Here is a 261,707-nt window from a genome sequence, read left to right on the forward strand (position 1 = left end):
GAGCTGAATAGCACAAACTATTTTTCCCCTATGAAACACTTCCTCCTGTTCACCCACCACTGAAAAAATCAGTGTAAAAGGACCAGTTCTGCACTCCCCCCCAAAGTGCAGTGCTCAATAAGTTGATTTTGTTCACCTCACCTGCACAAAAATTGCTCCCACAGGTGTCTCAGGGCTTGCAAAAGAGACATTTTTATCATTTAGTCATTGAAGGTTTTCAAATGCCTTAATTATATGCAATTCATAGCGCTTCGAAGAAGCCGAATGGCATCGGCAACTTCTGTAACAATCGACACAAAAGCATTTTCCAAGTGTCTCTTTTATGTGGTTTTGCCCATAATCATGGCAGAGAGATAAAGTTCTGTAATTTATTTCCACTAATATAGTCAGGCACCAATTGATGTTTTTTATGAGGGTGAATATGTCTGTGGGATGTACTAATGTTTATAGGCTGGTAAATTTGATTTATATGGAATAGTTCAGCGTTGCTATTGGTAAAGGCCCAGCGTTTCTAGGAGATGTAATATGATTTGCATTGATGAGATTAATATCAATTAAGTGCTCCCAGGTTTACAGAGCGCAGCCGATTGGTGATTTCCACCTGCTTGAACCTGAGCAGGTGAATGGGTTGGGTTTTTTTTTGCAGGCAGAGAACGGGTGTTTGACCCCAGCAAGCACAAACCTCAAAGGATTTGTTTGCGTTTGATGGTCCAAATCCCCGAAATAAGAGGTTTGCTCATGGAGGAGGAGGTGCTGGCTCCGCTCAGCTGTTTCTCCCATCATTTAAGGCGATGTAATTCAATGGGAAGGGCACAGCATGGACATGGACAGCGGGACAGGGCAGGAGCATCCTCTGGAAGTGTCTGCTGGTCCCTATAGAATTAGAGAATAGTTTGGGTTGAAGAAACCTTCCCAGCTCCCCCAGTGCCCCCCCTGCCATGACAGGGACATCTTCACCAGCTCAGGGTGCTCAGAGCCCCGTCCAGCCTGGCCTGGGATGTCTCCAGGGATGCTTCATCCACCCCCTCTCTGGCCAACCTGGGCCAGGCTCTCACCACCCTCAGGGACAACAATTCCTTCCTCATGTCCAGCCTGAATCTCCCTCCTTTACTTTCAAACCATCACCCCTTGTCCTATGGCAACAGGCCATGCTCGAAATCTGTCCCCATCTTTCTTTTAAGTCAGGAAAGCCCACACTAAGGTCTCCCCGGAGCTTCTCTTCTCCAGCTTAACACTCCAACTCTCTCAGCCTGTCCTCCCGGCAGAGCTGTTCCAGCCTCGGATCATTTCTGGAGCTCCTCTGGCCCTTCTCCAGCAGGTCCATGTCTGTCCTATGTGCCCAGCAGTCCTGCCAAGCCGGGAGAAGGTGCAGAAAGGAATTTAAGGCTCCAGCAGCAATGTCTGCGCTCAGAAACGAGTCCCGTCACGGTGGTGTTTCAGTGCCCTCTTGTGCTCAAGCACAGAGGGTTTATGAAGGGTCTGAGCTTGGAGAGATGCTGAGGCAAAGGTCTCCTTGGTGCTTTTTGGGAAGAGGAGAGAAGGTTTTCCACTGGGATCAACCCCCTTTAGCATCATCCTGACCTAATGTCTGAAACCCATGAAGGCACAAAAAATTAGGCTTAACGCTTTTCAATACCAAAAGCCTTGGATCGCGAGGGAGATTGCCCATAGCCGGGGAAGCAGTGGGGACTTGGGGTGGTTCCTGTGAAGAAGGCAGAGTGGGGCAGCCCATCGTTGCTGGAGAGGCACAGGAGGAGATGATGGGGCTGGAAATGATGCTGGGGATCCGGCTCGCCTGCCAGTGTGGGCGCAGCTTCCCGGAATGGGGTATCTGGGATTTTCGGCATTAACAGGCTGCCTTAAGCCGATTCTTTCATTGCTCCCTTCCCCCACGAAACATCTCAGCTCAGCTGGAAAACACAGGATTTGTCTCCGCTCTGTCCCGCGGTATCAAGCGCCACACGAGTCATCCGCCCTCCTAGCCCAGCCTTTGCCACCAGACCTGTGGGGATGGAGGGGACCGAGAGGGGTTGTCCCAGCCTCCAGGGACAACCCACCCTGAGCCCATCGCGCAACCTTTTAGCAGTGGATGGAGTTTGACAGGCTCCAGGGTCAGCCGGGAAGCTTCCAGCTGCCAAACAACGACGGTACGATGAGATGACAAACTCAATCTTGGTACAGCCCAGAGATGGTTAAACAGGAACCATCTTCCCAGCATCGCTTTAACTCCTCCTGACAGGGAAAGCTTCCCTGCACAGGTAAATAATGTGAAATCTGAGTTCGCTGGCTGATAACTCAAAGCTTAATCGTGTGCCTTATGTGAGGTGTCAGGCAGAGCTGTGTCATGGGTTGGATCCAAAACATAGAATCTTTTGGCTGGAAAAGACCCTCAAGATCATGGAGTCCAACCATAACCCACCCCTGGCACTGCCCCATGTCCTGAGAACCTCATGTCCGTCTGTCCAACCCTCCAGGGATGGTGACTCCAGCACTGCCCTGGGCAGCCTGTTCCAATGCCCCACAGCCCTTTGGGGAAGAAATTGTTCCCCACATCCAACCGCAACCTCCCCTGGCTCTGTGCCTTCCCTTGACATGGTCAAGGCTGCTCATCCAACACCCTTGGTCCCTTCCGCCTTCCTCTGCCACCCTAACTGTCCATCTGGGAGATTTTTTCATCTCCCAGGAGTGTTACTGGGATAAGCTAAATATCTCCCTTTCGTCCCCAAAGTATGAATTGGCCGCTGGCATGGATCTGCAATTTATATGTTAATTGTATCTGCCTCCAGGGACTGTGCTGACCTCCAGAAAGGAAGGTTTAATTGAAAAATATGCAAAGGATGCTCCTGACTTTTCATCCAGAGAGGAAGTTTCCCCTGGTCCATGCAGACAGCTGAGAACAAACAGCCTTTCCAGAGAGTCACCGAGCTTCACTTACACTGACGAACAAGATCTTGTTAATTAGGCTTCAGCCTGTGCCACATAATAGGAGAAGAAGCCAGAGTAATCACGTTTGCTCTTAGCTGACAAAGGGAAGGTCTTTTAATCAGCATCCTCTGGGCTTTGACCCACATGCTAATGATCTGGCACCTGGCGGGATGCTGGAAAAGTTCAAAACTGTAAGAGGAACTCCAGCAAAGTAATTGATGGGGTCTCCACACCTCAGAAAATGACACAAGAGGAGATTTTAAAACAGCATCCGAGTAAGCGGAGAAGGTCTTGTGCCCAGCATTGCTGGGAGCTCCTGACTTTCAGCAGGAAGGGAAAAAGGAGAGTAGGCTGCTGATCCCTGGAGATGGACTGGAACAGAGAGGTAGTGCTGAAGAGGCCAAAGCTCTCAGATAACAAAACGATGGCAAATATGCACCCACTAGAGAGTGGAAACCCCTGGGGACATGTCCCTGCACTGCCTGGCTCTGCCTTCCTGCTGGGAAACTGGTCCCGTGGTTTATTTGCCCCATGCAGATAAACCTCCTGCCAGCAGCAGCCGGAGCAGGAGAGTTGGGACGGAGCGTTTCCCACCACAAAAGGGGTAGAGAAATTGAGGAGAAGGGAAAAGAAGCAACTTGCTGAAGGTCACTCAGCAAACCAGGGACAGGAGAACCTGGTGTCCTGGCTGCCGGCCCGTGCTTGTCCCCAAGTCCTGGGGGTTTCTGTGCGCTCATGGTAAGATGACAGGAACGAAAACAGAGCTGGAAAAGCAACGAAGCCCTAATCCTCGCAATCCTCGCCTCCTTTCCCAGAAAGCCCATCACTTCTGCAAGGGCCCTGCGGCACCGCAGCAGGATGCCTTGTACCTACTGACTGCATTGCAGAGCACACACGCAGGCAAATTAAATTGCTGTTGTGCTGGCATTTCTTCATCTTAAAGCCTTTTGTTTATCTCCCTTCCCTCCAGAAGTTTATTTGGGTTTAGGAGCATCTTTTACATTTCAGTAAAAATAAAAAAGACATGAGGTTTCTCTGTTTTCGATTTATTTTGTATCAATTAGTAGGCAAAGCAGCCCTGCACCCTGGAGAATGGTTTCGCTACGGGGAAGGGAACTGGTGCCCAGCACATCCTGCTCCGAAAGCTGGAAATTCATCTTGGTGGTCTCATGGATGGACAGAGCCACGTGTGTCCTTCATGGGAGCGAACACCCATTGTCATGGAGCTGAGAAGTCAACAGGAATGAGACTGCGACAAAGGACTTAAGCCCTGTAAGAAGAAAAGGGCTGAAAGGAGCCTTTTCTGACCTATTTATACGTAGGATGTCTGTGCAGGGGAAGATATTCAGTGACAACCGTGATGCAAAGTGGCTTCGCCGTCACATTCGGATGGGTTTTGCCTATGCCTGGTACCCAGGACACTCCTGTGAAGCTGCTGGAGGGGACAGACATCATCACTTTTACTGCCCATCCTGGTGTCTTCACCAAACAGGGACTACACAGCACCCAGATTGCCCCAAAAATCCCAGAAACCTCCCCAAAACCAGCGGCGGAATTGCTGGGACGGCAGCCAGCAGCTAAACCCGCAGCAAGGCTGCGATGCCAGCGCAGAGAGCGGCTCGGCAGCTGAACAACTTGCATGTCTTGTGCACGCGCGTGGCTTCGCACACACGTCTGTGCACGCACGTGCCGCTCGTGCAAACGCTCGGGACTTCATGCCTGCAAATGCACACACCTCATGTGCACATATGCACGCGTGTGCTTTCACACTCGCGCCTGTGAACACACACACAAGGAAGCCTGCACACCTACACACCTGCACACCCACACCTGCGTGCGCTAACATCTGCACACACACCTGCACGCCCACACCCACGTGCATTCACACTTGTCGGTAAATGCAGACACCTCCACACATGTCCGCACACACGCACACACCTACACATCATGTCTGCACACCCACACCTGCACACGTGCACACCTGCACACCCGCACGCACATGCTTTCACAGTCGTGTCTGTAAACGCGTGTCTGTACACACAAGCAAACCTGCACCCCCCCCGTGTCAGCACATGCACACACCTGCACACGCACACACCTGCACACACATCTGCAAAGCCCCATGTCCGCACACTGACACGCACACACACCCATGCACAAGTGCATTCAGACCCACGTGCACGCCTACCCATGTGCACGCCTACCCACGTGCCTGCACGCGCACACACACGCACACACACACAGGCATCCCCCCTTGCGTGTCTGCGCACCCACACCCACTAACACACATGTACCCACACCCGTGTGCACGCACACCCGCACCGTTCCGTCCGCAGTTTCTCACACTTGCCGGCGCACCCACGTGCCTGCCCGCCCCTTGCACACGCGCTTGCACACGCGCTTGCACACACTTTTGCACGCTTGCCCACCTGCACAGCCACGCGCGCGCGCACACACACGCACGGACGCGCACCGCCGTGGGGTGGGCGGGGCCATGCTTGGGGCGGAGCCTTTTCCGCGGGAGGGGCCGAGTCACTGCGGGGGGCGGAGCCTTTTCCGCGGGAGGGGCGGAGTCACTGCGGGGGGCGGAGCTTTCTCGCCGGAGGGGCAGGGTCATGCATGGGGAGGAGTCTTTCCGCAGATAGGCGGGGCCTTTTCGCGGGAGGGGCGGGGTTACCGCGCGGGTGGGCGGAGCCGTTCCGGGGGCGGGGTCACCGGGCGCCGCGCTCTGACTCCGTCTCCGGGCGCCGCCGCCGCCGCCGCTTCCGAGTAAACACCGCGGGCGGGGGCTTCCCCCCCCGCCATGGCCGGCCGAGGCGCCTTCCCGCTCAGCCCGCTGCCCCCCACCGCCGCCCCGCCGCCCCCGGGGCCCGGGCCCGCCATCATGCGGGGCCCCAGCCCGGCTCCCGCCGCCGCCACCGCCCCGGGATACCGCCCCATGGGCCCGGCCGCCGCGCAGTACCAGGTGAGGAGGCCTCGGGGTAGGAGAATGGGGGGGCGGTGTGATGGGAACGGGCTTCACGGGGGGCGCTCCGGGGGTGGAGGGCGACGGGCCGGCCGTTGGGGCCTTCGCGGGGCCCGGCCTGCCCCGGTCCCCCCGCCTAAAATCCCCGGTAACGTTATTTTCTAGCCGCCTTTCTCCAGGACACCTCCCGTCGTCTCGTTTCCCTTTCCAACCTCTCCACAACCCTCCGCTAAAAGTTACGGCGGCGGCGCCGAGCGCGTCCCCCGGGCCGCCCCGCCCGGCAGCAGCCGGTGCCCCCCGGTCCCGGCGGCCGCTGAGACCCCCCCGGGGGCCCCGCACCCCGTTCCGGCTCCGCAGCCGTTTCCCCTCGCACGGGGACGCCTCGAAACCCGTTTCCCTGTATTTTCAGTGATGGTGACGGTTAGGGTGGCGGGCGAGAAGAAACGGGTGATATTTAAGTGGTGGGTGAGGAAAGCGGGCACTGCTAAAACTGGGGGAAAGTCCTCAAAAAGCAGAAGAAACCGCTCATTTTCCAGCCTGAAAACTTCTTATAGGAAGTGTATTCTGATGGACACGCAAGTTTCCGCCTCCCGCTTGCACACGCAGCTCGTCGGTTCGCTCGTGCGCACGGGATGATTATGTTTTGTTATTAGGTTTATGGGGTAAAGCACGATCTTCCAGGCTCGAAATGGAGGAGAGCCCGGTTGTGCAACACCCGCCGCCCATCGCCTGATTCGCGTGAACTAAAACTCGAGAAATAAATCGAGCTGGGGGAATTTCCAGCTCGTAAACTTTATTAATACAAGATGAGGAAACAACTTCTCCCCCCACTCCCAGCCCTGTAGCTTTAAAAACCGAGATGGCGCAGCCGAGGCTGGTGCGAGCGTGGACCGCGGGGAACTCGACTCGGAGGCGTTTGGGGCTGAGCGGGCACTCGATCGTTTTTCCCTGACCGTCCGTTGCGAATCCAGCCGGGAAGCTGTGGGTAAACAGCCTGACAGATGCTTGTTTTTTTCCCCTCCCGTAATAACACCGCGATGGTCGCAGGTGTTGGGAGCACACGGCGGGCGCGGGGCGATGGACACCGAGCGTGGCGCCTGGCACCGACGGTGCGGGAGGCGCTGGGGCCGGTTGAGCTGAGCCCGGTTGAGCTCCTCGTGTCTGGCCGGAGCTGCATCTGGCGGGCAGATCGCACGCATGGGAAGGGAGAGCGGGTTCCGATCCAGAGGGGTCTGCCCTTTGTTTTGCAATTCCCCCGGCTGCGGAGAAGCGGCCCCTCCCCTGCTGTGGCCATCCCTGCCATACCCGGAGGACTTTTCTGCTTCGTTAGGGCCTGGCTTGATGAAGAACTTCATTATTTGAGTACTGGGAGACACAACAGGCCTCATCCACGCCGGCGAGCGCTTAAGGGCTCTTTAATCACGGGATTATTAACCATACGCTCGTCCTTTTGACATCCTTGCATGCCTGCTGGTTGTTTACCGGTGGCTCAAGCAGGGAATTCAAGAGGACGACTCCCCTGGGGTGTCCCTTTTGGGAGCTGGTGTTCCCGGAGCAGAAAGCGGAGGGTTTTTCCCAGGAGGAGGATGATAACCGAGCTCCATCAGGCTCCTCGGTGGCGGCTCTGCCCGCAGACCCCCCCGTCCCGCTCCCTGTGCCAAGGCCGAATCCCAGCCCCCAGCGTCCAGGTTGTGCCAGCCAGCGTAGATTTGGCAAAAAGGAGCGTTTCTTCTGTTTGTTCAGGTGCTTGTTTCAGGCTTAGGAGAGATTTTTCCCCAGTTATGGGGTTGACGCTGTGACAGGGAGCGAGCTTGGCTCTGTGTGGTGGAGACGGGGCTTTGCAAAGCCGCACTCCAGCCTCGGCTTTGCCCTGTGCTGATGCTTCACTGGTGCACAGAGGTGGCGAAAAGCAGTTTGTTAGGTGACACATTTAAGGGGTTTTTTTGGCACTTTTTGGTAAGGAAGAGCCCAGTGTCCATGGGACAGGAAGGCTTCTGCAGTCCAGGCAGCTCCTGGCCCTGACAGCAGCCGCAGGTCAGTGATCCCATCCCTGGGCAGCATGAAGGAAAGCGGAGTCGTGCTTTGGGGAGAAACTCCGGGAAACTCAAGGTATCTGGGATGAGGAGCCGGAGAAGTGTGGGATGCTGGCATGGAGCCTGGTGGAAGGTGGAGTAGCCTGGACGTGTTGGAGAAGGTGTAGAGTGGCACGGGAGAGATCCACCCCGTCTGCTTGTGAGCTGAGGAAAACTGTTCCCGCTCACGGAGTGATTCGGTTTGGCTTGAAGGGGCCTGGGGACAAGAGCCAGGGCTGGAGCCGCACCAGAACCATGCACAGAAAAGCTGCGATGCTGCTTGGGCTGCGTGACCCCACCCTGCCCAAGGGAGATGGTTTCCAAGGCAGGTTTCATCACAGACTGAGCCTTGAGTTAGTTCAAGTCGTGATCCAAAGCAGATGAACGCTGTCCTGCCGGAGCAGGAAGGAGGAAGGCAAGAACAGAGACCACAGCATCCTTTGTTTCTCCTGGGGAATCGTGACAGTGAAGTTGTAGGTGGAAAAGCTCTCCAGAGTTTGCTGTTGGAGGCCCCTCACTCCATCTTCCTCCACAGGACCTTCTCGGGAGCTCTCGGAGCCGTTCCCTGGGCAGTTCAGCACTGCAGCTGCACCCAGAGCAGGTTTTATACCAGGGACCGATCTATGTGTTACAGGCTGCCAGAGCTTCAAGCAGGAACCCAACACCTTTGTTCTTTGTTCCCGCTTGCACTAACACCCCCGTTGTGATTTGAATCCCCGTGACCTTTCCGTTCTCTGACCTGGAACATCTGCAGCTTCAGCTGTGAGGCCACAGACAGGCAGGTTGGTCTGGACCCAAACCTCTCTGCTCCCAGCACGTGTCCTACATCTGCTCAGTGTCTTTCCCTGTTGCTTTGCCCTTCTCCCTTTAATTTACTACTTCCTCGTCCGTGGTTTTTAGCTGAGAAGCGATCTGACCCCTGGAGCTCCTCCTGTATCAGAACACAGCAGCTTTTCCAAGCGTGGCGAGCTGTGTTGGGGCAGTTTGAGGGCTCGTTGGGAGCGGGGTGCTGCTCAGGAGCCTGCAGCATCCAACAGCATCTCAACAACATCTCAACAACGCCGCCTCCCAGATGAAGATCTCTGCCAGCACCAATCCTGGCTCTTCCTGGCACCCTCCCAAGAGGGATTTGCTCACAGATAAGAACAAAGAGGGGAAAAGCATCATTTTGGGGGGGTGACTCAGTTGGTCCCGATCCACGCAAAGCCCCGAGTTGAGCGGTGGCTTTAAGCCGAGCTCTCCTTGAGACCAGCCTGGCGTGGAGCTCTGATCCCATTTGAACAGGGTTTGCTTTTGCGCCTGTCCTAATGGGAAGCGGGGAGGAGTTGCAGGAAGATCCGTCGTTGCCTGGCGTCTGTCCAGGGCTCTGCTCCCAAAGCCCGGGGCCAGGGTGCGTGTGGGCTCTCGCTCCCTGACTTAGTGTGCACAAAGTTGGCTCGAGCCTTTCTAGATGGACCAAAACATCGGGAAGAGCCTTTTCCCCCTCGGTGGGGAGCTGCAGGAAAGGAGCTGTGGCCTTGGAAGGAAGATGAAGAGGCCCTCAAGCTGTTTTCTGAAACGCTGCTTTGCTTCAGCCTCGCCTTCGTCTTGCAGATCCGTCCTGTGATTTATTGCTCCCCTTGTTTCTCCTCTCTGCTACCAGCCTCTGATTTCTGGCCTGTCCTTCCTCAAGAAGGGGCCTTGGGCAGGCGGGGAGGCTCCTGTCACGCCAACGAGCATCCATCGGGAAACCTTCCAGCCTCCCGTTGCATCCAACCAAAGCTGGATCCCATAGAGCTCCCCGAACGCCCGCGGCCTGTGCGCTGACCTGGGATGAACCGCTAAACCGCAGCCAGCCCCAGCTCGTTCCTTCGCCTTTGGCAGCGAACAGAAACAAGCTGGTTTTTGTCCCATTTCCAAGCGGCCCCGCTCGCTCTCTGCGGGGAAAGGCTGGACGAGGTCCAGCTCGTTCCTCGGAGCTGAGCTGATGAGGTTTGCCCTTTGTCCGCCCCACGGCAGGGACGGGGGGGACAGGGCAGTACCCGGAGGGGATGGGGAAGGACAGAGGGACAAGGGGTGTCCAGCAGAAACGAGCTAAGGAAGCTCTTGTTGCTTTGAGCCGGTCTAATAAAATTTCCTGTACTTAAGCCCTCTTGCATCCTGCTAATTTCCAGACCTTCCGAAGGGAGTTGGGGGCCGGTTTTACCCCGCTGGGGCTGTAATGCAGCTTTGTGGCTTAGCCAAGGATTTAAGTCTGTGCTGGGTTTGTGAGAGTGGAGTCTGAGGAGCCTTTGGGCAGGAGGGGAGAGGGCAGAGACCCCGATGGACAGGGGTGCAGAGACCCCAATGGACAGGGGTGCAGAGACCCCCCGGACAGGGGTGCAGAGACCCCCCGGACAAGGGTGCAGCCGCTGGTTGAACACAATGCAGAGACTGGCCCCGCTTTGCCCATAGGCTTCTCCATTAGCAATTTGCAAATCTTGAGAATAAACTGAGAGGCAAAAATAAATCATGGAGACAATTCTGCCTTCTCTTTTTCACTTGTCCAAGTGATCAAATGTGCTCACTGCTGGGTCAGAACTTGCTCCCCCAGCAGCGTAATTGCGGCTGATGGTTCTCAGATGTTTGCAGAGGTGCTGTTAAAGAGTGACAGATCTGTTCGTCCTTGCGCTGAACCTCTCCCCGCCAACAGAATTGGCTCCTGTTCTTGCACCCGAGCGGTCTCTCGCCCTCTGAAGAGCAGATGGACGCACAGGAGAGCTTGCACAAGGTGCTGTCCCTTGTGTAGAGCACTCAAATTCTCTCAACCAACTTCAGCCAGCCTCCAAATTGGAGGGATAGATCAGAGATGTGACCCATGGAGTGGCAGAGGGAGGTAAGAGAGCACTCATGGTGTCGTGATGGTGAGCGCTGCCTTGGCCATGTCACATTTTATTCCAGACAAGCCTCGTATGTTGTCACATTGGGAACGTGCCTGACCTCAGAGCAGTTTCTTCATGGCGCTGCCCACAATCCTCTGCATGAGCTTGAGAAACACCCAGGATCAAGGGTGTCCTCAAAAGCTTCTGGCTTCTCCATGCTTGTGGCGGCTCTAGGGAGCTGCAGGTGATTGCACGCAGCCCTGGCGCTACACAGCTTTTCTGGGGGCTCCCAAATTTCCCATGAAAAGTCTCACAGCTTCTTCTCCCGGTTTATCTGCTCTCCAGAAGCCCCTGTGGGTGAGTCGGTACGGTTACGGGAGCACTGTCCTCCTGCAGCCACGCTGCGCTGGCAAACGGTATTTGCCACCATCTGTGTTTATTAAATTCTGCAAAGGGTGTGGATCTCGGTGCCGCTTCTCCTGGCCCTGCCACGGAGGATTTCGTGATAGACCTGCAGGATCTGTGTTCGTGCCTCGCGCTTTTTGGCAGAAGAGGAGGTGCTGCTGGCCACGCTCAGCCCTTGGCGATGCCGCCGCGGTTCCCGCTGGTCGCGAGGAGCTGCGCAAATGTGGCCGATTGAAAGGAGAGAAGCTCTGGGGGCTGTTTGGGGCAAGAAACAAGCTCGTTGCAGCAAGGGCAGGCTGGCGAGCCCGGGCTGGGGGTGCTGCCTCAAAAGAGGGCTGGGCAAAGGTGGAGACGGGGTTTGGTTGTGTAACGGGCTCAGCCCACGCTTGCCCTCCCTGTTTTTGAGCTACCACGTGCAGCGCTAATCCCGAGACCTGCTGCTGCTCAGCTTCCCAGCCGCAAGATGCAGTGGTTGGTGTATTTTTGGGATCTCCTTGCAGAGACTCCTATAGCCTCAGGCTCCGGAGCATGAACAACTCACCCTCTTGTTTTCGCGTTTACCAGCTTTTTGGGGAGGAGGTGAGTGGGTTTTGGCTCCAGCACCATCAAACCAACGTCCCCTCTGCCCACGAAAGCTGCGGAGGATGGAGAGGCTGCCAGCGCTTGCCTTGTGCCCCCAGCCCTCCAGCGCCTGGGGTTCATGCTGAATTTAGTGCCTGTATGCACATAAGTTGATCAACTCGCGTTGGGCTCCTTCGGGATAACGAGGCGGCCTCGTTAGGTCTCCCCATGGCAGCGGGCGGTGGGAGGGGAGCGTGGGGATGTCCTGGCACGTCGAGGAGCCTGCGGCAGGGCAGAAATGTTGCTCTGCTGGCTCGGTGGCTCTCCCAGCCTCCCGTCTTGGCAGCAGCAAGCTGGAGGATCAAAGGATCCAGGAGGCTGTTGGCTCGGACCGCGGTGGAGCAGGTCAGAGCACGTCGGGACAGCCCAGGGGTCGTGGGGTGCTGTGACCACTTGTGGGGGGGCTGCGTGGGGTGTAGACCTGGTGGCACAAACCGCTCCAGGGGCTGCGGAGGGGCTGTGCGTGGTTCCTGTTTGTGTTGCGGATCGTAAATGCCCTTTATGGGTCCCTGGACGGGGAAGAATGAGCTGTTTGAGCTGCTGCTTCCATCCCTTGCGACCGGGAGCTCCTTCCCACCTGGTGACCGGTGCTGTTAGAAGTTGGGATCACCCCGTTCCCCTCCCGGGTGTTGCATCTGCCAACGCTGCTGCTTTCTGGAGAGGAACCCACGGCACAACCCACAGCACAGCCCTGATGTCCCCGGTGTGTTGGCTTTGTGGGCAATGGTGACATCCCAGGTCCCACATCTCCTGCGTGGTGGTGGCTCAGGGCCATCGACGGCTTCTGCTGCTAGGCTGGGCTTACCCTATTCTGCTCATCCCTATCCTGCTTTCCCACTGCTTTTAGTGCAGCAAGGAAGGCTGCAGCTGCTGTCCTCCATCCTCTGTCCCTCACTGTCACCTCGGAGCAGGTTACAGCCTTGGGAATCTCTCCCAAAAAAGAAGCAAGAGAGCAGATGGTGTCGGCTGCTCCAAGCCTGTGTTTAACGCACATTCGTCCTTTCTTCTCTTCCCCACCAGCGCCCGGGGATGCCTCCCGGCAGCCGGATGCCCATGGCGGGGCTGCAGGTGGGACCACCGGGAGCCCCCCCGTACGGAGCAGCGTCCCCGCTGAGACCCGGCCTGCCGCAGTCCATGATGGATCCCTTCAGGAAGCGCCTGCTGACCCCCCAGGCCCAGCCGCCGCTGCCCGCCCAGAGGAGAGGGTAAGGGGCCAGCACCCTCCTGCTCCCCAGCACATCTCTGAGCTCCACACCGGTAACCAAAAAGCCTCACTGCACGTGTTTGTGCTCGCCAGAGGCTCCAGCACCGGCTGCTCAGAGTCTTTCCGCCTCCTCTGGACATGAGGAAGGAATTGTTGGCCCTGAGGGTGGTGAGAGCCTGGCCCAGGTTGGCCAGAGAGGTGGTGGCTGAACCATCCCTGGAGACATCCCAGGCCAGGCTGGACGGGGCTCTGAGCACCCTGAGCTGGTGCAGATGTCCCTGCTCATGGCAGGGGTGGCTCTGGGTGACATGTGCAGGTCCCTTCAACCCAAACCATTCTATGGTTCTCACGGGGGTCTGTGCTGGTTCCAGCAGCACAGACATGGCTGGAAACGGGGGGACATGGGTGACAGGTTGCAGAGATGCTCCCCAGAGCTGTGGCTCTCGGTAGGACTGTTGGGGCTGGTTTCACTGAGCTGCAGGGCTGTGCCAGCTGCTCCTCGCTTGTTTACAGCGCCGCTAATCCCTTTGCTCCCTTTCTTTTTCCACGAGGGCTTCTTGATCGCTGGAGGCTGTTTCGCAGCGCAGGGTCCCTTGGTCCTAACGGATCCTCAGGTCACAGTCTGTGCAGCAGGACCGGCAGCCAACAGCTCTCCTGGCTCTGTCATCCCTCCACAGGGTGTCACAGCCTCTGCGTGTCCCTTCCGTGCTCCAGAGCAAGCTGGGGATTAAGGACAAGGGGCAGCTCGCCACCGAGCAAGGACGTCAGCGGGCAGATAAGGCTGCGTGGGATGAGCCGAGCTCAGCTGGTCGAGCATCCCTGCTCCTGTCTGGCTGCGGGGATCAAGAACTGCCAGTCGCGAATGGCGTGGCCAAACCCTGCAGGGCAGGAAGGATTTAATGCAGCAAAAAGAGCTCCGAGAAGTGCTCTGCCCCCCCTTCACTAGGGCTGCCCTCCCAACGTGTCCTCCTGTGCCAGCGGCCACTGCAAACGCCCACGTTTGCTGCCAGGGGAAAGGGACCTGCCTGCTGGACTCTGCCCTGTCTGCCGCTCACGTGTGCGGCAGAACGGGAGGAGGATGTTTCCCTGTGTACCCAGGCGCTGAGCGTGAGTTTAGTGGGGTATTGGGGTGAGGGGTGAAAGGAGAGCCCAGGGCGCTGGAGAGAGCGAAAATGGCTCAGAGCAAGGCTGCAGCCGTTCTGTGGCTCTAGAGGCCACTCCGCTGCTTCTATCCGTGATGATTTCAGCCCCACCGTGACAATGTTGATTTGGTTTAAGCTGTGTTGGAGTGAGCCCCTGGCACTGGGCTTTGGTTTGTAGCGCTGGGAGGATGTGACGGCGGGAACACGCTGCAGCTTTGCCTTGTGCAGCTTCTCCTCGCTCCTGCCCTGCGGTACCTTTAGCAAGTGGCAGCAGTGAAGCAAACTTAACCAGGGACTGGATTTCCTTCCCTGGAGATATCTAATCACAGAATCATTTTGGTTGGAAAAGACCCTCAGGATCATCGAGTCCACCTGTTCCCCCACCCCCGGCACTGCCCCATGTCCTGAGAACCTCATGTCCGTCTGTCCAGCCCTCCAGGGATGGTGACTCCAGCACTGCCCTGGGCAGCCTGTTCCAATGCCCCACAGCCCTTTGGGGAAGAAATTGTTCCCCACATCCAACCTCAACCTCCCCTGGTGCAACTTGAGGCTGTTTCCTCTGCTCCTGGCGCTTGTTCCTGGGGAGACCAACACCAACACATGCTCTAGATGATCAAGACCTTCTCCCATGGAGTCATCTGGGCTTTATAATCTCTTGCTCATTTACTTTCCGGTTCTTCTTGCAAGTCCAAAGTCCCTGTCACCCCGAGCAGCCCCCAGACCTGTTCCCTGCAGCGGGAGCCTCCTCACCTGGCTCACACTGAGCTGTCCCCAGTGGCGCTGCCACCGTGACTGCTGTCCCCACAGCCTGGCCCCATTCCTGGCCTGGATGGGGACGAAAGAGCCACCACGCTGCTGGTGTACGAGCAGAGCTCAGCGTTGTCCTGAAACCTGCTTGAGCAGAGCACGTGCAGCAGCTTCCCACCGGGCAGGCGACAAGGTGTCCTGGAAGAGCTTACAGTGGTGGTTGGTTGATTGTTTTGTGCCTCTCTCTGTGCTTTTTGCAGGGTGAAAAGGAGGAAGATGGCCGACAAGGTCCTGCCGCAGAGGGTGAGTGCTGCTGTGGGTGTGCGGAAGCAGCGGAGATGCTGGGGGGATGTTGGTGCAGCCGGGGTGATGAGGATCTCGCTGAGCTGCATCCTGCCTGCCAGCACTTCTGCTCTATCCCAAACAGACCTGGAAGATCTCTGTCCCCTCCTCTGGGGTGGCAGGAGAGGTTTGGGGTGCACACAAATTGGACAAGCAGGACTTGGGACAAGAAAGGAGCAGCCGTAGCTTGAGGTGGAGAACCCAGGAGGACCCCAAACCCCTCCTGGGGGTCCCTTTTGACAATCTATGACCTGCATGTGACACTGGGTACAGGGACAGGCTCCAAATGGAGCTCTGCGATGTGATGGGGTGTTCAACCTGGAGAAGAGAAGCTCCAGGGAGACTTTATTGCAGCCTTTCTGGACTTAAAAGGGGCCAATAAGAAAGATGGGGACAGACTTTTGAGCAGGGCCTGTTGCCATAGGACAAGGGGTGATGGTTTGAAAGTAAAGGAGGGAGATTCAGGCTGGACATGAGAAAGGAATTGTTGGCCCTGAGGGTGGTGAGAGCCTGGCCCAGGTTGGCCAGAGAGGGGGTGGATGAACCGTCCCTGGAGACATCCCAGGCCAGGCTGGACGGGGCTCTGAGCAACCTGAGCTGGTGCAGATGTCCCTGCTCATGGCAGGGGGGCACTGGGGGAGCTTTAAGATCTCTTCACCACAGATCATTCTGTGATTCTATGTGGGCAGAGCTTTACAAGGCTGTGCTCCTCGTTTAAAATGAGAAATTGGTGCTATGTGTCACTTGGTGACTCCTTGGCCTGTCAGCCCAGCACCAGTAGCCTTGCTGGGGCTGATGGGGGGGACACAGCCCCATCCCAGCACACAAGGGACCGCTCTTTTCCATTTTCCAGATCCGGGAACTGGTCCCAGAATCCCAGGCCTACATGGACCTCCTCGCCTTCGAGCGCAAGCTGGACCAAACCATCGCTCGGAAGAGGATGGAGATTCAGGAGGCCATAAAGAAACCACTGACGGTGCGTGGTGGCCCTGGCTAGCTGGGAGAGCTGGGGGGCTACGAGGTGGGTGCTGCTGTGGGTGCTGCCAGCCACCCCCTCACTCTGAGCATCCCCCCCTCTGTTTTCCTCCTCCACAGCAAAAGCGGAAGCTCAGGATTTACATCTCCAACACTTTCACCCCGGCCAAAGAAGAAGGGGAGGGCGGTGAACGCGTGGCCTCCTGGGAGCTACGCGTGGAGGGCAAACTGCTGGAGGACGTGAGGCTGCGGGCAGGGGCGGACGGGTTGTGGGTTGTGGGCTGGGGTCAGGCTGAGCCTCTCCCGCTCTGTTTTGCAGCCCAGCAAGCAGAAGAGGAAATTCTCCTCCTTTTTCAAGAGCCTCGTCATTGAGCTGGACAAAGAGCTGTATGGGCCAGACAACCATCTGGTAGAGGTGAGACGGGAGCTCCCGGCGCTGGATCTGCACCCTGGGCAGGGTGGAAAGAGCCCTTACCCGTGGGTGATGGGAATCAGGCTGCCAGGGCTGTGATCTGAGACTCACAGAATCGTTTTGGTTGGAAAAGCCCTTTAAGATCACCAAGTCCAACTGCTCCCCCACCCCTGGCACTGCCCCATGTCCTGAGAACCTCATGTCCGTCTGTCCAGCCCTCCAGGGATGGTGACTCCAGCACTGCCCTGGGCAGCCTGTTCCAATGCCCCACAGCCCTTTGGGGAAGAAATTGTTCCCCACATCCAACCTCAACCTCCCCTGGCGCAACTTGAGGCCGTTTCCTCTGCTCCTGGCGCTTGTTCCTGGGGAGCAGAGCCCGACCCCCCTGGCTCCAAGCTCCTTTCAGGCAGTTCAGAGATCAGAAGGTCTCCCCTCAGCTCCTGTTCTCCAGCTGAACCCCCCAGGTCCCTCAGCTGCTCCCATCACACTTGTGCTCCAGCCCCTCACCAGCTCCGTTCCCTTCTCTCCACTCGCTCCAGCCCCTCACCAGCTCCGTTCCCTTCTCTCCACTCGCTCCAGCACCTCAAGGGTTTTTTTGGCATGAGGGGCCCAAAACTGACCCCAGGATTTGCAGTTTGGACTCCCCAGTGCGCAGAGCAGGGGGATCCAGGCTGTTGGCCCCAGCACCATCACTCTCTGCTCCTGGCTGCAGATTTCAAAGCCTGTGGTTTGTCACAGTCCTGGAGTTAACCAGCGTCCCCTTGATCTCTCGTAGTGGCACCGGCTGCCCACAACCCAAGAGACCGACGGCTTCCAAGTGAAGCGTCCCGGCGACGTCAATGTGAAGTGCACGCTGCTGCTCATGCTGGATCACCAGGTGGGGACCCCGGGGGTGCTGCTTGTGCCCCGCTGCCCTTTCTCCAGCACGGCTCATCCATGCAGGGCTGTCTGGTGGGGACAAACGGGCTTGGGCTGGGGCAGAGCCTTAAAATGAGGCAGCTGGGGGGGCGCTGGAGGGGAGCACAGAGCTCCAGGCATGGACCCCGCAGCCTGTGGTGACACAAGTGCAGTGTGGAGCCAAATGCCAGACCCGCCCCCTCACTCTGCGTGTCCCCACAGCCCCCACAGTACAAACTGGACCCCCGCCTGGCTCGCCTGCTGGGGGTGCACACCCAGACCCGCGCCAGCATCATGCAGGCACTCTGGCTCTACATCAAGCACAACAAGCTGCAGGACAGTCACGAGAAGGAGTACATCAACTGCAACCGCTACTTCCGCCAGGTCAGCGCTCACACCACACGCTTTTGGGAGGAGAGGACCCTCTTCCCACACACAGTCAAGCCAGAAAAAACATTTTTCTGGCTCAAAACACACTCCAGTCTGAATTTATGGCCCTTCCCCAGGCTCTGGCTTGAACCCAGCAGCTCGCTGTGCACAAACCAGGGCTGGGTGACTCCCCCTGTCCTGCGTGGCCCTTTCGGTGGCCACAAGCATCTCACGTTCTGCTCTGCCCCCTCTCAGATCTTTAACTGCGTCCGCATGCGCTTCTCCGAGATCCCCATGAAGCTGGCGGGGCTGCTGCAGCACCCGGATCCCATCATCATCAACCACACCATCAGGTGGGGCTGGAGGGGGCGTGGGGCGGCATTCCAGGGGCTGGGGGCTCTGTGGGGTGCAGGGACACAGGGTGTCCCCCTGGGTGGGTGTGGGAAGGGAGGGCAGGGACTGCAGGGTCTCCATCCTGAAGCTGCAGCGAGGGCAAGGCGCTTAGTAGGGGAATCAGCAAATCGTTTTAGTTAGAAAAGCCCCTCAAGATCATGGAGTTAATTATTCCCCCACCCCTGGCACTGCCCCATGTCCTGAGAACCTCATGTCTGTCTGTCCAACCCTCCAGGGATGGTGACTCCAGCACTGCCCTGGGCAGCCTGTTCCAATGCCCCACAGCCCTTTGGGGAAGAAATTGTTCTCCACATCCAACCTCAACCTCCCCTGGTGCAAATCCCCCCCTAACTCCCTGTTTCCTCCCAGTGTGGACCCCAACGACCAGAAGAAGACGGCCTGCTACGACATCGATGTGGAGGTGGACGATCCCCTGAAAGCTCAGATGAGCAACTTCCTGGCTTCCACCACCAACCAGCAGGAGATTGCCTCCCTGGACGCCAAGGTGTGGGGACCTGCAGGGTGTAAGGGACATTTTGGGGTCCCACAGAGCTGGAGAGGGAGCTTGGTGTCCTGTTCTGGGTGGGAAGACACAACAACTTCTCACAGCCCTTGTCAACTCCCCAGATTCACGAGACCATCGAATCCATCAACCAGCTGAAGACGCAGCGCGATTTCATGCTGAGCTTCAGCAACAACCCGCAGGATTTCATCCAGGAATGGATCAAATCCCAGAGGAGGGACCTCAAGGTAAAACCCTGGGATGGAGCTGGGTGGGGGGGGACAAAAAGGGGTGCAGCCCTGTTCCTCACCCCATGTCCCCAACACCCCAGATCATAACGGACGTGATCGGGAACCCCGAGGAGGAGCGACGAGCTGAGTTCTACCAGCAGCCCTGGGCGCAGGAGGCTGTGGGCAGACACATCTTCGCCAAGGTGGGCTCAGCGCCGTGCCGGGGGGTGGGATGAAATTGGGGGGGGGGTGCCCCTGGGGCAACCCCTGACTCCCCCACCCTGTTCTCCTGCAGGTCCAGCAGCGTCGGCAGGAACTGGAACAAGTGCTGGGGATCCGCCTCACCTAAAGGGGCTTGGGGGGGCTCCTCGCGCCGCGCCTGAGCCCGACGGTACTTGCGACTGGAATCAAACACAACAGCACTTGCACAAACCCCATGTGCCTGGTGGGGGTTCGGGGCCACCCGCACCCCTGGGCTCCCCTCTTGCCGCAGGCAGAGTGCGGAGGGTCCCCCGCTTTCCCCCGCTCCCAAAAATCCCGCTGCTGCGTTAACACCTGTTGCTTTAGCATCGTGCCCTTCGCATCCCTTCCCTCTGGCCAAAACCCCCAAGCGGGAGGTGCTGCCTGTGCCCCCCCCAGCCCAGGGCCCTGCCCCTCTTTTCTTCAACCAAAGTTTTTCGTCATTCCAAACACCAGCCCCGACCCCTCCCGATGTTTTGCACTATTTTTGTGACCAGGTTTTATAAAAACTAAAAAAAAAAAACAAGAAAAAAAAGTAAGCATTTTGTACAGTGGGTTTGTATCTGATTAATATATAGAGCTCCTGGATCTATGCAGTGGTTCGTGCTGTTCGCGCAGGGCTGGCTCGGCCCTAACTCTCCTTTTTTAATATGGAACCAAGGTTTTTAGCGTTAAGTTTTTGACAATCAGTTGATGACTCCACCCCCCGCTACTGTTTTTACTAATTAGTGACTCATGAGACACAAAGTCAGGGGGTGGAGGGGGGGGAGGGCCTCAGCACACCCCCCCCCAGTCAGAACTGGAGATACTGGGGAGCGAGGGGACCCCAGCGCTGGGCTGAGGGGACGGGGCCACCACCCACTCAAGTGCCTTAACCCCGCGGGTCCCCCTGCTCTGGGGGTGCAGGAGGGGAAGGGGGAGGCGTTTACATATTCCCAGGGTGTCCGGCTCAGGTGCCTGCTCTGCCTCTTGTGTAACCATTTGGTTTTTTGTCTATTTTGGATATTTTGTAATAAAACCAGTTAGCAGCAGCTCGGTGTGCGTGTGTGTGTGTTCCCCCCCTTGTACTCCAAATCAGTGCACAGGTGTGACCAGAGCAGCACTTTATTCCAGACAACACAGCCCCAGCTCCACCATTACTTCCACAGCTTCTTGATGGACATGTTCTTCTCACTGTCCTTCTGCATCACCTGCAGGGGGGAGGAGGAGACACTGGGTTCCCCACCTTCCTCCACCCCCCATTTGGGTGCTAATCACCCCAAAAACCACCCCCATGACCAAGCATCAACCCCCCTGCACAAAGGGGTGCAGTGTCCACCACCTCTCATGTCACCCACAGCTTAAGAACTTGGGGACAACCCCTTCACGGTGGCATCTGTTCCCAAAGCCAGCTCCCAGGTCCCTGCAAATGTCACCCAGGACACTTTGTTCCCCCTCCTTTGCCTCCCGCCAGCACTGACCTTGGCAACGGCCATTTCAAAGTCTTCCTGCGTGACGTGCACCCGCCTCTCCCGCAGTGCGTACATCCCGGCTTCTGTGCACACCCCCTGCGAGGGACAAGGACGTCACCCGCCGCTCTGCGACCCCCTGGTGTCACCACCGTGTCCCCAGCTCACCTTCACCTCCGCGCCCGACGCCCCCGGCATCAGCTCCGCGATCTTGCGCAGGTTGATGCCCCGCGTCAGGTTCATTTTCCGGGAGTGGATCTTGAGGATGTCCAGGCGGGCCTGGAGGAGAGCGGCAGCCAGGGGAGGGTTGGGGACACCACGTTGTCCCCAAGGAGAGGGGCAGGACCACAGGGGACCCCCACACCTACCTCTTCATTGGGAGGGGGGAATTCAATCTTCCTGTCGATGCGGCCGGGGCGCAGCAGAGCAGAGTCCAGGATGTCGATTCGGTTCGTGGCCATGATCACCTGCACGGGGACAACAACCGGTCACCACTCCACGTCCCCACTGCCGCCACAGGGCCAGCAGGATGGCCAGCAGCATCCTACCTTGATGTTCTTGGTGGCCTCGAAGCCGTCGAGCTGGTTGAGGAGCTCCAGCATGGTACGCTGCACCTCGCTGTCCCCCCCAGAGCCCCCTTCCAGGCGCGAGGAGCCGATGGAGTCGATCTCGTCCATGAAGATGATGGAGGGCGCGTGTTCCCGCGCCATCACAAACAGCTCCCGCACCATGCGGGCGCCTGTGGGGAGCGGACAGAGTGGAGAGAGCTGAGCCCCAGCACCCTGCACCGCTCAGCGCGGCTGCGGCGCTTCCATCCACCCCAGACACCGGCACCGCGAGAGTCCCTGCCAGAATCCGGTGCCAGCCCCCAAGTCCCCCCATGCGCATTTACCTTCCCCGATGAACTTCTGCACCAGCTCGGAGCCCGAGACGCGGATGAAGGTGCAGTCGGTGTGATGGGCCACGGCCCTGGCCAGCAAGGTTTTGCCTGTGCCGGGGGGGCCATAGAGCAGCACCCCCTGAAACAGCAATGGGGAGACCTCAGCACCCAAATCCGCACCCACACCCCGATGAGGGACACCCCCAGGGTGACAGAGGCAGTGTCATCAAATCGTTTTGGTTGGAAAAGACCCTCGAGATCATCGAGTCCAGCTGTTCCCCCAGCCCTGGCGCTGCCCCATGTCCCTGAGAACTTCATGTCCGTCTGTCCAGCCCCCCAGGGATGGTGACTCCAGCACTGCCCTGGGCAGCCTGTTCCAATGCCCCACAGCCCTTTGGGGAAGAAACCGTTCCCAGATCCAACCTCAACCTCCCCTGGCGCAACCTGAGGCTGTTTCCTCTTGTTCTATCACTTGCCACCTAGGAGAAGAGCCCAACACCAACACATGCTCTAGAAGTCCAAGACCTTCTCCCCTGGAGTCATCTTGCCTTCCCCACAGGGTTTATAATCTCTTACTCATTTACTTTCCACACCTCCCAGGTATTTAAACCACCACAGCACCCCAAATACTGTCCCCCACACCCCAAACCCCCACTTGCCTTGGGCTGGGCAATCCCCAGCGCCTCGAAAAGCTCTGGGTGTTTGACCGGCAGCTCGATCACTTCCTTGATCTCCTTGATCTGCTTGTCCAAGCCCCCGATCATCTCGTAGGTGGAATCCGGAACCTTCTCCACCATCATCAGGGACACCAGAGGATCCACTTTGTTGGGCAGGATCTTGTGCAGCGTGTAGCTGTCGTTGCGCAGGGCCACGCGGCAGTTCGGCGTCACCTGCCGCCAGAGCAGAGGGGAGCTCAGCGTCCCCATGGTGCGGAGGGGACAAGAAGGGCCCAGCCACGTCCCCAGGACACTCACATCATTAATGTCGATGTTCTTGTCCACATCCACCACGAACTTCCCCTCCGGGTGCACCTGGAAGGCAGCGGTTGTCACCATTAGAGTTATTTCTTGGAGAATTCCCCCATCGCGTTCCTGACATCCGCACTGACTGCTTGGAGCAGGAGGAAGGAGCCAAGAGCTTGGCCATCCACACCCCATGGTCCCTCCTGTCCACAAGAAGCCCCGAGCCAGGTGCCTCCCACATTTCTGGGGAAGTTTTGAGCCCAGAAAAGCCACTACAACATGTCCCTCCACAGAAAGAGCTCCCACGTGAGGTCTTTTGATCATGATCGCGCTCATCCCCACCCGTGGGGTCACAGGGAGGGTCTGTCACCCCCGGGACAGCTCAGCCTCGTACCTTGACGAGCACTTTCTTCTTGTCCATGGCTCTCACCACCTCCCCGACGTAGGAGCCCTGCTCCTGCAGCAGCTGCAGCTCCTCCCGCAGCAGACGTACTGCGGAGAGGGAGACGTCAGCACCCACCACAGCCACCCTGACCCCCTCCCGAGGTGCATTTGCCACAGTGGCCACGGGCCACCAGCCTTGTGAGTAGGACCAGCCACAGAACATTGGTGACCAGTGATAGAACCCGAGGGAATGGCAGAAGATGTGCCAGGGGAGGGTCAGTTGGACATGAGGGAAAGGTTCTTCACTCAGAGGGTGCTGGACACTGAACAGGCTCCCCAGGGAGGTGTCACAACCTGACAGTGTTCAAGAAGAGACTGGACAACGTCCTCAGGCACACGGTGTGAACTGTGGCGTGTCCTGTGCAGGGACAGGAGTTGGACTTGATGATCCGTGTGGGTCTCTTCCAACCCAGGATATTCTCTGATTCTATGAACCCCGGGCAAGGAAGACAAAGATGAAGAAAGATGAGAGGAGCCCAGACGCACCTTTAGCGTTCAACTCATTTCTCTGAGCTTGCAGGCGTCGCAGGTTCTGGCTTTTCTCGTTCACAATGAGCTGTTGGGAGAAAAGCTTTGCTGAGGTCTCAGCATCCCGGGCAGCGTTGGCATCACCAGCACAATGGGCTCTGCCTGGGGACAGGGACCCGGAAGGGGACAGTCCGGGTCAAACCCCCTTGCCAAGGGCCACCTCACACACACGCAGGAGCTCATAGGACTGAAATTCATCTCACACACATTTAAGGTTGGATTCTGCTTGTTGTGGGTTAGTGCTTCCCCAGAATGGGGCACTGTCAGCACAGCAGAGGCTGCGGTGGCTCCTGAGGTGAGTTCAGGGCCAGGCAGTCCCAGCGTGGGCAGGACAGGCTCACCTGCAGCTCCTCGATCTTGGACAGGTAGTACTGCCGCAGTCCCGTGCCGCCCTTCCCGTCATCCATCTCCATCTGTGACACAGCAGAGCTCAGCAGCCAAGGCTCTGTGGCGTCCCTCTGGTCCCCATTTCCCCCTCCAACCTCCCTGTGCCCCCACTTGACCTCTGACCCACCTTCTGCCTCACCACGTTAACACCCAACTCCATAGAATCACAGAATCAGTTTGGTTGGAAAAGCCCCTCAAGATCATGGAGTTCAATTATTCCCCCACCCCCAGCACTGCCCCATGTCCTGAGAACCTCATGTCCGTCTGTCCAACCCTCCAGGGATGGTGACTCCAGCACTGCCCTGGGCAGCCTGTTCCAATGCCCCACAGCCCTTTGGGGAAGAAATTGTTCCCCACATCCAACCTCAACCTCCCCTGGCGCAACTTGAGGCCGTTTCCTCTGCTCCTGGCGCTTGTTCCTGGGGAGCAGAGCCCGACCCCCCTGGCTCCAAGCTCCTTTCAGGCAGTTCAGAGATCAGAAGGTCTCCCCTCAGCTCCTGTTCTCCAGCTGAACCCCCAGCTCCCTCAGCCGCTCCCATCACACTTGTGCTCCACATTATTCTCTCTACAGCCCCAAATGGCTCATTATCCCCCGGGTCCCACCGTTCCCACCCTCACGCCTTTTCCTCGTCCTCCCGGAGTCCCATCCCGCCCCCCTCAAGGCCCGATCGCTCCCCGTCCCCTCGGGGAGGCTGAGGCGAGTCCCGCCGAGTCACCGTGTCCGCCAGGCCCGACCAGCCCCGCCGCCAGCAGAGCCCCGCGGCACCACGGCGGACCCGAGCCCCCCACACCCGCGGCCGCCACCCGGCCCGGCCCGGCCCGTCCTCACCTGCTCGGGCCCGTCCAGCGCCATCTTCTCCGCCGGCATCGGGACGCGCCGCCGCTGCCGCCGACACTAAAGATGGTCGCTTCCTTCCTTCCGCTCACCGCCCCCAGCGTGTGGCGTCACTTCCGCGCCGCGCCGCAAACACCGGACACACCCCCCTCCCGAGCAGCGCAATACAGAATGGCTCGGGTCGTATTCTTGACGCCATATTGGTACGGTCAAACCTGATTTTCCCCTATGGTGACTCACTAAAGATGCGAGAACAAACCGGAGACGCGCCCCCGAGGGGACTTGTTACCGTTCCTCCTCCTCCTGCCTGCGGCAACCCTGCCCGGCCACGGCGGCGGGGACGCGCCACTCCCAAGATGGCGGCGAGGGAGGGCGGAAGCGGGGCGGCTCGCGCGGGGCACGCCGGGAAGGCGCTGTGGGCACGTGGTGGCGGGACCGGGACCGGGACCGGGAGCGCGATCGTGACCGTGAGGCCTTGGCGGGGACGCGGGGCCGGGGTGGGAACAGCGGGGGGGCGGAGGGGGGCGCTGGGGAGGGCGACCTGGGGAGGCGGCGGGGGACACCGGCCCGTCCCTCCCGTCCGCCCCGCTCACCCCCCGTGTTTCCCGCAGGCCTGTGCCGGTACCGCCAGCACGTCCCGGGCCCACCCGCCGCCACCATGGGCAAGAAGAGCAAACTGGGCAAGAGCCGGAGGGACAAGTTCTACCACCTCGCCAAGGAGACGGGTGAGGGGCTGCGGGGCCGGGCTGTTACGGTTAGCTGTATTTTGCTTTGTAAACTGTATCCAAGATTCTTACCTTATCTTAAAAACTATGCAGGTTGTATATGAGTTTCATATTTTAGAGAACTAAAAGTTAGTACTTATCTATCTCGAGAGGATAGGATGTGCTGAGAAGGTACATTTGCTATCATCCAAGAATTTATATAATTTTGTGAAGAGTGCGCATGTGCTGTGATGAAAGGTGAAAAGGACACTAGTGATGAAGACTCCTTACTTCATCCTGAAGACCCCAAAACGACCACCAGAGGACACTGCGCATGCTTAGGGTAGTTCCAAGGTGTTGCAACTGATATTGTGAAATAATTGTGTAACCTAATGAATATGCAGTATACACGTTGTAATTCTAATGAATATGTATGTAACCAAACTGTATAAATGTAGTAGAGTTCAAATCAGTGGTCGAAGCTTTGGGTGCGAACCCCTGGTTTCCCAGCACTGAAATAAAGCACCGCATATAACTACGTCCGTGGTTATGTGTCTTTGAACGCTAACAGGGGGGCTGCGCCTCAGAACCCCGGTGACCCTGAGCCCCGGTGACCGGTACCCTGTGCTCTCCCTCCCGCAGGATTCCGCTCCCGCTCCTCCTTCAAGCTCCTGCAGCTCAACCGCAAGTTCCAGTTCCTGCAGAAGGCGCGGGCGCTGCTGGACCTGTGCGCAGCCCCCGGCGGGTGGTGAGTGCTGGGGGGTCCCCGGGGTGCGGCCGCTGTCACCCGGTGTCACCAGCAACGCCGCTCAGGGCTGGGGCTCTGCTGGCTTCCTGCTGGAGCTCTGATTCTCTCTGTGCTTCCCAGGCTGCAGGTGGCTTCTAAATTCATGCCAGTTTCCAGCTTGATCATTGGTAAGTGATGGGACGTGGTGGGGTGGCCTGAGGGGACAAGGACCTCCGTGCAGTCCTTGGATGTGACTGGAGAAAGGGGATCTGGCTCCGGGAGACCTTATTGCAGCCTTTCTGTACTTAAAAGGGGCCAATAAGAAAGATGGGGACAGACTTTTGAGCAGGGCCTGTTGTGATAGGACAAGGGGTGATGGTTTAAAACTAAAGGAGGGAGATTCAGGCTGGACATGAGGAAGGAATTGTTGTCCCTGAGGGTGGTGAGAGCCTGGCCCAGGTTGGCCAGAGAGGTGGTGGCTGAACCATCCCTGAGACATCCCAGGCCAGGCTGGACGGGGCTCTGAGCACCCTGAGCTGGTGAAGATGTCCCTGCTCGTGGCAGGGGGGACACTGGGGGAGCTTTAAGGTCCCTTCAACCCAAACCCTTCTGTGATCCTGAGCTGGGGATCCCAGTAGGAGCAGGGGGAGGTTGGAAACCCAGTGGGACGGGCTGGAGCCCAGTTTTGGGGGGGTTTTAGTGCTCACATCTCTTCCTTACATCAGGGGTGGACTTGGTCCCCATCAAGCCCATTCCCAACGTGGTGACGCTGCAGGAGGACATCACCACCGAGAAGTGCCGCCAGGTACGAACCCGTGTCCCCTTCCCTGAGTGTCACACACCCATCTGGATCTCAGCAGGTGTCTCTAGGAGGGGGGTGGGCATCACCCATGTCCCCCCACCTGCCCAGCTGCAGTTCGTGCTGGGGGGAAACCAAACTGTTGGGAGGACCTGGGGTGGGACCAACATCTCTCCCCATTCCTCAGGCCCTGCGCAAGGAGCTGCAGACGTGGAAGGTGGATGTGGTGCTGAACGACGGAGCACCTAACGTGGGAGCCAGCTGGGTGCACGACGCCTATTCCCAAGGTGGGGCCTGCCCGGGGCTTTCACAGTCTCGGGGGACACAGGGCAGGGGGCAAATTGTGCGCTGTGTGACAGGGAGCAGGGCGGTGGTGACCGTGACAACCCCTGACTGCTCTTTTTCCTTCCCCCACCAGCCAACCTGACTCTCATGGCCCTGAAACTGGCCTGCGAGTTCCTCTGCAAAGGCGGGTGGTTCATCACCAAGGTGTTTCGTTCCCGGGACTACCAGCCACTCCTCTGGATCTTCCAGCAGTTCTTCAGCAAGGTCCAGGCCACCAAACCCCAGGCGTCCCGCAATGAATCCGCTGAGATCTTCGTGGTGTGTCAGGGTGAGCAACCAGGAGAACCGGCAGCTGCGGGGATGGGGCTGGGAAGAACTTGCTCATGTCTCTGATTTCTCCATCACAGGTTATCAGGCTCCTGACAAAATCGACAGCAAGTTTTTTGACCCAAAATACGCCTTCAAGGAGGTGGAGGTTCAGACCAAATCTGTCAGTGAGCTGGTCAGCAAGAAGAAACCAAAGGTATGAGCTCGTTTTGCTGGGCAGCGAGGCCAAGCACATGCTAGATGGGCTGGGATTCGGGCCAAAGAGACTGTAATAAATGAAGTTACTCAGAAAAATGAAAGGTTTGGGGATGCAAAGTGCTGGGAGAGCCATTTTGGGGAGGTTTACAGCTTTAAAAGGTGATGGGGAAGCAGCAACCGAGTTGCGAGGCTGGGGATGGGTCAGTAAAGCCCTCCCTGCAGTCACTGGCTGCTGGTTTTGTGTCTCTGTGAGGTGTCTTTGGGACACAGAATGCAACAAATGGCCTCAGCAGGGCACGGAGCTTCACAAATGTGTCACTGTCACCTTTGGGTGTCTGAGGCGGGACTGGGTGACAACACAGAGCTGACAGGCTGGATCTGGTGACCTGCGCTCATCCTTAAGTCCCATGGGCGCATTAAGGTGGACACCAGGGCAAGACACGGGTTCCGTGACATCATTCATCCTTTGGGGATGGTTGAAGCTGGTTTTGTGCCCTGCAGCAACTCAAACAGCTCCATCTCCACAGGCAGAAGGTTACGCAGATGGTGACACCACCCTCTACCACCGCTTCACCCTGATGGACTTTCTCAAGGCTCCCAACCCCGTGGATTTCCTCTCCAAGGCCAATGAGGTGAGTGCCTGAGGTGGGGTGGATTTTGGTGGCCTCAGAGATGTCCCCAGGAGTGCAGAGAAATTAAAAGAGAGAGTCAGGGGCCCCAGCGGTGGCTGTGTTTGTGTCTGGGAGACTGCCTGGAGTTTAGCCAGTCATTCTGTATTTTATAAGTTGATTATTCTTACCAAAGAAAGGGACTTGGTGTAGATACTGCAACCAGCAGGCCCAGGGCAGTGACCATCCCTGTGCTGGGCACTGGGGAGGCCAAGCCTCAAATCCTGGGGTCAGTTTTGAGCCCCTCACGCCAAGAAAGCCCTTGAAGTGCTGGAGCGAGTTGAGAGAAGGGAACGGAGCTGGTGAGGGGCTGGAGCACAAGTGTGATGGGAGCGGCTGAGGGACCTGGGGGGTTCAGCTGGAGAACAGGAGCTGAGGGGAGACCTTCTGATCTCTGAACTGCCTGAAAGGAGCTTGGAGCCAGGGGGGGTCGGGCTCTGCTCCCCAGGTACAAGCGCCAGGAGCAGAGGAAACGGCCTCAAGTTGTGCCAGGGGAGGTTGAGGTTGGATGTGGGGAACAATTTCTTCCCCAAAGGGCTGTGGGGCATTGGAACAGGCTGCCCAGGGCAGTGCTGGAGTCACCATCCCTGGAGGGTTGGACAGACGGACATGAGGTTCTCAGGACATGGGGCAGTGCCAGGGGTGGGTTAATGGTGATGATCTTGAGGGTCTTTTCCCATCCAAAATGATTCTGTGATTCTGTCCATGCTTAATTAATGTCCCTCCGCTCTGTCCAGATCACACTGGGGGACGGGGAGCTGGAGAATCACAGTTCCACCACGGAGGAGCTGCGGCAGTGCTGCAAGGACATCCGCGTGCTGGGCCGCAAAGAGCTCAGGTACTGGGTGGGACTGGGCCGGGACGTTACGGCAGCCCTGGGGGTGTCTCTGACGGTTCATCTCCCCACACAGAGCTCTGCTGAACTGGAGGACGAAGCTGCGGCGTTTCTTGGCCAAAAAGCTGAAAGAGCAGGCGAAGGAGCTGGATATCAAGTAGGAATACAGGGGGTGGCCCTGGGGTGGTGTAAGGGGTTGTCTGCCCAGAGAGAGAGTCTGAGCTCTTTCCCTTGGGCAGCCTGAGCTCCGGTGAGGAGGAGGAGGGCAAAGAGGAGGAGGAGAAGGAGAAAAAGTCGTCGCCAAGAGCTGCAGTGGATGAGGAGGTGAAAGAGGAGGAGGAGGAGGAGGTAGAGCTGGCGTTGGCAGAGATGAAGGTCAAGGAGCTGGCGGAGTTAAAGAGGTAAAAACAGCTCAGATGAGCAGAACCAGGGGGGCTCCAGCCATGGGGACAGCGGCTGGTTGTGGGGTCTGTGGCTCTGGGGTCCTCAGGGTCATTTTCTGGCAGGTGACATGGGTGTTCACGCTCGTGTCTGTCCCCTTCGCCCTGGTACTGGGGACCTGTCACAGGGGGGTGACAGTGCTGATGGGTCCCCAGTCTGGGGGGAAACTGGCACTCACGTGGCAGTGGCTGAGCCAGGGGCAGGAGGTGGCCTCGTTCCTTTGCCTTCTTAAAAGAGGCTGAGAAGAAAGATGGGGACAGACTTTTGAGCAGGGCCTGTTGCCATAGGACAAGGGGTGATGGTTTGAAACTAAAGGAGGGAGATTCAGGCTGGACATGAGGAAGGAATTGTTGTCCCTGAGGGTGGTGAGAGCCTGGCCCAGGTTGGCCAGAGAGGTGGTGGATGAACCATCCCTGGAGACATCCCAGGCCAGGCTGGACGGGGCTCTGAGCACCCTGAGCTGGTGAAGATGTCCCTGCTCATGGCAGGGGGGCACTGGGGGAGCTTTAAGATCCCTTCAACACAAACCATTCTGTCATTCTTCTCCAGAAAGAAGAAGAAGATCCTGAAGGAACAGCGGAAGCAGCGGGAGCGTGTGGAGCTGAAAATGGACCTCCCTGGTGTCTCCATCGCTGATGACGGTGACACCAGCATGTTCTCCCTCCGGACTATCGGCAGGACACCGGTGTGTGGGGCAGGAGGACACTGAGCCCTGGATCTGTCGGTGACAGCGACAGGCACGTGGCTGATGATCTGTAGTGTGTGACTCCAGTCTTGCTTTCGTTGCAGCTGCTGAACGAGATGACCCGTGGGGACATGGCTTCGGCAGACGCTCTCCTGGAGGTAGGACCTGGGGACGATGACATTTACGTCTCAGATAACGAGGAAGACGATGATGTGTCCCTGGCCAGCGACCTCGACCCAGAGGAGCTGCTTGAGATAGAAGCTCGTCAGCGGCGGCTGGAGCGGGAGAAGCGAGAGCAGAGCGTGAAGAGGTGAGCACCCTCCCTCGGAGCAGCTCTGTGGGTACACGCACCCCGTCCTGGCTGGGGGACACTAATCCTGCCGCTCTTTGCCACAGGGGGAAGTTTAAACAGAAGGAGGAAGAGGAAGAAAGGGAGGAAGAGGAAAATCCCCTGCTGGTCCCTCTGGAGGAGAAGTCGGTGCTGGAGGAGCGACAAACCAACCTGTGGTTCGGGAAGGTGAGTCCTGCTGATGCAAACAGGGCAGTGTCACCCCAGCGTGTCCCCAGGGCTGCCCCATGTCCCCTCACCGGCTGCTCCCTGTCCCCAGGACGCATTTGCCGGCATCGAGGACGATGCAGATGAGGACCTGGAGCTGGGGCATTCGCAAATATTGGCTGAGAAACAGCGCGAGGCGCAGAGAGGTGAGCCGGGGGCGCAGGGGCAGCCCCACCACCCGTCTGGGGCACTGGGTCAAACCACGACATGGACGCTGATCTGAGCACAACCAGAGGTCTCTCCAGGGGTTGCTTCCATTACCCAATTACTGAACTGGCAATAATGCAGCGTTAATGAGCCGGGTCTCTAGAGGAATGACCTGCAGCAATGTCTGCCTCAACCCTTCCTCACCCGAGCGGTTCCTGTTCCCCAGATAAAGCAGCGAGAAAAGGGCAGAAGAAGACGGTGGTTCCCCAGGAGGAGGCTCCAGCCGAGCCCCCTCCTGCCGCAGACATCAAACCTGATGCTGACAACACGCAAGACAGTCAGAGCAGTGACGACGACACCAGCAGCGATGATGAGAGGTGAGGGGGGGTTGAGGATGTTCCCCCCCAGCTCCGCAGCCCTGCAGAGCAGAGCAGGGGGTGAGGACCCCAGCCCTGACCACTCTTCTCTCTCCACAGCCCACCCACACTGGTGGAGAGGAAGCGGGGCCGTGTGGAGCCGTGTGGCTTCGAGGTGGTGCCCATCGAGAACCCAGGTGAGCGGAGGAGCTGTCTGCACCCATGGGAGTCCCTTTTTGGGGATGGGAGGCAGAGTCAGACCGGGCTTTTCTGGGTTCCAGGACTGCACGCTGCTCCCTGAGTCTCAAAGCTTTAATCTTTTCCAAACTCTACTGAACCTGCCACTGTCAGGAAAATATTCTTCCCGGAAAGGGCTGTGGGCATTGGAACAGGCTGCCCAGGGCAGTGCTGGAGTCACCATCCCTGGAGGGTTGGACAGACGGACATGAGGTTCTCAGGACATGGGGTAGTGCCAAGAGTGGGGGAACAGTTGGACTGTATGATCTTGAGAGTCTTTTCCAACCAAAATGACTCTATGATTCTGTAACCAGTCTGGCTTGGTCACTCCAAAGGATTTTTAAGGCTTGCCATCTAGTGTTTTGGTATTAATACATAAAATACTGCTGGTTCTGCTTTGATTTAAGTCCTAACTGATTATTTAATAGACCTAGGCAGCTAAGTTTTGATTTCTCACTGTTTCATAGGGATCTGGTCTCCTTGTTAGTTGTGGAAGTCTTGTAGTACAGAGAGCTGCAGGATATGGGAGCTGGTTTTTGTTGCTTTATTCGTGATTTTTTTGGGATAAAGGCAAAAATAAGTGGCTGTATCTGAGTAGCTGGCAAACATTTTTCAAAAGGATCTCCTTGTAGATGTTATTTATTTTTCAGAGTAGGCAAGATACCCTTTTTTGAAGCATTTTGCTTGTTTTTCACATTGCTTCCTTTGACACACGGTGTGAATTTCGGGGCTGTCCTATGCAGGGACAGGAGTTGGACTCAATCCTTGTGGGTCCCTTCCAGCTCAGGCCAGTCGATGATTCTCTGATCTCTCCATGTGCTGCAGTGAAAAGAGCCCGTGTCCTGGACGCAGAGGGGCTGGCGCTCGGCTCCGTCATCGCCACCTCCAAAAAAGCCCGGCGGGACCTGATCGACGACTCCTTCAACAGGTACGTGCGGTTGTGGTGGCAGGAGGAGCAGCGTTCTGTCCCCAAACAGGAGCCAGGCCACCGGGGTGGCAGATATCCCTGCGGGGACTTCATGTCCCGCTCACAACTCACCCAAGTCGTCCCCCCACCAGATATTCCTTCAACGAGGAGGAGGGCGAGCTGCCGGAGTGGTTCACGGAGGAGGAGAAGCAGCACCGGCGCAAGCAGGTCCCCGTGGACCGGCAGACGGTGGAGGCGTATCGGCAGCGCTGGCGCGAGATCAACGCCCGCCCCATCAAGAAGGTGGCGGAGGCCAAGGCGCGAAAGAAGCGGCGGGTGAGTGGGGTTGTGAACATGGGCTGTTGCTCTCCAAGGTGCTCTGTCCCCCCTTGTCCCTCACCCTCGCTGTCCCCATAGATGCTGAAGAAGATGGAGCAGATGAAGAAGAAAGCGGAGGCTGTGGTGAACACGGTGGATATTTCGGAGAGGGAGAAGGTGGCGCAGCTGCGGCGGTGAGTGGTGATGTGGGAACCAGATCCTTTGGGTTGTGCTGGGCTCAGTCACAGGGACACACTCGAATCCTGGGTTCGTCTTTGGGCTCCTCACGACAAGAAAGGCCTTGAGGTGCTGGAGCGAGTTGAGAGAAGGGAACGGAGCTGGTGAGGGGCTGGAGCACAAGTGTGATGGGAGCGGCTGAGGGACCTGGGGGGTTCAGCTGGAGAACAGGAGCTGAGGGGAGACCTTCTGATCTCTGAACTGCCTGAAAGGAGCTTGGAGCCAGGGGCGGTCGGGCTCTGCTCCCCAGGAACAAGCGCCAGGAGCAGAGGAAACGGCCTCAAGTTGCGCCCGGGGAGGTTGAGGTTGGATGTGGGGAACAATCAATTCTTCCCCAAAGGGCTGTGGGGCATTGGAACAGGCTGCCCAGGGCAGTGCTGGAGTCACCATCCCTGGAGGGTTGGACAGACGGACATGAGGTTCTCAGGACATGGGGCAGTGCCGGGGTGGGGTAATGGTTGGACTTGGTGAACTTGAGAGTCTTTTCCAACAAAATGATTCCATGACATCTGCAGGTGACCCAGCAGGGTTGGGCTGGATCAGGTGCAGCTGTGGGGTGGGAGAGCAGGAACAGGAGCTCTGTCCTGGGGCACAAAGTCCTGGCAGAGCAGTGGGACCCAATATTGGTCTTTGGGTACATCCCCAAGCCAAACAGCTGGAGCTGGGTGGGGGTGCCGGGCTGTCGGTCTCACCTTTTGCTGATCTCCCGCAGCATCTACAAGAAGGCTGGGCTGGCCAAGGAGAAGCGGCAGGTCACCTACTTGGTGGCTAAGAAAGGCGTGGGACGCCGGGTGCGCCGTCCTCCCGGCGTCAAGGGCCAGTTCAAGGTCGTCGACAGCCGCCTGAAGAAGGATGTGAGAGCTCAGAAGCGCAAAGAACAGAAGAAAAAACACCACAAGTGATGAGGGACCGGCCAGGGACTCTGCTTCATGTGGCAGGGCTGCCCTTGGGGGCAGCCAGCTCGCCCTGCTGCTGTCCCCTATTGTGGGGACGGGGACTTAACTGTGCGTCCTGACAGTCTGTGCCTTGATGTGACGTTGCCTCCTGTCCTCTGTTGGGACAGGGAGGTTTTATTTGGCCTCAGCGCTGTAGCATCAACCCCCTTCCATCTCCGGATCTCTCACCGTTGCTGGCCCTGCAGAGGTGGCACGAGCATCCACGCCAGCCCTTGGTGTCCCCAAGGAGGTTGTGGCTCGGGGACAGCTCCCTGGGCCACATTTGTCACCGCAGCTGCAGGACGGTGGGTGGCAGTTCCCCAGTTATGGCAGAATTAAATTCCAGTCTGAGGATGTCCCAGGACTTGTCCTGTGTCTTGATGAGGTGAGGGACCTGTGCTGTGACCGTCCCCACCACCCCGTCCCCACCCTCCTCCATCCCTAACCCTTCTGGGTGTGGGACCCTGCAAGTTTAAGAGAAGAGCAAGAGAAAACACACACTTGAGAAAATTCATTTATTTAGACCCAGAGAGGGGGCTGCGGCTTCTCTGTCAACACCTGAATCTGTTTGATTTGCAAAGGTGTCCCCAGGTCCCTCTTGGTGACAGTGGCACCATGTTAGTGCCCAAAAGGGGGATGGGCACCTGCTGGGGAGGGGACCGGTTGCTGTGACAGGAGGAAGGTTTCAGTCCCATGACGAGGAGAGATGCCAGACCTGGTGCCCCAGAGCTCCCGGGGGTGGTGGGAGGGGGACATGGGGCAGTGCCAGGGGTGGTGGAACGGTTGGACTCGATGATCTTGAGGGTCTTTTCCAACCAAAATGATTCAGTGATGCGGCTTCACAAAGCAGCTGCTTCAGGTGGTGCTAGAAGTTCTGCCCGTCATGCTCTTCAAAACCAAACAGAGGTGCTGTGAGCAGAGTCCCCTCAGCGCCCCGTCCCCCCTGCTGAGCTCTGTCCCCCGTGTCACCCCAAACCGCTGGCTGGGAGTTCCATGGGGTGCACAGGAGGGTGGGCAGGGCTGACAGGGGGGCTGAGTCCCCCGAAAGAGGCGCAACTCCTGGACACCTGGATCCTCCCTGATGTCCACCCCCCAATAACTGGCCAGCAAGTCCTTGTTGATCAATCTGGGGTTCCTGGGTTCCCCCATCCCATCCCTGCCCCCTGTCCCCAGGGGCTTGGCACAGCCCAGCTTGGCCCTTTGGGGTCCCCACCAGAGTCCCGATGTGGGGGTGACCCCTCTGTCCTTACCTGAGCTGCAAGGCGCGCTGTAGGCAATGTCCACGCGGTCACCTGCAACGGGAAGGGCGGTGACCAACGGGCTCAGGCCAAGACATTCCCGTTAACAAGCCAAAGCTCGTCAATGTGAAACCAAGTGTCCAGCCAGCCCCGCTCTGGGGTGCAAGGGAGGGCAGCGGGGCCGTGTCCCCGACGGGGCTCACCTGTCTCATAGTAGTCGTACAGCGTCACGGTCGCTGGCTGGAGGTTCCTCACCGGGAAGTCCTGCCTGGCTGCGAAGGTGAAGGTCTCCTCCTCCTTCGTCAGCTGCGGAGACAGCCCAAGGGTGAGGTGCCACCATCCACGATGGGGAAGTATCCCCATGTCCTGGCACATGGGGTCTGGCTCCTGTCCCCATGCCACACTCACCTGGTCCAGGTAAATTGTCACCTGGTCGGGCTCCACCTCCACCTTCTTCACCAGCTTCTGCCTCTTCAGCTGGAGGGACACGGCTCAGGATGGGTAGTGGGTTCCCCAGATGGGACCGGCATCCCAAATGGGGGTCCCTCTGTCCCCCGAGGGACAGACCCAATGCAGGGGAGGGTGTCCCAGGGGCTCCTCACCTCCACCATGGAGCTCTTGTCCGGGATGTAGCCAGATGGCAGTTTGGCCTCAATGACAACCATGTTAGTGGCTGGACGCTCCCCGGTGTACCTGACAGGGCAGAGCCCCAGGGAGGGTTGGGGTTGGGGTCTGCCCTCTGTACTTGGCTGCTCCCGGCCCCCCCAAACCCGGGGGGCAGCCCCAGCCCCTACCGTGCCCGGAGGACAAGGTGGAAGCGGGTGCTGGCATCCCCCCGGCACTCCCTGGGCTCCGTCTCCACGCGGAGGTCGAACGTCCCCGTGCTCGGAGGAGGTGGCACATTATAGCGCAGGGTCAGCTAGGATGACACAAGGGGGTCAGAGCCACCAAGCGGATCTCACACAGGGATAGGGACCCCTGGCCGTACCCACCTGCACCAGGGCACAGCCCTGCCCACGGGCTCGCACCCCATACAGCCCCGGCAGCTCCGGCAGCGCCGCCTGCTGCACCACCAGCCGGTTGCTGTTGTTCAGCACAAAGTCCTGCGCGGTGCCCGTCGGGGACGTCACTGTCACCGCCAAGTCCCCGTTGCTGCCGTATGTCAGGGCAGCGTATTTGGCCAGAGCTTGCAGGGCCACCACAGTGTCCTGGGCATGGAGAGAGTTGGTGGAGGGAAGGGAGAAGAAGCTGTATGAGGAGAGACTAAAGTCATAGAATCATAGAACCGTTTTGGTTGGAAAAGGGTTGTCCTGTGCAGGGACACAAGTTGGACTTGATCATCCTTTTGTGTCCCTTCCAACTGAGAACATTTGATGACTATGAAAGCACCAAGTTGGGGTCACCCCTAATTGCAGCCACAGGGTGGGGGCACACATGGAGCCACCCCATGAACCCTGGTACTGGTACCTGCGTGGAGGTGAAGCCCCCATAGGGGTTCTGCTGCTTGCTGAGCCAGCGGACAATCCGGGATGCAGTCCCCATGTCAGCAGAGGACACTTGAGGCTGGGACAGGTAGGCCAGGAGGACGTAGGCGGTCATCTCCACCTCTGCCGGCGCGGCGGCCGCCCAGGAGGGCTGCGATGGGGGCAGAGCCTTCCCCTTCCTCTGCCAGTGGAGCTGCCCCTCTGGGAGAGATGGGAGATGAGCCCAGCCCCTCACTCCAGGGGTGCTGGGGTGGGATGGGGTGACCCAGGCAGGGGGTGGCATCACCCAGAGATGATGCGTTTGTTAGGGGGTACCTGTGCTGACGCTGTGCTGGGCCAGGCTCTGCAAACGCGTTCGCTGCTGCTCCCCCCGTCCCGCCAGCCCCAAGACGTAGGCGAGCAGCGCCTGCGTGTAGAGGTCGTCCGTGGCCGCAGCCTCCAGGCACCGCAGCGCTGAGCTCACCGTCGGGTCCTGGCACGGGAACGGGGTCAGGAACCAGCCCATGGGCATGGGCATCGCTCAGAGACCCCACTTCTGCCCAGTGGGACCAGCGGCACCCAGGTGTGGCAAGGAGGTGGGTTGACACAGCCAGACCCCCCGCCCCAGCACCCGTCCCCACCGCAGCAGCCCCGCCAGGGAAGATGGGGTCATCCTCACCGTTGGGGACAGTCCCAGCTCCAGCATCGCAGCCGTGACATAAGCTGATAGCGAGAGCTCGTCCGAGACACCACCCTGCAAAGGAGATGGTGGAGATGGGTCCAGCCATGCTGTACCACTGGTACAGGGACTGCGCCACTGCCGAGGCCAGGGACATGCTGGGGGCTACTCAGCCCCCATATCATAGAATCACTGAGACATTTTGGTTGGAAGAGTCCAGCCATTAACCCACCACTGGCAATACCCCATGTCCCTGAGAACTTCATCTCCATCTGTCCAGCCCCTCCCGGGATGGTGACTCCATGGAGCTCTGTTCCCTTTTCTCAACTTGCTCCAGCACCTCAAGGGCTTTCTTGTTGTGAAGGGCCAAAAACTGACCCCAGGATTTGAGGTTTGCCCTCCCCAGTGCCCAGCACAGGGGGACAATCACTGAATTCCCCCACCTACTCACCTGCAGGGCGTTGTTGAAGAGCGTCCCCACACTGAGGAAACAGCCCGTTCCCAGCTGCTTCTTCTGCAGCCAGCTCAGTGCGTCCGTGATGTGCCGCTCCTCGATGGCCACGTAGGCTCTGGCTTGCCCGAAGGACTTGAGGACAAATGCTGTCAGCCTGAAAGCCAGAGAAACATTGGAGGGACAGAAGGCTGGGACTTGGGTATGCTTAGCAGCAGGAGGAGCCCTGGGACCCAGGCAGGTGCCCCTGCCCAGCCTGTCCAAGCCCCAGGTTGTCCTCACCAGGTGTTGCCGCTGGGATCGCTTTTCCCAAAGGCGCTGTAAGAGCCATCATTGTGTTTGTAGAGCAGCTCTCGCTGGTACCCTGTGGGGAGGAGATGGGGATGAGTCTTTACACGGTGGTTTTTATATACCAGAGGCAGCCTGGAGCCCAGATGCACCCCAGGGCAGGTAGGAAATGGGGAGGGGAGATACGGGGTGGTGGTTGTCCCTCAGCAGAAAGGCCCCTCTCCAGCAGGTCCATGGCTTTGGGGACACTCACCACTCTGCAGGAATCCCTGTGCCCTGGCACGGATGTCGGGGTGCAGCTGCCCACTCTTCTCCAGGTACTGCTGGATGTAGATGTTGGGGGCGAAGCGGACCATGTTCTGCTCCCCACAGCCATAGGGCATGGCCAGGAGGCGGTCCAGGTTCTGAAGAGCATTGCCCATGATGTCACCTGCCCCAGGGGAACAGGAGGGGCATCGTCATCGGCTACACCCACCATATCCCCTCCTGTCTCATCTTCGGGTGGAGCTCTGCAGCCTCCCTGCTGCAGCTGGTCCCCGGTCCCCTGCATGCCCCTTACCCATCACGGTGACGTGGGCTCGCTGGGAGCTCTCCAAGATGTTTTCAGGAACCTCCAGGGAGATTTTTTCAGTGACTGTGGAGAACGATGACACCCAGCTGGGGACACCCAGCTCCTCCTGGCCTGGCCCCATGGCCCCCTCACCCACCCCCTTCCCACTCTGACTCCCCTGTGGCCTCGAGATTGGCTTGGAGCATCTCAGCCAAGAGTGTGTATGGACCCTGGTCCTTGGCTCCTTGGCCTGGTGGCCCTTCCTACCAGTGTCCCCACAGCACCGCCGGACACCCCTGGCTGGTCCTACCTTCCTGGCAGAGCAGGGAGTTGTGCGCCTTCTCCACCAGGATCCCTCCAGGCTGTGGGGAAGCAGAAACAGGTTCGGTCAGAAGAAGGGACCAGCCGTGTCCTCATGTCCCCCAGGGTCACCCCTGCAGCCCAGACTTGGGGCTGGGTGCTGTCCCACTCCCGGTCCTCCCTCTACAGCCCAAGGGCTTCTCAGACCCCATCCCAAACCCATCCCACTCGTCCATAACATCCGACCTGCACCAGCAAGGGCTTTATCACAGTGTCCATGCGCCCCTGGGCTGGCACCACGGGCATCTCATTGCCGCAGAGCTCCTCAGAGCTGAGGGCCTCGGTGCTGACGGTGATGTTCACCTCCCCTGCAGACGCAAGAGCCCCCACTGTGGTCCCATGGACCTCCATCAGCCCTGGGGCTTTGTGTGGGGCTGACTGGTTTGGGATGGGGGTCACCAGGAGAAGTGCTGGGGGCAAGGGGGAGGGTGGGAGTGCATGGAGTGGAGTGGAGAGCTTGCTAGGTGGCCTTGCATTTGCTCCCACCCTCCCTGCCCACCACATCCTCCAAGGGGGTCCCCAAGCAGCAGGGCAGGGGTCCCCGCATGGCCCTGGTGCTCGGTACCCAGGCTGGTGGCTCGCACGCCCCATCGGAAGGTCCTCGCTTCATCCGCGCAGATGCAACCACCGTACACCTCATCTGCGCTCGCCGACACCTCCAGCTCCGCCGTCTCTGCCAGTGTCACCTGAACCTGCCAGACCGTGGCCACGGCTCCATGAGCCCCCGCCAGACCCCCGCCCCAGGGCCCCCTCCCCAGCCCCGCTCACCTGCAGGCACTGCCGCAGGTAGTTGAAGACGGTGGCCACGAGGGTGAAGGCTTCGTGGCGGACCACAGCGTAGGGCAGGGCCAGCTCCACGAAGAAGGGCTTGAAGGCCGTGAGGGTGGTGGCCGGGGACAGCCCCAAGCCCTGCGGGGACATGCAGAACATCCCGGCTTCCCACTTGGTGATGGCATCAGGTACCGTCACCGTCATCTCTGCAGAGCCGCCCTCTCTGCGGGATGGAGAACACCATGAGGCCGTCCCACCACGTCCACCCACAGCTGGTGCCATCTCCAGCTGGGCTGGCTCTTTCCTCATGGGAGAAGGAACTGTTCTGAGGTGCTCAACCTCCCTCCTCGTAGGAAGGGAGGTGGGGAGAGGACCATCCCCATTAGGACCTTCCTCACTCACCCCACGGGGACCAGATCCCACAGCCACGTCTCTGGGAAATATGTCCGGGGTGCCGGTGGCTCTTCCTGGACAGCAATGTTTGGCACACCAAGGTACATTACTCTTGGCGCATCAGTTTCTTTCCGCAAATAGACATCACCAGAGGCAGGAAAGCCAACTGGAAAAGGCAGAGCAGAAATTAGCATCCACAGGTCTCTGCATCTTAGCTGGGCCTCACCTGCAGCCAGCTCAATGATGGCTGAAATCCTTTTCAAGCCTCTTCAATCGCTTTGATGCTGAGCAGGTTTTCAGGATGGCTCCAAGTCCCCTTGAGGACACAGGAGCCATCACTGGGCACCAGCTCTTTGCTCTTTTCTCACCAGTGCCATGCTGACCTCTGGGACCTTGGGGAACGTGCATCATGACATCAAACCTCCTCTTGCAAGCATCACTGGTCTTGGCATTGGTGAAAAGTTTCAATGCTGCATTCTGTGAAAAAGAAAAGGGATTGTCCATCTCTGAAACCCAGCAGGGGGAACATCTTCATCCCTGCAGGAAAGAGTCACAGGGCTGCAGAAGAAGATAAGTGGGGAAGGACCAGAGCCTGGGGTCCGCGGTAGAGACATTTGCCATGAGTGTGGCTTTCACAAAACGTTGCTGTGGTTTCTTGGCTCCTGGATGAAGAGGAACCAGCAGATACAGTTGGGCAGGACCTTTACCTGAAATAACTTGTAGGTGTTCATCTGGGAAGGTCTCCCAAAATGTGAAGGGAAGTGATATCTCCTTCCAATATAGAAGAGTTCTCGCTCTCCCGGTACAGGTGGGATGATGGGAATGTCAGTGTCCCAGAAATATTTTGGACAGAGTGGTGGGTCTCGAATGCTTCCAGGGTAGTCAAATTCAGGGAGTACTTTGTAGACCTGGGAAGAAACCTGTGTCTTAGGTACAAAACCATCCAGGCACCTCCCCCTGCCCAGGAGCAGGACTGTCCAGGAGCCACCACGGCGCTGAGTCCCTATGTGGGAGGTCCAAGCCAATGTCATCTCTTCATCTCTCCCTCCCAGCATCCCTGGCTGGTCCCTGGGGCTGCAGAAGGGGCCCTGGGCATTGCCACCACTCACCGCCTCCGCATTGAGCTCAGCTTCAGGCTTCAAGAGAAGCACGCTGCGGTCCACGGCACGAATGGCACACAGGGACCCCGGGGCAGCATCCAGTTCCAGCTGCAGCACCGAGCCAGGCAGAGCCCTGTCCTCCGAAAAAGCCATCTTCACCTGGAGAGGGACAGGGGCATCAGGGAGCAAGGGCAGGAGGTCTCTTCTTCCCAGAAGTGGTTGTTAGGCATTGGAACAGGCTGCCCAGGGCAGTGCTGGAGTCACCATCCCTGGAGGATTGGACAGACGGACATGAGGTTCTCAGGGACATGGGGTAATGCCAGGGGTGGGGTAACAATTGGACTCGATGATCTTGAAGGTCCTTTTCAACCAAAATAATTGTAGACAAGGATAAAATCAAACTCGAGGGTTTGGGTATCAGAGCATGGGTTGAAGAGACCTTGATGCTGTGATACATCTGGAACAGGATGAACCTCAGGGCATGCAGCTACGGACAAGCCAAGGAGCGATTCCCTCAACTCCAGCAGCCTCTGCTCACCTTGCTGGGGAAGCACTTGTCCACCTTGAACTCGGTGCTGTCAGCCACCATCTCGCCGTTGGGCAGCAGCACGTAGCCCAGCACCTTGGCTGCGGGTGCCAGCTTGAGACCGATGGGCAGCTCCAGGGAGAAGGAACCTCTCAACCCTGAGCCATGGGACAGGAGGGGAGATGAGGACCAGGCATGGAGACCAGAGCCCTGCACAGCCCATGTAACCTCAGGACCTACCAGCCTCTGCGGGCAGCTCTTTCCTGAGGACGGTGACGATGGTTCCCTTGGCCAGGACCTGCAGAGGAGGAGATGGGAACAACAAAACTGATGCTTCGTGTGGAAATAAATGCCCTGATGGAGGATGGACCCAAGGGTGAGAGTGTCAGGATGCTTTTTGACCTTGCCCAGTCTCCAGCCTGCCCAACACCTCCCATTAGCATGTAGGTCCAACAGTGCCAGCAGACACCTCTACTAACAAGCGTAGATCTCTCAGTCTAGCTCATTGTCTTGGCCTCAGGTACACAACCACAAATGTGTGTGTAGATGTGGTCCTAGGCATGCAAACACCCTAACACCTGCTGTCCTCCCTCCCCAGGCCAGGACTCACCAGGAAAACCACATCCAGGCTCTCCAGCTGGGTCCCCAAGGCCTCCTTGCTGAAGATGAAGTCCACCCAGAGCTGCTGGGGTTGGCCACAGGGCAGCTTGCCCTTCAGGTGACGGATCCGCAGGAAGCTCCTGCTCGCCGAGAAGAAAGGGCGGATAGACGTGTAGGCTTTTTGGTAGATGGGCCTCGAGCCACCATTCTGGGTGTCAGCTGTCTCATTGACTTGACCCTGAGTGATGGAAACTCAAGGTGGTGAAGCCATCCAGAATCCACAAGGTGCTGGTCCCAACACTGGGCAGCACTGATGCAGGTTCTTGGAGAGGTGCCCAGCCCTGTATTGCTGGAGAAAGCAGCACAGGGACCCCCAAGGGGTGGGAGACGAGTCCCTTACGTGCAGGGTGACTGTACCACTCCAACCAGAGGTTTCCAGCTCAAAGGAGGCTCTCCCTGATTTGTCTGTCAGGAGGGTCCATCTTGTATCTTGTCCCATCTGGCTAACGATGAGCAAGAGCTGCTTCTCCGGCAGCACGGAGCCATCAGCTCCCTTCAGCAGCATCTGCACCCGGGAAAGGGGAGATGCTCTAGTTTAGGGTGGGAAAACAGGGCTGGGGGGTCAGCAGGAGCACGACTGGGTGCAGCGGAGCCCCAGGGCTGAGGGGACCCTCCCCTGTTACCATCCCAGTGTAGGGGATGCCAGGCTTGTAGAAGTCATCGGTGTTTTCAAAGGTGACGGTGAAGATTTCGGGTAAAATCTTGCAGCTCTTGGTGTTTTTCAGCTCCAGCCCTGTGGAGAGGGAGCGGGGAGCTGAGGGTGTTGGGGGGACACAGTTCAGCTGCTGCCGGCTCCCTCTTCACGGTGCAGAAATGGATATTTTAGGCTTTCCCTCTGCAGCCGGCAGCTTTGAGCACCATTTGCACCTCCTACAAGAGGAGTAAAACCTCTATGGTGTGTCTTAAACCCAAAACCAAGATGCAGCTGGTTGCAGAGACTTCAGAAAAGGCACTCCACCAAAGAACCGTGATCCAAGGCCACCTTGGTGCTGGTGGGCCCAGGGACAACCCTGGGGAGAGAGGGAGTAAGGGAGGAAGAAAAAGAAAGAGAAAGAGAGAGAGAAAGAAAGAGAGGGAGAAAGAGAAGGAGGGAGAAAGAGAGGAAGGGAAGGGAAGGGAAGGGAAGGGAAGGGAAGGGAAGGGAAGGGAAGGGAAGGGAAGGGAAGGGAAGGGAAGGGAAGGGAAGGGAAGGGAAAAGAGAAAATAAGATAAAAGAAAAAGAGAGAGAGGGAAAGAGAGAAAGATGAGAAAGAAAGAAAGATGAGAAAGAAAGATGAGAAAGAAAGATGAGAAAGAAAGATGAGAAAGATAGAAAGATAGAAAGATAGAAAGATAGAAAGATAGAAAGATAGAAAGATAGAAAGAAAGAAAGAAAGAAAGAAAGAAAGAAAGAAAGAAAGAAAGAAAGAGGTGTTTCTCTGGTCAGAATTAAAAGTACTGACCTGGCTCATATCCCCACCTGGACCTGGTCCCTGCACAGGTGCACCCCTAAATCACAGCTTTGCTTTTGGGCTTCCCCAGAGAAGATCAAGACCCCCGTGCCTCCTGCGCTCGGGTGCACATAGGGATGAACCGAAACCCTGCACCAGCGGCAATGCCCGTGCCCAAGCAGGAGAAGGCCCCTGAACCTACCTGTCCCGTCCTCCACCAGTGACGCCTGGACCTGGAACTGCTTCTGAGACATTGAGCTGGCCAGGTTGAAGGCAGCCAACAAAACTTCTGTTGAAAAGCAGCCGTTCTTCTCGGTCTGGAGGGACAGAGTCAGCCACATTAGCAGCAGTCCCAGGGAGGGGCTGTCCCCGTGGTACCCACACCCCCAGCAGTGCTCACCTGCCCCCCAATCTGGATGCAGTTCTTCTCTATCCGGGGGCCAACGGGAAAGCTGTGGGGCTGGCACAGGCTGGCCTGGACCTTCCCTTGGACGGGTTTCCCATAGGTGTACCTGTTGAGTGGAGGGTGGTGAGGGTGTTCCTGACAGACCACATCACAGAATCACAGAATCATTTTGGATGGGAAAAGACCCTCAAGGTCATCACCATTAACCCACCCCTGTCCCTGCCCCATGTCCTGAGAACCTCATGTCCGTCTGTCCAACCCTCCAGGGATGGTGACTCCAGCACTGCCCTGGGCAGCCTGTTCCAATGCCCCACAGCCCTTTGGGGAAGAAATTGTTCCTAAATCCAACCTCAACCTCCACTGGCGCAACTTGAGGCCGTTTGCTCTTGGCGCTTGTTCCTGGGGAGCAGAGCCCGACCCCCCTGGCTCCAAGCTCCTTTCAGGCAGGTCAGAGATCAGAAGGTCTCCCCTCAGCTCCTGTTCTCCAGCTGAACCCCCAGGTCCCTCAGCCGCTCCCATCACACTTGTGCTCCAGCCCCTCACCAGCTCCGTTCCCTTCTCTCCACTCGCTCCAGTGACCACGTCGGATCCCCCATCCCCTTCCCTGGCACAGCCTGTTTTGACCTCACCGTCCACAAATCTCCATCTGGAACTTCTTATCCTTCTCCAGCACCACGGCGGGGAGATGGATGGTCACCTCAAACTTGGGCAGCACTGATGGAGAAGCAAAAAGAGAGAGGGTTGTGACTCCCAAGACAAGGACAACGGTGCCTGGGTGGCCGGGGGGGCCAAGACATGCTGCCTACAAGGACATGCCATGGTGGGTTCCTCCATACCATATTCCTCCACGCTGAAGGAATGCCTCTTCCCCTCCACCTCGATGGTGTACGTGCCCAGCACCGGCTCCGCCGCCAGCGGGAGGGCCAGGTCCACGATGCCCTGCCGTGGGGTCACCTCCCGCCACTGCGCGATGCGGTTCCCGCTGGGATCCTGCGCACAGGGACACGTGGCTTCAGCACCCCGGGGACCCCAGCACCCCGCGATGAAACAGCCCATAGCTGCATGGTGCTTCTCCTTCCCAGCCACACTGCCCTCCCCAAGCACACACTGCCCAGGAGCCTCCCTCCATCTCCCAGACTGACCTTCAGGAACACGAGGGGCAGCTACAAGGCAAAGAGAAAATGGTTAGAGGAGACATTCAAAGCCTTCCTTGGGGTCTCACATGAATACTGAACACAATATTTTTGAGTTGGGTTCAGTCTGTTCACCCAATTAACAAACAAGCCAGCTGAAGTGTGCGCGAATGCAGCCACAGGGCAGAGCTGCCTGGGGCAGGATCCGGAGGGGGAAGGTGCTGGGTGACTCACACAGCTCTCTCACAGCTTGCCAAAGACTGTGCAGAGGAGCCCTGTCACCTCCCCACTTCTCCAGCCCTGCTCTCATCCCTGGAGACATCCCAGGCCAGGCTGGACGGGGCTCTGAGCAACCTGAGCTGGTGAAGATGTCCCTGCTCATGGCAGGGGTGGCACTGGGGGAGCTTTGAAGATCCCTTCAACCCCTAATATTCTGTGGTTCTATAATTCTCACCTTCTTATTGCTGGGAGCGAAGTCTTTATCCAAAGAGACAATGCGAAACTTCACTGGAAAAAGCAAATGGGGATGCAGAAGTGAGTGGTGTCTTCATCCACAGGGACAGGGGTTCCCATGAGGAAGGTGGATGGAGGCTGTGCTGCCCCCCAAGCAGCACAGCCTGCAGCGTGTCCTGGCATTGTCCTGGGCCAGTGCTGGGGGTCCCAGTGCATCCCAGCATGAGCCCTCCTATTCCCCTGCAGAGCAGGAGCAAGGCTGAGCCTCCTGCAACCCTCTCCCACCAGGTCCTTCAGCCCAAGTGGGATACTCCATCCTGCCTCCCTCACCTTGCTGCCCAGGCTTGTAGACAGCCTTGTCTGTCTGTATGAAGATCCCAGGCTTCAGAGCTCTCAGCATCACCTTCTTCTTCTTGGAGACATCCAGGGAATCTCCCTGGATGGAAACGTGCAGGTCCACAATTTCCTCCTTGCCTGTGGTGGGGGCTGGAGCCTGCCAGAGGAAACACCAGGTAGGGGGTGAGGACAAGGGACACACCATGACCAGGATGCTCTTGGAGACCCACAGCACTCCCCACCCACGGTGACACCTTCTCCAAACCCGGGGTGGGGAATAAATATCCCCCCCAACACCCTACCCTCGTTTGCAGGTCTGCTAGAGGAGGATTATTTCTAGGCTGAGCCTAGAGTTGTTTTGCCTGTGTGGGGGATGAGATCCTGCCAAAAAATGGGGAAGCCACACTTGCTTCCAGCCCCATTGGGACCACAGCCCCATGCTCAGGGAAGCTGGTGGAAACTGTTCTGCCTGGAGACACCGGGGTGTCCAGGGCATTTCCCTCCACACTTATGGCTGTGTGTGGGGTAACACTCACAGGGAAGTTGATGTCCAGGTACAGATGAGGCTCCTGGACCTTTCTCTCCAGCAGGGTGATGTTATGGGTCTTGTCAGCTCTCTGCAGCTGTACAGTCACCTGGACGGGCTCATGGAGACCACTGAGATGGACCCACAGCATCGCTGTGTGGGGGTGGTAGATCACAGCTGGGGATGTGACCACATAACTCCTGGCAAGGAGAAGTGCTGACCTGAGAGGCCTGCAGGTGAGGCACATCCCAGGACAGACCCCCATGGAGGTCTTGAAAACTCTTGGGTGCACAGACACCTGTGCTGGGGCACAGGGCCACCTCCCCCAGCCTTGCTGCTCTGCTTCTGGGCTCTCTTTGACTTCCTGGCTCAGCAAAGCCAAGGTTCTGCTCACACATGGGCTGTGAGCCAGCACCTCCAATAGGCCATCCCAGGGTGACCAGTGCCAGCAGCCCTGAGGTGCCCAGTCCATAGAGTGATAGAATAGTTTGGGTGGGAAGGGACCTTCCCAGCTCCGCCTGTGCCCCCCCTGCCATGAGCAGGGACATCTTCACCAGCTCAGGTTGCTCAGAGCCCCGTCCAGCCTGGCCTGGGATGTCTCCAGGGATGGTTCGTCCACCACCTCTCCGGGCAACCCAGGTCAGTATTTTACCACCCTCATTGTAAAAAGTGTCTTCCTCATGTCCTCATGCCCATGATGCTCATGGGCAGGGCAACCCACCAGCCTGAGCATTTCCACCCTGGCCAACAATCAAATGCACAGGAAGGATTATTTCCCACTATATCCCACCAAGGAGCCAAGACTAAACACCCTCCCACCGGACATGGACAGAAAAACAGACACAGAAAGGGCTTACGGCACTGCAGACGCCCCAGCTGCAAGGTGCAGGATGAGGAGCAGCAGGATGGGCAGGGCAGATGGGGACCTCATATCTCCAGCTGCACGTGGACGTCGGGGACAGCCACAGCCTCCTTCTCCAGATCCTGGATTGTTGAAGACCCTTGTCCGCTCTGCCACAGGCTCTGCAATGAGATCTTTGCTTTCCATCCGCTGAGCAAACAAGAGGTTGGCAGAGGGATCCAGCATAGACCTGAAGATATAGCCAAGGCAATGTTTACCATCTGCCCACAGTTTCCTGGGTTCAAGGATCTGATGGATTTTCTGCAATTTGAGGAGGGGTTCCCATTGGCTATCAAGGTGCTAAACCAGGGGCAGGACCCACCTACACACTCGTTTACTGGGAAATGATGACAGGAGTGGGAATGAGTTCCCCAAATGAAAGTAAACAGCACATCATGAGAACAGCCTGTGAGTTGGCAAATTCTCAAAAAGGCTTGTTTCCACATATTGCAAATTTAGCCAAACAGTAGCTGTTTGGGCTGATCACAGGTCCCATGTTGCATTTTTGCCCGATTTCCTCCAATTTCATCAAATCAATTATGGACACGGGAGTAGGATGGTGTTAGGCTGTTGTGCCATCTCCACCCTGTCTCATTGCCTGGAAGCTGGACACCAGCTGGGACACAGGCTGAGCTGCCCCTTTCCATCCTAGTGGGAGCCTGGGAAAGTTGAGGCACCTCCACAACAGCTCCACAGTGTCCTCAGTGCATCCCCTGCTCCAGGGTTCTGTAGTCCCCTTCCCTTTGGGGACGTGGGGACAGGCAGAGACAGCGCTGTGGGAAGCCACGGATGGGCTGACCCCTTTCCCATGGGCTCTCAAGTGACCACAGCTGCTGTGCCCACACCTGCCCTGCTTGGGTGTTGCTGGATTTGGCTCACCCCACTGCTCCTGCTCCATGGGGTGCTGGTGTCAGGAAGAGGATGGTCTCCACCACCCTCATGGGGACAGGAGGGGAGGAGCGTGGCCCTAAGCCCATCCTGCCAGCCCAGGATGGGACACGGGTCAGTGTCCCCCTGGGCATGCCGGGAACAGTTCAACCTGATGGGGAAGCTCAGGGCCAGGGGCACATGGAGCCCTTGGCAGGATGCAGTGGGGACCATGACCATGTGGCCAAGGGGACATTGATGCTTCTGCCGTCTGTGCAATGAATGCTCTCTTTGGTTTGGTCTCAGCTTTTTATTCAGCAAAGCAAGGTGAAAGTACAACCCCTCTGACACATCATCAAGGTGGACAGGAACAATGAGCCCCTAACATGAAGCCTATTTTTGGACGGAGGGCTGGCCTTGGTCAAGGCTGGTGGGAAAGAGCCTGAAAAAAAGGAAACTTGCATGCAAAAAGGACACTTTTTTGTTTCCACTTCACTTATTCCACTTGCATTTTTCTTTATTTTTCAGGCTGGCAGAGCAGGGGTCAGCCTGGCTGTGCTTGGGTCAGCTCTGAGCATCGTCTCCATCCCCGGCCATCAGGCTTACATTGATCTCCAGAGGCTTTTTGTCAGCCGGGGGTCAGCTCACCTGCCCTGGTCCCCTCTCTGAGGGGTCACACTGGCATTGGTTCAAGGGAAATCACGACCGCTTGGGCAGAAAAGCAGCTGCTCCCAGGCAGCCCTTGGTCCTCATGGGCTGGCAGGGCTGCTGGAGAGCAGGATGGGGTTTGGAGTCCTCGTCTCAGCCGTGTTGCTGCAGGTTCCTTCCGGGTCAGGTGAAGGGAATGAAGTGATAGGAACAGGGAGAGGTGCCAGTTCTCTAGACCATGGCTGTCTGGTGGGGTCAGGAGCAGAGGGACAGCCAGGCAGCTGCAATTTTCCTTCACATCACTTTTGGAGCCTTTAAAACCAGGAATACAGCATGTGTGAGGCCATGCCCAGAATCAGCCTGCCTCTCTCTGTCCCAGAAATGTCCCCCCTGCCAACACACACCCCACCTGGACCCTGTTCCCACCAGCAGCTCTGATGGCCCAGGAGAACCCAGGGCTGTCCTTGGAGCATCTCCATGCACACTGTGATGAGGGCAGCAAACTGAACATTGCACAGCCAGCAGCCTCAAATCTACCAATCTCACCCCAAAAGGGAAGGGAAGACACTGTCCCACCAGTGGTACCCAAGCAGGGACACAGTCTCTCCCCTTGCTCTGGGTGCTGATGCTCTCCTGCACCTTGCAGCACCACTGGCACCATCCAGCCTGGCTGAGGGACAGGGAGGTGGTCTGCTCTAGGGACAACTCCTTTGGGTGCAGAACCTCTTCCAGAACCTTGCTCTGCTCACCTGCACCATCAGGAGTTTTGTCTCAGTGTCCACATGCTCCTGGGCTGACACCGTGGGCATCTGGGTGCTGCAGAGCTCGTCAGAGCTCAGGGCCTCGGCGGTGACAGTGACGTTCATCTTCCCTATGCATTCAGATGGGGGACATCACTGTGACATTGCTCCAGGGGCTGGCTCCAGCTCAGAGCCATCCCGGGGAGCTGGGAAAGGAGGAGGAGGAGGAGGGTGCAATGGGTGCAACAGGACTGGGAAATGGAGGGAAGAGGCTGGAGAGTGGAGAAGGCAAAGAGGTGTGGGTGGGTGTCAAGAGGATGGACCTGACTCTGTTCAGTGGTGCCCAGCGCCAGGGTGAGGGGCAACAGGTAGAGACACAGGAGGTTCCACCTGAACATGAGGAGAAACTTCTTTCCTTTGCGGTGCCAGAGCCTGGCCCAGGCTGCCCAGAGCAGGTGTGGAGTCTCCTTCTCTGAGACATTCAAACCCGCCTGGACTGACACTGTGTGATCTGCTCTGTGACCCTGCGTGAGCAGGGCTGGGCTGGGGATCTACAGAGGTCCCTCCAACCCCAACCACCCTGTCATTCTGTGAGAGGGAGCTGGGATGGGGGAGGAAAGGATCAGAAAAGCAGTGACAAAGAAGAGTTTTGCAAGGACTCCCACTGCTGGGCTCTCCCCCTGCCCCAGCCCTTTGCTGTTCCTTCTGTACCCAGGCTGGTGGCTCGCACGTTCCACTGGAAGGTCCTCTCTTCATCCGTGCAGACGCAGCCTGTGTGTGGCTCCTGGTCCATGCCTGCCAACACCTCCAGCTCCACCGACTCCACCAGTGTCACCCGGACCTGCCGAACCATGGTCACAGCTCCATGAGCCCCCGCCAGACCCCCGTCCCAGGGCCCCCTCCCCAGTCCCACTCACCTGCAGGCACTGCCGCAGGTAGTTGAAGACGGTGGCCACGAGGGTGAAGGCTTCGTGGCGGACCACAGTGTAGGGCAGGGCCAGCTCCACAAAGAAGGGCTTGAAGGCCGTGAGCGTGGTGGCTGGGGCCAGCCCCAAGCCCTGCGGGGACATGCAGAACATCCCGGCTTCCCACTTGGTGATGGCATCAGGTACTGTCACCGTCAGCTCCGCAGAGCCGCCCTCCCTGCAAAAGATGGATGGACCTTGCAGGCTTGGTCTGATGGGCAGAGCCAGCAAAAGGAACATGCCAACCCCCATCCTCTAAGTCTTGGGGATCGTCAGTGGCCATCACATGCTTGGCGATGGGCAGAGGTACCATCTCTTATCTGTTACAGCATGCCCTCCCTCCTGGACTCAATCTGCCCCAATCTGTCACAGGATTGGTGCTGAGGTCCAAGGAAATCATAGAGTAGTTTGGGTTGGAAGTGACCTTCAAAGCTCATCTAGTCCAACCCCTTGCCATGAGCAGGGACATCTTCAACTAGATCAGGGGCTGGACATGTCTCAGTGTCACTCGTGGATACGTGGACACCGAAGCAGAGGTCTGGGCACTGCAAAAGGGCAGCCCCTTGGCTTTAGGGATGCTGGGGCTCTTTACTCACCCCACAGGGACCAGTTCCCACAGCCACGTCCCCAAGAAATCCGTCTGCATCCCTGTGTCCCGCTCATCCCTCGGTTTTCTTTCTGCAAACAGTGGCACGAGTTGAACGTGCTGCCAGAAGGGATGGGAAGGGGCAGGGTGTCCCCACCTGTCCTTCTGCAGCCACCACAAAAGCTGTTAGAGACCCTTTTCACTTGCCTTGGGAGTACGGAAAGCTGTCATCTACATCGAGCCGCATGTACACTTTACAGCCCAGCCGAGCGTTGGTGACGGCTCTCAAACCTGCGTCCTGCAACGTGACGTGTGAGAGAGAACAGCACCACGCTGAAGCCCAGAGACACCCAAACTCCTTTCCAACCCTCTCTGAAGCACGAAACAGAGCTCCCAAAGATCAGGACCCCCAATCCAGGAGCACAGGAGAGGAATATCTGTGCCAGGGAAAGCTGCTCTGCCCCCTCAGCTCCCTTGGGTTCGCTGCTAGTGGGGAATATACGCCCCCCAAAAAAGCAGAGCAATGCCCGGTCAATCTACGTTATTTACTCCAAGCCCAGATTTGTGATGGGAAGAGCAGAAACACCACTGTGCCTGGACTGATGAATGCATTTCACATGTCTGTCCTGGGCTGGCAAAGAGAGGGGCAGGAAATGTTATTGGGGAGGGGTGTAAGAGCACAGATGTGGGTGCCCCCAGCGCCTTGAGTAATCCTTCATGGGAGGAAGAGGAGGATGAGGGAAGGCTGGAGGGCTCGTACCTCTAGCAGGTTGAAGGTACTGGGGTTGGGCTTGGGCGCCGGCACCTCCCTGCGCCACAGGCTGCGGCGGCAATTTCTCCAGCCTCTCCCTGGCACGTCAAAACAGTTAAGGGCTGGAAGTTGTGACATTACTTCAGGAAACCCTGTCCCACAGGCAGGTAAACCATATTCTTGAAAATAATAGCTGGCTTTAGAAGGCGTCGGGATGAATTCGTAGACCTAAACCAAATGGTGAACTTCAAGTGAGAAAGACATGAGATGCTCCTGGCCCAGATCCAACCCCGTATGTCTCTGGCATCACCCTGTAGCTTCTGCAGGTGATGCTGCCTGCCCCTCCAGAGGGACCCGTCCCTGCCCCATCTCCTCTCCTCCCCTAGAGCTTCTCACCACCCACATTCTGTTTTCAAGATTTCCACCCCAGGAGGCACCACAGAGTGATTCTGCAGCTCAACCCCCCACTCAGCAAAGCACCATCTCCCCTGCAAAGCCCCAAAGTCCATGGGTGGCAGGGGCTCAGTGGGGGCTCCCAGACACCCAGCTCCCACAAAGTCCCTACCGTCCTCCCCTAAAATGGGTGACAGTGGAAAGAAGCTGCTGTCCCCATATCCCAGCAGTGAGTCCCTTGTGAAGGGCTCCTCATGGAAAAGGACCAGCCCAGCACTGAGGTTACTCCAGACTCACCATGTCGGGGTTGATCGTGCCCTTGGGACCATGTTCATCCATGGCATAGACAGCACACAGTGAGCCCGGGGCAGCCTGCACCTTCAGAAGGAGCTGGGAGCCCACCAGAGCCCTCTGCTCCGAGAAGGACAGATTGACCTGGAGAGAATCAGAGAATGTCCTGAGTTGGAAGGGATCAACAAGGATCATTGAGTCCAACTCCTGTCCCTGCACAGGACAACCCCAAAGTTCACACCGTGCGTCTGAGGGTGTTGTTCAATCAATTCTTGAGCACTGTCAGGCTTGGAGCCGTGACACCTCCCTGGGGAGCCTGTTCAAATGCTCTAGCACCCTCTGGGTGAAGAAACAGAGAGGCGAAGCCTTTGGGATAGGGGAGAGGGGAGCTGGTGCCAGGAAGGACCTCTGTGCTCCAGCCTGACTCCAAATGTCAGTGGAGGAAGGAGAGTGAGGACTGAGATCACAGCCAGGAGATGATTCACAGCAGCAACAAGAAGGCCAGAGGAAGAAAAACCCTCCCTGAATGGAGAGTCTGGGAGCAGCCAGTTGCAGGGGATCAGAGAATCACAAAATAGCTTGGCTTGGAAGAGACTTAAAAGCTCCTCCAGTGCCCCCCCTGCCATGAGCAGGGACATCTTCACCAGCTCAGGGTGCTCAGAGCCCCGTCCAGCCTGGCCTGGGATGTCTCCAGGGATGGTTCAGCCACCACCTCTCTGGCCAACCTGGGCCAGGCTCTCACCACCCTCGGGGACAACAATTCCATCCTCATGTCCCACCTGAGCCTGGCAGCAACTCCCCCGACTCCAGCAGCCTCTGCTCACCTTGCTGGGGAAGCACTTGTCCACCTTGAACCCGGTGCTGTCAGCCACCATCTCACCATTGGGCAGCAGCACGTAGCCCAGCACCTTGGCTGCGGGTGCCAGCTTGAGACCGATGGGCAACTCCAGGGAGAAGGAACCTCTCAACTCTGAGCCATGGGACAGGAGGGGAGATGAGGACCAGGCATGGAGACCAGAGCCCTGCACAGCCCATGTAACAGGACCTACCAGCCTCTGCGGGCAGCTCTTTCCTGAGGACGGTGACGATGGTTCCCTTGGCCAGAACCTGCAGAGGGGGAGATCACAGAATCACAGAGAATGATATGGGTTGGAAGGGACCTCTGGGGATCCCCCAGCCCAGCCCTGCTCACGCAGGTGGGTCCAGGGGGTTTGAATGTCTCAGAGAAGGAGACTCCACACCCGTTCTGGGCAGCCTGGGCCAGGCTCTGGCACTGCAAATGAAAGAAGTTTCTCCTCGTGTTCAGATGGAGCCTCCTGTGCTTCAGTCTGTGCCCGTTGCCCCTCACCCTGGTGCTGGGCACCACTGAACAGAGTCTGTTCCATCCTCTGACACACACCCTGGGATACTTATCAGCATCAATAAAATCCCTCTCAGCATCTTTTCTCCAGCTGAACACCCCCATCTCTCTCAGCCTTTCCTCATCAGAAAGATGCTCCAGACCTTGGTTCCCACACCCCAGAGATGGGAACAACGAAACCAATGCTGAGTGGAGAATGGGCACAAGGAAATGAGAGGAGGCCATGGAGGATGCTCAGGGACAGACTATCAGAACTGCATCCTGCAGGAGGGATGGAAGTGGTGCCCCATGACCTGACAGCTCTGGGATCCATCCCTGAGTCCTGAACCCAGGAGTACTTGCCCAGGGCTGGATGGAAATGGCTTCTGCTGAAGGGGAAAGCTTAACCCATACCCTGGACAGGCTCATTCCCTCCCCTGAGCTCTGCCCTTCATGCAATCTCCTGTCTCTCCCCAGATGAAGCTCACCAGGAAGACCATGTCCAGGCTCTGCCGCTTGATCCCCAACTCTTTCTCATCAAGCAAGTAATCCACCCAGAACTTCTGGGGCTGGTCACAGGGCAGCTTATTCTTCAACCTGCGGATCTTCATGAAACTTTTGCTGTCCACAGAGAAGGGATACAGGTAGCGAATGACAGTTTGATATTCGGGATACTTGTCTTCTTGCTCCGAGGCTGCAGAGTCATCCTTGAGCTCACCCTGAGGGGTGGAAATCAAGGTTCTCAACAGCAAAGATCAGCTCAGCAGCAGAGCACAGTCAGGGTGGAAAACCACGCTGCAGCAGAAACTGCCACATGCTTTGCTGCGACATCCCTGCAGGAGCCAAGAAACGCGATCCAGATGTGCTCAGCAAGCAAAAAATGGAGCTGCATGCCATAACGGGGCCTGAAGGATCTTGAAATTCAGCAGTGAAGTACAAAAACAATAAGGCAGAGACAGGGAATTGGAGGAAGAAGGTGCAGAATGCATCAAAAGTGAGAGCAGCCCCTTTTCCCAGTGCAGGAGGAGCAGGGAGGGTGCTGGGTGTGTTGGGTCTGATGGGCAATCGAGGTACTGAACGGGGCTAATAAATACACAGAGCTCCTTATCACAGGATGCTGTGGGTGCAAAAGGACCAAACAGGGTCAAGGGGACGCTGGAAGATTTTGTGTAAGAAAATGTCCGTGATATTTACTAAATCCAGGATACCTGGAGGGTGTGGGACACGGGTCACTTACATGCATCACGACCTCATTGTTCCAACCAGAGGTGTCCAGCTCGAAGAAGGCTCTCCCCAATCCATCTGTAACCAGGGTTTTATTTTTCTTTTCTCCTCCAGCTTTAACTACAAGCAGGAGCTCCGTCTCCTTCAGGACAGAGCCGTTGGTTCCCTTCAGCAGCATCTGCAATGGGAGAGAAGGGGAGATGCCCTGGGCTGGGCATCATCATCCATGGGGAAGAGGGGAGGGGTGGGAGGTCAAGGCGAGCAGGATTGGGCACAGCAGAGTACAAGGGGAGCCCTGTGGGGTGCAGGGACTCCCCCATTACCATCCCAGTGTAGGGGATCCCAGGCTTGTAGAATTTTTCTTTGTTTTCAAAGGTGATCGCGACCGTTTCATACATAACCATGCAATTTTTGGTGGCTGCATGCCGCATGCCTGCAGAGAAGAGTGGGAGATGAGAGGGACACTCAGCAGTTTGTCCTGGTGCCTGCTCTTCAATCCCATCCCATCCCATCCCATCCCATCCCATCCCATCCCATCCCATCCCATCCCATCCCATCCCATCCCATCCCATCCCTACCAGACCATGCTGGTGCATAGACCCAGTCCAGAGGCGATGGGCCAAGTTTGCAGAGCACAAAACCACACTTGTTAGGCAACAAAGACCAAAAAAATAGTCCTCAGGTGTGACGGGAGCTGTAGTATGAGCAGGAGCATGCTCAGCTAAGATCTATATGCTACCAAAACACCCAGATATACCCCCAAAACATCCCTTTTAATGGCTGCAAGCAAATAGGAGAGGCTGAGGATCTGACACTCACAGTTGCACTGTGCTTTTTATGTGTCCCTAAGGATGTGCTGAACAAGATCCCCAGGCAGATAGTAACTATTTATAACTGGATTTAAAGACAGAAAGACCCAATAAGAGAAACACAATCACCCTGGTAGCTCTCCAGGCACTCATCAAGCACACTAACTAGTCTCAGAGTAGCAGAAGATGGGGAAGATGGAGCGATATCCTGGGGTGGGATGTTGGAAGGGAAAGAAACTCCTGATCAGCCTTCAGGACCTAAGGGATTGCTCCAGCAGTCAGAGGTAGAGGAAAAAATGACACCAAAGCAAGTAAGGGCACAGAGCGGCTGGTGCTTGTGGATGGGAAGGAGAGAGACCCTGGGGACACCCAAGCAGAACGGCTGTGCCACATCCTCCAGGGGTTGTTGGCACAGCTGTGCTCACCAGAGCCCTTCTCTATCAGCAACGCCTTGGCGTTGAGCCAGTTCTTGTAGTTGAAGTCGGTCAGGTTGAAGGAAGCCGCCGGGATCTCGGTAGAGAAGCAGCCATTCTTCCCCGTCTGAAGGAAAGTCATCCACATTGGTATCAGCCCCATGGCAAGGCCCTTGAGTGTCATCTGCTGTCATCATTGGGGTCCCACTCACCCCACTGCTGCTGCCTCCCTCCATCCTGCCCTGCAACTCTTGGATCCTGCAAACTTGTCCCTCCCAAGGCTGGTACCGTGCTCTGCCATGCAGCTGATTGTCCCATTCCTGTCCTCCCTGACCTGAGGATGACCCCAAGAGTCCCCGCTCGGCTCCTCTGCCCTCTTTGGGATAACTCTGGGTTTGTAGCACTTTCACACAAGAGCTGGGTCACCTGCTGATGCCTGAATGATGCACCCAGCCATCATCAGCCCAAGCACCCCAAGAGGAAGAAACATTTCCAGGACCACTAACCATGTGCCGCCTTCTGCTTCTGCTGCCCTCACCTGGCCCCTAAACTCCGCACAGATCTCCATAACAAACCAGCTGTGGGACTGGCACAACTTGCCCTTAGCCTTTCCTCGGAAAGGTTTACCAGATGGATACCTGTTGGGAGGGAGCAGGAAGGGGAGGGTATGGGGAGGCTGTTGGGGAGCAGCCAGCCTTGCTGCTGGGGCAGCTCTCCAGCTCACCGCCCACAGACGTCCAGCGGGATCTTCTCGTCCTTCACCGTCACAACGTTGGGCAGCCGGATCAGCACTTCAAAGCGGCGCATCCCTGGCCAGGGAGACAAATGGGCAATGGGATAGAATCATGGAATGACAGAATGAATTGGGTTGAAGGGACCTTCCCAGCTCCCCCAGTGCCCCCCTGCCATGAGCAGGGACATCTTCACAAGCTCAGGTTGCTCAGAGCCCCGTCCAGCCTGGCCTGGGATGTCTCCAGGGATGGTTCAGCCACCACCTCTCTGGCCAACCTGGGCCAGGCTCTCACCACCCTCAGGGACAACAATTCCTTCCTCATGTCCAGCCTGAATCTCCCTCCTTTACTTTCAAACCATCACCCCTTGTCCTGTCTCAACAGGCTCTGCTCAAAACTCTGTCCCCATCTTTCTTCTCAGCCCCTTTGAAGTACAGAAAGGATAAAATACTGAATGGGATTGTGCCCATTTCTTCCTTTGGGAGTTTCTTGCCACCCCATGTGATGACTCCCAAACACCCTGTGTGTAGTCCAGTTTTCTTCCCCACGCACCATAACCCTCCACGCTGAAGGAATGTGTCTTCTCCTCCACCATGATGGTATATGTGCCCAGGTCTGTCTCCGCAGGCAGTGAGAAGGACAGGTCCACAATTCCCTGCCGCGGAGTCACCTCCTCCCACTCTGCAACGCTGTTCCGGCTGGGATCCTGCACACAAGGACACGTGGCATCAAGACGGGTGCGTGGTGGTGGTGGACTGACAGCCTCAAGGACTCAAGTCACCCTGTGTATCCCCACAAGAAGCAGAGGTTTTGCTCTGCCATCGCACTCAGAGCAGCCCCATGGCATTACCTCTCCAGAAGGAAAATTCTCCCCCCCGAGGCTGTGTCAGCCGAGCTCCAGCCTGGCTACAGCAGCCAGAGCTGTCAGGGGGATCCTCCAGCCTGGAATGGGAGCTTAGGGGGTTCTCCAGTTTGGCCAGTGCCCCCATCTTGCAGGACAGCAAATTGATCCCCAGCACACTGGAAATGTGTACAAGCAACCCAAGCCCCTTCTTGCTCATCCTTGTAACTGCATTGGGGTTGTCCCTGTCACCGCTCCCTTGTCCCCAGCACCACACACACATGCTGGGGCCCTTTGCTGCTCCCGAGGGAGCTGGCGGACTGGCACAAGGGTGACAACTCACCTTCACAGCCACCAAGGGAATCTGCGAAGAAAGAGGGAGGAAGCATTTAGCACGATCAAATACAGAGGGTTGAGTAACGATGCCGCATTGTGCAAACAGCACTAGCTGTGAGACTGGGGCTGCCAGCACTGCCTAGCACCTGGAGCCTAAAAACAGCGGGTGTTATAATGCTGCATAAAAGCTCCATGTGAGATAAGACAGGCAGAGTGATGGTGCCAAGGGAATAATTAATCTCCTGTGCCAATACCAAAAGCCAAGGGCTGTACCCTGGGTGCTCAGGATGGGGGTGCTGGGAAGGGTGGTCTGTGTGTCCCCACCCCACGTCCCTTCGGTGTTTGGGGGATTCCCTCCCCACACTCATCATGACACCGAAGGCAGTGACACTGGTGCCACAACTGATCATCTTGGGCACGTGGGGATCCCATCGCCTCCATCCCCCAACCTCATGCCCCAACCCCATCTCACCTCCCTGTTGCTAGGAGCTAAGTTTGGATCCAAACGCACAATTCGAATTTTCACTGCAGAGAGCAAAGGCAGGAGCAGGAGTGAGCACTAGGGCCTGGGACCCAAATTGGGGGATTCCATTCCAAGAGCCTGTGAGCTCTTCGAGCAAGTCCTGTCCCTCACCTGTTTGTCCAGGCTTGTAGACATCCTTGTCTGTCTGCACCAAGGTCCCTGGCGCCAGGGACCTCACCAGAACTTGCTTCTGCTCAGAGACCTGCAGGGAACCTCCCTCGATGGAGATGTGAAGATATGCATTGTTCTGTTCAGGAGGGGGAGAAATCTGCCCCCAAGGAAACAGCAGAAATGGTTGGATGCCAGTGATTCACCACACCTGCCCTCAGTCATCAGCACCCCATTGCCCCATGAAGGCACCAGGGGACTGGTGTTGGTGGGAACATGATGCAGATACAGCCCACGAGGTCTCTGTATACACACCATGTCCTTCCACTCTCCAGATCACTTGTTGCCCATCCAGGATGGACCCCATGTCCCCACCCAGTTCCCCCAGCGCAGCTCTGGTGGTGGGTAGGAGATGGACACCCCTTCCCCAGGTCCTCAGCCCTGCCATGGGGCCATGACTCACGTTGGAGAAGCGGGGCCAGTTCAGCTGGAGGATATCGCTGCCCTGCACCTCCAGGGTGATGTTGGGGACATGGTGGCTGCTGGCCAGGTGGAGGGTCACCCGCACCGGCTCATCCAGGTCCATGAGGTGGATGTGCACTTTGCCCGTGTACGGGTAGTAGAACGTAGAGGGAATAAGCACCATGTAGCGCCTGGGGAGGGGACACCTTGATAGTGGAGGAGAGCAGGGACCCACCACCAAATCCCAGTGCTCCCCTCCGCTCCAGACTCTCAAGCCGGGGGGAACTTGGGTTTTTCCCAGCCCTGGGTGTACTTTGCAGGGCTACACCACCCAGCTTTGCCCCAATCTGCCCAAGGATGCTGGTCAGGGCACAGTTCTTTGCCTAAACACAGAGTCACAGAATCGTTCTGGTTGGAAAAGACCTTCAAGATCATAGAGTCCAACCATAACACCTCGGGAAACAGCCAAGGGGTCACTCTGCAGAGGGAGAGAAGTCTCTGCTCACCCACTGCGTTGTGTGCAAGGTTGCACCTATACCAAACCAGCCCAGAGACCCCAACCCCAAGTGTTAAGTCCTCTATGGGGACAACCCACCACCCCAAGCATTTCCACCCTGAGCAGTGACCGTAGTCAGAGTGAAGGTTGTCACTGAGACCAATCACCGTCCCACAGGCAGACATGGAGAGGGCTTACGGCTTTGCAGATGCTCCAGCTGTGAGGTAGAAGATGCAAAGCAGCAGGCAGGGCAGGGCAGCTGCAGACCCCATGCTTGGAGGACCAGTAGAACGCGGTCCCAGAGTCCCTGTGCTGAGTTTTCTTCTTCTTCTCAAGCTTCCAGCTCTCCACTGGCAGCAAGTGAGGTCTCTGGTTGGAACCCAGCCATCCAGCCAGACAATGTTTAACCACCCAAAACAAGCTTTGCTGAGTTCAAGGTGCTGGGCAGCCAAACCACACCCCATGGTGCTGGGACCGCCAAGCCAGCTCGGAGCTGAGAGACTGAGCTGCACATAGGGAGCTCTGGCAGGAGGGAAGGGAATAAAGAGGCACCTGGGAAATGAGATCCTCCATGTGCATGCTGCCCTCAACCATCTCCACCTGACATTTCCCAATCCAGTCAGTTGTTACTCAAGGGAAGCCACTTCTCTGTTGCTGATATTTTTGCCCAGTGGTATCCACCTGGGGGGATAGTTTCCACAGTTCTGCAGAATCTCCTTCAGAATGAGCCAGCTGCTCCCAAGAGCAGGAACGATGCCAAACCAGAGCACTGCACTCTTCTTTGGCCACAGTTTCATAGAATCATAGAATAGTTTGGGTTGGAAGGGGCTTTCCCAGCTCCCCTAGTGCCACCCCTGCCATGAGCAGGGACATCTGCACCAGCTCAGGTTGCTCAGAGCCCCGTCCAGCCTGGCCTGGGATGTCTCCAGGGATGGTTCATCTACCACCTCTCTGGGTACCTGGGCCAGGCTCTCACCACCCTCAGGGCCAACAATTCCTTCCTCAGGTCCAGCCTGAATCTCCCTCCTTTAGTTTTAAACCATCACATTCATGTGCAGTGATACAGGCACCCTGCATGGCTATAAGGCGATGGACCCCCTCCCCGTGATGCCCTCAGCCCCCGAGGCGCAGGCAGGACACCATGCACACACACCACCAGGTACGGACTGTTTAATCTTGCACCTTTGTCTCATAGATCAGCATGAAGGATGCTCTATCCACATGGCAATACACCCTGGACCTCCCGTCCCCCCCCGCACTGTGCTCTGGACCCCTCCCCAGAGGTGACTGCATCTGAACAGCATCACCAGCTTGCAGAAGCCTCTGGAAGAAGTGACCCAGCATGACCATGGGTCATGGACCTGCCAGTCACACCATCAGGGGTAAATCATAGAACCATAGAATAGTCTGGGATGGGAGGGACCTTCCCAGCTCCCCCAGTGCCCCCCCTGCCATGAGCAGGGACATCTTCACCAGCTCAGGTTGCTCAGAGCCCCGTCCAGCCCAGTCTGGGATGTCTCCAGGGATGGTTCATCCACCACCTCTGGCCAACCTGGGCCAGCATTTTACCACCCTCAAATAGTGCAGTAAACCCCAAACCCTGCCCATCACATCTCTCCCCGCTACCCAGTGTGCAGGCAGGGTGCTGCCTGGTGCCCTCCTGCACTGCTCTGCTTCCCCGGCACCAGGGCACCATCCTGCTGGACCTACCAAGTATGGTGGACACATCCACGGGGGACAAGGGGACAGCATTGCCCAGCCTACGGTTGTGCCACCTCCCTCATGTCCCCAAGGGGCTCAGTCCCTCTGCCTAATTGCTGGCCCTGCTTGTGTCCTTGTCACACTGAAGGCTTCTCGTCCCCCTGCCAGCACTGGCTCTGGTGCAGTGGGGGAGCTGCTCAGCATGATGGTCCCCACGGTGACCTGCAGACATCTCGGCAAAGGCATCAGCCATGGCCTGGCGGACAGTCTCTGTCAGCTGGGGGACATCCTTGGGACTCAGGCCCTGGGTTTCTACCCTGGGGAGGATTCGGATGGTGCACGTCCCTGGAGAGAGAAGAGAAAGGCCAGAGATGCTCTTAGATGAACCCACCAGCATCTTCCACCACCAGCTGCCTCCCCACACCTTGATGTCTCACAAAGAGACCTCCAAGCACCACTTGTGTCATCCCCACCACCAGCCCTTCTGGCAATGGGGCTTCTTGTCCATAGCTTACCAGATGTGAATTTCTTATCCTTGGAGCTGAAGAAGTCCCAGTACGGGGAGATCACAATGGGGATAATGGGAACCTGTAGGAGATGGAGAATCAGGGGTGTTCTGCATATAGACACCATCCCCAGATGGGGCCCCAGCTCCTGCTGTACCTGCTTCAGGAGGTCCCTGTCCCCTCCCTGGGTCCTGCACAACACTTGTCCCTGGGGACTGCAGACCCCAAAACATCCTAGTGTCCCCATCCCGCTGCCCCAGGGTGAATGCCCACCCCACTCCATCAAGGGCAGGTGGAGGGGGACGATGGCCTCACCTGTGCTTGCACGGCCAAGTGGAAAGCCCCACGCTTGAAGGGCAGCATGGATTTGTCCTCATTCCTGGTGCCTTCAGGGAAAATCAACACTCGGAGCTGCACGGAACAGGGAGAAACATGATTGAGGACCTTGACCAGGGCACCCTAGCACTTGGTATGTCAGTCCTCCCCATGCCGCCCTTGTCCCATTGGTGTTTGCTCCTGACTCGCCCCTGCTGCCTGCTCCCCTTACGTTTTCACGCCGAATGGTCCTGGCTGTCCGGGAGATGACAGAGATCGCATCTTCTGTTTTGTAGCGGTTGATGAAGATGAAGCCGCTGAGCCAGCAGGCCCACCCCACGATGCCCATGTAGACGAGCTCCTTCTTGGCGATGGGCACGCAGCGGTCAGGAAGGAACTCCGCCATGCCTGGAGGATGGATGGGAGAGGAAAGGATCCATTCCTGCCCAGGGGCACCCAGAACCAACAAGCCTTGTGGCTGCAGTGACCTGGCATCATCTTCCATTGTCCCAACCCTCTCTCTGCAGCATACCCATAACCATAGAATCATTGAATTGTTTTGGTTGGAAGAGACCCTAAAGATCATCAAGTCCAACCATAACCTAACTCTAGCACTAAACCATGTCCCCAAGAACCTCATCTATGCACCTTTTAAACGTCTCCAGGGATGAAGACTCCACCACTTCCCTGGGCAGCCTGTTCCAATGCTTCATAACACTTTGCATTAAGAATTTTTTCCCCAATATCCAATCTGAACCTTCCCTGGTGCAACTTGAGGCTGTTTCCTCTTGTCCTATCACTTGCTACTCAGGAGAAGAGACCAACACTCTCCATGCTCCAACCTCCTTTCATGTAGTTATAGAGCGATAAGGTCTCCCCTCAGCCTCCTGTTCTCCAAGGCCCTGAGATCCTGTCCCACCAGCTATTCTGGCCAATGCCTACCATGCTGCCCCATACAAATCCTGGTGCTGGTGCCACTGGGACCCCCCAGGGTGAGCCTGTTCCACCCTTGCAGCACCTCAATGGTTGTCCATGCAGCGATAACTCTCCCATCCCTTGCACGTACCCATGAGGTCGATGGTAGCCTGGTGGTTGCAAACCATCACATAGGGCTCCTTGGTGTTCAGATGCTCAGAGCCCCGCACCTGCATCTTGATGCCATACAAGTGTTTGAGGGGCCGGATGGCAAAACGCAGGAGCCTAGGGCAGAGGGACACACGTGGGGAGCACATCAACACAGAGGAGGCACGGCTTGATTTACAGCCCTTCACATTCACTTAGGGAGCAAGATGGGCCAGGCTAGATCTGGTCTACATGAGCAAATAGTCTGTCCCAAGGTGGATCTGTGTTCAGTCTCGGTGATGCTTTGCTTTTCTAAGCACATTTGTGCTCAGAGCTGTCCTCATAATCATCCTCGAGGTGGAACCAGCTGCTGTCCACATTGGAGTTTCTGATGAAGAAGAGCAGGCAGCACAAGTTGGTGCGTAAAGAAGAAGCAGGTTTTCTGATATCCAGGGGTGATGGGAAAGCAAGAAGAGAGGGGATAGAATGTCTACCTACAGCCAGGGTGCAAGTCATCAAGCATTAAAGATGGGCATGCAGAGGAACAGTCTTGAGTCAGACAAGTCTACAGGGATGCAGATGTCTCCAGGCACTGTCCCTGCAGAGCGGGCATCAAGCTTCGTGCTCCAGGTGGAGGGGGAAGAGAGCAGGGAAGGGAAAACCAACTCAGCTTCATTCATTGGAGGAAAACACGAAGAACAGCATCACTGGACCTGAGATGGAGGTTTTTCCATCGGTGCAGATGGAAGGAGGAACAAGGAGAAGCGGTGTCACCATCCAGGGAGGGTTGGGCAGGAAGGGTGACATCAGGATGGCAGTGCTGATGAAGGGTGACACTCAGCATGAGAATAACAAGAGGAATGGAGGGAGGATGGAGCAATGGGGATTGCAGCACCCATAGTGGAGATAAAAAGCTGATATGCTTTCGGTGTTGAAATGGGACTCTCTCTAACCTACAGCACAGAGAACACCTATGCCAGGGTCCACATCTCTGGCAGTGACTGGTCCCAGGGAGCCCACAGGGAACAAGGCAGGGGACAGGGCTGCCAGCAAGAGCTCAGCACCACATAGGGATGAGAAGTTTGGGAGGAGAGAGCAGAAGCAAACACAGAAGGATAAGGAGGCACAATGATGCTTAGAGGATCCGTTGTATCAGAAGACCACCCATTCCTTGGAGACATAGGCCCAGAGATGCCTGTGTCTGCAGAGAAGTAAAACACTTGTGGCAATGCCCCAAAGCCAGGACTAACGACAGGAATGTGCTCCAAGCCGGAGGCTTTGGGATTTGGAGGCTGGGGAGGAGATGGAGCTGTGCATGCTGCTCCGGGGGAGGATGGCTTCGAGGTATCGGTGGGACAAGATAAGGCAGAGGTGGGACAAGATAAGGCAGCGTGAGTCACCGCTGCATCACACTGGGTATTTCCGCTAAGCTGGAAGCGTTTGTGCCAGGGCTCAGAGCAACTCTGGAGCGTGAGCACAGCATTTCTGCACAGGATGAGTGACAGAGGCTACACATGGACTGATAACATCAAACCTCTGACCACACTCCTGCTCAGGGCCCAAAATCCATCAGCACAAATACATGATGGCTTGAGCTCAGTAAATACCACAGGCTCTGACATTTTTCACTCTGACATAATTATATCCCTTCTGGTATGCTATCATGCCCAGGAATCCAGCAACAAGATTGCAACGCCCTTGAAAAGCAACCAGATCTTCCTCCCACGTTGCACAGCGATGTTATCTCAGCTTCCACCACCCCTGAGCAAAGCTGACAGCACATGACTCGCCAGGACATGACGGTGCCATCCCCAACAGCTGCTGGCACTGGGACATCCCAAACTCCCTCTGCCAAAGCGCGGTCCCCAGGGTTCCCGCTAGGCAAGACCTGACTGCCCTGACAGGGACACAGCGATGGGTGTGCGTTTGCATCTGCTAATTTGCACGTCTCCAACCTTTGCCAAAACCCCCATCACCCACCCAACTGATGACCCAAACATTGCGATGGCCAGGAATCATCCCTTTTATGCCACTTCATCTTCCAGCGAGCACTAGTCCCAACCCAGCTTGCCATCTCCATCATGTCCTGGGGCATGTCCAGCACCTCTTCACCACACCACAAGATGTGTGGTGCACAGGATGCACCCTTCGTTGCCACATGGACATGACCACAGCCTTCACTGTGGCCCCAAGGCTCAACCACTGGCCATAACACGCTGTGGGTATGCCCAGAGCAGGAGACATCATGTCCACAAGACCACATGAGCTCTTCCATCACAACCAAGCCCCAGCCATCTCCATATCAGAAGAATATCCCCAGGCCATACTCACTTCATGTTCTCCACGGAGCGGCCCCGAAGGAGAGCCAAGGGGAAGAGGACAGTGGCCATGACCACGAGCCAGCAGTGCAAGAAAGCCATCTTGCAGAAGTAGTGGAAGGTGGCATTGTACCGGTAAAGCAGCAGGGCTGCCAAAGGGAGGAGGAGCAGTAGCCCGTGGAGCAGGACCACGTCCATCATGCTGCCCCGGCAGGAGGATGCTGGGGACCTCAGCCCGTGTCCCTGGGAGCAGGAGGAGTGGATCAGGGAATGCCGAGGAGCGCGGCAGGTGACTCAGGTGTGTCCCCAGAGCAGCACGTGGGCGTTTGGGGCTGGTCCAGGGGAAGGTGCTGTGTGCATCTCACCCTGTACAGAAGCTTGAGGATGGCTCAGACTTTTGAGCAGGGTCTGTCATGATAGGACAAGGGGTGATGGTTTTAAACTAAAGGAGAGGAGGAGAGGAGATTCAGCCTGGACATAAGGAAGAAATTGTTGCCCCTGAGGGTGGTGAGTGCCATGGTCTCCATGCCACTAGCTGAAGGATGCCCCAGTTCCACTAGCGTGACTCAGAGAAGGCTCCAAGGGTTGCTTCCACCATGGGTGTGGCAATCCCCATTGCTTCATCCTCCCATTCCTCTCCTTATTCTCATATTCAAGCTAAAATTGGGACATATCATGAGCCCACCCTTCCTGTCCACCCCATCTCCTGATGACTCCTCTCCTCCTTCTTCCTTTTCTGTCCATATGGATGTGGAAATCTTTGTGCACCAGCCTGGTTTCCCACCGAATTCAGCGCAGCTTTGGGCAGTCTCCTTCCCTTCTTGCTGGAGATGTGCCTTCATGCTGCAACCCAACAGAGCTCTTCTGCTCCACATTTGGAGCTTCTCCTTCAGCTTCAACAGGAGCCAGGCTGAGTTTTGCTGCCTGTGCCAGAGCACAGCTCAGCCCTGGGCTCAGGAAGGATAAAACCTCCTTTCCATTAGGACCCCAGAAGACAAACAGGGCAGGACTCATACCCATTGGAGGCAGAAGGAGGGGATTTAAGATACAACTGCCTGGCTACCATCTTTCTGTACGCTCACACCCCACCTTTACCCTCCCAGCTCAAAGGGAACCCTGCATTCAGGCAATGAGCCAGCAGTCTGATAATTACAAATGCTTAATTAGTAACAGCAGGGTGCTTTCTTAACAAAGCAAATTAATTACAGGCAATGTGCTGCTTTGAGATCTGAAGGGATTAATGAAGACCAGGGCCACCTGGGCTGGCAGCACCCGCCCATGGGCACACAACACAGCCCATGCTGCAGAGTCCTCATGGTTCAGCAGAGACATATTGTCCAGCCAGGATCGGGGTGTCACCAGGAACAAGCCTGCAGAGCATGGAGATAAAGCTTGTCCCTGTTTGGGGTCATGCTGTCAGCTGGGGATTGGTGACAGGCTTTGTGACACCCCGAAACTTATAGGTATCACGGAGCATCCATGCTCAGCACCTGCAGGATCTTCTGGGGTTGAGGGCTGGGATGTGCAGGAGAAACCATCTTGGGAAGCATGGAGCTCACAGCCTCTCTGCCATCATGTCATAGTACTCTGCGGAGAGAAAGGGGGAGCTGGAGGTTGTGCACCCCCAGGATTGCATGGAGGGAGGGACAGGGAAGGCTCAGTCTTTGACTGGGGGCTGCCTGGTTGATGCATAGAATCATTTTGGTTGGAAGAGACCCTCAGGATCATCAAGTCCAACTGTTAACCCACCCCTGGCACTGCCCCATGTCCTGAGAACCTCATGTCCGTCTGTCCAACCCTCCAGGGATGGCGACTCCAGCACTGCCCTGGGCAGCCTGTTCCAATGCCCCACAGCCCTTTGGGGAAGAAATTGTTCCCACATCCAACCTCAACCTCCCCTGGTGCAACTTGAGGCCGTTTCCTCTGCTCCTGGCGCTTGTTCCTGGGGAGCAGAGCCCAACCCCCCCTGGCTCCAAGCTCCTTTCAGGCAGTTCAGAGATCAGAAGGTCTCCCCTCAGCTTCTGTTCTCCAGCTGAACCCCCCAGGTCCCTCTGACCCATCAGACTTGTGCTCCAGACCCTTGAGAGCACAACCGAGGGCAAGACGTCCCTTGTTGAGGGACATTGGTAGAACATGTCATTACCTGACGCTGGTGGAACGTTGGCTCCTACGGTCCCCGTGGCGCTGGGAGGTGGAGGGGGGGGCACTGCACTGCTGAAGGGGAGCAAGGACAGAAGTAAGTGCTGACCTGGTGTTGCTCCTTGTGTCCCAGCTTGGGCTGGAGGTCCCGCTACACCAGGGGCCGTGGGGGCACCATGCTGGGTGGTACAAAGCAGTACCCTCATTACTTACACCTCCCCATCCTCAGCTAACGAGCCTGTGCCCAGGTGCCGCACAGCCACCAGTCCCCGATCCTGCACCTGGACCGGCCACGGCAGGACAGGAGCGGGACTGGGATAGGGCATGTAGTGATGATGGAAAACCACAGCCTCCTCTTCCTCTGCGGTCTGCAAAGGCATTGCCATCGCCTGCGGGGAGGAACAAAATACAAGGTTGTGCTGGGCCCCTTTTGGCAGCATCTCCATGGGGAGCTGCTCCCCAATGCACCAGAGAGAAGGTTCCCAGGGGGCAATGGCTGCGATGCCACCAGCACAGCGCGGCTCTGCTCTGGTCCGGCTGGGTGGGCTCCATCCCACACAAACCCCATGGTCATCCAGCACGGGAACCCAGCTGCTGGGGACACGGGGAGATGGCAGTCCCACAGCCAGGACTTCAAAAGGCTCTGGGGAGACGTTATTGTGGCTTTTCTGTACTTAAAGAAGCCAAGAAGAAAGATGGGGACAGACTTTTGAGCAGGGTCTGTTGCAAAAGGACAAGGGGTGATGGTTTTAAACCAAAGAGGGGAGATTCAGGCTGGACATGAGGACGGAATTGTTGGCCCTGAGGGTGGTGAGAGCCTGGCCCAGGTTGGCCAGAGAGGTGGTGGCTGAACCATCCCTGGAGACATCCCAGGCCAGGCTGGACGGGGCTCTGAGCACCCTGAGCTGGTGAAGATGTCCCTGTCATGGCAGGGGGGGCACTGGGGAGCTGGGAAGGTCCCTTCAACCCAAACCATTCTCCAATTCTATGCAAATGCTGCTGGGCATTGCTCGTTTGCCCCATCTGCTGAGATGTGACCGGTTCCAGTCTCGACCAGCACGGTGAGCTGGTGGGCACTGGGTGGGCAGCACGGAGGGTGTGTGGCTGGATTTGCCAGCTGGCAGCAAACGAGGCAGCTGCCCACAGCCCAGCTCTCGCTCCCACCGAGAAAGCAGCGTTTGTTTCCCCACCAGGGAGATGAAATGTTTAATATGCTTTTGGTTCGAGATGGACTTTCAAATGAAAACCCTCACAGAGACATGATAACAGCGCTCAGCCTCGCCGCTCGGCTGCCCCAACCACAGGGAGGGTCCTGGCTCTTCCCAGCCAGGCTAAATCATCTCCAAGCATCCTGGATACAACCTGTGCTGACAGAGTGGGAAGTCAAACCAGCACAAAGAGCCCCCAAATGCCAAGAAGCTGCAGAGCCTGGAGTGAGCTGGGTGGAGACCACCCAGCTTCTGTGCCCGGATGGGTCCCAGGCTGTGCCAAAGCACTACATGAGCATCCCGCTCACCTGCGCAGCTCTGGAAAGGTCCCTTTACCCAATTTTTTGGTCCTTTTTGGTCCCCTGGTCTCTTTGTCCATGCAGCATCTCTGACCCTTACCTGGGCAGCGGCTGGGGATGGCCCGAACCCGAAGGACGTCAGCGCCGATACAGCCAGCCTGTTCATCACCACCTGGTGCATTTGGGAGTTTTGAATCATCATCAAATCGATTAAATCTGCTGGAAAGTAAGGAGTTCTGCGTCAGAGAGGGATCAGAGCAAGGGCACAAGAACAGCAGCCGTGGAATGAGTGCCTGGGGTGGCACTTGGCAGCACCAAGGCTTGTCCCTATGCCCAACCAACGGGAACGAAGCCAAACTCCCCCCACCCCAATTTGGAAGGCCCATGTGGCACTTAAAAATTATTTTGCTTGGATAAAGCTTTAAAATAGCCCTATTCCAGCCTTCTTCTTATTTGCAAATGTGATTAAACATCTGGTCTGGCTTGCTGAAGGCTGCTCACAAAAGGTGATTAGTGGTGCTGGAGGCATTGGACTTTCCGCCCATTCGGAGGAGAATCGCTGTGGTCCTGGCAGCGCTCGGCGGCTTGGCAAGCTCTGCCTTGGCACCGGCTGGTAGAGCCGGTGTTTTGGGGGTGTCACCGTGTGGGGTCAGCTCTGCTTTGCACCACGTCCCACCTGGGGGAGCTCAGAGACCCCCCAAGAGGGCAGGACCTGTGGCTGGACCGTGGAGGCTGCTCCCATCTCCGCTGCCAGACGCAAGCACCTATGGAGCTGGGTGCAGGAGAGGAGCAGGTGGGGGATGCTCTGCACAAAATGCTGGGACCTGGAGCAGCCGTGCACGTACAGGTCAGTGTCCCTGTCCCCGTGGCTGGATGCCCAAGCCGTGTCACGGCTGCTGAGAGCAATCCGGCTGCAGGGGAAACACAGCGTCTGGCTCTGCATCACCATCAGAACATCCCCATTTGCTGCAGGCGTGAAGTTCCCCTGCAAAATGCCCACAAACCTGCACGAGGAGCTGCCTCCAAGATCAGATTAGATCCAAGATTGGAGTTCGAAGAAGGGCTACGAAGCTGGTAAAGGGAATGGAAGTGGGATTTAGAAGAACAGCCCAAAACCATTCCCCGGGAGTGTCCTGGTGTTGCCAAATCCAGCCCACGCTTCAGGGTGGGTAAAACCGCCTAAAATCTCATCCCATGGAGCAAAGCAGCCATGGAATCACCGCCCTGCGAGGCTGCAGAGTGGGCACAGCCCCCCTGCCTGCCCCTCACCCTGAAAAAGGGTGAAGTTAAGCTGGTTTTAATGCTGACCTCTACATCTACCATCACGCACCTCCCCGGACGTGCAGGGGTCCGGCAGGGGGGGCCAGGGCAGCCGGGGCCCCGGGAAGCTGCTGCAGGATCATCACCGGCTGTGGGGACACCGGCACAGCCCCACGGGGACACCGCTCGGGTGGGAGCTGAAAGGCAGGAGGGGAAAGAAGGAAAACCTCAGGGATTTCCCACTTTTGGTTTAATTCAGTGCTCTGGCAGCGCGGCCTTCTTAGGGAAGGGGGACGGGGGGGCATTTTGCAAAGAGCCCCATCACAGAGCGGCTTTGCTACCCCAGATCCCAGTGACCCCCCAAAACCCAACCTCGGACCCCCTCTCCACCCACTCTCCCCATGTCCCCACCCTGTCTATCCCATAAATCCAGACAGGGAGCTTCTCTCTGGGGCTTACCCTGTTGGGGACGATGTAGGTCCCTGCTGGGGTGTCCCCCCAGGCCCCATGGGGATCCCCTGCTGTCCCCACCTCCATAGCTGGGGCAGGCAGAGCTGTAACAGGACTCGTTGCTATAGCTGCTGGGGGAAACAAACCCTCCTGGTGGTTTGGCCGGGGAGGAGCGTCACTGGGCTGGGTTTTCCTGCAGTGTGTCCCCAGGACCACAGAATCACAGAACAGTTTGGGTTGAAGGGACTTTCAGAGCCCAGCCGGTGCCACCCCTGCCATGAGCAGGGACATCTTCACCAGCTCAGGTTGCTCAGAGCAAACTCATTGCAGTGCAAAACCACTTTCTCCCCTCAAACAGCCCAACTTCCCAGTGGCCTCAGGTATCTTTCCTCCACCTCCACTCGGTGCATTTCCCCAGACTGCTCTTCTGGGTGATTATTTTTTTTCCCTCATCAATATTAAGTCCAAAATCTGCCATCCACCCATAGCACAGTTCTGGGAATTCTTCCCAGGAACCCAGCCTGCAGCCAGCGGGAACAAATCTCCCCAAAACCTCCTGTCCTGCCCCCAAAAAAGCACCAGAGACCCCTCCAGATGACAGGGGAGGAGCATTGCCTTTGCCTCCAGCGTTGGCTCCAGTCGGGCTATTTTCTGCTTGATTAGATTTTGCTCTGTGTTCCTAATTTCTCCAAGCCCCTCCAGATTGTTCCTCTGCCTTTTGTTGTAACTCCCAAATTCCCGTTATTTGCACATTTAATTACTGTTGCTGATTACCCCCTGCTTCTGGCAGAGCCTGGCTCACTGGTGCTAATATTGTTCTCGTGTGCGGGAAGGATTCAAGGGGCGAAGGGCTGAGCAGCGTGAGGAAACCTTCTGCCAGCAGTAGGACAACAAGGGGTCCAGGGGACCTGCTCTGAATGTCCCCAGGTCCCCCCTGCCACCCTCAACCCCTTTTGGGGCTTTATTAGCTGCCCTCTGGTGCAACCCACATCCCTGATGCCTCTTGTGCAGCATTGCAGGTCAGGGCACAGGCTGGGGGCTCAGCTGCAGGCAGGGACAGGCAGTGTGTCACCACAGGCATGTCCCTTTTTAAGTTCCCCAGCACATTTGTCACACAGAGAGAAGAAATTGTTCCCCACATCCAACCTCAACCTCCCCTGGCGCAACTTGAGGCCGTTTCCTCTGCTCCTGGCGCTTGTTCCTGGGGAGCAGAGCCCGACCCCCCCTGGCTCCAAGCTCCTTTCAGGCAGTTCAGAGATCAGAAGGTCTCCCCTCAGCTCCTGTTCTCAGCTGAACCCCCCAGGTCCATCAGCCGATCTTCATAATGCAACGCAACGAGCTCTGGGGAATTAGTTGAGGAGCAGAGCAGGGTCATTAGGGGCTTGATGGTCGGCCACAAGACTGGGAACACTGGGATGGTGATGCATCAAGCCCAGGTGAGCTGTGCTGATATGGCCCAGCAGCAACAACTCGCTGAGCTGCCCTCTGATAACTGGGAGAGGGCAACAAGGTGATGGTGAAACCCTTGTGTCATCCCCCTGCCCTGGGGACATATCAGAGCCAGAGAGATTCCCAAGCTGAGGAAACACAGGCAGGAGGCAGCAGCCTTGCCCAAGGCTCGAGGAAGATGAAGTAAGCACGACTGAGGCAATACATCCCCCCCATCATCACTGCTGGCTCCTAAGTGTTATCAAAAACCAGTTCAGAAACCAGTTTGTCGTTGCACATGAAGACAAATCCCGGATACGGAGTGGCAGCTTGGCAGCTGCTGTCCCCTGTGCTGTGTCACACTGTCACACACAGCCGCACACCTCTCGGGGATGCTCGGTGGGTTCATGAGGACCAGGAGGTGGAAGCATCTCACTGTGAAAGCTGGTTGCAAAAAGTACCACTTTCTCCTTCCAGGTGATCTCATGCTGCTGGTGCTTTGAGTCCCATCTGCCCCAAGCCATCATCCAGCCACCATGCTCTCCTTTTATGCTGACTTATCCTTTGCAGGCCGTTTCCTTCCCCAGAGCCCAAAATAAAGCAAGAGGTTGTTGGTGAGGGCTGGAGACACCCCACTTCTTTGCCATAAGGTGGGATGGAGGTGACAAAATTAGTGATTTCCAGCCCTCGGTAAATGAGCATTTGCTACTTGCTAAAAGATAATTGTGAGTGACTTCATTTGCTTTGGAAAGGGCTGAGTCATTTGTAATTATGGACACACACCAGCAGCAATCCCAGGGCTGGTGTTGGGTTAATGGGAATGCCCGTAGCTGGAGGGCGGCCTGTGGGGACCTGTCAATACGGAGCCCCCCAGTCACCAGTCCCCATCATCCACAGCCGTGCATGGCTCTGCTGTCACCCCAGAGCAATATGCATGAGGGTAATCATAGAATCATTGAATCATTTTGGTTTGAAAAGATCCTCAAGATCACAGAGTCCAACCGTTCCCCAGCCCTGGCACTGCCCCATGTCCTGAGAACCTCATGTCCGTCTGTCCAGCCCTCCAGGGATGGTGACTCCAGCACTGCCCTGGGCAGCCTGTTCCAATGCCCAACAGCCCTTTGGGGAAGAAATTGTTCCCCAGATCCAACCTCAACCTCCCCTGGTGCAACGAGACCGTTTCCTCCCCTATCCCATCCCCTCCAGCCAGCAACCACTGACCCCACCACTGTCGCCATTGCATAACCGTGTGCTGGTCCAGGCAGGAGCCCAGAGGGGTTTGGGGGGGTCTCAGGCTGGCCAGGATTTGCAATGCAGGGAGTTTGACCTCATTTATTTACCACTTGCTGCTGCAAAAGGGAACAACGGCCCTAAAGAGGCCAATGAGAGGCCAAGAGAGGTGTCCCAAACAGGAGAGCCAGGAGGTGGGCAGGTGGGATAGGAAGGCATGGGACGGGACGGGACGGGACGGGATGGGATGGGATGGGATGGGATGGGATGGGATGGGACGGGATGTGATGGGACGGGACAGGACGGGACGGGATGGGACAGGACGGAATGGGATGGGACGGGATGTGATGGGACGGGACAGGACGGGACGGGGTGGGACGGGATGGGACAGGACGGAATGGGATGGGATGGGATGGGATGGGATGGGATGGGATGGGATGGGATGGGATGGGATGGGATGGGCAGCACTGCCTGCTGTGCTGGGGCCAGCAGAGCCTCCTGTGCGGGCAGAGCTTGAAGGAGCATCCTGCCTTTGTGCAGGCACCCTGCACCCCCCCTGCCTGCACCCCCTTTTCCTGCAGCCTTCAGCCAGTTTTTCAGCTTAGTAGCACTGGAGGAGCAGGCAAGAGGTCTCCATGGCCCCCTGCGCATCCCCCTGTGCCCAGCTGGGGTTCCCCAGGTCCCTGATGGGAGCAGATAAGGGGGTGCCGGGATCCCGGTGGTGGCCAGACTGGGCAGTGCCAGGCTGGGGTGTCCCCCCCCATGCTGCTCCTGGCATCCAACCCTCCGTGTGGGGAGGGGGAGCAGAGGGTGGAGCCTGGATTCCCAGATCCAGGAGCTGTGACATTCAGTCTCGCAGTCAGACGGAGCCCGTTGGTGCTGGGCAGGGACGGCGAGGTGGGGGGACAGCCAGGGCCACCCGAGTGGCACCCAGCAACCACCACGGAGAAGGGTCCCCAGAGGATTCGGAAGCAGGACAAGGAGCGGCCAGGGTTAGGGGGTGCAGGGTGACCCCACTGCCCTCAGGGCCATGCCGGAGGAGCTGGGGATTCACCTTCCCCTCGGGGACTGAGCCGGGACAGTGGTGGACAGGGCAGCACAGGGGTGGCTCCAGCCATGGGGGGTCTGTGGCAGCCCCCCGGTGCCTGCACGATGCTGGTCCTGCTGCTCGCACTCCTGATGCTGCGGGTAAGTGTCACCATGTGGGACGGGACCACGCGGGGAGAGGGTGGGTGGTGAGCATGGTGTCCCCTGCCTGTGACAGCTGCTTGGGGGTCCATCCAGCCCTGGAGAGCAGTGTGGCTGCAGTCCTGGCCAGCACGCAGGTGTCCCCAGCATGTCCTCATCCCTGTCCCCATCCCTCACGCTGCTTGACCCAGAGGTGCCACCGCAGCCCTGCAAGTCACTGGCACCGCTGTACCCGCTCAGGTGCTTTCACAGGAGGATTTGCTGACATGCAGTGCAGGGACAGGCAGGGTGGGAGGTGGGTGATGCTGGGACACCGCGGCATCCCCAGGGCTGGGACACCCCTTGGGGTCCAACTGGAAGACCCAGCAAAGCTCCTTTGGGGTTCAGCTCTGGGGCATCCCCAGGGAGAGTGACCCAGCTCTGCCCTGCCTGGGGACAATCCCCTCCATCCTCGTGTGGGTCATAGAACCACAGTATAATTTGGGTCGAAGGGACCTTCCCAGCTCATCCAGTGCCACCCCTGCCATGAGCAGGGGCATCTTCACCAGCTCAGGTTGCTCAGAGCCCCGTCCAGTGATATTTTAACATTCCAGACTTTCCTTCAGTCCTTGGGTCCGCTTGCCCACCCTCATCCCTCTATTTCTCCAACTTCTGTATCTCTGTCCACACACCCAAAACCATCAGCAACATGTCTTGACCCATGTCTTGACCCAAAGAACCCTGTCCCAGAATTGTCCCATCTCCAGATGCTGCAGCCCCCACCGCATCCTCCCAGGGGCATGGATGCTCAGGAATGAGCACGGATGCTCGGGAATAGGTGTGGGTGTTTGGGAATGGGATGGATGCTCAGGAATGGGTGTGTCAAATTCACGGCGTGCTCTCACTCCAGCCTTGAGCTCCCGGCTCTCCAGATGGAAGCCAAGGGGGTGAAACCCAAAATTGGGGGGTCCCAGAGAGCTCAGGGCACTGAGCCACCACATCCCTTGCATTTTTGGGCGCTGCGGGGTCAGGGCATGCTCCTTGGTGTCTCAGCACTTCTCCGAGCAAACCCAAAAGCTTTACAGAGATCAACGTGCCCATTTTGCAGCATCTCCCCAAAGAGATGTGGTACAAGAGGTGGGTGAACTCCAATGGCCATTGCCAATGCCTCTGATTAAAATACACCAGCCTGAGCGTGAACAAAACCTGTGTGAGCAAAACCCAGACATCAAGGGAAGGATTAGACATGCCCAAAGATGTGTTTGTTGTTTTTTTTTAATCTATAATTACATGGTTTTCTCGCTCAGGCTTTGAACATGCTCGCCTCTGCCCTGCCGATGGGCTTGGCCCCTCCGTCTGTAAGCTCAGCTCCTCTGCACAGATCCTGCATCTTGACGGAGCGGTGCCCTGAAGCATCATACGCTTTTGGAGGGAATTAGGAATAATTGCAGCGCTTCTTTATGGTGTTTACAAAGCAAACATTAGAAAGCTAAGGAAATGTCAGGGCCCAAAAGCATGGTTACGCAGACAGGCTCTCCTGAGGCTGGCTGCAGCAGAAATAGTGAATATCGGCTGGTACCCTGCCTGCTCAGGTCTTTTAATGCCCAGCGTGCTACCATCTGCCCTTTCCCCCTTCCCAAGGTGCGAGCAACACATCCCGACTGCTCCATTGTCCTCTATTTCCAAGAGCAAGAAGCTGAATGCCTGGAGATTATCAGGACTGAAAGCCAAAGGCCAGCACCCCCCGGGCAGCAAGGTGAGTGCGACTTGCTGCTGTGCGCAGGGCTCATCTCCCTCGACTGAACGGGGCGGGGATTTGCTAACGGGAGGATGACACATGATTGTGGGGTTGCAGAGCACATATGGATGCAGAATAAGATGTATTTTCAGAGAAATGGGGAGCAACGCCAAGGCAAAGGCTGAGGAGCATCCTCGGAGAGCCCCAAAAATGCTGCTGCAGGGAGAGAGGGGCTGAGATTGCAGCTGGGAATAACGGGCGGGCTGAGGGATGCAAACACCTGCCTGAAAGGAGCTTGGAGCCAGGGGGGTCGGGCTCTGCTCCCCAGGAACAAGCGCCGGGAGCAGAGGAAACGGCCTCAAGTTGCGCCAGGGGAGGTTGAGGTTGGATCTGGGAACAATTTCTTCACCGAAGGGCTGTGGGGCATTGGAACAGGCTGCCCAGGGCAGTGCTGGAGTCACCATCCCTGGAGGGCTGGACAGACGGACATGAGGTTCTCAGGACATGGGGCAGTGCCAGGGGTGGGTTATGGTTGGACTTGATGATCTTGAGGGTCTTTTCCAAACAAAATGATTCTGTGATTCTATGAAATAACGGCAGGGGCTGAGTCCCCCCGGATTTATGGCATGTGACAATGACAGCGTGGTCCATGCCCCTGGCAGATCCTCCTGCCCCACTCCCATCCTCCCTGCCCCAGTGCTCTGGGGCTGTGGGCACAGGCGTTACGGAGCCCTGGCCACCAGCACACTTGTCACACAATGCCTGTCACCCCTTCATCCCTTCTTCCCTTCCTAATTCACTTAGTTTTGATGCTAAACATGTTTTGAGCAACTTAATTTTTACATATCCGGGGACTTATAAACCAATTAACTAACTGAAAAACAGTTTTAAAGTGCTGCTTTTGTACTTTTTTTTTTTTTTCTAATTGCATTTCAGTTTCCATCCAAAAACATCTTGGCTCAGATTCTGGGTAAAAATTATCCCTAATGAATAAGAAATGCATCATTCAGCGGGTTTCATCTAATAAAAATGTAAAAATGAAGCATCTCAATAAATGCATGTTAAGGTGCATAATTGCTTAAGTAACTATGCAGAGATATAACGTATCATCCAGCTTAGCAGAGAAAGGCCAAGTGGTGGGAAAACGTCCATTTTGCAGCCCAGATCATGCCAGACAGGGGGAAGGAATATCACTGTAGGAAAATAATCAAGAAGCATGAATGCATAATTAAAATCAGTATTTAATCTCAGGTTTCCTGCTTAACTGCAACCTCCACTGCCCACCTGAACTGAATTTATCACTCCCCAACTTCTTGCTTGTGCCAGATGGAGGGGACATCTCAGATGACCTGGACGTGGTGGCAATATAGTGTGAAGGGACAGAACAGGGACCTCCAGCTTCAGCATCCTCCTGGGAAACCCACCATAGGGCCCTAAAACTGGTCAAAGATCATGTTGGCAAAGCTTTGCCTTCCAAATCTGCTCCGGTGCTGGCAGCGTTTACTACTCGGAAATAGCTGGGCAGAAATAACCCAGTGGTTAGGCTCATATTATCTCATTTGGAGGTCTCCAGGTACCAGTTAGAGCAGCAAGAAATAGGGAGGCAGCCCTGGCAGGTCTGCGTCTAATTAACCAGTAGAAATGCTAAGCAGGAACTTCCCATCAAGCTGCATTTTGAGGGGAAAATGCTCTTTTCGGTCACGTCAAGGAGAACGTCGCAAGGATAATGTTGATCTTGATGATGTTTCAGCCCTGAGCTGGGAAGAACAGAATAAAGGCGGTTGCTTTGTGTCAGTCCAAACCAAGAACCTCGGGCTGCTGAGCTGCACTGGTTGGGGACGGGGGACAGTGTGAGGATGTGGTGGCTCCTGGGGACCAACAATATGGGGACACTGAAGGCACAGATCCTGCCCGTGAGGTTTGCAATGAGACACAATTTCAATTCCTTTGCTCATGTCTTTTTGCCGTGTCCTCCTAGAAGTTGCCTCCAATCACATCTTCTCCATGGCAGAGTTGTTCCAGTTTTCCACAGCTCTAAGCAATGAGATTATCTTTTTAGGTGTCACAGCAGCTATGGTGAGGGAAACAGAGTTGGAAGGAGGACTTAAATCCCATTAATCCCAATCGCTGTGCTCAGTTCACCTGTCTTCCAGAGCAGAAATTAAGACATGCCTTGTTGTTGTGATGACAGCCCTCCAAATCCCTCCAGATACCAACAGACAGCTTTGCTGAAATCGGAGAAAACTAATTAGACTTGTCTGAGTCCACATTCCCTGGCTGGGAATAGATGTGGCTGCAGGTTAATAATGTATATCTACAAGGTTAATAATGTACATGTGCAAGGAGAAGAGCTGTCCTGGAGGTGTGATGTCTGTGTCTCATCCCGGTGTGCTAATTCTTCAAGGTCCCATATCTGCTTGGTCATGCTTGTTTCCAAGATGATTGGAGAGTCATTTAAGGATTAAATTAATGCTAGAGAGAGAAGCACACCACGTTTAAGCTAATTGCTCTCCTGCGAGTCTGGCAGTGCTTTCTCCTGTCCTGCTTCTTTGGGGTGGAGAGACATCCAGAGCTGAGCCCCCACAGCTGCTGGATGCAGAAATCCAGCATTATCATAGAATCACAGAGTCATTTGGGTTGAAAAAGACCCTCAAGATCATCAAGTCCAACTGTTAACCCACCCCCGACACTGCCCCATGTCCTGAGCACCTCATGTCCGTCTGTCCAACCCTCCAGGGATGGTGACTCCAGCACTGCCCTGGGCAGCCTGTTCCAATGCCCCACAGCCCTTTGGGGAAGAAATTGTTCCCACATCCAACCTCAACCTCCCCTGGCGCAACTTGAGGCCGTTTCCTCTGCTCCTGGCGCTTGTTCCCGGGGAGCAGAGCCCGACCCCCCCTGGCTCCAAGCTCCTTTCAGGCAGTTCAGAGATCAGAAGGTCTCCCCTCAGCTCCTGTTCTCCAGCTGAACCCCCAGGTCCCTCAGCCGCTCCCATCACCCTTGTGCTCAAGACCCTCTTTTAGATGTCACCAGGAATGTCCCAGCCTTTCCCGTAACCTCATCCTCAAGGGTCTCCCCGCAGGAGCTCATGGTCTGATGTAGCCCCAGAAAACATGAGGTCCATCTCATCGTGGGGCTCAAAGAAGAGCTCAGCACCAAGGGAGGTCATTCCAGAACTGGAGCCGGGATGTTCCTAATTCCTGTGGGGTTATGACATGGCCTGTAGATTGGGTGATGGCTGGACACTCTCCCATTACAGCCACAGGGCCGTGCCTGCTGTGGGCTGTGCCTCTGGACCAGGGGCTGTGTGTGTGTCCCCAGCACGTCCCTTCCTGGTGGCACTAATGGTCTCGTCCCTCCCCAGGCTGCCGGACCGAGTGGGATGGAGTGAGCTGCTGGTTGGCTGTGCCCGTCGGCCAGTCCCGAGCCGTCACCTGCCCTGACATCCTCCATGTCTTCAAGAAGTCCAAAGGTGTGGTGTTCTGAATCCAGACTGCTCGTCCCCTGGGACCGAGGGCTGAGCTGCGCCCACCCTGCCTGGGATCCTTCTGCCACCCCAGCCCTTCCCCTCTCCTCCCACAGCTCCTGCGCCGTCCTAAAGCTTGGCAGATATGGGTGGAACAGCTCTGCTGCGAGCACAGGCTGAGGGAGTTGGGGTGTTCAGCCTGGAGAAGTCTCCAGGGAGACCTTATTGTGGAGTTTCCAGACTTAAAAGGGGCGGAGAAGAAAGATGGGGACAGACTTTTGAGCAGGGCCTGTTGTGGTAGGACAAGGGGTGATGGTTTGAAACCAAAGGAGGGAGATTCAGGCTGGATTTGAGGAAGGAATTGTTGCCCTGAGGGTGGTGAGAGCCTGGCCCAGGTTGGCCAGAGAGGTGGTGGATGAACCATCCCTGGAGACATCCCAGGCCAGGCTGGACGGGGCTCTGAGCACCCTGAGCTGGTGAAGATGTCCCTGCTCATGGCAGGCGGAGCACTCAATGGGCCTTCAAGGTCCCTTCAACCCAAACCATTCTCTGATTCTGTGATTCATGGTTGCTTTCACATCATGCCCTAAGATGTCCTGGCACCTCCAGGCACAGCACCGAAGGGCAGAGGTGTGACTGGGATGGAAGGGATGGGGCAGCCAGGCCCTTTGGGTACCGCGCTGCTGGCACAGCCAGGATGCTGGTGCTTGGATTTAGTCTCCGTCCCAAAGATCAGGGTGCCCATCCCAGGCAGGACATTTTGGGGATGCTGATGCAGAGACCATGCCCGTAGCTCTCATGAGGTCCCTTCTTGCCGCTGCAGCGCTGATCCGGAGGAACTGCACTGAGTCGGGATGGAGCTTCCCCAGCCCCCTCTATGGCAACGCCTGCGAGCTGGAGGCCATCAGCGGTAGCAACGACACCGAGGACAAGGCAAGCGGGTCCCCAGGGGGCTGTGGGACAGGATCTCCCTTCCTGGTGTTGACCCATGCAATGAAACATAGGGGGGACTCTTGGGGATATCTCGTTGGCCTCATCCTTGTTGCCAGGCTGCCCAGGAGAATCCCAGCTTGGCCAAGGGTTGGGGCATCAAGCTGTCACCTCCATGCCCATCCCAATCCATGCTGCCTCACTCCACTGGTGCTTTCCCTTCCAGAAAGGCTATTTTGTCACCATGAAGGTGCTTTACACCTGCGGCTACTCCACATCCCTGGCAGCCCTGATCCTGGCCATCGGCATCTTCTCCTGCTTCAGGTAGGGCTCGGTGCTGGCTGCTCCATGGGCTGCAGCTGGAGGGAAGTGAGGTCAACCCTCAGCAGGGATGGCTGCTCTTAGTGTCCCCCATCCCAGAGCAGCCAGGCTCCATCCCTGCCCACATGGACACGAGGCATGAGAAGAACTGCAGCATTGTCCTTTCCTGCTGACACGGAGCCTTCAGACCCTCAGGCCGCCCATTTTAAGCTTTGTTTTTGCAGACCTTGCTGTGCTGCAGAAGGATGCTCTCCAGGGGTGGCTGGAGGATGTTCAGCCTGGAGAACAGGAGGCACAGGGGAGACCTTCTTGCTCTCTGCAACTGCCTGAAAGGAGGTTGTAGCATGGAGGGTGTTGGTCTCCTTTCCCAAGTAACAAGTGACAGGAAGAGAGGAAACGGCCTCAGGTTGCACCAGGGGAGGTTGAGGTTGGATTTAGGAACAATTTCTTCCCCAAAGGGCTGTGGGGCATTGGAACAGGCTGCCCAGGGCAGTGCTGGAGTCACCATCCCTGGAGGGTTGGACAGACGGACATGAGGTTCTCAGGACATGGGGCAGTGCCAGGGCTGGGGGAATGGTTGGACTCAACGAGCTTGAGGGTCTTTTCCAACCAAAATGATTCTATGATTCTTCCCCCCGTAGGAAGCTGCATTGCACCCGGAACTCCATCCACATCCACTTCTTCACCTCCTTCATACTGCGCGGGGCTGCCGTGTTCATCAAGGATGCCGTCCTCTTCTCGGATGAGTCCGTTGACCACTGCACCATGTCGACGGTGAGGTGCTGAGCCCCAGCATGGTGCAGGAGTGGCAGGGGAGGGGTCTGGCTGCATTTGCAGTGGATTTAGCACTGCAAAGAGGAGGGGGAGAGAGGCTGTGAACCCGGGAAGGAAAGGCTGGCTTGGGTGGACTTCAGGAGTAGATGATCAGTGAGACTGATCATCCCTATGTCCCCAGGACAGAGTTTGATGCCAACGAGCACTCCTGAGCCTTTCTCCTCCTCATCCTCACAGGTGAAGTGCAAAGCAGCCATCGCCTTCTTCCAGTACTCAGTCCTGGCCAACTTCTACTGGCTGCTGGTGGAGGGCATGTACTTGCAGACCCTGCTGCTGCTCACCTTCACCTCCGACAGGAGGTACATCTGGTGGTACATCCTCATTGGCTGGGGTGAGTGCAGGACCCCCTTCCCCATCACCCCCTCTCCAGTGAGGTCCCATTGACACCAGCTGGGGTAAACTGGTTTTGGGGTTGCCTGGATTTGCTGTTCTGAGATTTGCATGGCTGGGGGTCCCCAGGCAGGATGGTCCCCATGGCTGCTCTTGGCATGTCCCCCGCTCTCCCAGCATGGCCTCCTGCCTGGTGGGGCACCCACCAGCTCCTGCCAGACCCAGCATGGCCTGATCCTCACCCTCGTGCTGCTGATCCATCCTGGACATGGTCAGGATGGGACAGAGTGAGGTCCTTCCTTCTTCCCACATCCATCTGGGGCTGGAAACACCCATCCCAGGAAGCCAGGTTAGATGTAAAAGCACAGAGACAGGAGGTGACGCACAGACACGCACATCACCTTGAGTGGGCACCATCTCTTTCTCTTTTCACCTTCCTGCCACCTCCAGGGCCCCAGACCTGACTTAAACACGTGTTTTTGAGGACAAGGGATGGAGGGAGGTACAGGAGATCCACAGAGCCCTGGGGTGACTCCACATGCCTGTCTGGGTTCTGTCCTTGCAGGTGTCCCCATGCTGACGGTCTGTGTCTGGGTGGTCACCAGGCTGCAGTATGACAACCACGGGTAAGAGGAGCAAACCCTCTTCTTTTTGCAGCTCGGCCATGTGTCCCCCATGCAAGACAAAGGGGACAAATCCCTTGCATAGGAGGTTCGGGAGGGGAGAAGCGGGGCAGAACTTTATTAATTCTTTAAAGCTATTTCTATTTTCTGGTGGGGCCCACGCAAGAGGTGCTGTGCAAATGGGGCTGGGGAGGTGGGGGGACAAGACCTAGGCTAAAAGGGTGCAAGTGGGTGGCAGAGCCTTTTCTCCTCTCCCATAGGTGCTGGGATGACTACACCAGTCTCTACTGGTGGGTGATCAAGGCTCCCATCCTCCTGGCCATATTTGTGAGTATGTCTCCTGAGCATCCCTGCCCCAGAGCTGAGGGCCCCATATGGACAGAAGGACCTGACCAGGGGTCTGTGCAGAGCCTGAGACATGGCTTCCCATGGCAGGTGAACTTCTTCATCTTCCTCAACGTCACCAGAATGTTAGCGCAGAAGATCCGATCCCCGGACATCAGCAAAAACTACAAGCAGCAGTACATGTAAGGGCTTGCTCGGGCAATGGGGCACTCCCCTCACCCTGGTTTCTGGGGGACCCCAGGGCAGTAGGGACCCTTGGCTGGTGAAGCACAGAGAAGGACCATCCTTGAAGCCTCCAACACCTGCTTTTCATGGAAAACCTATTTTGGGTTAAGACCAAGGTCTTGGGAGGGCTTGTCCCACAGGGCAGCAGGATCGGGTTGGCCAGAGAGGTGGTGGATGAACCATCCCTGGAGACATCCCAGGCCAGGCTGGACGGGGCTCTGAGCACCCTGAGCTGGTGAAGATGTCCCTGCTCATGGCAGGGGGGGCACTGGGGGAGCTTTGAAGGTTCCTTCCAACCCAGACTATTCTGTGATTCTATGCCCATCGCTTGCACCCAGTCCCCTCTCACACACCCAATCTCCACAGGAGGCTGACAAAATCCACACTGCTCCTCATCCCTCTCTTTGGGGTACACTACGTGGTGTTTGCACTCTTCCCTGAGCACGTCGGTGTGGACGCCCGGCTGTACTTTGAGCTGGTCCTCGGCTCCTACCAGGTACAGACTGGGGAAGATGAGTAGGGAAAACCTCCACGTACCCAACCTGTCCCATCCCAAGGTCACACCAGGAGACTCTGGGATGTGCCGCTGGGGCTTTGCACGTTTTTGGGAGAGGTGTCCCAGCCACCCCTCAAACCCTAGGGACAAAGCATGGCCGGGTGAACAACTTGTACTGATCCCATACCCCAGCTGCCCATGGGCTGGGGTAAGAGGTGTGGGAGGACGCTAAATCCAGGCAGCAGATGAATACAGAGGGGTCCAGCCACTTCCCTCGGGTGACATTTGCTCTTTCTGTCCTTTTGAGGGGTTCCTGGTGGCTCTGCTGTACTGCTTCCTGAACGGAGAGGTGCGTGTCCCCCCCGTGCGTCCTGCAGACCCCCCTAAAGGGTGCACCCCAAAGAGCATCACACCCACACAGCCATGCATGGGCGTCCCCGCCCTCTTGCACCCCAAATCCCTTTTTGAGCCCAGGGTGCAGCTCCTGCCCCTCCCGTTGGGTGCTGGTGGGTGCCCCCAGGTGCCAGCACGGGTCTGTGGTGTTGGTTCAGGTCCAGGCGGAGATCAAGAGGAACTGGGGCAAGTGGCAGTCGTCCATGGAGAGCAACGTCTTCAACCTGGTCACCCAAGACTTCACAGCGTGATGAGGACGGTGTTTGGGGGGAAAGAGTTCCTTGAGGATTGTGCCGGTGGTGAAGCTGCATGGCTACAGTCCCAGAAACACAATAAAGAAAGGATTTTGTAGGTTCTGGGGTGTTTCACCCTGGGTTGTTTCAAGACCCGGTTTGTCCACAAGCCACCTCATCTCGCTCTGCTCCCCCCTCACGGCAGTGACAGCAGGGTTTTCCCCTCCCTGTGTGCAGCAGAGATAAGTTTCACAAACATGCTGAAAAGAGTTGAAATCCTTTGGAGGATGGAGCTGGAGAAAGGCAAAAGATGTTACTAAACTGCTCTTATTTTTATATAATCAATCTCCCTCTGTGTCTGGGCTGTAGGAGGCAGTAGCACCCTGCTGGCGTGTTTCGGATGGTGCTTAAAATACCCCTGTTGAAGGAAATCAATGCCCACAGGGGCATTTTTATTTTCATAGAGGACAAAGTCAATGTCAACAGTGAGGGCTCCATCCCGCCCACCCCACAGATCCATTCAAACCCAGAGAAGATGAAAGAGGCAAAAGTAATTGGCGAGTGAATTGTAGAAAACCTGGTGAGAAGGAGCCTCTGGAGACCTCCAAACCAGCCTCTAGATCGAGTTGGTGGAGGTTTTGTCCAGCCGAGTTTTGGGCATCTCCTTGGGGACTTCAGCGAGGCGTCCGCATCTCCTGCCCTGAGCTACGGACCCTGGGAGCGCGGGCAGCCCGAGGAGAGCGTCTTCCACGGCTCCGTCGTGGGTTTAATGTTTTGAGTCGCGGTCCTGGTCTGCACGGGGGGTTCCGGACAGAGCCCCCGTGTCACCGCCGTGTTTCCCGGGGGGTTCCCGGGGCGAGGAGCCGCGGGCGCCAGAAGGAGAACGGAGCCGGGCGCGGAGCCGCTGCGAGTCCCGAGGCGGGCGGGCGGGCGCTAGGACCTGCGCGGCACCGCCCGAGGGTGGGACAGCCCCGCCCCCCTGCGAGTGCGCACACCCTCTGATAGCTCCGCCCCGCTCGGCAGCCAATCCGTGCTCTCCACATCGAGTTGCGTCACCGCAAGGGCCGCGCTCGCCGAAAGCCCCCGGCTCGGGGCTGCCCAGCACGTGCCTGCCCCGAGGGGCGCCCCGCGGCCGTGAGTGTCGCCGACCCGCGGCGCGGGCGGCCCGGAAGCGGCACCGGAGAGTCTGGGCGCGACCCCCCCCGGCCGGTCCCACCCGGTTCCCGGCGGGGTCCGCCCGCGCCCCTCCCACGGCGGGCCCGGCAGCGCGGCGGGCAGGCTCGGGCGGGCCCTGGCGGGCGGGCGGGCGCAGGCTGCGCGTATGAAGCAGCCCGCTCCGCCGGCCGCGCTGCCCCATGCGGTGCTGGAGCTGCCGGAGCCCCCGGAGCCCCCGGCGCTGAGCGGCCGCGGCGCCGCCGCCATGGGAGCGAGCGCGGGGGGCGCCGCGCTGCCCGAGCGCCTCCGCCTGCCCGAGCGCCTCCGCCTGCCCGTCTGCTTCCTGGGCGTGTTCTTCTGCTACTTCTACTACGGCATCCTGCAGGAGAGCATGTGAGCGGGGCGGGCGGGGCGCGCGGGGCCCCGCTCCCGCCGGTCTGACCGTGTCCCGCTCTTGCAGCACCCGCGGCCGCTACGGGGACGGCGCGCAGCAGGAGCGCTTCACGTTCGCGCTGACGCTCGTGTTCATACAGTGCGTGATCAACGCCGCGTTCGCCAAGATCCGTGAGTGGGGCTGCGGGTCTGACCCGCCGGGGCTGTCCCGGGGGCTCCTGGCGGCCGCTCCCGACCCCGCGCTTTGTGTTCCCCCCCCCGCGCAGTGATCCGCGTGTTCGACTCGGGCCGGGGGGATCGCACCCGCCGCTGGCTCTATGCCGCCTGCTCGCTCTCCTACCTGGGCGCCATGGTTTCCAGCAACTCGGCTCTGCAGTTCGTCAGCTACCCGACCCAGGTGGGGGCTGCGGGGGGGACAGCGTGGGGGGCTGCGGAGGGGACAGCACGGGGGGGACAGCGCGGGAGGGTGCGGGGGGGACAGCGCGGGAGGGTGCGGGGGGGACAGCGCGGGGGGCTGCGGGGGGGACAGCGCGGGGGGGACAGCGCGGGGGGCTGCGGGGGGGACAGCGCGGGGGGACAGCACGGGGGGGACAGCGCGGGAGGGTGCGGGGGGGACAGCGCGGGGGGCTGCGGAGGGGACAGCACGGGGGGGACAGCGCGGGAGGGTGCGGGGGGGACAGCGCGGGGGGCTGCAGGGGGGACAGCGCGGGGGCTCCGGGGGGACAGCGGGGGCTTGCGGGGGGACAGCTGTGCCCTTTGCTCAATACGGGCTCTGCGCTGAGGGAGCTCGAGCTGCGGAAGGAGCAGCCGGTGATAATTATCAGGAGGGGAAATTGCACAGAGGGAAGCTGGTTTTCCCACTTTCCACAAGTGCCTTTCTGGGGCTTTTTCGCTGTTTCAGCCCGCGCTGCGTGTGGGGAGGGGTCAGGGAGCTCAGTCTGCTCTGGAAAGGGAAGAGCAGCCCTGAGAAATGACTGAGGTTTGGTGCTAGCACTGGCTCGAGAGGATTTCTGAAACCTTCGCCCCAGGGTGGGGATTTTTGTCTTTGTTCCCGTAGTCCCTGGTGTTACAGGAGGGCGCTCTGACCCCGTACGGCGTGTTGCTGTGACCTCTCCCGTTGCAGGCAGGCAACGGTGCGTGATAGTTAATGCCATTTTTCCTTTATAGGTCCTAGGGAAATCCTGCAAGCCCATCCCAGGTATGCACTTTTCACATTTCTCGTGTGGATTTCCCGTGTCCTCCGGGAGCTCGGCAGTCAGGATGCTGCCTCCGTGCTGCCCCGGGACGTGCCGCTGGGGTTTTATCTGCCTGTTGTTCTGTTGAGCCGAGTTAAAATCCCCAGAGAGGCTCTTGGGGGTGGTTGGTGATGTTGCCTCTTTACAGTCATGCTCTTGGGAGTGACGCTGCTGCGGAAGAAGTATCCGCCGGCCAAGTACCTCTGCGTGCTCTTGATCGTGGCCGGCGTGGCCCTGTTCCTATACAAGCCCAAAAAAGGGGCTGGGAGCGAGGACCACGTCTTTGGCTATGGAGAACTGCTCCTGGTGAGTCCCGGGCGGGGAGGAACCTGCAGCTCCAGCGCAGATAAGCCCGTGTCCTTTGTACCCCCTCACGCCTGAAAGCCGGCGCGGAAACGCTGCCGTGGGAGGACACGGGTGAGGTTGGCGCCTGAGCGCACCCGTGTCCCTCTTAGCGTCTGTTTGGAGGCCATGTAATCACTATTGAACGGCTGGTTGGGATGTAAAAAAAGGAGGGGAACGCTCAAGACTTTTTTCCCTGCAGAGAAGGCACAAAGAATGAAGGTTTTCTGTGCTTTCTCTGGTCTCTGTCTCGTCTCAGCTGCTGTCCCTGACGCTGGACGGGCTGACCGGCGTGTCACAGGATCACATGAGAGCTCACTACCAGACAGGCTCCAACCACATGATGCTGAACGTTAATCTCTGGTCCACCCTGTTCCTGGGCGCTGGTAAGGGACACTGTGCGAAACCCACGGCCTCCGCACCCAGAGACACTCCAGGGGAAGAGACAGCATGTCCTGCTCCACAAAAAGGGCCTGGAACGCATTTTGCAAATGGCTTTTTGTTCGGGTTGTCTGTTTGCACGTGAAACGTGGTTGTTGTGTGCAGCTCACCTGGTGACGCTGCGCAGGGACAGCAGCAGCGCGGCTCCACCGTGTCTGCCCGGGCTCTGCTGCCACCGGAGCAGCAAACCGCACCGGCGGGCTTTCCACCGCGTTAAGGAACAGCTCTGCCAATTACAGAATCACAGAATCACAGAATTGACGGGGTTGGAAAAGACCTCAGAGATCATCGAGTCCAACCCTTGGCCCACCTCTAGTCCATTTATTAGATCATGGCACTAAGTGCCATGTCCAATCTGAGTTTAAAAACCTCCAGGGACAGTGAGTCCACCACCTCCCTGGGCAGCCATTCCAATGCCTGACCACTCTCTCTGTAAAGAATTTCTTTCTAATATCCAGCCTAAATTTCCCCTGGCAGAGTTTAAGCCCATGCCCCCTTGTCCTATTGCTGACTGCCTGGGAGAAGAGACCAGGTTGTGCTGCGGGAGCTCCGGGGGGTTCGGGGCTCCAGCCCCTCGTTCTGTGAGTGGGACCGGGACTGTTTTGTCAGAATTGGATCTGCGGTTAACAGTTGCTGCTTTCATTAATTATCTAGGAAGGTGGCCACTTTTTCTCCTGGTTGTTCTCCACTGTGTGGAATTCAGTCTTTGCTTTTAGCAGCTCCTGTTGGGTGACGAGCAGGAACTGAAATGATCGGTGGGCTGCTGGGGCTGCCTCTGGGTGCTGAATCCGCGTGTTCCATTCTGCCCCTTTTCCAGGGATCCTGTTTACCGGAGAGCTCTGGGAGTTCCTGCGCTTCACGGAACGTCACCCTGGTGTCATCTCCAACATCCTGCTGTTCGGCCTGACGAGCGCGCTGGGGCAGGTAAGTGCAAGGCCCTCGTGCTGCAGCCTTCGCTGCTTGTGTTTGCTCAGCAGGGAGACCGCAAAGTGCGTGTGCAAAGAGTCGGGATTTGAAATAAGATTCTTTTTGGCTCTGGCTCAATGGCTTTTCACCTGGAAACATGATCCGTGTTGTACTTTCTCCAGTCAGAGTGACGGAAGGCGTCTGTGTTTTCACAGAGTTTTATTTTCATGACCGTGGTGTACTTCGGACCTCTGACCTGTTCCATCATCACCACAACCCGCAAGTTCTTCACCATTTTAGCGTCCGTCATCCTGTTTGCCAACCCCATCAGTCCGATGCAGTGGGTGGGGACAGTCCTGGTGTTCCTGGGTGAGTCTGGGAAGCAAATACTTTATTTAAAGATGCCGTGCAGTGAGGGGAGAGCCAGGAAACCGGTCAGAGACCCCTCACGTACGGGAGCAATCTTGCAGAGCGTGTCAGTGCCTCCCCAGCGCAGGAAAGGGGAACGGGACTTCTAGCACGTTTATTAGGTCTCTAGTTGGTGCTGTTAAGTCCATTCTTGGTGAAGTTCTTTGCGTTATATTTGAAGAACGTGAGGAAGTTCTCTGTGCACATGGATTGTTGTGTCTCTTCGCAGGCCTGGGACTCGATGCCAAATTTGGAAAGGGAGTAAAGAAGACTTCACATTGAGGAAATGGCTGATCTCTGCAGTTGGAATGAACTTTTAATTTATTGTCTTGTACCTCAAAATCTGATATGAAACTGGACTCAGGATAGGTAATCAGAAGAGGAGTGTTTGGATTTTTTTTGTTTTGTTTTAGTTTTTTATTCAAAATTGTCTTAAAAGTGTAATACTTTAGTTCTAACTGTAATTAAGCTTTTTTTTCTGTAATCAAAGCTGCGTTACTAGATCCCAGCAGCAGGATGGAATTCTTGCCTTAACAGGAAAAAAACCTTCATATCTTTATTAAAGAAAAAGTGACACACCGAGATGCGTTACGTCCTTCGCCCGAGCCCTTCGGAAACACAAGCAGCTCCTGGTGTATGTAAAGGTTTACGGCAAAGCTGCTTAACTAGTGGGGGCCAGATTAATTCTCTGGCTGATGAAGGAACAGGAGCCTCTGCTGCCCAGACCCTGCCAGGGTTGTGTGACGGCGGGTTCTAAACGTGGAATGGGCCCTGGTTAATCACGGGAGGAGGTTCTGTCATATCGATGCCTTCATGGCTGGAGGGCAGGATCTCCACAGAGCAAACTCTCCCACCACCGCGGGTTCCCACCAGCTGCTCGGTGGCTCCGGCCTCATCCTCCAGACAGGCTCTTTGTCCCTTTCCCGAACGGCTGCTCTGAGTCCCTCTCTCTCCATCCCTGGCTTCCCCCGCCCCTCCAGTGGCTCTTGCAACTTTTTTTGGCCTCAAATTTGGCTTCAGTTTAATCTGTTTTACTATCCTATAGTTCTACACAAACAACATGCTTCTTGGAAATATAAACCCGAGGCTATTAAAGCATTTATCTCTGGCACCTTTGCCTCTTTGTTAACTTACATTGTCTTAAAGGTCAAGTGATAAGTAGCAAACAAACACGTTCTCAGTAGCAGAGAACCCTGAAGCGTAAGCGGCTGTGATTTGACTCGGTGCTGCCCATGGACACGGACAGTCGGGCTGCCCCGGTGACTGTGGCGCTTCCCAGGGCCTCAAAGGTAATTAATACTATTTCAGTTTTATAAAAGGGAGCAGAGAAATTGCATGACTTGTTCATGAACACTGGCAGAGATAAGAATTCATTATCTTTGGTGTGAGTTAATCATAAAACCACATTTCCTTTATGTTTCTAGGACTTGTGCTTCTCATAGCACTATCCTAAATTTAACCAGTTCTCAAACTCAGCAACCAAAAGCAGCAAAAAGATTGTAGGTGAGCTCTCAGTTCTGTTAGTCTTGCAGGCTTGTTTTCCCTTCTCTAGAATTAGTAATCTGGTGTAGGAATGGACCCAGCTCCTGTGTCACTGTGCAAATACAAACACCTGACAAATGCTTTAGAAACCACCCCCTCAATCATCCGCTTCCTCGTGATAATCTTGGAATTTCTGTTCGAACACGTCGTCTGTTAAGAATATTTGAGTCACTGCTGTTACAAGCCACTACTCTATTCTAGAGCGTGTGCTTCAAATCAAAGGGAAATCGTGCTATTTGGATTCCACAGAAGCAGAATTGCTCCTTAGCAATAATTCTACACTGACTAAAAGCTCTTGAGAAAGTCTGTGATCAGAAATGGAGGGAGTGAGACAGCGGGAGCCCATCTGCACCGTGTTCTCAGCCTGCCAGCGGTGATCTCCTTTGCATTTACAGCATCTCAACCCAAATTGCGTCTTGTGCATACATGCCAGGAAGGCCGCTCCGCTGGGGCTCAGAATTCTTCCTTTTGCTCCCAGTGGAGCTGCAGCTTTAGGAGAGATCATATCTTAAAAAAGACCTTGTTAATTCTTAACCGTTGAAAAGAAGCCAACACAGTTGGAAGGGAGCTCAGCTCTGTCCCTGCCCCTCTGCAGCAGCCTGGACCAGCAGAAAGAGTGAAGCTGGGAGCTTCCTGGAGTCTGTTTTCTAAGCCAAGATCTGTCTTCACCAATATCGTCAACTTGTCTGTATTCAGAGCATAGGTTTAAACATCAGTCTGCCAAGAAGAAAAAAAATAAAGGAGATTTTCTCTCTCCTGATTGCTGCCGGCTCCCTTGACCCACTTTAGCTCTAAAGCCTATTGCTGGTCTTGCTCCAGCTCGGGTCTTGCTGCACCTCTGACTCTTCGTCAGTAAGAATTTCTTAAAACAAAGGCAGCTCTTGTACCTGCGTGGAGTGGGAACCCACGTGTTTCCCTGGGCAGCGTGCTGTCCTCTTGACCTCCTGCCCTGCGACGCCCTGGAGGAGGCTACAGGAGCAACTCAAGAAGCTGTTTGCAAATCAGCACTGCCACAAAGCAGGTCCCCAGCCCTGGGCTGCCAAGAGCACAGTAACTCCTCTGCCTGCTGACAGGCTGGTTACCATACTGTCCAAAATGAAGTGTTTCAAGTGTAAAACGTCACCCTTCGCAGCCAAGAGGGTGATGCTTTGGACACGTGCTGTCAGTTTGAGTTGGGGTGACTTGCTCCGAGTTACTGCAGGGAACACTCGTGGGTCGCTGCGTCCTGGGCAGGCGAGATGGGTCTTTGAGTGCAAGAAGAAATCAGTTGAGGAGGAGGTGAGTGGAAGAGCCTCAGACAAAGCCCTGCAAGAGCAAAACGTGACAGTCGGGCTGAGAAGTTACAAAGAGATTCCATCTTCTCTTCTACATTTGTTGGCTCTAGAGCCCCAACCCCGGGTGTGTTTATGACTCGGCCAGTCACCAGCAGGGGGAACTCTTGTTTCAATCATTTTCAATAAATACCAGGAGAAAAACAACAAAAAAGCAGTTCCTGTTTAATTAGCAAGATAACCGTACTTCCAGAGTCTTCGTGCTTACAGGAGGAACACAAGGTGGAAATCAAGGTCTTGCACCATTTTTATTCTGCTTCAGTTCTTTCTGACTGTCAGCAGAGACTCCATTGATGCTAAGCCGTTAGCAGCTTTAAGACGATCACTGTCTCCTCTGCAGAATGGCTCCATTGCAAATGGCACGAGTATAAATATGTGCACACCTGCCTGTGCTCTCGTACCACCAACAGCTGCTTCCCCGCAGCAGCAGCCACTGGCATCAGCCGGTGTTTTTAGAGACATCTCTGCCAGGATCCTCCTCAGAACCTTGTCAGTTCCTGGCGGACCCGGGGAGGTGAGAAGAGTCGCGCACGTACTGAGAACAAACAGCAGACACTGCTGCGGTGTTTGTGCCCTTGGCCTCCAGGAGGAACTCGCTGATGTATCAGCTTAGAAAGGTGAAGTTTGATTTCGTGACTGAGCCTTGGCATCCGCAGGGAGGAACTTGGCAGCTGTGTTGCTTTTCCTTTCATCTGCCTCTTTTTAACGAGTTCCTTCTGCAACTCCAGCAGCAGAAGTTTAAAAAAACCCAAATGTTTGGAGAGCACATAGGATAAGGTGTACGGTACTGCGTGTGTATATTTTGTAGAGCTGGATATAATTGTCTAACGCTGACACTTTCCTGGTTACAGGTCGGTAAAGGCTCTTGCTCAGATGACAACAGTTTTCAGGGATAAGGAAGTTATTGTTGCCGCTTTGAAATAATGAGTTGCCAGTCTTGAAGGTACCACTTAAAAAAACCAACCCTAATGGTCGTTCTTCAAGAGCGACTGTGATTTATTGCTGTGCCACTCAGTGAGGCGTTGGTGGTTACTTGAGCTTATGCTGCAGGATCCTGCACAGTCTTGCAAAGGAAATGGGAATTCCTGTCAGAATCCATGGACTTGAAAAGCACGAGAGAATCAAAATAGCACCCTGGGAAAACACATGCGAGCTTGAGAGTCCCACTCCGGCATGCTGTGAGTTTATTCTGACCAGTAGCAGCAAGTTTGTGAGAGCTGTGGAACATCAAACAACTTTGTCTCCTTAGGGAATCGAGTTAAAGATAATGCGATCGTACAATGAAAGACTGCAGCACACAGACCTGTACAACAGGGCCAAAATACTGCATGGACAACCCTCCTTTTGGCTGGTCCTCATGGCTCCTGAATCTTGGCTTTGAAATTGCTGTTCTAGAAAACAATTTTCCCTGCAATAACTGAGTGCATCTTCAAATGAAATTAAACATCTGCATACTCATTAGTGCTATTTTGGTTGCAGTAACTTAATGCCCTAATAGTCACTGCAGGACATGGCTAATGAGAAGGCAGAAACAACTGATGAGCTCCACGTTAAGCTCTGCAGTTCTGTAAGAATGTTCTGGAGTAGCAATATTTAAGTCATGATACTTGCTACAATTTGTGCAATCAATTACATATTGACAGCTAACACTAAACTTTATAACTGTGTTGAAAGCACAAATTGAGAGAGCTCTCCTCTTTTGCACCAGCTTTCAAAACCAGGACAAGACTAAACTGTCATCTGGTTACAAATCCCAGTGCGAAGTACTTGAAAATAATCTGTTTGTGGATACCTTAAAAATCCTGCCTTGTCCTTAGCTGCTGCTACTCTTTGCAAGGTCCAGACTGCAAGTGCTCTGCTGTGTTTGTCCTTTACTACATCACTTCTCTTCATCATTCCCCACCTTCTTACTTGATTTACTGCCTCTTTTATTTTTCTTCAGCTGTTTGAGCCCTTTATGCTCATTCAAACTTTCACGCTCTGTTATACAGAGTGGATCTTCTCCTCGATTTTCAAGTCTTTTGTCTGATTATCTCTCTGTACCTGTGGAAGGGGAGAACAGCAGCGATAAAGCCCTTCAGCCTCAGTTGCAGTCCGTTCCCACTTCTCCATGGAGGAAGATGCTGCGATAGCACTGACGCTTAATTCTTGTTTGTGGAGCAAAGCTGGTCTGAATCACTGGGAGGACTCTGGACACTGTTGTGAGCTCCTCTGCTCCGCAGGTGCCGGCAGAGTTAACAGCGTCTTGCAGAAAGGGAAATAATTTCACAGACCATTAGGGCTGGTGGGAAGCAGCAGGATCAGGTTTTAATGAATACAGGATCAAAAGCATCTTAAAGCAAACCAGTGCCGAAAACAAGAGCAGGCTCATCAGGGAAGACAGGAGACGCTTCTAACGAGAAACAAGGCACCAACTCAAAGACATTAGGGAGCCACTTTCTCACAATAGCGCATTTTAAAGTATAATTTCCCCTTCTAAAAAAATTAGCTTTGATACTTTTCCAATACCTGTAAAAATAGCGCTATGAACAGATTCCCTGCAATTAAAATCTCCAAGTCAGAGTTTTTCCAAAGGAGGTCAAGATTTTTTAAACAATGTTTGTTTTCTCACAAGTAAAAGCGGTTTTTAATCACGGCAACAATGACGCAGTTATCTTACAGTATTTTGAAGTCAGGAAAGCAAATTCTGACAAGAATGATGTTTTGTACTGAATTTAACGCTGTATGTACGGGGTGGCTGTGCTACAGCGACTTTCCCCTCTTGTCTCCAAGGGACAGAGGTGCCGTGGGACCTGCAGGTGAGAAAGCAGGAGCTGGTGTGACATACCCTCCTACTCCATGCAACACTGGAGATTGTTTATAGTGAAGGAAAAGCGAGGGCACTGGGCTCTGTCCAGCTCAGCACTTGCTATTCTGTTGCAAATTAAATGTTGAGGAACAGGAGTGCAAAAGTTCCCAGTCTCCAGTCCTGGAGGATGCTCAGCTCCCGTGGTTCAAAGCAGCCAGCACCTCGGAGCGTTTCCTTCTATCACAACCCGGATCAGCACTCGTGTCCTCTGCTGCTCGGTGCTGCCAAAGCTCCTCGGACCAGAGCAATCGGAAATAACGAGGGCTCCGCACTGGGTGAGAGCACGAGGGGTTTGGCCTGGGTTAGACGATGGAGAGACCCCGCAGAGGTCAGGCTGGAGCAATAACCTCTTAGATGCTAGATTTTTAATCGGCTGTGACACAAATGTTGCTATTTCACAACGAAACCATAAAAGCCTATCATATCAAGATTCTTTTTTGGTCTTAAAACTAATGAACAGTATCCATATCCTCAAGCCACGCAACGATTCCACGACTGATTTTGAATATACCACAGCGTTCGTTTTGCATCACAGATGGAAAGCGAGTTCCGTAGCTGTCTCCCTGGGAAAGGAGAGGTGAATCGAGCAGCTTGCCATGTTTGTGTGACTGTTGCATATATAAAAGCCTCATTAAGTCTCCCCAGTGATTGGAGATGGGTTTTGTTTAGAATGGTTTTGTTTGTTTTGGTAACAAAGATGGCAAATACAGGAAATAATTAAATAACTGTGTTTTCATACTCTCCTGATCATCAGGAGCCTGTATGAGATTTTAATTAGTGCTGCATTTTCAATAACTCTGTATCCGTACGTGTTGCAGATTCTTTCCTGGATAACAGGGAGATAATTAAGAGAATCCTGTTTTTCACTCTCTCACTAAAGGGATGGCTGATATATTTAATCATGATGTAGAAATGCTGGCAGCTTTCTCTGAGTTCAGCCTCTCTCTAATTACATTTCTAGATTTTTAGTAAATTGAAAGGGAAAATGTAGGAACAAAATAATTAAAACCAAAGAGGAAGTGAATATTAAAAAGCAGGAGCTATTTAAAATTCTTGCACACAACTCTTTCATGGACATCAGTTTAATCAGCTTCACCTAAAATATATATATGCAAAAGTAACACCTCCAAACGCACCTGTACACGAGCATTTACTGGTTCTTCTCGTGCAGAAAAGAACACCTGTCTTGTATCGCTTGGGTGATGCCGAGAATTGTACCCCAAGTGAATGCAGCTGAGAATTCAGTGTTCTCACGTGCACACAGTGTCAGCGTGTCCCCACGCACGTTTTCAAGGCTCAAGCAGCACCCACACCTGGGAATTGTCCAGTCATTTTATTACAGGCGTGTATTAAAGACAGAGACTGAAGAGTGACGGTATTTCACCTCTACCTGCCACCGAGGAGGACAGAACTGACCCTAAATAATTTCTTCATATGGAGGAGAGGTGCAATTCGATCCTCATTTGCACAGATACCCAATTTAATTTTCCGCTTCCTGGGAACAAGAGAATTTCGATCAGAATGCCAGAAGATGTAGAAGAGGCTCAGTGACACGTGGTTGCTGTTGAATCACATTTCAGGTGGTTCTCCCCAGAAACCCCTGCATCCCGAGCTCCAATGCAGGAGCTCTTTGTTTTCTCTAAAGCTGGTGCTGGGATTTCCTTTTGTGCTTCAACCATAAGAGGATAAATACATTAGTAAAAATCCACAGTTTATGTTGAGAATATAAAGTCCGGGGCAATGGAAAGGGTGTGAAAATAAGTTTCTAGGAGAAATGTGTAGCCAGAACAGGAATGCGAATACCAGCTCCGTGCTTCCCGAGAGGCGGGTTTATGGCATTTCTTCATTACAATGCAGCATTACCTGCTGTTTTGTCACCACGGGCAGCAGTTTGTGAAATGGAGGAATGAAGCAGGGTCCAAGGATTGGTCATGACTTGGATGAGAGACTTGCCAAGAAAACCCAGGACACTGCAGAAAGCGCCAGAACCAGGCAATGCTCCCTGAGGCGGTGTGGCAGCCCAGTGTGCAGGGCCAACCTTCATCTCAGAGAAGGAGAGCTGAGATAAAAACACTTCGAATCTTTCATTTAAATACGCGTAGCTGTGATATGTAACCTGGCTGATTTGGTTAACAGGGTGCTCTATAATTGTGTTAATTCACTATAACATGAGGCTGAAACTGGAAAGAAAGACTAGCTCTGGATAAACTCTATAAACATTTAAGTAATTAAGGATTGCTAACAATGACAATTTTGCTTCCTCTGGTTGCAAGCCATTACAAATGAGCAGCCCCACATGACAGGATAATTTGGGTTGAAGGGCTCACAGCAGGGTCACCCGCCAGGTCTGACAGGGGCTTTATTTAATCAGCCTTAAACTCCAGGAGAGACTGCAGAGTCTGGGCAGCCTGTGCAAACACTCCTCTGTGCTCACGACGGAAAAATGTCCTCTATCCAGTATCAATCCCACATTTTTACTGTTGTTTCTCATTCCTTTCATGTTCCGCTATGAAATGCCTGGCGCCGGCTGCTGCTGCGGGTCCTGGAAGGTCCGTAAGCTGTTGATCTACACACCTGAATGGCGGGCATAGAGCACGTTCTCTTCATAATCCTTTTCTCAAACAGTGAAGGTAAGAAATTCTCGTGGTGCTCAGTGTGGGGAGTTGTTCTTCACGAGCACGGGTGACACACACACTGAGGCGAGAGAAGGGGAAAGAACTTCGTATATTCACCACACAACAGCAAGTCCAGCCCTCAAAGGAACGGGGGCGGGGGGGGAAGAGGAAACCGAGCCACAGCGCAGCAGAAACGCACGCTCTCCCACTCTAACGCTGCCCCCTTGGGCGAAGGGGTTTAACACGAACAGCAGCCCCAGCGCGGGGCTGGGCGGGTGTCACCTCCCGGTGTCCCCCCCCGGTGTCCCCTCGGGCTGCCGGTTCCTCACAGAGCCGCGCGGAGAGCGGGCTGCGCGCGCCGCCCCACGCCCTCCCCGCCTCTTCCCCGCGCATGCGCAGCGCGCTGCCCGCCGGCTGCGGGGCCGGAGAGCCGGGGGAACCGGGGCCTGCACAGGGGCGGGGGAAGGCAGTGTCGTCGCCGCCCCGCCCCGCCCCCCGCCCCGTTTGCCTTGGCGAGGTGTCTGTGAGGCAGCTCTGTGCCTGCCGGGGAGTGAGAGACCCGCGGGGACCGGCCCGGCCCCGCTGTGGCGGTGCGAGCGGCACTGCGGCGGGGGCAGGTTCTTGCCAAATAGTGAGCTACTGCGCTGGAGGGGACGGCGGGGCGCTGGGCGCATGCGCCATCCCGCTGCCAGAACGTGAGCCGCGGGGCGGGGCGGCGGCGGCGGGCGGGGCCGAGCGCGCACGCGCGCAGGAGCGGCGGGGGCGTGCTCGGAGGCGCCGGTGCACGCGCGGTGGCGGGACTGGCAGGCAGAGGGCGCGTGCGCGGGGGAGCGGGCGGTTGGGTCCAGTGCGAGGGAACGCGCGCATGCGCGTTCGCCCTCGGGCGGGCGGGGGGGGCTGGGGAGGCCGTGGCCCTCGCGCGGCGCGCGTGCGCGGGCGGGAGGGGAGCGCTGGGAACAGCCATATCCTGCTCGCTCGTCAGCGCGGCGCATGCGCAGAGCGCTGCTGCGGGGACCTGCGGAATAATGAGCCTGTGGCCGGGCTGGGGGGGGCCGGCCGGAGGAAGACATGCTGCCAAATAGTGATCCCCGGCGGCTGGTGCGCTCCTAGGGGGCCGGTGCGGGGCGGGGGGCAGACCCGGGGCGCCATTCCCACACACCTGCCCGCACAGCGCTGCCGGGCCGCCTCCCGCGGCCGAGTCACTCGTGGGGCCGGGAGGTGAGAGCTGTGGGAAGGGGCAGGAGTTGGGAGAGGGAGCGGTGGCTCCGCGGGGCCTGAGGGAGGAGGGTGCGGGTGGGAAGAGTTGGGGACAGGCCCGGGCAGGGGGGTCCCCGGGGAGGGGGGAGCAGCTGAGGGAGGAAACACGAGTGGGAGGGAGGGAGGAAACACGGGCTGGAGTGGGAAAGCTGAGGTGAGAGCAGGGGCTGCCGGGCCGGCCCCGCTGCCCGGGCTGTGCCGCTGCCCGGCCGGCCCGGCCTGTGCTGGCGGTTGGAGGAAATGGTGCATCATCCTGCAGCGCGGAGAGCGGAGGGTTCCCCTTCACAGCTAAACATGTCGCTAATGCCATTCGGTAGCAAAGTGCTAGAGCTGCTACGAGCGCTATCCGGGTGGGTGATCGGTGGGATTGGGAAGGGAAAATGTTATTCCCGTAGTATTTGTTAAGCTGCCTGTGAAATGGGATTGTCCTTCTAGCAGGAGCTTGTAGAGGGGAGGAAAATATAGAATGTAATGTTATTGGTTGTGGTTTTTCTGTAATTTGGCGTTTTAAAATGTGTTTACATTTGTGATTGTAGAGCATCATCATGACGTAATGAAAAGGAACACTTATTTGTGATTTGTTTTTTTCTTTTCTAAAAATCTTTGGATTTTTAGACGTCTGTAGAGTTTATAAAGCCATGAACATGGGAGGGATTAAACACTCTAAATTAATACCTGGAAGGATCTGTTTTGGCCATTGATAGAGCAGAAGCCAGTAGGAACCTGGTGACTTTAGATGCACTGACTACAGAATTAGTATTAAAATTTTTCTTTGGGGTTCTAAGGGGTTGTGTTTGGGGTGGCTTAATGTGAAGGCCTATAAAAGTCTGCAGAATTGCACTATTATTTATGCTTTGTACGGCAGAACTCTTTGGTTATAAAAAACCCTAAATTAGTTAAGTAAAACGTGTAACTTGCTTCCTTCTTTTTTCAGTGACATTTTCTAACTAGGTGCCCAGAATGATTTGGTTTCACTTGTTCTGTTGTGACCTGAAGAAAAAACAGATTTAGGGTTTTTTTAATGGTACTTTGTCAGGGATCTGTCTCGAGATTGAGACGACACGACAGCAGAAGTACATCGCAAGCTATCATCCTGTCATTGGAGCAGCAGAGGACAGTAATACAAAACTGTACCTGCTGTAGGATCCTAGAAACTGTTCTCAAATCTGATATCCTGATTTACTTGAGTATGGTTACCACTGTTATAAAAGTAATTGTGTTTCCTGCCCAAACCCTCCAGGATTTGCAGAGGGATCAGGGAGGGAGTCAAATGGAAGGGGGTTTGGTTTGACAAAGGTCTCGGTGAGCAGCCCGGTCATTGATTGCACGGGTCACAGCGGAGCACTTAAAACCCCTATTTTTTGTGTAGTTGATCTTAGCGATGCTGATGTTTTAACGTGGAGAAGGTACCAGCACTGGCACTAGTATTGGGCTGACTAGACCTGGTAAATGTTAAAACCAACTCTGTTCACCAGTCTTCTCTCAGTGAATCCCCCTGAGCCAGCTCGGAGGTTTAGGGTTAATGTCGGAGCTGCGGCTGAGCCTCTAGAGGACCTGCCGTTTGTGTGTGCTGTGAATGCAGTTTGTTTGCCCTGGGTGATTTCTCTGGATACCGATCCAGTTTACAATAAGAGGGACTTACCAGCTCTGTTCTTGGCGCACCCTGCTCAGCGCTTTACTTGTGGGGCTTGTCATTCCACTGCCTGGGGACCTGTGCACTTGAAATCATCTGCTTCATTTCTTCCTGGACGTTATTTCCGCAAATTTGTGCAGAAAGCCAGGAAAGATACCTGTTTCTTTTACAATCAGGAGCTATTGCTGTGCTGTTGATTGTGTTAGTAGTTCCACATTTGGGAATATCCACTGTTATTTTGTAAAATTCCTTCTCCCCAGCTTTGGCTCAATTTTCTGCACGACTGGACTATTATGTAAGATCTTGCTGTACTCCTCCAACCTCTGCTGGTGTTTCCTACTCAGCACAGAGAGGAAATACAATAAAAATGTGGTTTAAAAAAACAAAACAAAAAGGTCTTTATCAAGAGTGCTGCTGCTTGATTCTCAGATGATAAGCTGCCATTGCGTTCTGTCTTGTACTTTGTACTAGGGAGAGCTCTTAAGTAAAGCACGTGTTCCAGGTTCTAGACACGGCAGAGCAGGAAGCCAGCCCGAGATTAAAGTGTTCCTACCCCTGAGGAGGCAAAGCAGCTGCTGCTTTTCAGAAGCTGTATCTGTACATGTAATACAAGTTGTTTTCTGTGTTTCACGTTGTTAAATATCCATTGCCAGTGTTTTGGAAGGAAGGAGTTGGGTGATTCTGGAAGTCTCTTCTTTGCTGATGTGCATAGCTGAGAATTCAAGAAAATACATAGCACACATGAAATGTAATTTGTGATCTTTATTTTTTTTTCCCTCCACAGTTTTAGGACAGAAAAGATGCAGAACCACTGACTGTAGCAAATGCCTGGAAGACTTGGGAGTTCATTTCTATACTGTGAGTAACTCTGGTTGCAGGCAGGAGTTGCATTGCTGTGTTCTGTGAGGTGCAGCTGGTCTTACTCCATGGATTTTTAGACGTCTGTAGAGTTTATAAAGCCATGAACATGGGAGGGATTAAACACTCTAACACTAAATTAATACCTGGAAGGATCTGTTTTGGCCATTGATAGAGCAGAAGCCAGTAGGAACCTGGTGACTTTAGATGCACTGACTGCAGAATTAGTATTAAAATTTTCATATTGAGATCTCAGTTCAGCTTTTCTTAGCCTGTATTATAGATTGTATTATATGACTGTGGACTTTAAAAATGGCTCTTGTTAGAAATCTAGCGTGTGTGTCGTGCATTTTAAATTGAATGTGATGTCATGCTTGGGCTGTGAATCATATACAGTAATTCTGATGCTTTTAAAAAATTGATCCAACTTCTGATAACAGAAACGATTTTCCAGCAAAAAAGGATGCCCTTGTGCACACCTTTTAGAGACTCGCATGCAGAAAAAGTCAGAATATTAATTTGAAATACACTAATTTTGGGATCTCACAGTTTTGGGATCTCACAGTTAAGCAAATATTTGGGTTATTTGGGACCTCACAGTTAAGCAAAATTGCCTGGGCAGAGAAGATGGTCTATTATAACCAGGTCCTTCTAAACTTGCATTCAAAATGATGTGTTGCCTTTGTATCTGAAGGCAAAGCTGAGCTTAGGGAAGCCGTGGGGCAGTCCTGGCTGGAACGAGACAGACAGATGGCTGCTCTGGGCTGGCGTTCCTGACCTTACCGACCTGCCTTGGAGCTGCAAAACCATTGAAAATAACACAGCTAAACCTTACTGACCTGCCTCTAGAACCGCAAAACCATTGAAAATAACACTGCTGGACTGGGGCCTTAGTTTCCTCAGCTGCTCTTTCCTAGAAGTGTGCAGCCTCAACAAGTGGTGCTGAAAACCCTCATGTATCAGTTTGATTAATTTCTTAGAAGCACTTGTAGGTAGAAAATGAAATTCACAGAACAGTATTTTGCTGCTGCCGAGAGACAGGTGATTTTCTTGAGGTTTCCTGTTAGCTTGTGATTTTGTTGGTACTTGTTCCCGGACAGAAGAACAATGTGTCGTTGTAGGTGTGAGTCCAACAGGTTTGAAAATCGTTGTCACGCGTCGTGTTCGGCTTTGCAGACCTCTGCTTTCTAGCAAGTAAGATTACAGTGAGATTTTATATAATTCCAATCAGGGAGTGCAAGCACAACCGTGGCAGTAGGTTATATTCAGCATGTTCTGCAACATCCTTACTTTAGATTGGTGCCAGCTTGATCAAACCTGCACGTGTGATGGAAGTCCAGGTGTTACTCGGGGGTAAAGGCTTGTAACTTGTGTGATTTAGAGTTTGTTCTTGGCTAGCAGGTAATTAATATTTGTCTTTAGATAACACTGACCCGTAGCTTATTGAGTTTTACTATTGATGGGGAGAATAGCAGGAGGACTTTTTATCAGAACAGAAGGGCTAACGGGAAGAAAAAAAGACTCAACAAAGACTCATTTCTTCTTTGAGGTTGGACATGGTTTATGGAGGTGCCTTCTTGGTATAAAAAGGAAGATGAATGTAGGTATCTCCTCTGCTTCATAAAGATTCAATAAATGGCTTGTGCCAACAACAGCTTAGAAGGCATAATTAAAATGAAACATCAGTCAGTCAGCTCCTTGTGTCCAAGATCCCTCCTTTGGGACTTTTTTCACCTTTAACACAAGTTACAACATTAATGGCAGAAGCAGTGGAAAGAATGCACCTTGCTGCCCTGCTTCTCTGTCGCTGATACAGACATGGAATAATGCCTCTGGACAAGGCTTTTCCTACTGACTACAAACATATGAAATATCAAATATCTAAGCTACCAAAATTTTTCTTTTTGTCTTATTAATTTGATAATCTTGGTCTTGAATGGTCAGGATATTCAAATACGGGTGTAGGCGAATGCTATAATTGTGTTATTTTCAGAGTGTGATTTATGGTAAGATGTGATTTTTTTGATGTTAATGTGAGTAAGGTTATTAAAGCTACACTAGCAAAGCCATTGCGCCTTATTGAAGTCAGGGTGAGATATTTTCTATAAAACTTGGCTGCTGATTTTTGAGAAGAATGTAGCTGGTTTGGAAGTGGTTGGAATTTGATTCCCATCTCTTTCCCCTCCTTATTCCTTCTCATGCTGGCATCTGACAGAGTCCGAGAGGAGACAAAGTGATGTTGGAAATGAAGGACCTTCCTGTGTGTAACCCCAGGAGTGCTGGGGGTTGTGGGACAGGCTGCGAACAGGAGTCTCCTGTGCGGGAGTTGCTGTTTGTTGTGTAGAAACGGGCTGCAGTGAGGGAGTTTCTGTGGGAGTGAGGCAAGCCGCTGATTTCCTCTCTGCTAACACGGAGCGCTCCAGGAAGGAGCTGTTTGCATGGCTTTATCTTCTCATTTGGATGATGACTTACATGCTATGAAAGTGCAAATGTTTTGCTTTAAAAACAAATAAATTGCTAAAATGGCAACTGAGTGACTTGACGAGTGACAGGTCACAATTTCCCCTCCATGCACAGAGCCAAGCTGTAAAATACTTTTTACGATTTGCCTGTGAGGCAGAATCTAAAATAAGGGAGTTCACGGGCAATAGCAAACCCCTGCTTTTCAAAAATGAGATCAGGTTTCTTATTGAAGGCAGAAGTCTGCTCAGGCTGATCGTTCCTGGTGTGTTCAGATCACATTTTTCCTTGTGAGAGGAGAGAAAAGAGCAGACATGGGTTGGCAGGAGGAGGAGAAAAGGATAATGTGGAAAAAAAGTAGTAAGAGATTTATTTCTTTTTAACATGCTTATGATCTGAACTAAAAAAAATATGAGGCAGATTAACTTCTGAGCGAAAACAGTTTTGAAGATTTGAGCTTTAAGCATCTCAGGATGTGCCTCAAGAGGATTAAAGATGGAAGTAGAAAGAGTTAAAGATGGGGCGAACATCTGGTGAAAACAGCAGTGGTGACCTGACAGTAACTATGAAATAAAACTAAGTTTTGTTTCCTTTTAAGAATTTGATTACTCTTTCTATTTATTGGTGTGGATGTAATTCTAATATACTTGGGGTAATTTAGGGTTGGATGTGGTTAAAGGGGATTCAGTTTTCTACATCTGTTCAACACGGGCACGGAGCTGTCACAGAAGAATGTCAGAAATAGCAGTTAATGGCTGGAGAGCAGTGATGCTGAGCGCAGGGTTTGTTTCCAGCAGCAAGTTCTTTGGAGGCTGCTGGTTTGAGCTCTTTGCTGGTGGCTTTGGGGACACTGGGGAGGAAGGGAAGGCTCTGCAGCTGCAGAAGGATGGGGTGTCTTTTCTTACAAAATACACGTCAAACTTGGAATCCTTCTTACAATGCTGATGTTTCACTGATGATTGTCCCATCTCTTAATGCTTTCTTGCAAATTATGATTTTTGTAGGTAACCAAGCCTTATCCCTCTCCTCCCCCCAGTTTTATAACTGGAGAATTGGTTTCAGGAAAAAAATTAAAAGCATTCCAAGAAAGGGAAAGAAACCCTTAGTTTTGGAATATTTCTCAAAGTGCCATTTTAGTTACTGAGTTCTAGTGGGCTGCCAATATTCTGTGCGTTTTGAGATAACTCTGCTAGATGTACAAGAACAGAAAGTGTAACGCACACGCTTCAACCTAATTCACCAACCACTTCTTTTGGCATAAATTATTCTTGCCTGTAATTCAGGTAACAGTTAAGTCTGTATATATCCCATTCATGTTACTCCTTTATAGTTTTGTTTGGGGTTTTTTGGTTCTTTTTTGGGGTTTGTTTGGGGTTTTTTTACGCGGCGATTGTAGCTTTTTGGTTTGGGTCACTTCCGTCTTGCGGAAGCGTTGATGTCTAATCTCAGTCTGTTTTATGGGTGCAGGTGGTTTGCTCCCTAGGTGCAGTCCCTTCTACACCAGCATGTCAATAATGGGGCAGCTCTCTGTAACCCCTGGAATTCCTCGTGCCTCACTTTGTGGGCAGGTTTGTGCCACTCGTGGCCGTGGGCACCGTGCCCACCTCGCTGGGACACCTTGGTTAGCGTGTACAGTACAATCTGAAAACTTACTAATGTAATTCAGCCCCTAGTCAGGTAGCATTGCATCCCACTTTGCTCTGCCGGTTAACTTGACCTTTTTTGTTTTGTCTTCTTTCTTTATGGCAGTGAATTCAGACTTTCATTGTCCTTTCCAGGGCTTTGAAGAATGCAGGAAGATAATGGGCTTTTCCTGTGCTTCCACATCTCAGCCCCTTGTTTTATGGCTCCAATTATCTTTGTCCTGCTCTTTTTTTTCCTCTCTGTGCTTTGTGCTGTTCTTGGATAGTCTTTGATACTGGTGTCCGCAGAGCAGCCACCTCTGCTTTTGAAACGCTTAATTAAAAATATACTTCTTTTAGAGACTTCTGTGAGTTATCTCTTGCTGAATAAAACTTACTGAAAATGAATATACTTGGAAATTTCTGGTGTAAAGTACTGGTTTCTTAAAAGGCAGTTGGTTTATCTTGAGAAGAAGTACAAATTGACAGGCTGTTGAGCAAGAATCTAGTGGTTTTGAGGCTTCTAGGACAATTGACTGAGTTGAGATTCCTCATCTTTGTTGGGTCAGTTGTGACGCTCACAGAATAGTTTTGCCGGTTGGTTCCTGCAGTGGATGGAGTTGAGGTGTCTCGGTGGGGTGGTTCAGAGCACAGCGTGGTGAGGGACGGTTCCTGGGCCTCAGAGCTCTCAGATAAAAGGTCTTCACACCTGAGGGGTTGTGAATGAGGTGAGAATTACTCTGAACTCTAATCTTAACGATGACCAGAGGCTGTTTGTTATTTATATCCAAGGAAGTCAGAGACTTGCAGACTGTACAGGGACTCACAGGGGTCCCTAAGATATTTTGTATTTTGTTTCCCGTGACATGATATTTACACCTGCACCTTCAGGTTCATTCCCTGCCTCTCCTAGCCAGAAAGAATCTGATATCCAAGCCATTTACAGAATGTTTTCCTGGAAGCTCTGCCTGCAGCGCTCTTTAATTCACTGCGAGTGAAGAAGTGTGAACTGGTGAAGTATCAAGTGTTCATAAGCAAATAAACCCGGAGGGTGCCCTGCTGGTTTCAGAACTTTACCTGCAGTGGGCTGTGGTTGTCACAGCGCGATTGATGCTGGTTGGTGCCAGCAGAACAGCTCAGCGTGGCCGGTGCAGGAGCACACGGCGGTTTCTGCGGCAGCTCCCAGGGATCTATTTCACTGACCTTTCTGTGCGTCCCCGTTCCTGCAGCAAGTGTTTCCCTGCCGGGAACTTGTGCAGAGACAGTGATGGAATCACCTGTTTATTCCCAATATGACTAAGGACCAGTGGTGTCATTTGATGACAGTATTTGATGCTCGATTGCTGCATTGAGCTGGGGGTATGTTGGGAGTTTAACATCGTTTTTAAAACCGTATTTAACTGCCTCGCAAAGTAGCTGTAGAAAGCTTTGACATACTAGACTGAAAGTATTTTCCAAATAGTAGAAAATCTTCAAAATGTAGAACCTTTCTCCCCTTTGGGCCACGTTAAAAGCATAACGAATGACGTGCTGGCATGCAGCAATTCTATTTGCACATTGTCATAACTTGTATTACCACCTGCCTATCTAAGCCATCTGGGAGGAACGGATACAAGATATAAAAGTGACAGTTACTCAGAGGAGATGAAATAGCCCTGTGTATTGCAAGCTCATACATTTGTCTTGCCTTTAGAGGCTTTCAAAAGCTTCTTTGCATATGTGAGATGGAGGTAATATGTAGATACATCTTAAAATGCTGTTGAAATACAGAAAGCAGCTGTTAAAGTTTCCATTTTGCATCATAAGATTATCTATGGCGTTTGCTCCTTGGAGACCAGTGGAAGGAACAGGAATTTGGGATTAACTTCTGCCCCCCATCCAGGGTCCCTTCAGCTTCTCGGCATGTTCCAACAGGCTTGATGAATGTGCCATTGTAACAAAAAGCTGTTGTCTCTGGAACTAACTACAGTTTTAACAAAGGAAAAACATCGTGTCCCACTCTGTTTTATTTATTCCTTTTGCTTTCTTCTGGTCCAGCCTTTTCATCAGGCTCAGCCCCTTGGTGCTCCATGTGCAGACAGGTGCTGCCAGCAAGGAGATGAGCGAAGGAACTCCGTTCTTTCCCTGGCCGCTTGTCCTCTCACCAGTCCTGTCCCTGTGCTATAAAACAGATCACTAGAATAACGTGGATTAAAAATAGCTGTGAACAGAACAATGTGAGGGCCTGGGTGGGGTTGAGCAGGGCTGCTGTGCACCCCAGGGATGGAAAAGCTGGGACTAAACCCAGCACAAAGGCATGGTTCCCCTGGGCAGGAGGTGTGGCTGCTGCTTTTGCTGCAATTTCAAGTTTCATCTGTCCCCAAAGACTTGTGACTGGAGAGAGTGAACCATGGTGTCCCAGGAGACAGTTCCATGGGCAGTTAGCCTGGTATTCAGAACTAGGATCTGCTAATTTGGGCTTAATTTGAATGACATAGAGTAGTTTAATTGAATTTCTTTGGAGGGACTGTGGCAATTTTAAGTTTCATAAAACCTGCAGCAAGTACCTGGAGTGCGTATTGATGCCCCTTTTTTTCTCTTTTTGGGGACTGGCAGGGTGAAGATCAGTTATAAATTTCTTCTACTGAGTGGTGAAACTCCGTTTAATCTTCAAACTGGCGATGTCAAGGGTGCCGAGTCCTCCTCCTCCGGCAGAAATGTCGAGTGGACCTGTAGCAGAGAGCTGGTGCTACACCCAGGTGAGTCCACACTGTGCTGAGCTGCTCCTGACCTAGTGCAATTATCACCTGTGGTGAGAAATGTATTCAAACCAAGTTGAGAGCGTGCGTTTCGGGCGACGTTGTGCTTGCCAGCAGCGAGCGTTCACCAAGGCAACCGCAGCGCTGTCGCTCTGCCCCGGCGCGGCTCCGCAGGAGCTGGAGAGCCCGTCTGGCTCTGCCATGCTCGCCCAGACCGCTGTCTTGTGCTTGGGGTTCTTTGTCACACAGGTGACTCATTAAAACATAGAGGTTTTTAGTTTTTTGCCTTTAAGAGTGACAAGGTGAACGAGCGTGACCCTAACCTGCCCATTATCCTCTGTTTTTAAGATCAAAGTGGTGAAGTTTTCCTACATGTGGACCATAAACAACTTTAGCTTTTGCCGAGAAGAAATGGGTGAGGTCATCAAAAGCTCAACCTTTTCGTCCGGCGCCAACGATAAACTCAAATGGTAAGAAGTGGAGCAGAGTGGTTCACTCTGCTGGTACAACGGGGTGAAAGAATTTGGGCTTCTATAACAATGGAAATATATGAAGAAATCCTTGCACTGCGTGCGGATTCTTGCTTGCGTGGATGTCCAACCTGCGCACAGGGAGGAAGCGCTGTTGCTGCAGCAAAGTGTTCAGACACAGAAAACAAACGTGAGGATCTGTCTGTTTGCAGTTCCTCTGATAATGGGAAACATCAAGAATAGCAGAAACCGTAGCTGGAAGGGAGGCCGCATCCTGCCTGGAAGCAGAGGCATGCTGTGAAGGATTATTAATGGCTTCAGTTAGGTTTTTTTGGCTGATGTTTATCGTAACAAGTTCGTATAAGCCAACGGGAGTCCACAGCCAGCATATTCAAGCTCTGTTTCAGCCTCTCACTTTTAGTTTGGTTGTTAAAAAGATCAGTTTTGCCTGCACTCTAAATCCTGAGTTCTCAAGTAATTTCCAGTAACTCAGAGCAGACTTTGAGAATGTGTATCTGCTGTGAGTTGTGTCTGACCTAGTAGATCCATGGACACCTGGGTCCTAATTTGATCCCTTGGTGGTGCTGTTAAGTATTATAGCGTATTTTTTTAAACCTCCTTAGTACAGGTTGCAGCAAATGACCGCTAAATAATTCAGTGCGCGTGCAATACACTTCGTGTTCCCTTCCTTTGGGTGGCAGACCTGTGCTTTCCTTCCACCGCTTTTTGTTATTAAATTACTTTAGAACCTTTGCTGCTCAGATCTCATTCTAATGTCCAGATATTTTGTGTTTTGTCCGTGCATGTCTGAGCAGTTAGTCACTTGCCCCAGTTTTTGCCTCTTGTTAGAGTCTGTGTCAAGTTTCAGGTCATGGAAGAGCTTGTTAGTTGGCCTCTTCCTGCACTTCTGCCTCTCCACCCAGGAGGAGTTCTCTCCTTTTGCCCTGGAATTATGGTTTTGAGGAATTACCAGCCTTCCAGAAATGCACTTTTCCTTTCAGTTGCTTCCCGTGGAATCGTACCCACCATTTCTCTGGATTTGCTGCAATTCCTCAAATCCATTGCCTCCATTCTACTAGTTCTTTCACTTTCCTTTTGTGCAAGTTGACATCTAGGGTGCTTTTCAATATTTAATCCATGGCCCCCTCCTCTTTTCCCTCGTGGTTTTCAAGTTGGTTTGCCCGTGGCGACTGCCTGTGCGTTGTTCCCTGGCTCAGTGCAGCGCGGGGCTGACGGTGACACACAGTTCCACCCTGTTTACCTCTCCATTATTTCCTTATGGTTCAGCGGCTGTTAAACAGAACTTGTTTGCTGTACTTTTTATTGTGGAAATTCTACAATGCGCTTTCTTTGAAAGCTGTGAATGATCTGCCAGAAACCATTCCTGACGTCTCGTTCCTGCGCCTGCTTCACAGGTGTTTACGTGTGAATCCCAAAGGCCTGGATGAAGAGAGTAAAGATTATTTATCCCTCTACCTGTTGCTGGTGAGCTGTCCAAAAAGTGAAGTTCGAGCAAAGTTCAAATTCTCCATCCTGAATGCTAAAGGAGAAGAAACAAAAGCAATGGGTGTGTACAAACCCTTTCTCTCTGATGGGGTCAGTTGTTTGTCTTTTGCTGTTTGATCAAGCGAGTCCCTCAGCCGGTGTTTAAAGCCCCGTGTCTTCCTTTCAGAGAGCCAGCGAGCGTATCGATTCGTGCAAGGCAAGGACTGGGGGTTCAAAAAATTTATTAGAAGAGACTTTCTTTTGGATGAGGCCAATGGACTTCTTCCAGATGACAAACTCACTCTGTTCTGCGAGGTAAGTCTGCCTGCGCAGCTGGAAGAGTAGTGGTTCCATTAGCTTCAGGTAGATGTGACCTTATTTCTCATCCTTGCTTTTAAGGAGTCAGAGGGATCGGGAGACACACGGGGTGTCGATGCGGCACGTGGTGTGTGTGTGTGGCTGGTGGCTCTTTGGGTGATTCATTGCTTTTCACTCGTGTTTATTTTTTGTTACTTTCTATTTGTCTTTTACCTGTGAGGATGGTAGGAATTAAGCATGTTTGATTATCATTTCACTTCTGGTTTAGTATTATCATCCATCTGTTTGTGCTTCTTAATTGGAAGCTCACTTGGGCTGATAACCAAGGCCTGCAGTGGAAGCTGGCCCGCCTGTAACCTGCCTACTGAATAAAGAAGAGATTTCCCTGTTTTCCTAAGCGTGTCTATACAGCCAACACAGATAAAAATTTAAGAAAAACGGATTTTATACTAACCACGATTTTCTGTTCATTGTGTTTGTATTTTCCTACAACTGCTTACAAAGTTATCATTAAGTTATCACTTAGTGCCATGATCTAGTAAACGGACTGGAGTTGGACCAAGGGTTGGACTTGATGATCTCTGAGGTGTTTTCCAACCCAGTCAATTCTGTGATTTCACTAATACTAACTTCAGACAAAGATACAGTTATTTCTGAAACTAGCTAGCTAAGCTTAGAAACCTTAATGAGCAAATTTAAGCTCTGTGATTTAGTACCTTCCGAGCTTCTGCTGTCTTATTGCCGTGGTCTTTTTACTGCAGAATGCCTCCTGTTGCTGTGACTTTTGCCAGGAGACAGGTGGAACGAGTTGTTCTTTCTTTGGATCTCCTGCAGTGGTTTTTGTGGGAGTCTTTTCTTTTGCTGTGTTTTCTTTCAGGAGTGAAAGAAGTGCTTTGGTCAGAGCTGTTCGACAGCTGGCTGGTTTTGTCGGGTTTTTTTGGTTTGTTTTTTTTAAGAAGCCATCTCCTAAAGGATGCGTATTCGATCAGCGGCATAAATGACTCCTGTAATGAGGGAGCCCTTCCTTTAGCACTTCAGCAATGTGGAGAAGAGGGCAGTGTTGGGGATGACACCTCTAGGTCTGGCAATTTCTCTTTCCTTCATGAGAAAAGAGCCAGAAAACGTACAATTGTGGAATGAGACTCAAGAATTAATGTCTGAGAAGGGAATTTGTGAGGTGTGATGCATGTAAACCTGAGATCTGCCAGGAGTCTTGGCAACCGGTGCTAATTCAAGTCAGTCCACTTGCTGCTGAATTAGTCCCTTCAAAAGCTTCAGCTCAGTGTCTTTGTGTGTTCTGGATGAAAACTTATTGCTGGCTTCACCTGCCTGTGATATCTCCTGTTTGTTCTGCAGTCCAGCGTGTTAGAAATCTGTGGCGATACCAGCGAGGAAGGGTTCGCTGTCTGGAAGCGGCTTGGCAGGAGCTACCAACACCTTGGCTTGGGGTTTTCTGCTAGCGCTCATTTTATTTTCTTTTCCCTTCTCGGAGCTCCCAATGAGTGTCTGTGCTGGGACCGGCCGTGCTGTGGGCTGGAGCGTGTCCCCGCAGAGCCACGCTCACAGCTGCACTTGGAGCAGCCGTGTTCTGGGGGCAGGAACCAAGGGGTCAGCAGTGCTGCTCTTGGGATCCTTGTTCCTGGAGGCCAGGCAGCTGCCCGGTGTTGCTGCGCCTTCTCATTGCTTTATTAGAGTTTAAAGGAAGAAGCTTTTTGCTCTCTGCTCGTCTCTGGTGTTGAACACAGATGATGTCTTGCTGGAAATGCTGTTAAGGCAGAGAATGATGTTCCCTGTCAGCATTTCACATCTGACCTCGTTTAGTTGTCAGTTTAGGTTTTTTTTTTGACCTCTGTTTTGCAGGTGGAACTGATTGTTCATATCCCAACTGCATTACTTTCTGCTGTTTAAATTATATTCCAACATCATAGGTAAATGTCATGCTGGTAAGTCTCCAAGAAGAGCGATGTTCCCAGCGTTATGGTAGTAGCTCTGCTGAGCTGGGAGCACTGTTTCCCTGGCTAAGATGTTGAAAATAGCATGAGCAAAACCTCATCTACTTTGACCTCTACAGCTGGTCACCGCTTGGAATCTGCTCCTGATGTAAAAGCCATACAATGTATTTTCATGGCAGTAACTGAGTTTCCTATATGAACAGGATTTATTTGTGGATTTGAGATGCGGTTGCCAGGTCTTTTTCTGCTGATCTGTAATCAGCATCTTGGAATTCCTTTTTAATGAATCTGAGTTTTCATCCATCCTTGAGTCCATGTTGCTGGTCTAAATGTCAGAGGGCAACAAGATTTTGTAGCTGTCAAAAGAGTGACGAGGAATATTAACTTGCTGGCGTTCTGGGTAATCATCAGTGTCCGTTGGCGAGCAGCATCTGGTGTGTGTGCTGAGAGTTCACACAGCACCCGTCTGCCCTCACAAACCCGGATTTCTCACGAGTGGGGAGACGTGCTCTCAGGGGGGGTTTACCTCGGAAGATGCTTCTGTCACCTCTCTCACTTCATAATTTACTCCTCCTTTTACATAACTGTGAGGCTTCCTTTTGCTGTCTGTTCTTCTTTGGCCATCGGTTATTAATAGAACTGAAATTTAACTTGGACTTGACAGCAAATCCAGGGAATAGGCTCACATAGGCTTCCCTATCAGTCAGCGTTGTCCTTTCTCCTTCGTTAGAGCAGGGTGCTGTTAGTCACTGGTGTTTTTAATTGTGTCTGCAGTAGAGGGGTGTGATTTACGGCATGTTGAAGCTCACGGTTCAGTGCTGCCCGGGCTCCGAGCGGTTCCCTTGGTGTCATTGTTATCAGCCAGCGTGGCTGCGCAGGGCCCAGCCCTGGCTGCTCTGGAGCAGCCGAGGAGGGATCCACCTGCCTTCTGCATTTGCCTCCCACAAATCTTCCTCATTACCTGACACAAAGCTGCTCTTTTATTACTTAGTTTTGTGGGGTTTTTTTAATTTAAGTTTACAATGTGATGGCAGCGTTTAAACTCTGAGACACTGCGAACCAGAAGCAGCGAGACGTGGCATTCAGCCTGTGCCCACCCGTGTGGATGCTTGGCTGTCAAAGCTCTTGGATACTTCATTTTCATCTGCACTGCTGTCTGTATTGCATTATTGATTGGGGCGGGTTTCAGAGTGGTGATAGAAGGAAAAAACTAGGTCAGGTATGATGTCTGTAAAAGCCGAAAAATACGGTTCCACTTCCTCAGGAAATCACCTAATAAAGTTATGATTAAATTGCATAGTGCTGTTAGTTTGGGGTTGAGAAGAAAATCTGGTGTGATGTGGGACACCCTGAAGGAGCAGAGAGCAGGGCTGGGGCAGGGGACAGAGGATGCTTCAGAAAGGGAGACACTGTTAACGACACAGCAGTTCTGCTCGAGAGGTCTGGGGTTCGCTCTGCATTTCCCTTCAGCTGCCCCGCAAAACAAAAACTCCCTGGAGGGAGCTGACATTTCCAGTGTGTGTTTTTGAGCCCGTTTTCCTTTCCCCCGCAGGTGAGCGTGGTGCAGGACTCGGTCAACATCTCCGGCCAGAACACCATGAACATGGTGAAGGTGCCCGAGTGCCGCCTGGCAGATGAGCTGGGCGGGCTGTGGGAGAACTCGCGCTTCACCGACTGCTGCCTGTGCGTGGCGGGGCAGGAGTTCCAGGCGCACAAAGCCATCCTGGCAGGTTGGTACCGCAGTGGGGCACGGCGGTTGGATTTACTATGTCTTTAAAGGAGGCTTCTGCCCTTCTTTTAACTGCAGAGCTGTAGTAAAAGACCATTTTGTGAACTGTTAGTCGGGAGAGAAGAAATATCTGCTCCATTTTAAGTTGCTTATCTCCTCCTATGGTGAGGATGTTTTTGTGGCTGTGGTAATATATTCCTAAAGCATTTGTAAGAAGTTATGTTTCCAGAGGAGTACTTGTAAAGTCAAGAAACTTACCTTAACCACCCATATACTCTTCAGCATTGTTTGAGAGGACATAAGGAATTCTCCCACACCCAGTCTGAAGCTCCGTTGGCCACATTATGTCACAACTGACACTCGTGTGGCAGCTACACTGAATTTGTCCTGTCTGCTGTAGCAGGATGGAGTAGCGGGTCAGTTGCTGAGGTGTTGCAGGCTGCGCTTAGCGTGTCCTGAAGTGTCCCAGGGCTCCTCTAACTCTGTTTTATTTTCCCCACTGCCATAGCGCGTTCTCCGGTTTTCAGCGCCATGTTTGAGCACGAGATGGAAGAAAGTAAAAAGGTAAGTTCTGAAGGAAGCAGAACTTCTCCAGCTGGGGTAACAGCTCTCTAGTCAGCTCTTAGCGTCACTGTCATATCACTGTCTCAGGTAGTGTTTGTGACTACTGTCACCTTTTAACTGTTTCTCTCACATTAGATGCAGGTCTCTGCTTCAGCTGTCCTGAAGGGAGGATGAAAGGGATCAAGGACGCAATTGTTACCTTTGTTACTTTGGGGAAAGAGTCTGAGGTGGGACAGGGAGAAGTAGAGAATGTGAAATACAACTTAGAATCCTTCTTATTCCATCTACTTTTTTTTTTTTTTTCTTTTTTTTTGCAAGTAGTAAACATTCTAAATAGTTTGTAGCAAATTTCTGAATACTGAAAGAGCTTGGGTAGAAGGAAGCCTTTAGCATCTTGTCAGGATCTTAACAAGCTTCATTTTTCTGATACAGAATCGGGTTGAAATCAATGATGTGGAGCCTGAAGTTTTTAAGGAAATGATGTGCTTTATTTACACGGGGAAGGCACCAAATCTTGACAAAATGGCTGATGACTTGCTGGCAGCTGCTGACAAGGTACAGTTGGGATACCCGGGTGTTCAGAGGAGCAGGAATGACGTGTATCTTGCTTCACGCAGAGCTCCTCGGGATCGCTGCAGCGAGCTGTTCGCGTGGGCGCTGTGGCGGGGCAGTTTCTCTGAATTGGCTGTGGCGTGTAGGTAAACCTGGATGTAACGTAGATATGTATAGCTCTGTAGATACATACCTTAACACAGAATTTCTGTCTCTACTGCTCATTCTTAAGCATTTTCTTAAAATTTCAGCGGACATCTTTATTCACCATAAGGTAGCATAAGAGCTGGGGGAGAGAAGAAAATCTCAGGGTGGACCTGGCGATATTTTTTTTAGTGCAATTGTTACCCAATCTCCAAAGCAGCGTTCTGCCCTGGCAAACAGGGCCTGTGTCTCCTCTGGCCTGGCCGGGGCCGGCGGCTCCAGAGGCGCTCTGAACGATGGACGGCGGAGAGCGGGGGGTCCTGTTGTTTATTCTCTTTTCGCAGTGGCAGTCCCTGCTGTCTGTGGAGAGGAGGACGCCCGCTCGCCGAGCCCTCGCTGGTTTTGCAGGGTCCTTCAGGGCCGGTGCGGCGGCCCCCGAGCGGCGGGCGCTGCTTGGCCTCGCCAGCCACCGCTGCTCCTTCCCTTTGCAGCCCCGGGACCCCAGAGAGCGGCCAGCGAGCCCCGCACTGCTGTGAATTCCTCATATATAACCACAGCTTGATTGCCTTTTTTCTTTTTTTATTCTTTTTTCTCTTAAAAGTGAACTTAGTGCTGGTGCAAGATGCCAGTTTGACAGCACTGGAGACTAAAATCCTGACTTTATCCACCGCGCAGGTTCAGCACGGGTAGCAGCAGTGCAAGATTCTCCACACTGCCCTGTGCCTCAGCCCTGACCCGGAGGGAGCACCTCTAGGGTGAGAGCGTAGTTCAGTCTCCGTGCTTCTTCAGCCCTCGGATCCTCTGGGGGTGCCACGGAGGGCGGTGGCGTTTAAGATGTGGATGCATGTAACCTTGTTCCACGCAACCACCACACGACCATCCAGTTCCCTGTCACTGCAGACCTGGGCTCCATCAAAAACGCTGAGTTTTAGAGGTGAAATGCTCCATACGCCATTACTGGGCCACTGCAACTAGAATTAAAATGGGAGATAGTGCAAGGAGATTTTTGGCCTGATTATAGTCATTGCCACATATTTTATTCAATATTTAAAGAGTATTGATTGAGAGCTCACATACCATCTTTAACTGAGGCAAGTGTAAGTACGAAGCAGTACATTAAGGACAGGGTAGGCTTTAACTTTGAGTTTCCTGGCTTTTAATGTAGGGCTTTTTTTCCTTTTAAACTCATTGTGTGTCTTTTAAAAGCAAAAATAAAAAATCTTCCATGGAAGCGCATGAACCATCTAATATTTACTCAAGAGACTGAAACAGCTTCTTCTGAGTTCCTCCTGCCTCTTGGGGAAAATATGTAATTAGACCCAAAGCAAAGCAAAGCGTGTCTGCTCAGCCCAGGAGATGCTATTTCAGCCGCTTGGGTAAGTGTGCTGCTAGGTGGGGTGTTGCTTTAAATGTAATTAAGAAAGGGGGGAAGGGGAAATCTTGGTACCTGAGAGACCAGAATGGCTCCTGTTGCCCAACTATGTAATTAGAAGCTGAGCTATTTGTAGCGATAATCGAAATAAAAATCGTACATGCATGGAGGACAATATTCCATTTATAAAAGGAATAATCTTAGGCTTTGTTTGCTACATTTTGATCTAGTGACAGACAGTACTATAAAGTAATGGCTTGCCCCTCGTTTGAAACTGGTTTGGTTATTGATACAGATAAAGCAAGTAAGTGTGAGTTGCCTCCCCGCATGTTCTGGTGGGAGCAAACTGTCCTGGTCTTGAGCACCGTGCTTCATTTGAAGTCATTATTGTCACCGAGTCTTCAGTGAAAACAGGGGTTTATAATTTATAATTATTAATGTAAATTAAATCAATAGGAGTATAAACTCAGTTGATGGTGATAGTGCTTCTCAAATGGCAAGTGCTCCCGTTGTGGCACCAACGAGCTCCGTACCAGGTCTCTGTTCAGGCTGACAGAGCAGCCCTCACAACTCTGGTGTGTTTGCCAAACGGGGCCTTACACACTGACCAACTCGGATACCGTGTCATCTCGTAGTTGTCCAAAAAGCCTTATAAACGATATGAAGATTACTCTCAAATGCAATTATCTGTCAGATATAAAAAAAATCAACAATCTTATTTTTTTTAAGAAATATCACTCAATTGGAAGTGATAACGCAAAGAGGACTGAACTGTGTTTAATCTTCAGGACAATTTCTGTAGTACTAATGTTATTACTCCCGTAAGAACTGCATTATAATTGACTGCTATCCTAACCCCATGAGGTGGAATCACAGGACCTAGAATATTCCGAACTATCCCGTTTGGTTCGTGCAAAGAGCTGCAGACCCCAATCAGATCCCACGTACCCAGATTTCCAGAAGCATCTCGGTCTCACGGTTCCCAGCTGTGATATCCGTAAGCCTGAAGTTTGGGGTCTGCCCGAGCCCACCGTGTTGCTTTTGAAGATCTGGGTGGTGTCTGCAGGTTTGGGTGCTGCCCAAAGTGCCACCAAGCGCAGGGTGACAGTTGTCAGACAGCTCTGTGCTGCCACACACGTCCCTGCAGCTCCTCAGGCTACCGACGCGGCTCAGCCCCGCGCGTCTGACAGCGCTCAGGCAATTGCACAGTGGATGGTAGAAACTCCAGATTGAGGATGCAGAGTTAGAGGTTTTGCCAGAGCTACAGACATGCTGTGGTGTTCAGTTTCCAGCTGGATAGCTGCAAGAAATCGGCAACATTTGTTTAACACTTTAGTATTAAACCAACAGCCTGTACTTGAGCAAGGCTGGTCTTGATGTGCAGGTCATGAATGGCAAAGGAGTATAGTGAAAGCTGCCTGAACATCCCTGGAACCCTGTGGAGCGTTCCCTGTTAGACAGATCTTCCCACTGATTGCGGGTGATCCTGCCTGAGAGTGAGAATAAAAGTCTGGCTTTAACATTCTGTGCCTTGAAGTGAGTGAGACATTGTTCAGGTGACGTGAAGCTCTCATTTCCAAGCATGAGCACAGCGCCAGGCAGCCTGTCCCCGCAGGCCGGGACGAGTTCTGGTGGGTATGTCTCCTCTCCATTGCTTTTCCTCAGGGTGGGCGCATCACGATTCTTTTTTTGTTTGTTTGGTTTTTTGTTGCTGGTCACTACTCCTCTGAGTGCAGTTCAGATGCATCTAGCAGAGCAGAGAGGCCTGTTCATGGCAGGGTGGTTTTACTGAAGAGTGGAGGAGCAGAGCGAGGCCTCGCGTCAGGCCCGGCGCGCCGTGTCCTGCCCCTGACTGCTCTGCTTTGTATTTTGCAGTATGCGCTGGAGCGCCTGAAGGTGATGTGCGAGGACGCGCTGTGCAGCAACCTGTCTGTGGAGAACGCAGCCGAGATCCTCATCCTGGCCGACCTGCACAGCGCCGACCAGCTCAAAACTCAGGCAGTCGACTTCATTAACTAGTGAGTTCTCTTGTTCCGGGATGCAACAAACCCAAAGGAAAGTGTTTATTAGCAACGGGGTTCACAGCCTGGGAGCCACCACGGGCAGGGCAGATCATCCTCTTTGGTGTTTTTGGGTTCTCCCATTGTGATCCTTCACCGATCTGGTATCCCGGGGGGTGCAGTTGCACCAAGGGCAGGTCAGTCCTGCCCTGCCGGGGCTGTTCAGAGTGTACAGTGGTGTTTGTGAGCTGGGCTGGTCTCTTCCCAACACCTGAACAACTTGTAGGTAGTAGAATATCAAGTAGTCCCTGATATTGCGGGACTATTTGCACATTGTAATAGAACAGACTTTTCAGTATGTGTCAAATGACTACCAACCACTTTGATGTCTGGAAACATGTTTAGTCATATTGGTCAGTTTTTCTCAGTAATTCCTATATTGATGTAAACTACTTCTGTGCTGAGGAGCTGGGATGGATAACAAGGAGTTCCTGCTGTCCTCCACCTGCCATCGCGGAGGTTTAAGCTTTTCCCCCTGAGGCTGCAGCGCTGTGCTGCGTGCAGCCGGGCCAGCAGAGCCAACGCTTGCCGTCTTCACAGAGATCCCCAGCACGCATCCAGAGTGACCCTAAAACCGTGCACTAAAAACACCGGGTTTCTCGGGTGTGCGGAAAGAACCTATTTAGTTAACAATCCTTTCTGTCCCCAGTCGCTAACTTCAGATTTGTTCTCTCTTACTTCTAGTCATGCTTCTGATGTCATGGAGACCTCGGGCTGGAAGTCGATGGTGGTTTCGCACCCACACTTGGTGGCCGAGGCCTATCGCTCGCTGGCCTCGGCGCAGTGTCCCTTCCTGGGGCCCCCGCGGAAGCGACTGAAGCAATCCTAAAGCCCGGCTCGCGCCGCCCCGTGTTGTTCTGGAAGCAGCACCAGCCGTTGCTGCTGTGACCTTGACCACCAGGTAGACAGCGAAATCCGTGGAGCTTTTACTCTGTTGTTGGGGGGAAGAGACTGCTTCGTGACACCCAGACTTTTTCAAACAGCACCAAGTAACTTGGGGAGAGGGGGGAGGGTGGGCCTGGGGCTGTTCAACCTAACGAATCCCTGTCGCTGCATTGTCTGTGTGTTCCCTTCGACTTGGCCGAGTCAATAAAGGACCGGCTTTGGTTTAGGCACCGGCCCGAGTTGGGATAACCCAGCAGAGGTACTGGGGAAAACAACATCTCTGCGTCTGGCAGCACAGAACGAACCGTCAGATGCCTGGAGCAAGAGGACGTTTTAGCCTTGGAAAGCGTTGGAGGGTTAAAAAGAATTTCCAGCAAAGTTCTGGAAAGGAAGTACCTGATGGGAGCTCCAGTAGTATTTATATCAAAAAAAAAGAATTTAAGTCCTTCCAGCTGAGCTAAAAACTGGACATTTGTGTAACTCCTTATTGCTATCCAGCAACAAGAAGATCAGTTTCTCTGTTAGTAGCACTTGTATGTTAATTGAAAAAAAAAAAAGGGAGAAAAAAAGGAAGAAAAACCCCACGTTTTATCAAGTGACAGGTTGGAGTGCAAGGGGCCAGTGAGCGGCTGGAGGGTGTGAATAGACTGCAGGCAGCCCTTGGCAAGGCTGCTGGTTTGGAAAGGACTAGAAAATCCTTGGATCTGGAGCGTGCTGTCTGACAAGAACAACGGTTACTGTTTTTAGATATTGTGGGAAGTGTTTTTGGCATTTTTCCCTGCTTTATTTTCCCTCCTCCCCCTTTTTAAAAAACAAACAAAAAAAAAAAAGAGAAATTTTATTGTTCATGAGCGCTGCGTCAGAAGTCCCTGTCCTGAGTTGCTAAATGATTCTTAACAACTGTTTGTACCTGACTTGCTGACTGTATAGAGCCAGTCCTGTTCCTTTCTATTAGTCACTCTTCTTACAGGGAAGAAGTTTCAAAATAGCTGGTAACTTTTTTTTTTTTTTTCCTTTTTGAAAATATAAATAATTACTATTTTGTACTGTGTGGTATCTGTTGTCTTTCTTGTTTCATTTTTAAGACTTGCCAGTTTCAAACGGGCTCCCCGGAGGTCCCGTTTCAGTCCGCTGCCGCGTGCTGACAGCGATGTGCTGTTCTGGAGCTCAGCTGGGATTTATTAAGGGATGTCGCACACAGAGCTGCAGTGCAAACCTGGTTTATTGCTCCTAGCAGGTATTACCGGAATAGTGGAGAGCATGGTTTTAATGCCAGCTGCCCGCAGCGGGGCCCTGGGCTCCCATTGAAGCTGGGCCTGTCTGCGGGGAGCGGGGACAGTCGGGGTCTGGCACAGGAGGGTGTCATTAGCCCCAGATCTCCAGGGAGGGCGGACTGGAACGCACCGTGATTGATCTGACCTTGGATGGTCCGTTGGGGCACGGAATGGCTTACAGAGGGTAACGCTGTTGTGTCTAGGAAATAGATGAGGTGTCTGTTGTCTCCAGTTTTTCATTCTGTCACCGTGCTGCCGCGCAGCCTCCTGTCCCTTGTGTGGAGGAGAATTCCTTTCGCACGCTCGTGTTTAATCTGGCTGCTGGATGTGTTTATAGATGGGGACTCTTGAGAGGGTCCCTACCCCTTGTGTTCCTCACCGAGCTCTCACCACAAACGCACAACCCTCCGCATAGCAATCCTTCCTTCTACGTGGTTCACCAATTCCCATATTACATCTATTGCTCAAACGCCGCTAATTCCTTTTATATTGGATTTAGCGTGCGTTTCCTTTTAGGTAAGCGAAGCATTTAGTCATAACGAGCTTCTCCCCCCTCCCCTGTCAGGACTCAAACCCAGCATTTCAGCTTCTAATTGCGTACAGACATGAAAAGTTCATTGCCAGGTAATTGCAGGAGTTGTCTGCGTGGCACAGAGATGTCTAATTACGCTGCAGTAACCGCGTTGTTTATTGAAATATTCCACCTGCCCCAGCCGTTCATCCCTGTCCCGCTGGAGTGACCGACCGGAGCATCCCAGCCCGGCGAGCAGAGGCGCCTGGAGGAGGTGAATGTGTGTTCAGGCGCCGGTGCTCAGCGTTTCTTGGGAGGTGTCACCGGAAAGCGCTGCGGGTCTTGTGGCTCCTTCCCCCAGGACGGGAGATCCCTGCAGGACAGTGATCTGTGCTGGGCTTGTCGTCCCAGCCCCTCCTGCGCAGCCGGAACGCGCTGTCAGATCTGCGAAGGAGGCGACTTGCTCACATCCTGCCAGTTGCAGGTGAATTAATGATTTATTTGTCAGCTTCACTTTTTTGTTGTTTGTTTTTTATTGTAAATGATAAGCTGAAGCCATCTGGTTGTAACAACATCAGAGCGAGAGCATACTGTTCATCAACCTCCCACTGCCACCCTCCCCAGATCTGAAATGTAATTCAAGTTAACTCGCAATCTGTGGCCTGTGCTGGTGCTGCAGAGGTGTCCATGCCAGTGGAACAGTTGGAGGTTTGAATTCCACAAGGAGATGGCATGTTTATCAAAACAACCTTCCGGAGAGACGTTTCCAGCGGCTCTGACCCGCAGCGCAGCTCCCACGGCTCCGGATTCGAGTCCAGGTTGGACCCCGCACTCGTGCTTTTGATTCCCTGTGTTCCCCGAGGGCGTCACCCGGAGCCTCACCCTGTGCCAGCCCTTCATCTGCTGCCTCTCCCCATCAGCTCTGTGCCACGGCCTCCGCTCGCTGACCTGCGAGGCCGGAGCCTTCGCGGTGAAGAGGAGGAGGAGGACGGGCAGGGCCACCTGACAGTGTCCGGTCCCCGTTTCTGCACCCGCAGCCGCCTGCTGAGGATCCAGCGCCAAAGCGTTTCTGCTGGCCGGAAGATTTCCTCCTGCTGCCCCTGGGGCTTTGTTAGTACAGACTCACATTCTACTGAGGTATTTTTCTTATTGTGTGAGTTTTTCCAGATGAAAGGGAACAGCTTGTCTGCTCATGAGCAGAACAAACAGCGGAGTGGGGAGAGCTGCTGTGCTTTGAAACTCTGCCTGCCTTTGTTCTGCTGCTCAAACTGCTGCTAAGGACACAATACCGGCTCGCTCCTTTTGCTTTATATTTTCCTTTCTTTTTTTTTTTTTTTCTCCTCCGCTTCCTTGAAGGAGCCAAAGATTTTTTTGAAAACAACAATTTCAGAAGGTTTCTCAACTTCCGTGCAATTTATTTTGCAATAAGCTTTGCTAAAATAATTATCTCAGTCAGGCTGGGCCGTGCAGTTTGTCCTTCTCCCGTGACTGCCGTTTAACTTGTGTTGCAGAATCACTTAACTCATTTATTCCTAATGACTTTTTTTGGTTAATCTGATACGAAGATGTTTAATTATAGCGGGTGTCTTCTTTTCCTGACCTGCTGCCCACTTGGCTCTTTGGCTGCGATTCCAGGCACGTGCTGCAGCAGATTTTGTGTTGCCGGTTCCAGTTTCTTGCCCGCGTTACGTTCCAAGTGAACTTTGAACTGGTGGGTGCGCGGGGGCGAGCGCCGGCCTGACCCCCCCAGGAACACAGCGGGCAAGACGGGGGAGAGCTGGGAAACAGGGAAAAACCCCATTAAATAGTTGGGGAAATAACTGCAGTGACCTGGGAGGCTTCTGGAAAATAGATACAGTAAATAAAGCAGGAGTGGCTCCACACACAGCGGCCTTCGAACCGGGCTGCGGTTTGTTGGGTAAAGCACAGGCAAGAAGAATCAGCTGAGTTTTGGGTTAAGCTTGGGGTTGGATTTTGCATCTTGCTCCAACTTCATGTATCAGCCTTTCAGACTGAATTATTAAAATCACTTGAGGAAGTCTGTTAATTGATGGGGTAAATTGGGACGAGGTGGAGAGAGGATTGCAGTTATTCCACCAAAAGGTGAAAAATCAGAGGCAGTGGAGATGAAACGGAGGGTTACTCTTTGAATAATCGAAAAGCGTCAATGGCAAAAAAATAAAGTGAATGGAGGTGGTGGGTGCTGAACTGGAGGGACCTGGAGCGCTTGCCCAGCCCTATGGAGAGACCCGGCTTTGTGGTCCCAGCGCAGCAGCGAACGTTCGGTGCTCAGATCCTCCTGCTCACACCCCCATGGCCGGGACCACCAGGATCTGGTGGCTTTTTGGTGTTGCGTCGAGAGTTTCCCGCAGCCGCTCCGCTCGGTGCTGCATTGCAGCTTGTCTGCGTTCCCTTTCTTTCCCACGAACTCCTTTTCGCTCCTCTAGGCAGGTGGCGCTGGCAAAATTATTGCTTATTATTGAGTTTTTGCCAGACAACAGAACACTCGACAGAAATAGCCGAGCGGGATGTTGGTTTCAGGCCGCAGCTCCGTGGCCACGGCAGAGCAGGGGGGTGCAGGTTTGGGGACGTTGGCATCGTGACCTGGGAGACCTGCCGGTGCTCGGGGTGCTCTGGGATGGATCAACAGGGATGTTCTTCCAAAGCTCAGCTCTGGCTCTAGACACAAACATCCCCGTGTGATAAAACAGGCCTGGAATGAGCAGTTTGCACAAAGCAGTAGCGGTTTCTTCCATCAGCACCTGTTAAGCACCAGTTTGTCTCACATAAGCTATAGGGACAGACACCTTGGGATGGATCCCAGCTGTGATCTCTGTGTGCAAAGCTTCTCTTAGGCATAGTTTTGAAAGAGACCAGAAGAAATAACCTGGCACATCCTTGTGTCCCAACACAAGCTTATTCTTACATTGGGTTCAGGCCTTTTTACTGGCATTAGCTGGTTGTAACGTGTAAAGCAAAACTCTGTGGATCTTCTTCATAGTTCTTGCTTGTAGGGGTGATGGGAGGACGCGACGTCCTGTTTTCCAACAGATGTACTTGTGTGTGTTGCTGTTGTTTGTGTTCAATACATGAGGAGAGATCAGGCAAAATTTCAAAACCTGTAGATAAAATTCAGCTGTTTTTAGGGGTGAGGAGCAGGAGTGGTAGAAAGAACCCACTGAGCAGCGTTTGCTGCTCGTCATTGATAAGTGTGCGCTGGGATTGACAGCCACTCAGAAAACCTTCCACTTGTGTCCATTTTTTTGAAGTCCTACTATAATAGGTAATTAAAGTATACTAATTGAATTAAGATCCCATCTGTCTGAGTTCAGCAAGCCAACGAGTCCCTTAATTAAGATGCCGTGTTTGCTGTAGCAGAGGCTGCAAACACAGGACTGGGCACCGGCGGCACAGCCAGACACCCGCCCTCCTGCCAGCCAGAGCATCCCTGGACCAGGGATGTCCCTGTGCCACCTGCCAGGTGAGCAGCACCTGCTGGGGCAACGAGACATGCAACAACAGCCACACTTCTTGGAGAGCTGAGACAAACGCTGATGTGAGCTGGGTGCGAACATTTTAAAGCCTTTGGAGGCGAACGGCAGCAATAGGAACTGGAAGACTCTGGGTATCTCGGTGCTTGGTCACCGTCCCAGTGGGACGATATCGGATATTGGAGGCAAGAAGAGAGAGCACAGGAGGTAAAACCCGTGTCCTCAGCTCAGGCGGTTGATGAAGCACCGGAGAATCCTCAGGCTGGTTTGTGGACACGGGAGCTCCGGGGCCGCTCGGCCATGGGTGGCTTCGCTTCTTCATGTCACTGTCGTCCCACAGCGTGTGGAGTCCGGCGGGGAATCTCCATTTAGGTGCCAGATCTTCACTGGTTCTGTTGTTGCTATTGTAATTTTCTGAACAAGACATAAAATTTCAGAGCCCCGGTGCCTGAAACAAGGGATTTCCTGCTGGCTACAGCCTGTGTGATCGGCAGCAGCGGGAGCAGAAGAAGCCGGGATTCAAGTCTTCTGGCCTGGTGTGAAGACGCAGCCGCATCTCGGCGCTGTGGGGCTTTGCACAGACCGCAGAAGGTAATTCGTTTTCCCCTTATGGGAAAATTTCCCGAGGAGGAGGCTGGATGAAAGCGGGCGCTTCTTGATGCCGCTTGAAAGCGGAGAGACATCTGCCACAGATCAGAGCAGCCCGGCGGGCGGGAAGCGCAGCAGCCCTCCCTCCTCCCGGCCCGGTCCCGGCGGTGCCGCGGCCGCCGCGGTGCCGTGAGCTCGGCAGAGCAGCGTGGAGCAGCAGCACCAGCACACGGAGCTCCGGTCCCAGCTCCCACCTCCCTCCTTCCCCCGAAACACCACGGAGCTCCAGCAGCCAGGAGGATTCTGCAGCTCGAGAGCACACGAGTGAAAACTGAATTATTTAACATATTTTTTAGTGCAAGCAGGTGTGGGGTTTGAAGCGGTTTGAGTTGGGAAGTCTCTGCGGAGGAGCCGGGCTCTAGTGGGATTTGAAAGAACCAGACACGGTTTCCATTCCCGTCCTCCTCTCGCTGCCTCTTGACAGCCTGTTCTTGTTTTTCGGCCTGAATCCTCGTGCCTGTGTTTTCTACCCCTGTAACTTCCCCTCTCCCCGTATTGGGTTGAAGCACCTATGGACGCTGCAATAACGACCCATTGGGCCCTGACAGCGCTGGGCGATGTCACCCTGGTCTGGAGACACCAATGTCACCCTGGTGCTGAGGATGCCACGTCTTGGAGCCACCGTGGCCGGTCCAGCTGCAAACGGAGCCGCTGGGTTTGCCCGCTGGCTGGGCGGGGGCTCTGCCGGGGCTGGGGGAGGTTGCTTGGTGTCTGCATGGGGTTTGGTGCATTTATTCAGGGGTTTTAGTTTATTTTGGAGAGCGGGGTGTGGTTTGCAGCTTGTCCTTCATCCTGAAGGAAGGGACGGACACACAGACGTGACCCATGTCTGAGCGGGTTCGGACCAATGTTCCCCTAAAATCTCTTTCTCCACCATTAGCTTTGTTCAGGTGTTCAGGACCGTGTGTGTGAACATCAGTCGCTGTTCTCATCTCACCCTTGGGGGTGGTTGATCCCCCTGGGCATGGGGACAAGTGACTCCAGCGCTGCCCCTGCACACGGGAGCCGGAGCTGCCGCCGTGGCCGCCCTCAGAGCTTCTTGCGCCACCCGAGTGAGTCTGAACTATCCGCACAGCACTTAAATGGGAATATTTCTATTTAAAAAAAACCAAAGCAACACCCTATTCTTGTATGCGCTTCTCGTCTCTCTGTTTGAACAAGACACGAGGGGAAACGCTCCCCACGATCCGGGTGGGAACAGATCAGCAGCAAAGCGTACGTGAGTGACACCCGGGGGCTGCTGAGCCGCAGCCCCCGGCACCCACCGGAGGGGCCGGTGGGGGTGACAGGTGTGACAGATGGGTGCTCGGGCGGGAGCCGCTCGGGCGGAACTAAACCCATCCTTCCCAGGCCTGGCTCTGCAGAACAGCGTGTTCGGGCTGAGCTCCGGGGAGCAGATGCCGGTTCCGCGGCGCTTGGCAGCGCAGCTCAACCTCCGAGGCTCTGGGTGGGCGAGGGGTCGAGGGGGATGCTGAGGGGCTTCTCCGCCCCCGCTCGCGCAGGAGAAACCTGCACGGTGGGGCGAGCGGTTGTTGTCGTGATGCGACGTTGCACGTCGCAGCTCTGCCGCTAATTGGAGGGAAAACAATCAGGGACCTGCTGCTCTTGGAGGTGGTTGAAAGCGCAGGAAGACGGGAGGTGCTGGTGCCTGTGAAGCGGCAGCTGGTGCCGAGCGCCGGCGGGGGAGCGCGAGGGGAGGAGGCAGCGCCTGTGTTTGGGTTCTGGGTCTAATTGGCAAAACTGTAATAATTCTTAGATCAAATACACGATGCATTCAGCCCACTCGCATTTTTAGTCGGCTGCGTGTAATAACAAGTCATAACACTGGGGATTTCATGAATAATCATCGCTGCTGATTTCCAGAGCGCTTGAGGATCTGCAGCCTCACGCCGTCCCCAGAGGGCACGTGAATATTATCTTTATAAAGACAGATAAGGCCGACTAGACAAAGGCCTGGAATAACTTGGTTAAGTTTATCAGAAAAAGCCAATAGCGTGGTCAGGATTTATGCCCTGGAATTAAGAGGCGTCTGTCGTTAGCGCGGTTTAACGACACGGGGACAAAACACAGGAGCCACCAAAATGGAAACACCTTGAGCTGCCCGTGCCCTGCGGTGAAACGCTGCCCCAGCCTGGAAAGCGGGCACAGGAACCCCGAGAGGGGCCCTGAAACCATCTCCATGGAGAAATCAGGAAATCCAACACAAACTGAGGTTTATATGCTTGTTGTGCCATCTAAAAATCCCATTTTCTTGGGGTTTTTTTGTGATTAAGCCAATAGTTGGTTCTTCTGGAAGCTGAAGTTCCCGAGTAACCAAGCGGCTCCGAGAGCCACCGCACTGGGAATTCCTCCAAATCCTGCCAAATTCTGGTGGAAACCTCTAAGGTTGGAAACTCTGCCACATGAAGAAGCTCTCACGTCAAGTAGGGCTCTTGTGACAATAACCTTTTGTTGCTCATCAACCAGAGCTTTTCATGAGCAAACTTCCTTCTCGATCAAGATCTTTGTGCCTGGCTGGAACCTGCTGAAGATGATCGTGTTTGGAAAACCCCTCCTGACCCCAGGCTGGTGCCTCGAAGCCGTTGCAGCGGAGAGAAGGATCCGGTTGTGCCAAATTTGCAGTAAATCCCATTTTCCTGGCAGGTTTGTCCTTCCCGAAGCCCCAGGAATGCACCAGGAGGTGGCAGCTGGACATGAGACTCCATTGAATCCAAGGCTGGTTCCTGGTGTGGTAAACAGGGAACGGTGCAAAGACAAAGTCTGATCGATTGCAAGATTAGAGAGGGAGAAGAGGACCCAGTTACCTCCAGAGAGATGGATTGAGGTTTGTTTGAGGTTGATTAGTCCTAATTATTTTTTACGGTGTAAGGCAAAATTAATGGAGGAGCACTTGGGCTGTGCGGAGTTGAGGAAATGATCTTAATGCGAGAATGGCCCAAATATTAAACAGCATTTTAAGGAACGACGGAATTGTTGAGGTTGGAAAAGACCTTTAAGGTCCACCCATGAACCCAACCCTGCCAAGGCCACCACTGAACCAGGGTTGTCACCTCAGTCCATGAGGCTGGAGGAGCTGGAAGCGACAGGATCCACCTGGGATGAAGAGCAGAGCTGGGACTGGGGGGATGCTGGGCTGGACTGGTCCCCACCATCCCTAATGGGTGCAATTAATGGCTGGGGGCTGCTGATTGACTTTGGGAGGGCAGAGCAGGCTGTGCTGGGAAGCGGCTCCTGAATGTGCGGAAGCCCAGGTTAGCTGGGAGGCTCATGAAATTTAAATCAGGAGGATTTTGTGGGGAAGAGGAAAAAGTATTAACAAAGTGAAGCGAGCTAATTACTGGAGATGGAGAGCGCTGCTGCCGGCTGCAGATGACAGCGGTAAGTAGTTCCCATCAGGGCTTTTCCTGCCTCGGAGACAAAGCGATCGGCCACCGCGTTACCGGGATGATCAGGGCTGGTTTATAGCTGGACGGGCTCTAATTGCGAACCCGCCTGCGAGCGCTGAACCCGCCGTCACCCAGGGCTTGAAGCCTGCTCTCCGCACTCATTACACGCCGCTTCCTTTGTGATGGAGTTGGCGGCTCGTGGAACTTCATTTGGATAAACTTCAGCTTCCCCCATCCCCAAATCTATTTTATGTCCATCTGCTAATGGGGAAAGAAACAAAACCTGGTTTCTGCTGGTGTGACGTGGGGGTTTCACGCAGGAGTGGGACCGAGGGCTCTGCCCGGTGAGTGGGGGATGCGCAGGACCAGCAGCAAGGGGACTCAGTGGCCGGGGGGTTTTCTCCTGTGTTGTTTCCCCTCCAGCTCAGCAAAACCCGCATTTTCTGTGGCAAGTTGTGACTCTGCGAGCAGGAATCCTCTTCTCCCAGCCCGAATAATGGCCCGTCCTGGTCTCCTAGTAACTGCGGCTCCGCAGCACTTTTGACAATGGAGCATCCTTTGTCGCCTGGTTCCCTGCTCCCCCGGCTGCTTCCCATGGCGATTGTCTGAAATTTCTCCAAATGAGCAACTTTTGTGTGTGCCCGTTTTGTTTGTGCTGCCAGAAGGGGGTTTAACGCGGCTTTCCGTGCTCCTGCCTTCAGCGGAGCGCGAACCCTTGGGGACACACTTTGTGAGGCGGCTCGCGGTGGGTCCCCCCCACGGCAGATATGGCCCTGGCTATTTTCTGAAACGCTGCTCTCAGAGCGTTTTAAACTCTCTGTTCTCGCAGTAAAAGTCTCCTCATTGATTATTGCACTAAAAGCCTTTCTGCGCTCAATGTATTTTGGAACAGGCCTCCGTCTAGATGTAAAAGTGCAAATAATGAAACTTTGCCAGCAGAAGGAATTGGACGTGTGGGGGCTGAGGCACCCAACCCAGCCCCACGTCTGCTCCATGGGGGGGTTTCTGAGCTGCCCTGGAGGGGGGACTCTGGGGAAATGCAGGGTTGGTGGGAAACCGCCTTGGTTTGGTCGTGAATGCGTCCAGAGAAGCAGGAGCCTGGCCTTGGGACCTGGGGAAGGGAGGTTGGGAACAGCTCGGGGGGTGCAGAATGAGCCCGTCTATGAGCAACAGGCGACCGAGCGGTGGGTGCAGGACTGAGCCGGACCCAACGCCGCTCGCTGGAAGCGGCCAGTGCCAGTGTGTGCGAACGGAGCCGAATTCAGGCCGGGGACCCGTGCTGGGCCGCGTTCCCGACCCCAGCGCTTCATCTCGCCGCTCCCCACGGAGACGGAGGTTCCTCTCAGTGAAAACACTTCACCTGCCTCGGTGCCACCGGGAAAACTTTATTTTCTCTCTCAAGGACAACGTTGTTGTGGTTTGTGATTTTGTTTTGTTGTTCTGTTGGTTTTGGTTCTTTTTTTCCCTTCCGAGTCGATTAAACGCCACAATCAGAGCTCCCCTTGGCGCAGCGTCCGTGCGCGGCGCTGGGGCCGGCGGGACGGAGCTCGGGGGAGATGAAGGGCAAACGCATGAATCAGCGCGTGTCAGGGGACACGCATGAATCACGGATTGTGTCAGCACATCTGACAGGTTCCGCCAGGGCTGCTCTACCTGCCAATTCACAGTTCCGGCTCCCTGAGCGCCCCCCATGCCGCTGTGAGCTGGGGGGGGACACCCCGGCAAGGTCCCTCTGGCTCCCGTTCCCATCCCCACATGGGAAGCTCAGCCCCGGGTGCCGCTCTGCCGCACTGGGACACGGGAGATGCTGCGGCTGCCTGGGGACTCTCACAGCCCCGGGGGCACCAGGTCCCTCCTCACCCCCCCTCCCGGGTCCTCCCAGGCTCCTCCACCCGCCCCCAGGGCCACGTCACCTGGATCCAGCCAAACCCGTCATTGCACCAAGAAACGCAAGTCCCAACTGTGCCTTTCTGTCCCATTTTCTGTGTCCCGGATTCAGACCCTGCCTTCGCAGACCAGGCTCTACCAACCGCGGATCCAGGCCAGGCTTAGCGATGCTGGTACCCACAGCCTAAAACTCCTCCTCCTGGCACTGGAGCTTTTGGGGAAAATGGAAAATCCTCCTCTTCCTTCCTCGTTTCTGGTTTCCAGGGTCCCTCGCGCTCCCGCCCCCGCTTACAAAACCGTCCCCGTCCCTCCCCCCGCCCCCCCGCACCCGCTCGTCACCGGGACACCCCGAGCCGGGCAGAGCGTCACCCCGAGGGGTAGTAGGGGACATCGCTGTGGTAGTTGTAGTCAGGACACACCTTCTGCACCAGCCGGTAGTCCGTGCTGTAGAAGGTGATGTAGATGCAGATGACTTTGAAGGGCTTGGAGCAGACCCAGGAGACGTGACTCTGCGTGTGCTCGTGGTAGCAGGTCTTGGACGGGTCGTAGGTGCAGAGCGTGGTCTTCTTGGCACGATCCACTTTCTCATACTCCACGCGGCAGTTGAAGATTTTGGATTCTTTGGCCTCAATGAAGATCTGTTGCTCCAGGTCAAACTCCACCGCCTTGTTGGGGGGGACGAGGCTGACGGAGATGTTCCCTTGCCCAGTAGAGTTGTGTCGGAAGAAGACGTTGACGGTGCCATTGCCATGATCTACCACCTTTCCAGTGATCAAGAGGTTCAACTTCACTGTCTTGATATTGGAATAGAAATCTCCCCAGCCAAAAATCTTTTTGAGCTTGCCTGAAGCTGAGCCCAAGTCCCTCTGTGCTCTGGGGTGTGTGGGGGGGTCCCGCTGGGACAGGTTGTCCAGGGCACCCCACAGCTCCCGAGGGCTGCTCAGCAGCTCCAGGAGGGTCGTGTTGTGCAGGAGGGCTGGAGTTCCCAGGGACTTTGGCGAGAGCAGCCCCCTCGTCTCCTGCACCCGCGCTCCGTCCCGGGCCTCGGGTTCACGTTGCTCTGCACCTTTTCCCGGTTCTTCTTGACCACCGATCACCTGCGCACAGCGATGGTGGAGTCAGAGATGGGTGCTGGGTGCCTGCCCCCTCGCCCAGCTCTGCTCTCCAGTCTCCTCACTTCTCCAGACATGACCCAGCCACCCTCTCTCCCATCCTTCTTCCCGTGTTTCCCTTTTCTCTTGCCTTTCCTCTCCACCTCTGCCCCCCAGCCTGTGCCACGGGCCGCTGGAGCGATGGAGCTGGGACAGCACGGCACGGAGCGGGTCCTGACCCCGTTGAGCCCTTGGCCTCCCCCAGCCCCGCACGGGCGCTCTGCAAACTGCTCCTGCCACCCCCACGGCCCCCAAATCCACCCGGACGGGGCTGGGGGGACAAGCCCTGTCACCCCGGTGCTGCCCAGCAAACCTCCCGCTGCCCCGGGGGGGCCGAGCTCAGGGTGGCCTGGCCGGCTCTGCCCTGGTAGCCACACCGGGACCGCTCTGCGGGGGGGTGCAGGTTTTAGGGTGCTCAGGAGGTGCCTCCATCCCCAGCCCTGCCTGCGACCCCCCCCCTCGCTTGCCCACCCGCCGTCTGCTGGAAAATACCCGAAGTTTTGGGATGCTCGTTTTTCCAGGAGATGCGGGGGGGGGGACAAATGGATTTGGGGAACGTTCCTGGCTGTGGTCCCCCCGTCCCCTGCAGCCCCCCCGAGCCCGGCGCTCACCAGCAGCGCGATGCTCCCCTGGATGAGGAGGAGGAGGCAGCTCCGAGGAAGATGCATTTTCCAGCAGCTGCCGCCTTCGCCGGAGCTCCAATTCCGAGCGGGTTCGGGTGGGTTTTTCTCCTTTCCCTCCGTTCTGTTTCAGCGGGGGCCGATAGCGAGGGGCGGGGATGTCCCCGGCTCAGGGCCCCCCCCGGGCCATGGTGGCTCCGGCCGCTCCCGCCGCGCTCGGCCGGACCGGGGGCGGCTGCACCTGCGGCCGCTGCTGCTGCTGCTCCGCTGCCCGCTCCCTGCCGGCTCCCTGCCCGCTCCCTGCCCGCTCCCTGCCCGTTCTCTGCCCGCTCCCTGCCGGCTCCCTGCCCGCTCCCTGCCGGTTCCCTGCCCACTCCCTGCCCGTTCTCTGCCCGTTCCCTGCCGGTTCCCTGCCGGTTCTCTGCCCGTTCTCTGCCCGTTCCCTGCCGGTTCCCTGCCGGTTCTCTGCCCGTTCTCTGCCCGTTCCCTGCCGGTTTTCTGCCCGTTCTCTGCCGGTTCCCTGCCCGCTCCCTGCCGGTTCTCTGCCGGTTCCCTGCCCGCTCCTCGCTGTTGTTGGAGACTCACTGAAACTCGCTCCGTCCCCTCCCGCTCCCTCCCCTCCAGGTGCTGGGGACACAGCGACACCTCCCGCGTAACCCTTTGCTGCCCGCGGCGGGGAAACCAGCCGGGGGGGTCCCAGGGGTTCGGGGGGGTCCCAGGGGCCTGTGTGGGTGCACCCAATGAGGGGGCTGGAGAACCGTCATGTCACAAAGTCCCGTGGATCAGCGGAGGAGCATCGGGGTGGTGGCACAGGACCGGCACGGGGGACACTGAGGATGGTACGGAGAGCAGGTTGTGAGCTGCAGGACGCTGGTGCCGAGCGCCAGACCCCCCCGGCTGCACCGCAAACGGGCCCAGCGTTCGATGCCGCTGCGGAGCTGGGACCGGGACAGGGCGGTTTCTGTTGCGGTTTGGGGGGAGGAAGGCGAGTGACAAACCTGCGCGGTGGCTGCTGCCCACGGACCTGCCCGTGGTCCCCAGCTCCGCTGGGTATCAGGAGCAGGTTGGAAACACCATCTCGGGCAGAGCCCACGGGAGTTCCCTGGGGGCTGAATCACCTTTCGCTCCCGATGAGCAGCCTGCTCGGTGTCACTGTCACTTGCTCCCCTGGAGCGGTGGCATTTTGGGGCAGGGAAGACAAGACACATCCTCAACACCAGCATGGGATGAGGAGCCCGGTGAGCCCCATTTCCCCAGCAAATACACACCAAAGGGAGCAAAGGAACATCGAAACCCTCTAAAATAGCTTCCTGGTAGTCGGGGCTGTTAAGTTCTAGAATATTCATGCACGAGTTGTGCTGGATGGACCCTGGGGCCTCCTAAAACCAGCAGGAACACAGTATTGGGGGAAATACAATAGCACTAACACTGTCCTGGCCCCAGCGGCGTGCTGGGCACCTTTAATAGGCTGCACGGCTCTAACTACTGCGATTTCAATAAAAGATCTTCATAAAACTTCCAGCTGCCTGTGCTGTCACCTGCTCATCAGTCCCTCCAAGTGCCACAGCTCCCGCGCAGCCCCCGGAGCCACCACTGCTGCGGGACGTGGGGACATGGGTCCATGTCCCCTGTGCTGTCCTGGCCGCGTCCCACCCGCTGCTGGGGCTGAGATGCTCCCGGGAGCAGCTCTGTGGCTCCTCACGGCTCCGCGAGGCTCAGCTGGGGTCAGCACGGCTCAGGATGAGGAGGAAGAACGAGGGATAAAAATGATTTAATGCGACTTTCTGGGTTTCCTGGTGTTTGGAGGCAACTGGGGACAGGAGTGGCATAAAGCAGGACTGATTTAGGAGCTGCTTGAGCTCATCTGGTGTTGCAATGGCTCCCCCCGGAGCTGCTGAAATAGCCCAAGCGTGGTGAGATGGAGCTGGAGCTTCCACCCTCCCGGGCGGCGGTGGGGACGTGTCCCTGTCCAGCTTGGGGATGTGTCCCTGTCCAGCTCGAGGACGTGTCCCCATCAGCTCGGGGACATGTCCCTGTCAGCTCCGGGACGTGTCCCAGCCCGTGTGGCCCATCCAAGGGGGCTGTTGAGCACAGTGGGCTCCTGCCCCTCCCGTGCAGAAATGGGGCCTCGAGGGTGGAAACCAAACCATCCAGGCGAGTCCTGGGCAGCATCTGGGACAGGTTTGCTTCGAAACACCAGCAAATATGTCCTGGTGCTGTGAGACGGGCCGGGATTGGGGTGGGAGGGGTGGGAAAGGCTGGTGGTGCTTCCAGCACGTCTAAAGACAACTCTTGTCCCTGCTGCTTTTTCCCCAGGAGCGTCCCAGGCGGGATGGGGGGGTCACAGTGATGGGGATGGGGCTCCGGGGGCTGCTGCAGAAACACAGACCGCGTACATTTCCAAACCCAAATGCTCCCCGTGTGTTCCTGACGCTTTGGGAAACCTCTTTTTCCCCAGGATGCGGCTCCTGGGAGGGATGTTCTTATGGCTGCAGGGGCTGGTTTGGGGGGGCAGGAGGTCGCAGCCCCCACCTCACCCAGTGCTCATCCCTCCCGGGGCAGCAGCCCTGGCCGTAGGGAGCAGCTGAGGTTAATTTGGGGTGATTTCTCTGGAAGCTGGACTGGGGGCAGCCTGGGCAGCGCTGCTCAGCTCCCTTTTCCTTTCCTGGGTTTCTGTTGCCCTCTAGTGGGACCAGCGCTGGGAAAAGGGCTCAGACTGGGGGTGCTGGGGGGCTCAGCTCTGCTGAGACCACGGGGTGCGGAGCACCGGGGGGGCCCTGGCAGACACCTCCCGCTGGCCCGAGCGCCTTTCCAGCAACGCAGCTTCTGCTTTGGAAGCATTTTTTTCACGAGGCATTATCAAGCTCAGCAGAATGAAGGACGGACGGAAATCAAACAGATGTGAAAGGCTGGGAAGGAGGAAGATCTTTTCAAGCAGAAAGGCTGCAGTGCCCTGAGGTGCAGGTGTGCGGGGGGGCTGGCGGCAGCATCACCGGCAGACACGGCAAGGGGGGTTTGCCGGTGTCTGCGGTGGGTTTGCCGGTGTCTCTGGTGGGTTTGCCGGTGTCTCTGGTTGGTTTGCCAGTGTCTGCGGTGGGTTTGCCGGTGTCTCTTGTGGGTTTGCCGGTGTCTGCGGTGGGTTTGCCGGTGTCTCTTGTGGGTTTGCCGGTGTCTGCGGTGTGTTTGCCGGTGTCTGTGATGGGTGATGCTGGTGTCTGCGATGGGTTTGCCAGTGTCTGTGATGGGTGATGCTGGTGTCTGCGATGGGTGATGCTGGTGTCTGGGGGTGATGCCGGTGTCTGCGGTGGGTTTGCCGGTGTCTCTGGTGGGTTTGCCGGTGTCTGCGGTGGGTTTGCCGGTGTCTGCGGTGGGTTTGCCGATGTCTCTGGTGGGTTTGCCGGTGTCTGCAATGGGTGATGCTGGTGTCTGCGGTGGGTTTGCTGGTGTCTGTGATGGGTTTGCCGGTGTCTGCGATGGGTGATGCTGGTGTTTGGGGTGGGTGATGCTGGTGTCTGCAATGGGTGATGCCGGTGTCTGTGATGGGTGATGCTGGTGTCTGGGGTGGGTGATGCTGGTGTCTGGGGTGGGTGACACTGGTGTCTGCGATGGGTGATGCTGGTGTCTGTGGTGGGTTTGCTGGTGTCTGTGATGGGTTTGCCGGTGTCTGTGATGGGTGATGCTGGTGTCTGCGATGGGTGATGCCGGTGTCTGTGGTGGGTTTGCCGGTGTCTGCGATGGGTGACACTGGGCACCTTCCTCTGGTACCGCAGACATCCCCACACGCAGAGGCAGCGACACAGGAGACGCAGCCGTGGGGTCCCGGTGGCTTTCACAGGACGCCAGACTGGTGGCAGAGGCTTCGTCACCGAAGGGAAGGGACTTGGTTTGTGGAGGAGCAGACACCGCAGGACAGAGCTGCCCGGGGCCCCCCCAGTGCTGCAGAGCGGGAGGAATGTGCACGTGAAGCGGCGCTGTCAGGAACGTGAGTGCCAAAACCAAAATATCCCAGTGCTTGGTGGGGAGAGGATGCTCTGGAGAGACAGCGGAGAGCGGGGTCAGGGAGAGCAGCTGGCACAGAGAGCCAGGAGTGCGGCCCCAGCCTGCAAACGCCTGACAGCTGCGGAGAATTAATTCAGGTGTTGATTAAGAGGGATGTACAGCCTGAGCTGCTGTGTGTCCCCCTGCAGCCCTTCCCGGTCCTGCCCGCTCCCTTTTTCTCTTGCAGACACCTGTGGGGTTTCCTCAGGAGTCGGTTTGGTGAGGCTTTGCCTAAACCCAGGGCTAATCGGGGGTTTAGGGGGAGCTGCAGCCCCACGTCTCGCGATGCGGATGTGGCTGGGGATGCACCGTTCTGTAAGCAAAAATCAGCTTTATCCTGGGAAAACCGGGGGCTGGGTGGGGGTGAGCGAGTCCTGCTTTGCTGCAGTACAGGGGGTTTTGATGCTTCTTCATCTCCTTTGGGTTTCTCTGTGTTGGCTCAGTTATTTTTCTCAGGCCAAATGGGAGAGAAAAGAGATTTCTTGCTTCTGCTCTGGGGGGTTGGAAATGGGTCCCGTTGGTGCTGGGAGGAGGGTGTCACATCTGGCTGTCCCCAGGGCCTCCGCTCTGGCTGGTGTTGTCCCCAAGCCCCAGCTGGGGATGGGTGGCTCTGCTTTCCCTTCCAACCCTCCAAGGCTGCAAATAACCTCATAAAAATAACCAAAGAGGCAACTGGACTCTCTCAGAGAAAAGAAATAACCCCAGGGAAACAAAGCTGTGGCAAGGGAGCGTTTGTGAGTCGGGGAGGGCTGGAGCCATCAGCCCTTCCGTGTGTTTTGGGTGGAGAGCGCTTTTCTCAAAGCAAGGTTTTAATTTTACCTGCAAATCATCCCACGGGACAGCAGAACATCTGCAGGCGGCCAATGCAGCCCCAGCGCCCCAAAACCACCAACCTCAGGGCAAAAAAATGGCCTTTACTGAAAAAAGGTCCTTTAGAGCGGGTCCAGGTGCCGCAGGGCAGGGCGGTGCTGGTTCCATCTCCCGCAGAGCAGGACGGGATTAACAGCCCGTTTCTGCTGGGCTCAGCAATCGGCGATGCCGCCGGCTGCCCAGGGCTGAGCTGAGCTGATAAATTGGAGATGAAAAGGGTTCGTGTCGCGGTGACGTTCTACTGGGTCATGCCCCGTATTTACATCCCGGTCCCATCGTTGGCAACATCAACACGATAGGATCTGCTGGCACAGAAACTGCTCGGCTTGCAGCCGCCCGAGCCTCTCGCCCCGGCACCCGGCAGCGCTGAATGGAATTAAATTGATCAGTAAAAGCAGCGCGATGGCTCTGGCTGGGATGGAGCCGCTCGCACAGGGACAGGAGCCACCTGGCGTGCACATCGCGCTCCGTGCCGGTGGAGTCCGGATGCACAAGACACCGAAATCTTTCATGTGGGGAGGAAAAGCCCCCGAGCAGCAAATTCAGGAGGCAGAAAGTGCTGGCCCAGCCTTCATATGGCTTTGCTAACCTAATTTCGTGGAAACGCATGTTTGCAAAGCATGGCAGCAGCTGACGGTCTTGGGGGGCGGCTTGGCTAATGCCCCCCGTACCCCAAAATTTCCTCGTAATCATTAGAAATGTATTCTACTAGCAGCCCGTGCGGGGGCGGCGAAGGGCCGGGGGGGCAGGTGTTCGGTGCTGCGGCTCCAGCGCTCGCACCCCATCAGCCGCCTGGGTGGGGGCCAAGGCGGGGGCGGCCCCCCCCGGCCTGTGGGCTCGGCCGGAGCGGCTTTCCGCCCCGCGGATCGGGTTGCCCGTGGAACAGCGCCTGGACCAGGTGTTTTGGGCTCCATAGGGCAGAGCTGGGGGGTCCGGGGGGGTCTGGCCGTGGGGCTGAGCAGTGGGGGGGGCACTTTGCCTTCTCAGCCCCTTCCTTGCAGCTCAGCAGCGACAGGCTGAGCTGAGCCTGCCCAGCCCGGTCTCCTGGGCCGCCGGGGGGGCTCTGACCTTCCTGGGGGGTCACACAGAGCACAAGAGCTTTGGGTTCACACGCAGGGTCTGCAGGCTGAGAGCAGCCAGAACGGTTTGTGTTCAACCCGGCCCCACGTTGTGTTTGGGCTCATCCCCACAAGCCGGCACTGTCCGGACCCCCCCATGAAAACGCTGCAGCGACTGCGTGTGCCCCACTGCTCACCCCTGCCCTTCCAGCTGCCTTTTCCCCACCGAAAAGCAACAAATCCAGCCCCAAAGCTGCAGATCTGCCCCTTGACAGCTGCGCTTCCAGCCCGGCCGTGTCCCCGCGGAGGGGTCGGGGTCGCACGGGCAGCGGGTCCCGGGGCTGACGGGGCTGTGATTGATGAGCCCCTTCCCACCCCCGGGGCTGCAGCTTTGCTGCTTCGAGCCTTTGGGGGAATTTCTGCCTTTCTTGTGGCTCTGCTTTTCAGCTCACTGGGTTGGAGCCTTCCTGCTCTGCTGGAGAGGGCTGCGAGGTCGCGGGGGGGCAGGAAAGCAGCTTTTAACGAGCAAAGAGGCTGCGGTGCTGTGCTTGGCACTGCTTTGCTGGGGCGATATTGCCCGTTTTACCCCCAAACCGCTCCCTTTGCTCTCCCCAAACCTCTTTTCCCATGGCCAGACCCGTGTTTGGGAGGGGGCAGAGCCCGGTGCATTGTGCGCGCTGGCGTTGACAAGCTCGGCCTCCCCAGGGAGCAACGCAGATGGATTTGCTCTTGGAAAACCGCGCTTCGGATAACGATGCGGCTTTCCTAATTAGTGCGCCTGCCGGGCCCCAGCAGCGGGTGGATCCAGGCTGGTTGGCTCCGGGTCCATGGGCGCCCTGACCCGCGATGGAGCGGCTGGAGGCCCCGGTCCCATCACCCCGAGCTTCTGCAGCAGCAAAGGGGGCGATTCACCGGGGACGGGGGGTTTGTTGGGTCAGAAAGTCTCCCAGTGACTTTATTTTCCTCCTGACGAAGCGCAGCCAAAGCCGAGCCAGGGGGTGCTGGGGGTGCTTGTTTGGGGCCAGGAAGAGGCACCAAAACGGGGGCAAATACAGGTCCTGGGGACTGGGGATGCCCCTGGTGGGGCTCAGGGACCTTCTCCGGGTGGGGTGAGATCTGCAGCGACCCCCGTGCGCCCCAGGGCTCCTTCCCCCGCCAGCGCCTGCTTATGCATTTTACCCAATTACTGCTTAATGCAAAATGCATAAGGAGCCCTTGGAGCGGGGACAGGAGCCCAAAGCTCGGCTTTGCCGTCCCCGGCCGCGGAGCCGAGCCTTTCGGATGGTTTCCAGCCCTGGTTCAATGACTTCATGAGAAGATTTCTCTGTCTTTTTTTTTCAGTTTCTGGTTAATTTCTTTCTCTGATTCAGCAGCAAGAAACAAATCTGGAGGCTGAATCTGTGTCTCACACAGGCTTTCGCTACTATTTTAAAGGCTTTTGCATGGGGGAGTCAGGGCTGCTTTCCAGGGGTTCTGAGCTGGCCACGGCAAACCCCCCAGATCGCAAACCCCCCAAATCACAAACCCCCCAAATCACAAACCCCCAAATCGCAAACCCCCAAATCACAAACCCCCAAATTACGGGGGCTCTTTGAAAGCCCAAATCCCACCAGCATCAAGGGGCCGAGCTCACGGTGCCGCCGGCGCTTGACCTGAGACAGGAAAGAAACAGCTTGTACAACCCAGCCCTGTTGTGGCTTTTGAGGTTTTAGCAAGTTAAAGCAACAAATAGCCCATTTAAGTGAAAGCTACACTGCAGGCCGGTCCCCGGGGAGCCCCGATCCCGAGCCAAAATCCGAGAGAGCAACGGGAGAAAAATCAATCATTGTTATAGGAAATCAAACAAACTCCAAAGCTGTTTTCCCATTCTTCCCTTGGCAAATCCCCTTTTCTGGCTCAGATTTTGACATTCTTGTTTCTGAAGTGGACGTAGACGGGGCTGGGGATGCGTTTCCCTGCCCCATGGCCGGGCTTCGCCCCAAAGCAGGGGCTGACCCGGGACCCCGAATCTCTCTGTTATTTTAATAGAGACGTACCCTGCGAGATGATTAACCACAGGCCTTTTGAAAGTCTGGCAAATAATTTTTCCAACCTAATTGGGTTTGCTTCCCTTATTTCTGCAGCTTGTGTGCTCCTTATTTCGTTATTTATAGAAAACATCTGTCTGAGTGTCAGCCAACCCTTAGGTGGGAAACCGAGTCTTGGCGATCTCTTTGCTCTACACGGCCGGGGTGGAACCGCAGCTCTGCCGAGGGGAGTCGTGGTGACCCCGCGGGTCCCTGTGGGGGGACAGTGACAGGTTTTGGGGGTGACAAGGTGCCCACGGGAGCCTCCTCGCACCCAAAAGGAGCGGGAGGGCAGGGGAAAAACAGCAATAACCTGAAAAAAGCCGGTAAATCACGCTGAAAAAAGCCCTTTGAGGGAGGCGGGAGCTCCTCCAGCCCCGCGCGGTGAACGGGCAGGGAAAACCAGGGGTTGTTTTTCCAGGTAAGAAGCTGCAGGATGAGTGTGTGGTAATGCTGACTAAGCCAGTTATTACAGCCGTGATTAACCCTGGTAATTAATCTCTGGGACTGAGCGTGGCAGAGGTCGGCGTGCTCAGCGCTGGCGGGAGATGTGGTGTAATTGCTGTGGGGATGTCAATTCTCCCTCTCTGCACCCACTTCTGCTCATCCTTTATGGTTTTGGGATGGTTTTTCTCATCCTCGCTGCGTTCGGGAGCCGAGGCTGGAGGGGCCTGTCCCGGTGGCAGCAGTGGGGACAAACCCCCGTCAGGCTGGGGCGCATGGGATGGGGTTGGGACCAGCTGCGCGCAGGCGACGGGACAAATCCCAGGATGCAAAACCGCTTTGGTGGGTGGGAACAGGGAGGGAACCAAGCCAGGGCGGTGGATTAATCGGGGAAGATCGTGCGGTGAGTTTATGGCAGCTGGAAATCAGCTGCATCCTCCCCAGTGCTCCACTAACCCCAGAGCATCTTCCCCCGGGCACCATTCCCAGAGCTTTGTCCGGTGGGAATAGCACAGAGGTGAGAGCTGAGCTCCCAAACACCTTTATCCCGCTGCTTTCAGACTGCAAGAAATACTATAAGTCCAAAAAAACAAGCGATATGCAATATAGTATGGAGTCTTGTTGGCTTTTATTTGTGAGCTTCATCCTGCGCCGACACACGGCGCGTCCGGGTGGTTCTGTTGGTACCACTGGCACAAGGAGCTCCGGGTTGTGAGCAGAGGCTACTGATAGCACCGTGATTTACAGGGAGGCTGAGGCCAGCCAGCTCCAGGAGTGCTTTTACGTGACGGCCTAATGGTTATTAATTTGTCTGGAATTTACTGTAATGCTATTAATCCTGATAGGCTTGTTGGGTATTTAATGCAAATATTTTAAGTGTTTCTGTGGGATTTTTTTTCCCTGGAACAGCGTGTTTAGCTGCACAGCCCCATGCAGCAGGAGCTCCTGTTTCATTGGAAATGTCGCTGATTTTCCCCCCAGTTGCAGCGGGTGTAACTCAGCCCTGCTCTGCCCCATCCCCGCGGCAGCATCGCTGTCCTCTCTGCCCTGAGGTTTCAAATTCCTCTTCTCTTTTCCGGCTCTGAACATCTTTCATCTCCTTTTCAGGAGCCCCAGGACTGCCCATGTCCCCACGCTGTGCCTGTGTCCCCACACTGTGCCCATGTCCCCACGCTGTGCCCACCCACAGGTCACCCCGGTGTCTCCCCATCTCTGCCTTCTGGCACTGCGCTGCTGCCGTGCGGCTCCGTTTAGGTGGCCCCGGCAGATGCAGCTTTCCAGCCTTCGTGGTGGGAATCGCGGCTCCGAACGCCTGGAAACGTGCGAAGGTTGCAACCCAATTCCGGCTGCGCTCCCCCGGCCCCGCGGGGAGAGCGCAGCTGATGCCAAAGCGGGGGGAATCCAAACCTCCCAGGGAAGCTGGGAATGTGTAGGACTTTATCCAAGGATCGATTAACTAAATGACAGGCTGGGGCTGTGAAAGCGGCAGGTTCCCTCAGAGGGATCAGCTCCCGGGTGCACGGGCTGGCTGGGGGGTCTGGGCTGATGGCTCCACACGTGTTGGCTCAATGCTGGGGGGACACGTGTTCCCCCGGTCAGCCCCTCCGGATGGGTCTGCGCCTGGTGCGGGCGAGCGGAGCTGTGGGGACGTGCAGAAGGTCCCTGTGCACACACGGCCCCGTTCCTGCTGTCCCCAAGCCCTGCAGTGTCCCCAAGGGTGGGCTAGTGCCGCTGTCCCCCCAGGCAAGCGGCCGGTGCTGGGGGCAGACAAAGAGCCCTTTGAAGTGTCTGGAGACATGAGTCAAGGGCTGGCGGTGCCCTGTGCCGAGGGGCAGGGGCCGGGGCCACTGTCCCTCAATCGATGGCTTTATCCTTTATGTTCTGTGCTGGCTGGAGCTCCCGGGGGGTTTGCCGGGGGTTTGGCTGCCACCCCGCGTCGCTCGGGGTCGTGGCCACTGCAGCTCCGGACCCTCCCCATGTCCCCTGTGCGGGGCTCGGTGGGCACCTTGGCTGGGCTGTGGGGTCCAGGGGGCTCATCCCCCTGCATGTGTCTGGCTGGAGCCCGTGTTTCCAGCCCCCTTGGCCGGGGGACAGCTCGACCTTCTCGCTGAGCCAAATCTGGGGGTTTGGCTGAGCAAACGCAGCCGGTCTCTTCCCAGCCCAAAGAGCCGTCCTGGGAACGCGGGGGAGAGAGAGACGTCCCGCTCCTCCCTGCCCGTGTCTGGGAAGAGGTGGGTCTGGAAATACCCCGCAGTGAGTGTCCAAGGGTGACACCGACCACAAGGGGACCGACCCCTCCCCAGCTGCAGCTCCACGGACCCCCAGGGATGGGCAGTGGCAGAAGGAGGGTTTGCAAAGTGAGATCCCTTGGTGTTTGCAGGGTCGAACACGATACCACCCCGGGACAACAGGCATGGGGTTCCTCCGGGTATCTCTTTGTGAGGAAATGGTCGAGGGACAGCCCTGCCTGTTTGAGTGATCCCTGGTGGGAGACGAGTGTTTTCCAGGAGCGGGCTGAGCGGGGAGATGCTCATCCCCAGGCTCAGCTGACGAAACACACCTTGTTCCCCGCAGCAGCCGCCTTTGGAGAGCAATGGGGGTGATGGAGACGAGCCCCCAACACCGCCAGCTGCCCGGGGACACTGAGCGGCCCTGGGGGAGCTGGGGACATGGGGACACAGCCCTAGAGCCGCCAGAGTAGGGGGGGTTGTGTCCAGGGCAGGGGACACAGCACGTGCTGCGGGAGCCCTTGGTGGCCAGGCTGGCGTTTGGCCACCATGCCCGGGTGGCTGCGGCTGCTCCCGGCCAGATGTTCTGTAATTCCCAACTGTTCGGTTCCAGATGTTCTGTCGTTCCAGGCTGTTCGGTTCCCAGCGTCTGCTCTCGCCATCAGCCCGGCCTCCCAGCCTCCTCTCCGTGGGCGGCAGATTCCCCTCTTGCCTTCGTCAAGGGGGCCAAGAATAACATGAATTGGCAGCGAGACGCCTGGTTCTCCTCTGAGCCCCCCGAGTCCTGCAGTCCTGATGGGCTGGGGGAGGGTGGGAGCCCCAGCCCCTGGGGGGTCGGGATGCGGGGGAGAAGCGAATAACGGGGCTGGGGAAGATGTGCAGGAGGCAGCGCTGCTGAGAAGATGCAGCAAGAACATCAGGAATGATCGAGGCCATTCCTGGATTCCTGTCCTGCTGTGTTCCACATCTGGCAGCCTGTCCGTGACCGGGGACCGCGCGGCGAGGTGACACCGTGGGCTCGCGCCTTCTGGGCTCCAAGAGAAAACGGGTGTCAGAAGCAGAATCTGCAGCGCCAGGGTAGACGAAATGGTCTTACAAAAATAAATAGTGTGGGTCACGAGTCACTGTTTTTTTCTGGAGGAACCAAGTGTTTACATGAGTGCTCGGGGGCCTGGCCGTGCCTCGCACTCACAGAAAGGCCCTGGAGGAGAGGCTGGGGTTGAGCTTGACTTAACTAGGCTTAGGCTGTGGTTCGGGAGGCCTGTCTGTGACACGCAGTGCTGGTGGCTGTCACAGCAGCGCGGGGACACGAGGGGCTGTGGGTGGCTCAGCTGGTGACTCTGCCCCGTTAATTGGGTGTGTGGGTGCTCCGGTGGGATCCAGCCTGGAGTCTGCCCGGGGTCCCGGCACCGGGTGGTCCCTGCGCAGAGCCGGGGGTGACGCCAGCACCGGGAGCGCTGCCAGCGCCGTCCCTGCTCCGTAATCAGCAGCGTGACCCGCGCACCGGGCATCCCTCGGGTGGGGAGGAGGGTGCCCTTTGTTCCTCCCGCTTTTATTTCTCCCTTTGAAGTCGCAATGCTCCCACTCGGCCAGCGCCGCCGTCACCGCCGCGGCGAATGGCGATGCCACGCGGGCAGGTGGGGGCAGCTGGTGGCCCCGCTCGGTGTCACAGCCCCGTCCAGCTGTCCATGTGATGGGCAAGAGCCGCGAACGTGATACGGTGACAGAATTGATTCAGCTCAACTCCCTCTGGGTGCCGGCGGCTCCGGGAGCAGCATCTCATCATCCATCATGGCCAGGGCTGCTCCCCGCAACCAAAACAAGGGGAAAAGCTCCTGCAGCCGCTTTTCCTGGTGTCACCCTCCGTCTCATGGGACAGCAGGTCTGGGGCAGAGCTCTGCTGCTTCATTTGCTTTGCAAACACAACCAAAAGGTGCAAAGTGCCTGTAATCCGAGCACAAACCGGCCCTGCTGTGTGCAACCACTGCCCTGTTCACACTTTCTAAAGCACTTCAAGAAAACCACTTCAGCTCCCTGCACTTTTGGGATCCGGGCGCCAAAGAAGCCAATCGATCCCCTTGCGGTCGCTGCCTCCAGACCCAGAGCTGCTCCCTCCAGCACGGACACTTATCAGCTCTCGGATGCGTCTCTCTCCTGTTATGTGTCTTCCAGGGGCTGTTTTACCGTGATTTCTTGCCTTCAGCTTCTCGCCAGCCCTGCGGATGGTGTTTACTAAGTGTATTTTAATGGATTCACCTCTCGCCTCTGACTAGACACGCATTGATCTGGTTCGGATCCCCTCGGGAGCGCAGCCCTGCGCCCTCTGTCCCAGCTCAGGTGCTGCCCCCTCGCTCCAGCCGTTCTCCCTCCCAACCCCGAGGCCGCTGCTGCAAAGGCAGCTCAGGACATGGACTGGCTTAAAGCTCTTCAAAAATGTTCCCCTCCCATGTGGTTTTTATGGTAAACAGGAAGCCGGGTTTCCATTTCACCCCCAAATCTTCGCAGATCGTGGCTGTTTTTATAGCAGCTCTTATTTATTTGTTTCTTCCTCTTGTTGGGAACCGGAGAGTTTGCAGCTGACGGGAAGCAGGGGAAGTGTCGGCTGCGCGGAGCTGGGATGGTGAGTGTGTGCAGGGACTTTCAGGGAAGCCCAACACCTCCCCCCGGGGGAGCGGGGATGGAAAACGGGATAATGTTTCGTGCTGCTCCCCCCGCGCCGGTGCTGGGTTTGTGTGAGGGGAGGTGATGATTTACCCGAGGTGATCCGGGGGCCCGAGTGCTGATTTATGGAGCAGTAAAACCAAACGGACTTGTCTTCATCGTCAGTTGGCGGTTTTTTCCCCCAGAAAAGCTCATGGACGTTTATCCTCCTTCCGGTAAAAACCCCAACTGAGCAGAAAATCCCTCCCAGCTACTGACAGCCTCATCGCAGCCCCAAAATACCATCCTGACCCCCGATTCCCACGGTCTGACATCCTGCTCCCCCCAGACCCCGGCCCAGCGGTGCTGCCGGGGGGATCCAGGTGTAACCAGAGTTTAATTTGTTTTAAATTAACGTGGGGGTGTGGGGGAGGCTGAAAGGCGAAGGGAATATTTTCCGGGAAGCTCTCGCTGCATCGGGGAGGGAGAGGTCTGTGAGTTTACCTCAATTAGGGGTAATAAAGCTGTTTTCCTTTCCCCTGGGTTCCTGGCATTGAGGCAGTAATGGGTTTAAGCTGCTGCTGGCCCAGGTGAGACTTGTCCCACCCCAAATTTGCAGAGAGCTGGTGGTTGGTGGGGCAGGAGCAGTGAGAGCAGGACCTGGGGATCCCTGGAGCTGCAGGTACCATGCGAAGCCAAGGGTGCTGGTTATTTGGGTGCTTCTGATGGCAGAGAGGGGGGAACCTCGGAAAAACCTCCGTGCTGAATCTTCCCTGAGCTCTACAGGTGCAGCGATGTCTCTGGAACGAGGTCCCACCGCTGGGTTTTCCTGGGATGAGACCCCACGGGTGGGGATGGGGATGTGTTTTACCATTTAACCTGCTAAAGCTCTGGGAGATGCTGTTTGGGGACAGTTGGGGACAAGAAGGGCTGTCCCTCGGGGTCTGCAGGCTCTGCCTGGGAACTGAAGGGAGAATGGGGATCACACAGCAAATGGGGGTTGATCCCACTGCACATGGGGGCTGATCCTGCTGCAAATGGGGGGCTGACCCCCTGCCTGGCTGGAACAGCGGATGCTCCTCGGAGGCACCAGCCGTTCGGGGACACAGACCCGAAGTGGCACCCAAACCAAGTGCCCACGGGTCCCTGGGTGGCATGAAGCACTTTCAAGACTCTTGGTCCTGCGGCTCCGACGCTTCCCCAGCCCCAGAACCACCTCGGTTCGCACGCGATGGCGAGACCCTGCAGGGACTCGGTGCCGTCACATCCCCCCACACATCAAACAGCCAGAGATGTTTTAATTAACTGACATGCAGCAAAAATCACGGAGTGGCCTCTCAGCGCTGGATAGAAGAGGCAGCTGGGAGCAAAACCACCGCATCCCAACATCCCTGGAGATGAAGAAGCAGGTCCCATCGCGGTCCCCATGGTCCCCACCGCATCCCACGGCTCTTCCCAGCAGCATCCCGCTGCCGCGGCCCCGCGGGGGCTCTGGGGATGGGGGTTTGTGTCTCTTGAGCTGTTTCCTAAGGAAAGGGGAGTGTGGCAGGGGGGGAAACCAGAGCAAAGCTGCGGCCCCGGCTGGAGGGATTTCCATCCACGGCAGGTCATGTTGTGCGTGTGTGCTGCCCACGTGTGACCCTCGCTGCCGCCTTGCGCCCCGGCCCCTGGGGGACGGGATGAGTCAGAGGGGCCAGGCAGAGGTTTCTCAACACAGATAAAAATTCCGAGGTCGTTTTTCAAGTCCCGGCTTTTGTGGCTGCGGAAAATGCTGTGGGAGAAACACAAAACCATGTGAAACTCGTTGAGGTTTCAGCTTTGTTATGAGCACGAAACTTGGACCAGATTTGTTGCTGCGCTGCCTCCCCCCCCCCCCCCCGCAGCCTGGATGCCACAATTAGACCCCATTTTTTCCCTTTTCTATTTATTCACTGCAAACTCCTTGAATGCCTTCTATTTTTGCTGCCTTTCATTTAGCCAAAGAGCAAACCAAGTCACCTGATGGATGAAATATTTTCTTGATAAGACACTTCTTTCCCCTTGTTTTGCTCCCCAGCGCGGCCCGTCCCGGCAGCTGCTGGTCCTCACGGAAATACTTGCTCTAATGAAACCTTACACAGCTGTTTCTCACTAGGGCATTCTTCAGAGGTGGATTATTTGTCATTCCCCAGCTTAATAATAATAATCCATTAATGCATTTTTGTCATCCAATGAAGGAACAAAACGCTCCCATGTGTTTTTACAGCAACGGTGCTTTTCCACGCACACAGACGGGTTCAGGCTCTCCCAAAATACACCGAACAGCTCCCGCAGCATCAAGTATTAAGTCTTATAATACACCAGGGCGGGTCAGAAGTGTATTAAAACCACTGACTAACAGGCATACAGAAGAGATGTAAGAGGGAAGGGAAAAGTGAATGCTTCCGACACGCCGGCGGCCGTGGGGATCCCCTCCTCCCCACCCCCCTGGCTTCTTCTTCCTGGGAATCTTGTGAAAATGTTTGTTTCTAATCCCGCGCTGGATCAGACGCTGTTCCACGAATGGGGGTTTGCGGTTCCCTCGGTGCACGCTCCATGTTCCGCAGCCGGTGGGGCTGCGGGCAGATGTTCCTGTGCAGAGCCAGATGTGCTGCATGAAGCTCTGGCCTCTTCCCCCACCCCCCCACCTCTGGGGCTTTGCTGCAGCATCTCCAGGGAACATCCCATCACGAGCATCCCTGGGGAACAGCAGAAATGGGGCAATTCACCCTATTTTTTGTTGCTTCTGCTGTTGCCAGCGCCCTGGACCCGGGCAGGGGCTGAGGACCAGGGTTCACCCCATGCCTTGGTGTATGGAGGCAGCTCGTGAACAAGCATCAATGCCAAAATTCGGGCAACTCGCTGTGCTTCAAGGAAATTAAAAAGCACTTTCTCCTCTTCTCGCTTATCCAAACGCTCGCAGCCTCAGCCTGCCTGGAATTGGCGTTTGGAGCAGGCTTGGACTTTGATTTGTTTCTCATGGCTTCGTGTCCCGATGAGAAAGGAGAAGTTATTCTGAGAACCTCACCGGCGAGGCGGGCAGGAGCGGCGGGGGCAGCCAGACACAATATTTCCCCTGCCCGCGGGAGAGATGCTCCGGAGGCTCTTTGCCTTTGATTCCTTCTCCCCGCGGCTTCTCGGCGCAATGAAGAGCAATTATCCTTCCCATAAAAGCCTCCTTATTTGAGGGGACTCGCAGTCACTTCAAAGGAGGGGCAGGTTTCTCGGGAACAAAGTCACCGTGTCAGCGGGTCGTCGGGGCTCTGATGAAAAGCTCGGTCTCACACTCACTGCTGGGTCTCTGCTGTCCCCGTCCCGGGGTCTGTTCGCAGCTCGTGTCCCCAGGATGGTGGTTTCTGTGCCCTGACCCCCCTGCAGGGCCCGTCCCAGCCAGGCTGGCACCAGGAGCACCGATACCCCTCCCCAGGTGATGGAGATGTCCCCAGCTCACGGGGACCGGCCGTGTCCCCATCCTGTGCACAGTGGGGACAGCACGGGAGCGCTGCCCTGCCAGCCCCCTCATCCCAGACAGACAGACATTGCAACACCAGAGCCCAGTCTGGCCAAGGCTGGGGATGCCAGAGCGAGCAGCGCCCGCCTGGGTCGATGTCTTTTGTCCTCCCCAGCCCCTGTTCTGAGCCTCCAGCTGTGTTAAGAAATAACCTCTCCCGAAAGCCAAGGAGCGCTGCTGCGGCCGGGGATGCTGTTCGTCCCACCCGGGCAGAGCGCCGACCCCGGGGGCTTGTGCAAGAGCCACTTTGGGGCTCAGTTCTTGCAATCAGGAGCTGCTGCCCAGGCACAGAAGGACGGTGAGGGAGAGCCTGAGCTTGGGGGGATTAAGCTGGGTCTAAGCACTGCAGCAGCTCTCTAGACTGCAGCCTGGTTTCCCATTGCTGGGATCACCCAGGTTTGAGCCACCTGAATGAGCTGACCCCGTTGTGGGACATGAGGTGCCGAAGGGATTCCCGTTTCGTCCCCTGCACCCAAAGGGACAGCAGCCCGGGGAAGCCGGGACAAGCCACGCAGGGGCTGGGCAAAGGGGAAGGGCTGCGGATCTGCAGCTGCAGCCCTGGGGCTGTGTCACCCCCGCTGGCCATGGGGACAGTGGGTTGGGGCTGGAGCATCGTGTGCCCCCCAGCAGCACCCTGGGGTGCCCCCCCCACAGAGGGGAAACGGGGCGCCTGTAAAACCGAGAGAGTTAATCACGGAGATAATTGAAACCAGCGGCTGCGGCTGGAGAGCAAGCGGCGGTTTCGGAGCAAGGGGAGGAAGGAAGGCGGGGGGAAGCTGGGGCTGGGGGGCTTGGGAGGGTTTGTGTTTGTGTTTTGTAAGCCAGGGAACAAATCCATATGGTTGCATAGGCAATTCCCAGGAACTTCTAGCCTGGGCTCCATCCTGAATGTTTCAATCCTTTCACTCCAAGTGTGAAATTGAGGCTCTTTGGAAGGAAACGGGTTGGTTGGCAGCTCTGTCCAGTCGTTCTACTGACTCTGCTCAAACCCCCCAGCACAGGCTGTGTCCCCCACAGCCAGCCCAGGCACATGGTACGTTATGTGGGTTCGCACCTGGTTTTAGCCAAAAAATGCCATTTCCGTGCCTCTGGCCTCAGGTCATCTGGACGGGCGAGGGGCAGTGAGGACGTGGAGACCCGTGTGGTCCAGGCACTGGGGGGATACTGGTGTGGGGGGATGCTGACACACGGGGGATGCTGGCACATGGGGGATGCTGGTGAGGGGGGATGCTGGCACATGGGGGATGCTGGCACACGAGGGATGCTGGCACATGGGGGGATGCTGGTGAGGGGGGATGCTGGCACACGGGGGATGCTGGCACATGGGGGATGCTGGCACATGGGGGATGCTGGTGAGGGGGGATGCTGGCACATGGGGGATGCTGGCACACGGGGGATGCTGGTGAGGGGGGATGCTGGCACATGGGGGATGCTGGTGAGGGGGGATGCTGACACATGGGGGATGCTGGCACATGGGGGATGCTGGTGAGGGGGGATGCTGGCACATGGGGGATGCTGGAACACGGGGGATGCTGGTGAGGGGGTATGCTGGCACATGGGGGATGCTGACACATGGGGGATACTGGTGTGGGGGGATGCTGACACACGGGGGATGCTGGCACATGAGGGATGCTGGTGAGGGGGGATGCTGGTGAGGGGGGATGCTGGCACATGGGGGATGCTGGCACACGGGGGATGCTGGTGAGGGGGGATGCTGGCACATGGGGGATGCTGGTGAGGGGGGATGCTGACACATGGGGGATGCTGGCACATGGGGGATGCTGGTGAGGGGGGATGCTGGCACATGGGGGATGCTGGAACACGGGGGATGCTGGTGAGGGGGTATGCTGGCACATGGGGGATGCTGACACATGGGGGATACTGGTGTGGGGGGATGCTGACACACGGGGGATGCTGGCACATGAGGGATGCTGGTGAGGGGGGATGCTGGTGAGGGGGGATGCTGTCACATGGGGGGATGCTGGCACATGGGGGATGCTGGCACATGGGGGGATGCTGGCACATGGGGGATGCTGGCACATGGGGGATGCTGGCACATGGGGGATGCTGCTCCCACGGGCTGGTTTGGAAAACCTCGACTGGGCTGGGCTGGGGGTCATGGTTACCACCCACAGATCAGCAACTGTTTTACGCCTGTGGTTTTCTGACCTTGCAGTTGTGTGTGTGCTGCCTTGGGTATTTTCCAGGGCTGAGCCGAAGCATCTCTCCAGAAAGCCCTGATTAGTCCAGGTCTGAAGCAATTAGAGATGGAACAAAACCCTTCCAGCCATGGAGCCGCGCAAGGGAAACAGGGAGAACTTGTGTGGGATGGATTCGAGCTTGAAGACAGGCTGGACCTGGGGAAAGGAGCCGTTCCTCCTGCTCAGGACCTCAGCGCTCGCCTGGCCCGGCCTCCCTGCTTGGAAACCCAGAAATCTCTATTCCTGAGAACCTCATCTGGCTGTTTCTCAAAGCAAAACTCCGGCGACCGTCAGCCGGACCCAGAGGCTGCCTCTGCTCGTTTTGTTTGGAAGAGTCTCACTTTGCATCTTATGAAAATTTTATCCCCATGTTTTTTGTTTTGTTTCTAACACAAAGAGACATTTCCAACACCCGGCAGCCAGAGATTAAAATAAAATGAAATATTTATTTTAAAATGAGTAATAAACTAACCTGGGAGCTTGTATCTGAGGAGGATTTACATTCATTCTGGTTTTCAGATGGGGAAAATGAGTCACTAGCTAATGGCCAAGGGGAGCCCATGAACTGGAATGAATTGCATGGGATTTTTTCACCTTTCAAGGGAATTAAAAGCCCTTTGAGCCCTCCCGGCCGGGTCTCAGCCTGGGTCTGCACCGAGCGGAGCAGCTTGCCCGGGAAGGACTAACACTCGCCCCGATGACTCGGACCAGCGACATCCTGGCTGAAGCTCATCCTCAGTTTGCTGGGAACTGAAATCTCCTTTATCTGCCCCGTCCTCCCCCAGAAACCGGAGAAAGTCGATTCCGCCAGACCCCTCACAGGCTTTTTCCTGCTCTCGGTGATTTTTGTCCTCAGCTGCGGTTGGAAGGAACCCAAGCTGACCACTTTCTCCCAGCCCCTGTAAATCATCCCCCTTCCCCTTTCGTACTCAAATAAAGGAAATAATTAAAAGACCAGGAAAATGAGCTGTTGGCAGGTTTCCTGCAGAAGCGCTCAGCGGAGCTTTCTCAGGAGCAGGGTGGATTTTCCAGGAGCTGCGGTGCCTCCGTCAGGGGGATTTGGGCTCGTCTGGGGCTCTCTGCCCCTTCCCTGTGCTCCGAGGTGGCCGTTTGCTGTCCCTGTGCCAGGACCCCTCTGCTCAGCGCCCGGGTGGCCTCTGCACCAACGTGCATCTGGGAGCGATGCTTTGAGGGAAACCAGAGGGTTTTCCCTGTTTACTCGCTGCTTGCCTGGCCGGGGGGTTATTTTGGGGCCCCCTGGGTGGCTCCATCACACCCTCACTCCCGTGTTGTGAGGCTGGAGATGGGTTTTCTCAGCCTGTTTTGGGCACAGCCTGAGCGCTGGGCTTTGCTGGGATGATTCGGCAGCAGCGAATTGCCCGTGTTGGGGGAGCGGGGCAGGACCCCCTGCCCTGGCTGCTGCGTCCCCTCACACATCATCTCCCATGCTGGCCCCCCAGTGTGGGGCTGGTTAACCCCCCCGGGACCCATCAGCACCTCTGGGAGCTGCACCCAGCTGCAGCAAAGCAGAGTCACCTGTGGCAATTTGGGGAAAGGGAAAGGGAAAGGGAAGGGGAAAGGGAAGGGGAAAGGGAAGGGGAAAGGGAAGGGGAATGGGAAAGAGAATGGGAAGGGCAGGTTCTCTCTCTCCTCTGCTGCCTGTCCCCGCTGTGGGGGACACTGCCACCCCTCCCTCAGGTGAGCAGGACAGACAGACCTCCCAGCTGCACTGCATTTGGGGTGGTGTCACCACATGTGGCTTTTCCCACCCACTGATGTGTTCCTTTGCCTTTCGGGCCAGGTTTACCCTAGGCCGGGTTTTTCCTGCCCCAGGCTCAGCCCCGGTTTCTGCTGGAGCTCTGGGATGCTGCAGCAGCATCCACGGTGTTTGGACCACACAGGGGTTTCTCCAACCTGGTCAGCAGAGATGTGGAGACGCAAAGCCGCAGGTTAAAAGTGAGTTTAAAAGCAGGTTAAAAGCCGTGCTGGTCCCCTGGGGGCTGTTATCCCCCCCGGTTCCGAGCAGCCCAGGCCACTGTGCCCAGCACTGGCACCCGGCCATCACCCAACCTGCTTCCCATTACGGGGGAATGCGGCTCATCTGGGCGGCAGATCCTGCCTGGGGGAGATGTGGATGTGAGGGGGGAGATGGGGGTACCTGGGGCTGTTTGCAGGTTGGGGGGTCTCTGTGGGATTTGGAAATGAAGTGTCTCCCAATCCCCCCTCCCTGCCACCGGCTGCAGCCCCAAATCCAGGCTCAGTGGCTGGACTTAGTGGTGGACTTGGCAGCGCTGGGCTAACGGTTGGGCTCGATGATCCTAAAGGTCTTTTCCAACCTAATTCTATGATTCTGAGAACGCTTGCTCAGGTCCTGGAGACGGACGGGGAGGAAATGTCGGTGGATTAGTGTTTCTCAGCTGCAGCTGGGCCCTGAGCCGCGGGCTCACCTGCAGAGCCCCGCTCTCCTCTGGAAGCTCCGCTCGCTTTTCCCATCGTTTTCCCTCCACAGAGGAAGGTCCTGAACTCCCCACAGGAGCCGGGAGCGGAATCAAAAGCATCTCGGGGCATTGTGAGTTTTTTTCCCTTTTCCTTTTCCTTGTACATCATGCTGGGGACAGCGAGTGGTTTACAAAACTGTGGCTCTTTGCTGGAGGTGGCAGTGGCCAAAGCAGGGGGTTGTGTGTCTGTCCCCATGTCCCCGTGCCAGTGGCTCTTTCCTCCTCCTGCTCCGAGCAGGCCCAGCCCCCCAGCTCCGTGCAGCAGATGTGAGATTAAGCAGGGGGCCACGCTCTCCCTCCCCAGACACCCATAAAGCAAAGGAAGGAAGTTTTCCAGGGCCCTTTCCCCAGCCCCACTCACCAGCCCGTGCAAATATCAGCCTCCTTCCCTGAGCTTATTGTTCTTTTTTCTTTCCCTCCTGCACTAACCATAAATCAGGTTGTTCTCTCCGGGGACCAGGGAATGCAGCTGATGCCGCACATGCCGAGCACCTTGCTCAGTCCTTCCCTCCTGCTCCTGCTCCAGCCGGGGATGCAGGGAGGGCCATGGGGAGGATGCTTGTTGTTCAGGGATGTGGGGATGGCCATGGGGAGGATGCTCATTGTTCAGGGATGCAGGGAGACCTGTGGGGAGGATGCTCGTTGTTCAGGGATGTGGGGAGGGCCATGGGGAGGATGCTTGTTGTTCAGGGACATGGGGAGAGCCATGGGGAGGATGCTTGTTGTTCAGGGATGTGGGGAGGATGCTCATTGTTGGGGGATGCAGGGAGGATGCTCGTTGTTCAGGGATGCAGGGAGAGCCGTGGGGAGGATGCTTGTTGTTCAGGCATGTGGGGAGGGCCATGGGGAAGATGCTCGTTGTTCCCCTCAGGCACTGCACAACCTCCCGGCTCTGCTCTCTGCTCCATCCCAGCCCCTTTCCCGGGGGAGGACGGGGATTAAGAGGAAGCAGATTAAACCTAATGGATTGATTGCGATTGTTTTCCCTTGTTTATTCACAGCACCAGGCTGGAGCCTGAAGAAAGGCGAAGAACACGCTCCGTGTGTGCGCTCCTGCTCCTCATTATGGCTCCCGCTACAGAGCGCCCGGGGCAGCCAAAAATAAACCCGGCTACATCTGAGCATCCTATTTCAAGCCCTTATGAAACGCGACGTGTAAATACTCTGCACAAACCCACACGCGATCCTGTGCCGAGCAGCCCTGGGTGCCGGCTGTGGGGACACGCAGCCCCCGGGGGGCAGTGGCAGCTGTTTGGTGTAAGACCCAACCTCGTGTCTGGGGAAGTTTCACCTGTCACCGTTCCTGGGGGGTTTCCCCCCAATTTGGCTGCCCCAGGACCATGTGGGTATTTAGCATCAGGAACATGCCCTGTGCCCTCCCAGCCCTTCCTGGGCTCATTGCAACAACTTCCCCCACCCAAATAACCCCCCTGGGGCTGCAGGTTTGTGTAGGATCCCCGGGGTGCAGAAATGGGTGCCTTGTGCCCAAAGCAGCAAACACTTCAAAATAAGAGGATTTGAGCCTTTTAACACTCTTTTACAGCAGCTGAAGCGACTTGGAGGGGCAGCAGGAGGAAGCCACCCCCTTTTCCTGGGTTTTTCCCAGCGCTGAAGGTCTCTCCTGGATGGGACCAGCTGTGGGCAGCGCCACTTGTACAAATCTGGATAAACCGTGAGAAGCTCCCGGCGCCGCGTTCCTGCCCGAGCTCTGAGTCTGCCCCGCGTCCCCAGGAATCCTCCTCCACCAGATAAGATCAGGCTTTACATTCCTGCTGTTTATGAGGTTAAAATAGGATGGCGAAGAGAGAAGAAGAATACCCGACCCTTGGAGGCTCCGAGGCTCTTTGCTATCACGGACTCACAAAGGCGGGTTTGGGGAGGGGGACACAGAAGCAAGCAGCACAGCAGCCCAGTGATGCTCTTTATTGGCATCCGACAGATACACAAGGCCCACTGCCCCCGTGCACCCCCCATGCTGCTCACACCCACAAACCCCCAACTCCTCCTACGGCGGCTATTTCTTCATCGTAAAACTTGCTAATAAATCAGTATTACAGAGGGGTGAGTGGGAAACACATTCTTCGTACAACAGAAACATTAGAAAAGGACACAAAACGCACCGACGAGCACTAACTTTGGCTTGGTTTTCCCTCCTCGTGTTTTGTATTTCTATTTATTTCCCGCAACCAGGGATTTGAGGCATCCCCCGGCTTCTCTTTGGATGCTGAGTTTGTCCCTGTTTCCTCAGCCCTGAGGAAATCCCTTTACTATGGCAATTGAAACCTGAGACCGTGGCAATATTGTCCTGAAGAAAAGCAATTTCCAGCTGGAAGGTACGGCCGGGTTGGCGTGTGGGACCCGATCGGGCAGTTTTGCTTTTGATCTGGGCGCTTAATTCCAGTCACCCTTAGTTCGTATTTGATTCGCTTCATCAAAAAAAGGGACCGATGGAAACAACCCAATGATAACCAACATTGCAATTCATCCCAGTGCATCCCAGACGGAGCCGGTGCCCCAGCCAGGGGCTCACAAGCTGGGGCCATCCACTGCAAATTTGGGGCAGTTTCCTTGGATTTTGGTGATGGAAGAGGTTTGGGACTCGCAGCCCTGTCGGGACCAGGTGTTTCCAACCACCAGGTTTGGTGTGAGCGGCCGAAGCGTCGTAGGGTTGTTCCTCCAAAGGGATCTTTGCTCTTTGGCTGCAGGAGGCACCGAATGTCCCACCCCAGAGATCCAGGTCCTGCTTCTTCACCCAAAGCACAAGGGGCAAAATACCCAAAAGCTTTTGAAGCACTGAGGCTCTGGAATCCTCTGAAGGCTCCGATCCCTTGGGAAGCACTGAGATCTCCGTCCCCATGCTCCACCAGAACAGCCAAATCCTTCCACATTCCCGCATTGCTCATGGACCTGCTGCAGCGAGTTTTGGGGGGTGTTTCCCTGCCTCCCCATTGAGTCTTTAAGGCCAGAAACGAGGTGGGACTGAAGGCTTGGGCTGCAAAATGAGAGCTCGCCTTGCAAAGGCTGCGAGGACGAGCAGAGGGGCCGGAGCAGGTGCTGTCACCCCGTGTCACACGTGGAAACATCAAGCGGTCCGTAAAACGACACAGTGTTATTTACAAGTCTTGCTTATCTCCTTAAAGAGGGAAAATCACCTTCTGCCTTCAGGAAGCAGTTCCTGGTTGGATCTGAAGGCGAAGGGGAGTCCAGAAGTGCAGACGCACCAGGCGCCAGGCGCCAGCTCACCTTGTCCTTCCTCTGCAAACCCGGGATGCTCCAGGGACATGTTGGGGACATCGTGCGGGACCACGTACGGGTGCTCGCCCGCCCACGGGTGAGCCGGGTGCTGGCGAGGAGCTGATATGCCAACAAAACGCATTTCCAGCTCTGGAGATGCAGTGGGTGATGTCCCCACCCCGGGTCTGCAGGGGGCCATGGCAAAGGGGGTGTTGGGGCCACCTGCGGACGCCCCTGGGTGACAGTGGGTGCCCCGAGGGTGGCAGCACCCACCGTGTGCGCAGGCAGAGGCAAAGGGCCCGGGGGGCAGGGGGCTCCTGAGCCCCCTTCACAGTGCTGGAGGAGAAGGAGCCCTTATGGGGGGAGGACCCCCCCCAGCAGGGACAGGGACAGTGCAATGGCGGTGGGTGGCTTTGTGCCAGGGAAGGGCGAGCAGAGCCCTTTCACCGTGTCCCTGCTGTCACCAGGCACTTTTTCAGCCCTTTAGACCCTCCGTGTCCTCCCACAGCGCCAGGAGGTGCCACCAGGCACCTGGTCCCCAACAGTGGGGGGTCCCAGCCTCTCCTGACCAAGCCCAAGTGCAGCTCGTGGGGAGACTGTGCCCCGCGTTCGCGGTGCACATTGGGCTGCACATCCTGTCCCCAGCCCACCCCCGGTGCAGCCCCGTCCCCAAATCCCGCTCCAGCAGCCAGATTTCAGGTGTTGGAGAGGAGCAAGAACTGGTGGAGGTGTGGGCCAGGGGTGGAGACCTGGAGCCCCAGGGGGACAGGGGAAGGGGTTGGAAGCAGAGAGAGGAGAACGCGGCGCTCACTCCTGCGTCCGTGTGTCCGTCCCGGCGGGGCTGCACAGGGTGCTGGGGTGGCAGACGGGCTGGGGGCGCCCCGCACCCATGGCACTCAGGGGCTGCCGGGGGCAGGCGGCGGTGGGAGGGGGCGGTACCGAAAACAGGAGCGCAGTGCATACAGGACAGTAAACTGGGGGGGCCCGGGGAGCCCCCGCTTCCTCCCCCCGCCCCCCAGCAGGGCTTGGGGTGCCAGGGAGGGGAGAGGCGAGGGGCCCAAGGGGGAAGGGGACCCCACGGGGCCACCCCGGGCCACCCTTCAGACGGGGGAGGTGGCCGTGGACTCGCTGTACAGGCTCTCGGCGATGTCCCCACGCTGGATCTTGCGCAGGGCGGCCAGCAGGACGTCCAGGGTGGCTGACTCCCTGGTAGCCCAGTCGGCCAGGAGGGCGCGGGCCGGGGACTCCTCCCGCGTGAAGCCCGCGATGATGTCCTCCTTGTAGCCCAGCTCCCCCGCCAGCTGCCGCCACGTCTCCTCGGCCGAGCTGCCCAGCAGCTTCTCCACCTCCTCCTGCTTGCTGGCCGGCAGGCTGGCGTACAGGCTCCCGTCTGCCTTGGGCGCTGGGGGGGATGAGGCAGCATTAGGCCAGTCCCCAGGTGCCCCCGGCCCCCCGCAGCCCCCACGGTCCCTACCTGGCCCCTGCGTGCCCTGGCCGGGTGGCTGCTGGTCGTGCAGGCTCTGGCTGTCCACCGAGATGCCGCTGTCGCTGTGCAGCTTCTCCCCCTCTGGCGACGGCGTCTGGTTCACCGGGTGGTTGTTGGCCCCTTGCTTGTTCTGTTTGCAGCTGTTCCACCTGCCGGGAGAGGAGCGGGGAGGTGACAGCTGGCGGTGACACCAGGGAGGTGACAGCCAGAGGTGACACCGGGGAGGTGACAGCCAGCGGTGACACCGGGGAGGTGACCACCGGTGGTGATGTGCCCCGGGCTGGAAGCAGGTTTGTGCCTTTGCTCCTCTTTCTCAGGACCACTTTTCCCAACAAGAAGCGTTTTCCTGCAGCCTCTGACTCGCAACTCTGCAGCACAGCGGCTGGATCGGTTTAAATGGGTGTCTGCGGGTGCTGAGCTCTGGAGCTTTGCAGGGACCGGGGCAGGGATCTGCTGGGATCCGCTGCAGAGTGGGGGGATCTGGGGCCACGTGTGGGTCCCCCCAGGTGCCGGGATTAGCTGAGCTGGCCCTGGCATGTCAGGGGCAGGTGCAAACCCAGCGCCGGGATGAGCTGCTGAGCCTGATCGGCTGCGACGGGTGCCAGACCCAGCAGGGTTGCCGGGGGGTTGCAATGAGGGCTCCCCCTCCCTGCACCCCACCCTCCTGCCGTCTTCCTCTTTCACCTCTCAACTGCCTGATTTGTCCAGCATTTCGCAAATCCAGCTCCTACCCACCCACCCGGTCCCCCTCCCTCCTTGCTGTGGGACTCCCGAGGTGGGGACACAGCCTGTGTCCCAGCACCAAAACCCTCTGCCGTGCCCCCCCAGCTGCTCCTCTACCTTTTGAAGGCGATGTAGGCGACCAGCCCCACCACCACGGCCGCCAGGATGGAGCAGTAGACGGGGATGAGGTTGTCGGCGGTGCCGCGGCTGACAACGGGCTGCGAGCTGCCCATGACGGTGGTGCCAGCGTCGGCCGCGGTGCTGGGCAGCACCTCAGTGCTCAGGGGGCTCGGGGGGTCCCTGGTGACGGGCTCGGGGCTGGCGGAGCCCGGCAGGACTGGTGTGTGGGTTGTCCAGCGCGGGTGGAGGTCTGCCAGGCACGAGAGAAATGAGATTGATCAACCAGTGAGTCATGCAGCCAGTCTGTCTTGTAACAGGCTGTGGTGGGTGACCTGGTGAAGGGACAAGTGTCTGCAGGGATCTCCCTCCAAAGGCTTACGGAGGTGACAGCTCTGCCGCATCCCCTCATCCCCAGGCTTGTCCCTAAGGCCACTTCATCCCCTGGCCACAGCCCCCCAGTCCCCAGGACAAGCTGCATCTGTCCCTGTCCCCAATGGCTGATGGTGCCTGGTCACGGCTGGACATGGATGTCACTTTGAGAGCTCTTCTGTCCCAGCACAGGCTTTGCTCCAGTCCTGCAGCTCTTCCCCTGGCGTGCCCCTTTCCCGGACCCCCCAGCAGCCCTGCACCCCCCAGCCCGGCCCCGTTTGGGAGTCACCCCATCCCACACCCAGGCGTGTCCCGCAGAGAGAGCGGATACGGATGCGCCTGGTCTTGCCCCGAGCAAACGCTCTCATTGCAGCTGCCCCATCCCCTCTCCGGGCACCGGGTCCCTCCCAAACCCCCCTGACAGCGATCCCCTGGGGCTGTGCCATGTCCCCTGTGCTGTGCCATGACCCCTGTGCTGTGTCCCCCGTGCTGTGCCATGTCCCCCGTGCTGTGCCGTGTCCCTGGGGCTGTGCTGTGTTGGTCGGCCCAGGAGGACGGAGCGGGTGCCAGGGAGGAGCTGGCACCTCGCCCCAGCGAACCCCCCACTGCAGCCCCCGGCCAGACCTGCTGGCCTTTGGACGCGGCGTTTCGGCGCCCGGCCCGGCGGTTTCCGGGGGGGCCCCGTTGACAAAGCTGCCCCTGTGCTCCTTGACTTGTGGCTCCATTTACTCAACCCTTCCAAGGGTGCTGCGCCGGCTGCCCCCGCGCTCTGAACCAGCCGCGGCCGGGACAAAAAGCTCCTTTCTCCCCGGCCGGGCGCGGGCAGGGAATTGAGCTGCCAAGGAGCAGCTGGGGTGTCCCCAGCCCTGTGGCTCTGGGGGGCTGTGCACAGCAGCATGTGGGGTGGCAGGGTGGGGGTGCTGCCGGTGGGTGATGCTCTCCCCCCACCATGGGCACTGAACCCCTCTTGGCTGTGGGGCAGCTGCTCCCCCGTTCTAAGGGCTCCTCTCCTCCAAGCCCTGGGATGCGCCACTGCCCCCCACCACTGTGCTGCAAAGGGAAACTGAGGCACGGAGGGGTATAGGAGACCCAGCAAGCACAGCTGTGCCCGGGACAGGCAGCGTTACCTCGGCACTCGGCATCCGAGGTGGCCGTGCACTCCTTCACCAGCACCTCGTTCTCCTCACAGGTGGTACAAGGCAGGCAGGGGTCCACGAAGTTGGCTTCACTGGAGAAGGTGCCCTCGGGACACTCCTCGCAGACCGTGTCCTGCGAGTCCTGGCAGGGGAACATGAGGCCGAAGCCGACCTCGCACACCCGGCACTCCCGGCAGCTCCCGCTCGCCTCGTCCTGGTAGTAGCCGTAGGCGCAGCGGCACACGGCGTCGTCCGACTCGACGCAGGGCGCGGACATGCTCTGCAGCCCCACGCACTGCGTGCACGGCTTGCACGGCTCCGTGGCGCTCACCGTGTCCGAGTAGGTGACACCTGGCGGGGGACAGAGCGGAGGTCAGAGCGTCCCAGCGGCTGCAAACCCTGAGCAGTGACAGCGGTGACATTGCCACCCCCAGCATCTCCCCTGCCCGCTGCCTGCTCCCTGCCTGCTCCCTGCCTGCCCGAGCCAGTGCAGCCCCGGGGCGGCCGCTGGCGTGCGCGGCTGCCATTAAGCTGGGCTCATCCTTCGCATTATTCTGAATTATTGATGGGCGCCATTAGAGGGGAAGTGGCCAGGAACGGCGTTCGGCTGAGTGGGCACATTTCAGGGGCAGCGGGGATCCGAGCGCAGCAATTACAGCCCAGATTCAGCAATGGGGGCTGGTGAGGGGATAAATAAATCATGAGGCAGCAATCGGGGGGGCTGGCGAGGAGGGGAGAAGAAAATCTAAAAAAACCCACAAGTGGCCATTTGGGCTAATGCAAGGACCATCTCCTCCGACCCCTCCAGGCTTTGGCAGGGCTGGTGCTTGGCTTGGAGCGGATTATTCCAAAACAGTTTGCCTGGTAAATCGGGAAGACGTCCAAGGCAAGAGCCCGGGGCGGAGGTGGGGATCCCGGGGCCATGCCCACATTCCTCCCCTGGCACCCCCCGGCTCACTTGGGGCGGGCAGGGTGCTCTGCCTGTGCTGCCTGGTGCCCACGGGATCTGCTGGGATCCCAGGGACAAAGGACCCTGTCCCAGCACAGGCTGGTGATGGGGTTCACAAGTCTCCTTTCCGCACCTCAAAATCCCCCTCTAGGCTCTGAGGAGCTGGGGGGGTCAGTCGCCCCCTTGCAGCAGACACACCTGTGGTCACCCTATGGTCAACCCCCCAGCAGCCCCCAGCTCCTGATAATTATCTCCTGCTGCTGCTAACGAATGAGTGAAAGGCTCCAGCTGGGGCAGGGTGGGCTATAAGGCAGGAGGGGCTTTGTCCTGGTTGGGGTTCTCCAGTGTGTGTTATTCCCCCTTTGGAGCAGTGAGTGGGGCAGATTGTCCCCCTCTTGGTGCTGTTTCATTGACACCACCTGGGGTGTCCCCGCAGTGATGGGGTGTCCAAGCAGGGGCTGGGAGGGCCCTGCAGCACTGTCCATCGATTTTGCAGGGAAGCAGAGGTATTTTTAGCGCTGCCCTGACACTGCTCTGTCCCTGCTCTGCTCACGCAGCTTCTCCCCCCCACTTTGCCTCCTCTTTGCTCCCCCAGCCCTGCTCTGTCCCTCCCCTCGGGTCACGTCCCTGGAGCAATTGGGCTTGGCTGGCACAGCTTTTCCTACAAATCCTTGTCCTCAGGCCTTCAAAGGGTTTGCAGCCGTAAATGTGAAGGGCAGGTTGCTTATGCGTGTCGTGGCGTTGTTTAAACAGCCGGAGCTCGCCCCGTTCCACTGTGAGCGTTTAACCAGGTCTCCAGCACGCATCGCCAGCCGACATTTATGAAGCATTTGACATAGACAATGTGCTGGGAACCGGCCAGGAGAAAACTGTTCCCCCTTCTCTTGGGGACCTGTATGATTTACTTCTTCCCCTCTCAAACTTGCTTTTGCAATTTGTACGAGGTTTAAAAAAAGACAAGTATAGGTGGCTCATGGGGACACGTCCCTGTGGCTGCATCACAGACCGAAGGGCAGTCAGGGGGAGTTTTTTGGAGGCAATGCTGGCCATGAGGCAGGAGCCGCTGCAAGGGGGATCTGCAAAGGTGCCTGGTACCAACAGGACCCAAACGGGGGGAGATGCTGCACCCAGGGCAGGGATTTGCAGGGCAGAGAGTTTGGGGAGGTGCTGGGAGTAACCCCAGTGTCAGCGCAGAGCTAGAGCTGGTCCCTGCAAGCGTCGTGAGTGGAAAAGCTGAATGAAACGGCGCAAACTGTGCCCAGGCGACGCTTCCCGGAGGGAAAGAGGATGTGCAGCGCAAGTGCCTGTGAACGCTCGCGGTCCCAGCGCCACCGGTGCCGGGTACTCACTGTCCAGGCAGGGCTCGCACACCGTCTGGTTGAGCCCGCAGGGCTGCACCACCCCCTCGCCCAGGTTGCAGGCTTTGCAGCACTCCCCGCTCGCCGTGTACATCTTGGAGAAGCACTTGTCCTTGGAGCCCCAGGCAGGTCCCTGCGGAGAGAACAGAGCCGGGAGGTGACCCTTGGATGGGACTGCGTGGGGACGTGGCACAGCCAGCGAGGGTGTCCCACGTAGGGGTTAAAGGGGGCTCACGCTGAATACAGGTCTTGGAGAAATGACTTTCCTGTGCAAAACTCGCTTATTGGGAAAGCTCCTGCCGAGCGCTACAGCTGGAGAGGGGTCAGGAAAGGCCGTATCTCCATGGGCCAGGCTGGGGGGTGTTTTGGGGGGAAGGGAGCTTTTCTGTGAGGTTACAGCATTGATTGTTCTTGTCTCTCACCTGTGCTGTCTCCTCTAAGGATGCTTTGCCATTCCGAAGGGTCCAGCCCTTCCCACGCTGGGGTTAGGAGAGCTGGGGTGACAGCTCTACCCAGCGCTCCTGCTGCGTGTGGGTTGGGAATCAGCCCCCCCGATGGACACCGAGACTTTGACAGGAGCACCGAGAGCTTCAGCACCATTTACTGTCTCATGGCAGTAAGTCTATCCGCTTTAAAAACCTGTCCTCGCATGTGGAAGCAATAAACCTGCCACGGGCCGTGGGGTCAGAGCTGCCCTGCAGCCGGGGCAGTGGGTGCATTTGCAGGGCTCCCCAAACCATCGGGAGCCACCACCCTGGGCGCAGGGCTGCCGAGATGCTGTGCCGGGATTCCTCATGCTCCCTCTGCTCGCAGGCAGTTGCGCTCCAGGGCCGGGCCAGCCCTTTGCCAGCCAACTAAGCCTGATTTTGGGGGGAAGAGATGCAGCTAGCACTTGGAGAAGCTCCTCGTGCATCTGGATGCCTCGTCAGCCAGTTGGCCGCCTCCTTGCACAATGCGGCGTTATGAACTCACTGTGCATCATCCGGCAGCATCCGGCCCCGGAGACAATGGAGCGCCAATTATAGGCATCTGAATGACAAAGTGCTCCAATTACCCTGCGCTGGGAAGCGGGCGCTCTCCTCCCTGGCGCGCCTTCGCCAGCCCAGCCTGGCAGCCGCTCCAGCGCTGGGCCCCAGTTGCTGCTGGGGGGGCTCCCAGCACCCCAAATACAGCTGGGAATTGGTTTGGGGTGAGGACAGGGCCGGCTGTGCTTCTGCTCCAGGACAGATGTGGCTCATGGGGCTCCGCACCCACCCTGGCTGGAGCTCGCCCATCCCTGCAGCCCCTGCTTGCACCCTGTCCCCCTGTCTGGGTTTGTCCCCCTGTCTGGGTTTGTCCCCTTCCCGTGGTTGTGGCAGCAGCAGTGGGGAGGCCGGGGCTGCCGTTGTGCACCGGGACTGGCAGGACCAGCTCTCCCACGCTGCAGCGGCTGCCAGTGGCTCCGCGGGGACGGGACCCGAACACCCTGCTTCCTCTGGACCCCCGAGCTGAGCACAGGGACCCCTCTGGCCACACATCCCCTCCCGCAGGGCTGCCAGGAGCAGCCGATGCCGCCCCCTTGCCAGGGCCCCCCCTCAGCGCTCCCAAATGCTGCAGAAAATGCAACTTCCAGCCCCAGGTGCTGCACACACCCCCCCCCCAGCTCTGCCCGCATTTCCCTTTTAGTTCTGCATCTTGAGCACTGAAAGCCCCATAAAGATTAACACACTTATGAGCGAGGCACATGGTCTGCATTAGCCCGCTGAAATGTGTATGTTATTAACACAACTCCTGTTGACAAAGCCACAGGTATTAACACCATAAAGCATTTTGACAGCTGGACCAAGGAGAGGGGGACAGACGGAGGGTGCGAGCAACACCTCTGTAAGCTTTTAATTGCTTTCTGAGTTGTGTCAGGGGCTTTTGCGTCCCGGCAGATGCCATCGGTGTAGGCGATGGCCTCAGCGGAGTTTGGCGCGGCACCGCGAGCTCCGGAGCCCTGGCACAGGAGATCCAGCACGGGGAAGGGAGGGGATGCTCCAGCTGGAGCTGGCCCAGCGGCAAGCCTGGATCTGACCCGCTCGGCAGACGGGCTCTGCCGCTCCTGGCGAAGCGCTCTGGCCAGGGAAAACTAAAGCTCCGGCTCCACGATCCCCGCTCCAGGCAGCAAAAGCCACGTCTGAGCTGGGGTTCCGGCCAGCCCGTGGCACGGGGGGCTCTGCCTCCTCCCGCACGGAGCTACCGGCCACGCAGCGCAGGTAAAGAACAACGAACGTGGGGTGCCCAGGGTCTGGGGGTGCACCGGGGCTGTGGGTGCACATCTGGACCTGTCAGGCTGCAGAGCAGCCGGGCACCCCCTGTGCACCCCCAGCTCTGCAGGTGTAATCCAGGGGGGCAGACCCAGCCCCGAGGCAGCGGGTGCCCCGGCTGGGCTCAGCCCTGACCCAGGCAGGTGGCTCTGCAGATTTGGGGACACCAAAGCCTGGCTCCCATTGTGCCGGGGGGACTGCCCGAGGAATCTATACAGCTGGGACAGCTCTTGCTTTTCCTGCCACCATGAGCATCCCTGCGGAGTGTGGCCAGCCCAGTATGGGGTGTATGGGGAAGGGGACCCCTCGGCATGGAGCCGCGGATCCCGCTCTCCTCTTCAGTCTCTGCATGAAACCGCCAAAGCTCCGGCTGTAATATCCTGCCCAACCGTGTCCTGCTGCCCAACGAACCCCCTGGGACGCCTGACATGTCCCACCGCGACAGCAGCCCCATCTCTGTCCCAGGTAAGCGGGTCCATCCCCATGTGCCCCCCGGTGGTTCCCTTCTCCTGCCCCCCATGCCCTGAAGTTTCATCCCCAGCACCCGCCGCCCCATCCCGGGGCTCTCGCCCTTTGCTCTGGGAAGCGGGTTTGGAGCTGGGAAGGTCTAAGGGAGATTTTGGGGGTGTGGGACGGCAGGAGATGAGGGCACTGGGGTGTGGGCGGCTTGTCCCCCCGCCCCCCCTCACCGAGGCAGGGCTCTGGCATCCTTTTTTTTGGGTAAAAGACTGGGCAGAGCCGAGCGCAGCGGGACTATCCCCGCGGGTCCCCATCACCACCCACCTCCCCGAGCCCCCTCCCTTTGTCCCCGGAGCGCTCTGCCTCGCACCCCGGGACCTCCCACCCGCACCCCGGGGTCTCCAGCCCGGCACCTGCGGGACCCCCCGTGCGTGCAGCCTGACACCCCCGGCGCACCCCCCGCCGCAGCCCCGCACTCACCGGCGGGAGCAGCAGCAGCAGCAGCGGCAGCAGCCGGGCCATGGTGTGGGGGCGGCGGGGCCGGTCCCCCGGAGCCGGTCACCCCAGCCGGTCACCCCAGCCGGTGCGCGGCCGGGCTGCCCTCCGTCTGCCGCCCTCCGCCTCGGCGGCAGCAGAAAAGGGCTGCAAGTCCCTCCTCCTCCTCCTCCTCTCCGCCCCCGGAGCATCACGGCGAGCGGCCGAGCCAGCACCCTCCTCCGCCGGCACACAAAGCCCGGGCCCCCCCGGCCCCCCGCCCTCCCACGAAGTGCTTTTGGGGTGCACTCGGTCTCCAGCCCTCAATGATTCACACCCATCCGTCCGCCTCCACCACCCCCCTCTGCTGCCCATCCCCTCAAACCCCCACATCCATCTGTCTGCCTGTCCCTGCACACCAGCCCCTCTCGGGTCACTGTCCTCATGGTGGGTTTGTTGTAATATCTATCGCGTTATAATATCTATCATCACGTTATAATATTTATCACGTTATAATATTTATCACGTTACAATATCCTATATTGCAGCCCCAGGCAGGTTGGCGGCCACGGCTGGGGGGATGAGGCTGGGATGGGGTGACCAGGTGGGGTGACCAAATCTCTGCTGGCTGCGTGGGACAAGGGACAACATCTCGCAGGTGCCAGGACTGGTGACACCCCACTCTGCCTTTGCCCACTGCACGGTGGATTTGACCTCGTGCTGTGCCAATGCCAGGCGTTCCTTGCCCCTCCAGGCTCTGCAGGTGCTTTTGGGGTTTCACATAGCGATGCTCGGTCCAGCCCTTCCCACCACCACAGCTATTTGAGCCCCCAGCTCCTGCTGGCACTGTGGGCTCCTCCTTCGGGTCAGCTGGATTTCCTCCTGAAAGTGAATTATTGACTCCCGAAGCACATGAGGTCGGCTGCTCCGCCGGGGGGCCGGGAATTGCTCTAAGAAAAGTCCCTCGCTCGCAGCTTTGCCTTTCAATGAGATTAAATTGGAGCCAAAGCTGCCATTTGTTCGGCACGGAGAGCCGGGAACATGTGCGAGCCACATGGCGATGGCTGTGCCGGCCAAGGGCCGCGCTGGGGCCGGAGGATGCGCCCGGGTGCCCACCCGCAGGTCGGCCCAGCGTCCTGCTCGCTTTCTAACGCACCGACGGAGGGAACCAGCACAAAGCCGCCTGCAGACATATGGCGGGGCTGGGCACAGCGGGGGGGCAGCCCGGCTCTCCCGCAATTAATTTGCTTTGCCGTTCTGCCGCAGCGAGCGGTGAACCAGCTGCTTCCCTTGGCCCCTTCCATAAATCCCCTGCCCCGGGGGTTCTGCTGTGACCTCCCCGCACGGGCTGCACTTGCCAGGGACGCGGGGTTTGGGGTGAGCGCCCCAGCACGGGTGCTGCACCAAGTGCCACCGAGTCACCCCGGGAGGAGCCGGTGCTGGGCCGGGGAGCTGCTCAGCTGGGCAGCATCTGCCGGGGCTGGGCCGGCGGCCAGCGGGGGTGAATGGAAACTGCTGCTCCCTCCCCGCCCCGCGCGGCTCCTTTGGTGAAGGGACTCGCTCGCGCTTTTCATTAAATCCCCCTCGTGCTTTTTCCTTATTTTATTTTCCCGTCCCAAAAAGGCTGCGGCCCTTTCCTGGCTCCATGAGATGACAAAGAGCCTCTTAAACGTCTGCTGTCACCTCTCGGAATTAAATCCAAAGGCTCCGGGGGGGTTCTGTGCTGGGGGAGCATCCTTTTGGCTGCAGGCGGCAGGCGGTCTCGCTGCTCTCCGAGCGCAACCAGAGGCTCCATCCACCTGCACGCGGCTCCGTGTGCCGAGCGGGGCCGCTCACACCCCTGGGGGGGCCCAAATCTGTGCAAGCCAGTGCGCTCCCGCACCCTGAAAAGCGACGGTTCCATTAGCAAACCAAATCACAGCTGGGTGAAATATCGCGCTAAGTCGCTCTCAAGGACAGCGCTCACAGCATCCTCAGAGTTGCCGTCTCTCTCCCTCGTTATTGTTCTCCAGGCCTGGCCAGATCTCATCTGAGCAAACCCGAGCGGCGTTTCTTCCCCCCCGGCCTCACCGGAGCCCCCAGGACCAGCCCAATTTAAACACGCAGTGCGAGCTCCTGCCTCCAAACTTTTCATTGAGCTTACTAAAAATCACCTTCCCGACAGAGATAGTAACACAGTAATGGTAAGTTATAAATAATGATGAATAAATAATACATATTGGGAAAATATCATCCCAGCTGCTCACGGCAGGGGAGAGAGACCCAAAGCACCCAAAAGTACAGCCGTGGGGTTGGGGAACCAGCACTCCCCAAACCCACAAAAAATCCCCGATTTCCATTCCTGTTGGAGCGTCCCAATCTGGTTCCGATTATACTCTTTGATTTCCACGCCTGTAATTTCTCCCAATGCCTTTCTCCATCCCCCTCCCTTTTCCACGTGCCGGTCGCCAGCATGGGGACCTTCCTGCCCGTTCTTCTCCCTTTCTGTGTCTTTGCAGCGGGGGATTCGCGGCCACGGCCGAGATGAATCTCTGGTTCCTTATAAGGCCCGACCGAAGGAATCTCCGGCAAGCGGAGCCCACGGTGTCCGGGAAACTCGATCCCTCCTCGGGAAGGAGCCGCGGCAAAAGCGTGAGGCAGTAAAAATAGACCACGGCTTCTCTCCCTGAGAAAGGTGGGAGATTTTGTACCATTTAAAATAACACTTGGGCCAGGCAGGGGGGGAGAGAATCGCTCCTCGTGGCACATATAATAAAGGACATAAATATGTCTGCAGCAGCAATGTTATCAATATTTTTCTGCTTAAAGTATTGATTAATTCCACATGCCAGGGCCAGGGCCGGCTTTCTTCTCACCAGCCTGGCTTTTGGGAACTGATTGATTCACTTTTGTTGCTGATGGATCAAGAATTCTGCTGTTAGGAGGAAATGGATGTCAAATCCGTCATGGCATCGATAAGGACGGAGCGAGGCTCCGGGCTCTGGCGGAGGCATCGGGATGGAGAACAGGGCAGGGCTGTGAACACGCCCGAGCTGCTGCTCGACATCCTGTCCCTATGGCAACCGCTCCGCGTTGCAGCACCCTCGGCTCAGCATCCTCAGCTCAGCATCCTCGGCTCAGCACCCTCGGCTCATCACCCCCAGCTCATCACCCCCGTCTCAGCATCCTCAGCTCAGCATCCCCAGCTCAGCATCCCCGGCTCAGCATCCCCGGCTCAGCACCCCCGGCTCAGCATCCTCAGCTCAGCATCCCTGGCTCATCACCCCCAGCTCATCACCCCCAGCTCAGCATCCTCAGCTCAGCATCCCTGGCTCGTCCTCCCCTTCCCGGCAGGATCTGAGCTCAGCCGGGTGGAACTGGGGACTTTAAGGCAGATGGGAGGCAGGAGGTGATGCTGGAGGGACAAAGGCATCGCACATGGTGTAAAAGCGAGACTTTTCTCAGCATTATTGGAATATTGTTCCAGGAAACCCCCAAGCTCCTGCTTCTGCACTTTTGGAAGTGGGGAAGGTTGGGCAGGAGGGTGACACAGGAGCCCCCGTCCCTGGGGAAACCCCAAACTGGGGCTGGGTCCTGCAAGTGGGTGTTTGAGGCTTCCTGCACTTCATCCGTATGGGATCGGCCACCTCCCCCACCCAGTGTCCCCAGAGCCTCTTCCCAGCAACTGTGATTGAAGCAGGAGGGAGCTAATTTCTCAGTCTGTGAGATGATGAGCTAAACTAATTGCTGCCTTCATTCCCGATGCAAATCAGCCAGCCGCCAGCAAAGCCGGGAGCAGCTGTGGGAGCTGCCCCGCTCCCCCTCCTGCTAACGCAGCACTGCTGCACGTATAGAATCCATACATCCCCATCTGCATGATGCCCACAGTTCTGTCCCCTCAACGCCCTGCCCAGCCCCGCTCCTGCCCCTTCGGCCCAATCAACTCCATCAGAGTGTTTGGTTTTCTAATTAACTGTTTCCCTGTGGGTTATGAAAGGTTCAGTGACTTTTTGCTGGGAATTATGTGCCCGTATAGAGCAGAACCAGGGAGGGAAGGATGGAAACTGCACATTGCGAATGTCTTGTGCTCTGGAAATCAGGTGAGAGCTCTATAAAGGTCAGATAAATGAAGATCAATTGGATAAGGGTAATCAGATTGGGACGAGCAGCGCTGTCTCCGCGGGGACGTGGGGCCTTTCAGACCTGCTGGAATTCTCCAAGTAAGTAAACAACGCCGAGGACAGGGAGGAAATTAGTAAAGGCAATTTTATTCTGGCTTCTAGAAGGGGTTTAATGAGGTCCAGAACATGACAGCAATAAAGAAGGGCAGCTGGCGTTTGCAATGGCAGGCTGGGCTGGCGGGGGAGCAGAACGGCGCCTGGGGGACGCGGTGCCTGTTTTGGGGTGACACCCCCGGGGTGCGGATGCGGTGTGGCCGAGGTGAGCGGCCCCGGGATGCTTTAAACACAACTGCAGCTCGGGATGCGTGTGGTGGATCCCCCGGGGCTGCTGACCCGAGAGGTCCCGTGTGGGGCCGTGGGACGGGACACGCGGGACAGGACACACGGGTGCAGGAGCCTCCGACGTCTCTACAGCCCCGTCCCCGCCGCCGGGGAGGAGCAGGGAGGGATGTCTGGACTGCGAGGCCGAGACTCCCCGGGGACACGCCAGACGTGCTGAAAGCAAACAAGCCATTACCGGCGCTCCTGCCACCAGCAGCGTCCCCTGCGTCCCCTCCGACGGCACCACAAACCCGCTGGCGCGTGCCCGGGAGCCGCCGGCGCCGCCACCTCCTCGTCTGCGCTTTGGGATGAGTTTCTGCTGGGCCGGGAGAGGCGGGAGGTTTGGGGAAACGTTCCTGATGCCGCGGGATGGAGAGGAGGAGGATGAGGAGGGTGGGATGCTCAGCGGGCAGGGCAGGTGTGAGCCTGGGATGCGTTTGTGGCTGACCTGGGGACGAGCATCCCACTGTGCAGTTGCAAAGAATGAAACCAAGCTCCCATTCTGTCTCTCCTGCTGCTCAGGGGGTTGCAGGAGAAGCTCAGGGTGGTTTGTCCTTCCCCCACCTCCCTCCCCATCCTCCCAGCCCACCTCCTGTCCCCCCAGCAGGGCTGGGGGCCACAAACCCCCTTGTTTTGCCCTGTGGGTGCTGCTGGCAGCCCTGGCCGGAGGGGATGGACGCAGCTGAAACCCAAGCGAGGGGCTGGGGGCTGCGCCTGAATTCTCCTTGTTCTAAAAGCATTAGGGCTCCCTGGCTAACAAAGCGAGGGATTTGCTGAAGCTGCTCGAGGTCCCATTTTCTCTGGAACCCATTTCCATGGCATGAATCACCGAGTGGAATGAACTCAATTAGTTCAGACAGAGGCAGGAGATAAATCAGGGTCCCATTAGGAACCCCGGAGGTTGATTTATGGCCTCGAGCCGTGCCGGCTGTCTCCCTGGGCTCCCCGTGTGCAACCTGCTCCAGAGCGAGCTGAGAAGCAGGGGGGTCGCTGTTATCTTTCTTCACGGTGGATGATGCTCTGGAGTTATTTAACCAGCTCTCAGACCTGGCCTTGACCAGACGACCTGGAGCAGTTTTCTTTGCAGGGAGCCTCGTCCATCCATGGCAGTTTCCTGCACGGGGATGCTTGGAGGATGTTGCATCTGTCTGGGAAATGGGGCCTGGAGCTGCCCCCGCTCAGCCCAGAGCCTGGGAGGAGCTGGAGGCTGCGCCCTGTTCAATCCGTGTGTCAGCGCTGAGCCCCTCAGGCCACATCCTGCTCCCCAGGGTGCTCGGTGGGTGGTGGTGGCCCCATCAGCAGCAGAGCTGCAGCTCAATGAGCCCCCAGGAGCAGGGGGTGAGCCTGGCTTGGTCTCTCTGACCCATATGTCAAGGCTTAAACCCACAGCGAGGTGCCTGCTGTGCGCTCTGGAAGCGGCGTCTTCACCCCGGGCACCCGACCGAGATGCTTCGATGAATAATGTAGCTGCTCTGGTCTCCTTCCAGTCGATAAGAGGGACAGGAATCTTCCGGGGACAATTTATGTCTTAGATGGGCTGAATCATCACCCAGGAGGAGGGAGGCACGTCCGTCCCTGGCTGAGGGTCTCTAAGGCAGACAACAGGTGGCTCTGGATGAGGATTTGTCTTTGTGCACACACCAAACTTCACTCCCATCCCCGAGCTCAGATTTTCTGGGGCACACAGGGTTTAGAGCCTGTTCTTTGCTGGAAAGCCCTTGGAAAAGCCACTTGGGGTGCTCGAGCCCTGGACACGAACTTATCCACAGAGTGTTCCCTGGAGCAAGAGTGGCCAGGGGCTCCTGGGGAGGAGCTGCTCCTCCCACGCTTGTTTCCCTGGAAGGTGCTGGTGTCCCACCAGAGCATCCCCAGTACTGGTGCAGGCGCTGTGGCCGTGGGGGTCCCGGGGGGGCCCCTCTGGCTCGGGCCCCGGAGGTGGTTTTGCTCTGGAGGTCCCTGGTTGCTGTCGGGGAGTTTGAAAAGAAACCGCAGAGCACTTATGGGCTTCTCCAGACGAGCCCTCCTGGGAGCAGGGTGCAGAATAAAACATAGATGGATGGTGCATTTGGAACATGGGCAGCTCAGGGACCTCATTACATCCCGCTCGCTCCCTCCCACCCGCTCCGGCGGCCTCGCCTGGGGCAGCTTTGCAGCTCTGCCCGTTGCGAAGCGGGGAAAGGGCAGAATGTGGCCTCATCGCGCACAGCCGGATCCAGGGACAGACAGGAGTTATCCTGGGGACGAGAGCATCAGGGGAACAGGGAACCGGAGGGGGGTGATTTTCCCTGAGCCCCCCAGGTCCATCCCAGTTCAGCAGGTTCTCCACAGCGCAAAATCAGGCTGTGCTTTCGCCCTCCCAGCTTTTGGGGTGTTTCAGCAGCAGCTTTCGGTCACCGTGAACTTTGCGGCGGGGCCTGGGAGCCAGACTGGGGGCTGAGCCCTGGGGGCTGCCCCAGCGACCCCCCCTCTGCTCCGGCCACCCCCAGCCCATGCAAAACCGGCTTCCTCAGCATCTTCTCCCCGACGCTCCGTGACCTGAGCGCAGCCGCGTTCAGGATGGATCCGCGCAGCCCCCGAGCTGCCTCTTTCCCAGTATCCACAAATCAAACATTACGTGTGTCAGCGGGGAATTCAGGGGATCAATCGGCAGACAGTTAAAGTGCTTTGAGATTGGGGTGGATGGAGAAACAGGCAGCAAAAGGTTCAATCTCCGAGAGCTCCCGGTTGCGAATGGTGCCAGGGAATGAACGCGCTGGGACGGAGCCATGGGGGGAGTGATGCCTGGGGAGCGCTGGGGATGCATTTGGCAGAGACCCCCGGCCTTTTAGCAGCCGGAGGAGCTACAGGGAAGCTGGAGGCAACGGGGGGGGGGGGGCGGCTGCCACCCCGCCATGGGCTGCCCGGCTGGGCAGGTTGTGCTGTGGGCACAGAGCAGGGCTGGGTGACCCCCCCGCCTGTGACCCCCGCCCAGCTCTCGCTGCCGGTTCCTGCCCCGCCTCCCGCGGTCCGGGGCCCCCTGACCCCGCCGCCGTTCCGGGGGGGGTCTGTCCACGGCCACAAAGCACCGGATTGTTTCCCCTCGGCAGCCGCGGGCTCCGTTCCTGCCCGCTCCGAGGCGGCGGAAAGCGGGGGGGATTTTTTCCCCGGGGGGGCTCAGCACCCCCCATCCCGGGGCTCAGCGCGGTCCTGGCCGGGCTGAGGATGCTCCGGCTGCTGTTCGGGGTGGGGGGGCTGCAGCGCAGCATCTCCCCCTCCTGCCCGGGGGGGTGCCGGGGATGGGCTGCCCTTGGCCGGGCTGGAGCGGCCCCCACCGGGGTCACGCAGGCAGAGCAAGCACCTGCGACTAATTGAACTGAATAGATGAGCAATTAAGGACATACAGGAAGACTAAAACACCCCTGACCTCTCCCTGACCCCCTCGGGACTCCCCGGGATGCAGCCCCCACCTTTTGGGGGTGCGGAGGGTTGGGAGAGGCCGCGAACGACCGAGGGTGACCCTGGCAGGAAGGGGGGATGTCAGGCAGAGCCCGAGTGTTATTGGGGTGTCTGTGCGGGATGGGGTGCGGGGGGGGGCCACACCTCCAGGCTGGGCTTTACCTGTCCCCCGCCCTGCAGAGCCCCCACCGCTCCCCCAACACCCTTAACGAGCAGCCAATTTGCTGGGGAGGAAATAAAAAGGTTTGCAATTAAAGAGCTGATAGCCACAACCCGAGAGGGTCAGCGGTTCGTGTGCTAATGCAAGCAGATTTTGTTATGATTCATTAAGTCATTAACTCCCTTTTAATTGGGGCTCCTTTATGGAGATGCCATTTTACCTTTGCAGAGAAAACGGGCTGTGATGGGAGGGACCCCCGCACCGGGGGAGCCCCCAGACCCCCCCGGGTCGGGTTTTGGGGCCAGAGAGCAGCGCAAATTCATTGCAAACTGGGGAGGGGCTGGAGGGTGCGGGGTAGATGAAGGGGCTGCGGGGTTTGGGGGGCTGCGGTGTCCCTGGCCCGGCCCCCCCCGGCGGTTCCAGCCCCTCCCCGGTGCGGGGTTAATGCGGCCGCTTCCAGCCGCTCGCTCCCGAGGAGGAAACTTGGTTAACGGGCGATAACGATCGCAGAGCGCCCAGGCCCGGCCCCAGTGCCCGCGGCGCTGCCGGGCGCTCCGGCTCCCCGGGCCTGACCCCGGATTATCCACTGATGGGATTAGGGATAATCCTGGTTTTCTCTAAACCCTCCAGGGCTCCCCGTGCCCAGAGCTGAGGCCGAGCCCCGCGCCTGCCCGGGGGGGTTTTGCTTCTCCGGGGTGAGTCAGGCGAAGTTGCCCGAATGAAAGACAGGCTCACTTTTAAAGCAGATTAATTAAACTGCATTACGGGCCTGTGTGGACAGAGTTCAGAACGAAAACAGCCTTAATTCGATTTCTCTGACTTGCAAATTGTGGCAGGGAAGTCAGCTGAAATCACATTAAGGCCGTTTCCACTCTGAACCGTGTCCTCGCAGGGGTTTAATGTAGTTTAACTAATTTGATTTAAATGCTTATTGAGACTAACTGGGTTACGTGCCGGGCGCGGGGCTGGAGCCGCCGCAGTTTGGGCTGGGACCCCCGTGCGGGGCTGGGCGGGTGGGAACGGGGCAGCAGCATCAGCCCCATCCCGTCCCTGTAAACCAGACCAAGATTTTGGGTTGGAAAACGTCGTTCCTGCCAAAAGCCGTTCTCAGCCCGTGCCGATCGACGCATCGTGGCCCCGCGTCCCCGGGGTCACCGCCCGCCGAGCGCTCGGATTCTCTGCCGTTTGCAAACTTCATGCCATAAATTTTTCGGGGGCAGCGGCGGGCAGGGCTGCGGGTTGCAGGGGCTGCAGAAGAGGAGGCTTTTTGTTCCCGTGCCGCGGTGGCCGCGGCTGGGCCGGGCTGCCACCGCCTGAGGACAATGAGCCACTTCTTGAAGCTGCCGTTTCCCTGCTCCTTGGAGGAATGTCCTCCCAAAATGTGGTGGACGGTAACGGCCTTGTTAAGAGTCTCAAGTGAGGGGTGCAGCTCACAGCCCTGGGCCCGCAGCTGGTCCCTCAGCACCCAGCTGTGGGGTCCCAGCCCAGCAGTGGGGTCCCAGCCCAGCACTGTTTTGGGGTGCATCTCCATGGCCGCCCTCACCTGGTTCCCTGGGGCGCAGGATGCTCCTGGCTGCTCCGGGGCTGCTCAGCCCCTCGGCTCCATCCCAAACCCACCAAGGCCACCAAGGGTTTGTGCCATGTCCCCCAGCCCATGAAGCCGGGGACGGTCTCGGCGGGTGGTGGGGACACATGGTGGGTCCCCACATGCCACCAAGCAGCGTGTCAGCCCGAACCGCCAGCGTCAGCCCTGGCTGAATCACCCGCCAGATATTCCCCACACAAAGGACCCATTTTGCTCTGGTTTCGCCGTGCGGGTGTCACCGGCTCCAAGCCGGCGGCTCCCGAGGCTCCCACCCTAAAACCTGGCCAAAAATCCCCATTGCCGTGAGCCTTTTTCCATCTTCTGCGTGAATGGGAAACACTCATTTTCTGTGGCAATGGAAAGGGAAAGGGCTGCACAAACCCGGCAGCCAACGCACCCACAATGGCTGCGATGAAATACAAAGCGTGGGGAGATGCCAGGCGGGTGGTACAAAGCCCCAGCTCCATAAATCCCAAGTCTAATAATTGAATTGTGTCCTGTGTGAATCTCACGTCAAAAGGGAATAAATCTCTTGGTGTTTATAGCCGCGGCTTTGTCACCAATTAGGCTGTTGTTATTGGATTAGATGCAAGTCAATAGAAGCCTCCTGGGACAAAGTCATCCTGGGGGAAGCCCAGCGGCCGTGGGGCTGGTGCTGCCGCTGGGCTGGAGGAGGCTGCTCCGGGGGTGGATCTGGCTGAGGGGGTGCAGGAGCACCCAAAATTCAGCTTCATGCTTCTCATTTGCTGCAGCTGAGGATTGTCAGGATCTGACCCCAAATGAGGTTGCAGCACCGTTGAGATTTGGGGACCAGTGACTGCAAAGAGGTCCTGCTCGAGGTAGCTTTTCGGGCTTGGTCGGGGTCCACGGGGCACCCCCATTCCAGCTGGGATCAAGGGGGTCCCCGGCAGGTCTGGCCACACCAAACACCTCGTCCTGCTCCTCTTCAGCGGGGACACGGGGAGGGCGCACGGTGGGGACAGGACGGGGCTGCGTGGGGCAAGGCGGCTCCTCTGGGCTCTTCCTGGGCAGCGGGTGGGGTTTTAATTTCCCCCCGCTTATCTGTTTTCCCTATTTAATGAGGATCCGTGGGTCGGACGGGCGGGCGCTGCTTCCCTCTAGCGGCACCGCCGAGCTGCTCGGGGGCGCGGGCCGGGATACCGGCGGGGAACAGGGGGTGTTTGGCCGCAGCGGGCCGGGGGCTGCCCCGGCGGCTTCTCACGCCAACAGGGACCGAGCGCACGGCGGGTGCGTCCCGCTCCGGGGGCCGCGCCGCGGGCAGGCGGGGGATGTGGCCGCAGTCCGGGGTCCCCGCCTCGGCATCGCCAAAGCCCTCCAGCGGCCGCCGGCCCCGCTGGCCCTGTGCCCGGTGCCCGGTGCTACGAAGGTGTTGCTCCATGCGTTTGATGGGAAGCCGTCTGTAGCAATGGACGGGGTGAAAGCTGGATACTTCTTCTCCATTCCTCCTTCCATTATAAGGAGTGAACAGAAGCAGAAGCTTGTGAAGCTGTTACCTCTGGAAAGTATGTGCTTGGAAACTGACTCTCCCGCTCTGGGGCCTGAAAAATAGATGAGAAAGGAACCAAAAAATATTTACATTGCTGCAGAATACATTGCTAAAATTAAAGGAATTCCAGTTGAAGAAGTTACAGAAGTGACTACACAGAATGCACTGAAAGTATTCCCCAAACTTCGGAACTTTCTTCGGATATAGACTTAGAAATTTGTAATATTGCAGAAACTATTATTTATGGTATAATTAAAGACCAATGTTTATCTCCCGTTGTCTCCCGTGCCCGGAGCGCGGCGCGGACAGCCCGGCACCCACGTGGCTTCCCCCCGCAGGGACTACAGCTCCCGAGAGGCCTTGCGGGCAGCGGCGAGCCGCAGCCAATAGAGAGCGGCCTTGCTCAGCGACAGGGGTTCGCCGGGAGTTGTATGCCGCCCGGCAGCTGGTAGAGATCGGTAGGACTACAAGTCCCAGAACGCCGCGGGGAGGGGCGGGGTCCAATGAGGAGCGGGCTTCTTGGCGAGGCGCGCAGGCGCGCTGGGGCGGGCGGCCCGGGATTCATGTGGAGGTCAGGGGCGCGGCGGGAGGGGAGCGGGCGGCCCGGGATTCATGTGGAGGTCAGGGGCGCGGCGGGAGGGGAGCGGGCGGGTGTGGGGGGCGGGAGGACCGGGAGATCCCGGTAAATCCCGGTAGGTTCCGGTAGGTCCCGCGGCCGTAGGGGTGGAGGGGGCTGAGCCGCGGCCTGCGGGTGCGAGCGGGCCCTTGGCCCACTGGGCGCCTATCCCGGGGGTGAGCGGCCTGGGAGGGAGCGGGGCCCAGCAGGGGCGGGCGGAGGCCTCGGGGGATCGGGGCTGCGGGAGGCGGCCGGGGCAGGGCCGGGTGCGGGGAGCCGGGAGCGGGGAGCCGGGGCGGTGCGGAGGGGCCGTGCGGGGGGCCGGGGTGTGTGCGGGGCCTCGGGCCGGAGCCGGGCAGGGAAGAGCTGCACACGGAGCACCCGGCCTCGGGCAACGCGGTTTTAACGGGCCGGTGGGTTTTTGCAGGAGGGACTCTCCGGAGGGGCTGGACCGGGAGGTGTGAAATGGCTGCGAAGGTGTTTGAGAGCCTGGGGAAGCTCGGCCTGGGGTTGGCCGTGGCAGGCGGAGTTGTCAATTCTGCCCTGTACAACGGTGAGTGGGACAAGCTGAGCGCTTCCAGTTCACGCTGGGTGTTCTTTGTCAGTATCTTGGCTGCTCTGTGCTCTTCTTGCTAATGGCACTGGGGGAAATAGAGCCGAGGCCTCACTGGGCTGTTTTACACCCGAGCCTGACGCGCTGTTTCCTCCTCCAGTTGACGCGGGACACAGAGCCGTCATCTTTGACCGGTTCCGTGGGGTCCAGGACGTGGTGGTGGGGGAAGGGACCCACTTCCTCATCCCCTGGGTACAGAAACCCATCATTTTCGACTGCCGCTCTCGCCCCCGCAACATTCCTGTGATCACGGGCAGCAAAGGTGAGTGTTTGGACCCAGCAACCCTGAGAGAACCAGATGGTCTGATGATGTTTTTTGGGTTTTTTAATTTTTTGTTTGTTTGTTTCTGAACGTGGCGATTCCACACGTCCCGAGTCCAGTTTGGCACGGAGTCAGGAATGGTTTGATCGGTCTTTTTAGTTACAGAACAGATTGAAGGGACCCTTCCTTCAGTCCTCCACCTCATCCCTTTAAACGGGAGCTCTCTGCCTTTACAGTAGGGCAGGTAATTCCCTGCATCACAAACAATCTGAACCTTAAGTCTTACCTGTGAGGTGGATTTGGAAAGGAGCCATTAAAATAACTTGTCTTGGCTGGCAAAAAGAAACCTGAATGTTTACTCTTTTTCATTTAGATATCTTTTCACATTTATATCTCCTATCCCTGTGGTTTGCCACTAAACTCCCGACTCTCATCCCACAGATCTACAGAATGTGAACATCACATTGCGTATCCTGTTCAGACCAGTGACTGCCCAGTTACCACGGATTTTCACCAGTATTGGCGAGGACTACGATGAGCGTGTCCTGCCCTCAATCACAACTGAAATCCTCAAGTCTGTTGTGGTAAGGACAGTGAGAAGCTGCTGGGTTCCATGGGTCTTCGTTCAACTGGAGAACCTCCCCTCTAGCTTAGGCTCAAATTCCCAATCATTCAGTCTTTCTCTTCACATGCTGGGGCAGCTCAGGGTTTGCCAGCCTGGGGAGAACGGGCTTAACTCTGGGGCTCATGGGTACACAGACAGGCCGGGCATGGACAATCTGTCACTTCTGGAACTTCCTTCTCACTGTTGTCTGTCCCGATTTCAGGCTCGGTTTGATGCTGGAGAGCTGATCACGCAGAGAGAGCTGGTCTCCCGGCAGGTGAGCGAGGACCTTACGGAGAGAGCAGCGACCTTTGGGCTCATCCTGGACGATGTGTCCTTGGTAAGAGTTCTCCCGTTTCAGCTCTTCCTCTCTGCAGTCTGTGCAAGCAAGAGCAGTGGGAAATCAGTGGATGAAACGTGGACTGTGTTTGTCTGTCTGTGGGATTTTGCAGTTCCAGCTCAAGGCAGCGCCTCTGGTTTTGTGACTGGCTGTCTGTGACCTTGAGTGAGCCCTTGAAGGCCCCGCTGCACTGGCTTATCAGCAGACGTCACTGTTGCAGGGCTTTTATGGTTAAAATGAAGAGCAAGTGCGGCTGTGGGTGATGGATGAGGCTGCACGTTGCTGTAGAGGAGGCAGCTGCTACACAAGCACCCTGGGACACAGGGAGGATGTGCTGGGTCCAGCTGGCCTGCTGGAGTTGTGCTGATAGCACCTCCCTTGAAACTTCAGCACTGGCCGGGGAGGCTTGCGTGTCCCAGTTCCTGTCCTTTCAGGGACACTGGTGTTCCACCTCTGTTCCAGCGGCACTGGGGTGGGCAGCTGCCTCCCCCAGGAGCTGCACGGGTTGCACGGTGTCAGCGTTGTGGACTTTGCCTAATTTCTGCCTCGCAGACCCACCTGACCTTTGGCAAGGAGTTCACGGAGGCGGTGGAGATGAAGCAGGTGGCCCAGCAAGAAGCAGAGAGAGCCCGATTCATTGTGGAAAAGGTACCTTGTCCTTTGGAGAAACCTGGAAATGGTTCCTGGTGTCTCCTTTCCCCCCGTGAACATCTCACCTGTCCCAGAGACCTGGCGGGTTGAATGACAAAGTCACTTAGGGTCATAATGCTAGTTCAGTTCTCAGATCTGGCACGTGACGGTTGGATAGATCAAGTGTAAGGTCTGTTTTATTGGGCTTTGGGACCTTTTTGCTTTTACTACCATGTCATGTTCTTACTGGAGTGCTGAACAGAAATGTCTGCCTGGAGGAGCAGGGAGGAGACAGCACCTTCTGTCTTAGCTCTGCTACTGGGGAAAAGATCAGTAGGCTGGTGAAGTGGGAATCTACATTTTAATTGTGACAACAGCATCTTCCTTCTCTTTGCTCTTGTTTTCTCTGTTGCTTATTCCCCTTCTCCTGTGTTTCCTCTCAGGCGGAGCAGCAGAAGAAAGCAGCCGTCATCTCTGCCGAGGGAGACTCGAAGGCCGCTGAGCTGATCGCCAACTCGCTAGCCACAGCGGGCGATGGCCTGATCGAGCTGCGCAAGCTGGAGGCAGCCGAGGACATCGCGTACCAGCTCTCCCGGTCCCGCAACATCACCTACCTGCCCTCCGGACAGTCTGTGCTCCTCCAGCTGCCGCAGTGAGCCCGGCTCTGCAGCTGTAGCTAGCCTGATCGCCTCTACCTACCAGATCAGCCCCTTCCAAAAGAATCTTTGCAATTTCCTCACTGGTAAAAGTAGGGGAAATGAGAATTCAACCCATTTTTAATTCTTAATCAAATAAAACTGAACACTCTTGACAACAAACCTGCATTCCTCCCATGTGCAGTCAGAGCAGTGGCTGCACTGACCCATAAGCTACATTTGAGAATTGCCCCTTTCCAGGCAGTTTGAGCAACAGGAGCAGAGTTTTCATCTGTTCACTCCTGGGACGCGCCAGCAGCCCAGGTGACTCCCTGACTGCGCAAATGCTGCGGCCGTCAGGTGTCCCTGTGCTGCTGCGGCCATCGGGTGTCCCCGTGACACTGCGGTGCCTTTAGGCTGGCAGAGCCAGGGCAGTACAGACTTGCAGGTCCTGGATTATGGAACAGGGACACTCGGGGCTCGCTCTGCGGTCAAACCCGTTTGTTTTCAGGTGTCAGCTGAGCAAGGGGACATCTCAGCTGTGAGGACAGTGTGAGCTGTAGCAGTGAAAACTGGAGGCGCAGATCGCATGGGTTGTGGCAGGGGTGAGATGAGCAGAGATTCGTTTTCTGTAGTAGATGGATTTCAGGCGTGGAGAAGATACTTCCTCTGCAGGAAATACTTTTTGCGTACATGCTGGAAATGGGACATCTCTACTTCTCCCCCCACTGCATGCTGCTCTGTTTGCTGCCACTTGCCCTGTTGTGCAGTGTTTGCTCCTTCACCAAGGTCAGTGAAGTTGGCAGGTGGCCTGTTCAGGTGGCACTTGGGACAAAGGGGATGACTGGGTGCTCCGTGGCTCAGGCAGCCAGAGGTGGGCAGAATTCTCTGTTACATCAATGCTCTTTTTATTTAGGGAAACTGAATTGTGAGGAGGATGTGATGGGTGAGATTGTAAACCAGCCTTCAATAAATGTCATGGTCCTGATTGTAGTGGTGTGGGGGTTTTTTTGATATCTCAGAAGAATGAAGGTTGGATCAGTGGAGCAGGACACCTCACTTTGTGCTGGTTTATTTGGATAAAAGTCACAGGTAAATGACTCTTCCTCCTGACAACTTAAAGCTTGAACCGTGATTCTTAGGCTGAATTCCTGCAAGAAGGTAAGGCTGAAGTTGAGCCCTTGGGAAAGTCGCTGTGAACAGTGGGCTCGTTTTGTCCGTACAGCCACTTTGGGTTGTTGCCCTCGCCTCTGAAGCAGAAAGCCCTGCCTGCGCTTTGTGCTGGGCAGGGGATGCTCCTGCAGTGATGAGCTCCCTGAGCTTCAAAAATATTTTAAGCAACTGAGCAGTCAGGTCCGTAACTCCCAAATAACTTCCAGACCTCTTCCCCCTCCGGTGCTCTTGTTCTTCATTTTTCTGCTTTACCGCTTCAGACACTCGTCAGGAAGCTTCCACTTTTCTCCCAAGGCTCCTTTAAAGCCCCCCAGTGTTTCCTGTGTTTCTCTCCGTTAGTTTTGTGCACCAGGTGTTGGGCTCAAAGCAGCGTGTGTGAAATCCCTTCTCAGCTTCTGCAGCTCTGCATTGCCTCTCCCTCCTGTTGTGCATTTTTCAGTGGAGTGTGGAGTGTTTCCTGCTGGTTTTGCTGTCAGCTTCTCTGGAGGTGTCTGAAGCTCTAACGGTGGCCCCTGGGTCTGATTAATCATCATTTCCTTTGCTTTTGGGTTTAATTCCTTTTACAAATGTTTCATGGCTGTTAACTGCTCCTCTACCCTCGCTTTGCCTCGCTTAATGCCTAAAGCTGTTCTGAACTCGTTAGACTTCAAAGCTGTTCTTGCACCTGTAGCTGTCTAGGTGTGCACTCACTGAACCCCCTGTTTATATTGTGTTTATATCGTGTTTATAGCTGCTCTTCGGCCTGGCAGAGCTTGGGGACCGTGGAGCTGTCTGGCTCCAGAGGGGAATGGTGACCCAGGAATTAGGATGTGTTTTTTTGGGCTGCACAGAGGCACTGGGTGAGAAACCAGCCTTGTGTTCACTGTGAGCAAGCACTGCTGGGCTTTGCTGCCAACCTGCTCAGGTGCCGCAGGTTCCTTGGTGTAAAACAGAACAAAAAGTTGAGTTCGTGTAGTGGAGGACTGGCCTTCCTGGACACGGCTGGACTGAACGCCGCTTCCCAGGACGCCGGCCCTTCCCTGGCAGCGTTCGGCAGGCGTTGGCATGAGCGGTGCTCTGCTTGTCTGGGCAACGGAAAGAGCTTCGGGCTTGGGGAACATGAAGGCAGCCGCCTGAGCAAACAGAGTGTCCCCACCCTCTCTTTGGCGTTTCTAACCTTGTTGATTTTAATAATCCAATAACAAAAACTAATGGTGAAAGTGGAGTGCACCCAGGGTGGAGAAACGAGAGAGGGTCGAGGCATGTGGCTTTGCACTGAGAGCAGAGAGGTTTGTGCAGGTCCCAGTCTCCTCCGGAGAGCCTGAGTGAATGGCCCCATTAGCCTGGTCCTGCCGCTGTCCCCCCTGAGGCCCTGCACGCCTGCACACAGCCAGTGCATCCCCAGCAGGGCTGGACGTGGTACTGGGCTGCAGAAAGCACTTAAACAACCCACCTGAAACGGCCTGAAAATTCACTTGGAGAAAGGCTCTTTGCCAGCGCTCAGCCTGGGTGTTCGCCAGTCACAACCCAAGGCCCGTCTGTCCGGCTCTCCCCCCAGAGCTGAGTCGCACTGGCCAACACATTGTCACATTGAGCACCCAACCCTTGGGGCGGGTGACGATGGCGGCTGGAGCTGCAGGCAGGCTGCTGTCCCAGCAGATGGCAGCAGCAATTCTGCTTTCTGCTGGGAAGGGCAGCAGGGACCAAAGGGTGTCCCTCAGGCTCTGTGGGGACAGGTGAGCGGGGAGGTCACCCTGCCCTGGGCAGAGGACGCAAGGAGCGCAGTGAACAGGGACAAACACAATGGCATAGTCTCCAGGAGAGGGAGAAAAAGCACAAGCTGGCACGAGACCTGTTTGACGGGTGGCACCACTTGGGCAGGTGGAGGGTTTAGTCCCCGTGCTGGGCTCTCCTAGCAAAGCTCTGAGTCGCCCCAGGTTTAACTCCTCTGGCCTAAGGCAGCACACAGGAAGGTGCAAATGCCGGTCTCCCTTTCTAAATCTCCCTGCCCACCACTCTCCTTTGGCTGCAAACCTCCAGAGAGGTTTGGTTTGGTGTTTTCCTTCCTGGGAGACTGCCTTTCTTCTTCCTTTCCTGCCAGATGAAGAGCTCAGCTCTGCAGCACCCACAGTAGCTGGGCCAGCCTGCTCGCAACACTCAGACCAGCCAAACAAGCTTTTGCTCATGATAAACAAACAGGAAACTGCCCGATTTCCTCTGCATGTTCACCCCCTCGCTCTCTCCCTCTTTAATAGATAACCAGCCTACCTGACACGTGAAGAGACCCGGAGCCCCTGCGTGGCCCCACGCTCTGGCATGGCCAGAGTTGGCAGCGTGGCTGTTGCACTGGAACAGGTACCTGCTCCCAGGCAGCGGCTGATGCCCCAGGCCACAGGCTCCCCAGTTAAGAAGCTCCCCAGTTTGTGGTGATTTACACCCTGCAGTGGCTGGCAGTGCTCTGGAGTGGTTAGAGCGAGGGTGGGGAGGAGTTTCCGTATTGCTTCCTCTGTGCTGTTTACATCCGAGTGGATGGAGCACAAAGCGCCTCAGTCCTGAAGCAAAGAGGACTGGGCAGGGGGTAGAAAGCACTCATGAAAGCGGGTAGGAAACAATGTCCTAAGCTCAGCTGGGAGATGGCGAGCAATTCTTAGGGCCAAATTTGGTTTAATTGTTCCTTGCCTGGCACTAGTCAGTGCTGGGGGCTGAGACGTTCCTCATATGCCTGTTTTCCATCAGCAGAACTGAGCTGACTTCAGTCCAGCAAGTCCCAACTTACACTAGTGTAACTCCCAGAGGTAGGTCAGGTTTACTTAGGGATGACTTTGTGCTTTGGTTTTCTACTTGGTGAAGCAGGATAGGTCTGTCTCAGGCAGAGGGGTATCGGGGTAAGTGATGGGGGACATCGAGTGTACTCTAGCTAGGGGATGCAGAACAAACTGCCAGAGGAAGTGAAGAATCTGATGTCTTTAGAAAAAATACGGTGGATACTTCTTTTAACCACATGCTCACCCACATTTCCATGTAACAGTTACCCCAGCACATCCAGTAAGACCTCCCGTATGCAGACAGTCTGCTGGGGAGACCACCTGAGACCACAGCACAGCACCAAAGCTGATTAAACAGACAACAAAGAGGAAAAGACAAATTCTGTGGGTTTCCCTCACTCCCATCCTGCTCTGTCCAACTGCCATATCCCAGAATGGTTTATTTTTTTTAAGAAAGGCACAAAACCAAGGCTTCCAAAGAGAACTTTTTTTTTTTTTGGTGGCACAATTTTTATACAGAGGATGACGACTCTGATAATACAGTCATGTTACCAACCTGCCTCCAGTACCCCAAAGAGAGTTGACCACCTACACATGGACCTTCCAGGCTTTTCTGTATTATTCCAAGGCTGTTCCTGCTGCCCTGCCCAGGCTAAGCTCAAGCCCTTAACACACAAAGCTGTAAAACCACACGGAAACCACTGGCCATGCTGAGCCTCTGCAGAGCTGCCCCCCAAACCCCGGTATCCGCTGCAGCCTCAGGAGGGCTGAGCGTGTCTGCTCAGAAGGGCAGAGTTAAAGCCACAGGTACCAGTGGTATCTTGGTCTGGATTCTGCTTCCCAGAACTCTGCTCTACCCTCCTGCTCTGAAGAGCTAATCTGGGGTACCAGGACACGCTGGTGGGCATTGTTAATCTTTAATTGTGGCCTTATGCTGAACTAGTAAAGGAGAAGAGAGAATGGGAACAGGAATTTCCTCTCCTTGAACTTCTACCTTGCTCTGTGCAGTCTCGAAGCCCAGCGCCTCTCGTCCAGCGGTGGTGGTTCCCTCAGACAGTGCAGCTCTTCCTGTGACATGAGCTAGCAGGAAAAACCCTTTGTTTTCCTTTTGCTTCCTTTCCCATCGCTTGAGAGGATCCTGGATTCTGCAGGGCATAGCAGGATGCCTAAAAGATAAAACATTAATCTGAAAGTCAACTGCTTGGGCTGCAGACTGGCTCAGTGCCCTGCACCTCAGTTTCTCTCCTCATCCTTGGCTGCTTTTCCTCTGGGGTAGAGCCTGGGTGGGTAACACTGTGTTCCGCTGTGTCTGAGCCCCACAGCCCAGCTTTTATTGTATTTTTCACCCCAAAAGGTCCTATGTTGCTTAGCAGAAAAAAAATTATATGGTTTCCAGGACAGCATAATGTCACCTACTGCTGTACTGCTGCTTCTGGAGACAGCTGCAGACAGCTGCTATCTGAAACAGCGCAGCAGCTTAGGGAGGAAACAAAGATTGGTATCGCCCATCCCTGGCGCTGCATGCAATGAGGAGGACACTTGAGGGCATTTGCCACACTGGCTGTACCCTGGAGAGAGGGGAAATGCCAGAGAGAGAGGGCAAGGGAGCCACAACATCTTCCTGAGCACGGAACAAGGTGAAGAAAGTTGCCTCTAGAAGTTGGACACCAGCGTGAAGGGAAAGCAGAGATGACAGCAAGGAAATCAGATAAGGATCTGTGGCTGCGAGGCAGGTGTGTGCGAGGGAGCGGATCATGTGCAAGCAGAGATGTGGGACTGTTGCTGCAGTTTGTTTGCTTCCCCCTACCTGGCTGACATGTCTTTTCATGTCAGACACTAGATCAAAGCGAGGGATGTAAATAGCTGAAACAGGCTTCCTTGTGGGAACGGGGCTGAGCGGCACAGCCAGCGGCTGCGCGGATCCCTGGGAGCAGCACGAGGGGCTGTCACCCCCGTTAGCCCGACAGCTGTAGCTGCCCTGGGTGGCGAACCCCGCACGGGGGGAGTCACTCCCCTCTGCCTCTTCCCAGGCCGCTGCCGCTGGGGACGGGACACAGCAGGGCCATGGGCACAAGTAATTTGGTTTCATCATGTCAGATGCCCTTCAGAGTCCAAAGATATTTGCAGGCTCAGGTAAAGAAAACCACAGGCTGCATCAGAGGGAACAGCGAAACACTGCAGGAGACCAAGTGCTCTCCTCGCTTATTGGAGCAAGAGAGGGCATGAAGAGCTGGGCCTGTGCTTGTCCCACGATGGGCACCAGCAGGGGCTCCACCTCTGTGGCTGTTGAAATAACTGATGGCTTTGCTCCTTTGGACAACGTCCCAAAGTCGTCCCTCTGCTAAAATTCCACATTTGGGCTTTGTCACTCATTGCTGTCTTGTTGTGGCAGATGCACAACCCCCTTCCCTTCAATGTGGAAGGTGCACGCACATCCGCCTCTTCCCCAACACATCCCCCCTCTCCTGCAATGGGGCAGTTAATAGCTCCTTTTGTTTAACCCTCTGTTGGTCAGCTAGGAGAGAGGAAGAGGCGCCATGGAGTCCGGAAGTTTCTGGGCGCCCATAGCCAGAGTGGGGGTACAGAGAAACTTCTGGAATGCCCACAGCCAGATCTGACAAGACTATAAGAACGGGGTTCCTGCCGAGGATTGCCTTTGTGTGTGTCCTCTCGGAGCAGCAGGCCAAAATGCAGCCAAGAGACCCTCCCCTTAGACCAGAATGCCATCTAAGGTAACCTCCTGGAACTGCCTCATCTCCACATGTGGGTGAGCGATAACTTAATAATTCCTCGCCGGACTAGTGAACGTATTTTCCTTAATAATTCCTTGCTATATTCAGGCAAGTGTAGGTCCTTGCTGAAACCAGGCAAGTGTATTAAATAATTCCTTGCTAAATATGCAAGTGATTTCCTCGCCAGATAAGCAAGTGTATTTTCCTTAATATAATTCCTTGCTTTAATACAAGCGAGTGTATTTTCCTGGAGTGAGGGACGGCTCTGGCATTGTTTTTTGGGAGCTACGTGTATGCACACTGTGGACCTCCATTATTCTTATTTGCTGTACCCCTCAACTGATATCCAAACCTGTGTTTTATGTTACCAGAGTGCTAACTGATTGCACAAACCCTGTTTCTAATTGGTTGTTTTGCTGGGCTTTCCCGGACAGAATAAAAGTCTGTTTTGGACCTGGTTGTCCACCTAAAACTAATTTCGGGGTCCCTCCGTGACGCTTGTTCATTCACCTTCTAAGAAAAACATTTTTCTTCCTGTTCTTTTAAATTCTGCTGCACAGCATCCTTCGCATGCACGCAGTTAACCAAGAGCAGCCACATTCCCTGACATCCTGGCGCTTTCTCAAGAAGCTGCAGGACACAAGGGTGCTGGGCTAAGTGAAGCAGTGCTGGGGCAAGGAAGAAAACTGCCAAACTTGTTCTGATCTCACCGTGGGGCTTCCCCAGCCCACCCTGCCCCTTCTGCTTGATCATGAACTTTGGGAAAGCCCCAATCCCTGCTCTGCACTTGGAGTTCAAATCTGGGCTGTACGCTCAATAATCAAGAGCAGGTCAAACACACTGGCATGTAACATCACATTTCAGGGGGCTGAGGGCGTATCGATGTTTTGCAGAACCTTAAATCAAGTGCCCTACACTGTTAGGGGGGGCATTTCCAGAAAAAAAAAAAAAAAAGCTGATGAGGAAACAAACCACCAAGAGATTGCGGACAAAAGGATTTAAAAAAAAAAGGGACCACAGCAGGAATGCAAGTCTGAGAGGGGGCAAGAGACAAAGCTACATGGCACAAGAGATTCCTGAAGTCCCTGGAAAGCAGCTCACGCTACCGAAAGGGCTGGTGCCCTTCCCCCTTTTCCTGTTTCTGCTACTCTCGCTAATTCTTTTACCACTGCCAAACCCCAACCGCAGCAGCGCTCTTCCCTCCTACACGGCACCGGCGGCGGTTTCGGGGCCGTGGAGGCTCTGCAGCTCCGGGGAGAAGCGGCACCAGCCCGGGCAGCGCAGCCCCGAACCCCACGGCCCTTCGTGAGCCCTGCACCTGCCACCAACGGGAGCCCAACCAGCAAAAAATGGGGGTTTACTTCTTGTCACATCTCCCTCATACACCAGGCCTGGGCCCTGCAGGTGGGTGTAATCAAGAAACCACAGGCCAGAGTTAAGTAGTTATTACTTGGAGGGGAGAGGAGGGTTTGAACAGTGGGAGCTGGGGTTTGGCACAGTAGCAGAAGCGACCGGCTGCTCTGGCTGGGGTGACCGGACAGGGCCTGAGCGCCGGGTCTTACCTGGCTCCAGAGGGCGGCTCTGTGACCCACAGCCCGAGGCCGCTGTGTGAGGCGTTATCCCCGTGCACCGGTGAGGAGCGGGGCCCCGGGGCCTGACACCGGCCCGGGCTGCGAGCAGAGGCCTTCACGGGCACGGGCCGGGGTGAGCCGCAGCCTGCCCGGCTCAGCTGACTGCAATTAGCGCGGCCGCTCTAATTACCCCGGCGGGTAACGGGGGAGCGGCCCCTCCTCCCGCCTCACCTGTCCGCCGCGGGGCGCCGCCCCGGCGCATGCGCACCCCCCCCCCCGCCTCACCTGCGCGGCGCGAGGTGAACAGCGCGAGGGGGGCGCGCGGGGCGACCGCCCGACAGCGCATGCGCCCCTGCGCCGGCGCGCGCCGGCCCCCCCTCCCCTCAGCCTATGGGTGTCCCGCGTGCGCCCCCCCTCCCCGCCTCTCCCCGTGCGCGCGCGCGCGCTCCCCCCCCGCCCCGCGCGGCAACCGCCTCCCCGGCGCGCGCCCGCAGCCGGGACACACGCGCGCGCGCGCGTGCGCGCGGCGGAGTCGCGAGACCGGCGGCGGCGGCGGCGGCCACGTAGCGCTGCGGAGGGAGCGCGAGCCGCGTCCGCCCGCGGGGCCTGCGCGCGGGACCAGGCGGCGGCCGCTCCGGCGGGAGAGGGGCCGAGCGCACGGACAGGCCGCGGCGGGGACGGACCGGCCGCCCTGCCCGCCGCCCGCCCGCCTCGCCGCCTCCGCCCGCCCTCCGCCGCCTCGCCCGTGCCCCCCTCCCCTCGCCGCCCGGCATGGAAGGCGGCGGGGGCGGCCCTGAGGGGATCGGCCTGGGTGAGTGCGGGGCCGCCCGCTCGGCCGGGATCCCCTTCCCCGTTCTCCTCGGGCCTGGCGGGGCCGCCCAGCAGCGCTAGGCCCGGCCGGGGGTGGGTGCCGGAGGCAGCGGGGCAGAGCCGCCTCCCGGCCGGGGAGGGAGCGGGCTGCGCGGGGGGAGCGCCGTGCGGGCCCGGGGAGCGGCCGGGAGCCCCGCGGGGGCGGGGGAGCCCCGGGGGTGCCCGGGAGGGGCTGTGCCACCTGCCGGGGGAGGGAGCGGAACCGCACCGAGCGGGGCGGCACAGATCCCCGCCGGCCTCGCACCCTCCCCGCGGTCTGTCCCGCTCCGGGTCCCCGCACCCGCCGGAGGTGTCACCGGGAGCGGACACGGGCCGGTACCGGCCCCAGCGGCGGGGCTGGGGGGAGGAGAGAAATCAGATGTTTTCTTTCTTCCTCTGCCTCTTGCTCGGGTACGTTCCCCGGTGCTCTCCGGACAGATGTTGTGGCGTGTGCGTCCGAGGGGGCTGCGCTTTGGTTTGATTTTTAACTGGGCTGTGGGCAACTTTTGGTGCTGTGGATGCGTCGGTACAGGTATTGTTAGAATGGAAAGATGTGCTGAAGGGTCGCGTATCTCTTTGGTCTTGGGAGTATTATATAAGTCTCTTAAATCACCACTGAGTTTTGGCATCTTGTGCAGGAGAAGTGATTGAAGTCAAAGCGACAAAGTGCTGCAGACATACAGGGTGTGAGGAACAACGTGCGTTTTCATCCTTCCAGGGGATGACCTGAGCTGTATTGTTCTGGGAACAGCAACTGGCACATGCTTTGTTGACAGTGGTGTATGCGCGGTGGATCAGGACGGCGATGGGTCTGCGTGCGGGATGAAGGAGCGTGGGTTTGTCACGGGTGCTCTGTGCACTGTGATTTGCCACCGTGCCCATTGCAGCTCGATTGTTGGCGTGTAGCACTTGGGTGCTCGTTCTCTGGAGGTGTCTGGTGCGTGGTGGTAACAAAACGCGTTATATAGGCGCAGGAGCGTGAATGCTGGTGTGGTTAAAAAGGTAGGAAAACGTCGTTTTTAAAGGATTTGGTTTGTACAACTGCATTAAATAAATGTTTTCCATAAACAAGATCCCATCTCCCATCCTTGGTACCACGTGCTGTGTCGGTGCCTGATGGTGGAGGGGTGTACCAGCGCATATCTGAGATAGGCACAGGTATATTTAAGGTGATTACAAAACTACATGTCATCAGTGACCTATTTCTCTGTGGCACACTGTAACGCGCCTCATCAAAGAACACATTTCTTCCTAGCCCCACAAAATAGACATAATTGGAAGGAAGTACCAACCAATTGAGAAGATGGATGTGTTTTCTAGCAACCTGATTCTGGGGATTGTTACTGTATTAAAACATTTTATAACCGTTCTCGTGGTTAAATTCCTACAACACAGAGCAGCTGATCTCTTAATGTATTGTGCTGTGAAACAGCTCTCTCCATACAAGATCCAGATTTTGGCTTCTGAAATGATGAAATAAAATAATCTTTTTTTTTTTTAAGACAATATTAGTTTACATTTTCCTAAATATGCGCTATTTGGGTTTTTTTCAGAATCTTATTATATGAAAGTTTGGGCTTTTTTCCCCACGATAGTTAGAAAAAATGTGGATTTTTATGTGGAGGTTGTTTTATGATCATGAAGTTATGCACTTTAAGTATGAAAGCAGCCACTGAGCAGCTCGTGTCTGCAGCTGAGATCACCCTGTGATGTCCCGAGGCCGCATGGCTGAGTTATTTCAGACACCGCTTTCCAGTAAGTCTGTAGTTTTTAACCTGCTCTCTCTGTGGATCCAAATGCCTGACATCCAGCTGTTTCCACTGTAAATACCAGGATACTGTTTTCAAAACTTTGCAATGACTCCTTTATTGTATCAAAAGTCTAAATAACTAATCTCTGTTAACATAAAGGGGCATTTTGTCTAAAGTGACAGTTTTTTTGCCTTTGAGAACATTTTAATAAAAATATTCTTTGTTATTGGAGTTGCAAACGCTGTTTAAAAACATACTCCAGCAGCTCCAGCCCGTTCCCAGTTGCAGCTCCAGCTCATTCCCAGCAGTTCCAGCTCGTTCGTTTTCAGCCACCCTTCCCCAAGAAGGTTTCAGAACATTCAGCGCTTTGTGCTGTCTTGCTCTCCCATTTCTGTATTTTTAATATTTGAAACTTGATTGTTTCAGTAGAAAAGTGATTTTCAGGAATGAATATGAAAGGCAAGCGGCCTGCTTGGAGATAGGTTACTGAAATTAGGATCCAGATTCACATTTGAGACAAAACCTGTTAAACTAATTTGATTCTGTCCCAGGTACTAAATACAAGTGAACAGGAAGTTCTGCAGGTGGAATTTTGGAGGCATATTTGTGGTACCTCTGCCAAGACAGACGGCCTGTTAGGACAAGGTAGTAGACCTTTGGCTTTTTTACAAGCAGAAAGTTTCGTAGTTAACAATGTACAGACAAGCGTCCATGGATCCACACACCATCTTTTATGGGAAAGTTGTACACAAAACGTTGCAAATATTTGGGTTGGAGCATAACTGAGTCTTGCAGGTGCAGACGCTCGCTAGGACTCTGCGTTTCCTTGGGCTGCCTGCTCGGGAGCGCAGTAAAATCTGTGCTCAGCGCCACAGTTGCTTGCAGGTCATGCTTATTTAAGCCTTTTCAGTGCTTATGTGATGAACAGGGAATTGTGAAATGTGTCTTAATAGTGCCGTCTGAAGACAAATTGCATACGGTGGCGCCTGTGAACTTTGCTGGCAGAAGGCAGGTGATTTCTAAGCAAGCCCGGCTGCTGTCCGTGTCCGGTGTCCTGGCTCCGCAGGTACTGTCACGCCTGGCTCGCTCAGAGTTTTGGACACTTGCTGAACACAAGTATTTATGGTTTGTGAGTGATGCAGCGATTTCTTGCTACACATGTTTTAAAGCAGCAGCTTTCCTTCCCGCTCATACCTGTGTCATTTTTCTGGTTCTGTCCTAACAAACGGCACCTTTCCGTACCGTGATCGGAGCTCTGTCCTTAATTCCAGTAACTTTCCCTTTTTTGCTCTTTCAGGCTAGCAAATTAGAGGTGTTTCTGACATCAGTGGTGCGGTCAGATTCAATGCCCTGATGAAAATACACGTTGTGGTGTATAGATGTGACTTCCCAAGTCTTTAGCAGGGACAGAAACGTATCCTGATCAACCTTATTGCCCATGTCATGTAATAGTAAAAATGGCTGCTGAGAATCTCCAGTTTGCTCTATTGTAACGTGCATCTCTTGCATCATTCGTTTCACACTTACCAGCTGCAGGACTAAATCTATTAGTCAGAGTGAAGTGCTGTGCTGACTGCATTTCAAAGCTCTGAGGGAAATTATGTCCTGAATTTAATTGCAACTTTTTACCAGGAAGTTTTGTTTTAACACATACCTCGTTGCACTTTTCTTCTACCACTCGTACCTTTCAAAACTCATTCCAATTCTTGTGCTTTCCTGTTTGCTGTCCTCTCACTTTATTCTTTATTACGCTGTTTTCTCCTGCCTTTTTAAAAACTCTTTTCCTAGACCAGTGTGTTTTCTTTTCCCTCTCTCAGATTTTCACCTGCAGAGTTCTTGATGAGGGATCCTGCCTTCTACTTATCTGTGATGAGTTACCTAGCCCACTTATGGTGCTATAAAATCATTTAACATAATCTCTCCTGTGCACAACTGACTTCTATTATCCAGCACTCCAAGCACTTCAAATTCAGACAATAAGATGGAGTTAATTATCCCTGCTGTTGGTGGACACCCTTCTTCCCTTCGCACAAATAACCCCAGTCTTACTGAGATGCTTCCCTGTCTTGCTTAGGGTGGTAAGGAGCAGTTGGTCCTTTTTGCCAAGAGGGAAAAGAAACATTTTGGCGCTTTTTTCAAGTGTTCTGTCTCTCACCCTGAGACTGTACAGACGGCATCTTGTTGCTGAGATGTGGAATTCCTGCACCGCCGAGCAGGTGAGCTGGTTCGGAGAGCCCATCCAGCTGAACATTTATCCCAAGGGATGGTTGTTTTCCAGGCAGACTGATCTCCCAAGGCATCTCGCCTTGCAACCATAGGAATGCCAGCGTTGGCATATAAATAGGGAAAGAGTGTACGGCCTTCTTTGGCATCCAGACAGGCTTGGATCAGATTAAAATGAACAAATAACTTTGGCCTTAACTGATAATTGTCCTCACTTTGCCCAGAAGGAAATTTGAATACAAAGCGGAGATAAGATGTCCATAGCTGCATAGTGAATTAGAGGAAAAACGGGGAATACAAACAGTGGGCAGAGTATTTGTGGCCGAGGCCGGAGGTTGCGATGGAGCTGCGGTGGCGCAGGCCGGGTTTGTCACACCTCTGAACCCCTGTAGGGACGGGGACGAGCAGGGCTGGGGCACTTTTGGTTTCCAAAGGTGGAATAGGTGCAAACAGGAGTTCTCCTGAAGCACTGGTACTCGGTCAGCACTTCTGGGAAGCTGATACATTTGTGTGTTGTTAAACGCGCTTTGTTAAATTATGTAAATATTAAAAAAGCAAGACTGACTGTTTTTCCAAAAGCTGACACTGCATCTAAAGCAAGCTGTGTGTGTAACGTTTCAGGAGATTGAGGAGCTCCAAACAAGGCAGTAATGGGCGCTGAAGATAACCCCAGCCAGCGGTGCGCAGGAGCGCTGTGACATTGGCCGAGGACAAACACAATGGGGGAGCTTTGGTGTTGGCACATTTAGACTTTGTCAACACCTGATTACTTGAACTTCTCCACAGTCCTTCCAGGACAGCAGGTCTGCTGGTGACTGTTCCAGATGGAAAGGTTTATTGGTTCTGGTGTCAGCTCACCCCAAGGAGAAAGCCCTTCCCTGCACACTGACGGCAGCCGCAGGTTCCCCCGCATTTCCCTTGCTGGGCAGACAATTGAAGTAGCTTTGAGCTCCCAACTGGTCCCCATCTGCATATTCAGAGCCGCAGATACACATCTAGCGAACAATGCGAAAGAAGTGCCGGTCCTGATGAGAGATTTCCTCTAACTTTGTTAGTGTAATCATGTGCAATCTTAGAGTAAGCTAGTGATGTTTAATAAGAAGTGGAATCACTGGCATCTTTGCATATAAATGGATGGTTTCACATCTTAGTGCAGGTTTTACTAGTCTTCCAGATTTGTACGCAGATAATGATGAAAGCAAGAGTTTTTCAAGCAAAAAGGGATCTTGCCACTGAACAAGAAGAAGAAAGAAAAGCGTTGAGGTTCGTGCTGTCGTGTCTCAAACTAGTTCATAGCCAACAGAAAGCTGATTGCAAAAGCTGAGGGATTATAACGCTGCTGAATTCTGAAATGGCAACCTCTGAAACTATTTTCTGTGGAGATAATGCTTGAAAAAATTCCAGATTCCCAGTTCTGGAAATCACTGGTTTGAAAGCCTTTGTCCCTCGAACCAGATTGTTAGATACAGCCAAATAAATCATCTTAAGAAATGGAAAAAGCCTGAAGCTTTTTTATCATAGTTTTTATGTTTTAGCTGCAGGATATTATATAAGGCATTTTTCTGGAATTGGAAATATGGTCTGCTTCATTTTCCATTAGACTTTTAAAGACTTACAGGCAAATGGCCAGCTCCATACAGTGAAAATATGTTGCTTGCTGAGTTAGCAAGGTACCTATCGTAGATTATTAGAGAAATGGTGGAAACAAACAGCTGGAGGATGGGACAGTGTAGGTGCCGTACGGCACCTTGGGCTGTCACACACCCGTCAAACACCCTTCTGCCCAGGCCTTTATTTGGAGAACCGGACGGTATTTATTCACTCCCCAGCCTTTTGTTTCCCTGCCAAGACTCCCTGCAATACTGGTATTGCTGCCAGCGTTGTTGGGTTTTTATGATGTCCGTGTCGGTTTGCTTACTTGTACCAAGACAAATCCATTTGGGACAGAAATGCCCAAATATGTGGCGTAGCTTTAATTTCACCAAAATCCAAGCCACAGGGCCATGTACCGTTTCATGTCTGATCTTTTCTATGAGTTGATGGGAAAACCTGTTCCAAGTGCATTTTGAGCTTGCAGTGAGGAGAGTGATATTGTCTGGTTTTCAAAGAACAATCGCAGGAATTGGGAATGCTGTTTCCACATCTCCCCTCGCCGTGTCAACCGTATTCCCAAAGTCGGCAAAGTCCCTCGCCCTAGCAGGTCCCTTCTCCCTCCTTTCCTCAGCTCTGCGGTGCTGACCCCGCTCAGATCCATCTCTAGGGGACAGGACAGACCCTGCTCCCTCCTTTCCTGCAGCTTTGCGGTGCTGACCCCGCTCAGATCCATCTCCAGGGGACAGGACAGACCCCGCTCCCTCCTTTCCTGCAGCTCTGCGGTGCTGACCCCACTCAGATCCATCTCCAGGGGACAGGACAGACCCCGCTCCCTCCTTTCCTGCAGCTCTGTGGTGCTGACCCCGCTCAGATCCATCTCCAGGGGACAGGACAGACCCCGCTCCCTCCTTTCCTGCAGCTCTGCGGTGCTGACCCCGCTCAGATCCATCTCCAGGGGACAGGACAGACCCTGCTCCCTCCTTCCCTCAGCTCTGCGGTGCTGACCCCGCTCAGATCCATCTCCAGGGGACAGGACAGACCCTCAGTCCCAGTCAGTCTTTATTTTGCATTTACATGGGCTTGAGCACTCACTCATAGAGATGCAAAAGCCCTGAGGATGTGCTGACTGAGGCTCTGCCTGGAGATAAAACTTACCACTTAAGAGCATATTTTCTGGTTTTTTGCATATAAAGCAGCTGAGATGCACAAGAAAGGAGTGATTGTACGCTGATATAAATAATTCCCTCTTGTGTTATAGGCCTGATTACCATCCGCTGACATGATGTAACTCGCACCAGATGTGTTTTCCCACTGAGCGGGAGCCGCTGGGCCTCTGCACTATTCTGTTTCATGCACCTGTTCTGCAAACTGTGCAAGTGCAGTGAAACTTTATTCTTTTTTTCCCCGTGCTCTGAAACGTTGCTGATAAATTGAGCTGCAGGTGACGGGACCGTTTCACAAACACCGCGTGTTTTCCCGTTGCAATCTCTACGCATTTCTTGCTAACACACTGTTCAGAATTCACGTTGCCCGAGAGCTGTAGCGAGGAGGCGTTGATGCTGTGGTACTTTGAGGGACGTGCTGCAGAGCTGTGTTGCTCACAGCCGGCTGGGAGAAGCAGCGTTGGCCTTTCCATCGTGTTTGCCAGGACTCGGATCGCAGGTGAGATGAAGGTGTGGGATAGCGGGGCCGTCAGGCTGGTCCTGCTCAGGGCACACTGAGGACGTGTCGTGTAAAGCCGTGAACCTCAGCGTATGGCGCTCGCTCTGTGCCCATTTCCAGGGCAGGTAATGCTGCCAGCGCTCTCTGCTCCGTCTGGCTCTATTTTTAGCACAGATAAGGTGAAGAGATGCGGTTTTTGTTCAGAAGAAAGCGCTGTGTGCAGCGCGGCTCCCACGGGCACGTGCGGCTCCACCTACACCCCTGGCTGCACCTTGGGCTGAGCCTTTCATGTTCACAGGCTTGCGAACCTTTCTTGTGTGATCTCTGATTACCAAGTGTTAGTGTGGGTTCATTGTGCTCGTAATACAGTTATTCCTCAGTTTTATGTCTTCATAGGCTTCTTTGAGTTTGCTTTGAAACTGTGTGTCCTTTTACATTTTTATCAGAACCCTTTTGAAGTGCGTCTGAAATTCATCCCGTGAGCCCAAACTGTTTGGCATCCTTGGAAACACTCGCTTAGAAACTTAAGGGAAAAAATCTTGTGTTACAATATTTTGGGCAGTATTTGAAGCCCTTTCTCTCAGAACTGTCCACAGTCTGGTTGTGCACTGTGTGCATTGAATGTATAGGGAGGGCTCTGCTTGATGCTGTGTGCATTAAACATATAGGGAAGGCTCTGCTTGTTGCTGTGTGCATTAAACATATAGGGAAGGCTCTGCTTGATGCTGTGTGCATTAAACATATAGGGAAGGCTCTGCTTGATGCTGTGTACATTGAATATATAGGGAGGGCTCTGCTTGATGCTGTGTGCATGAAACATATAGGGAGGGCTCTGCTTGATGCTGTGTGCATGAAACATACAGGGAGGGCTCTGCTTGATGCTGTGTGCGTTAAACATATAGGGAGGGCTCTGCTTGATGCTGTGTGCATTAAACATATAGGGAGGGCTCTGCTTGATGCTGTGTGCATGAAACATATAGGGAGGGCTCTGCTTGATGCTGTGTGCATTAAACATATAGGGAGGGCTCTGCTTGATGCTGGTGGAAAGCTGCGGGTCCCTGGAGGGCCCGGGCGCTGTGCTCAGAGCGACAGTGGGTTGTTGGTTCTGCACAGTGAAGTGGTTTTGAGACCAAACAGCTTTGATAACTTAAAATAAGCCCCTTTGTTGTTTTCATTTGAAGTGGCACGGTGTTCATACTAAGTGGTTTATTATACAGAATATTCCTTAAGCGAGCGGAGGTGAAGTGACGGCAGGATGTGTAAAGAGAATAATTGGACTTTGAATAAGTGCGGGGTGGAGGTAAAGCAAAGATTCCTTTTGGTGACAAGTTTTTGCCCTTTCTGGCTGTCCAGCAGTATTCTGAGAGCGATGTTTTCTTAACGTTCCCCATTTGCTGCTGCAACTTGAGAGACACTTCATATGCTGAGGAAATAATCGGGTATCATTTTCTACATGACATCGTGACTTTCTGAGCCTCTGAATAATTCATTAGATTTTGTTAAAAGCTAAACTAATATATATATATATATAAAAATTGTATCTGAATCCATTTGGATGGAAGTTATTGCATTTGTAGTGTGGAGAGTATGTTAACCCGGTAGGATGTGGAAGGAAATTCATCATAAAAATCCCTGTCTGTAACACTGCTTTCGGTTGGTTGGTTTTTATTGTTGCTGCAATACTAATAAAGAAATGGTGAGGCTGTTGTGCAAAATCCGAGTGTTTCATACCTGTGCTGGACTCAGCCCAAGCGGAGCCCCAAGGACGTTTCCAGACTCCGGCTGGGGATCCGCTTGTCTTCACATGGAGCTACTCAGTCCATCCGTGTTTCGTTGGGGCCCTTCCTTGTCCTCTAGTCATGGGATGTTTCTTAGGCTCTGTCCTAAATTCCCTCCTGCATCCTCTAGTCGCAGGTTTAGTTCCGAGTGTGCTGTTTGGTCAGGAGTTCCAACGTATTCCTGATTTGATCCGCACAAACGTCTTGGCTTGGTGTTGTAATGCTACGCTCTCAAAATGTAATTGTCCCGGTGAAAAATAGATGTGAGAGCTTAATTACTTGTATTCATTAGGGATCACGTGGCGGTTTTTGCAAGGGGAAGTTAACGCTGTCCTGGTCCAGTTCCAGCTTGGATAACTGCAAGTGAGGTTTAGACGGGCAAATGTAATATTGTTTGGCTGCCGCACGGAGGAATGAGCAGCTGGGGGAAGGGAGAACGAGACAAAAGAACAAGTGCCTTAAATCAGGAGGCCGTGTGAGGATCTCCGAGGTGGAAACGCGCGGGGGACACGGTGTTCCTGATGTGATTTAGCGCTGCGAGCCGCAGCGTCTCCATTGAAACTCTTCATGCGGATCGTGAAGGGAGCGCTCTGTGGTGGACGTGCCCGCCGTGGGGCAGGACGGGGGGTTTCTGTGCAGGGGTGAGCCGGGTCGGGGGGCAGCGCCTTGGCAGAACCGGGAGGCACGTTGGCCGCTCTGGGTGATGTTTGTGGGGTGCAGAACATTCATTCTGAGATGAGGAACCTGCCTTGCGCATCTCGGGAGCCCAGCAACAGTTCTGACCCCCCAAAAGGTGCATGTTTGTACCTGAGTGGCAGTTTTGCTGGAGATGGTGCTGCAGGACAGTCCACCCGCAGCAGATACAGCACAGACATAATACACCCTGTGCTTTACCCCAGTTGTATGATACAAACTCAAAAGAGCTTGCTGAAGAATCTAGTGATTTTTTTTTTTAATTGACTTCGTTTTCTCTCTTGTCTTTTATAGATAAAATGTTCAACGGTTCCTTGGCAACTTTCTCCAGAAGAATAATTACTACTGCTCTGCTCTTGCCATAATACCAGAATTCTGTGACCTACACATCAGTGCTAAACACCAGCAGAGAATCGTGTTTTGTTCATTCTGTGTAGATGGAACAGGCGTCGGTCTTGAGAGCCCACCCTGATTTAAAGCTGCTTACTTGGTTTTCTGGGATTAAAGGTGCTCCATGAATCAGGGCCCCCCAAATGAGTCAAACAGCCAATTCTTGCCAACAGTTGGTTGAAAGCTGCACGGCGCATGTAGCAGGGATGGCGCAGGAGGACGGTCGCCGCGGGCAAGTGCCACCCCCGTTCTATCACGGTGCCAGCCAGGAGCTCGACCTGTCCACCAAGGTGTACAAGAGGGAGTCAGGAAGCCCGTACTCGGTGCTGGTGGACAGCAAAATGAGCAAACCGCATCTCCATGAGAGAGAGGAGCAGCCGTATTTCAGGGAGAACAGATCGGTAGGAGAGGTCCGGGCTGTGAAAGAAGACAGAGAAAACTCTGGCGACTCTGAGGAGGAAGAAGAGGAGGAAGATGAAGTGACTTACAAAAGGGAGCAGATTATAGTAGAGGTAAACCTTAACAACCAAACATTAAATGTATCAAAAGGGGAGAAGGGTGTCCCCTCCCAGTCCAAAGAGACTGCTGTTCTTAAGACCAGCAGTGAGGAAGAGGAGGGTGACAGTGGGGAAGAGGCCACTGAAGACAGTAGTGATTATGAGGAAAATACGAGGCAGAAGAAAAAAGAGGAAAGAGTGGAAAAAGTTAGTGTTGCACAAAGGAGAACAAGGAGAGCTGCATCTGCTGCAGCAGCCACAACTTCCCCATCACCCAGAACTACAAGGGGTCGTAGAAAGAGTGTGGAGCCCCCCAAGCGTAAGAAGAAAGCTGCAAAGGAGCCCAAGGCACCTGTGCAGAAATCAAAGTGTGAAGAGAAGGAGACTTTAACCTGTGAGAAGTGCCCCAGGGTGTTTAACACACGCTGGTACCTGGAGAAGCACATGAACGTCACTCACAGGCGCATGCAGATCTGCGACAAATGTGGGAAGAAATTTGTGCTAGAAAGTGAGCTGTCCCTTCACCAGCAAACAGACTGTGAAAAAAATATCCAGGTAGGTTTGCTCACCTGCTTGCCAGATTTCCAGACCTTCTGTCGTGCCCTGGATACAGCTGGCGGACACTTCAGAGGGGGAAATCTTTTGTGCAGACCAGGTTCTGACCGAGACCTTGTCTCTACGTATCAACACTCTGGTGTCTTCCGAAAGACGTAAATTGCAGGGAACAGTGTATGCCTGACGTCTGCTCCGGCAGAGCTGCTCTGGTATTTAACCGCGAGTTGGGGAGGACGCAAAGCTCCTTTAGCGAGTGTCAGACTCGGGAGTAACTGCCCTGAAAACAAGTGCCCGTGCAGCAGAGTCCTTTGGCAGGAGAAACCTCCTTCCTCAGGCGCTCAGCACCTGCAGCTGCCGCTGGCCTCAGCGTTCAAAGTATTTCAGTGTCCTGAAACATAGTACAGGTGAGGTTTCGGAGAACAGAATTGTGGCACGTTGCTGGTATAGGAATCAGGACTTTGTACAATATCGGAGAGGCAAGCAGGTGAGAAAGAAACTAGTGCAGTCAGGGTTGGAACTGGTGTTAAAATGTAACGTTTTAATCCTACCGAGATAATGATATACAAGTGATGTACAGAAGCGTTCGTGTGTGCGTACAAGTGTATGAATTCAGCAGCTAAAGCTGTTCTGGGCCTGCCCTTTTCCCACTGTGAGAAGCTCAGTCAGTCTCACTGATAGCATACAGATCTCTGCTCTTTCTCACCAGAAGATTTGCAGCTTTTAATTTTATCCAACAATGGAAGCCTGTGTTGTAACAGAACCATTCTGAAGTTTCGCTTGTGGAAAGAGTTCCAGAGTTTCTGATTCATGTGCGGTTTGTACTTTGCTCGCAGGCGCCCGCGTTCTGGTGTAACTGGGGGCACTGTTGTTTTATCTGGCGGCTCCAGTGTGAGGTTTTGCCGTGTTGAACTGGGCACGGTGTTGCCACCTCCTCCTAAAATCACCCCAGCACAGAGCAGCTGGAGCTCGACTTCTGGCAGCTGAAATGGTGACAGCTTATAAGGCAACGAGGGTTTTTTTTTTATCTGTCCAGTGAGTTTTACAAGCAAGATTTAAGACTTTTTTGTTTGTTTGCTAAAACGCTGAACTGACTTGGTATTCAGTTCTCACTGTGTGGGAGACAGATGAAATATTTATTGCTGTTTGTCTTTGCCGTCAGACCCCAATGCAGCTCTGTATAACACTATGCTATTTTTCCTTATGTTTCAGCTCAGAGGAGGAAGACTGAAGGATTATAATATAATGAGTCTTGAGCTAGTTACTAAAGTGCATAAACGCTTCAGTATGTCCTTGCCGTTTTTGAAATAAATACTTCCGAAGTTTACTGCAGGAGAGAACATTTGACTGTAAATTTAAGGAATGTCCGGTCATCCAGGTGGCTCGTTCGCTGCCTAAAATCTCTTGGCTTTAACAGGAACTAACGAGTGTTTTGTGTGTGGTACAGAGTGCAGGAGGATCCTGAAATCCATGGGCCCATATGCTTGTGTCCAAAAGTGAAAGGAAAAGAAGAAATCATAGAAATTGTGGTTTATATCCGGTACCAGAAGAGTCTGGTCCAGAAACTTTCCCAACTACTTGTAGTGCCAGAAGCGCTGCTGGTCCTCCTCACCATAGATTCAGCAATTATTTTTGTCTGTCCTGAGATTTGGAATGTGTTTCACAGCTGCCTGCTAATTTGTTTTTATTACACTTGGCAAAGGGAGTAAGGGGATATGAGAGTTTTACATTAATGTAGGGTTTAATATGTCAAGGGGGGATATGGAGCTTTGTCTCGGGAAAAAAATGGTTCTGTTATGGAGTGGTAATTGAGCTGGTGAACGTGGCTGGCTCCTCTCTGTGCTCTTCATCTCAGTGATGGAATGTGTCTGTTTTTCCAGGTAATTTCTGGTTTTCATCCTTTCAAAATTAGCACTTTCTCAGGCTTTCCGTTGTCATCTTACACCCTGTAGTAGCTCTCGGTACTGCGGATCTGAATTACTTGCTGCTGATTGTCAGTTCAATTGCAGACTGACTGCTCCGAGGGCTTGCGTCACCTGAAGCGGAGGGAGTTCTGATCATTTCTTAGCACTGCTTTCATCTTTAAGGGCTTTTTTTCCCCGCAAAGACGACAGTTTGTCCTCGCGGTGGCTGCTGGCGGCTCTCCCGGAGTCAGCACGGCGGAGAAACAGCTGCGGGTGTTTGCTGGTTCTGCACAGACCCCCAGCCCTCCCGCCAGGGAAAGCAGGAACCTGGGGATGGACCCAGGACCCCAGACGTCCCAACAACTACCAGAAAACCAAGCCACGGTTCCTTCCTCTTCAGAGATGGAGACGACCGAGCTTCCTCACATTGGTGTCTGCTGTCAAGTTTTACAACTGTGGTTATTCTGGAATTTTCAGAACTGCACAAGGATTTTTTTAATCAAGCCTTTAGCAAGAACTAACTATTGGAGAAAAACAAAGAGGCGCATAAAAGCCCATGGATCCAGCTCATCACTGACTGTCTGGGTGTTTCACAGGAGCTGTGGGAAGAGATGAAAACGTTTGCATGCTGTCATTTTAGACCTACGGTGCTGCTGATCCGTGTCAATGAAGAGTCAGAAGATAAAGGACGGAGGTGACGACTCACTGTGGGCCCTGAGCGGCTCTGCAGCCTGCGGGGTGGACGCTGCCCTGAGCCCAGCTCAGGATGAGCCTGGCCCAGGCCCTGCTGTTAGACCAGGCCTGGGCCCTGCTGTTAGACCAGGACTGGGCCCTGCTGTTAGACCTGGACTGTGCAGGTTGCGGCGCTCGGGGCTGGACGGGCTGGAGGCATCGGGGTGGTCAGCACGTCCTCCTCCACGTCCGTGCGTCCGTCCGCGCCAACGGGGCCGTCGAGGGTGCGCAGCAGCTCGTGCGCTGCCCAGTTGTGGGAATGGGCGGGTGCAGGCCGGCGTGCTCTTCAGGTGGCACCAGAACGCCGCGTGTTCACATCCTCTAATCCTGCGTGATCTGGCTTTGCTTAGGGGTGTTGTTTCAAGTGTGAAACAGTAAACGTGAGCTGAGGTGCAATGTGAGACAGTGTACAGCATTCTGGCTTGTTCTGGGCTGCGTTTTGTCATGCAAGAGGAAGATAACTCCACAAACTTGAATCTAATTCAAACTTCCTTCTATTTATCCCATTCATTCAGTGCGTTTCCTGTAATAAATCATTCAAGAAGCTCTGGTCCCTACATGAACATATCAAGATTGTCCACGGATATGCAGAAAAGAAATTCTCTTGTGAGATTTGTGAAAAAAAGTTCTACACCATGGCCCACGTGCGGAAACACATGGTTGGTGAGTTATTGGTCGTTGCTTCTGTTGGTTCTGCCTCATGTGTCTTTGTGGTTCTTGCCTCATAATTGCTGTTTTGGGGAGAAAAATAATAAGGTGAATTAAGGTGTCTGAGCTTTATCCTTAGCTAAAAGTTCAAGACTGTAGTAGGGACAGCAAGCAGACTGTGTATGTCTGTGTATGTGCTGATGTATATATGCTTACCAGCTGTACAGTCCTGACCGTTTTCCTGCTCAGCACTGGAGAAAACAATTGGTTGAAGAACTGTTTGCATTTGAGTGACCCTCTATACGTTACTGTCGTGTTGCAGCACACACCAAGGACATGCCATTCACATGTGAAACCTGTGGAAAATCCTTCAAACGCAGCATGTCTCTCAAAGTCCATTCCCTGCAGCATTCTGGAGAGAAACCCTTCCGATGCGAGGTGAGGCAGCGGCCGCTCGCGCCTTTCGATACGGCAGCAAAAGGCACCAAATGAGTGACGCTGTCGGTGGGGCACGTGGGTGGAAACGGAGTTGACGGGCTCGTATGGGAGGTGCGGTTCTGTAGAAGTTGGGGGAAGTTCGGTTGGTGCGGAGGGTGCAGCAGGAGCGCACCCAGCAGGGACGGATGGGCACGTTGGGTTTGCTTTGCTGCCGCTGTCACGCTGCTCTCAGTGAGCACACAGCACAGCAGGGCTGGAATCCCTCAGTGTTCGTAGCAAAGCCTGCCCAGTGACTTGAAACAACAGCAGGGACAGTGAAAATAAACAAAGAAATAAATAATAAGTAAATAGAAGACACCACCTCACAGCAATAAGCACCAGCTGCGGTGCGGAGCGGCTGTTCTGCTGGTGAGCAGAGTCCTCTAGTGGGGACGTGCTGCAGAGATCCTGCCGGAGCTGCATGGCTGCTCCGCAGCGCCGGCACCGGCAGAGCCACTGTGCTGCTGGTGTCACCAGCACCGGCAGAGCCACTGTGCTGCCGGTGTCACCACACTGTCACCCGGCAGAGCCGCTGTGCTGCTGGTGTCACCGTCACAGCCGCTGTGCTGCTGGTGTCACCACATTGTCACCCAGCAGAGCCGCTGTGCTGCCGGTGTCACCACATTGTCACCCGGCAGAGCTGCTGTGCTGCTGGTGTCACCGTCACAGCCACTGTGCTGCTGGTGTCACCACATTGTCACCCAGCAGAGCCGCTGTGCTGCCGATGTCACCACATTGTCACCCGGCAGAGCCACTGTGCTGCTGGTGTCACCACATTGTCACCCAGCAGAGCCGCTGTGCTGCCGATGTCACCACATTGTCACCCGGCAGAGCCACTGTGCTGCCGGTGTCACCGCATTGTCACCCAGCAGAGCTGCTGTGCTGCTGGTGTCACCGCATTATCACCCAGCAGAGCCACTGTGCTGCTGGTGTCACCGCATTGTCAGCCGGCAGAGCCACTGTGCTGCTGGTGTCACTGCATTGTCACCCAGCAGAGCCGCTGTGCTGCTGGTGTCACCGTCACAGCCGCTGTGCTGCTGGTGTCACCGTCAGCCGGCAGAGCCACTGTGCTGTTGGTGTCACCACATTGTCACCCAGCAGAGCCGCTGTGCTGCTGGTGTCACCGCGTTGTCACCCGGCAGAGCCGCTGTGCTGCTGGTGTCACCACATTGTCACCCAGCAGAGCTGCTGTGCTGCCGGTGTCACCGCATTGTCACCCAGCAGAGCCGCTGTGCTGCTGGTGTCACCACATTGTCACCCGGCAGAGCTGCTGTGCTGCCGGTGTTATCGTCACTGGCAGAGCCGCTGTGCTGCTGGTGTCACCGCATTGTCACCTGGCAGAGCCGCTGTGCTCTCTGATGGGCTCCTGGCTGCTCCCTGCTCCTTGCCAGCAGGCTTTTAGTGCAGACCCAGTTCTCCTCTCATTAAATAACACAAATTCAGTGTCAGAGCAAGCGTCTGTGTGCGCTAGTGCAGATATCTGTTCCTTCGCACGCCACTGCCTCACTTCCCGCTGTGGGACACCCCAAAACGCGCCTGGTGATTTTCTCTTGCAGAACTGCGACGAGAGGTTCCAGTACAAGTACCAGCTGCGTTCCCACATGAGCATCCACATCGGGCACAAGCAGTTCATGTGCCAGTGGTGTGGCAAGGACTTCAACATGAAACAGTACTTTGATGAGCACATGAAAACACACACTGGTAAGAGCTTATTGGGAAAAAAACAAGTACCTCCAGGACAAAATCCTTCCTGTACTTCCAGCTGTATTCCCTTCCTTGGAATTGGGGATCAAAACTGTTATCCCCCCCTAGAAAATCAGACAGGAAAGGTTAATCTGTTAGCTTACTGTTAAATGGAACTGTCTGTCCTGTGATTTGCTGGGGGGAAAATGAGAGGTTGGGCTTCCTTCCTTTTTATTGTGGTTTGAAGGATTTCGTAAAGACCGAGGGCTCCTGTGCAGCAGCTGCCTCGTTATCTGCTGCAGGCAGCGGGCACGGTGGGTTTGAGAGGCCGCAGGTTGTTTGCAGAAGTACGGTCAGTGTGAGCAGGTGTTCCGTGTCTGTGCTCGGCAGGAGAGAAGCCCTTTATCTGTGAAATCTGTGGGAAAAGCTTCACCAGCCGCCCCAACATGAAGAGGCACCGCAGAACTCACACGGGGGAGAAGCCGTACCCCTGCGACGTGTGCGGCCAGCGGTTCCGCTTCTCCAACATGCTCAAGGCGCACAAGGAGAAGTGTTTCCGCGTCACCAGCCCCGTCACCGTGGCGGCCGCTGCCCAGATCCCGCTGTCCGTGACTTCTGCCGCCGCGGTCCCCGCCGCGGTCAACGCGGCCGCCGCCCCCGCGCCCCCCGTCAGCCTGAACCCCGTCAGCACGCTGCCCCCGCGCCCCATCCCGCACCCCTACTCGCACCTGCACCTCCATCCTCACCCGCACCACCCGCACCACCTCCCGGTGCCCCCGGTCCCGCACCTGCCGCCGCCTCCGGCTCTTTTTAAGAGCGAGCCCTTAAACCACAGGGGCCAGAGCGAGGACACCTTCCTGCGGCACCTGGCAGAGAAAGGCAGCTCGGCACAGCACCACTGACCCAGCGCCGCCCGCAGCGGGGAGCGTCGCTGCCTTCCCCAGCCCCAGCGCAGGATCCTGATTCTTCCCTTGAACCGGTTCAGAAACGAGGAAACGCTGTTCTGGATCAGCAGCGCTCGTTTGAACCCGGGAACCAACAGGACCGAGACCCGATTTGCTTGAGTTTTACTGGTGACTTTTATAAATTTCAGATACTGAGACTTGTGGAATTTTATAATTTCATATCAGCTGATGAGGTATGCTTGCTTTTATATCCTGGACTTCTCCTCAAAGAGGAGACAGGCCTGGTTTTCTTTGTACTAATCGGGAAGGCTGTGAGATTAATACAGAGCATTAATTGTATCACTGTGTATCGTAATGGATTCCTTTCAGCTTTTGGTGCCGGCTATGGAGTGAGCCAGCCACGTATCACAGTATATTTGAGCATTATAAAGAAAGGCAAAAAAGTTTCTTGTTTGTGTAGCTCTCCTAACACACTCTTTATTTTACTACAGAAATTATTTTAGAGTTTTTTGTATAGACCTATTTAGTAGTCTGTTTCTAAAATGAAATGTATTTCAATAAGCGGTGTAATTTTTTCAGTGTAGCTGGACCTATGTTGTATAATAGATAAATTTTTATAATCATCAAAATGTGATTCTTAAAAGATGCATATAGCTTCTATAGTTAAAGTTATTCTTAACAACCATACAACTTCAAAGGTGCTTCAGAGAAGAAAGGAACCTGAGAGTCTCTGGAAGGTGATGTTGATTTCAGAACTTTACGTAATTTATTTTAGTAGAGCTTTTTTTTTTCCTTCTAACCGTACCGTTTCCCATTTCGCAGCCTCTGTTCAGCTGTGGGGCCGCGCTGCTCCTGCTCCCGTTCCTTTGGAGCTGGGGATGGGATCGGGCGCTGCTCTTCGGGTCGCGATTTGGGATCCTGGGAGGTGCTGAGTCGGGTGTTTGTGCCGGGTGGGTTGGAAGGGCTGCGGTGAGACAGGTGGTTCAGTCGCATCGTTCAGGAGCCGCCGCGGCGCTGTGGGTACCCGTGGAGCTCCAACCATGGGACGATCTCCAAGGCCTGGAGTCTCACATTGGGCAAATCCAGCAGTTGTAGGGTAGGAAACTCTGAGTTGTTCCTAATCCCGGGAGGTGACGAGGGGAAAGGACAAGTTTAGTGCAGGGCTGGGGGCTGGGACGCCGGGTCTGTCGGGTTTAACCCCAAGGAGCTGTTGCTGGGTCAGGTTTGTGCTTCTCTCCAACTAAAATAAATACAGCAGCGTTATGCAATCTGGGGACTTGGTGCCACCTTCAGTGAAGACAGAGACCCCATGTACTGTAAGTCCTCTTTTTCTTTAAATCCCTGCTCTTCTGTGCTGCTTTTTCAATGAAATCCCAGCGAACGGTGTGTCCAGAGATCCGTGGGGCAGGTGTCGACCTTCCCGTTCTGCTCGGTGATGAACTGGACTTGTGTGACAAACGCGGTTAATGGTTTTTCAAGAGAGCAGAGGCGGTAGCAATCCTTCCCAGCGTGACTTCTGCTGCTGAGCGCTGGGTTTGAAACACCACGTCTCTCTCTGTGGAGAACTGGCTCCTCCGTTGGTGTTTTCCGCTATTTTCTACCACCTAATCGTTAACGTTGGGTTTTTCATAACTCGCATAGGAAACTTTAGGAACCAGAAAGGGCAGTTTTGGCCCAACAAACCTACTAATTTTTGAGTGAGCTGAAACCCTTTCCAGCATTTCTGAAAAATAAAGCAATGGTTTTTTAAATGTTTTCTCTAGAATATTTATATGCATCCCCTTACCTTCTAGAAGAAAAAGCCAGTTCTGACAGTGGATTTACCCTCATGATGACTGTTATATTTCCTGCGGCTGCTCCGCCCCGGGGTTCTATGCATTCCACGTCACATTTGCAACTGCGTTTCTGTTGTGCCACTATTTGATGGTCAGGCCTGTTATTAAATGATTTTTAAATGCTAAAAAAATTATTGGTAAATCAATTGTATTCCAGTTTTGCAAAATGATTTTCTTCTCAATAAATTCACAGTATTAGGCTGCTATTCAGAATTCTAAAATCTGGGACAGTTTCTTTTCTAGTATTTAGTTCACAGCAATGATACACCTTGTGTTTTTTTTCCTTCCGAGACTTATGGAGTTCCCTTCTGCGGAAGATTAAACTGTCTGAGCCGCGTAACTACAGCCCGTGGTGGTTTGACACGATGCCAACAGGTTCTCCTGGTTACCTGGGACACACCTGGAGAGCGGCTGGAGGTGAAGTCCATCAGCACTTGCCCGTTCTCAGCACAAAACGAGCTGACGTTGCTTTCAGCCTGTTGTGTCCTGCACTATGATTAAGATGTGAGTGATTCTTAATGGAAAACATGACTTTATTCCTATATCTTATCTGCTTCTGAACTTTGAGCTCTACTGATTTTCCAGGGGTGCCCACAAAAGTTATTCAGACCTCTGTCCTTCCAGCCTGATGATATTTTTTTTTAATGGGCATATAATATTTTTAGTTCACAGAATCACAGAATGGACCGGGTTGGAAAAGACCTCAGAGATCATCAAGTCCAACCCTTGGTCCAACTCCAGTCCGTTTACTAGATCATGGCACTAAGTGCCATGTCCAATCTCAGTTTAACAACCTCCAGGGCCGGTGAGTCCAGCACCTCCCTGGGCAGCCATTCCAATCCTGACCACTCTCTCCGCAAATAATTTCTTCCTAATATCCAGCCTAAATTTCCCCTGGCAGAGTTGAAGCCCATGGCCCCTTGTCCTATTGCTGATGCCTGGGAGAAGAGCCCAATCCCCACCTGGCTAGAACTGCCCTTCAGGTAGTTCTAGAGAGCGCTGAGCTCAGCTCTAAGCCTCCTCCAGACTGAACAAGCCCAGCTCCCTCAGCCTCTCCCCATAGGGCTTGTGCTCAAGTCCCTTCCCCAGTCTTGTTGCTCTTCTCTGGACCCGCTCCAGCACTTCAATCTCTTTCCTGAACCGAGGGGCCCAGAACTGAACACAATACTCCAGTTGTGGCCTCCCCAATGCAGAGCACAGGGGAAGGGTCACTGCCCTTGTCCTGCTCACCACGCTGGTTTGGATACAGGACAGGATCCCATTGGCCTTCTTGGCCACCTGGGCACACTGTTGGCTCATGTTGAGCTTCCTGTCCATTAGTCCCCCAGGTTCCTTTCTGCCTGGCTGCTCTCCAGCCACTCTGCGCCCAGCCTGGAGCGCTGCAGGGGGTTGTTGTGGCCACAGTGCAGGACCCAGCACTTGGCCTTGTTGAACGTCATCCCATTGGAATCACTTATAGCCTCTCTGGGGTACAGGATGTGCTGCTGGGCAGAAAACTCCTGTAAGGAGGTCGGTGTGGATGCGGAAACTGCGTCCTGCTCAGAGCACACAGCCTGGAACCCGGAGCCACAGCTCGGCACGGCGTTTCTGCATTAAAGACAGCGAGTCTGCGCCGTGTGTTCTCCGGATGGTTCCAGAGAACCGTGTCCTGCGCCACTTCCAGCCATTCGGAATCGGCGTTTGTGCTGGTGCCAAGAGGGACCAAGCGGGGTTGCACCTTCCTCTCTTCAGCTACAATTCCAGAATCAGCTGGGGGAGACTCTGGAGATCTGGGGTGTGTGGCTGTGGTTTGGGGTTTTCTTTGTGCATGTGGTTTGGCTTTGGTTTGTTTGCTTGTTTTGGTTTTGTTTTTTAACGCAGCAAAAACTAATTAGTAAAATTTCTTGAGTAGCGTGGGCAGGTTACGAAAATGAGCTGTTGCTCCATTCCAAAGCCATGACTTAGCGTGTTTCTCAGAAATGCACAGTAACCATTTTTCCCTACATGAAAAGTTGCAAAACATATTAAAAGAAGGGAAGGATGGGCACGCAGGGAGCTAAAATTACCAGACTTTCCGCTCTCTCCCCAAGCCCTGTTGGAGTTTATGTGTTTAGATTCCTGATGAGAGCTGATCCAAGTGCAGGAATCACCCAGGTGAAGTCGGGACAGACCGCAGCACAGACCCCAAACCGGTGACAGCCCCGCGACCTGACGCCCGGTCGCTGCCCGACTCGCCGGCAAAGCGGGTGCGTTACGGCCAAGCACCATTCCTGTTTGCAACCTTCATTTTGCGGTTTCATCGCCCAGTCTGAGAACAGCGACCGCGGGGCAGCCCGCGCTGGCGGCCACTTTGTCCTCGTGTCATGCTGCGCGTTCCCGGGGAGACGTGAGTGAAAACTGGGGCATCGCGTTTGCGCCGGTGAATCGGGAGCCGCACAATGAACCACTGAGCCGGTGCAGAACAGCTGCTGCCTTTGCTTTTCCAGCAGGAACCCGAGCGCCGTGCAGCGCCACGCGTCCAAACGTTGTGCTTTCCCCGTGAAAGCCCGTGTGCTTTCATCTCCTGCGCCCCGTCAGGATTACATAATGCCATAAGACAACTTTCTCAATAAGCTTTGATAAAACTATGGGGTTTATTAGCAAAAAACTGTTGAAGAAGAGGCTCTCGAAGGGCTTGCAGGGGTGTTAACCTGCGTGTCCGCTCGAGCACCCCGTGCGGTGAGATCCAGCGTGTCCTGTCCCAGGAGATGTCCCTGTTGTGTTATTTCTGATCTGGTCCTGCCCTGACCGCAGCGTCACTGTTTCCCCGTCAGTTCTTTTTAGTTTTTCTATAGAATTTCCTCCCTAAGGTTTTTCAGACAGTGAGAAAAGAGATAAGGATCAATTTGCCTCTTTGCGGTTATATTAAAGCTACTCCGTACAGGCAAAAATCTGTGAAAAATTATTCCTCCCGAGACAGTGCAAGTGTGACGGTGTCAGCTTTCTGCGAAGCCTCAGATATCACTAATGGTCCAAAGGTCTCGCGACGCTTAAAATTAAACCCGCGTCCTGTTCCAGCCCCGGTTGGGTAACCGTGCCCTGGTTCTTATGCAACGCTGTGATTTCCGCGGGTCGGGGCACCCGCGCCGCCCTCTGCCAGAGCCCTTTATGGAGGGTGCGAATAGAAAAGGTGGCGTGTGGATTTGGTGTCGGCTGCTCCGTGACCGAGTTCTGGGGCTGGAAACAACCGGGGCTTCAAAAATAGGAGCGTGAGGCAGCGCGTTACCGAACCGCCCGTCCCGTCGAGGTTTGTGGCGGAACGCGGTTCGCCGGGCATCGCCGAGGGAGCGGGGAGGGCGAGAAATCACATTCAGCAATTTAGGGTGAATTCATAGGAAAATTCCTACTTGGCCCAATACGTCGTCTCGCAGTCTGTGAAAATTTAAGCTTTTTGTTAGTACCGGGAAACAACTGGATTTTCTTATATAGTGGATTTTACTTTACTCATTTTAGGCATATATTGATTACCATAGGCATGTATTGATTACAGTAATCCATCCACTCTGTTGAAAGAAATACAGCAATCCTGTGAGTTGTCACAGGAGATAACTTCAGCGGGTTGAATTAACCTCGGCTTTGCGATCTGTTCTGTTGCCGTTGGAGCGCTGGGCTGTTCCCATCAGGAATCGCTCCCCGGGGGGGGTTTGATCCCATTGTTTCTGCTGGGGAGGAGGGGGATGTGCAGGGGGATGTGCAGGATCTGCGTGGGACCGTCACCCCATCGGGAAGTGAGATGAAACGAATGGAGTTTGCTGTGTTGTGGCTGGTTAGTTCTGGAGGCTTTTCCCCATATTGACCATACAAATCTTTTTCGGCTACCAAAATCTCGTTGCTATAAACGAAACAGGGTGTGTTAGCAGCCGTAATTGCAGGTTCCTCAGGGACTGGCTCCCCCGCCAGTATCCCAAAGCCTCAGTTGGAGCCCCCCCCAAAATATGTGGGGAGCCCATGGGTGGCAGGACAAGGGGCCCGTTGGGTTTGGGGGCTACTGAACTCGGCACCCAGCTCCTGTGTGCTGTGGGGAATAAAGCAATGGGGGACCAGGACAGACAGACAGACAGACAGCTCCACGGACGCTGTGTTTGGTGAAAAGCCAGGGAGTGGATCCGCGTGGTGACATGGGGACGTCCCCGCTGCTCTCGGCTGGTTTGGGGGCTTGGCAGGAGCCCCGCTGTGGAAAATCACCGGGGGGATCACCTGCCAAACTGCCCTGGGATGGCGCCGGAGCGATCGGCACCCGCTGCCGTTTGTCCTTTGGAGCGTCCCCCTCGCCCTGGACCCGCCGGCAGATGCTGGGGCTCCCGGGGGGAACCCAAAACCCACCCGGGGCCGGGGACACGGCGTGAGCTGCAGAGACAGCGGCTCAGGCTGAACGGGCGATAGAACCTTTCCCGATAAACCCGGTGGGAAGGGTCGGTGTCGTTACCGCTGTCTGTGAGCTCTCGGAACAGCCGCGTTTTGGCTGTAGAACATTCTGAGCTCTGCTCCTGGACCTGAATTTTGCCAAAATAGGGGAACTTTAGACCCTTGGGGGCTACGCCTGGAGCGCCGGGCAACGTGGCGTTGGGGAGCTGGGAGCACAAAACTGCTTTTCACCGAACTTCTGGATTCTGTTTGCGTCCTTCCATTCTTAGACGGTTTTAATTAAAGAGTAGGACAAAACCAACCTCTGGCGGTGTCTTAACGGCGTGTTTGTCAGGCCGGTCCCCTCCCTGCCCGCACCCCCGCCAGCCTTGGAACAAACCTTATTTATTTATCACAGGCGCCTCCGGCACAAATTACACGTCCTGCAAAGCCCAGATACCGCGGGGCGCCGCCCGAGCCCCCGAGGGTATTTTGGGGTGCGGACACGGTGCTGGCGGGGCCACCCTGTCATTGGGGTCACCCTGGCACTGGGGCCGCCTTGAACCTCGCCTAAAATTAGACCCGAGCCCCGCTGCGGTGCCCGGTGAGGCGGCTCCTTGGCCCGGAGCTTCCAGCGACCCCCGGGGCTGCGTTTTGGGTGCGTTTGTGCTTTTTTTTGCCCCTTGTTTTGGGGCAAAATCGCCCTAAAATGGCCAAGTCATAAGAAATGCTGAACGGGCTGTTTCCAGCAGGGGTTTCGTCGCTCGGTGCCGGTTTCTGCTGCTCGGGGCTGCGCTGCCGCGGGGGGGGGCGGCGGGAGCGGCGCCTTTATGTCTCCTCCGCCCTCGGCGGGGAGGGGCGTGGCTCTTGCGGGCACCGCCCCTTCGGTGCGCGCCACAGCGGCTGCCATTGGCTGCGCGGGCGGTGACGTCAGGGACTGCGGTTGTGCCGCGGGGCCGCGCGCGGCGCCGGTTGCGTTGCTTTAAAGGGGCCGCGCTCGCTGCAGTCCCGGCAGCGGCGCCGGCCCCGCCGCACCGGACCGAGCTCCCGGTACCGGCCCCAGGCACGGCCGGGCTGCCCACGCACCCACCGGCACCGGAGCGAGCCGGGCGCTCCCGGGACGTTCCCACCCGGTAAGGAGGCTCCGGGGGCTGATCAGGCGTGAGGCTGCACCGGGGCGGCCGGTGCCGGTACCGGGAGGTGCCGATCCGGTAGGACCCTGCGGGGACCGGGGCGGCCGGTGCCTGAGGGTCCCCACCCGGTGCGGCTCTCGGAGGAGCGGTGCGGCTGCCACCGGTACCGGGAGCGCTGACCGGGCAGGAGCCTTCAAGCACCGGCCGTGCATGAGTCAGCCCCGCCGGTACCGGCAGCACCCGGAGTGACCGGGCGTGAATCGGCACCGGTGCCGCTCCGCGGGCGGCGGGGGGGGGCAGCCGGTACCGGAACCGGCGCGCGGTGGATCCGGCAGCACCGACCCGACTCCGAGCGGCACCCGAACCGGCTCCGGGCGGCGAGAGGCGCGTGCCCGGGGGGGGGGGACCCGCGATCCCGGTTCGGGGTCCCGCAAACCAGCCGCCGGTCCGGCAGCCCCGCCCGCCCGCCGCAGCATTTTGGGGCCAAAACCACCTGTTTTCGGAGCTCCGGGCCCGGCTGCGGGAAAATAAACAGCAGAACGGAACATCCCGGGGGGCCGAGCCCGGTCCGTCCGCCGCCCGGGTGGGGCGGGAGAAGGGACGCGGTGGCACCTCGGGGTGCGGGGGGGTCGGGGCTGGCGGGGACACCCGGGATTTGTCATTAATTTGCTCATTTGCTGCTGCGCGGGGAACAGCGGAGCTGGCCGGGGAGGGGAGCGGGTCGGGCTTTATTCCAGCTTTGGGTCGGGTTTTATTCTAGGATTGGGTCAGGTTTTATTCCAGAAGCAGTGAAATTGCCTCCTCGTCCCGGCGACGTGCCCGACGTGCTGTTTTCCCCTCTGATTTTGGGGCAGCAGGACTCTGTCCTCTGGTTTTGCCCTTAACACTGTCTGGGGAGGGACGGGGGGGTTGGACAAACGCATTTGCCAAAGGTCAGTGGGTGCGTTTTGAGCTCAAATTTTAGAAAACCCCAAAGGTGTTGTACACACCACAAATACCAAATGGTTTCTGAAGGTTAAAATATGTGAACAGCGGGCAAGAGCAAGAGCAGAGGGCAACGAGGGGTTAAAACCAGCCCAGGGACTGCGCCTGCCGTGTGGAAATGTCCCCGTGTCCCCGTGTGCCCTCACTCTGAGGGCTCAGCGGTTCCGGGTCCCAATTCGGGTGCTGCTGCTTGTCCTGCGCTGAACCCGGGTGAGATTAAGCCCGAAACCACACGGCGGCACCGAGGTCCCGGGACACTGATCAGTGGAGATAAGGAGGGTGTGGGGTGCTGCTGGGCTCAGCCTCTCCCCCCCGGGCCTCTTTGGGGCAGAAGGATCCTGAGGGTGGCTGGAGTGGAAGAAAACAGGGAGACTTGGGGGATAAACCACCCTGGGAAATCATCCTCTTGGTGAACCCAGCTTTTATCAGGCGTATTTTGACCCTCATCCCAAACTCAGTTTGTTTAAGCCTTTGTGATTAACGAGCAAATCTCTTCTCTTCTGTTCCAACGCTCAGGCTTCGCATCATGCCAGGAAGCGCGGCCGCTCTGCGGTGGTTTCGGGGGGAGCCCCTTGCGTGCGGGAGGCGGAGGGACACGCTCCGGGGACGCGGCCGCCGGGTGAGTCGTTTCTGTGCACAACTGCTCTGCCGGGACACGAACCACGACACATTTCCAGCCTCATTGGGTTTGCTGTTTGACCCCGGGATGTGTCCCAGCCCATCCTGTGCTGCAAAATACAAACGTTTGGGCCAGGGCAGCTTTCTAGGGGCCCCATGTCCCCATCGTCCCTTACACGGGGTTCACCAGCCGTTCCATCGGTACCGCAGCCTCTCCTTGAGGTTTAGACCCACATTATTCTTCTCACCGCTGGCACCTTTTTAGAATATAACAAAAAAATTACAGTTGCTCTTTCATATTTATTCTTTATTCAGTTTCTCTTGGTTTGGACCAGAAAATTGTGGCTAAAGCCACTCCTGGGATGGCTGTTGCATTATTTGGCTTCAAGTGGTGTCTGTAAATAAACATCAGCTTTTCGTGGACACTTCTGCACAGAAATAACTAATTTGATTCACAAAAAGCCATTTTTCCAAGATTTCAAGCCGGGTTTAGTTTGGAGAGCCCCGTGTGCTGTTCACCTTCCAGCTGTGGTCTGGGGTTTCAGCAGAGCTGTGAATCACATTTGTGCCCAAAATAGCTGGAAAACTCTTCCTATTCTTGTGCTGGTGACAAGAAAATATCATTGAACTCCTCCCAGTCGCATGTCCCAGTGAGCTGTTCCTCCCATAACCATGTGCTGGAGTTTCCAGCCGGGCTTGGCTGCCAGGTTGGTTTATTCTGAGGTTTCTCGTCTCTTTGCTTTGATCTCCACGGACCACAAGAGGTCGGCAAAAATCAGGAGCCGTAATCAGGGCTCTGCCTTGGCTCTGGGGCAGAGACGGGAACATCCTCCCGGGAGCTGCCGGGGAACCACCATCGTTCCAGCATAATTACTGCATTAAAAGAAACACCCCAGACTAATTACACTGGAAGAAAATCAGGGCAGTTTTGGCACAGGGGGCGCGTTGCCGGGGTTTGGGGCCGAGCCGTTGCGCTGGCCGCTCTCACGTGCGGCAAAGCCCGGCTGCTGGGGGAGTTAAGCGGGATCAGCGGCATTAAGCGGGCTCTGCCGCTCCCCCCTCCCAGGTGCTAATTCCTCCGTTCCTGGTGCGGAAGGTCCCGAGCGTGGGAGTTCGGGGCAGGACACAGACCCAGCCATGCTGTGACCAAACCATTAATGACCGCCCCAAACCATTAATGACCCCAAACCATTAACAACCCCGTCTCTGGTTTGCAGGCAGGAGAGCCCTGAGCTGCCTTCAGCCCCGCGCTACCGGCCGAGGATGCTCTGAAGATGCGAAGGTGCTGCGGGGGCGCGGGGCTGCCATGCCTGTTTAAGGTCAGTGCCATCGTCACCACGCTGTCCCCTCCCAACAGGATTGTCCCCTCTGCCCTCAGGGGCAAGGAGCAGAGATTGGGTCCCCATCGGGTCCCCAGGGAGGTCCCGGTGGCTTTAAGAGGCAAAAGTGGGTTTAATTTGGATTTGGAGTGGGGCAGGAGGTGGCTCAGGAGCCTGCGGTCCCTGCTGGGGGGTAGAGCAGAAATCAACCTGCAAAGTGTTTTCCGGTGTCCTGGCGGCAATAGGGGTCTGCAGGGACACAAACCCCTTTGCAGAGGTGGGACAGAGCTGGTTGGGGGTAAATAGGGGTAAATCCCCCCCCGAGGACCCCCCCTGCGCGGAACTGGCCAGGCGGGCGCTGTCCTTGGGAGGACGCGTGCGGTGTCACCGGCACAGTGACCGCGGGAATGGATTAGCGGTGACAAACTGATCTCTTTATAGGCAGATAAATGGCTGAGGGTTGGAGGGAGGGCTGTCCGGGGGGATTAGCCCCTGCAAGCCCAGCCGGGCAAACGAGCCGCCTGGGGACAAGAAGTGTCGCTGTCCCTTGGTGTCCCTTGCTGCCGCCATCGCTGCGCCCAAGTACCTTGAGCTAACTGGGCCTGGTCGTTCCCCGGCAGGGTGTGGGGATGGCCAGCCCCCGGCCTCCCAAATACCTCCTGGTCTTCGATTTTGACGAGACCATCGTCAACGAGAACAGCGACGAGTCGGTGGTGCGGGCGGCGCCGGGGCAGGCGCTGCCGGAGCGGATCCGCCAGACCTTCCGCGAGGGCTACTACAACGAGTACATGCAGCGCGTGCTGGGCTACCTGGGCGACCAGGGCGTCAGGATGGGCGACTTCAAGGCCGTCTACGAGAGCATCCCGCTGTCCCCCGGCATGCCCGACCTCTTCCAGTTCCTCTCCAAGAACCACGAGCTCTTCGAGATCATCCTCATCTCCGACGCCAACATGTTCGGGATCGAGTGCAGCCTGCGGGCGGCCGGGATCTACTCGCTCTTCCGTAAGATCTTCAGCAACCCGTCGGGCTTCGACAAGCGGGGCTACCTCACCCTGGGGCCCTACCACAGCCACAAGTGCCTTGACTGCCCGGCCAACATGTGCAAACGCAAAATCCTCACCGAGTACCTGGCCGAGCGGGCTCAGGAGGACGTGGAGTTCCAGCGGGTGTTCTACGTGGGCGACGGCGCCAACGACTTCTGCCCCGCGGCGGCGCTGAGGGCGGCGGACGTGGCGTTCCCGCGGAAGGGCTTCCCCATGCACCGCCTGGCCCAGGAGCTGCAGCACAAGCAGCCGGGCGCCTTCCAGGCCACGCTGGTCCCCTGGGACTCGGCCACCGAGATCGCCCGGTACCTGCAGGAGCTGCTCAAGAAGAAGGGCTGAGGTTGGGCCGGGGTGCCGGCAGCAGCGACCAGGCCGAGCGGGGCCACATCCTGCGCCCCACGTCCCAGCTGCGCTCCCACCCCAGCTCCCGCTCCCCGGGATTGAAGCACTTTCTCCAGGTCCCAATTCTCCATCCCTGTCCCGGCAAAGCCTTCTCTATGCAGCTCGGACGTCAGCCCCGCGGGGGGCGGCAACACTAACAGTGATTTCTTTACGTTTTTTTTAATTTTGATTTTCTTTTCTTTCCATTTTGGCTTCACAAGAGCAATCCCTAAAAGCCGTGAGCACCGCCAGCCCCAGCTCAGCAGCTGAACCTTTGCGACAGGGTTAACTGTCCCTTGAGACTTTATTCTCTGAAATAACACGACACGAGGAACAGGAAACCTTTGGGAAGGTGGTACCTTGGAAATAGAACCTCCCGTAGCGCCCAGGGCATGGGCAGAGCGAGCGGGTCGCAATGCGGGGGGACCAGCCCTTGGCTTCCACCTCCACCCGCTGCTGCTGCTCCCAGGGAAACGTCCCCGTGTCCCGCGGGTCACCCCGTGTTTGCTGGATCACACCAACCCCCTGCCCTGGGCCAGAGGTGCTGAACCCCCGGGAGGCGCTGGGGCACTTCAGTATCAGCATCACCCCCGCAGCATTAATTGCCCTGTCTAATTGCACTCTGCCGGGAGCCCCCTGGCTGCTCTTGGCTTCTCCCGGATTTCTCTGCAGCCTTACAGGTCCGAGGGCGGCTCGGGACCCCCCCAAAACCGCAGGAACCCCGACACACACCTGAGCAGCGGGAAATAACCAAAGCAGCCCCGAGTTGTTCCTCCTCTGTCACCTCCCCCCTCTTTGCTCTTCCTCCTCCGGACCCTGGTCAACTGTGTGGAACTTAAAGCCATGGAATTAAAACAAAATACATATATATGTGTATAGATATAAATCTATATATTGTAGATAGGTGCACAAGCTGTATCCAGGACATAAACCTGGGCGTCAAGTGGCTCAGAGCCACACAAATGTGTTGTCTCTCTTCCTCGGTGGGATGGCAGAGCAGGCCAGGCTAAAGCGATGCTCGGGGGACCCTGTGGGGACCCGCTGCTGGGGACAGGGCCCGGCCTTGTCCCTTCTGAGGCTCAGGCTGGGGGGACAGCAGGCACGGCCCTGGGGACACGGCGGGTGCTGCTCTCCTGGTTCCCGTGGGCATGTGGCCCCATCTCCTGGTCCCATGGGGCCGAGAGCGTCACCAGGACCAGCCCGGAGGCCCGAGGTGCCACCCACTGTGTCCCCATCAGCCAGGAGCTGCGGTGCCCAGTGCTGAACCTCCCAGCGCCAGGGAGGCTGCCCTTCAAAATGTGAAGAAAAGGCAAAGGGGAGAGGGGCTGGCTGCTCCAGGAGGGGGCTGCGGGATGCGGGGGACGCGGGATGGGGGATAAGGGATGCGGGGGATGCAGGATGGGGGATAAGGGATGAGGGGGATGCGGGATGGGGGATAAGGGATGTGGGGGACGCAGGATGGGGGATGCGGGATGGGGGGGACGCGGGATGGGGGATGCGGGATGGGGGGGACGCGGGATGGGGGATGCGGGATGGGGGGGACGCGGGATGGGGGATGCGGGATGTGGGGGACGCAGGATGGGGGATAAGGGATGAGGGGGATGCAGGATGGGGGATGCGGGATGTGGGGGATGCGGGATGGGGGATAAGGGATGCGGGATAAGGGATGTGGAGGATGGGGGATGTTGGGGCTCAGAACGGCTCCACGTAATTGGCGGGGAAGAAACCCGCTTCCTCGCCCATGACGCCCTCGCACCAGCCGTCCGAGTAGCGGCGGGTGACGAAGAGGAGGGCGCCGGGTGGGAAGGAGAGCTCGTTGTCCTTCTGCCGTGTGTAGGGGTACAGGGCCACCACTGCGGGGGGACAGGGACCGTGGGGCTGGGGGCACAGGAGCAGCCCCAGCATCGCCCCATCCCGGTCCTGCCAGCGCCGGGGCAGAGCTGGGCCCCCAGCGCCGCGGTTCAGGACGGGGGCTCAGCCAAAAGCGTCACGGCAAAGGGACGGGGGGTCTGGGGACCACTGTACCTTTCTCCAGGTAGCTCTCGGGGGCCCAGGGGGGGTCCTCTGCAGCGGGGGGTGGTGGTGGCACCATATCCTCAAAGTCACGCAAAGCCGGAGGCGGCGGCAGCTCGAGGTCGTCAGGGGCTGCAAAAATCAGGGAAAACTGCTGAGGGACGGCGGGTTCCACGGGCAGCAGGGGCCACATGCAGCCCCCCTGTGTCCCGCTCACCCCCCGTGTCCCCACTCACCCCCATGTCCCCACTCACCCCCCGTGTCCCCACTCACCCACGCGCTGGGTGTCTCTGGGTCCCCGAGTGCTCACCTGGGGACACGAGATCCAGCGGGGACACAGGCAGGTCCCCCGGTGGTGGGGGGAGCAGGTCCTCTGGTGGCGGGGGGGACAGGTCCCCGGGGAGGGCCGGGGGTGGCGGGATGGTGGCCACAGGTGGTGGCAGTGGCCCCGGTGGGGGGGGCACATCTTCAATGGGGGCTGCCAGGGCTCCACTCGAGCTGGGGGGGGGGCAGCAGTGTCAGGGTGGGGGCAGCTCTGTCCCCACTCTTCAAACACAGACACTTGTCCCACACCAGAACGAGGGGCCACTCGCCATGGTCACCACGTGGGCCAATCCTGGTGTCTGTGTGTGAACCCCAAACACCCCCCCCCAGGAACAAACCCCCTTCCCACCCTGGACAAACCCCCTCCCCATCAGGGACCCTCCATCAGGGGATAATTTTGCTCTAGAGACAAGAGACAAGACAGATTTCCCACTCCCAAAACCCACCTTTTTTGTCAAAACGCCTTTGCAGCAGAACTGCCCTGACCCCCCGGCTCCCCATATCCCCCAGAGCCCCCCAGAGCCCCCCAGTACCTAGCAGATGCCAGCGAGGAGGAGGAGGAGGCCGTGGAGAGCTTGTCCTCGGGCACCACGGGCGGCTGGACGGGCTCGGGGACACGGGCACTTCTCCTGGGGACAGAGTGGCTGCTGACCCCCCCAGCACAGCGATGGGGACGGGACCCCCATGGCAGCAGCATCGGGCGAGCCCGAGGTGCAGCTGGGGGCTCTGTCCCCACCCTTGTCACCTGCTGGGTGACACAGCCAAAGCCCCCGACCCGCAGCCTCACCCCAGGGTGCCCCCCGCCTGCGCCGCCACCTTCGTCCCCCTGCGCGCCAGGGTGCCGGTGCGGGACAGCTGGGTGCTGTGGTCCTGCGGGACGGGACACGGGGATGCCGTGGGTCAGGGTTGACACAGACTCACTGAACCCCAGAGGGCTGCACCCCCCATGGGAGCAGCACCCTGAGATCCCCATCACCCCTCTGGGAGCAGCACCCCGAGGTCCCCGTCACCACTGTGGGAGCAGCACCCCGAGGTCCCCGTCACCCCCATGGGAGCAGCACCCCGAGGTCCCTGTCACCCCTGTGGGAGCAGCACCCCAAGGTCCCCATCACCCCTGTGGGAGCAGCACCCCGAGGTCCCCGTCACCCCCGTGGGAGCAGCACCCCGAGGTCCCCATCACCCCTGTGGGAGCAGCACCCCGAGGTCCCCGTCACCCCCATGGGAGCAGCACCCCGAGGTCCCTGTCACCCCTGTGGGAGCAGCACCCCGAGGTCCCCGTCACCCCCATGGGAGCAGCACCCCGAGGTCCCCGTCACCCCCATGGGAGCAGCACCCCGAGGTCCCTGTCACCCCTGTGGGAGCAGCACCCCGAGGTCCCCGTCACCCCCATGGGAGCAGCACCCCGAGGTCCCCGTCACCACTGTGGGAGCAGCACCCCGAGGTCCCTGTCACCCCCATGGGAGCAGCACCCCGAGGTCCCCGTCACCACTGTGGGAGCAGCACCCCGAGGTCCCCATCACCCCCGTGGGAGCAGCACCCCGAGGTCCCCGTCACCCCTGTGGGAGCAGCACCCCGAGGTCCTCGTCACCACTGTGGGAGCAGCACCCCGAGGTCCCAATCACCCCCGTGGGAGCAGCACCCCGAGGTCCCTGTCACCCCCATGGGAGCAGCACCCCGAGATCCCCATCACCCCTGTGGGAGCAGCACCCCGAGGTCCCTGTCACCCCCATGGGAGCAGCACCCCGAGGTCCCTGTCACCCCCGTGGGAGCAGCTGAGCGGAAGGAGCCGCCGGCGCTGGGCGCGGAGGCGGCCGAGAGGCACCAGCCACCGTGGGAACCACAGCCCTGCCACTGTCACTTCCCCTCGGTGGCTTCACCCGGGGCTGGTGCCTCCCAGGCTGCCGAACCCCCCACAGGTCCCTTCCTGTGGGGGCTTTTGGGGTGGGAGAAGCACCGTGGGGGGAGGGCGGCTTAGCCCTCCCCACACCAACGGTCTTTGCTGTGCATTGTGTGCCTCAGTTTCCCTTTGCTGCATGCGACCGTGTCCCCTCCCCACGCTGGAAGCCTCGGGGGATGAGTCTTGGCTGCCGGACATGGACAGACCCCCCTGCTCCAGCAAGGAGGGGCTGAGCCCCCGTGTGCACCCACCAGTGTCACCCTGGGGACACTGGGGACCCAGAAAGCCCACCCAGTGTCCCACCCCTCGCTGACCTTCATGCCGTGGCCGATGTCATCCAGGACGCTGAAGCTGAGGGGCCTCCTGTAATAGGGCTCCAGGCAGGGGGGGCCGGGGGGGGGCAAGATCTTCTGGTGGGACGGGAACGTCTTGCTGGTGGTCAAGGAGCCGATCTCGCGGCGAGACACCTTCTCCTTGTGCATGTCCACCCTCTGCGGAGGTGACATTGTCACCACTGCCCTTTCCCAGGCCCCCCCGCGTCCCACCACCCTCCCCAGCCCCGTATCAGGATCAGGATTGAGCCCCAACCCCCCGGCTCTGCCAAAACCGCAGGGACAGACCCTGCTCTGCCCTGTCACAGCGGGACGAGTGGCACCCTCAACGCCACCATAGGGGACCTGGCCCATCCTGGAGCAGGGGACGGGGGACAGGGCAGTGCTGGGGGGACACGTGAGCTTCAGCCACCCAGAAGCTGATTTCGTGCTGTGACACGGGGCTGGGTGACCCCGGGACAGGCTCCTGCATCCCCCTGCGAGGTGACGCTCGGGGGTGACGGGCTCTTTGAGCAGGGAAGGGGTCCCCAGCCCCTCCAGACCCCCCAATGGTCCCACCTGGGCCACACAGCCGACCGTGGCCTCCAGCTGGCGCAGCTCGGCCGCCTGCAGGTCCAGCAGCCGCAGGAAGGCGCTGGCCAGGCTGCTGACCTGGTAGGTGACGCTGGCCAGGGACTGCGTGCTCAGCGCCATCGTCTCCTCCAGCGCCCGCCGCGCGTCGCTCGCCTGCGGGGAACGGCCGCTGGGACCAGCTGCCCCGTGTCCCCACCGGGTCACACGGGGGCAGAGGTGCCTCCTTCTGCTTTCCAAATGCATCAGCCTTCCTCCAGCTCCACAGCGGGACACACAGCCACACGGACAGACACCAAACGGCAGCGGCACTCGGCTGTTCCAGCTCTGGGGGTTCCCCGGGATCCCTCCCCAAATGCTGCTGGTCCCGCGGGTGCCAGAGCCAAGAGCCCAGCTCAGCCTCCTGCCACCCTTGGGGACAGCGGCTGTGACACCAGTCAGTCACACATGGGGACAGTCGGCCGCGCCACCAGTGGCCATACACGGGGACAACCGGCTGTGCCACCAGTGGCCACACATAGGGACAGCTGGCCATGCCACCAGCCAGTCATGCATGGGGACAACCAGCCATGCCACCAGTGGCCATGCATGGGGACAGCCAGCCGTGCCACCAGTGGCCATGCATGGCGACAGCCAGCCGTGCCACCAGCCGTGCTGGGGACAGTGTCTCAGTTCTCATCAGACCCCCGAGGACTTGCCCTTCATCCCAAACCCACCCAAGAGCTGAGCAGAAAAGCCGCTGTGCAGCAAGAGGGGAAACTGAGGCACGAGAAAAACCCCAAAGACAAGCAGCAGCACACAGAGCGCAGTGGGACATGGACAGGGACGCTCAGGCTCCCGTCCCCGTGGGCAGAGTCACCCCCAGGACCCCCCATCCCAGCCAGGCTCCCCGCTGCCCCAGCATCACACCCGGCGCCGGAGCCGCCGCTCGTCCCGCGCCGTCCCCGTCCCTCACCTGCAGGTAGTTGCTCTCGCAGTAGTCGGCCACGCGCTGCAGGTTGCCGTGGTGGTCGCGCAGCAGCTGCTGCCCGGCCGGGATGTCGTGCAGCCGCAGGCGCTGCAGCTCCGCCATGGCGCCCGGGCCCCACTTCCTCCCGCCCGCCCGGAGCCGCCGGCGGAGCTGACGCAGGGCCCGTGGGCGCCGCGGTGTCCCCGTCCCCCCCAGGGACACCCCGTGGGCGGGGAGCCCATCCTGCCACCTTCACTGCGGCTCGTGGGGGTGGCCAGATTCTGGGGTCACCCCAGTGGGGCAGGAGGTGACAGCTGTGACAAAGGTGTGTCAGCGTGGGGTGGGGGTGAGCACCTGCGAAGCTGCCAGAGACCCCAACCACCATCTCTGCCACCCGCCATGAGCCGCTGTCACCGTCCCAGCACATGCAGGGCTGAGCCAGGCTCGGGGACATCCAAGGACAGCAATTCCTGTCCCCTCACCTTTGTCACCCAGAGCCGAGGGCAGCGCTTGGTCCTGCACCCCGGAAGGGCCCCGAGCACCCTGCGCACCCCACACGGCATCGCCGAGTCACCCCGATCCTGCCCAGCGCGGGGGACGTGACAACGACACCGCGGAGGCTCGGAACAGCGTGTCCCTCTGTGCTTTGCGTGTGTTTCACATCCCCACGGGTGAGGCCGAGGCAAGGGCAGGAAATTCTCACTCTGAGTGCTTGGAAATCCCCCCCACCCTCCTCCTCCTCCTCCTCCTCCAGGCGCTTCCTCAGCCCCCCCAGCTCGTCCCCAGCCCTGGTCACTTGGGCCAGGAGTGAACCCATCAGGGCTCGGCCCTTCCTGGCCGGGGACGAGGAGCGGGATGGATTTCCTCCCCAAACCTGAGGGACCAGGAGCTGCCCCAGCTGCTCTGGCCCTGGGGACACCCCCAGCCAAACCCTGGGGACCCCCAGCCCAGTCGCCCCCTCAACGTCCCTCCCGGGCCCCACAGAAGCTGCTCCCGTTCCCACAGGCCAGGCAGGACACCCATGGCCAGAGCCCAAGGGCCGCCCCACCCACCCTTCCTCCCCATCCTCATCCTCCCCCACCCATTTCCCCGGGCTTTGGGGCTAATGCCCAACACCTGACCAGCTTATTCCTGAGTCTATTATCAGCTTAAGGACCAAAGACATCTGCTCCTGCAGAGCCGACGGAGTCTCGGAGCACGAGGAGCAGCCGGCGCCGTCTCCTCCCGGATGGTCTCCGAACGTCTCTGCTGCTGAGCGGGGTGTTCCCGTGTCCCCAAGGTGAGTGGCTCTATCCCCCCAGGTACAAACAGCATCGTGGGGTCCACGCGGTTTGCAGCCGCCTCCGCCGTGGGTCGGTACCGCGGCTCTTGGCTCTGCCACGAGGGGCCGGGATGGGCTGCGGAACACGAGCCCCAGGCCTCCCAGCGCAGGGCCAGGGCACATCTCAGCTTAACCACGGTTACTGGTTGATTTAAAAGGTTATGGCCAGGCTTTCAAATGCAAGTTTTAACACAGGAGGAGATCTGGGCAGCGCAGGGAATCGCACAACCCGTGGATGGGCTTTCGGGAAAAGACCACCCAGGCTTTTCCAACCTACATAGCCCAAAACACCTTCTGTGGCAGCAAACAGTGGCTCTGCATGCAAATACCGAGTTCACAGCAACGAAGGGGCTGTAATCCTTATTATCGCTTACCTGGGGGAAGGCACAAGGAGGGGAGAGAAGGGAAAAAAAACCCAAAAAGACATTTATTTCCTTAGCAAACCTGCAAAGATGCTCTTGCCCAGGCACAGGACACCCATTGGGAAGGTCTGGTTTGCAGATCTGGGTGTCCACATGGGTTCAGACCAGCTCCTCGTGTATTGGGGAAACGGCCCCTGTGGCAGCAAAGATCTCCTTAAAAGCCAAGCTGGGTCCCATGCTGCTGCCCTCAGGCTGCCTCTGTGGTGCTGAGCCTGCAGAGAACAAGCAAAGTGTCAGCAGGGGCTGCAAAGGGTTTGGAAGGTGCCTCCCACCTTGGTGGGGTTTCAGCAGCCCACGTCTCGCCACGGGGAAGCTCGGACACGAGCGGCGTTTGCAACGTGGTGAGGGCTGAAGCCACAGTCCTGCTGTGCAGCACTAACCTGCCCTTTCCCCGCGGGTACAGGGAAAAATGGCTCAGGACATGACGGAGAAGGAGCTGCTGAAGATGGAGCTGGACCAGCTGAAGAAGGAGGTGAAGAACGAGAGGCAGATGGTGAGTTTGTCACCCAAAACACAACGGGGCCGTTCCCCGGGGGCAACTTCCTGACCCAATCGTGAAAAAACACACACAACCCCTGCTATCAGCCCTCAAATACAGGCAGAAACAGGGGTGTCCACACCTCTCCCCTCACCCCATGTCCTGCAGCCCCGCACCCACCCAGCTGCCCGGGACACCCTGGGGACACTCCTGGGGACACCCCGCGCTGGGTGGGTGTTCACAGCCCACTCCTGGCCCCACACGCGGGTGGGTGGGCAGCCCGCAGCAAGGGCCCGTCCCCGGGGTCCCTGTGCAGCGTCTCCTCCCTCGGCAGGTCTCCAAGACCGGCAAGGAGCTGAAGGAGTACATCGAGTCCATGGCGGGCGAGGACCCGCTGCTCAAGGGGGTCCCCGAGGACAAGAACCCCTTCAAGGAGAAGGGCGGCTGCACCATCAGCTGACCGGGCGCCGCTGTCCCCGCCGGGCACGGGGACAGTCCCCTGCACGGGGCAGGACTGGCACGAACCTCCGAAACCTGCTTTTCCTGTAGTGTGACCTCAGCACCGGGGAGTCCAGAACCAAAGTGTAGCACGTCTGGAGCAAGGCAAGCGAAGAAACAAAAGAAAAAGAAAAAAATAAAAGAAAATAAAAACGAGAAAATGAGGGGGAAAAGGAAAAAAGTAAAAAAAAAAGAAAAAAGGATGAAGAAAAAAAAGAAAAAATAAAAGAAAATAAAAAAAGATAAAATGAGGGAAAAAAGGAAATAAAGGGGAAAAAAAGAAAAAAGGACGAAGAAAAAAAGAAAAAATAAAAGAAAATAAAGATAAAATGAGGGAAAAAAGGAAAAAAGGGGAAAAAAAAGAAAAAAGGACGAAGAAAAAAAGAAAAAATAAAAGAAAATAAAAACGATAAAATGAGGGAAAAAAGGAAAAAAAGAAAAAAGGACGAAGGAAAAAAAAGAAAAAATAAAATAAAAAAGATAAAATGAGGGGAAAAAGGAAAAAAAAAGAAAAAAGGACGAAGGAAAAAAAAAGAAAAGAAAAAATAAAATAAAAAAGATAAAATGAGGGGAAAAAGGAAAAAAAAAGAAAAAAAAAGGACCAAGAAAAAAGAAAAATTGAAGGAAAATATTAAAAAAAAAGGGGGTGGGAAAGGAAGAATAAGAGAAAAAAAAAAGGAGAACAACCACCTGCCAGCGCAGATGAGGCTCAGCAGGGATTTACATTCACAGCTGATTTACATTCGGTTTCCTGCAAGCAAAACTTCTGCATTTTTAGCCAGCAGCTCTACAAGACCAGAGCAGCTTCTTCCAGGACAAACTGTCCCCGGCCAGGCCCAGCGGGGCCGGGGGGCACAGCCAGCGCTCCAGGGCACGCGTCGGGTTTGTTCTTTGGGGTGGTTTTTCTTTTTGGAGGTCCTTGGGTTTTTCTAAGTCCGTTCCATCTTTCAGCAAACTCCCCCAAACATCCCCAGATGTTCAGCCCCACACAGCAGCAGCTGTTTATTTCGGAGTCCCCTCTCTGTCCCCATCCTGTTCCCACGAGCCCCAAGCCCAGCGGTGGCTGCTGGGGGGGTCACATCGTCCCACGGTGCGTTTAGACACAAGGGCGGTGGCACCAAAGCTCTTCCATCTGCAAACGGGGTTTGTGCAGAGATGGGGCAGCCGCACGTCGGGGTGTTGGGGCGCGGGGGGACCCCGATGTGGGGGTTCAGGAGCACATGGGGACAGACTGGGACCAGTTTACACACGGTGTTTGCAGCGAAACCGCTTCCCACCGCTCTCGGAGCAGCGTTTTCCCACCCCCCGTGGATGGGCCGGCCCCAAGCCCGTGGGGCTGGGGGTCCCCCAGAAACCCCACGCTGGGGGTTCCCCACGGACGAGGCTTTTCCTGGGGTGGGGGTTCCCCCACTCTCCCCGAGCCCAAAAGACACAAAATTAAAGGTGGTTTGGTCTTTTTCTCGCAGACGCTAAATAAACCTGCCAGCTCTACCGCGGCCTCTGTCGTTCTTGGGGCCGAGCTGCTCCTAATCCGGACTGATCCGCCGGAGCGCGGCCACGCCCGGAGGGGATTGACCCGTTAATCGCCGTTAAACGGCTGGAAACCTGCGTCAGAGCCGGTTAAGCCGCTGCTGAAGGGATTCGGGGCGCTTCTGACCCAGCGGCGGCTTAAGGCAGGGCCGAGACTTTGGGGCCAAACCCAAGACAAACGACGCTCACGACACCGGAAGCGCCACTGCGCTCTGACAGGCAGCACCGCCGCACTTTAATGCATGGGAGGCGGGGTGGAGCGCATTTCCAACCAATAGCAGTGCGGGAAAGCCAGAGTGACATCCCGGACCCCCAATCAACGCCGGCAGCCGGCATGTGCCACACCCCCTCCCCGCTTTTACGCATGCGCAGTGATGAGCCGGCGCCCCCGCACAAAATGGAGCCCGGCGGGGGACGGTACCTCGTAGAGTGACACCGGTGACACCGGGTGTTCCACCCCCGCTCCTCATCCCGCTTCGCAGCCGCCTCCGCGCCGGTAACGCGGCGGAAAGGAGGCAAAAAAAAAAAAAAAAAAAAAAGAGAAACGCGAGGTCCCACCGAGATTTGAACTCGGATCGCTGGATTCAAAGTCCAGAGTGCTAACCATTACACCATGGGACCGTTGCGTCCCTATTTCGACGCCGCGCCCTTAGTCTGTCACACCCGCGAGTGACATTGACCAGTGTCCCACACCCGCAACCTCCGGACCCTCCCGGGGGGGGCCCAAGGCCACCGAGAGCGACCAAACGGTCGCTCTCGGTGGCCTTGGGCCCCCCCCGGGAGGGTCCGGAGGTTGCAGCGCACTCAGGCCCGTAGCATTCCCGGGATGTCCCCAAGTGTCACCGCTGCCACCCCCACTCCTCATCCCCAGCCTTCAACATCCGTTTCCTCCCCTTATTTCTCTATTTTCCCCCTCGATTTCATTCTTGTATTTCTCTATTTTTCCCCTCGATTTCATTCCTGTATTTCTCTATTTTTCCCCTCTATTCCTTTATTTTCCCCTTCCATTTCATTCCTGTCTTTCTCTTCTTTTTCCCCTATATTTCTCCTTATTTTACTCCTTTCTCTATTTTTTTCTCCTTTCACCCTTTTATATCCCCTCTATTTCACCCCTTTATTTCCCTATTTCCCCCTCTATTCCATTCCTGTATTTCTCTATTTCTTCCCTCTATTCCACCCTTTATTTCTCTATTTTTCCCTCCCCCAGCTCCATAAAAACACACAAACACACTATTATTTTTTTCCCTCTTTATTTTAAAAAAATGAAACAGTGGAGAAAAGCGGCTTGTGGCCAAAAAAATAAGAATCAACCTGTCTGGAAGAAAAGTGGAGCCCCCGTCCATCCAAACTCCACCCCCCCCATCCACAGCCAGGGAGAACATGGATTAAAGAGGCAAGAGAGGAGGGGGGGAAAGGTGGAAAAGAAACAAATGAGCTGAAAAGAGGAAAAACAACATCATTACAGGAAAGTATGATTTTTATATATTTGTTTTCTGAATAGCCCGAACTTGTCTGGGGCGTCTCCCATGGCTGGGGAGGTGCTGGGTGCTCCCGGGGTTGGGGTGTGGGGTGATGCGGCCCCCAAATTTGGCTCTGTCACCCCCCTCGTGCTGCCGCTGTCCTGCCCCCAAAAAGGTTTCTGGGGAAAACAAGAACAAAATGAAAAACACTGATTGCAAATGGGGTTCAGCCCTGAGGGGCCGGGGGAGCGAGGAGGATGGGGGTGAACTGCTGCTGGGAGAAGTGAACACCCATGTTCCAAAGGAAAAAATAATATAAAGAAATGGAAGATTGCGCATAAAGAAAACAAAAAGAAAACACACCAAAACATTAGTCACAACCAAACATTTCGGACTGCTGAGGTCTGGAGCTTTCAAAACTAATGATCGCTTTAAAGTGAAAAGAAAGCCCATAAATTCTATTTTTAAAGAACATTTTTCTTTGGAAAAAGAGAGTAATTTATTATTTTCCCCCTAAACTACAGCCTGTGGAGCTGCCCCTACCTGCGTTTTATCTACTGGCGCTAAGAGGTAGATAAACAAACTGGAATTGGTTACGGATCAGGTCTGAGGTGCCGCGGGACCCCCGGGCGCTCAGGAAAATTCCGGGTTTCGCCACCAAAAAACCTGCGGGTTCTGTCAGCGCGGGAGCCGATGGAGGTGGCGGTGATGTGGGGGTCACGGTTTGGGGCCGGATTTCCTCCTGAAGTCGAGGAATTTGATCCCAAGGTGAATCCGGATGCGCTTGGAATGAACCAATGCAATTAACTGCTGTGTAACGAACGCTCGCACCAATGACAGCCGTTGGAAAGAGCACCTTCTGCCCGGATTCCAGGCAATCCCATCGGTTTCCCAAGATGACGGGAGTGCCTGGTGAGCCCCACACCATCCTTGTCCCTGTCCCCGCTGCTGGACCTGGTGTCACTTTGCAGAGGCTGTTCCCAAACCAGGCCAGAACAAACGGCCTCAGCTCTGGCACATGCTCTGGCACGTGCTCTGGCACACATCCACCTCCTGGAGATTCCTTTTGGTTTTTAAGCAAAAATAAAACCTTTGCTGTTGGCTTGCACTGATCTGCAGGACCCAAATGCTTTCCACAGTTCATAACCCACCACTCCACCATGGCCCAGCACAGCATCCCATGGGCACGGCATCCCACTGCGGTCCAGCACAGCATCCCATGGGCACAGCATCCCAAGGGCACAGCATCCCACTGCGGTCCAGCACAGCATCCCATGGGCACAGCATCCCACGGGTGCAGCATCCCACCACGGTCCAGCACAGCATCCCATGGACACAGCATCCCACTGTGGTCCAGCAGAGCATCCCAGGGGCACAGCATCCCACCGCGGTCCAGCACAGCATCCCATGGGCAGAGCACCCCACGGGCACAGCACCCCACCGCGGTTCAGCACTGCATCCCATGGGCACAGCATCCCACGGGCACAGCATCCCACCGCAGTCCAGCACAGCATCCCATGTGCACAACATCCCACCGCGGTCCAGCAGAGCATCCCACTGTGGTCCAGCAGAGCATCACATGGGCACAGCATCCTGCTGTGGTCTAACACAGCATCCCACAGACACAGCATCCCACCGCGGTCCAGCACAGCATCCCATGGGCACAGCATCCCACCACAGTCCAGCACAGCATCCCATGGACACAGCATCTCACTGTGGTCCAGCAGAGCATCCCACTGTGATCCAGCAGAGCATCCCATGGCCACAGCATCCCACTGTGGTGCAGCACAGCGTCCCATGGACACAGCATCCCACTGTGGTCCAGCAGAGCATCCCACTGTGATCCAGCAGAGCATCCCACTGTGATCCAGCATCCCACAGACACAGCATCCCACCACAGTCCAGGACAGCATCCCACTGTGGTCCAGCAGAGCATCCCCCAGACACAGCATCCCACCCCGGTCCAGGACAACATCCCACGGGCACAGCATCCCACTGTGGTCCAGCAGAGCATCCCACAGACACAGCATCCCACCACGGTCCAGGACAACATCCCACGGGCACAGCATCCCGCTGTGGTCCAGCAGAGCATCCCCCGTCCAGCCCCGGGCTCCCCGCCAGCTCTGAGGTAGTTTGCACATGCACGTTCTCCGCTCACAGCACCTGCACGGCCTCCAAAATAAAAATAATCATGATTTAAGAGCCTCTGGCTGGTTTTGCTCTGCTCTGGATCTCATCCACAATCACAAATGAGTTTAAAAAAGGCTGATTTGACCGAATGGGGACACATCTCTCTCCTCCCCATGCACTGCGGATGCGGAGCCACCGTCAGGCATCCCAAATTAATCAATCCCGAATTAATCCTGCAACCCCAGCCCAAGCAGGCGCTGGAGCCAGCGCCTGGTCTGGTGTCTGTGCCGCTCAGGTGAGCACATGGATCATGGGGTTACATCGGCTTCACCCATGCAAAACGAGAAGATACAATGGAAAAATAAATGGAAAATGGGAAAAAAACACCAAAAACAAAACAAAAAAAAAAAAAACAACCACAACGAACACCTTGGTTACTAAATTCTCTGAAAACAAGAAAGTTCCAAAAATATCACAAGCCCATAGTGTGTGGAGCACCAAGGGGCAGGGAGGGAAGGTCTACATTGATAAAAAGAACTGAAATGTCTTCAACTGCCTACAAGCAAGTCTGCATTTCTGAGTTTAAGTCTAGAAAGCACTCAAAATAGTTGGAGCTAAACATTAAAAAGATCTTTTTTTCCGGCATTGATTCACTATCTGACTTTTACTGCTTTTTTCTTTTAATGTGCTTAAAAAATAAAAACAAACCCCAAACCTAATGCCCAGGAAACATAGAATGTCATAGAATGTCGCTCAGAGGCAGGTTCTTGGCAATATTTCCTCTAGTTGGACTCCACGGAAGGGCTGGGGGGTCACAAGCAGCACCCGCCATCTGGGGGGTTTTTCCCTCTTTCTCGAGCTGAATGGCAAGAGGAGACACTGAGAGCGTTCAAACGAGGTGAACCCCCAAATCCCAGCCCCCCCACACGGCAGCCACTCGTCCCAGTGACGCTTTGCAGGGGACACGGCCCCAAGGGGCACCCGGGGGGGGGGAACTGAGGCACAGAAGCACTTTGGCTGCCCACAACCCCCCAGCAGAGCCCCATTGTTCCCCTGCCCCACATCAAGCCCCCTCCCCGTGGATGTTTCCAGCCCCCCTGGGGCTGCTCCTTGATTTGGGGGGGGGAGAAGAAATTAAACTGAAAAAAATCAACCCATAATTCTTTCCACTGGGATAAACTCAAGGTGGGGGTTCCCCCAAATCACTGTTTATTGGGGTGCAAAGAGCAGCCGCAGGGCCAGGGGTCCCTCCTGCTCATTTTGGGGTTTTTAGAGGGGTTTTTCTGCTTTTCCCCCCCCAGGCCTGATCCAGAACTCACCTGCATCTCCTGCCCCCACCTCACCCACCCACATCCCAGTTCATCCCAGTCCATCCCATTCCATCCCACCGTCCCTCTTCCCAGCTCAGCACCAGAGAAAGACGGGAGATGCTCAGAGGCAGGTTCCTTACTGCAAATCACTTTATATAAATAATTTCCCTTGGGAAAAAGAGATTCCCCCCCAAAAAAGCACCGACCGCTTCTACCTTGGGGCAGCAGGACCAGCGTGGGGGGGGGAAGCACCAAAGGTTTCCCTGAATCACCGGATTTTAGGTCAAATCTCACCGCAACAAGCAGATGGACAGGACGGGGGGGCGCTCGGGTGGGATTGGGGTGGTTTTCATGGTGGTTTTTTTTTTTATCCCTCAATGATACAGTTTGAACCAGTTATCAAAAAACGCTTGCTGTTGGAAAGGACAATTATAATCACCGATGTCTGAATACAGTTCTGTGCAAGGCTGAGGAAAAAAAAAAGGAGAGAGCCAGAGATTTCAAGTAATTAACCGTTTTTTTTTTTCCCCCAAGGTTAATTGCCGCTCCTCCTTGATTAAAAAATTAGAAGAGGAAAAGCCCAGAGAGGGGCAGGAGCTGCCAAGCCCAATTTTGCTCCTTTGACCCTACTTTGCTGGGATAAAAGGGTCAGTGTTTCCGTCCCGGTGGCAAGGGGTGCAATGCAGGGGGTGGAATGGCAGCGCCCCCCACCCCAACAATCACTGCACCACCGCTGGATTTCACATCTTGAAAAATAATGCTCAAAAATAGGGTCTTTTTCCTGCGGGTATAGTGGAAAATAGCCAGATGGGACTTAGAAACAAGCCAAACCAAGCCTGTGAATGCTTTGGGGCAGGAGAGAGGGGCAGTGCTGGGCTGGGCTCGCCCTCCCTGTGCCTCCTTGTGCGGCTGCAGGAAACAAAACTTGGTTCCCGTTCCTTTTTCTCTCTCTCTTTCTCACTTTTTTTTTTTCCTTTTCTTGTTTTTAATCGCTTATCCTCGGTAAAACGGAGGCAAATCTCTGTAAAACACGTCACAGCATCATAGTGGAGAAGATGGTTTGACGCTGCCCCCGCGGCAACACGGGAGGCCGATCCGTCTGGGTTCGGAGATATATATATATAAATATATATATACATATATGTACATATATATATATGGCTTCCAAGTGTTAGCAAACAAACAGCCTGAGCTGGTGCGGTTTAAATCCCAGCAAACCCCGCGTCCCCCACTTTGCATAGTCCCCGTGTCCCGGAGCGGAACGTTCCTGATCCCAAAGCTCTTTCGAAATCTGATTTCTCAATGGAGTTGGAGAGAAAAAGCCTTTCAGCCAGTGGCACGTTTGGGTCGGTTTGTTTTGCTTTCAAATTTCATTTAAAAAAGAAAGAAATTGGGTTCTACCAATTGCAAAAGTTGGTGGGCTCCAATATGGCCAAGGGCTCGAAGAGTCGCGCCACCCAACAGCTCTTGTGTGCTGGTGAAACTCGTGAACTGGCGTGAAAAGGCCCCAAAAAGCAGCCGCCGCCGCCACCTTTTCCACTATGGCTGAAATCCCTGTCGTTCTCCATAGAGAGCTCATAACACCTGGTTACCTGCACATAACTCCTGGCTCATAAGAAATTATGAAACTTAACTTCTCTTTTCATTAAAAAAATAAAATATTCAAGACTATCAGCTTTTATATAAAATATCAGCAAGCCCCCCGAAAAAAAAAAAAAAACGAAAAAAAAAACAAAAAAAAAAAAAATAATCAATTGCTGAGGTAACTTCATACCTTGAGGTAGCTTTTTTTTTTTCCTTTTCTCTTCTTTTTTTTGCTTTTTTGCCTGTTTTTCTCCTCTCATTGCTCACACACAGCAATCCCCGCCCCCCCATCTCCCCGGCGTCACGGCGGTTTGGGGACAGTAACTGCGGCCGCGGTCCCTCGGCACCGACCTCGGAGCCGCGTTTTCCAGCCGGGTTTGGCTCCGGGAAAACGCCGCTCGAGCCGGGATGGGGGGGCTGGTCCCCGCTTGGGAAAATAAGGGTTAAATCAGTGCGAGGCTTGTTCCAAAACCCCTCCTTTCAGCCCCAAAGCGGCTCCCGTGCAGGATCCAGCACCGTCCCTCTCCTCCTAAATGAATCCCAGTTTGGCTTTGCCACCCTCCCGTCCCGATTTGCAGGAAAATCAGTGTAAATCCGTATTTGGGCTGGATTTGCAGCAAAAAAGCGCGGGGAGACGAGCCCTTCGCCTGCCCGGGAGAGGCGGTGGCAGCAGTTACTGTCCCTGCCAAATCCTCAATATTAAAAACAAACCATTAAAATATATCTAAAATATAAAATCCACGTAAGAGTGACGGGAATCAGTGACCATATTACATTCGGCTGACGTATATATTTGGTATCGGCTCATGAGAACAGTTGTTCTGACCGCAGAAAGGAGGGTGGTGCTTGGTTGCCTTTTAAAAAGTGTTTATAAACTAGCAAAAATGTGCCCAATTTCAAGATAATTTTTCCCCCACCTAGAAGAGATTTGGAGAGGGGAAATAAGACAAATTGCCCCAGGGGAGTTAATAAAAATACTCCCTGGGTGTCTTCTGAAAAACAACCTATAATTCCCCATGGCCGAGCCCTTGGAGGCTCTGTAGCACTTCTGCATGCACGGAGTTACCATAATCCAATTATTAACCAGATTAATTCAGTATTTCCTACCAAGCAGGGGGTTCTTTGCTTCTCTGTTGGGTGCTTTTGGTGCTGGTTTATTGCTGTTAGGACGAGGGAAAAGCAGCAGCTCGTCCCTGCCCCGGACACTTCACCTCATCTCTAGGATGGGTCGTCTCCTCCACAGCAGAAATCACTGAGAAAGAGTCGCCTGTCCTGTTTCCGACATCATTTCATAGGCTTAACATTAAAAAAAAGTATTTCTTTGACCTAAAGTGAAAAGAAACATTCAAACAACCAAAAAGAGAAAAAAATCATCCTGGAAAACAGAGGTGCTGTCCTGGGGTTTTATCTATTTTTCCCCCCTGCAGTGGATCTTGTTATCAACAGGGGTTGGTAAGAATCCACTGGAACTTGTCTTGGGGAAAAAAACAAATAAAATAGGTAAAAAAAACAAATCAAAACGAGAAGCTCCAAAGGCCACACGTGGCTGTGGGAATGTCCAGCAGCTGCGGAGAGGTTGGGGCTGCGATGGGACCCCAAAGGCAACTGAAATTTGGGGCAAATTCTGTGCCTGAGAGGGGCCCCGAGCGGCACCTCTCACTCCATTTCATTAGCTGCCCTGGCACATGGAGCTAAAAAAGGACCCAATTTCTTTTTGTTTCTTTTTTACCCTAGCATCTACCTGGGAAGCCAATCAAACTGTCTTTTAATCTCGATCGGTTAATGAAAAAAGTATCGTCTGTCTACGGTAACTGATTCCCAGCCACTCTTAAGCCCGGCCTTGGCTGCTCGGCGCTCCCGGGAGCCGCTCTCATTTCCTCCGCGCTTGCGTCTGGCTCTGTCCCTTCTGGTGCTGCTGCTTCACCTGCGCCAGGATGTCCCGGATCTTGCGCTGAGCCATCTGCGGGGACAGGGACAAAGGGGAGCTGGGGGGGACCCTGGGCGCAGCGAGACCCCGGGTACAGGGACGTGGCTTTGCATAGAATCACAAAATCACTTTGGTTGGAAAAGACCCTCAGGCTCATCAAGTCCAACTGTTCCCCCACCATGACACTGCCCCATGTCCTGAGAACCTCATGTCCGTCTGTCCAACCCTCCAGGGATGGTGACTCCAGCACTGCCCTGGGCAGCCTGTTCCAATGCCCCACAGCCCTCTGGGGAAGAAATTGTTCCCCACATCCAACCTCAACCTCCCCTGGCGCAACTTGAGGCCGTTTCCTCTGCTCCTGGCGCTTGTTCCTGGAGAGCAGAGCCCGACCCCCCTGGCTCCAAGCTCCTTTCAGGCAGTTCAGAGATCAGAAGGTCTCCCCTCAGCTCCTGTTCTCCAGCTGAACCCCCCAGGTCCCTCAGCCGCTCCATCACACTTGTGCTCCAGCCCCTCACCAGCTCCGTTCCCTTCTCTCAACTCTTTGAACGTCCCCAAAAGGACACACGCAAGTGGATACACCCCCATACAAGCCACCAGAGAACCGCGGGGTGCTGGGGGTCTGCAGGGCCATACCTGGCTGGCGTAGAAGTGCCCGATGATCTTGACGATGACCTGCTCGTTCTCGTCAGGGGTCTGGTCCCGCGGCACCACCACCTCGGCCGCCGTCAGGTTCTGCAGCTCGTTCACCTGCGGGGAGGGACCGTGTCACTGAGTCTCCCCAGGGAATCCCAGCCAGTTCCCAGGGAAATCCACCCCTGGGATGTACCCAGGTACCCCCCCCGGGTTGTCCCATCCCCGGGTGCTCCCATCCCCATCCCAGCATCGCTCCACGTACGGTTTTGCCGCCTTTGCCGATGACGCGGCCGGCGGCCGAGGCGGGGACACGGATGTGTGTCTCCAGCTTCACTTCTTCCTTCGGCCCAAAGAAGTTCTCCTCCTTCAGCTTCCCGTAAATCCGGCCCTGTGCCTGCAGGGGGGGCAGGGGGTCAGGGGCCACCCGAGGTGTCCCATCCCCGCATGTCCCCGCCATCCCGGGGGGACAGCATCCCGTGAAACCCCAGTTCTTGGGGTTTCCAACCAGCTCAGCCCCAGGGAGAGGCTGGGTTTACCAAGCCACAGGCCAAGCTCAAAATTGGGGTCACTCCCCTACTCCCCCCTCCCAGCTCCAGGGGGTGACAGAGGGACACCCCGAACTCCCCACAGTGACAGCAGCGTGGAGGGAACCTTGAACTGAGCTTCGGGGGGGCCGGTGATGACGACCATGCGCACTTTGGAGTCCGGCGTCTCCGGGGGGGCAATCTGGAGGGAGAGACAGATAGGGGCTGTGGCCATGTCCCCTGCCCTGCCGCAGGATCGGGCCCCCAGCCCGATCTGGGCTTTTCAACTGGTTCTCCCAGCCAGAAAGGCCCCGGCTCAGGGGTGGGCTGGCGGGGGGGTCCCATCCTACCTTGATGGAGGCACTTGCGAAGCGGGAGAGCTGCTTGATGTGCTGCCCCTTCTTGCCGATGATGGCGCCGACCGCCTGCGCGGGGATGAAGACGTGCACGGTCTCCTGCTCTGGCGGCTGCGGGGACGGTGTCACCGTTTGGCACTCAGTGTCACCGTTCAGGTCTCAGTGTCACCGCGAGGACGGAGCTCCAAGCTCCCCCCAGGTGATACCCACTCCCCACCCAGGGGTGCGGGGCTGAGCCAGCACCAACCCCATGGGGGCCGAGCACCTTCTGTGGTGCATTTGCAATAGTTTAAAGCCCAGATCCTGCCCCCCGGGCTGGGAAGGAATTGTTGGCCCTGAGGGTGGTGAGAGCCTGACCCAGGTACCCAGATGAACCATCCCTGGAGACATCCCAGGCCAGGCTGGACGGGGCTCTGAGCAACCTGAGCTGGTGATGATGTCCCTGCTCATGGCACTGGGGCAGTTTGAAGGTCCCTCCAACCCAAACCATGTCTGATTCTACGTTCTCAGCGCAGGGGACACCCCGAGCGGCTGCTGTTCACCCACCATGAAGGAGCTGTACGGCGCGGCGCCGGAGACGCTGCTCGGTGGCGGGGGAACCGCGCTGGACGAGGCCGGGAAGAGCCCGACCGCCGCCAGGTTCAGGCCAGGGATGAGGTGAGACTGCAGCTGCGGGCGAGAGCAGAGAACAGCTCGTTTGTTTGATCGGGGCGCCCTCCCCGAGAGCCCCTGCCAGCCCGGAGCCCACTCACGCTCATGGCGGCCACGTCGTTCTCGTAGGCTTCCCGCACTTTCTTCATGATCTCCTGCTCGGCGCGGCAGCAGTTCTCGATGGAGCCCTTCACCGTGATGGTCCGCTCGGGGTTGTACAGGGTCAGGTCCTGCAGGCTGGGGAGAAACAGGTCAGCGCTGCAATCCCCTGCTCCTTCCCATCGGGGCAACAGGCTGCCACTGTCACCATGTCCCCAGACAGAGCAGGGACCACATCACAGTTTGAACTGGGATGTCCCCTCTGCCTTCACCCAAAAAAACAGGATTTAAGAGTAAAACCCCAGTCCCAGCCAGTCCTGAGCCCTGCAGGGCTTGGAGGGGGGACACCAAAGGGCTGGGAAGGGGACGCCAAAATGATGGGGAGGAGGGACACCAAAGGGATGGGGAGGGGGACGCCAAAGGGATGGGGAGGGCAGGGGACGCCAAAGGGATGGGGAGAGGAATACAGAAAACACAAAGCCAAGATATTTCAAAAGAGCTTTGCAGAATAAAGCACCCAGCCCACAGTGCCTTCCCGCAGATGGGCAGCATCCCTGCCCCTCTCACCACATCACCCGTCTCCTCCTCATCCTCCCCCCGGCCCCAGCCTGAGGAAGGTCAGCCCTGGTGTCCCCAAAGGCAGCGAGCAGCCTTACGATGAGATGGTGATTTTTGTCTCCGTGTCCTGCTCCACTTTCTTCAAGTTCCGCCCTTCTTTGCCGATCAGGCGCCCCACGAAGTTGTTATGGGCCAAGATTTTCAGAGGCACTTCATCAGCTCTAGAGAGGAGAATGGGTGAAAAAAAAAAAACATGAAGGATGATTTCAGCCAGGAGAGGGAGGGTTTGGTACAGAGGGACAGGGGAAGCTCAGGTCCTGCTGCCCCGAGTCCCCTGGTCCCCACAGCAAAGCTCCTGCACACGTGGGAGCATCACCCGGCGCTGGGACGGGACCGGAGCCCAGCGAGGAGCAACACAAACACGGGGGGATCCTTACGTCTTGGTGTCCTTCGCCTCCTTCTGCATGATCTCCAGAATCATCTTGCAGGCGGCGGAGCAGCCCTCGGGGGTGGAGTGGATGCTGATGGCTTTTTCGGCAGCTCCCGCGTTTTCTTTCCGGTGCACATCGATCCTGCAGGGACAGGACAGGTACTGCGGTTGTTGGGGACTCCGCAGCTGCTCCACTCCCTCCATGTCCCCGCAGCCCACCCGGCTCTGAGGTTATATGCACCCAGGGAAGGCGAGAAGAGTTAATTCTGGGCTCAATACTTGACATGGATACAGCAGCTACGGGCTCAATGAGCTCACGCTAAATGGGTCCGGCTGGATCAGTGACACCCCCACGCACCCACCCGGGTCCTGTCCCAACAAAAGAGACATGCTAGAAGCACAGCCCAGAAAGCCAGGCTGGGGCCTCAGACAGCCCGTTCCCCCCCCAAAAAATCAATCCAGCCTCACGTATCACCGCAGAGCCCTCAGCTCAGTGACCGCGAGACAAGGGACTCACTTGGACTGCGTCTGCTTGGTGATGTTCCTGATGGTGGCCCCTTCCTTGCCGATGATGGCCCCCACGTACTGGGTGGGCACCAGGAGGCGGAGGGGGATGTCCACGGGCTGCTGCTTGGCCGGAGCTCCCGCAGTGATGGGGGAGCCCTGTCGGGGCGCGCCCCGCGCCCCGAAGCCGCCCCGCCGCCCATTCTCCGGCCCCTGCGCCGACTGCTCGTCGGGGATGTAGGAGACCTTCAGCGCGTGGTTCTCCAGCTGGTGCCCGTTCAGCTTCATGATGGCTCTGGAAGGGGACAGGGGGTTGGCGGGGGGTCCCACGCCAAGTGGAATCAGCATCAGCTCGACCCAAAACGGGCCAAGCCCTCCCTGGCGTAACACCCGGTGAAGAAGCACTGGGAGTTGGGGAGACATCAGATGCTGCAGGGACCCGGTGGGACCTCCCAGCCAGCCCGGGTGAGCCAAAGGAGCTTCAGGGGAATGTTTCCAAGCAGGGACGGGAGCCCTGGGTGCAGGACAGGACTGTGCTGGGAGCGGTTCCCATGTCCCCTTTGCCTGGTGATTTTTGGCCGGTGTTTCCATCCCACTCCAGCAGGAGCTCGGGGCTGCAGGAGCCGGAGCTGTCGGTAGATGGGGCCAACAGCAAGAGCAACACGAGGCTCCGGCCACGGCTCCGCAGCCCCGGCAAACCGCCCCGGCTTTCTGCGGAGACAGCACAGACTGCAGCTCTCCAGAAAGCGGGCAGTGACTCAACTCTTGGAAAAAAACACCCAAAAAACTCTAAAACTGGCGGAACCGGGAATTCCCATGCCAGCAGCCCCGTCCCTGTGAGATGCGAAGGGACCAAAGACGCTCAATGAAGCACACGCACGATTTGAGTCCCAGCACTGGAAATCCTGTTTTCTGCTGGGGGAAGGGGCTAGTGCGGCAGTGCGGGGACAGTCTGGGGACACCATGGGGACTTACTGCCTGGTCTGCTCCCGGTTGGCGTAGGTGACGTTGACAACGGCCGTCTCGCTGTCCGTGTTCACTGCGAGAAAAAGGGACAAAAAGTCAAAAGGCAGCGCAAACGCCTCAGGCTGAGACCCCACAAACAGCACAGAGTCCTCGCATGTCCCCCGGGGATGCCGGTGGTGCCACGGGGACAACGCCAGCCCGCCCTGCTGCAGGACACCCCCGTGCTCCCCAAAGCCACCGCGGGACTCGCTTTGTAGCAATGGGAAACAATAAGAAAAAGCCCCAGCGACCAGGCTGAGACCTCCTGACATCTGTAGCTGCGGCTTGTGCTGACAAAGGGAAACCGCGTGTCCGTCCTCCTCCTCCCCCCTCCAAACAGCTGGGGCAGAAAATATCTGAAACGCGGCTTCTTTTGTCGTCCTACCTTGCTCACAGTTCTCCACGGTGCCATACTGGGCTAGCAAACCATCCAGAACCTGGAAACGGAGAGAAAAAGTAAAACCACTTTACACCGAGACCATCAGGACAGAGCAGGGAAATAAAATCAATCAATAACGGCAGCTTCCTCGTCATTAAGGTTTCACAAGCAATTAGCCGAAGGAAGCTCCCGCCTGGCCAGGCCAAGGGGCCTCAGGGATGGGAAGAGTCGGGAACGTCCTGGCAGCGGCGGGAAGAAAGGATCCATTCTGTCCCTCACACAATGGATAAATCACTATAAATTGGTATTAATGGGGATTTTTGTTGGTGTAGCTTACGTTGCTTCTGCCAGTTGAATTTACTCCTGCAGTGGGAGAGGAATAAACCGCATGGACGCAAGGAGCTGGTATAATTAGACCCAGTTAATAAGAAAGAAAAGGATGAATGAACTTTAATCCCAAGTACAGAAACCTGGTGGGGGAATAAGTCCTTAAACCTGGTCTCCAGTTCTCCACTTGCTCCTCTTACCTCCCATCGCAGCTGTGGCGGGATGTTTCGGATTTGAATTTTCCGGCTCCTGAAAGAAATGAAGAGTGATTAAAAAAGCAGCTTTGGTGTCCAAAACGTGGCCGTTTCGCACCAAACCGTTGCACGTTGTTTGTATCTGACCACATTTCGCATTTCCGCGTGCTACCCGGGTTTCTGACGGCTTTTGGCTAATTCCATCAGTGCTGGATGTACCGAGAACACAATGCCAACCCCCCCGACCCTTCGGCACCGGCTGCAGCCCAGAGGCGGGCACGGCTGGAAAGGCTTTGGCCAGGTTTAATAGCGGGGTTAGAAAGCCAAAAGGGAGCCCTGCGTTGGTGTAACCTGCCCTCCCGCTCCGCTTGCGTGTGGGGGTGACCCTGGGATGTCACCGGTGGGACCCAAAACCAGTATTTCCACCGGGGAGCCCCCGTTCCACCACCCGCCGTGCTCCCAGCGCCCCCACCCTTGCGCTCCTGCCTCTTCCCGACCTCCCTTTTCCCAAAATAGAAACTCTTTTTTTAGCTCCCATGCCAAATTTACCCCAGGGGTGCTGTCCCCCCCTCGCCGGCAGCTGCTGCAGACAGCTGAGAGCAGCCGGGGCTCGGCCGGCGGCTCCGGCACCGCTGTGCAGCCCCCCGACCCGCTGCCAACACCCCCCGACCCACGGCTGGCACCCCAAGTGCTGCCGGACCCCCCACCCAAAGGCAACGACATTCGGGGAATGCAGCTCTGTGGGTGCAAATAGTGCCACCCCCCCAATACGGGTGGTCCCCCCCGGCAGCCTGTTTTCAGAAATAACCAAACCCACGGAATTTTAAGGTGCCCAGAAGATAAACGCCAGGACCACGGCAGCGCTACGTGGGGTAAATACCCTCAGAGCAGCTCATCGCAGACCCGGGCTTCACATCCAGACTGTTCACGGGCACATGAAATAATCCCAAAACAGAAAGAAAATGAGATTCCAGATCCTTATCTTCTAATTGCAAAACTTCAGAAGGCGGCTCAGCTCATTTGTCAAGGGGAAGAAATCGTCTGGGTACGAATGGCCCAAAGCCATGGGTGGGATTTCGCCACCCAGGTGAGGATGGATCCTCCACACCCCCATCCCGCCGGGTCCAGCATCCCCCCCCTGATCCGGGTACCAACACACCCCAAAAACCCCCCAGAAAGCCCAGCTGGGTCAGCTGCTTTCAACCAGAACCAGGGCTGGTGCTCCCCAGGGTCACCAAGGGTTTCCAAAGGCTGGAGGGAGGGGGCAGCTTTCCCCTCTGAAAGTCAGAATGAAGCATAAAATATAGGATTTTCAGCACTCCCGCCCTCTTCACCACCAGGAAGGCTCCAAAACACCACATTTTGTCACTGCTATAGACACAAACCAGGTCGATGAGGAGAAAGAAACCAAACTAACCCTTAAAATCCCAGCGTGTGGCGGGGGCTGCGGGAAACGCTCTGAAACCAGATCTCTCGTTTCCATGCTGATCCACATCCCAAAACGAATGGGAGAGAGATTAAGAACTTCAGAATGCGGAGAATGTCAGAGTCCAGGGAGGGTCGAAAGGATTGGAAGTGACAGAGGAAACCCCGCGGTCCCCCCGCCCGCCCCCGCCACGGAAACTTCTCCAGATCGCGACAAGCATCTGCACGGGCAGAGCATGTGTTCCGCACAGACGTGACCGGCATCCAACGCGCTATGGAGAGAAAAGAGCCATTTATGTCCTCGCACCGTCATTCTGCCGGTGGCATCTCATTTTCTCCCCCTAAAAATGAAAATATAAAGAAAAAAGCACTGGGTGTCCTTTGCGGAGGCGGCGGGAGCGCCTGCCCGGGCAGAGCATCACCACGCCGGGCATGGCCAAGGGCTGCTCCGCACCTCATGGGGCACCGGGCCCTCATTAATATGTTAATTAACCGGTAATTCCTCCCCCTGCGACCACAGCACTGGGATTATTTGCTGCTCCTAACCGTCTCCATCACTGACATATTAATCCCCACGAGGAGGGGGAGACGGGGCTTTCCCAGCCCAAGGGGGTGAGCAGGATCTCACGCACCCCAGGCTAAGCCGGCATCCCAAATACGCAGCCCCTGGCCTGTGGGTGCCAGAATCGGGGCCATGTCCCTCAGCCCCCCGGGGGTTCGGACCAAGCAGAGCTGCCCATGCTGGGTGGGAACACCCCGCTCCACCCGAGCGCTCAACTGCGGCTGGAATTACAGAGGAAGTCATGAATAAATAAACCCGCTCTTGGCTTCGCCAGCAGCAGGTCCGGCTGTATTTAAATCCCCGCCGTGGAACATCACCCCACGCGACAGCCCGGTCCTGCCCGTACCTGCCTCTGCTCCCGGCACAGCTCCACTCCAAATAAATAACCCCGAGAGGTGCAATTCCCCGGCTTCTCGTTGAGGATATGCCAAAGGCAGGAGCTGGTCCCTCCCGTGCCCGTGTCCCTGGGGTGACGGAGCCACGGAGCAGCTCTGGCATCGCCATCCGGGGCACACGGCAGCAGCTCTCGGGGATGCTGCCGGGCTCATTCCAGAGGCAGGAGCCTCCGAGATCCTCGGGGTGAGTCGCAGCAACTGATCCACCTGCTAAAATATGTTGACTTGCAAATGTGGGTGGTTTCTGCCATGTGCTGCTGGCTTGTTTGTTTGTTTTAATTGGGGGTGGCAAGAGGAGCGCGAGCGGCTGCAGGGCCAGGAAGGGAGAGGGACCACAAATCCTGGGGACAGACCCCGGCATCGCGCTCCTGCTCCAAACCGGCGGTGCTGCTGGTGACAACAGGATTGTGGCGTCCCCTGATCCAGCCCTGGAGAAGCGGCCGCCCTGGTGGCTCCACCGAGAGGTGACACCCTGGAAACCTCTCGATGCCCTCGGTAAATCCTCCCCATCCCGTCCCCACCGTGAGTTTCCCAGAGCAGAGGTGACCGATGGCAGCGACCGCTGGCGACAGAGCAGAGAACTCCGGGCTGACCCCGACCCCATCCGGCAGCTCCTCCCAAACCATCTCTGCAGCTCCTGGGGGCGGGGGGACCCCAGAGCCCCAGACATGGGGGGACCTACTAGAACTGAACAACATTAATGACGGCTTCTCAATCAAATGCAAATGTTATGCAAATTTGGGGGCTGAAAACACAGTGCATCCCTGATTCAATTAACAGCATTTCATTTATCTAGTTAGGCTTTGATTCAGGAAAGCACTTAATCCTGTGGTTAATGTGTTGTTGTTGTTGTTTTTTAATGTTTTAAACATTTTTAAATAGGAAAATGTGGTTGCTAAGACACAAACGTTGCCAGGGGGACTCAGAGAAAAGTTGTAGCTGAAATTACTTGCTTTTCCCTTATACATTGATAGGCTTTCCATTTTCCGGCACCTCAGCGAAGCAGGAATATTATTCCTATATTCCCTCCATTGATAAGGTGATAAAAGCACAAAAAACAGGCACCTGCTAAACGCCCAGCGCAGCCCGGCTGGGATCTGCCTCCAGGATTTGGAGTTTCCCATCTTTTACGTTGCCCTCCAAGCCAACACACCTCCTGGTTCCCCCCAAGCCAGGGGGGTGTTAACAAGCACTATTGAACCCCCCAGGACCGGGCCAAGCCAGATGTTTGGCCTCTCACAGCTGGAGGGATGCGGGAGTGAACCGGCCACGGGATTGCGGAGAAACACAGAGAAACACGGACGCCGAGAAACACGGACGCGTCCCCCACGCACAACCCTCCCACAGACCCCCTCGCCTGGGCCGGCCGTTATCTCTGGCGAGCAAGCACCGTGTGATTAATCATCCCCATCAATCATCTCGCCAACCAGAATTTGATCTTGGGCTAATAAATCTGTCTAATTGGTTTCTCTCCATTAGCTCTTTTTTTTTTGGAATCGCTTTGTACACGGAGGATCACACCTAATAATTGATGGGATCTTTTCAGGGAGCTGCCAGGAATGAAGAGGTGTCCATGGGGATCCTTGGAGAACTCGCTCCTGGTTTTAGAACCTCGGGTGCAGAAGGAAGGGAATGGGGAAAAACGCTCTGGTTTAGGTTCCCCCCTCTATTAAACGGCTGCGCTACCTTTCTGCACCAACCTCAGAGGAGTCAACACCACAGGGCTTCAAAGGGTGCCAAAATCTCCAAGAATGTCCAAAACCCCTTATTCTCAACGTGCCCAGAGTAAGACTCCAATCACCCCAGACTTGTGCCGTCCGTCCTTGGCAAAATCGATACATCAAGGATCTGCGGACAGGACGAGTTTAACAGTAAGTAATAGAGAGGAAAGATGGATGAGTTTTAGACAATGCATCCATTTTGCATTATCTTGTCATTCTAATTTGCTGGCGGCTTGCCACGCGTTGAAAGGCTCTTTCTGATGCTCTGAACACGTCCCAAAGCCAAGCCCAGCTAAACCCGGTGGGTTCCCAGCCCCAAATCTCCGACCAACCTTAACCAAACCTGAGCCAGGAGCTCGCACCGGCAGCACCGGGACTATGAATACCCCAACAAATGTGACGTTTAGAGGCAAATTTTCTTGCCGATCAGTACATGTGGGGGTGGCAGAAGTTCTGCTGGCACCTTCCCTCCCTCCACCCCTGACACTGATAGAAAAACCCAAATAAAAGCACACATTAAATAAAAGTACATTCTGCATTTCAGTGCATTCTGCACATTTTGGAGCATCTTCCTTCACCCGCTGGGGCTCGTGTCCTCTCTCCTGCCTCCCACCAACACCCACACCACCAGGTTTTACCGGCATAAACGGTGTCAGAACGGAGCTTCCAAAGCTGCACGAGCAGGTATTTGGGGAAATTAAAGATAAAATCTGCGCTGTGCAAACATTCCAGGCAGGGCCAGAGCAGCATCGCGGGGCAGGGAACGGCTCAGAGGGGCAAGCGCTTCATTCACAAATATTCTCTCCCCGCAACACGTATCACGTCTAAAAGCCTCAGCCACTTCGCATCTTTGCCATAAGCAAGAAGAGGCTGCAGATGTCAGAGAAATGTGTTGCGTTATTAGTTCAGCTGTAACCGAACGCTAAACAATGACTACATAGAAAGTTGTGTGTTTAGGCTTCAGTTCAGCACATGCCTCATTTTACCACCGGAGCCCCGGTAACTTCAAAAGGACGGGTTCCCTGTGCAAAGCGCTTCCTTGGGAGCTTCGGGAATCCCAGCCCAAAAGCAGAACATTTACACCAGGTTCTTGGCTTTTCAAGACACGACACCCCAACAAACAGCCCCATCAAGGCTCCAGCAGCTCTCCATCCCAAGGAGACCCCCCTTTGCCCTTCGGCTTTGCTCATTTGAGCAATTTGCTTGTAAATACCTTTATGCTGCAGGCTGGAACCACAGGAGTTTACAAAACACACAGGAGTGTCTTCATAGCAAAGAAAACAGATACACTCGGTGTACACACACAACACTACCCCCCAAGTCTGGTTGGACGTGATTAACCAAGGAACCATTTGGCTGAGACTGACAGCCCCGCTTAACTCAACCATCGTTTAACCGCAGGTTGTTCTCCACACACGACACAACCAGAAGGTCTGAACCCCCAGCTTTGGATAGCTCGAGTTTACATAAAGCCAGAGCTTCACGGGTGAGAAATGCCGGAGGGAACGTGGAACATGAGGATGGAGCATCTCAGGCATCGCTCCCACAGCTCCATCCTCGGCCACGTGCACCCCCAAAACTCCCAAACACTCACACAAGCCTTTTGCCACAAGCACTAAACACGACGTCTCTCCATGTAGCTAAGGGCAAAGATACAGGGGCACAAGTAACATTTTGGGACCTGCCAGCCTGTGCCCCCAGCATCCGGCCCCTCCTGGGGCTTCAGGGCAGCAGCTGCGTCTGCGGCATCGGGGGCGGACCCAGGGGGCTGAAACCCCCCGGTGTCAGCTGGCAGATCCAAATCTCCAGAAAGAAGAAAGGAATTCCAAAAGTCAGATTTTTCAAGAGCGCTCAGCACATCGGGCGCTAATCACTTCTGAAAACGGAGCTTTTATTCAGACGCTTAAATGCAAGTTGGAAAAACGTGGCTCCAATTGTGGGTGAAAATCTGGCCCTGAGAGCCTTATTTTTTGGTTCTCTTCCCTTGTATTTGGCTCTAGATCACAATTCCCCTGTCTCTTTTCTTTTACACTCCGGTCAGGGAGGCTGCTCCCCCAGGATCTCCGCTTGTAACTCGGTAAGAAAGGAAACTACAGCAGGACCTTCGTCGGAGTCAAAACGTTCTCCTTTTAGCGCAAGCCGCTCTCCCTGTAAACCCGAGTGCTGTTTACACACGGCGATATCCCCGGACCGTGCGGGATCTGCGTCTCGTGGCGCGGGTGGAACTTGGCCAGCTCCCACGGACCCGCCGTGTTCAGCGCCACCAGACCCGACCTGCCGGCTTCTCCTCAAAATAAAACTCGGACCGCGTTCTGCCGGGGATGCCCGTGGATTAGGGTTTTATTTCCTCAAACGGGTTCGCTCCACACCAACCAGATAATTACAGTAGCCAGCAAAGTGTGAAATTTCAGCTCTGACCATGTCAGGGCTCCCAAGTGTCAGTCACAATAAAATAAATGACCCATTTCCTGACGGATCGCGAGGGCTCCTCCGAGACGGACGGACATGGTTTGTGTTTATTTTCCTCTTTTTTTTAATTCTTTTCCTGAAGGGAAGGCTGCGCTCCCCTGCTCTTTCGCACCGGGAGCGGACGGGGATGCTCTCGCCCTCACTCCTGCTCCCATCCCATAGCGATGTCCCCTCTCCCAGCTCCACCAGCCCCTCGCCAGGACCTCCAGAAACCGTCCCCCTGCTCTCTGGTTTTATGAGCCTCCTTGGGGACGCTCCATGCAGGGGCTGTAACGGCAGCTCCACTCAAGGCACCGGTTTCCCAAAAGCACCTCCTGACCGCCCAGGTATCCCAAAGCATCCCCCCCAAACAGGCACTGGCACCCCAGAGCTGCAGCAACACCCAAAAGCATCCGGTTTCACTTCAGATGCTCCTAAAACGAAGGCAGAGCCCAGGGAAGGGGATGAGGTCGGGTAGCATCCCCCGCGGGAAGGGCTGCAGGACCCCAACCCTCACTGGCCCCCTCCCCAAAGCCCCGTCCATCCCTAACTCCGTCCAGACGAGAAAACCTGGCGGCTTTCAACTGAAGCACAAGTGTTTTGTTTCAATCTATATTCTTAAACCCGTGAAGACCGCTCGAGCATCTTCATGAGCAGGCGATGGACACAAACCAGTGGGGAACTGGTTTCCGCTCCCCTTCTGCAGGTTATTCCACCAGAAGCAGAAAACGCACCCTGGTTTTGAGAAAACCAGCTCAAACCAACGCTTCCCATTAACTTTCCCACAGCACCATGGGGCAGCGCTGCTCGGGTGCTGTAAAACCTCCCGCTGTCCAGACAACTCACAAGGTCCACCCAGCAACCCCAACGTCCCCAGCCCGTCCCCTCCACAGGGACACACCTCCCAAGGTCCCCCCAGCAACCTCAGCGTCCCCAGCCTGTCCCCTCCACGGGGACACACATCTGGTCAGAACATCTGGTGCCGCAGGACACCTACAAGGACAGATGGACAGACCCACGGACACCTCTTGCAGAAAGAAGGAAAACCCTCCAGCGAGACCCCCATGACCCCCCAGCTCCACCACCTCCGGGAGAAACTCGTCATTTTCAGGTAAAGCCCAGCAAAGATTTTGGAGCTGGATTCCCCGCGGGGTTCGTGCATTGACGGGTAAGGAGCAGCAGGACAAACTCAGCGCTGGGGTGAACACACACCCCAGGGCTCCATGCTCCTCATTCCATCAGAAATAGGTGAAGAACAACCTTCCTGGTGAGCGGATTATTCCACAAACCCATCCCCAGCGCACACATGATGACGTGGGACACCAGCCCCGTCCCTCACGCATTTTCTTCCCGTGCCACTTGTTTTCTTAATTATTTTAACCTTGACTCAGCCAAGTGCATTTTCTATCCCCCCAGGCACCCGGTGCAGGACCCTCCCGGCTCATTTCCACGCTTTGCACTGGGCACAATAAGAACTGAAAGATGCACAAAGCTCCTCTCGGGTGAAGAAAAATGATTTTAAACATATAGAAAAGTGTCTGCGACCTCTTCAAAAGGCTTTTTCTAAGAAGGAACCTACAACCTTCAGGTTTCGGGCTTCTCAGCTTTTCAGTTTGCTCTTTAATTCTGGGGAAGGGGGAGACACCAGCACTCCCGGGGCTCCCCTGTGCCTTTGCTTTAGGCTCCCGGTTCCCCCATCAAACCTGTCCCATCAAAATGGTGCCCCCCCAAGCAGCCCAAACCCCCCCGGGAGCTCTGGCAAATATTAACGGCGCTGGGGGCTTTGAATTTGTATTTATTTATTTATTTTTAATTCTGAAAGGTCTCAGTTTTCAAAGCAAGTACTTTAACCCCAACTTCCCTCGGCCATATCTCTGTTTGCTTGGGTTTTAACCTAAAAAGTAAAGAGAGAAACAAATTCCATGGGAGGAGCAGGTTGAGTCTCAGCAACTGCTGGAATTCAATGTATTCTTTTCTTTGGAAGCCAGAAATCACCAAACTCTTAACAAAGGGCATCTACATGGGCTACATCTTCTATAGGTTCAAAATTGGAGGCTACAAAGTTTATGGTTAAATTGCAATTTCTTGGATGTATTGGTCAGTTATGGCTCCTACATGGACCGGAGAAATAAAGGCATTTCCCTCACTTCAGGCTGTAAATTGGCAAATATATCCTTCCTCCAGGTATGTTAAAATGTATTAAATCATCTCAGTTTTAACCCTCATGGATTAAATTTACTGACAAATCATTCATGACTGATCTAATGACAAATAGTTTCTAGTTTTTCTAGCTGGAAATGGTTGAAATGCATTAATTCCCACACAACCACAGCTCTCGGAGGTGTCACAGGCTCCAAGCTCACAAGAACAAAGCAAAGAACAACCCCAGATTCTGCCCCTTTCTGGGGGTCAAAATGGCCCATGAGCCCCAACCCCCCCCAGCTCAGCCCCTGTTCCTCCTGCCCCCATTCCAAACACGGGGGTCGCTAATTGTTGTTAATGACGCTGGAACTTGTAAACCAGACCTGCTTGAAGGGAAAGAGGATGATCTGAGGATTGGATTAAGAGTGTATTTTGTCTCAGCATTCAAGACAGTGTCTTCATTTTAAGGGAAAAGAACTAGTAAACTTTCCTCAGCCCAATTTTCAGAGAATTCAAACATCAGGAGGCAGAAAGGAGCATTTTTAGACTAACACCAATTAAACAAAGAAACCACACTCGCTCTTATCAAAAATTTTACAATATTTCATTACGAACAATTAATTGCATGATTACACGCATGCAAAGAGAACACTTCTCGAGTGTGAAAACATTGATTTGAAAACAAAGACTACAAAGAAGCGCCAATTTTAAGATCTCTCCATCCACTTTTACGCACGACACACAATCCTGGTGTCATTAACAACATTTGATAACTCCCAGCTCTGCTCAGGAGCCCCCGGACCCTTGAAACCCCAAGCCAGTGACTGAGCTCGGTCTGAAGCCCCTGGGCTGGATCCGGCTCCCCCAGCCCCATTTATTTCTCTGGATCTGGCTTCCATTTAATTCTCAGCTCCCCCAGCCCCGTTCCACTCCCGGCTCCCCCAGCCCGGTTTCGGCTCCCCCAGCCCCGTTCTGGCTCCCGGCTCCCCCAGCCCCGCTCCGGCTCCCCGCTCCCCCAGCCCTGCTCCGGCGCCTGGCTCCCCCAGCCCCGCTCCGGCTCCCCCAGCCCCGTTTCGGCTCCTGGCTCCCCCAGCCCCGCTCCGGCTCCCCCAGCCCTGCTCCGGCTCCCGGCTCCCCCAGCTCCGTTCCTCCCGGCTCCCCCAGCCCCGCTTCGGCTCCCGGCTCCCCCAGCCCCGTTTCGGCTCCCGGCTCCCCCAGCCCCGTTTCGGCTCCCCGAGCCCCGTTCCTCCCGGCACCCCCAGCCCCGCTCGGCTCCCGGCTCCCCCAGCCCCGCTCGGCTCCCGGCTCCCCCAGCCCCGCTCGGCTCCCGGCTCCGCTCACTTCCACATTCCTCAGATCTGGAATGTCTGCGATGGATTCACGTTTTTCCCCTGCCCCCTCCTCCCCTCATTCACTCATTCTTTCAACCCCAGCGGTTTCTGCAGCTCCAGCCCCCACTGACCCTTCATCTGCAGCAGGAAAACTGATTTCTTTTTCCTTTCTTTAACCTCCCGAAGAATAAAGCAGGCGATCATTTGTTTTTAAAATCCTCTTAAGTTTCCCCGAGTTTTTCTACCAGCAAAGTTAAAGAAAAAAAATAACTCCCAAACAGCATTGAGATCCTTTAAACACATCTAAACAAACTTTAAAACCCGGGTTCTTTTTAATGAAACGACAGCAGTGACTTTTCTTCACAGCCCGATACGTCTAAAGTACTTTGTTAAAATGGTTCCCCGAGATCATTAACATAATTTGCAGCTTTAAGGGTTATTTGAAGAATCACTGTAATTAAACAACTCTAAATCAGTTTATCTTTGCTGAGTATTCGGGTGCAGCAGCTACACACGCACCCATCACTCTTTCCTCTGCCATATTAACACACTCACTACTTTTCTAATCCATTTCTGTGATGAGTTGAGGGACAGGAGAGATTCTGAAGGAGGAAACAAACCACCAGGAAAGGCTTATTTACAACACACAACATCCATTTCTAAACCACCCAAATCAGTTTTCCTGAGCGTTCCTATTCGTACTTGAAACGAGAAGAAAACAAAATCCAAAAGTCGTTTGTAAAACGCTATAAATGGTGCTCAGGACTTGTTTTCCCACATTTCTAAAGGGGGAAGGAAAAAATAATATCAGGTTTGGGGGAGGGAGGGGGAGCTTGTTTGGTTTAGATCCCACCAACCCCATCCCATTCTGTCCTCACTGCTCACACTTAATTAACCGTTTCCTGTGCCATGTGCCTTTAAACTGGAAAATCCAGTCTTAAAAACAAGCAAAAAGGAGACAAGAAGAGAAAATAAGTCGCTTTTGAGGGAGCACCCCCCACATCACCCCAGCCGGGCTGGCGGGGGGGGAGCAAAATCCACCGAATTACCCCCCAAAAGCTCTTGGGGGGCAACCAACCTGCCAAGTTTACCAGGAGCTGCCACAAAGTTGCCTTTTGGCGACCCAGAAACACCAAACACCTTCCCCAAAGTGAGACAAAGTAACCGCGGCCCGGAAGGGGGACCCGAGGGACCCCGGACCCCCCCCCCCGTCCCGGGGCCACCGCGGCTCCTGTCGCTTTAAACCAGCCCCCGGGGGGGGCTCATTTAAACCCCCCAGCCCCTAAAGTGGGGTTTAGCAACAAAACGTGAGACGTGCCCGTTCCGGGGGGACCCGGCAGAAGGACAACCCGGCCCCCCCGCGTTCCTTCGCGTTCCACACACCACAGAAACGTTCCCGTTTGCAGCAAATGTCACCCCCGCGTTCTTGGGGGTGTCCCCCCCCCCATTCCCGGGGCTCTGCTCCCCCAGCCCATTGATTATCCAGCAGCACTAAGGAAATAAAACCAAAAAAGAAACGGGAGTATTTTTGCCTGTTATTATGTTGCCCTTCCTGGGGTAATTGCCTTCCCAACACCACCCTTTGCTCATTGATAATTAAACCCCTGCAAGTAACGAGCTCCATCGCTCACCTGCCACCAGGTCCTAAAATAATAATAATAATAATAATAATAATAAAAGATCTTGCCTAGAAAATTATTTGATGAGTTTGAGGTTTGCCTTTGGGATCAGCTCCTGCTGGGGGAGCCCCCTGTGCCAAAGTTTGGCACCCCCACCCAGCCAGGACAAGTGACCCCAAAACCGGGCTCCCAAGGGGGGGCTCAAAGGGACAAGGGACCCGGGGGGGGGGGCTTGGGGGCAGAGTTGGCGTCGCCTCCTCCCAGCGCGGGCACTGGAGCGAGCGCCCGTCACGTGGCCGCCGCGGGTTTAGGCTGTGCGATCCAACGTGGACTATTTGGGCTGGGGTCTAACTTGCCCATAGCCCAAGCGGCCCCTCCTTGGGGAGGGGGGGTCTCCGCAAATACAAAATGAACTACTCTTGCTATTTCCTGGCCGAGCCCCAGCAGGGCCGGGGACCGCGGGGCCGGGGCTGCTCCGGCGTCCTGCGCGCCAGCAACAACAAAGGGCCAAGAAGATGGAGATGATGGAGAGGGCCGGGCTGGGCAAGGCCGGCGCGGCGGGAGAAGCCCTGGGCAGGTAGATGGAAACCACCAAACAACACAGCTCTTGCCCCAAAATCCAAGGTGCGGGTGGGCAGGAGCCAGGGCAGCGCCCACGCTCACCGGGCTTTAAATCCCTCCCTGGTACGGAGCCACCAGCCCCATGGCGGGTTATTATTTTCTTTAAGTGTTCACCATCAAATCCTGGCAAATTTCACTTATTTTCTTTAAAAATTTGTTTATATATATATTTTAATGTTACAATTCTTCTGGAAAACAAAAGATTTCGCCCATTTCACAGCAGAGACGCCAAGCGAGGTTTGGAAATTCTTCCAGTGCCACAAGTTTGAAAATCCCAACCCAAACCGCCTCAGCCACCCAACAGCTTGGGCGAGCCGCTGGGTAACAGCTCAACCATTGCCCTTTTAAATAAACTTGCTCACAGATGAAGTTTTCTTTTCTTTTTTTTAAAACAAAAGAAATTAAACCTTGATCCTCCAAACCGCCTCTCACCTCGCTGGGGACGTATCTGAAGCCAAATCACCAATATCTCTAATTTCACACGCACACATTCGCGTTTGTTGGGTTTTTTTGCCTCCTTTATCTTACACAATTTTTTTCCCCCCAACAGAAATGTAAAAATAATTCAATAAATAAATTAAAACACCGCATTACCTTTGCTTTTTAGGTACCGAATGTTCAATCTCTAGCTGTTTTCCATGAAGCTCCACTTTGCCTAAAAACAAAATGGGTCTGTTTTTTAAAATCTGGGTGGAGTGGTCAGAAAGCTTTGGATAACACACTATCACGTGAAACCTCACAATTTAATTCAAATTACGACGAACTATGCACGAATACATTTTCCGATCCCTTTACAAGTGCATTTTATTCAATGTAAGGCTGGCTTCAAATGGGCAGCGGTGGGAGTGGTGAGTTCGCTGTTTGGACAACGTTCCTCAGGAATATTTAATTCCTTAGTTCATCCTGCTTTGAGCGCAAGAAAATGAGGAATAATATTTTGGGACCAATTCTTCGCCTTCATCTAATTCGCCCAGTTTAATGCCCGCACCAAGCCCTTCGGGCAGCTTCCTTCCCCCCTCCCATTAAAAGGCTCACAAATTGTAACTCCATGGCAGAAATGGATTTCTCTTTGAAAATGGAGTGGGTTTCTTTGCTGCTGGGTTATGATGATGATTTTTATATATATATATTTATTTTTTTGGGGGGGGAAGGGGGGCAGAGCCCGGTGGGGGCGGGGGGACCCAGCTTCAGAGGAGGGGTGAAAAAATAATTTAAAAAAATTCAAATTTTCTAAAAATTCTCGGCTTCCCGGGGAGCTTTTTCTCTCCCTGCGAGCAGCATGGCGACCTTCGCGCTACTCCACACATCACATGCCCCAGGAAACCCAGTTTCAAATCAAAATGGCCAAAGTCCCAGCCCACCCCCTCCCCGGGCCGCGACGGGACCCCCGCGCCGAACCCAGCGAAGGCGGCCTGGGGTATTGCGGGGGGTCCCGCTTTTGCCCCCCACCCTCCTGGGTTATTTTTGGGGTAGCGCTGGGGAGGGAGATGGGGGGTCCCGCCCCAGCGCTGCTGCAAACCCCGACGGGGCGCAAGGGAGCGGGGGACACCCCGTGTCTGGGGAGGGGTGGGGGGGCCGTGAGCCCCGGGGGGGGTCCCGGGAGGGGGAGAGGAGGCAGCGGGCGGGAGGGAAGGCAGATAACGCCGCTTACCCGAAAAAGTTTCGATGGCTTTCATGGCCCACTGCTCGTCGGGGCAGTCCACAAAGGCATAGCCCGACTTGACCAGGAAGGGGCCGCTCACGGAGATCTGGTGCTCGGTGAAGACTTTCTCCAAGTCGGCCGGAGTCACGTTCTCGTTTAGGTTCCCGATGTAAAGCTTGTTCATGGTGGCGGTGGCGGGGGGCGGCGGGCGGGGGGCGGCGGGGCCGGAGCGCGGCTCCCGGGGGGGCTCCACCGTGCGCCCGCGCCGTCGGGCTCCGGCCGCGCTCAGCCGCCCCACAGCCGGGCCGGGGCTGGCGACGGGGGGGCTCGGTGGCTTGTTGTTTTTTTTAACCCCCTCTTTTTCGTTGTTTTTTTCCTATTTTCGGTGGATCCTTTTTTTTTCCGTTGGGGAGGGGGGCGGCGGCCGCAGAGCAGGAGGCGGGGGGGGGGGGTGCGCTCCTCGGGGAGGGGGCGGCTCCGGCGGGTGGCGGCGGCGGGCAGGGCGGTGGCGCCGGCGGCGGGGGCCCCCAAGTCGCGGAGCGGCACTGGAGTGTCACCGGACGCCTCTCGGCAGCCGGGGCACCGCCTCTAAATAAAACCGACCTGGAAAATGAGTGAAAATGTTTGCTGGAGGAAGCCACGTGGTGATGCGGGAGGGCCCGGCCCCCGGGGGGAGGGGCCGGGGGGGGGGAGGGGGCGGCCGCCACTTATTTATTTATTTTAATTTAAATACTACGGTATTTACCTCCACGCACACCCCCCTCCCGAGCGGGGAGCGCATCCGCGCCCCGTCCCGCGTGGGTGTCCGTGTACCACCCCCCCCGCCTCCCCGCCCTCCTCCACCCAGCCCCGTCCCGTCGGAGCCACTTTCCCATCTGCTGCAGCCCCCCGCCCCCACCGCGCCCCTCCCCCACCGCGCCCCTCCCCCACCCCTTTCCCCCGGTGCCTCAATGGGATTTTTCTGGGTGTAAAAAACTTCGGCATCAAAGGGACCGGGAGGTCCCCTGGCGCCAGGGGATTGGGGATGGAGGGGGGAGCCCCGGGGGGGGCATTGTCCCCGGCATTGTTTTAAGCCCTTCATGTGCAGCCCCGCGGAAGCCTTCGGGGAAGGGGGCGGGGGGGGGGCTCCTCCCGGCACAAAAGGGCCCCACGAGGGAGCAGAACCGTTCCCCGACGGGGCCGGGGCTGAGCTGGGGCGGGGGGTGGGGGGCGCCCCGTCGGTGAAGCGGCGTGGGCAGAGTAGCCCCCCCCCCCAGCCCCCTTTCCCTTCCCGCCTGCCTTTTCTGGAGACTTTTATTTTTAGGCTCAAGATGGGCTGAAAATAGCAGCGACCCCCCACCCGCTCCCATTCTCCCACCCTCCCGCCTTCCTGCCTCCCGACGGGGCGGGCGGGCAGCGCCGGGGGCTCGGCCCGGGATCCGCCGGGCGGGGCGGGGCGGGGGCGGCCGGGGCTCCCCCCCCCCTCTCCAAGCGCTGCAAGTCGCGGCACAGACCGGCCCCTCCGCGCCTGCGGCTCCGGGTGACGCTCCCCGGGAAAACTCGCTCCCGCCCGGCGGGCCGGGGGCTCCGCGCTCCACCGCCCCTGCGAGAAAGATTGAAAACGTACAAATTAAAAGAATACTCGCTAGCAGAGGATCTTTGCCCGTGCACGGAGAGCTCGGCCGAGCGCGGTCCGGGCGCGGCTCCCCCGGCAGCTCCGCGTCCCGCACCCCCCGTCGCTGCTCGGGGTGGCCCCGGGGGTGGGGGGGCGGCCGGGACCCCCACCGCCCCCGGCAGATTTGGGTGTTCCCTCGGTGCTGCTCAGCTGCGATGTGCCGTGTTCTATTGCTAAATATTTTATTATTCGCCAAATATTTTAGTACTATTATTTTTCTCCCGGCTGAGGAAAAGCCACGCGGAGAATTTGTTAGTAAATAAATTGGATGTTGTTGAGGAGTCGGAAGTTGTGTAAACCTTAAGAAATAGCTGGACATGCCCGGAGACGTTTGTATGTGCCTTGTGCTACAGCCCCCCTTGGAAACTCAGTAAAATGAATGATAAATATCCTGGGAAACGGTCAGTTGAAGCAAAACGCCTCTAAGTTTCTCCCCTGTACCCGGTCCCCTGTGTTATCCCGGGATCTCTGCCCCCCAACGCGGACACTGGGGTTCCCATCCCTCCCGCTCACCCCGGGCACCACCGACCCCCGCCCCCCGGTCCCAGGAGCCTCTTCGGGCGCGGGGTGCGGAGCTTTGCGGGGGGGCGGTGGGGGGGGGCAGCCGAGCTGAGCGCTCACAGGTGAAGAGAAAAGAGCAATGAAATTGGGAAATGAATTTCCTGCAGCTCAGAAACTGTTTCAAGCCTCCCCTGGCTGGAAACGTGGAGCAGGAACCTTCCTCCAGGATCCACACCAACAGCCCAAAGCAGGGATCCCGTGTGCTGTGGATCCATCGCTGATCTCCAGCACAACGCTTTTGGCGCTGCTTTTATTAGTTTACCTTCCCCACCTAAAATAATCCTTTGCAAGAAAGAAAC

The 261,707-nt window shown here is 55.8% G+C and overlaps 18 protein-coding genes and 1 long non-coding RNA gene across 31 annotated transcripts; 9 read left to right on the forward strand and 10 right to left on the reverse strand.

Annotated features, from left to right (window-relative positions):
* Positions 1-5,624: 5,624 nt before the first annotated feature.
* SMARCD2 (SWI/SNF related BAF chromatin remodeling complex subunit D2) lies at positions 5,625-20,279 on the forward strand. The gene is made up of 13 exons (XM_082070815.1): positions 5,625-5,890; positions 12,849-13,033; positions 15,182-15,224; positions 16,117-16,239; positions 16,359-16,478; positions 16,558-16,653; positions 17,426-17,527; positions 17,770-17,931; positions 18,172-18,269; positions 18,679-18,814; positions 18,937-19,059; positions 19,143-19,244; positions 19,337-20,279. The coding sequence occupies exons 1-13, from the start codon at positions 5,729-5,731 to the stop codon at positions 19,388-19,390; spliced, it is 1,506 nt and encodes a 501-aa protein (XP_081926941.1). The 5' UTR covers positions 5,625-5,728; the 3' UTR covers positions 19,391-20,279.
* A 90-nt stretch (positions 20,280-20,369) lies between these two features.
* PSMC5 (proteasome 26S subunit, ATPase 5) lies at positions 20,370-24,899 on the reverse strand. Of its 2 annotated transcripts, XM_082070817.1 has the most exons (12): positions 24,760-24,899; positions 23,885-23,956; positions 23,502-23,571; positions 22,966-23,063; positions 22,584-22,640; positions 22,269-22,499; positions 21,622-21,748; positions 21,278-21,468; positions 21,098-21,196; positions 20,898-21,008; positions 20,742-20,828; positions 20,370-20,471 (listed from the first exon to the last, which is right to left on the reverse strand). In XM_082070817.1, the coding sequence occupies exons 1-12, from the start codon at positions 24,796-24,798 to the stop codon at positions 20,418-20,420; spliced, it is 1,236 nt and encodes a 411-aa protein (XP_081926943.1). In that variant the 5' UTR covers positions 24,799-24,899; the 3' UTR covers positions 20,370-20,417. The 2 variants fall into 2 exon arrangements, with proteins under 2 accessions (XP_081926943.1, XP_081926942.1); XM_082070816.1 differs by having other exon boundaries at positions 22,269-22,640.
* Positions 24,900-25,171: 272 nt separating this feature from the next.
* FTSJ3 (FtsJ RNA 2'-O-methyltransferase 3) lies at positions 25,172-34,491 on the forward strand. Of its 2 annotated transcripts, none has more exons than XM_082071112.1 (22): positions 25,172-25,226; positions 25,377-25,490; positions 26,112-26,217; positions 26,338-26,384; positions 26,922-27,001; positions 27,183-27,282; positions 27,414-27,608; positions 27,688-27,803; positions 28,333-28,437; positions 29,211-29,311; positions 29,385-29,465; positions 29,548-29,709; positions 30,299-30,434; positions 30,539-30,744; positions 30,831-30,951; positions 31,043-31,136; positions 31,364-31,514; positions 31,614-31,690; positions 32,556-32,658; positions 32,790-32,973; positions 33,055-33,149; positions 33,905-34,491. In XM_082071112.1, the coding sequence occupies exons 2-22, from the start codon at positions 25,424-25,426 to the stop codon at positions 34,092-34,094; spliced, it is 2,517 nt and encodes an 838-aa protein (XP_081927238.1). In that variant the 5' UTR covers positions 25,172-25,226; positions 25,377-25,423; the 3' UTR covers positions 34,095-34,491. The 2 variants fall into 2 exon arrangements, with proteins under 2 accessions (XP_081927238.1, XP_081927237.1); XM_082071111.1 differs by having other exon boundaries at positions 25,183-25,232.
* Positions 34,492-34,960: 469 nt separating this feature from the next.
* On the reverse strand, positions 34,961-47,821 carry LOC309449086 (alpha-2-macroglobulin-like protein 1; the record flags this gene model as incomplete). The annotated part of the gene is made up of 36 exons (XM_082070999.1): positions 34,961-35,015; positions 35,378-35,419; positions 35,569-35,671; positions 35,774-35,842; positions 35,968-36,058; positions 36,160-36,284; positions 36,358-36,573; positions 36,833-37,050; positions 37,165-37,321; positions 37,508-37,582; positions 37,959-38,115; positions 38,241-38,322; positions 38,500-38,676; positions 38,806-38,880; positions 39,107-39,158; positions 39,343-39,464; positions 39,722-39,848; positions 39,925-40,150; positions 40,330-40,486; positions 40,704-40,797; positions 41,028-41,228; positions 41,430-41,579; positions 41,959-42,104; positions 42,187-42,244; positions 42,557-42,784; positions 42,947-43,111; positions 43,230-43,339; positions 44,239-44,353; positions 44,437-44,548; positions 45,072-45,156; positions 45,279-45,432; positions 45,585-45,605; positions 46,030-46,082; positions 46,359-46,521; positions 46,901-47,090; positions 47,748-47,821. 36 exons carry the CDS (start codon positions 47,819-47,821, stop codon positions 34,993-34,995), a joined length of 4,413 nt encoding a protein of 1,470 aa, XP_081927125.1. The 3' UTR covers positions 34,961-34,992.
* A 1,779-nt stretch (positions 47,822-49,600) lies between these two features.
* LOC309449050 (alpha-2-macroglobulin-like protein 1) lies at positions 49,601-62,098 on the reverse strand (the record flags this gene model as incomplete). Its single annotated transcript, XM_082070961.1, has 22 exons — positions 49,601-49,618; positions 50,056-50,177; positions 50,758-50,887; positions 50,964-51,189; positions 51,608-51,689; positions 51,805-51,895; positions 53,039-53,176; positions 53,857-54,002; positions 54,082-54,139; positions 54,860-55,090; positions 55,609-55,773; positions 55,919-56,028; positions 56,830-56,944; positions 57,356-57,455; positions 57,542-57,626; positions 58,101-58,254; positions 58,733-58,753; positions 59,198-59,250; positions 59,360-59,516; positions 59,820-60,009; positions 60,513-60,587; positions 62,079-62,098. 22 exons carry the CDS (start codon positions 62,096-62,098, stop codon positions 49,601-49,603), a joined length of 2,487 nt encoding a protein of 828 aa, XP_081927087.1.
* Positions 62,099-62,124: 26 nt separating this feature from the next.
* Positions 62,125-66,414, reverse strand: LOC309449051 (1-acyl-sn-glycerol-3-phosphate acyltransferase alpha-like; the record flags this gene model as incomplete). The annotated part of the gene is made up of 6 exons (XM_082070962.1): positions 62,125-62,360; positions 62,531-62,603; positions 62,837-62,932; positions 63,069-63,244; positions 63,903-64,036; positions 66,230-66,414. The coding sequence occupies 6 exons, from the start codon at positions 66,412-66,414 to the stop codon at positions 62,125-62,127; spliced, it is 900 nt and encodes a 299-aa protein (XP_081927088.1).
* Positions 66,415-67,771: 1,357 nt separating this feature from the next.
* Positions 67,772-70,070, reverse strand: PRR29 (proline rich 29; the record flags this gene model as incomplete). The annotated part of the gene is made up of 4 exons (XM_082070963.1): positions 69,963-70,070; positions 68,569-68,744; positions 68,360-68,430; positions 67,772-67,803 (listed from the first exon to the last, which is right to left on the reverse strand). Exons 1-4 carry the CDS (start codon positions 70,062-70,064, stop codon positions 67,772-67,774), a joined length of 381 nt encoding a protein of 126 aa, XP_081927089.1. The 5' UTR covers positions 70,065-70,070.
* Positions 70,071-75,346: 5,276 nt separating this feature from the next.
* On the forward strand, positions 75,347-85,349 carry LOC309448910 (vasoactive intestinal polypeptide receptor 1-like; the record flags this gene model as incomplete). Its single annotated transcript, XM_082070772.1, has 13 exons — positions 75,347-75,418; positions 77,039-77,153; positions 80,500-80,607; positions 81,425-81,534; positions 81,758-81,855; positions 82,494-82,626; positions 82,864-83,017; positions 83,582-83,642; positions 83,900-83,966; positions 84,075-84,166; positions 84,576-84,705; positions 85,013-85,054; positions 85,257-85,349. The coding sequence occupies 13 exons, from the start codon at positions 75,347-75,349 to the stop codon at positions 85,347-85,349; spliced, it is 1,275 nt and encodes a 424-aa protein (XP_081926898.1).
* Positions 85,350-86,449: 1,100 nt separating this feature from the next.
* SLC35B1 (solute carrier family 35 member B1) lies at positions 86,450-90,793 on the forward strand. The gene is made up of 9 exons (XM_082071062.1): positions 86,450-86,879; positions 86,947-87,050; positions 87,146-87,276; positions 88,047-88,077; positions 88,263-88,420; positions 88,716-88,842; positions 89,715-89,821; positions 90,019-90,172; positions 90,441-90,793. The coding sequence occupies exons 1-9, from the start codon at positions 86,653-86,655 to the stop codon at positions 90,491-90,493; spliced, it is 1,092 nt and encodes a 363-aa protein (XP_081927188.1). The 5' UTR covers positions 86,450-86,652; the 3' UTR covers positions 90,494-90,793.
* An 8,430-nt stretch (positions 90,794-99,223) lies between these two features.
* Positions 99,224-121,692, forward strand: SPOP (speckle type BTB/POZ protein). Of its 4 annotated transcripts, none has more exons than XM_082070787.1 (11): positions 99,224-99,242; positions 102,222-102,295; positions 108,973-109,115; positions 109,464-109,585; positions 111,001-111,152; positions 111,258-111,385; positions 114,893-115,070; positions 115,578-115,633; positions 116,066-116,188; positions 119,577-119,719; positions 120,446-121,692. In XM_082070787.1, the coding sequence occupies exons 3-11, from the start codon at positions 109,038-109,040 to the stop codon at positions 120,588-120,590; spliced, it is 1,125 nt and encodes a 374-aa protein (XP_081926913.1). In that variant the 5' UTR covers positions 99,224-99,242; positions 102,222-102,295; positions 108,973-109,037; the 3' UTR covers positions 120,591-121,692. The 4 variants fall into 4 exon arrangements, with proteins under 4 accessions (XP_081926913.1, XP_081926914.1, XP_081926911.1 ...); XM_082070785.1 differs by lacking the exon at positions 99,224-99,242 and adding an exon at positions 99,557-99,765; XM_082070786.1 differs by lacking the exon at positions 99,224-99,242 and adding an exon at positions 99,570-99,645.
* Positions 121,693-132,208: 10,516 nt separating this feature from the next.
* NXPH3 (neurexophilin 3) lies at positions 132,209-133,662 on the reverse strand (the record flags this gene model as incomplete). The annotated part of the gene is made up of 2 exons (XM_082070765.1): positions 132,209-132,940; positions 133,606-133,662. The coding sequence occupies 2 exons, from the start codon at positions 133,660-133,662 to the stop codon at positions 132,209-132,211; spliced, it is 789 nt and encodes a 262-aa protein (XP_081926891.1).
* Positions 133,663-159,165: 25,503 nt separating this feature from the next.
* NGFR (nerve growth factor receptor) lies at positions 159,166-167,924 on the reverse strand. Its single transcript, XM_082070835.1, has 6 exons — positions 167,789-167,924; positions 164,553-164,694; positions 162,246-162,605; positions 160,747-160,999; positions 159,895-160,055; positions 159,166-159,822 (listed from the first exon to the last, which is right to left on the reverse strand). Exons 1-6 carry the CDS (start codon positions 167,828-167,830, stop codon positions 159,521-159,523), a joined length of 1,260 nt encoding a protein of 419 aa, XP_081926961.1. The 5' UTR covers positions 167,831-167,924; the 3' UTR covers positions 159,166-159,520.
* Positions 167,925-179,496: 11,572 nt separating this feature from the next.
* PHB1 (prohibitin 1) lies at positions 179,497-183,643 on the forward strand. Of its 4 annotated transcripts, none has more exons than XM_082070995.1 (7): positions 179,497-179,521; positions 179,994-180,119; positions 180,280-180,441; positions 180,883-181,025; positions 181,269-181,385; positions 181,938-182,033; positions 182,459-183,643. In XM_082070995.1, the coding sequence occupies exons 2-7, from the start codon at positions 180,032-180,034 to the stop codon at positions 182,669-182,671; spliced, it is 819 nt and encodes a 272-aa protein (XP_081927121.1). In that variant the 5' UTR covers positions 179,497-179,521; positions 179,994-180,031; the 3' UTR covers positions 182,672-183,643. The 4 variants fall into 4 exon arrangements, with proteins under 4 accessions (XP_081927121.1, XP_081927118.1, XP_081927119.1 ...); XM_082070992.1 differs by lacking the exon at positions 179,497-179,521 and adding an exon at positions 179,529-179,570; XM_082070993.1 differs by lacking the exon at positions 179,497-179,521 and adding an exon at positions 179,604-179,642.
* A 7,789-nt stretch (positions 183,644-191,432) lies between these two features.
* ZNF652 (zinc finger protein 652) lies at positions 191,433-211,263 on the forward strand. The gene is made up of 6 exons (XM_082071063.1): positions 191,433-191,681; positions 201,714-202,861; positions 206,010-206,157; positions 206,465-206,580; positions 208,176-208,320; positions 208,693-211,263. The coding sequence occupies exons 2-6, from the start codon at positions 201,953-201,955 to the stop codon at positions 209,202-209,204; spliced, it is 1,830 nt and encodes a 609-aa protein (XP_081927189.1). The 5' UTR covers positions 191,433-191,681; positions 201,714-201,952; the 3' UTR covers positions 209,205-211,263.
* A 5,113-nt stretch (positions 211,264-216,376) lies between these two features.
* PHOSPHO1 (phosphoethanolamine/phosphocholine phosphatase 1) lies at positions 216,377-221,750 on the forward strand. 2 transcript variants are annotated; one of them, XM_082071140.1, is made up of 4 exons: positions 216,377-216,537; positions 218,038-218,140; positions 219,357-219,458; positions 220,079-221,750. In XM_082071140.1, exons 3-4 carry the CDS (start codon positions 219,414-219,416, stop codon positions 220,838-220,840), a joined length of 807 nt encoding a protein of 268 aa, XP_081927266.1. In that variant the 5' UTR covers positions 216,377-216,537; positions 218,038-218,140; positions 219,357-219,413; the 3' UTR covers positions 220,841-221,750. The 2 variants fall into 2 exon arrangements, with proteins under 2 accessions (XP_081927266.1, XP_081927265.1); XM_082071139.1 differs by having other exon boundaries at positions 219,364-219,458.
* ABI3 (ABI family member 3) lies at positions 218,151-227,625 on the reverse strand. Of its 3 annotated transcripts, none has more exons than XM_082071137.1 (8): positions 226,974-227,625; positions 226,007-226,174; positions 225,431-225,607; positions 224,007-224,089; positions 223,753-223,848; positions 223,206-223,393; positions 222,908-223,027; positions 218,151-219,012 (listed from the first exon to the last, which is right to left on the reverse strand). In XM_082071137.1, exons 1-8 carry the CDS (start codon positions 227,088-227,090, stop codon positions 218,915-218,917), a joined length of 1,047 nt encoding a protein of 348 aa, XP_081927263.1. In that variant the 5' UTR covers positions 227,091-227,625; the 3' UTR covers positions 218,151-218,914. The 3 variants fall into 3 exon arrangements, with proteins under 3 accessions (XP_081927263.1, XP_081927264.1, XP_081927262.1); XM_082071138.1 differs by lacking the exon at positions 218,151-219,012 and adding an exon at positions 222,312-222,735 and having other exon boundaries at positions 225,431-225,523; XM_082071136.1 differs by lacking the exon at positions 218,151-219,012 and adding an exon at positions 222,312-222,735.
* A 483-nt stretch (positions 227,626-228,108) lies between these two features.
* On the forward strand, positions 228,109-229,770 carry GNGT2 (G protein subunit gamma transducin 2). The gene is made up of 3 exons (XM_082070888.1): positions 228,109-228,246; positions 229,114-229,203; positions 229,523-229,770. The coding sequence occupies exons 2-3, from the start codon at positions 229,120-229,122 to the stop codon at positions 229,646-229,648; spliced, it is 210 nt and encodes a 69-aa protein (XP_081927014.1). The 5' UTR covers positions 228,109-228,246; positions 229,114-229,119; the 3' UTR covers positions 229,649-229,770.
* LOC309448988 lies at positions 228,233-231,412 on the reverse strand. The gene is made up of 4 exons (XR_014185889.1): positions 230,377-231,412; positions 229,714-229,781; positions 229,091-229,170; positions 228,233-228,922 (listed from the first exon to the last, which is right to left on the reverse strand). It is a non-coding gene; the product is annotated as an uncharacterized lncRNA (long non-coding RNA).
* An 8,158-nt stretch (positions 231,413-239,570) lies between these two features.
* Positions 239,571-259,377, reverse strand: IGF2BP1 (insulin like growth factor 2 mRNA binding protein 1; the record flags this gene model as incomplete). 2 transcript variants are annotated; one of them, XM_082071017.1, is made up of 15 exons in its annotated part: positions 239,571-239,660; positions 240,261-240,374; positions 240,523-240,654; positions 240,912-240,986; positions 241,135-241,251; positions 241,687-241,809; positions 241,893-242,028; positions 242,547-242,669; positions 242,886-243,020; positions 243,396-243,677; positions 244,358-244,421; positions 244,773-244,824; positions 245,294-245,342; positions 258,146-258,206; positions 259,203-259,377. In XM_082071017.1, the coding sequence occupies 15 exons, from the start codon at positions 259,375-259,377 to the stop codon at positions 239,571-239,573; spliced, it is 1,728 nt and encodes a 575-aa protein (XP_081927143.1). The 2 variants fall into 2 exon arrangements, with proteins under 2 accessions (XP_081927143.1, XP_081927142.1); XM_082071016.1 differs by having other exon boundaries at positions 241,135-241,239; positions 241,663-241,809.
* Between the last annotated feature and the right edge of the window lie 2,330 nt (positions 259,378-261,707).

This window comes from Streptopelia decaocto, assembly GCF_964273445.1.
Source record: "Streptopelia decaocto genome assembly, chromosome: 22".
Lineage (NCBI taxonomy): Eukaryota > Metazoa > Chordata > Aves > Columbiformes > Columbidae > Streptopelia > Streptopelia decaocto.

Excerpts from the sequence above, each read along its gene's own strand:
- ZNF652 (XM_082071063.1), top strand. The coding sequence starts at position 201,953 with ATGAGTCAAACAGCCAATTCTTGCCAACAGTTGGTTGAAAGCTGCACG. Across the intron at positions 206,158-206,464 it reads CGTGCGGAAACACATGGTTG|CACACACCAAGGACATGCCA; the intron begins GTGAGTTATTGG and ends GTCGTGTTGCAG. Across the intron at positions 208,321-208,692 it reads GCACATGAAAACACACACTG|GAGAGAAGCCCTTTATCTGT; the intron begins GTAAGAGCTTAT and ends TGTGCTCGGCAG.
- PHOSPHO1 (XM_082071140.1), top strand. The coding sequence starts at position 219,414 with ATGCGAAGGTGCTGCGGGGGCGCGGGGCTGCCATGCCTGTTTAAG. Across the intron at positions 219,459-220,078 it reads GGCTGCCATGCCTGTTTAAG|GGTGTGGGGATGGCCAGCCC; the intron begins GTCAGTGCCATC and ends GTTCCCCGGCAG.
- SMARCD2 (XM_082070815.1), top strand. The coding sequence starts at position 5,729 with ATGGCCGGCCGAGGCGCCTTCCCGCTCAGCCCGCTGCCCCCCACCGCC. Across the intron at positions 16,654-17,425 it reads CAGACAACCATCTGGTAGAG|TGGCACCGGCTGCCCACAAC; the intron begins GTGAGACGGGAG and ends GATCTCTCGTAG. Across the intron at positions 19,245-19,336 it reads GCAGACACATCTTCGCCAAG|GTCCAGCAGCGTCGGCAGGA; the intron begins GTGGGCTCAGCG and ends GTTCTCCTGCAG.
- FTSJ3 (XM_082071112.1), top strand. The coding sequence starts at position 25,424 with ATGGGCAAGAAGAGCAAACTGGGCAAGAGCCGGAGGGACAAGTTCTAC. Across the intron at positions 30,952-31,042 it reads CCAACCTGTGGTTCGGGAAG|GACGCATTTGCCGGCATCGA; the intron begins GTGAGTCCTGCT and ends CCCTGTCCCCAG. Across the intron at positions 32,659-32,789 it reads ATCGACGACTCCTTCAACAG|ATATTCCTTCAACGAGGAGG; the intron begins GTACGTGCGGTT and ends TCCCCCCACCAG.
- NGFR (XM_082070835.1), bottom strand. The coding sequence starts at position 167,830 with ATGGCCCGGCTGCTGCCGCTGCTGCTGCTGCTGCTCCCGCCG. Across the intron at positions 164,695-167,788 it reads TGCTGCTGCTGCTCCCGCCG|GGACCTGCCTGGGGCTCCAA; the intron begins GTGAGTGCGGGG and ends TTCTCTCCGCAG. Across the intron at positions 161,000-162,245 it reads CTCGGATGCCGAGTGCCGAG|ACCTCCACCCGCGCTGGACA; the intron begins GTAACGCTGCCT and ends CGTGCCTGGCAG.
- ABI3 (XM_082071136.1), bottom strand. The coding sequence starts at position 227,090 with ATGGCGGAGCTGCAGCGCCTGCGGCTGCACGACATCCCGGCCGGGCAG. Across the intron at positions 225,608-226,006 it reads CGGTCGGCTGTGTGGCCCAG|AGGGTGGACATGCACAAGGA; the intron begins GTGGGACCATTG and ends TCACCTCCGCAG. Across the intron at positions 223,849-224,006 it reads CAGGCGGGGGGCACCCTGGG|GAGAAGTGCCCGTGTCCCCG; the intron begins GTGAGGCTGCGG and ends CTCTGTCCCCAG.
- PHB1 (XM_082070995.1), top strand. The coding sequence starts at position 180,032 with ATGGCTGCGAAGGTGTTTGAGAGCCTGGGGAAGCTCGGCCTGGGGTTG. Across the intron at positions 181,386-181,937 it reads TCCTGGACGATGTGTCCTTG|ACCCACCTGACCTTTGGCAA; the intron begins GTAAGAGTTCTC and ends TCTGCCTCGCAG. Across the intron at positions 182,034-182,458 it reads CCCGATTCATTGTGGAAAAG|GCGGAGCAGCAGAAGAAAGC; the intron begins GTACCTTGTCCT and ends GTTTCCTCTCAG.
- SLC35B1 (XM_082071062.1), top strand. The coding sequence starts at position 86,653 with ATGAAGCAGCCCGCTCCGCCGGCCGCGCTGCCCCATGCGGTGCTGGAG. Across the intron at positions 87,277-88,046 it reads TCGTCAGCTACCCGACCCAG|GTCCTAGGGAAATCCTGCAA; the intron begins GTGGGGGCTGCG and ends TTTCCTTTATAG. Across the intron at positions 88,078-88,262 it reads ATCCTGCAAGCCCATCCCAG|TCATGCTCTTGGGAGTGACG; the intron begins GTATGCACTTTT and ends GCCTCTTTACAG.
- PSMC5 (XM_082070816.1), bottom strand. The coding sequence starts at position 24,798 with ATGCCGGCGGAGAAGATGGCGCTGGACGGGCCCGAGCAG. Across the intron at positions 23,572-23,884 it reads CCAAGATCGAGGAGCTGCAG|CTCATTGTGAACGAGAAAAG; the intron begins GTGAGCCTGTCC and ends TTCTCCCAACAG. Across the intron at positions 20,829-20,897 it reads CGTCGGGCGCGGAGGTGAAG|GGGGTGTGCACAGAAGCCGG; the intron begins GTGAGCTGGGGA and ends TGTCCCTCGCAG.
- GNGT2 (XM_082070888.1), top strand. The coding sequence starts at position 229,120 with ATGGCTCAGGACATGACGGAGAAGGAGCTGCTGAAGATGGAGCTGGAC. Across the intron at positions 229,204-229,522 it reads TGAAGAACGAGAGGCAGATG|GTCTCCAAGACCGGCAAGGA; the intron begins GTGAGTTTGTCA and ends CTCCCTCGGCAG.
- SPOP (XM_082070787.1), top strand. The coding sequence starts at position 109,038 with ATGTCAAGGGTGCCGAGTCCTCCTCCTCCGGCAGAAATGTCGAGTGGA. Across the intron at positions 115,634-116,065 it reads AGATGGAAGAAAGTAAAAAG|AATCGGGTTGAAATCAATGA; the intron begins GTAAGTTCTGAA and ends TTTCTGATACAG. Across the intron at positions 119,720-120,445 it reads GCAGTCGACTTCATTAACTA|TCATGCTTCTGATGTCATGG; the intron begins GTGAGTTCTCTT and ends TCTTACTTCTAG.